Source organism: Syngnathus acus, chromosome 24, assembly GCF_901709675.1.
Source record: "Syngnathus acus chromosome 24, fSynAcu1.2, whole genome shotgun sequence".
Classification (NCBI taxonomy): Eukaryota; Metazoa; Chordata; class Actinopteri; order Syngnathiformes; family Syngnathidae; genus Syngnathus; species Syngnathus acus.
The window spans coordinates 2,489,059-2,732,851 of record NC_051108.1 but is presented as its reverse complement, the minus strand read 5'-3'; the positions used below and the strand labels follow the sequence as shown (position 1 = coordinate 2,732,851).

Genomic DNA, 243,793 nt, shown 5'->3' with positions numbered 1-243,793 from the left:
TCTGGTTCATCAAATTAAATTTGCACAAGCATCACCAAATCATGCTCACATTGTGTGCTGTTTGTGATCTGTCTGCAGTTTTCCACTTAGGCTCAAATGACAGAGGGTGGGATCTGATGCTGATGAACTTTGACCTTGGAGTCAAGCTTTAATTTCTTTAGAGCTGGTTCTGGCCTTTTTTTTTGTACTGATTATTCAAAACTGTAGTCACAGGACTCAAGAAATTGCTCCATCACTTTCTTTGGTCCAGTTTTGTACACAATCGTGTCCCCCTTTAAATCAGGGGTGTCAAACTTATTTTTGTCATGGGCTGCATCATGGTCATAGTTTTCTTCAGTGGACTATCAACCCAAATAAATGTATGAATGCCTCATTATATACAGTGTAGACTGCACAACAAAATTGATTTGCAGATTTGAGACAAGTAAATGTTTTAAAAAATGGTAAATCAACTAGCAATATATATTTTTTTAAATGACAATTCTTTTGCTCCACTCTTGGGGTGCTATTTTTTGACCAAGTCTGTCTCAGAAGTCTGTTAAAATAATTTCACTTGTCATGCAGATTTATTTTTCCACTCCATCAAGTTTGAGCAAATAATTTATTAATTTATATAAGATTCAACTGAGATGCATAGATGCCTAGTGGCCAAATAAGATAAATGTTGGTTAAAAAGTAAGTCTACTTTTAGAGCCCAAGTCTTTTGAGCTATTGACACAAGGTCCCACAGAGATGAACTACAAGTCTAAGTTAAGTCATTTTCAAACTAGTCATTTCACCCAACATAAAATTTGTATACAGTTCAGACAACTCATTTTTACTGAGTACCGTATTTTCCGGACTACAAGGCGCACCTAAAAACCTCAAATTTTCTCAAAAGCCGACAGTGCGCCTTATAGTCCGGTGCGCCTTGTATATGGACCAAATTCCTAAATTTAAACTGGCCCGAAGCATTGTGTCATGAAAATCATAAGTGGCCCGCTGAAGACTACGAATCATGAATCAAAAAGACTACGAATCATTATTTTGTGATTATAAAGTAATTTGTTGCGTCTGAAGTTGAAATAAAAAAAGATAAAATGGAGAATGATTTGATTTAGATTAAAAATCTGACATGATGCATTAATGGTGCGCCTTATAGTCCGGTGCGCCTTATATAAGGACAAAGTTTAAAAATGGGCCATTCATTGAAGGTGCGCCTTATAGTCCGGTGCGCCTTATAGTCCGGAAAATGATTTAAAAAAAAATCATCAACTGTTCAAAGTGCAATACTGCAATGTCATGTTTAAAAGTCACATTTATTGTCAATATAAATTGATGCATCCAGAAGACACTGATGTGAGGTCTTGCACATTGGAAGCAGCTCTCTTTTGAACTAAAACAAGGGGGGGGGGGGGGGTTAAGTAATGGCATTGGGAAATGACAAATCTTGCCCCACCTTTATTTCTTCTGCCCAGGGTGTCACATGACCTCTTACATCCTTCACGCCGGCGATTTCGGGAATCACACATCACCACATCGCAATGGACATAGAGCTGCAATGATTCAATTGTTATTCTTTCATATTATGAAGTATTTTTGCATTCTGGTGGACGTGGACAAACTACCTGCTTCATCAAGTTATTCTCGTCTTCCGCAAAAGCAAACACATGGACCTCAAAGCGCTTTACGTGGGATGGATACTCCACTCTGTCATTTTTCTGCACTGGATGGAAGATCACCTGGTTTGGGTCCACTGGATTTGGACAGCTGGAGAAGACAAACAGTAATACAACCCAAGCAAATCTAACAGTTTGAATAGATTCTCATCTCTACCCTTTTATGATCAGATTCCATCTGGGCTGGGATCTTTTGTCCTTGTCAACTGTAGCCCAGCAAGTCTCCAATTCCAGTGACAGTTCCCGGTTGGTTGAGCTCATGAGCTCCACCTCAAAATACAGCGGCTCTTGCAGGTACTTGGAGATGGGGTAGTCGGTGGCGCCATAAAATGAACTGTAGGAATCATCTGTTGGAGAGTTTATAAAGTAGAATCCATTGCTTCTCTTCTGTGTGGATGCTATACAGGACTCAGAAAATTAGAATATTGTGATAAGGTTTTTTATTTTCTGTAATGCAATTAAAAAAAAAAGTCATACATTCTGGATTCCTTACAAATCAACTGAAATATTGCAAGCCTTTTATTCATTTAATTTGTTTTTTTTAATTGAATTACAGAAAATAAAGAACTTTATCGCAATATTCTAATTTTCTGAGACAGTCCTGTAGTCACATTAAATGCCGCTAAAAAAATTATGTTTGTGTATGTTCTTCTGTGTGGTTTTTATCTTGTATTTTTTATCTTTTTATTCTATTTATCTTATTTATCTTATTTTTTATTTTTTTCGGTTGGCACTTATTAAATTTCGTTGTACATGTGACAATGACAAAGATCTATTCTATTCTAAATGTATTCAAGTCATGGTTAGACTCTGCTTGTATTGGAGTCATGTCAAAATGTTCAGGATTGTTTGGCCTTGGCAGAGATATGCTCAATGCTATTTTAGTACATCTTTTGTGCTCACCGTTTATTGACAAGTTCATTGTGACCGCAAGAACATTAATTATAGGCCGGTATAAAGCATGGCAGGAGATATAACTTGCCAAAGTGCGTCATTATGTTCTCTATAAAGAGCCCAAGGATAATCTCATTTGACCAGATTTTTTTTTTTTTACCCATTAAAACCAAGTTGTCACATACCCTCAGCAAGCCTCAATACAACTTGCAGTTGGCCGATTCCGTTTTCAGCATCACGATCAGTCCGGCGAGGTCTGTTGTGGAAGGCCAAGGAGCGATTTGTGTTGACGTCGTAGGAACACGAAACCCTTAAGCTTGGAGGGAGGGGGGGGGAGGAAAATTGCTTTGATTAATGCTTACAAACGAGGTGATCAGCTTTTTATAGCTACAATGACTTATAGAAAATATATCTGGTTTTATTACTTCATGTAATTTTTTTAATAGTCACTTTGGCACGCTATAACATGTCGTGCAAGGTTACAGAGAAGGTCCTAATAAGTCATCTTTATGTGCAAGAGGGTTTAAGTAAAGGACATTCAAATATTGTATAGTATTATTCATCACTGAAAGCTAATTAAAAAAAAAAAGGGGGTGGGCGTTTTGCAACTTACTCATATTCCGGTTCCTCATCGGAGCCAGTCATATTAAGTGTTTCACGTCTGTGCGGTAGGGCGATTTCATTCTCATACAGCATAGAGTTGGAAACAAACTTAAAAAGGAAAATAAGTCAGATTGTTTCATCGTAAGGGGTCAGTCAGGATTACCTTCCGGGTGGTACCGCAGGTGGTGGCAGTGAAGACAAAATAGGCCAAGCGGTCGTCACTGTAGACGGGGCTACAGGTCGGGTCAAGGAGGGTCAGCTCACTGGGGTTCAAGCTTGGGACAGACTCTAGTTTGACGGCAAGAGCTGTCATGGTACCATTGGGTAGACACTCTGGGGGGGAGAAAAAATATATATATATTCTCCATGTCTAGTCTCACGTTTGAGCTTTAAAAAATAAGCTTCAGCATTCAAAACTAACCTACGAGTGTTGAGGGAAAGAGACAAGTCAAAGTGAAGTCGTTGACATTATGGTCAGTTTCTGGATTTATCAACGTGACTTCAAGTCTGCTTCGGAGGTTTGACTCCTCAATAGCCTGCAGTAGGGAGGGAAGTTTTGGAATAACTTAGAACAGGGGTGTCAAACTCATTTTTGTCACAACCCAAATAAATGTATGAGCACTTTATTATATACAATAAAAGCTACAAAACAAACTGACAAATAACTCGTTTTCAAATCAGACGAGTAAAAACTGGTCAAATATTTACAGGGGCCTCGAGTTTGACACCTGTGACTTAGAAGTCCCAAGACTTAAGTTCATACCTCATACACAACATCTGGGGATGCAAACGGCACCACGATACTGAAGTGTGTTCTGTTTCTGGTAAAAGCGTATTCCTGAGCCAGACTCTGGGTCAAAGTGCGTTTTCCCAGACGAGTATGGAAGTTGTGGCCTTCTGTTCCGTATTTCACAAGAACGTAGAAGTTCTTGGAGTCGCAGCCGCCAATAGCTAAAGGTTGGACTACAGTGGAGCTTGGAACTGAAATTAGAATTTTTTTTTTTTTTTTAAAAGGAGTTTTAGACAAGATTGATGTGATTATCCTCAATTATGGATATTGGGAGAAAACATCTACTCACCTACTGTAGCCAATTGAGCTTCCATAGAAGCAGTATGACTAAATACTGTGAACTTGGGCAGGACCACCAGGCCGAAAATCAAGTGTAGAGAGTAGGTTGTAACCCCTGCTTTTGTCTAGTAAGAGAGGTATTACAAATTAATTTTTTCATTTTCCTGGTATAAGAGTGCTTCACTGACCTCCTGTTTGACGACACGGTCCGCAAAAGGAACTTGGAGCAAAATGAACTTTAAGCTGCTGTTCTTTGGGCGGCGCTCCTGCACATTGAATCCTCGTTTAATGAGGTCTGAGACAGACAAGACCCCATTGTTGAAGGTGATGTTGCGGAGAACCACGTCGCCCGCCAAAGGGCCCATTATCAGTTTGAACACCTTGTCCTTTGGAATAGTCTCTGTTGGAAAGAACCTTTCAGTCCATCGTGTGTGTTCCTGCTTTTGATCATTTGACTCACTGTCTTGAACTTTTAAGGGTTGATGCTCTGCTGGAGTCACGATTGGTTGGAGCACTTTGTATCTCGTGTCGTCATTTGTGGTGTCCTCAATCCACAGCAACTCAATCATAGGTTCAATCCCATAAGAAATAAAATACTTATCATTCTGGAAGAGACTCTAGAGAAAAAAATAAAAATAAATTAAACACCAGTTAGCAAAACAATTTGTTTCAAAGCAAAACAATTTGTTTCAAAGCAATTTCATCGTGTCAGACCATAAAGAAGCCACCAGGTGCCCCGATGGGAATTTGGACCATGATGTACATGTTGTCCACAGTCACATTGTACCGGCGGGCCGACAACTCGTCGGCATTCAGCCTCCTTCCGTCCACACCTATGTGGACCTCCAGAAGTCTGATCTGGCTGGAGGAAATGAGCGGGTCGATGCGTGTGGGCAGGAACCAGCTGATCATGTTCTCCGTCAAGTAAACGCTTCCTAGAACAGGGAGGGGGGGGCAGACCATAAACTTGACAGTATCAAATTCCCCATTCAAAATCATAGGCTCATTTAAAGGCCTTTTTTTTTTTTTAATAGTTATGATTAATGGCATTTTTAAGCACACCCAGAAGATTGACATGTCCAAAATGTTTTCAATTACCTTCTCGCTGCGGACAAGCAGCTGCAACATCAAGCTTTCTTTTCAGCCACTTCTTCTCAAAGATGGCGGAGGCTTGCAGCACAGTCATGGGCACTCCTGCAACCTGTTGCAAAAAAAATAAAAAATAAACCAGTTTGAGTTTTTTTTTTAATCTCACTAGCAAATTCCTGGTTTCTAACCCATCTGAAAATGACCTTGTGAGCATCACATGACCAAAACTCACATGTTGTATGTACGTCTCGGGCGCAGACTTGGAACTTCTCAGAATGAGTCTCGTGGCCGTGTTGGCAACCCCGTATCCACCATTGTGGGCCTCCTGCGGAGTCATCTTTTTCTCCTCAGGCGTGAAGAACACCAGTGATGACATTCTAAATCCAGAGTCAATCAGCTTCTGGAAAAAAAGCGTGCGTGTGGGGGCACTTTAATGACTGTTCATAAAGATGTTCATGCAACCGTGGGTTCATCTGACCATCTCAGGAGCAGCAAGGTACGGCAGGGTGTAATCATTTGGAACGGTCCTTTTCACAGAGACCTGGAAATGAGGTAGAAGTGAGGAACCACTTCTGGAGTGACCATTCCTGCCTTACCTCCATATAGTTGCGATCACAAACGATCTCCCTGGAGGCCTCCAAGCTGTAGTTGCAAGTTTCAGTCACCTGGTACACATCATCTTTTGCCACCGTGTTGGAAAAGAGCCTGAGATTTATCGCAGTTGTGTACTCATCCCCCTAGAAGACAAATTCAAATTAGTTAATCATGTAAATGTTAGCTGGAGATTTGCTTTATGTCTACCATGTTTTGAGCAAAACAGTTTAGAAGGGAAGCGTAGATTGAGATGGTTCCTTGCTTGTGTGACATACTGAAGCCACATCGTGTTGCTAAACTTTGCGTAAGCTTAATAGCGGCGTTACCTGAAATGAAAACAAACGATCATAAATTTGACACAAATGGAGGGGGATAAAAAGCAGCACGTCTCAGAACTTACCAACAACGACAGAAACCTCCAGAAATTGTCCAGGAAGTGGTCGAACGTCCACCCGTAGGATATTTCCCAGGCATTTTGTTTTAATAGCTAGGATAAATAATAAATCATAGAAAGAACAGTACAATAGAAAAATAAAATACAATTAACTTACTTGGTGAGGACATCTTCAGGGCATCTGCATTTCTTAGTAAAGAAAGGAGAAAAAGCCACCTGGAAAAGACAAAATGAAGCAAATTGAAGGAATAAAATAAAATAAAATAAAATAAAAAGGGAACGGCTACAAACCAGAGTCCATAGACGGCAGCCATGGCACAAACCAGGGTAACAGACAACCACCGCGTCCCTGTTCCTGCAGCTTATAAAAATGTTTGGGGTGGGACCTCTGAGCTGTTCACACAGAAACAGGAAGAGGCACACAGGTGGATCGCATCGGAGCCTGATGGACCTCAAGGCCTGATTGGATGGTTGAGGCCGACTCCTTAAAACATGACCCAAAAACATTTTTAGAGGTACAGTTCCATTTTTGGATGTCACATCGCGCATGAAGGTCTGACTGACACTTTAAGTGCTTGACACCTCGACATAATATGAATATTAGTGGGTGTCACAGAAGGACACTCGGGCAAGGCTGGGGAGGGCGGCCTTGGCTGGAGTAATTCGTCACAATTGTGAGCTTCACTCGTCGCTGTTAAAATGCACATAAATGTCCTCATTCAGAATTGATGTGCTTTTTTTTTTTAGATAGATAGTAACCTCGCTTCCATTGGCTAGGTACGTCAGGATCTGCATGGTCACTTGTTGCTAAGCAGAAATTGTGGGGCACAATCAAACAATGCTGAAAACTAAATAAAAAAAAAAAAAACTCTCACCTAGCCCATCACTCAATTACATGGGAGAGTGAATTTAAAAAAAAACAATGAAAATAGAATCATCAAATTGGAACAAAATTGTTGCTCTTATCATTTCCAGAAAAGGCAGAACAAATCATTTGGTGACACTTGATGAATGGGCAAGAACTCCAGAGACATGATTATTTTTAAGTAAGCCATTCAAAAAGTTCATTTTCCATAATGTATCCTCCATAAAAAAGAGGTTACATGAACCGTGACATCATCCACACATCAGCAAGCCGCTTCCTCCCTCCCTCCCTCCCTTCCTCCCTCCCTTCCTCCCTCCCTCCCTCCATCCCGGCCCCTCCCTGCACACTGTAAAAGGGAGCAAAGAACCGCCGTGTCCCGCTTCCATCTCTTCTCCGTCTCCCCTTCGTGAAGTCTCCGCTCCTCCTCTCAGGGCACCCAACCTGGAAACCGGACCAGAATGTGACGGCAAAGTTTGATTTGATGGAAAGTGAGCGTTCCGGTCCTGGTAGGTGGTCACCTTGAAAGTTCACCGAATCTGTCATGAGGAAAACACGTTGCTTTGAGAGGAACGTGCATGCAAATTGAGTTTCCCTCGCAGTTGAATGACGTGCAAAAAAAAAAGTGTCTTTTTTTTTATTGGAATATATTTTGAAATCAACTTGTTGCCTCTGGAATGCAAATCCTCGGCCGCTTCTCTCCAAGAAGTGACCTGCTGGCTTCTTCTTCCCTGCTTCAAGCATTTGCCGTGTTTGCGTGTGCAGTATTGATTTCTCTCCTTCAGAGAACTAATGTATTCGACACTAACACAGCACTCCCTTGGTGTCTTCAGGACCATGGGCTATGGGCAAATCCTCCACAAAGGCGGCTACCGTGAGCAGCAGCTTCGTCTCAACGTGGGAGGACTTCGCTTCGAGGTGGACGAAGACACGTTGCGGCAGTTCCCGCACACGCGTCTCGCCCGCCTGCTGCACTGCCAAAGCGAGACGGCCATCCTGGAACTGTGCGATGACTACAGCGCCGCCGACAAGGAGTACTACTTTGACCGAAATCCCAGAGTGTTCCTCTGCGTGCTCAACTTCTACCAGACGGGACGTTTGCACATGATGGAGGATGTGTGTGTGTTTTCCTTCAGTCAGGAGATTGAATACTGGGGCGTGCAGGAGTTCCACCTCGCCGACTGCTGCAGCGACTGGTTCCACGAGAGGAAGGAGTACATCCATCACCGGGACTGGGACGCCAGGAGTGAGGACGGCCGGCAAGCCAGCTTCAGCTCGTCCCTGGCGGAGCTGTCAGCGTTGGATCAGGACCTGGCCAAGTTTGAGGGAACGTGGTGTGCCGAGTTGCGGAGTTACTTGTGGCTCAGGATGGAGGATCCGGGTCACTCCCGAGCGTCCAAGATTATCGCCTTGGCGTCCCTTAGCGTGGTGCTAACGTCCATCATCGCCATGTGCGTCCACAGCATGCCCGAATTTCAACGCGTGGACGACAACGACAAGCCCATCGAGGACCCCGTCCTCGCCATCCTGGAGGTGATCTGCATCGTGTGCTTCTCCACCGAGTTCATCATCCGGCTGATCGTGGCCCCCTCCTGCAGGAAGTTCCTCTGCAACCCCTTGAACATTATTGACATCGCCTCCATCCTTCCCTTCTACGCCACTTTGGCTCTGGAGAAGTCCGACGAGGAGAGCGCAGAAGAAAATGAGGACCTTGAGAACATGGGGAAAGTGGTACAGGTTCTCCGTCTCATGAGGGTCCTCCGAATCCTCAAACTGGCTCGGCACTCCATCGGGCTGCGGGCGTTGGGTGCCACCGTGCGTCACAGCTACAATGAAGTTGGCCTCCTCCTTCTCTTCCTCTCCGTGAGCATCTCCATCTTCTCCGCCCTTATCTACTTTGCCGAGAAGGAGGAAGAAGACACCGGCTTGGGCACCATTCCAGCCGGTTGGTGGTGGGCCACCATCACCTTGACAACGGTGGGCTTTGGGGACACCTGCCCCGTGACCCTGGCGGGGAAGATAGTCGCCACGTTGTGTATCATCTGTGGACTTTTAGTAGTAGCCCTGCCCGTTACCATCATTTTTAATAAGTTCTCCAAGTACTACCAGAGGAACCAAGCCATGGAGAGCCAGTGTATCACCAAACCTGAGAGACAGGACCCTGAACTACCTTACTACAACATCAGGGACTTGTTCACCGAGAAGGTGTATCCGTTCCTCGGGGGCATCACTCTCAGGAACAGTGTAAGCAGCGTCGGGGAGGACACGGACGCCTCCAGCTTGCAGGACATCGACATGTACAATGTTGATAATTGCGAGAACTAAATTGGGGTGGTGTAACTGATTCAAATTGGAAAAAAGAGAGAGAGAGAGAGACTTTATAAAACCAGTTTTATTCTCTTTTATTTTGTATATCTCAGAAAACGGTGCTCTTTTTCTCTTTCTCAGGGGAGGCGGGGCTTAAATGAATTAATGGTGTTTCGATTCATTTGATGAGGTAATATTGATATCAAACATAAGTGTATTTATTTAGGTCAAGCTTGGTCACGCAACAAATTAAACGTGAGTCAATGTACCTACGTATTCCCTGCAACAGTTTCTTTTTTTTTCCTAGCGGGAGAAAAAAAAAAAAGCAGCAGCACTAAAACATACAATCTCTTCCACCCACTAGGGAACAACCTGAACCTTGCTCTAAGGCCTGAAAGCCCATTTTCTGCTTGAGAAAACTGCAATGATGCATGCAGTGGGATCCTAATGTTCAATGTTTTTTTTTTCCTGAGTAATCTCCTATTGATTTGTGCACTCCCGACTCCAGAGTTTGGCCAACGACAAAAAATCTACAGTGCTTTAATCGTGACACTGCACTAATTGCATGAAGAAACTTTCAAATACATTTTTAGGCGGCCATATTTTGTGTTGAAATAAACAAGACACTCCTTGCAAAAACGTGATTGAAAGCGTCCCGCATCATTCAAGGTGATTAATGATTTTCTCAACTCGGGGAGAAAACTTCAAATGAAGTGATGCTACCTGACAGTGGTATTGATTAACTCTCCCTTCATGTTATATTCTGCTTGAATAAACTGTTCTACCAAAACTAGCATCGATAAATCAATAAAAAAGTTAAACACCTAGACCTAAGCGTCATTAAATCCGATGCAGAACAAATGCAAATGACCCGCAAAGGTCAAAGTCGCTGTGTCAGCACAAATGTCAGCGTTGCCTTAATGACCCGTATTTCTGCTCCAACGTCACACCTCCAGCGCTTTATTTTATTAAATGAAACATTGGGCTTCTTCACAATAAGGCTCAAGTGACATGTTATATTTTTATAAACTTCAATCAAGTTTTGATCCTCTTCAGAGGATGGAAAAGGAAAAGCAGTGAGGTGAAAGGTGCGAAGGTACAATTGAGTTTCTGTCAGCTAACTTGTGCTTTATTTCACAACAGGCTGCAGAAAAAAAAAAGAAAAAAAAAATCAATAACTTTTATTTAAGCCTTTTCTTCATGGGGGGGGATCATTGTCAACACTGTATTTGCTGCTGGACTGATTTGCAGCCTCTTGATGTTTCTCAGGCTGCAGTCAAGAAGATATCAGTGTTGTTTTAAGAGAGACTCTCATGACTCATCGACATCCGTCTCATCTTGGGAATTCTCATATGACAAAATGGACTTTTGCCCAACTCATATTTGCATTGGTATCTCATTGTGTTCTTATCGAAACAGAAACCACGACAACATAGACACGAGGAAACGAAAAGACAATAACAGTGAAGCACATAAGAGTGCCACCAGGCAAGTCCAAGCCTTTGTGGATTTATATGCTGCAGGTACTGCACACGTGGGAAACCGAGTATGAAGACCGTGAATTGGACGGGAACCTCATCTATAGATCAGACCAGCACATCCCATTAAATAAGAGTCATCTATTCAGAATGGTCCATATTAGAGAAGACCAATAAATCATGAGTGTATCTTCACCTTGCCTTGGACTCTGGGTGACTTCGCATTTCAATTAGCTTCGATGCTCGTTTTACATTAGCGTCATTTGTCAAACAAACCAGCAGAACCGCAAAATACAAACTGAGTGGTTTCACGTTCCACCAGACAAATTATCAGCAATCAATTCACATTACCGCTTTATCAGATGAACTTGTGCAAAATGGTTCAACAGTACCCCCCCCCCCCCCCCCTTTCTGTTAATCACCGGCCCTGCACACATTACACAAATGAGCATTTGTGTAATGGCTTTACGAGTGACAGAGGAGCTGAGCGATGCTGGACAGGCCCCAAGTGAGCATAAAAAGTTGCTGGGCTGAAAAACGTTTCGTTCATAGCTGATCCTGCTCTTAGCTGCGATGATGGAACACTCGCTATCCATGGAGGCCAGAACAGGAGTTTAATGGAGGCAGTAAAAGAGGGCAGGGGGGGGGGGGGGGGGGGGCGTTGAATCCTGCTAATGAGTACCAAAGATTAGAGCAGGGGTGTCAAAGTTATTTTTGTCGCGGGCCGCATCATAATCCTAGTTTGCTTTAAAGGGCCATTCGAATTGTCAACCCCAAATAATAAGACGAATAAAAAGTGTTCAAATATTTAAAAATGAAATATTGAAATCAAATCAAATATTTAAACATAAAAAAAATGTTTCATTGCTGTCTTCGCGGGCCACTTCAAATGATGTGGCGGGCCGTATCTGGCCCCCGGGCCTTGACTTTGACCCCCGTGGATAGATAAGGCGTAGCGGTTCAATCACAGGAGAAACGTGGTCGTCTACGTGACAACATCCCTCAGAAGCCTTTGGATTGATTTGAATTGATGAATAAATGGCCAATCACCAATTCAAGCCTTCCCCGAAAAATTTAATTCGTTCTGCACAGCTCAGCATGTATGATATCATCAAGCACTCGTGTCCACTCAGCCTTCGGGAACATCAATTAAAGGCTGTAATTAAAAATCAATGACAATATTAGAACTTTATTGAATTCATAAATGTCTTCACTGCAGCCCAATTTGTGTTATGGGTTTTCATCTCACTTTGCAGTTTTACCCTAGTGGCCATTTGTCTTCACTGCGCCTCATCTAAGGAAATTTCAACAATCAATACAGACTGATGGAAATCATCAATCATGAACTTAATGGACGATGATGGTGCAGGCAACTAGTGCTTACAAGAAGCCCTGTAAATAATCCAAACTTTTATAAGGGTTTATTTCGATTCTCTTGAAAGGTTTATGTCGCTATGTCATAATATTGGCGCTATGACGACATCCTAAAAAAAGAAATCACAGTGATAAAAGCGAATAACTGCAGCAAAGTAAGGACACCACTGACAGTCTCCTCCTCCACCTCAAGGTTGCTTCAACCATAACATTGCCAAGTATGAGCTTGACAGAGTGTTGCACTGCCTTTTTTTTTTTTATGGACCTTAAAATGGCCAATGTGAGAACAAGAGCCAAAGACATTACTCAATGACTAATTGGCCACCACTGGTTAAAACAATGACTGTGTTTGGTCATTGAGATGACCTTGTGAATAATTGATCTGGACAATGAGTTAGAATTTGTGAAGATTAGGTTTATTTAAAGGTTGCCATTTAAGCATTCATCCAAAATCACCATGTACCTTCTAATACTTTAAAACGTGCTTTTACCGACAATACACACATAATAAAAAGTCAATTGGACCAATCCTCACTTTATACTCAATTGAACAAATAAAGACAAGGTCAGAATCTAAAAGCAGTTCTAATAGAAGGGATGTGTCATCTCAGCATATTTATGTGAGCCTTGTGTAATAACAAATAAATTGTTGCCAGCAAACTCGACTAACAGCTTTTTGTGTGCTCTCTGGGAGACAATCATTCTCATATAGATTACTTTGCATCAGCGCAAAATGGCACGATTGATGGAAGCGCACAATAACCGAAGACGATTTATGCCACAGTGTCTTCATTTGGGCACAGGCGAGAGTCAAAGAAAATTGTCGTCATTTCTGAAATGGAAGTTTTATCCTAGCAGATGCATATTTAAAAACACAGTTAATTGGTGATTACGTTGAAAGATGGGGTCTTGTAAATTTGGATGGAAACAAGATGCATGAATAAAATCTTTTAATGAGAGTCGATAAAGGAGTAGGGGAAATTAAATAAAAAATGGATTCTTACAGTAACAAGAAAAAAAAAAGGAGCGAAAAAGTGAAAGCATGTGTTATGGTATCTGAAGCACTACATCACCTTCCCATCGGAGAAGAGGGCCGCTGCATGTTGATGATTTTTTGACGGATGGCACTTTCAGGATCCATCCCATCTGATGATGGATCACGGTGAGATCATAAAAAGAGTGTTGGCTCAGGGCTTTGCGAGAAACATCCTCCTGCAAATAGAAACAAGCTGATCGACTTAATGCAAATTAACTGAGGTCAGTGGAGCATGTTGATTTGTCAGTCTCGTACAACTCGGGTTTGAAGTCACAACAGTGCATATGTTGCAAAAAAAAACCATTTTTTTTAAATGAATTTGATTGAAGATTGCTTGAGATCATTATTTTCAATTGTAATTTAGATTTTTTTTTTTTCCTCAATTGCAATTTATCATTGGCATATTTGAATGAAAGCTTGTCAGACTGAAATTGAAAACAACGTCTCCTTTTAAATGTTCCGGTAAATCGAACCGAGAGTGAAATCTTCGAAAACATGTCAGCATCAGTCAGCTCAGCGATGGATGCAATCAAAGAAGGGCTATTTGAACAAGCGTGAAAGAGGAACCGCTGCTGACAGTGGCTAAAACTCAGATGGAAGGGGGCGGGGTGGAGGCTTTAATTCCATTAAGTTAGCCAGCAAATAAGGATGGCGTCTGCTTTTTTTTTTTTTTTTTTAAATGCACAGCATCAACTTGACGGACGGATAAGCAATCAAGCGATAGGTGTCGCTGGTTGAGGGGTCAGCAGGGGGGCATGGAGATGACATTGAGTTTTAGTGCTTTGTCACTGATATGGCCTCCAAAGTCATTACATGGACTGATTGGGGCCTCTCCATCCAGGATACTTGGATGGAAGCAAAGCTGTTTCCAAATTGAACCTCCAGCTACTTCGAACATTCCATCTTTACAAAGTTCGAAACAAATGTGTGGTTATTGAAGACCATAACATTTCCATCCAGCCATTTTCTATACCGCTTATGCTCATTATGGTCGCGGGTGAGCTGCAGCCCCAACCACAATATATCCCAATGGAGATTCTCTTCGGTTGTATTCATATTCATAAAGGCAATATTTTCAACCTGATAGCTAAAGATGACTTACTCACAAGAATGTCACCGTCCAGCAGGCTCACATCCTGAAAACAATCACGTGCTGAGCATTTAAACATAAATAATCCTACCTTTGACATTTATTATTCTTACCTCGACCCTGACATGGGAGGACCTCCAATCAGTCTTGCATCAACCTCACTCTGGGCTGACGTTTCATCCGTGCATGTGACCTTCTGTACTCTCCTCCATAACCTGCAAACATTGCGGCAGTGAACTCAACTCATTTCACAACATGCAGTAATTTGGTACATTGTAAACAAAAAGGGGCTCCAAACGGATTAAATTCAAATTTGCATGCACCAATGCATGACGGGAGTTAGTCAGCACTCAAATGAGTGACTTTCTAAATGTAATATATTATAAATTTAAAGACTGTCATCATGGAAGGATAGAGAGCGCCCCCATGTGGACAATTTTGCTGGATGGCAGTCGCCGAAGAATAAAATTCTCTGCTGCTATCTGGTGACCAGAATGTGAAATACTACCACGTTTTTTTGTTCTCAACATTTTTTTTAATTATAATTCACAAGGTATATTGCATCTGACAGAATACATTTTTTTTCCACTACCAAAATCGTTAAAAAACGCATAAATATGGAAAAAAAACTTTATATATACTTTTTTTTTTTTACATATAACTTTTAAAGGTTATTTATTAAAAAAAACAACCAAACTTAAAATAGAATCAGCAACATTCAATGCAGCATTTTAACATGCAGTAAACTGTTTTGAAAACAAGCCATGGGCTCATTTGAATTAAAAGGAACTATAAACATTGGTTTTGTTCTGTGTATATTACAGATTAGCAGATCAATACAAACCAACCCAGGAAAAATCCCTATCCTATAAACGCCTGGTGTTTGATCGCCCCCCCCCCAAATAAAAAGTTAATTAAATAAAGAATATACAGTACTGTAAAAAGGCATCATTGGCAAAAGCGTACTGCAGAAGTGCATTTAGACAAAAATAGTCATTTATATTATTTAAAATGATACAAATATGTGAAAATATGGAGTGCCGGCCTGGTTGATGTTTACAAACCGTCTTTTATCAACCAGGATGGGAGTGCAAGAGTTCCACAGGAAGACTTGTGCTTATTCTGCTCTTGTTGATCTTCTCGTCCGTCGTCCCTTCCAATCCAAAATTTCAATTTGGTCTCAGCGCCAGTCCTTGTCGTTGTTGTCCTCGTCCCCCTCCGATGAATCCTCCTGTGAGCTCGGTTCCTCCTGGCTCTCCATTCCGTTCCCGCCTCGGTGAGATGCCGCCGCCGCTACGGCTAGCAAAGCCTCCTTGCGAGCTTGGGCGGCGGCCGCTGCCGCTTGCTCCTCCGCCGCCCTTTGGCGCAAAGCTGCAGCTTTTTTCTCTTGCTCGGCATGGCTCTTCATGTGGGCGCTGCGACTCTTCACTTTGTTGAACACCCTGATGCAACAGTTGGAGTACACTTAAAAACACAAGTGCTTTATTTTTTCAATCATCCAGCCGTACAAGGTCGTACCTGCCACACTTCTTGCATGGAAATACTGCGTCAGGATCTTGCGTGGGCTTTACTGGCACCTTGGCCTTCTTTGCTGCGGAGTCACTCCGAGGCTTGTGTGGAGCTGATGTGTAGGCAGCATCCTTGACGATGTTCTCTGGCTCTTTGACCAGCAGCGTGCTACCCGCCTTGGAGAACAAGTCGGTTTGTTATTTCTTGCAGAGAAGACTGCACACAGTTGCTTCACGCTTTACATTAATTAATGACATTACCGTCTTTTCCGGACTATAAGGCGCACCGGACTATAAGGCGCACCTTCAATGAATGGCCCATTTTAAAACTTGGTCCTTATATAAAGGCGCACCGGACTATAAGGCGCACCATTAATGCATCATGTCAGATTTTTAATCCAAATCATTCTCCATTTTATCTCTTTTAGTTCAACTTCAGACGCAACAAATGACTTTATAATCACAAAATAATGATCCATAGTCTTTATGATTCATAGTCTTCAGCGGGCCACTTATGATTGATTTCATGACACAATGCTTCAGGCCAGTTTAAATTTAGGAATTTGGTCCATATATAAGGCGCACTGTCGGCTTTTGAGAAAAGTTTAGGTTTTTAGGTGCGCCTTATAATCCGGAAAATACGGTAATTAATTAAAGACACATTCACGCGATGGATCAAGCACTCACATAGTCGTGTGTTTGTAGTGAGCGAGCCACCATCACTCGCTGATTGCTCTCCTGCTCATGAGAAAGCTCCGTCTTGTCGTCCATTTGTAGGTGGCTCGGTTTCGACTGCTGAGGAATCATCAAGTAGTGGAAAAACATTTTTCAAAGTCTCATTTCGGGCCGTATGAAGAAAGATGCAGCAAAGTTTTGCCCAAATATTCCTGACTAGGCTTGCAATGGGGAGGGGAATTCCATGTGAAGCTAAGACGGAAGAATTTCTGGAATATTTTCCAAATTAGAAATTGACCATGGGAATTATGCAATCTTGTGGGATGTAATGGAAGGGGGGGGGGGGGGGGGTTCAGGTCAATTGAATGAAAAGGCACATAAGATTTGACGTAAAATAGAAAGCTTTCTCTCCACATGCAAGGACATTACAGTTATCAACATTATAGATGGTGCCGATTTTCTTCCTTCCCGATATCGTCATGTTGCATTGCCTAGCAACAAATTACCATGTGACATTATTTTGTTTGGATCAACATGCATTTTTTTTTGTTTGCTTGCAAAACTGATTGCATTGACAAATTGTGGCCCGTTGGAGTGTCTACATTTGATGAATGACATGTGAAATCCAAAACGAAGCAACCTCTACCTTAATGTCCACTACAGCCTCCGTGTATTTCTCCGTCGGCGAGTTCGAAGGGCCGTAGGTTAAAATCCCATTGCGTGCAATCTTCACCTGCTTTTTGTACGAGTAGTAAAACTCAACGCACTGAGCCACCGTCTTGGTTTGCACCTGAAATGGAAAACCATGACAACTCTCTGTAACCATTCTAAAACGGCATCTTGCGTGAGCAGAAGTGAAGAGGCGTACCAGTTTCTGCACCAAGATAAAGTCCTTGCAGTAGGCAGACATCCCTTTGTTGAAGTAATGCTTTTCTTCCGCACTCCAGTGATCGGAACCTGCAAGGAAATCGCAAAAGGAAGTTATCGTCAACATGTAAAAGGAGTAACTTGTGTTTAGCGGTGATACAAAAGATGAGGGCCTGGCTTGCTACTTCCAACATTGGATTCCACCCTTATATGGGCGGTCATGGGCGTGGCTTAAATGTTGAAGTGAAACTAAAAAGTTTGAAATCAGTTGCAACGCCTGAAGACATTGGCTGACATGAGTAGCGTTACTTCATGAGGCCTAACCTTAATTCTTTCGCATAATTACAAAGTATTGGATCACTGTCTGCTTCTATGGACACAACTAACCTGAGTAGTGATAATCGGCCAGGTGATGACCTTTATGGAAGATTGGTTCCTGATGCAGTAAACGTCTGAGGGTCTCCTAAAAATACATATCAATGCAGAAAAATATTTTTATAGCATAATGCAGCCCCACTAATTCATCCTGCAGTTGTTTCCAAGATATGGAATGAAAATAATGCAATCGTAACGGTTCACATTCTTATCTTCCTACATTTTTTGAATTTTTTTCCCCCCACGTATTCATGGATAACCATTTTTGTTCTGTTCTAATATTTGTACATACAATTGATAAATCATGTACTGACCATGCAATCTCCTCCACTTTCATGTAAACAATGCAGAGCCAACTCCTGGTTGGTTCCTCCTCCGCTGAGCACACTGGAACACGCCATGTTCATCAGATTCTCCACTAAAAAAAAAATGAGGAGGAGGGGGAGGAGGATTGGTGAGTGGGCAGATGGAAAACCAGCACAAGTAAAATCAATGTTCGAGGAGAGCGACGAACCACTATCGGGTTCTGTGTGTTTAAGATGGCCGTCGTGCAAAGGAAGCCAAACCAAGTCCGCCTTGCGCGGGTCCAATTGAGCCAAAGGCTGGTGTCGCAACTCGGGAATTTCCGCTTGGTGCTGCTGTCCGATGTTGATGCGCCTGCACACAAACGGAAGCAGCGTGTGTCAGATGGTGGCCACCTCAAGGTTTTACTTGTAAAAATCCAGCTTACGGCTCGAGGCTAACAGGCGTGGCGTCTGTGATCAAGGGCAGAACGGGCGGTGTGATGTCTGAACTTGCTGGAAAAAAAAACATAAATAGAAATTAAACAGGCCATGCTGACTACAAAGCTCCAACATTTATTTGACCTCAGGTTTATTCTGCAAGTAGGACTTACTGGAGCGCAGGAGGCTTCTGCTGACCGTCTTGGGTGTCGCGGGCGGCGGGAGGATTTGGTTGCTCACGGCAAAGTTGGTGAGGAACGTGGAGAAGTAGAGTCCTGAGCCTTCTCGCACGGGAGATAGGATGGGCGGGGGGGTGTAGGGGGGCAAGGCGAGAGGGTTGTCCGGCAAGCGGATGGGAGAGCGCAGGTTGCTTTGGTAAGCGCTGATACTGGAGTAGACGGACGCTGGGATCAACGTGGAAGGTCTGGGCGGAGGAATGATGAGAGGCTCCGGTCGGGGTCTTCGCTTTTGTTTGTTTTTCCCCTCCTCGTCCAGTCTGGGATCATTCTCTCCATCCTAAATCGAGGAAGGAGAAAAGCCAACTTCAGGATCTGCTCTCAAAATGAATTCCAAATGTGCAAAAGCTAAAGCTAATCTTAAATCCTCCATGAAGGAACCTGCTCAAAGTTGTCTGTCACCGAGTTTCGGAGAGATCTGCGACAAGCCACGATGACGGACGGTTTGCAGTCAGACGTGGCGGAGGGTCGCTCAGGCTGGCCCGCTCGTCCGTGTGCCGACGAGCCCTGACCCGGCGGAAGAATCCTGTGCACCGGCACCGACACGGGCATGATTAAAGGGACCATGTTGGCGTGTTTGCCTCGAGGACCGTCTCCCTGTTGTGGAACAAATTATGCAAATGATTCGTAATCCAACAAGAAGTCCCTCTATTGTACATTTTATTTACATGATAAATAAATAAACCGTGACTGGCAAAACGAGCAAACATTTTTGGTGCGCTCTTGGCAACAAGGGCGTGCAACTGTTCAGCTCGACCCCTCCCTCGGACTTCTCGATGACTGAGCGAGAGCCCGAGGAATGTGGAGGTGTGCAGACACGCAGCTGCCGCTGCACACACTCGTGCGCGGCGGCACAATGACTTGCACTCTCGCGAACCGTACGGCTGCACCCAGTCGACGTCGAGTGCAATTGTGGCGAGTTGGGGAAGGTGCAAGTGAGAAAACACAAGCGGCAATGTCAACACACATTGTTCGCTTACAACACAACACGTTGAAGTGGACCCCTTGCACCATCTAATGAGACCCAATCCAAAATGTCTCTTTACAAAGACTTCAAATAGAGTCCATTTGTTTTCCTCATTAAGCTCAATATAGTCATAATAGTGCAGCAAACTATTTCGGAGCGTAATTAGCTACCATTCAAGAAACAATCGTGCAACTGATGTTATATACCCAATGTTGTGGTCAGTTTGTGTACATTCCGAGCACTATTATAGTTGTTTAGCGAGCTGAGAGGAATCTTTTGCAAAGGCGGCAAAAGTCAAGCGTCAACAAAAGCCAAGAGAGTGATGTTGAAAGAGTTGGAGGAAGTTCGACAGTGAAATAGGGAGTTCTTCCTCTTTAAAAAAAAAAACCGGCACCTTGCCTTTTGTTGCACTAACTGCACGTCGAGCAAACTTGTTCATAAACGTGTAAGAATGGGTTTTGAACCCGTCACGTGGAACTCAATTTGAGAGCCTTCAGTTAAGCATAAAGATGAATAAACTATGAATAAACAGAGCTGATGTATGGAAGGATTTTTTTTTTTAACCTCAGTTTTGCAAGCAGACAGCGCTTCAGGCATGGAGGGCATCTCAGACGCCTTCTGGGCCAGAGTCTCCAAGTTGATCTCCTTGGACGCCCTCCTTTTCCTCCGGGTGCTCTGGATGACTCCCCCCGTGTTGGCCGAGGCGTCCCCTGTTCGTGCGACAGCTACTCCGTTCTGGGAGGTTTCCTTAGGCGCTTGAGGCCACATGTTGACCGAAGGCGGCGCCAATGGGGATTGCCCGTCTCTGGAAAGGCGGCGTGAGCGTCTCAGGGTGGCCGGCGTTGCCTCTGAGGGTTCCGGCTCAGGTTGGAGTTCCTTTTGAGGCTCCGCTATGGGCGCCGCTTGTTTTTTGGGCGCGGTGTCGGGCGGACGGGGTTCCGGAGGCGGATAGGTGACGAAATCGGGAGGTTGTGTGTCTGGCTGGGGGATGTTTTGTGCTTGCTGCTGCTGCTGCTGCTGCATTTTGTGCATTTGTTGCTGTCGCTCGTGCAGTTGTTGTTGCTGCTGCTGCTGTTGTTGTCGTTGGTGGTACTGTTGCTGCATCTGCTGCATTTGTTGCTGTTGCATTTGCTGCTGCTGATGAAGTTGCAGTTGGAGTTGATGCTGTTTCTGCAATTGCTGCTGCTGCTGTTGTTGTAACTGCTGCTGCTGCTGTTGTTGTTGTTGCTGCTGTAAGTGATGAAGCAGCTGTTGCTGTTGCATTTTAGGCTGCTCGCCGTAAGGCAAACCCTGCAGTCCCTTGCCGCCTTGGAAAACCGAGTAGTATCCCTGCGGGAACTGCTGCTTGTTGAACGTCGTCTGGAAGGGCTGCAGCATGGAGCCCTGCGCGTTGTGAGCCGGCACGTGGGCCCCACCCTGCAGCTCCACACCTTTCTGCTGATATGCTTGCAGCTGGGCCTGCTGCATGGCATGCTGCTCCCACTCCAGCCCCCGGCTCTGAGCCGGAGCCCGGGTGGCATCTCTGTAAACCTGCTGATTGTCGCTGCCCATCTGAAGAGGGTCATGGACGACCTTGTGGAACGCCATCTGCCCCCGGGCGTTCACGCTGCCCATATAAGGCCCAAAGTTCTGACTCCACCCTGGCCCAGGAGCTTCCTGAGGCCAGCCGGGAGCTTGTAAGGAGTCCTGGTGCACCCACTTTACCGGGGCGGCCTGCTGATAGGATGGCAGCACCGGAGGTCCTTTATCTGGGTTGTACACACCAGAGCTGCCGGCAGAGTCACTCTGGATCGACTCCAAAGACGGAGGACCCAGTCCGTAGTAAGCCTCCCCCGAATGCTGCAAGGGCTCTTTCATGGTCGCCACTGCCGGATGCTTGCTGCTCTTGTCGGTACTCATTTGAGGAGGAAGACTCATGTCGAGAAGATCTTGGTGTCCAGGTCTCGTAGTGTGCTTTTACTTCCTGCGCTTGCCTTTTGGTTACAGCTGGCATGTGGAAGGAAATATGAATCCGATAGGAAACGTATTATCTCGGTTCAAGTTTCAAGCCTGTTCTTCACATCCTCTTTAGGCTGCAGCACCTTTAAAAACAGGAGACTTTATTTACCTCTGGACGAAAACATAAAGTAAATAGGAAAATGGAGGCCCAGGCATAAAGGTCAAAGAGCAAGCACGCTTAAAAGTCAACAACCAAAACATTAAGTCATGTTTATGTCGGGCTAAAATGAACATTTTGATTCAGTCAGCAGAAACAAGGACCTCGGAGAGCATAGCTGCTATTTGGCCGAACTAGAAATACAGGAAATGAAGAGGATCGTGCAATCGAGCTTACAGCCGCTGGTGGCTGTTTTCAAAAAAAAAAAAAAAAAAAATGCAATAAGGAAGCACTGGAAGCACTGGGGCGATTATGCAACACAAGCCACCATGTAAAATGCAATACCTTATGAATGACACAGTTGGTTTTCCATTGGCGGCCCGGAAGAATCCATTTGGTGGCGATCAAAGTCATGCAGATCCATGAAGGGATTGTGCGCCACACATGTCATAACTCTCTCTCGCTCTCTCTCTCTCTCTCTTAACTTTCACCCCGAGTTTCCAAGCCCGCAAACATGGCGAAAGGGGAGTTGACACGGGTGAAATAATCGAAACCGACGTGCTGCAAAGGGCTATTCACGCCGCAGTTACAATGTTCCACATTGTATTCGCGAAATAGCGCTTTTCCTGGAAAACGCTTCTGCAACTTTTCTTCTCCGCTTGACCGACTTTTAGTCTCGCGCCGCGACAGCGTGTAGAAACGCTGCGATTTCCGTACATCGGAACGTCGCGCAATAAAAGTGCGCTGTTGATCCGAAGTCGCGCAACAGTACGCACAAAACGTTACAGTTGCAAAAGTGTGCAAACGGACAGAAAGTGGTGCACCAAAAAAAAAAAAAATGGAACGAACGCAGCACAGCGCCTCACCCACTAACAGATCAGAGCTTATCCTGTTTTCCAACCTGCTGCCTGAGCCCCGCCCACCACTACATTTGTGTATGCTCGTTTTGTTGACCCGCTCAGCTCGAAGCCGCGTCAATATTTGGGTCAACTGCAAGCAGAATACTAAAAATACAGTAATTGATTAATCAATCAATAAAATAAATATTACATACAAATGTTTTCATACTCATTTATATTTTTATTTTATAAGTAAAAAGTGATTTAATTATAATCAAATTAAAGGGGACGTCATAAATATTGCTATTTAAAGAATATTCTGTATAAATCAAGTGAGCAGTTGTAAAAATGTCTAATTTCTATTGATTGGTCGGAAAATGACTTATTTCCAACAAAAAAAATACATCTTTAGATTGATCTCATTTATCAATGACAGCTACAAATAAAATCAGAAAAATTCAACAATCTCCCATGAGATGACATAAATTACAAACACAGGCCAAGCTTTCACACTGAGTAAATTTGTCTTTATACTGAGACGAGATAATTATTTCAGTTTATACATTTTGTGACAATTCTATTTGGTAGTGTACAGCAAGGTTTAGATTGTGTGTTTATGAACCGGGGAACAGTGGCGCACAAAACCGAACGTACATCTTCACTTTAATTTGTTTCTATAAAATTCTCAAATTCAGACGTTTTCATGAATATAACGTTTATAAATCTTTAACCTGAAAAACCACCAACTGTTTGACTTGGCTATTTTAGGCAATTTCATTTTTCATGCCAATGTGATCGTGTTGTATTGACCACGGGGCGGGGTTAATGGTTGCCATGGTGATTCTGCGGCTCATTCGGAGCTTTTATGACGTCACCGTTGCCGATGTAGGCAGCGGCTGTGGACATAATTCAACTGGCTAGCTTAGCTCACGTTTTCGAGAATGCCTCCCATCACCGTGCCTTCATCCGCAAGATAAAGGAACTCTAGGAATGACGTTGCTGTCAAGAAATCAACCATGGAGGCTCTTTCCCGGAGTCTCACCAGTGCATCCGAGCGAGGTAACGCAGGGACGGAGTAGCGTGGGCTCGCTGCTTAGCCACCGCGGAGTAAACATGCTAGTTAGCATTGAGCACCGCCTCGAATTTTTGCTGCCTTGCAGCTATCCCATCCCTAGTTACCCCCCTATCTTTTCATTATTATGCTGTGGGCACCGGTTAAAATCAGCTAAAGCTAGTTGCTAACCGCTGGCTACCTCCCGATTTGAATGTCACGCACAATCAAATTAACCTCTCCCACTTTAAAATACACGAATTGGTGACATGAAGGTATTTCCAGTATGTAACCTTACCTATCACAAGTCACAATGTCAGGCCGGTGTGGTTTAAGGAGTGAATACATTTTTTGCAGTGATGGGCTGGTGCCACTGATGTCAGCTTGTGACTGCAGCAGAGAGCCCTCACCATGAGTGGAGAGCATATAGACATCCTGTCAACGGCAGATGTGGTCCGAGAAAGATGGAGAGTGGTAAGATTTCACGAAAATAAGAATCATTTCGACACAAGGTACACTTTATCGGGTCACCCCCACCTGCCTCATGTAAAATTGCTCTGCAGGTGAGAAAGATAGGTGGAGGCGGCTTCGGGGAGGTCTACGAGGTCTTGGACCTCGTGAGCCAGGCCACTCTTGCCATGAAGGTGGAGTCTGCCACACACCCCAAACCGGTACAGAGGACAGAGGCGGCCGTGTTGAGGAAGCTGCAAGGTAAGTGGCCATTTGCCACGCAAATAAAAACTTGCAAGTGTTTGTTGATCAACTGAAAATGAGGAATGTGCAGATTATTGAATTGTAAGTTAGCAGCTCTACCTTATTTCTATGAAACGTGATATCTGGATCAATAATTAAATACAATACTATATAAGGTATAATACATTTTATTTTTACTCTGTTTGATTAATTACTGACTCAAGAATGCAACCGATAGTTCACATCTGCGTATTACATTTTCTTATTTTTGATTATTTATTGGCAGGCAAGGATAATGTGTGTCGCTTTGTCAGCGCTGGTCGAAACGAGCGCTTCAACTATGTGGTGATGGAACTCCAGGTAGGCTTTTTACGATGTTCCTTTAATTTTATAGGTAATAATTGCCATTAAGATCTTAACATTAACCAATGACTCGTAATGCATTATTATTATTATTTACTGACACCTGTTACATAAACATCCATTGTATTTTTGTTTTGAAATGGGTCAATAATAATCGTAATATGTTGTGACTGTCCAAAGGGGAGGAACTTGGCAGATCTACGGAGGAGCAGGATCCGTGGTACATTCTCAGTCTCGACGACTCTGCGGCTCGGCAAGCAGATTCTACAAAGCATCGAAAGCATCCACTCAGTGGGCTTCCTGCACCGTGACATTAAACCAGTAAGACTACAGTCGCTCGAAATAGTCAATATATATTCATATTGCAAATTTGAACTTTCTGTCTTGGTCACTCATAGGCTAACTTTGCAATGGGAAGACTAGCAAGTACTTGCAGGTGCTGCTACATGCTGGACTTTGGTTTGGCCCGACAGTACATGACCTCCAACCAAGAACTTCGTCCTGTAAGTCATCTCAAAACTTGTGAACCCACTTGTGAAAATAAAATGTCCCAGACTTGAAGTATTTTCATCCGATGACACACTCTAACGATAACTTTTTCACTTCCAGCCTCGATCTGTGGCCGGCTTCAGGGGAACTGTGCGATATGCTTCAATCAATACTCATAAAAACAAGGTGACTAGACATTTTCTCTCTTGCGTTACCTTTCAATATTTCCACCAAGGAGGTTGGAACTGGTCAAGGGAATGTTCACAACACGATTAGAAAGGTTTTCTTAGAACATAGTCATTTCATCACTATTTTATAATTGATTGTTTGAGTTGACGACATTCCCCAAAAAATATAACACGTGTATTTGAATATCACTTGTCGATTAATTGTGGTAGGCTGTATGCATTGTTTTCACGTTTCACGACTCTGCAGGAAATTGGTCGTCATGACGATCTATGGTCCCTCTTCTACATGTTGGTTGAATTCATGTCTGGTCAGCTCCCATGGAGAAAATTTAAAGACAAGGTACAGCATGTCACTCGCCAAAATAGTAGGAACTACTATCAATGATCAAATATCAATTATATTTATATCTTCCGCTCCAACAGGAACAAGTAGGAAATCTCAAAGAAGCATACGACCACCGCCTCATGCTTAATCACTTACCATTGGAGTTTAGCACATTCCTGGATCACATCCTCAGTCTGGACTACTACACTAAACCAGACTATGAGGTTGGCTATAAACTCACGTTTGGTCCTCTACCGACAGCCAAAATGCTGACACCTGTGTTTGCCCCCCCCCCCTTCACCCCACCCGTGACAGCTGCTGATGTCACTGTTTGACCGTGCTATGAAAAGCCACAATGTGCTGCACAATGATCCGTACGATTGGGAGAAATGCGACTCGGAGGACATGCTGACAACTGCGGTGGCACCACCCACTGGCCAGGAGCTCACCCGCCTCACGCCAGCTCACATGGGGTACACATGACTCAAAATATACATGCACAGTCATGCTGTAGTTATTTCCCTTAACGGTCGAACCAGTTGGCTGTTTTTTAAAAAAAAAAAAAAAACATTTCCACCCTGCTGGGTTTTGCAAATGAGCTCCTGGCTGACCTTCTCACTCTTATCTCTTTCTAAAGCATGGCCAATGCGTCAGTGCTGCCAGTGGAATTGCAGAGGGAGAACACGGAAGATGTCCTCATGCTCGGAGAGCGCTTCAGTGACGCTGACAACTGCCCCCCTCCTGTCACCCCTGCGTCCGTTCCTGCCAGAGGCATATGGGACGAAATGAACCACATTCAAACCCAGAATCATGTCGAGCCAATGATTAGGAAGGTCAGAGATTTGCGCCGTGTCGGCATTCTCTCGCCCGCCACACAGTTGTGATGTTTGAATTGCTACGTCAATCTTTTTTTCCCAGGTGGCGACTGAGGAAGAGCATAGTCAGAACCAGGGCAACCAAAGCCCTGCCGGCTCGGCGCAGAGTTCTCCGAGGCGAGTACGATCCGAGACCATGTACTTGGACCGGGCTATGCCGCTGCTCCGAAAGATGCGTCAGAGTCAGAGTTTGGCGTTTGAAAGAAGACTTGCACCCGAACCCAAGCCGACTCTCGAGCGCTTCCTTGAGTCCTGGTTAGTGCTTCGATTGCTCCCACACATTTAAAACAAACTTGAACTGGGTTTTTTTTTTTGTTTTTTTTTTTAGTCGAGGCAAAACGCCTCCATGTCTTTCAAACATCGGGGAGAAAGTTTTATCCGACGATCATTCCGGCACGGGTACGGCTGACCCAGAAGAAGGCGCAGTCAGCAGCGGTTTTGTCGCAGTCAACTTCAGTCCTGTGATCCAAGAGGGAGACTCCCAGGAGTGGGTGGTGCTGGAAATGGAGCAAGGCGCCAATTCCGCAGCCATCAAGCCTTTGGCCGAAGCCCAGCGCGAGGACAAAGCAGCCGCCCCTAATCCTGCTGACGGCGAGAACCATCCGCCGCAGGAGGGCCCAGCTGTAGCAGTCAGTCCTGTTTTGTCACACTGTTCTGTCGGGTCATGGTTACTTGGCCACAGGAGGCTGCCGGGGATGCTGGGGCAAATGCCCTCGGTCATCATGGGACGACCCCACATGGATCAGGTAGGCACGATCTAGCATTTTCCACACGCGCCATTTTGTCTGTGACGTTTTCGATACTTTTGTGTGGATCAGCTTCAACTAGAGTTACTCTTGCTAATGCCACTTGTCATTTTTTTTTATTCCTGCCTCTAATCACCGAGTTGTTTTCAGTCCTCCAGTGGCACAGCGCAGTCCCCTGTGCTCGAAAAGAGTGACACGATACCCCTTGAAGCTCCGTCGAACAAATCCGACGAAGCTCCCGGACAACCGAAGGATGGAGGGAAGACGGATTTGGCTCCGTCATCAAGCCCGCTGAAGGGTTCGACTGCTCCACTGGCTAAAGACCCAGAGAGCGATTCGGGTCTGCCCGACTGCTCGTCAGAGCTGAACCAGCAGGCTCAAGCCATCTGTTCACTCCTCGCCTCTTTAAGGCCCAAAGACTCCCCTTGCTCGCCAAAATTGAGCCGCATCCCAAGACGAGACTCCGCCACTCCTCCGGACTCTCCGTGCAGGAACCGTCACCGGGACAGGAAAAACCGCTGGAGCAGCCCTGTCCCCAGCTCGCCCACCCACTCCCCTTCCCCATCGCTTTCCTGCGAAAACCTGCAGGTCACCCTCCCGCGAGAACGTCTCTCCTCGGAGCGAGGCTCCAAGTCGGACTGCGGAGGGGAAGACCCTCTTTCTCTGTCCTCGTCATCGGGCGGTAAAAGTAAGATTCCACGACCCATGAGCGCCACCTTTGTTCCCGAGCAGCTAAGTGGCAGACTCGTGCCTCGCCCACCTCCCGGGAAACCGACATCAGGCGCATGTGCCGACCACAGGTAGGACACAATATGGAGAAAAAAATGAGCGCTCCTTGAGGATGATCATCTCATGTAATTAAATCTCTTTCGAGGCGGCGGCGGTTGCGAGTACGCGCCAGCAGCACCAGCGACGCCGATTCCTTGTCCAGTCAGAACCAGTCGACGCAGGACCGCGGCGGCCAGCTCGTCAGCCCACCTCCACCCCGCCCTTGCGCCTCCCCCAACCTGCAGCGCTCCTTGAGTTGCTCTCCGTCCCGCCAGGAGCCCCGCGACGGCAGGGCGCCGCCTCCAGGACGCAGCCGCTCCCCGTCGACGCCTCCTCCTCGACACGGCCCCCTGCAAGCGAGGTTGTCCGGCCAGAGTCCGTTGGTCCCCCGCTCGATAGGCAAAGGTTTGATTGAGGAGTGTAAAGGCTCAAGGAAACTGAAACGATGATTAACGGAAACGACCCATCCGAATCGCATGTGTAAAGTGTGCGCAAGAGAATGTGTACTGTAAAAACAAAATGTATTTATTTGCTACATTAGCTTAAAGGGATCCTTGAAACGCTGAAGCCATGATGTGCATAACACTTCAGGAATGTTTGCGAAAATTCAAAAGAGAGCGCTCGCGTCCCTTTTTTTCATTCCAAATTTGAAATTGCCACGCTAAACACTACTCCGACTCCACAAATCTGTCCTAGTTACCTACATTTGTGGAGCCAACTGGATATATTTCTGCCCACTGGTTGCAACCCTAAAGCCAGTAGCATGTTTTGTCCATGTATATAGCCTGTGTATAAAGAAAAGTCAACCATTTTGAGGTCCTTACCACTGTGTGCAAGTGCATCTATTTAGTCGAACACACTAAATTTAGCTCTTTAAATTGTCATGCTAGAAGAAAAAGAACACTAAAATAATCTCTATTTTAGCAAAAATGAAAAATGACTGTGGAATCTCCAAAGTTTAACTCGGGCAATCAGTAAATATATCAGCTCACTAAGTTGCCAATGGATAAATATTTTATTTGCTTTTTCTAAGTTCAATGATAACCATGTGTGGTGGGTTTTAATTGCATTCATTGAAATTGAAGCACTTTACAAGTCAACAAATTGTGTTCCGCTTTGAAGGTTCCACAGTAGTTGCGTTAGAGATGAGAACTGTACACGGTTAGGGCTATTGGTAACGTGGTAACCCATGCATTTGAATAGAATATCAATCAGCAAAGCCATCTTAATTCGGTAGTTACCACAAATAGCTCTGCGTCAGCATATTATGATGTATTTATAAGCACACTTGATTCTTCAGTATTGTAAATGTGCATGAGTCATTTTACTTTTTTTTTTTTTTTTTACTCATTTGTAAACCAGCATACATTTCTGTATTTTTACCGAGCTGCTTTTGATCATGAAAATACATCCACAAGCAAAAGTTTGGTTTGGTTTTGATTCTATAGGGCGAAACAATTTACAAATAACACATTGTACATATGTCAATATTTTATTTCAAACATGTTAATTCATGAATGCCTGAATGTCTATTTACAGTGCAGTGATCAAGACACGTTCAAGATGGTTATAAAAGCTGGTATATAGCAACATACAGAAATACTTGACTTAAAAATGTATATTGTTTGTCCAAATGATTGCAACCTCATCAGCACGTTTGTTGCAAGTTTTATGATCTTGTTTATGCCAATCCAGTAAGAGTCTTGTATTAATCTGGAGTATGGGCTCTAGAAGAGAGAGGCAGTCTGTCGGGGGTCATCTGGCAACACACTGATGGAGTCTTCTGCCTTTCCGCACAGCATGCAAAGCATTGTGTACTCCTGAGTGACACAAAGTAACAGATTACAATATAATGATAAGGGTATGATGCCATGCAAACTTTAACACATTAATCTCAGTTTTATGAATGCTTGGAGAAGGACTAAGGACATAACTCATTATGATTGTTTTCCCACTTACCTGATATTCATCAACAACAGAGAATGTGTATTCATGCCTGGCGATGACATGGTCACAGTTTTTACAGACATCTAGAAGAAAAACAATGTTTTCTTAAGTGATGAGAGGATTTGTCACATATTTATGAGAGATGAAACATTTTGTGAGGCTTGTGAGCATTACTTCAGAAGATGATGGAAACAAAGCATCAAGGGAAATAGATTAACAGGGCATTGGAATAAAGTAGCATCACAGTATTCAAAATGATCAAAACAATTTACGGTCATAAGTCACAAGCTCCTCTCCATCATCATCCTCTGTGTCTTTATTACAGATCAACACGAAGTCCCTGTGATGACATTTGGCACAGCCCAGGTAGTTCATTAGGTAAGAGCCATTCTCCAGACAAGTGCTTCCCTGAGCAGAAACAAAAAAAAGTTGAATCAAAGTTAATATTGTAAACATCCGAATAAAGATCTTATTGTCCATTACTGATCCAAACATGCTACGCTAGTGTTGACAACATAATTTTAACGTACCCGATCGGGGTATTCTTTTTGCACGCAGCCGTTGCACATTTTCCTTTTTTCAAAAAAATAAAATAATGTGTAGTCTTTGAAAAGACTTTGTAATTTCAAGCAAACTGCGACTTCCGTAAATAAGGACAGCCTGCTAGCTTAGCATAGCACCCTACAGCACTGGGTACAGGAAGTAACGGACTAGAACTTCTACATTGAAATTTCCGGATTGTTCTTCTGACAAAACACACACATGCACAAACAAAGTCACTCATGTTAGATAATTTCAGAATTTGAAATGTATTTCTTTTAATGTGTATTTATTTATATGTATTATTTTAATATGACAAAGAGATTGGCTGTTTTGCCTGTGGGTGGGGTTAGGCTGACGTCACAAACATGGCGGCCTCACGGCAAAGTAAGCTTGTGACCATGTGAACCTTCATGTAAAATTTTATTTGTGTCCTCTATTAACGTCTTTGAAAGTAGATAAAATATCCCGGTGAGTGTAATCGTTTGAGTGTCTACTTTTGTTGCCTGTACTTGGAGCTGTTTATTCCAGAAGAATGTATATAGACTTAGAGAAATGTCGGCTGTTGATTACACAGCTAGCGTATTCACTTATTTCTTTTTAATTGTTTTTGTTACGTATTGAGTTACAATTAGATATTGGTTGTAGATTTTCAACAGAATTTCTCAAATTATCAGTCAGGCATTAGTCGCTCAGCCAGCCTCCACGTGTACTGGACGTGTTTCATTTCATCATAACGGTGATATTTACACGATATAAATATATTTCCCCCTTACTGGCCTAATCTCTTTGTCAGTCTAATATGCCTTGAGAATAGGTAGTGCAGACCTGTGTAAGTTTGACTACGTGTGTAATGTCACCAAAAGTCCTGCCTCTATTTAATTGATCAGAAGAACTGTACTGATGTTTCTTAATTTATGGTTTCTTTAGCAGACATGGCAACTCCTCATAATATGCACAACAATTGCCAGCCGACGAAAAAGAAGAAGCCAAAAAGTAATTACTGCATTTTGTGTCGAAAGATGCTTACGAAATATGTAAGTATCCATTTTTAGTTCATTAAAGGTTAAATGATGTTGAGAGGAGCCAGATGAGGTGGCTCGGGCATCTCATCAGGATGCCTCCTGGACGCCTCCCTGGGGAGGTGTTCCGGGCATGTCCCACCGGTAGGAGACCCCGGGGACGACCCAGGACGCGCTGGAGAGACTATGTCTCTCGGCTGGCCTGGGAACGCCTTGGGATCCCCCGGGATGAGCTAGATGAAGTAGCTGGGGAGAGGGAAGTCTGGGAGTCCCTCCTGAAGCTGCTGCCCCCGCGACCCGACCCCGGATAAGCGGAAGAAGATGGATGGATGGATGGATGGATGGATGGATGGATGGATGATGTTGTTTTGTGATTGGATTTACTGTGTCTGTGTTTTTTTCGTGTGTTTGTCACTAGAATAAGCACGAGCACATGCATGGCCTGGCACACCACAGAGAGCTGGACACAGTGCTGGGCAAGTAAGTAAAGTACAACCTCTGCTGGGCTTGGAGGAGGTCCTGTTGTCTGGTTGGACCGTTCAAACCTGCAGTAAAAAAAGGAGGGTTAAGAATTGCACTTCTGTCTGATTTCATGGGTATCGTCTTCCCCCCCCCGCAGAGTTGCATGTCACGATTGCCAGGCATGTGAGCTGTCCTCCATGGTTCTTCAACAATACGCCCACCACATCGCCATGCCTCAACATCAAGCCAATTTAGAGAAGATCATAAGGCAAAACGTAAAACCCATTTCACTTTACAAGACTCTCAACGACGAAACAATCAAGGGTCTCCTCAGGAGAAACAAGGCACTAAGGAAGGAGAGGTATGGTTTTAACCGGTTTGTTTTTTCTGTTTTGCTCTAAGTACTCAGAATGCATGTCCCTCTTTACTTTGCAGGAAAAAAGAGTCAAAAAAGAAGAAAAAGAAACAAAGACTTTCTGACCAGAAAGAGCCTGGCCATACTCAGGCTGGCCATACTCAGGCTGGCCATACTCAGGCTGGCCATACTCAGGCTGGCCAGAAACAAGCTGGCCAGAAACAAGCTGGCCAGAAACAAGCTGACCAGAAACAAGCTGGCCAGAAACAAGCTGACCAGAAACAAGCTGGCCAAACCCAAACTGGTCAGAAACAGGCAGCCAGTGGACTGAAAAATGTGCAACAAGGTCCAAATACATTCAAACAGCAGGCGCTGGGGCCTCAGCAGCAAGGCACCTACACTGGCGCCGTCCAAAGAAACATGAACCAACTGCGAAGGAATCCGCCCCGAGTTGCCAGATATTGCGGCTCCCAATACAACAATGAATCATTTGGCACCGAGCTGCAGCCCTCATGGTCCTCGATGGCCCATTTTAGCCATTACGCGTACCAACGTGCCGAGCTGGACGACTTCACCAGCGATCAGCTGCCCGATCGAGGAAGCGTCATCTTCACGGATGAGCGTCCGTCCGAACCGAAGCAAAACGTGAGCGCATCTAACTTGCAACCGAAGCCGGTCATCATCCAAGGCATGAGCGTCACCACCATGCTTCGAGAACTTCGACGAGCGATGGGTGTGCGCGAGCCCTGCAGGGCGGATCGTGAAGCCAGAAAGCAAAGCGCCGAGGCGGAAGCACAGCTGTCTGAGCTTTGCTCCTCACTGGAGACCCTCAAAAAGGAGGAAGCGAAACAAAGCAACAATGCCGCCCAGGCTGGCAAAAGCGCCCCACAGAACAACGTTGCAGCCGAACAGAACACTCCTGGACCCTCAGCCAGCATTCAACACCGTCAGCAGCTCGGCTCCAAAACGAAGGTTCGGATCGCTCACAAAGCAGCGGCCGATCAAAAGTCAGCAGAGGACATTTTGAAAAAGGTGACCCCAAAGTTGACTCCTAAGGCTCCCGCTGTAACCAGGCCCAAGTTTAAGCAAAGCTGGAAGCAGATGAGGAAAGAAGGGAAGCCAAGGTAAGAGCTTCATCCAGAAAATCAAATTGTCTGATTTTTAAAGAATTGACGTATTTGCAACCTACGGTGGGAAATAAGTATTTGTTCAAGAACGGCCTCGATCTGGTCAAAACGATCACCAGAACGGTGAACAAAAATCCCAGAACCACACGAGGGGACCTAATGAACGACCTCTTTAACCATCTTGTGTTTGCCTTAAGGTTTGGAATCGAGTCGGTCAACTCTCAACCGAGCAAAGCTACCTTCGATCTGGGTGTCGACGAAGACCTGATCCTCTCAGAGGGCTTCCACTGGGAGTCGCTCTCCAATGCACACATGCCCCTTCCTCCTTCTCTTCCTGCTCGTCCTCCATCATGTCTCACTTCTACACCACTTCCTACCCGCGACGCGACACCGAGCGCGTCTCAGGGAGAGACTCGTTCAACGACAGGAGCGCCTGACGAGGGGGGGTCTTTCACACTGGACAATTCCCGTGGTCCGACAGCGGCGGCAACCTCGGTGAAGGTGCAAGCTGAGAATGAAAACCCTGACACCAACAAGAGGAAACACCAACATCTACAAGTGAGTTTTGATTTTAGTGAAGTGATGAGCTGACTTTGGAGGCTGAAGAAAATGTCTGTGTTTCTGCAGGATAACGACGTCCCTGATGTGGAGGCTGTTGTAAAACGGAGGAAATTTATGTTAAACAATGGTAACCCCAAATATTTCATGCACTTCAACGATTAATAATCCCCGCTGCTCCCGAGTTAAAATACTAATTCCAAGCGTTGGCAAAAACGTCTTCTTTATAGACCAGGACCCAATGGACAAGCTTTTGGCGATGTCACTCCGAGAAGAAGAGCTGAGTCAATCGCTGCAGGATGTCGACAAGTCTTTGGTACTCGCCCGAAATGCCTTACAGGCAGCCTACACTGAAGTACGAAGGCTCATGTTGTTAAGGCAGCAGGTACCAAAGCTGCACTGAAATGCGTCCACTTAAAAAAAAATTTAAAAAACACCTTGAGAGCAAAGTTCTCAAGTTTCTTCTTTCCTGCTCTTTTAGTGCACTGCAGAGGTGGACGGCCTGAGAGCCAAGCGCATTGAAATACTGCAGAGCATGCAAGGTATTGTGCTTGAGTCAAAATCATTTTTTAAAACACTTTGCAGAAAGTAGAAATGCTCAAGTCGTATATAAATTGGCTCTCAAGCCTTTTCTTAAACGTTTAAAACTTTGGTTGACAATTAAAAAATAATGAAGTTACATTTGAAAGAGACCGTATGTGGACCTGTGAGGTTCCAATTGGACATTTTTCCCCCCCATTATATTTTCCAGAAGTGTATTCCGGAAGCTCCAATGTAGAACAGGTCGCCACGACCTCAGCAGCAGCACCTACGGATGTCGTTCATCCGGATCCAACCTCGGCATCTTCCTCGAGGCTCCTTGTCCCTCACAGTCCGACCAACACCCACCAAAGTTCTGTCATCAATCAGCCTCAACCGGCCTTGCCCGCTCCAAAACCCAACATTACAACCATCAAGCGAGAAGCCATGATCCCGCCCCCCTCGAGACAACCAAGTGACCAAACGGTCTCCCCACCTCCCACTTCGTTGCCCGCTGTGGCTTCTCCCACTCCGAAGACCCAAACCAGGGCCGATGAGCCAAATCCACTCAACCCAGCTAATTTGCTCTGCACGCAGAAGAAGCAAGTGAAGCTCGTCGGCGTGACTGAGCAAACCGAAAGCATCTCCAGAAAGGAAGTTGTCATTATCGATATGAAGAATGAAAAGATTGAGGAACCTCTCGCCATAGAACCTGTACAAGGAAATGATGTGAGGACTTTAGATAAAAGCGCCTCTGCAGCCCTTATTGATGACAAAAGCGATAAGAACGCTGACTCGGTGGAAGTGATGGAGCCGAAAATGGTGGTCATCGACATTGACGAATCGGAGAATGAGGACTCACCCGATATGTCTTCAACGGCGCCAGGTCCTCAAGAGCTGCCTTCCAAATCCGTTAACATGGAGTGCAGCACTGCAAGCACTCAGACTATTCAGCAGACCCCGTTTAAGATGTAAGCTTGCCTCTATTTTTTTTTTTAACCAATATATTAATGCCTAGCTCATTTTTTAAATATTATTTTCAACTTTGCTTAGGAAAGCGGCAAGCCCTGTTGCGTCGGAAAGGGAAGACACTCCTCCACCAGGTTAGTACGTTTCTTGTGAAGTATTGTGTGATAAAGTAAATTAAACTACTATATAGTCTTTTTTTTTTTTTTTTTTAAGCACTCTTGATTTTGTTGCTTTAATCTTATTTCAGAGGCTGTTGAGATGGTTGGTGAAGACTGGACGGAGTCAGCCTTGGGATCCTTTTTGAACCACACGGAGGCCGTTCACGGTCTGCAAGTCCACGAAGGCGTCTTGTACACATGCTCAGCGGACATGACAGCGCGGGCTTACAGTCTGCTGGTACGTCAGTAGTTACAAAAAAGGTTTTACAGATCGGATATTAAATTGGCACAGCAGCAATAGTAAGACCACGTATGTGCAACAAAACACAGAGCAGCATTAAGACATTCAAAAAATGACAATGGGAACTATGCTTGTTCCATATTTACACTTTTGAGCAGTCTCATATTTTTTCAAAATTCCTTGCTATAGAACCTGGAATGCCTAGGAGTGTTTGAGGGCCACAAAAACAGAATCAACTGCCTGCTGGTCGCCTCTTCTCCAAACACGCCAGCCAGACTCTACACCGGCTCCAGTGACTCGACGATTCGCATCTACAGCATAAAGGTAGAGAACATTAGGAGAGGCCATCGTTTGACACGTTTGAAAATGGAAAAAGTCGATTGCTGTTCTCCCCCCCCCCCCCCCCCCCCCCCCCCTTGCCACCAGACGAAGAAGTGTCTGGAGACCATCTCACTGGCTGACAGAGTGCTGTGTATGCATATGGCTTGGAACACTGTGTTTGTTGGTCTTGCCAATGGGTCAGTGGCCACCTTTGATTTAAAGGTAAACTGTCCATAAACAGGTTCTTTTTTTAAATTGATTTTTTGCCATACGGAATGGAGCTAGATCCTGAAAGCTTAGCCAGTCTTGCCAATTGAACAACTTTGTGTTTATATATCCAGTCCTTTTTTTCTAATCATGTCAACCCCCCCCCCCCCCTCAATGTAGACTTCCAAACCGCTGGATGTGTTTGAATGTCACGGGCCTCGAGCGGTAAGCTGCTTGGGCACGTCGCAGGAAGGCGCCCGGCGGGTGCTGCTGGTCGGCTCCTACGACAGCACCATCAGCGTACGAGACGCCAAGAGCGGTTTGCTGCTGCGCTCGCTGGAAGGCCACACCAAGACTGTTCTCTGTATGAAGGTGAGGGGACAATTGAAAATGATCCAGCTCTCCATTTACTATGCTGCTTGTGATCGAAGTTGACTTCGGACAAGAGGATTCACTTTTCTTGTTTGGGTTTTTTTTCGAGGTGGTAAATGACTTGGTGTTCAGTGGCTCCAGTGACACCTCTGTTCATGCTCACAACATCCATGTAAGTAGAAGCGATATGGTGACATTATCTATTATTATTATTGCAATCATTAAACGACATTTTCACATAAATGTCATTAATGATGACGCAATCGTATTAACGGTATCAAGAGCAAATTTGTAATTTGCATTAATCAGTAGCTAATTAGTAGTTCCTAATGAACTGTTCTTTCCTGTTTCTATTTTGCCTCCATTTCTGTTTTCTGTCCACGTAGACGGGTCAGTTGATTCGGATCTACAAGGGACACGGTCACGCTGTCACGTCAATCGTCATCTTGGGGAAGGTGATGGTGACCAGCTGTCTGGACAAGCTGATCCGTGTTTACGAGCTGCAGGTAGAAAATATTTCTTAATATGTGTACAGAGGTCTGTGTAGTAGACAGACACCTATTTTGAAATTTTTTTGTGCCAAGCAATATAATTAATACTTTAGCGCCATCTTGTGGAATCGTGGTGTTTTTCCATCAGCTGCTATCGACATTTCTTTGTGGTCGCTATATGCATGTTAGGGTTGCTGCCTCTTATCTATCGATTCTATTTGTGTTGCTTTCTAGACCCACGACCGCTTGCAGGTGTATGGCGGCCACAGCGATATGGTGATGTGCATGGCCGTGCACAAGAGCGTGGTAAGTGGACTCGAAAGACGGCCGATTGGAACCCATCGACCATTGCTTCACTTCGTCATTTCATTCAGATCTACACGGGTTGTTACGATGGAAGCGTTCAAGCTGTCAAACTCAACCTGATGAAGAATTACCGCTGCTGGGTAAGAACCTCCTTTTAGGATCTTAAACCTTGGACAAGAAGCATTTTTATTGATTTATTTGGCCGCTTTTGTAACCCTCTCACAACCCTGCAACGAAGTACAGTATTGATTCTCTATCATTCTTTTTGTGTTCGTGGCAGTGGCAAAATTGCTGTCTGATTTTTGGCATGGCCGAGCACCTTCTCCAGCATCTCACTCGAGACCACACCAATCCCAAACTGGAGGTGGTCAATTGTCGCTGGAGAGGATGCAGCAAGTTTTTCCCCACACAGCAGGCAGTCAAGGAGGTAATTTAATATCTTGGATTGCAATATGTAATTACTCTATTCATATTCTATATGGCATGTGTGTTTTATCTGCAGGAGGTTCCTGGGCATATGCAAAATCATGTGGATGTGGACAGTAAGGTGGAGTCATGAGGAGGTGCGCCGATGCCGTTGTTTTTCCGCCATTTCCTGTTCTCATGTGGTTACGTCATTCGTACTTCCAGTTGAACACATGTAGTGAAATGTTATTTGTTATTCTATTATTTGGGCAAATCTGGAGGGTCTTTTTTTTTTTTTTCTTCTTAAAAGTCATGTTGATTTTGTTTTAATGTGTTCAAATAACGTGTTCAGAATAACAGCTGATTTCTAGAAATAAACAGGACAAAAATGAAATAGTTCTAGTACATCATTATGAAAGGAATGTGGGGCCATCAAACTGTTCACCAAACAAAAGGTTTTATTATCTCTAGAAACTCAACTACAAACTGATAACGTTGCGTAATTCCATAAATTATTACAAAATCATAAGGACCAATGAAAATTGTCCATTAAGACTTTGTATGTTGTAGAGTGGCCGGGTCATGCGTGGAGATGTTTAAGAATACATGGTCAGCTGAAGCCACTAAAGGGGAGCAGAAGAAAAAAAAAATATTTTTACAGGTGTGTGTTTAAATTGAATAATAAGTGATAAATGCATTTGGTTACCTCCAGCACATTAAGTTTGATTAGCCCATCTCCATCCTTGTCAAAAGCATTGAAAGCCCCTACGGACGACACAGAACATACATATTTGCATATATACATGCAAATTTTTTAAAAATATTAGGAAATGAATACATACTGAACATGCCCTCCAGTCTGACAAAACAGCAGATGTAACTGTCATAGTCGACGTTAAGTTGCTTGTCTGCGTAGCGCATGGCGATGATGTCATACAACTGTTTGTTGAGGTGGAGGCCTTTGTGGGCAAAAATATGGCACAGAGATCCAATTAACATGAAATCAATTGATGCCTCTTCAAAAAAAAATAAAAAATCAACGCCTATCACAAAAACCAATCGACAGTATTACATGAGGATATTCTTGAGGCTGCTCACCTGCGTCAGTAACAGCGTTTCTCATTTCGAAACTGCTGATTGAGCCGCTTTGTTGTTTGTCGTAACTTTTGAAGATCACCTGCAAACACATAATCAGCTTTTCAAAATCATGTCGTAATATTGCAACAATAAAGTAAAAATAAACATACATGCCACTGCTTAATTTTTCTCCACAAGTGTTTAAACTCCTGGAAATTTAGTTTTCCTGTCCCATCTGTCTGGAATTTGACTCAGTTATGGAAAAATAATTATTTGCTCCTCCATATTGCTGGCATCGTGTTAAGGATACATCCATCAGTGCTATCATACTTCGACATGTCTCCAGGCTGAAACCCTCCATCGCCTTTTCGTGTACTGCGGGAAAAGAAGTGTAGCTTGAATGATGGTCACCTGACCTAGCTTAATTCGACTCACGTTTGGAGACCACGTCCTTCATAATGGTCTGGAGCTCATTGGCGGTGATTTGCATATCCTAAAGGATGCATTAATTTGGTTAATTAAGCACAATAGTTGCTGCTGAATTGAAGTCTGCTTGTTTACCTCGCCGGCTATTTTTTTGTAGATGACACGGAACTCTTTTTCCTCTTCAGTTTCTTCCTCAGGCTGGAGAAGTTTTTTCTGGTCAACATAAGAAAATACTCATCGATTTTAACACCAATGCAATCTTTCTACGTACATACCATCCAAATGAAAGTTTTTGTGATATATAAAAAGAGACTACCGTATTTTCCGCACTATAAGGCGCACCTAAAAACCTCTAATTTTCTCAAAAGCCGACAGTGCCTTATATATGGACGAAGTTTTAAAATGGGCCATTCATTGAAGGTGCGCCTTATAATCCGGTGCGCCTTATAGTGCGGAAAATACGGTAATATTAAAATAATAAAATAAAGTTCCTCCCCATAAGGTGGCCTGTAGCACCTTCCTAACCAACCTACGTGCGAGATCATGAGCACAGAATGGGGAAAAAAACAGGTGTAGGAGTCATTCGAGATCAGCTGGCAGGGAGGTCAATTCTTTTCTCCCCAGTGATATTATTTGACCCACTCTAGATTACATTTCAGGAGCCATAAATGACCCAGCTTGCAGCCAGATAGTCACTGCATGGAAACTATGATTGAGCAATCATGACAACAAAATTACTTTGGGCTTCTTCTTCTTCTCCCCCTGAATGCCGTCATGCAGGATTTCTTTGTTGGCGAATGCTCGATCGGACACATACACAATAGGCTGAAAGAATAAAACATATTGAGGTGTTAGTTCTTGCGTCATCGTGGCTTAGGTTTTCTGATTAGCCGGCAAAATATCCATTACCTTAAACCATTTTATGCGTTGGTGTCATTTACCTCCATGCCACTAGAGGCACTCTCGTGCAGTACCATGCATTATACTGGGAAGCCTATCAAATCTGGGCTGAACTTTCCCATTTTCAGATTCCTAGCCATGAATTATTTCTAGCAACAGTGCTACCTAGCCGTCCAGTGACTTTTTCACAGCGTGGCTCAGTCTTAAGAGTGATGGTCTACCAACTTGAAGGTGGTGAGTTCACTCCTCAAGCCCAGTGATCATGTCAAAATGTCCTTGAGCAAGACATTGAACTTTATTTTGCTCCTGCCAAGGCCTTTTCTTGTTTTGCTGATGATCAATAAGACAAGGATGATGAGATGAAACAAATTAGTTGTGAGATAATGAGAGAGGAATGTAGTGTGTCAAGAGATATATGCCATGGGCAAAAGTATCGGGACACCCCACACCGCAAGATGTTTGGTCCAGGTGAGTCCAGGTGTCCCAATACTTTTGTCATCATCATGAAAAATGCAAAAGACACACCAAACCTTATGGTGCTAATGCTAAGCTATATTATGCTATATTAAATTCAAACCTTGCAATATTCAATGCAATATCAAATAGAACTGCACTATAGCGACATCTATGGGACAAACCCGGGTTTGATCAGTCCCGATTGTGTTCTCCGCTTCCCTGTGACAGACACAAAAACAACACAAATGACCATTAATATAATGTCATGGTAGTCACCATTGAGCGGCGGATGTCCTTACTCAGAGGTGCTCCTGTTCTCGGAAAAGACTCTCAAAATGAACTGGCCTTCTTCATGAGGCTCAAACGTAGTCGGGATGACGACATATTCTCCTTGGGGGAGCCTGACACGTTCGGTGATTTCACGCATATTGATGTAATGTTTGCATTTAGCCTTGGAGGCGTTATACAAGAAGAAGTCCTTCTGGAGATGTCGATTCCGGCCACCCATCTGAGATATCCAGTCAGAATGCCATTTTTGTAGTTAAATGTGTACTTTCAGCCTACAATGCCAATTTGGATGAAAGATATCGCTGCCTCGTTATTATTTTGAATTGCTTTTGTGGTATATGTTGTGTTACCTCTTTTGGCACCTGCAAAGAAAATAAAGGGAATATCAGATGTTATGGCTCAAGTCAAGGGACACAACCATTACCTCATAGATGGAAAATCCAATCGTGAGGAACCTGGGCCCTAGCTGTTTCTTAATGCGACGACCTTTCTGCATCAGCGCCACAACAACTGTGCAGAGTTCCTGCGGGTCCTCTGGGTCTTCATTCTCGTACAGTTGCAAGTGATACTGAGGATTGGTCCAGAAGGTATCTGTCGAAAATAGCATGGGAATGAGGATAAAGAAGATATGCTTGTGTGTTCAAATATAGGTTGTTTAAAGTTTTATAATAATACACAACATCAATGCTAGTTTTGTGTACCCGTCTGTGACATTTTGCATTGTGTGTTAGCATTAAGCTAAGCGGTTCGGTTTGGCTTCCCCACCTGGGAAGTTTCTACAGCCACCCGCAGAGCTGCCTCGGACCCATCGACCCTCGTTGACGGACACGTTCCAGCTGTGCCTTTCATCACCCTGCAGCGTGTCGGGGGTCAGGTTGCAGATCTCAAGCTTAGTGTAGTTCTTCTTGAAGTCGTCAAATGACATCCTGGGCAGGTATGTGAAAGAAGAGGTTTCATGGAAGACCCCGTCGTGTTTTTTTTAGCACTAGATAATATTTAGCTTTATAATCCAAAGTCATGATGATGATGAGAGATCATAATATTGATGGACAAGCCAGAATATGTCACGTGCTAGCAGTGCTTGCAGTAATAATGACATTTGCTTAAATTATGTTGGCTTCCCATTGGCTCACCATTTGTGGGAGGGGCCAAAGGATAAGCGGTAGAAGATGGATAAGTGAACATGGATTTTACTCACCAGAACTCACTTTGCTCAACAGTTTGCTTTTTAAGGTTGTTCCTATCTGCAATAGAAATAGTTGACCATTCCTTTGAACTGGAAAAGAAAAACACCAAACATAAGCAGAGTTGGTGCAATTGTTGCTTATGCATTTTGTGCAGGAAAGGAAAAGACACATCATAGGCACGAATGTTTTTCCAAATTTTACTTCGCGGTCCACGGTCCCTTCCATAGTACTCGACCCCAAGGATTGCGTAGGCGGATTAGGCGAATTTTGCTGTCCTTTGCAACCTCATCACACTAGAAAAAAAAAAACAGCATTTCTCAACATCACCAAGTCTCAGTAAGAAGAAAATACATTTGGCATGACTTTACCTCCTCCAAGGCGATGATGGAGTAGGCGTGTCCTTGGACCAGTCCGAGTTCAGTTTTGGACTCCATTTTACTAGGCGAGGTAACCTGGGCACCATCATTTATGACTAAATGGACATTTATTACCTCTCTCGAGTGTGCAGGCATGAAGATGGTTTACACACACAAAAAAAATCAATACAACTATGTTTGGTTTGAAATGCATATGGATGACTTTACATACAGTGGTTGGAGGGATTTAAAAAAAAATAATAGTAAAGAGGAGTCATTTTACGCACTCACATCAATGGAGCAGCCCATCAGCGAGCCTCTCTGCAGGGCTTTCTTCATGATCTTATAGATCTCTTTAGGTGCCTCAGACAACTCAAAGAACTCGGTGACTCCACCTGTGAAGTCCTCCATGGCTTCCAGGGTATTACCTCCTCTCAAGGCCTCGTAAGAACCATGCAGCCTCAGATCAGAGAGCAGACCACCATTACAGAAAGCTCATTTTTTCCCGATTGTGTTTTGTGAATGGTTATTACTTGGCGTAGGCTTTTTCCAGAAGGGCGCTCCAAAATTCGTTCTCACGAAAGGATTTGGTGAACACCAGACGGTTGTTGTAGGTGGGGATGCGGTCGTCGACGACCACATCGATCCATTCGCCGTAACGCCAGAACTGCGGACGTTAAAGTAGAATATGAGGGCTGTTCAAATCATAGTTTAGATCCTGGCCGTTTCTACCTGGAAATGAAAGATTCCCGCATAGTTTTCCGTGAAGCTCTGATCCGGAGGAATCACTCTGTAAAGAAGCTTCTCGTTCAGAGTCAGACAAGCAATGGCGGCCAGCAGCCAGCAGTCACCTGTCAGCAACAGATACAAACATACTCACGTTTGTTCGTCTTAATTGCTATAACAAACCAATTTTGTGCACGTGTGATGCAGAATAATTTGTATTGTAAATAATTATTTTCCATATTACCCAACTCTCCCTGACAGATGTCTGTCCTGTTGGCTGAATCCAGAATGAATTGAGGGTTTTCACATATTTCCTGAAAAGTAATTCATGCCAGAAATTTAACCGTAAATTAATTTACGCTAGTTTTTTCACTGACTGCTCGAAACCCAAAATGCATTTATTATGATGCTGGCACAATTTACAAAAATAGCATGTTTACAGAGAGAGAGGCGGAAAAAAACAATATGGCAGTGCAGTAGTTTGCAAAAGGATCTGGATAAATGTATATACACTACCGTTCAAAAATTTGGGGTCACAAAATTGTTTGGGTGACCCCAAACTTTTGAACGGTAGTGTATATATTTATTTAGATAATTACTTATAGATTATATATATAATCTTCTGTGTAAAAAATCTTATAATATATATGTATACTTATATTCATAGATTATATATAATCTTATACAAATATAAGATATAATTTATAATATTTAATTCATAATATTTTATTATAATAATATTTACACTACCGTTCAAAAGTTTGGGGTCACCCAAACAATTTTGTGACCCCAAACCTTTGAACGGTAGTGTATCTTTGTCTACAAAGCTAATTCTGACATTTGCTGTGTCAGACAAGATGAGGGTGTAACTCAATCCAAACCCCAGCTGGGACCTCTGAACTTCCCTCACACATTTGTCACGTATTCAATGGCAAGCAGCTGCTAGATAACACTCACTCGGCCATGTGTTATTAAAGAGAAATATTACAATACATTTGTGGTATTATTAGAAGCATAAAATCACTTAAGCACATGTCGGTTGTGTTTATCAGGACTCACAAGCCACAATAATAGGCATATCTCTCATTATCATCTTATAAAAATAATAATAAATAATAATAATAACATCTTAAAATATAAATACATCACTCTTACCAGACAAATTTAGACACTGGGCTGCAAGTCAAGACATTTGCCTTTGAAATTCTGATATTCATCATCACTCTGTCGGTGTGCGAGTGGTGACTCACTGAAGGTCGTTTCCACACAAACGTCATGGGGGGCTTGTGGTGGCTGTAGAAGAGTGAGGAGTCGCAGGCCGGGAAAAGAGGGTCCTCAAAGAGCACCTTCTTCTTGACGTATTTATCTCGCAGTTCCATGAATGTCTTGAGACGCTTGGCATCCTTGACGGCCTCGTTCCTGCTAAGGATGGCTGAGTAGATGGAGTTGGCTCCTGCTAAGGGGTAGTCCGCCTGGTCGTCAGGTGCCTGCGATGCTTCTGTTTCCCGAAGCACTCGCACGTTTGTATCCTCCACGTGAGGCCGTTTATTCTCCTGGTTCTCCATATTCTCTCCTATGGATAGCTGTCTGGATTTCAATCTGGAAATACGATGCTGTCGTTGTCAACCCAGTGCGAGAAAGTGTCCTGTGCAGCTCCTGTGATTACTTGTAAAGTAAACTCTCACGCTCTTGGGCATTGGACCTAAATATACGCTCCTTAAAAAAAAAGGGGGGGGTTCTGGTTGGCTCTTTCCAAAAATACACATCAGTAGAAACAATCATGACACAGCATTTGTGAACAAGAAACCCCTCAGTAATTGTATGACAATAATCAAGTGCTATCTCATGAATAATAAAATATGCACTTCAAATTAATCTAAGAACCCTATAAAAATGGAAGCTCAGCCAGAGATTATACTGTTAGTTACATCCATCCATTCTTTGTAGTGTTTGTCCTTATAAGGGTCAAGGGTCAGCTGGTCTTTGAGGAAGTCCCTGGACACAACATGCAAAATTTCTCACAAGAAGGCCCAGATTAGAACCTTAAAAACTATAAAGCAGCAGTGTTAGTAGTCTTCAGTGTGCACAGTGCAGTATATTTTTTTTACATTTGTTATTGAATATGATTCATTTTGAGCAAAGAGCTGTCTCTTCAGTACTAGCCTGCTTTTTATTTTTTATTTTGTTGTGATTTGATAAGCGATTTTCACACTATCAACTTTAAAAAGTTTATTATTTCATATGCGATGCGTATCTCTATATAAAAAAAAGTACTACATAAAAATACTGTATTATCAATAATATGGGAGGAGGCCATGTTGATGGTTGCCAGATATCTTTGAGCGACGTAAGCAGTTCAAATATAAAAAAAACAAGTTGAATTAACATGATGTAAAAAAATATCGTAATATTCAAAACAAAATCTAATTGTTTTAGTTATCTTACACGCAACGCGGTTCAGAAGCGTGAGATTGCGAAACCTTTTCAGTTTCCTTTTAGCTATTCTAGCTGCACAGAAAGGGATGCTGGCCACACGGTCTGGCAACCCGAGCCTACTCTGACGTATGCGCTTGAGTAGTGCATTGTGCATCTGGAACTTGTCGCCATCACATTTGGCTTTTTGTCTCGCACTTTAACGCCACGTTAATTGACTCATTTAAATTTCTGTGGGGTTTCCCAGTGAAACGTTACTATGTTATATGTCGGTAAATATGTGTAGCAGCGTCGTAATGTTGTAGCTGTGTCAATTGTGTCTCATTTTCAGCCTTGTACAGGGAGACTAATCTTGCGAGTAGCAGCAAGGTTAACCCAAGGAGCGAACGCTAACGCTAGTTAGCTTGTAACTCCGCTAAACATTCGAAGTGAATTAAGTACAAATTTACGATTTGTTGTGGCTACTGTCGCCCTGGTAGTGTTCTCTAGCTAGCCGTAAGTTCGTTGAGGAACCCAGAAGATCTTGCCCCTTTCTTTCTAGCTAACTAAGCTAGCTTGGGACCTGAGAAGAAAGTCTGTTAAACTGGAGCTGACACCGTCACATTTCCTTTCTTTAACACGTATGTAATATATGAGATGCTTTGGTTACTCGTATTTTGCATGCTTTTATATCGTAGCCTTTTCTTTATGGCGCTAGTCGCATAACTCAACTTGCCAGCTGTTATTACCGGGCGCCTGTGCTAGCTTAATACGATCGATGCATAGGCCTGTTGTTGCACGGCTCATCGTCGGTGTCGCACGGCAGGCTGCTCGGCGTGACCAGCCAACATGTCTGAGGGCTCCGAGAACAAGCAGGCCCCGGACGTGGTCCAGGAAGCCAAGCCCGAGCCGATGGCCGCTGCGGCCGGCCAAGGCGTGTCATCGGTGTCACCACCCGTGTCCGTGGTGAACCAGCCGGCCGCCGCCGCCACGGAGGACGAAGAAGAGGAAAGCGAGGACGAGTCTGAGATTTTGGAGGAGAGTCCGTGTGGACGTTGGCAGAAGCGCAGAGAGGAGGTTACTACACAGTACTATCATTCAAAAGCAACCTTTACCGCTTCAACTCCTGTTTAAGTAAAAGTATAGGCTACAGATTCTGCCATGCATTCAGTACAGTGATCATAACATGATTTGATTGTTCTCCTTGAAGGTGAATCAACGAAATGTACCTGGCATTGATAACGCCTACTTGGCCATGGACACTGAGGAGGGAGTTGAAGTTGTGTGGAATGAAGTTATGTTTTCAGAAAGGAAAAACTTCAAGTTACAAGAGGTTGGTGAACTGCAAACTTCCCCCCCCCCCCTTGATCATACCACCAATACGTTCAAAATCATCCTCCCATCCACCAACTTGTACTGTATAAGGCCAAATGCTGCCAGGAATGGCTTCGAAATGTTTTTCGGAATGTATAGTCAGTGTGATTAAGTTACATCACTCCCTTGTGGTTTCTGAGGATATTTCCTTTCCTAGCTTAAGGGTGTATTTTAGCACCGTCTGTTCAGTCCCTACCATCTCACTCACAACAGACTGAAGGCTTCAGTTACATTTGAGATTTTAAGCAGCTTTAAAACAAGCGATCAAACCTGACGCCTGCGGTGCAATCGCGGAGAACATGCTGTTCCTCTTGAGTTGCACATATTTCAGAGGGGGAAGTAGGGCAAAATAAGTACAGAAGGTTTCCACGTGTAGTACTTGTCTCGGCATTCAAACAAAAGCAAATGCGCTAAACGCTTTCTTTTCTTCTCGACAGGAAAAAGTCAAGGCAGTGTTTGACAATTTGATCCAGCTGGAGCATTTGAACATTGTCAAGTTCCACAAGTACTGGGCTGACGTCAAAGAGAACAGAGCCCGGGTACACAGACGCCACTCACATAAGCATTCCTGTCTTACCACACCTTGTCTTATTCTTATGACACCCACGTCTTACCTTTTACTGCCACAGGTCATCTTCATCACAGAGTACATGTCCTCAGGAAGTCTCAAACAGTTTCTGAAAAAGACAAAAAAGAATCACAAGACCATGAATGAAAAGGTATGGGGAAATCAAGGTGGCAAATTGAAGATTGTCATTGCAACGTTTGACGTGTTGTAAATGTTTGTGTCAGGCTTGGAAGCGCTGGTGCACACAGATTCTGTCTGCTCTCAGGTGAGTGAGGAATGCGCCTTCTTGTCAAACACGTTCACGTTAGCCGTTGACAAGTGTTTTGTTTTGCACGGCAGCTACTTGCATTCCTGCGAACCTCCCATCATTCACGGCAACCTGACCTGCGACACCATCTTCATCCAGCACAACGGCCTCATCAAGATCGGCTCAGGTAGAAGACATTGACCGTTGGGAATACGTCCAAACGACGGACCTCATCTCTTTCCTTCAATTGTTCTAGTGGCTCCGGACACTATCAACAACCATGTAAAAACGTGTCGGGAAGAGCAGAAGAGCCTTCACTTCTTTGCTCCAGAATATGGCGGTATGATTGCCCTTTATTTACAAATACATTTTTGCTTGATTGATTATACTGTTCTGTTTTTTTTTTTCCCCCTCCAGCTGTCGCCAATGTCACCACTGCAGTGGATATCTACTCGTTTGGAATGTGCGCCTTAGAGGTGAGGGAAACCTTTAAGCTATTTGACCACAAGGCTTCATTTGTACTTCTCGGCAGACACATATTTGTTAGTGTTGTTTTCTTTTTGGTACAACTGCATTTCCGTCCATTTTCCGTGGCGCTCATCCTCATTCCGCATGTCATTTTCCATCTCTCTTCACAGATGGCAGTGTTAGAAATCCAAAGTAATGGCGATTCGTCATACGTTTCCCAAGAAGCCATAAACAGTGCCATTCAGTCCCTCGAGGACCCCTTGCAACGGGTAAGCGGTCTTCTGCAGTGGAAACAAAGCCCCTCAAGTTGTCCACGTTTTATTTATTTATTTATGTATTCCTCTTTTGCCAGGAATTCATCCAGAAGTGTCTGCAGGTGGACCCGGACAAGCGTCCCACCGCCAGGGAGCTCCTGTTTCACCAGGCTTTGTTCGAGGTGCCCCTGCTCAAGCTGCTGGCCGCTCACTGCATCGTCAGCCACCAGCGTGAGTGCGGACATGGCCGTGGAGACAGCCGCACTAATTGTGTCCTCACGACACCGTATTTCCCCGTAGATATGATTGCAGAGAACGCGTTAGAGGAGATGACAAAAAACATGGACCCCAACCTGGTGATTGTGGAGGGGAAGGAGGCCGTTCAGATGAAGTGAGTGTTCTGCGTCGTTGGTTGGTTGAGGACTTGAAATCAGACTGACTGACGTCCCCCCCCCCCCCCCCCCCCCCCCCCCCTCTGCTCAGGCTGTCGCAGTTTCCTGCCCTTGAGCTGGACAAGTTCCTGGAAGACGTTAGGTAGGATTGCCATCACAAGAACCAAATGAGTCCTAAATTACAAATGTGAAAGTGTCCGAAATAGAGATTGAAACATGAACGCAATTGGTGTGACTAAAAATACTACTACAGAAATGAAGGAAAAATCCAAAGTGATCCAAATTGTTTGCCGACTGTGACACTTCAACTTGCTGCTGTTGTGTGTGTGTGTGTGTCAGGAATGGGATCTATCCCTTGACGGCGTTCGGCATTCCGTGTCCGCAACAACCTCAGCAGGAGGCGGTGAAGTCGCCCATCGTGCCGCCCTCTGTCAAAACGCCCACCCCAGAACCTGCAGAACTTGAGACCAGGAAGGTGAGGGCTAGCCACACGGCTAATGCCAACCGAGCCTTTGCTTGTCACCTCACGACAACTCTTCTGACTTTTTCCGCAGGTGCTTCAGATGCAGTGCAACATTGAGCCCGTGGATGAAGGCGCCAAGCATCATGTAAGGCTCAGCACTATGTCACATGTATGCACACGCACGCCCTAAACTTCATGTCTCTCTCTTTAGCTGACTTTACTGCTCAAACTTGAGGACAAACTCAACCGACACTTGAGCTGCGATCTGTTACCAAGTATGTTATCGTCTCGCTCGCGAGGTAACCGGCTGGCCTTCTCTTGATTGAGCTCGTTGTGTGTTGGTTCTTTGGTTTAGATGAGAATGTGCAAGAGTTGGCCGTGGAGCTTGTTCAGCTCGGCTTCATCAGCGAGGTAATTCATCCGATACGTGCTGCTCGCGAGACTCTTCTGCTACAGATTGTGACGTAGCGAGGCTCTTGGATGAGGAAATGAGTGAGTTTGCCTTGACTTTGGTGACATTCTGTGATCCAGGGCGATCAACCTCGTCTGGCGTGCGTTCTCGAAGAGGCCTTCTCGAAGTTCTACAGCCGCAACGGTTCCCTCAACCCTGTGACAGTCTCCTCGTAGCAGCGGAACCCGCCTCGGCGTCCCGGCCCGGCCGCCGTCTCCTCCCTCCTGCTATTTCACAGAGGAGGAAAGCCTTGCTCTGACTGCGACCCCTCGCTTCAGTCTTTCTATATTCTGGTGAGACGAAGCTACCACTAAGTGGTTCTCTCTCTCTCTCTCTCCCCCCCTTTTTTTTTTTTTAGATTTTATTCTTCCCTCCTATTCAGTACAGCCATCAAGGGTCGTTGCAACAAGAAGGAAAAAAAAACGTTTCGCGTTCGGGCTTGTTTCATTAATGTAAAAGTTATAAAACGTTTAACTGCGAAAAAGCAGTGTTTTTCCATAAGTCAGTATTAAAACTGTGTTTTTAACATTTTTACTGTTAAATAGTGCTCTACCCCCATCCAGATTACTGAAATGTTGTCAAAGTCTGAGCGTCGGATCATATTTAAACCTGACGGACTGCTTCCCTGTCGTACTTAAGACAGTTGGAGAAAACGTGGAGTCGTATTAGTCCAAAAAATATCCCAACAATTTATTTGTGCGTGACTGTAATTCACTTACAGCGCTATTGTTGCAGTTGCTTGTTCTGAATGTAACCTTCTATTCGCCCTTTTCTCGAAACCATTATTAAAAAAAAAAAAGCCTAAAATACCCCAAATCTCTTGCCAAATTAGAAATTCCAAATTTAGTCAAGTCCACATGGGAAAACAGTTCTCAAGTGCTGCTCTTTGAATTGACGCTGTACTTTCTCGACAAGCTCATGACTCGTTATGAAGTCCGTGAAGGTGGCATTCATTTTACACAAGAGGCTGCTGTTCCATCAATGTGAACATGATGATCATTTTATTTTTTTACACTGGTCTGCTCTGTATGTGCTTAGCTAGTTGACGAGAATTAACGCGAGCCAGTTTTCAGTCAAGTCTGTAAACGATTTCAAATGTCTGTGGCTGTGAATAGTCGGCGGGTGTCTTCGAAAGCGGCACATTTTGCACTTTTCTCTCCACTCGTTTGTTACTTTTGAGGTGAAAACGTCCCGCAGCCTCCCAAAACATGCAAAATTGGCTAAATAGGCCATGATAGGGGAATATTTCTGTTGCCTTTGCTGCGACTGTCTCACAGGGTGTGTACAGATTTGCAGTGTTTTCTTGACATTCACTGCTATTTCTGCTAGCTCTTGGTTTGCTCCCCCCCCTTTTATTTTTCACCCCGTGAAAATTAAAAACAAACATCACTAGTCAGCAATTACTCTGTGTTTGTTTGAAATCATTAATGAATATCAATCTTTATTTTCATCCTCTTCAATACAAAACTGTTTGCTTATTTTAGAAGGACTCAGCAGGGTTGTAAAATGATGCACACAAATGAGACAAAATTCAATTATTTATTTATACAAAAAAAACATTATTTGAATTCTCCATTTCTCTGTTGATGTAAGAAAGGGTAGCCCTTGTACAAGTACTGTATACTCTTGTACGTACTTAACGTCACAATGTGTGCTCCAAACACTTTCATGCTGACAAAACACGTCGCCGTACAAATAGACAAAAAGAGGTATTATAATAATAATCATCGTAAAATTAAAGCCAGACTAAAAAATTGTTTTCATATAAAACACCTTAGAAACACCCTCTAAATAAAAAGCTACCCCCAAAATTGGTGACATCACAGCTCTCCGGAATGTCATCCAGCTGTTGGTTTAAATATCAATACAATTATGTGTATGAGTAGAAAAAAACAAAAACAAAGCAGAACTCCAAAAAACAGTACATAGCACTTCAAGTTCAAACACAGCACTCATTTACATTAACTTGCGTGTCTTAACTTTCATGTTTGAAAGTCACATTCATAGGCACAATAATTCAGTTCATGGACCATCTTAGGTCAACAGACTCCAATCCTGGACGAGGTCTCCATCTAAAAATGTCATCAATTCAAAATTGAAAAGATGCTAAACCCGGTGATGTTCAAAATCACAAATAGGTTTTGGTTCAAAACCTCACAAAAGTTGGAACCACATGCTTTTAATTGGTCAACATGTGAATAATAGTTTGTGTTATGGAGCATTATGATTTGCATCAACTGCATATAATGAAGGAATGAAATACTTTCAATTTGTTGCCAACATTATCCCGATTATTTAAAATTTGCAAAACTTGTGCTTTTCATTGTGTGTGTCACCTCCACAATTCTCAATTTGTCAGGTGGCCTTTAAAATATGTCATATTTATGCATGCATTTTCTTTTATTCTTCCAATCATGGCAAAAGAGTGACTGCTCCAAAGAGCCAAATGGAAAATTAAGCAAAAACATGAGCTGACTTACATGCATGGACCAATGGTACCCCTGCGTTGGATTCGCACCATTGACCGATTAAGCTTTGTCGAGTGGGATGTCCTATTAGCACCGGTTGTGCAGCTCCCAAGGCATTTTGCCGAGTGGAGGCCGCTTAGAGTCCTCTTCGGGCTTGAGGCAGACAACATGACGACAGCTGACATATCTTGTCCAGCCCGTCTCTCCCTCCTCCTCACACGGAGGTGCTGGTGTCTACTTCTTCAGACACTGGTACATGAGAGCGCGCGGGTTGAGCATGTAGCGCTCTGAGCTGAGAAGCTTGGTGAGGTACTGAGGCACGGGTGGCCGAGGGGTCACGTAGGTCACGCCGGGGCTCACCGCCATCACCTCGGCAATCTTCTGTTTCATGCTGCTGATTTCTTTGTCCTGCCTCAACAGCTTGTCTGGCAGACACCAAGAGGAAAGGCAGGGTCAATGTCAAACGTCGATTTGAATGTTATTCAAGTAATAGCCACAAGAGGGTGCTGATTAGTAAGTCCAGCTTTCTTCTATATTGCAAATACATGCATTTTGGTTTTGTTGGGGACTTAATTCTCCACTTCACCCGCTTCTCTAATGCGGATGGATACAACAAATGGATAGATTTAAATGAGTGAAACTAAGAACCTTGAGCGATCTCCAGCTGTCTGCGAGCATCCCCGAGTGCCGAGAACAGGTCCAACTTGATGCGTGTCTCGGCGCTCAGGTTGTACTCCAAATGCTGAGCCTTGTCCTGAAGGGCCGACAGAGTGGACAGGAGCAAATCCGTATCCTTTTCGACGACGCGGTACTTCCCAAAAGCCTGAAAATTGCAAAATTCTAAATTACATGGCAGACGTGAGGAATTTTTGGAGTAATATTAAACTTATATCGGGGAAATATGTCACTAAATACCTCCACATCACTTTCTAGATCGAGCACACGGCTCTCTTGGACTTGATACTGCAGCTGCAGTTGCTTGTACTCGGCTTCCAGATCTTTAACTCGTTTCCTTAACATTTGGCTTTCACTGTTTTCCTGCCTGCTGTGGAACAGAAACAGTCATTTACATTTCACATAAGATGTACACATGTGCTTGAATACAATGAATATACAACCTGGTGGTCATGGTCCTGGCCACGCCGGCCGCCTCGTCGGGTCTGTGCACCAGAAGCTCGGCCACCTGCCTCTCCAGCGAGAGCCTGGCCTCCGTCTCCGCCCGGGTCTTCTTTTCCAGCATGGCGCTGGTCTGCTTGTCCCGCTGCTTGGTTTTGTTCAAGCACATTATTCTACAAAAATGAAAGCAAAAAAAATCAATTTCCCACCACCTTAATGAGAACAAGAAAATGGTCCACTCACTTGCTTTGCAGTAGCATGTTGGACTGTCGCAACAGGGCCACTTCGGGCCTGAGGCTCCTCTCGCTGTTGGTCAGGTTGCAGATGTGACTCCTCAGCTCCTGCTCGCCATGTCGGCTCACCTGCAGCTCGCCTCTCAACTTCCTCAGTTCCTGCTCCAGCCTGAGCAGGAAAACGTAAAAGGTGAGTGCTGATGAAGAATTTTCTCTCTCAATGTGTCTCACCTGCTCAGCTGCTCAGCATGTTGATTTGGAGCCACCGCAGCACTTTTGTCTGGTCCATCCCGGATGGGGCTGACTGTTTTCCCACCGGAGCGTTGTTTCTTCTCCATCCTGCCTGCAGGAGGCGAGAGCGTGGCCGCGTTTGCTCGTCGGACTTTGGGTGATAAATTCTTGACTGCACGTGCAGCTTTGCTGGCCTGCTCCTCCAGAGGTAATTTTTCTGGGGTTGTGGAGGATTCTAATCCATTGCGGAGGGCCTCTCTGGACTCACTGGAGCTGCCTTTGGACAACAACAGCTTGCGATTGGGTTCAGCTGAACGTATTTCCTGAGTCGCCTTTTCAACCACTCGCTCCTCGCTGCAGATCTGGAGGCAGTCTATGGTGCTGGACTCGTCTTGAGGGAGAACAGCACCGTTCTGATACTGGTACTGACTGGACTCAGACTTTGACTTCCATCTGGAGGCTGGAAAAAGCAAAACAGTCTATTAGTCAGGTTTTCACTTTTTTTTTTTGTAGATTGAAGTGATTGGAGGATATTCATGCAATGCTTGATGCCATATTGTGGCATCTTGGTGCCAAGAAACTAAGTTGAAGTAGTTTGAAGACTTCATTGTGAGCTCTCTGGAAAATTGTGCATTCACAAAGGTAATAATGCCTTGCACTGACTATTATCTACATACGAATAATGTCATTGCAGACTCACAGCCATTGTCAACTGTCGTCCTGGGGTAGAGCGGCGAACCCGGCGGGAGCGAATGCTGCAGCAGGTGCATGTGGAAGTCGTTGTCGCTCTGCACGGCTTTCTGAATACGCAACTTGAAGATGTTGGTGAAGTAGCAGGTGGCGTCAAAGCCCAAATACACCACTGGATATCCAATGCTACGTCACAGAAAACACGGTGAGGCAAATGTGCTCATGTCACCACTAACTCATCCCAATTGAACATACCAGTGAGCAGCAAAGAGATGAGAAAGATTAGCATGAGAGGTTTTAAGGTCTTTGAGTCGAAGTGAAGCCTCTGTGTACACAAGAAAAATCCACAAGGACACCGTGGAGATGCAAATGCCCTTCTCTGAAGAGGGAATAAAAAAAATCTTTGGTGAGATGTTTTTTTTTCATTTTGTTATTTTTTTTTTTTGAGAAAGTGTGCACGCTCACCTGTGTGCCAAATATAATTGAATACCACGTAAGTGCTGGCCACAAAGAAAAGCCAGTGCAGAGGAACAAAAATCAAACAAAAGATGTCAAGTGTGAAGGCGGCGCATACAAAAACGACACAAATAACCTGCAAGCACACAAATGATGTCGTTAATTTGATTTACGTCACATGATCAGCACCCTCGTCAAGTGACAAGGTATTTGTGTTGCAGTTTGATGAAAAGTCAAATTACATTATGAATTTCAAACTTTAACTCTGCTAGTTTAAGGCTCACAACACATATTAGGAAACGCCATCCTCACCAGCCCGTGGCAATGGAAGGTTGTGTACACGCTCCCAAAGAAGAGCCAGCATGGCCACAGGTATTCGAGACGAAATTCCAAAAGGAAATCGGCCAGTAGCACCAACATCCACGTGGCTATAAATTTCAGGAAGGTGTAAGCGCTGCAATCATACAATCAATGCATAAAAATCGATCAATAATCAAACATTGTAAATCCCATCAAAGCTATAATCATATTAGTGACTAATGAGTCAAACCGTGTTTATTTGTGGGATCTTAAAGGTGTCAACATCCTTTTGATTTAAGCCACTTGACCAAGGCTGTCTTGATTTAGTTTTATGAGGCCACCACAAAGCCCAGAAGATGAGCCGTGCTTTTCTCCCTTTGTTCTGCTCATCCATAGGCTGCTGTTACCACATCGGGCCTTCTTTGTTTGGTAACCACGGCGATATTTCATCTGGAGGAGAGCGAGGCAGCGGGGGAGAGCCACAGCTTCCTCCCGCACATGCTTTCAATCCCAATTGTTTTCGTGCGCGATTGTTTAATTTATCTTGAATCTTAGACAAAAAAATATTTGCGTTTGAGTCCATGCTTTTGTCTTATTACGTGAGAAGTTGTTTGATAAAAGGGAGCCGAGGAAACATTCAAAATAAGATGATCAAAAAAGGTTTAAAAAGAATGCCATGACATTAAACAATATTACACAATTACTGAAAATGTACGTTTATTGTAATAGCGAAATTATGTGGAACCATTGGCCATAAAAATATATTTCTTTTGTCAAGATAAAGAGTGGAAGAATATTCATTATAAAATAGTCATTTTATGCTATTTTTATTTTAAAAGTAATTACGTAAAACATGAAAATAAAGTTGATCCGTATATTATAAATAAATGTAAATTTTTTGGGGTGGCACATTTCACACAAAATAAGGATTTATCAGTGTGCGTGACATTTCAAGTCATTTAAAAAAAAAAAAAAAAAGAAGATGACTCCAAATGTGATTTTAATATGAAATGGCATGCGTGGGGATAGATAGAAGCAGGCCGATGGTAACTTCATGCATCTTCTCTTTTTTGACCGGTGTGAACAATGAGGTGCCCACGCACGCACGCACGCACGCACGCACGCAAAATAACAACAACAAGGCGGTGTGGCGGTGACGTGATGCAGACAGGTGAGTGGAGTGTGCCACAAAGACGCAGACGGGCAGCGCCACAACAAAAGCAGCCACCGGCGGGCTGTCTACCTTTCAGACAGCCTCTCGCTTATTTTCAATTTCTTCATCTTTCGGAGCCTGCTCGCGTCCACGTATCGTTTCTTCATGGTATCTTCTTTCTCCCCGTCGCCCTTTGTCTTCCACCGCGACGGAAGAGGAAGGAAGAAGAGGATGTTCACTCCAACCTGTGATGATGACGATGGGAATGGTGATGGTGGCGATGTCGAGGAACAAAAATAGGGTACCACTGAGCGACGCTGCGCATGCGCAATGAATGGCGGACGAACAAGCGTGGAAGGCAAAAACACACCGTGACTCAATTCAGTTGACGTTCATTGTGAATTTGTGAGTGTAAAATATATTTTCAAACACTAAGACTTGAGCACCCCATAATATTGAGTTTTATTCCATCTTGGTGGACAAATTCCATTTTGTGGTGAGGTGACCCACCAGAAGTCTCAACTTTTCAAATGTTTAATGAAAATTCAAGTAGAATAACCACTGCCACGTTTAAAAAAAAAAAAAAAAAACGTTTCTGTTGGAGAAAAAAAAGCTATACATTCATTTGAATCCATGTGAGATCAACATCACTCAACAGGAACATCACGGATGAGGAAACAGAACCGAAACTTCGCTCCACTTAATGAAGGACATCCTGCTTTGGAGAACAATAGATGAAGGAAGCCCTACCTGCCTCTTTTGGCTCATGATCCAGGTGGTTTTCAGGGCTGCAGGTGAAAATACAGCACCGGAAATCCAAGGGGGAAATGTCCAGGAGGGGTTCCTGAATAACTTCACCGAAAATGTAGGCTAGTTGCAATAGATATTTGAATTAAAAAAAAAAAAACGACTCTGGTGCTTTTTAAAATTGTGCATAAAAAAACTTGGAATACAAAATTGGTTTTTAGCAGTTGAGGCAATTTGGAAGCCAGTGTTTGTCAATTATTCTAAGAACTGCTGGATTATATAAACAGAGATGGCTCAAATCATCAAGGTCATCACACAGGTGCAACACAGCAGGAAAAATTCCATGAGATGACCTTGAGTGTGTGTGTGTGTGTGTGTGTGTGTGTTTAAGCCCCAGCGTATATAAATTGATAAGTGGCCCTAAGAGGGTGTCGGTCCAGAATTTAGCAATGAATACCTTCCTTTTTACCTTCCTGTGCGCCTCGGGCCTTTGCGTTGCCCTTCAAGTGTCAGCCAGCTTGGAGGAGGTTGCGGAGCCTGTGCCTGTAAGTACCATCAAAACTCAAACAATATCTTTTGCATTTTGTGTATTTAACGCCACAACTCTTCCTCTCACGTTTCTGATCGAATCCGATCTATCTGAAGGAAGGTGAGTCGATTTATTTCTCCTGTTCCAGCCACCCGAGATAAACCTTTAACACCGCCTGACTTTAGGAACCGTCCTGACCTCATCCACCGAACAGAATGAGATTGTGAACAAACATAACACCCTGAGGAGAAACGTCAGCCCTTCTGCCAGCAACATGCTCAAAATGGTAAATCCATGATCATCCATTGCGCAATAGGGACATACAAGCCAAAATGTACCTGTCTGGCCTCCGCAGAGTTGGAACAGAGAAGCCGCAAGCAATGCTCAGAATTGGGCTAACACCTGTTCCATGAATCACAGCCCGGCGAGCTACAGGGAGATCAGTAGTAAGTTGTTTATTGGCATGCAAATTTTAATTTTTTGGGGTGTGAAATGGCCATTTTGGCATTTTTCTTATTTCTGTGTTGCAGCTAGCGGCTGCGGTGAGAACTTGTACATGTCCAGCTACAAAAACAGCTGGAGCAACGCCATCCAGGCGTGGTATGATGAAGTGAAGGACTGGCGCTATGGAGTGGGTTCTGTTAACGGGAGAGTTGTTGGACATTTCACACAGGTACATTGAGGACTGACATGCTCAGATTCAATATATTTGCTTCAATTCAAATATTATTTGGTTTGCATTTTCTATTTTTAATCTAATCCTACCTCTCCAGATTGTTTGGTACCGCTCCAATCAGATTGGTTGTGCGATGGCCCACTGTCCCAACTCTCGCTACAAGTATTTCTACGTCTGCCACTACTGCCCACCGTAAGTACATAAAACACCTCGAATCTGTAAAAACACACATTCAGGTTCGGTTACGCAAAAAACATTTGCCGTTGTGCACTATTTTAGCGGAAATTACCAGCTTTCTCGCCCCTACAAATCCGGCCCCACCTGTGCTGACTGCCCAAACGCCTGTGAGAATAAACTGTGCAGTAAGTAGCCCAAGTTATCTCTGCAACAAAAAAAAGAAAAAAAAGAAAACGTATGTTTACCCTGCAGTTCTTTCCATTGACATAACACATTACGGTATCATCCCCCGCTAGCCAACCCGTGTCAGTACACTGACAAGTACAGCAACTGTCCTGATCTGAAGAAGCAGCATGGTTGCCAGAACAGCAACGTCGCCTCTTGGTGCCCCGCCTCCTGCAAGTGCACGTCTCAGATTATCTAAAAGTTTCCGTCTGAAATGTTGCATTGAGGAGAAATCATAATAAAAAAAAGTCTTGAAGTCATTGATGTGAGTCTAACTCTAACTTTGCCTTTTTTTTTATATATATTCCACAAAAGAAAGACAATTCTGGGATGATAACCCCGAATTCAGTAGGAATAACCAAGCTAAATAAGGGAAGATCAAATTACTATTTAAATTAAATTAAATTAAATTAAATTAAATTAAATTAAATTAAATTAAATTAAATTAAATTAAATTAAATTACTATTTTATAAGTATTTTTATATTTTTTTATTATTACATAAACAGAGATGACTCAAATCATCAAGGTCATCTCACAGGTGTCACACGGCAGGAAAAACTCCATGAGATGACCTTGAGTGAGTGAGTGAGAGCGTGTGTGTGTGTTTAAAGCTTACACTTTGATACTCATGTGGCAGCATGGCCTCAGCGTGTATAAATCGTGAACGTTTTCTTTTTCACCTTCCTCTGCAGCCTCGGCATCGCCTTCCAAGTGTCAGCCATCTTGGAAAAGGATGCGGAGCCTGTAAGTACAATCAAAACTCAAACAACGTCAGATGCATGTTATCTATTTAACGCTCACATTTCTGATTGACCTACCTGACAAAAAGCTTTAACTTAAAATAAACACTCAAGGTTGAAAGATTTACTTTACACTGGCACCTGTAGTGAAGACAAAGTAAAACTTATTTCTATTGCGTCCCCATGAGGGGGACCACCTGAAGGGGGTGGAGTTCCAAATGGAGATAAGGGGTGAGCCTTTCCTCTGGCAATGTGTCCAGTGATAACGGATGTCCTCCCATGAGGCGGAGCACGATAATCCCGTTATCGCTTTCAGCAGTGAGCTCAGACTGTTGGTGCGAAGGCCAAAGGATGCATCATGGCATCATTTTGTCCTTCTTGCGATATTGTGCATCCTTTGTCATGTGTGTTCTGAAAAAAAAATTTTTAGGGAGAGAAAAAATAGTTAGGCAGATGCAAATCTAACCATCAGTGTGTCCAGACTGAAGACATGTTCATTTAGTCTGGTGTTTTATCACTCTCTGGATCAGAAACAGGATGTCGAGGGTTGGGGGGGTTAAAAAAAAAAAAAGACAGTTCTTTCAATTTAAAAAAAGTCAGACTGTCAGTGCAGCAGACTATTTGATATAAATGAAATTTAAATTTGCCTCACAGGGCAGCAGGTGCCACTCGCTCTTCGCCATTATCGACGAGGAACCGTTTAAACGTGAGAGTAGAACGTGACGGGCGTGGGGCTTCCTTCCTTCACCGGACTTCTACGATATTCAGGACAACAACATTTGCCTCTTAAGCTTTCAACGCATGCCTGGGTTAGGGGGGGGGGGGCGGACGCGTGAGGCAAAAGTCTTGACAGATCAAATTTATTGACAAGGAGGAAAAGGCCACTGTAGATGCCTGAATGTAAAGGCAGACGTATGTTTCTGTATATTGTCCAAACAATCACTTAAATGATGGACTCGACGTGCCGTACAAGCGTAGTGCTTCCTAAAGTCCACGTCATGTTATTGTTTTACGAGTAAAGTGCCAAACACGGAGCTCTCCCAGGATGCTCGTCTGCTTCGTGTCAGCCATCAGCCAGTTGTTTTTTTCTTCATGGCCTCACTGGAAATGTACATTTAAACAAATTGAGCCTAAAGTGAAGGAAATGCTTTGTGGGTGTAGATGACCATATCAGAAGCAGCGATAAAATATAAAAACAAAACTTTTGTGTAAATAGCTACCAATCATTGGTTTTAATTTAAACAGTCTTTTCCATATTGCGTAAGAGCAGTGCGGTTCTTTTTGCATGTTCTCGCTGCTGGATCTTTTCAAAGCTCTTGACTTTAATAATAAATAACCCCGACGGGTCTTTACATTTGTTTATCGTTGCTGCCGCGCAGTAATCAGACACAGACGTTTGACATTTACACATGAGGGGGGGGGGGGGCATTCCTTTTTCCCATCCTGGTGAACCTGGTAGCCATTAGCTGGTGTGTCAGACACATGTAGGGACCAAATCTATTAGCTTCACGCCAACAAGTGGTCACGGAAGGGTCAAGCCTTCTCGGGTCAGTATTATATGGTGGAACCCTCCTTAAGTTTTTTTGTTTTTTTTTTTGCAGAGGATAAAGAATAAATGCCTGTGAGTATTGTTGTACGCGTCGGTTGATTTGTAGTTTGGTTTTAAAAGTCGACTTAGCCTTCCTCGTATAATGTTAAGTATTGTTTAGTCCCTGATTAAATAAACGTGCAATAAAAAAAAATTCGTGTTGATCACGTTACTACAAGTGGGTAAAACTTTAAAAGAAATCATCAATATAATCCTTTTTTTTTCATATGGCATTAATCAAAATCCTTCCAGGAAGGCAAATCCATTGTTTGGATTGACCATTTGCAATGTTTTACAGGAGCCATTAATTATGGCATGCACAAAATTTTTCCCATTGCCTTGACGTTTGCGTGACAAAAAAAATTGCTCTCCCTTCTTTCCCTCCCTTTTCTACTTTGCCGATATGCCTCAACCCACCAATCTCTCCACAGGATGTATATTGAAAGTCCACTCCCCCACGCTATTGGAGTCAGGATGTTTTTTTTTTTAAACCCCCATCCACCCTAACCCTCCCCTGCGTGTTCTGACATCTATGGGAAGGGTTGTGGTCCAATCATTTGAGTTTTTAATAGGATGCAGTGATAACGCGGCAGGTTGATTGCCACATGGAGCCGAACGAGGAAAGGGTGCGGTGAAGGGGGCCTCAATTAGGGGCCGTCGAAAGAATGCCACGCGAGATAAAGCAATTACATGTCGCTGCGGTGAGGAGCCTCCGCGTTAAATGTCAGGATGGACCGCAGAGGAAGCTCGAGTGAATAAAAAAAGAAAAACAAGTTTGGTTTGAAGGCTCTACATTTGACATTAGGATCTTGACAACAACTCCACCTTCCCAACTTGCGTTATGTCAGTTCATGCAGACGGGTAAACTGTCGGATCTTTATCGTACATTTCGGCTTTGCAATGGCCTGAGACCAACGCTTGGCTTGTTTTATCTTCCAAATTGAGGAAACTAGAAAGTCAAGCAACGACTTATCTGTGTGCCCGAGCAAACACAAGAAATCCCACGTCGCTGCAAATTAAGACCTCGCCATCCTGCCCACCTCCTCCACAGCTGGCCTACACACACACACACACACACAAATGGGCCACAAACAGTAAGCAAGGGTTTTGTAGACCCTACAGGCAGGAATGTTGTAATCAAGGGATTACGTAATTGTAATCAAAGCGCACTACGGTGCCACTTGAAAGTCTGGGATTCTGGACAACCTCCAATTTATTCGTGCAAATGAATTTCTCAATCAAGAAAATTCACCACTACAGTCCCTTCTTGTTACCTCATCACGTTTGGCACGAGATAAATCGACACAGAGGTGGATTCGACGGAGTGCCGGTAATTACGCCGACCCGTGCGAGCTAGCGCCTTTAAAAAAAGGGTAGTTAGCGCCAATGTGGGCGTGAACACTCCATTTTCGGCCAGTCAAAGTGGCTCCTGTGTTGCACTCATTTAACTACTTGGCCACCTCAAAGCTGCTAAGATAATATCCATCCATCCATCCACGGGGATGAAACCATTTGACAATGATTTTTACGTCTGAACAGGCGGACCCGCTTCCCAAAACGAATTGCTTTCAACTTTACTCCAAGTTCAAGCGCACGTACATAACTTTCATTTCTCCCTATCACGTTTCGCGCATGTGGTTTCGCTTCCACAGCATTCATATTTAGCCCTGCACTCCTGTATGGGCCCACTTTTGACTTATGTCTTCTATACGTTCCACAACAACACGATAGGCACGCCACTCAACCCCCCCCCCCTGCACCTGGTTAGTGTCCATGCACGTCTGGAGTTGTGTGCAAAGCTTTGAATTGTTCTGTGGTATGCAGTTTGCATCTACTTGATCAAATAAGACAAAAAAACATATATTGATATGACACTTTTTTTTTTAATACAGAACAGGTCGTGCAGATTCTGAATATTCTTTACGCCCAATATAAATTAAATTCAACACGTTCTATATTTACAAATCTGTAAAAACTGAGGCAATCCTCCAAACAATGGAGATAACTGTACAGCGTCTATAGCGTAAATAGTTGACTGCTACATGATGAGAGCTGGTGATTGTTCTTGATTACCAACATCTAACATGCTGATTAGTCGCCAGCGGAGGCTTTCCTCCTCGAAACTTCAAGTTTGCTTATCAGGATGGGGCAAGCGTTCCCCTCAGCTCCTGACACAGGAAACGAGGTTTGGAGTATATGCACATAAAGGGTGTGTGTGTGTGTGTGTGTGGTGGGGGTTCATAATTACTATCATTATTTGTATTCCAGTTGATAGTGCTGTAGGAATTTACATGAAAAGTTGTAAGAAAACAAATCATTACCTTGCTTAAGAAAAATAGATTGCCATGAGGACACACTACAAAGTCAATTTAGAAGAAACAAAACAATACTGTTTTCTAAACGGTCCTGACATCACGACCAAAACAGGAAGTGTGCTGTATTTTGTGCATGTAACACTTATCAGTCCTAAACACGCTTTATTTTTTTTGCCTGGGCTTTAAAAAGTACTATTGCGCAACATACAGACACGTGAACTTTGCGCCATCTGGGGCAGCCATGAATCTTATTGTATATGATACTCGGAGGGTTCAACTAACATGGCGGTCTTCTGATGGATCACCAGACGTCTTTGCATGGGGAATCTCCAACCAACCAGATGTACAGGTCATCTGGAGGTTACGTGCTTTATGTTCCTTTCATCTAATTGCTTCTTGATTAAAAGCAGAGGGGAAATGGGGTCAAAGGGGTGAAGGCAGATCAAAAGTTATAGAACATTCGGCAAAGCACTACTGAGGAGCAGGAAGGCCTCATGAAGGGTCCCGCTTACTAGATAAGGCTGCTTATGTGTTCGTGAGAAGCAGTGTAGATCCTCTGGGGGTCAACGCAACATTCCTCACTTAGGACGATTCCTACGTATAGATAGGAACGTATGCTTGCGATACCATGCAGAGGCTGGGATTGACGCATTCCAGGCGCATTCCAGCCAGGAAGATGGAAAGCCATCTTACGTCAAGTTCTTCTTCAAGCGAGATCCGAGCCGACTTCATTTTCACTCCTGCTTTCGATTTGTTGCTGAACTGCAGGCCTCCTAAATAGCGTGCACGGTTCGACGCTAGGTGCGCTATCGTTGCTACGAGCTCGACGAAATGCTCGGGGGGGGGGGGGTATCGACTGCAGCTGAAAGGGTCGCTGGTCTGAATGTTTGAGCAGCTGCTAAGACAGCACGCTATGGAAGTAAACATGCGCGCTGTCAGCGTTTGAACCAATCGGACACGATGGAGTTCCACAACACAACGCACAAATTATGCTGTAACCGGTTCAGTGGCGGATTTAATCACCATCAAAATTGGAGAAGGAAAGGGAAGTGTTTATTGATAGAGTAAGATCCGATCAAAAAACAACATGTAACTGTCACCATCAAGGATGAATGACTAAATCCTGGTCGCCATTCAAGCCTGTCTCGAAAACAATACTTGTATCTACTGCCAAAAATCCGAGAAAAACTTTTCTGTTATCTCTCAACATTTGGGAGTCATTTCCCTCCATGCGCTTGGAAAAAGGCTCCAAAACAAACAGAAACGCGTCGTTGGCATTGATGAACTACTCGGCTCATTCATGAACGTCTCAAGGCTTGCAAAAAAAAAAGAGACCTCTGCACTTTGGCTAATTTGGCCTGCTATTTTCCCAGAGCCCACTGTAGGAGCTGTGGATCAGAACCTCGAGACCCAATCAAGCTGTCAGCTTGGGAAAGTGGGAAAAGAAAAGAGGTAAGAACAAAACTGGATGGTGAAGATGTGATTCCACCGATGCAGGTTTCACCATATATCCACTTTTAAGTCACAAAAGTTAGCCGTTCAGACTCAAAATGGCTGTCAGAATAAATGTGTGTAAAGTGGCAATCACTACACTTGGGTTTTGAAGAGGAAACCCATCCCTGAAAATTAACGTGGGGGCAGGAGGGGGGGGGGGTGGAGTTCAGCATCCAGGAGGCCCCGAGACCTCTGCGTCGTCATTGGTCACAGCAAAATCCGCCATCAGTTTAAAAGGAGACGCCGCTTTCTTCGCTCCCTTCACTCGGGAGTGCCACAGAGAGACGACTTGATCGAGTGGGACTCAGGATGCCTGCGTACGCCACCAACATGAGATTCAAGTTCTCCCTGGTGGCTTTGACTTTGGAGCTTATCACGATCGTCCTGTTTGCAGTCTTTGTGGTTTACGATGACGGGAAAGGTCACGGCCACGAACCGCACGGCAATGACACCGACCACCACCAAGAGCCTATGGAGCTTTATCCCAGTAAGTGTAACTGGTGCTACTGGTTTGTGGAGGGATGTGTGTTAAGATGATTATATGTATTTATTGATTTATTTTTAAGAGAGAGATCGTTCAAAACTTTTTTGGACTCGGACGCACGCTCCGAGTTGGGCGTGGCAGGCGTGAAGCGCAGAGATAAGCTCGGCGCAATATCTGCCATTTTAAATGTAGAGCTTTGGCGTCATTTTATTGAATTTCAAGCATTATCTTCCCTTTAATCGTGTTGATCATTTGGCAAGACCTGTTGGCCACAATTAATCTTCTATTTTTTATTTTTTATTTAATTATGCACATATTATCATTGTATATTTTCCACATTAAAGTGAATTTAGAGTGTATGCAGCAATATAGTCAAAACAAAATGCCATGTTGTCAAAGTGTGACTGTAAAAAGGTCTTGGTCCAGATACAACCCTGACTTTAAGTGCAAAACAAATAATACAATACTGAATGACAGTTTTATGGAGCAAAATGATTTCAAGCATCCTTCCTTACAATAATTTGGCTTTATAGTCGTGGCCGAGTGGGAGCATCCCAACTTACCTAATGTCTGGGCGTGACGCCAGGCCTCATCTTTTCAGTGCGCAGGTCAAATGTTGTGTTGGTTGTTTTTTTTGTTTTAGAAAGCTTTAGTTGTGACCATTGCACTTTTTTTCCTCTGTAACGTGTCATACTGAGGAATTAGTCCGAGGATAAAATATGATTGGATCCCCCCAGGTCAGATAATTGGGGTATTTTTCATCCAAGTGGACAATGTCAATATTTTCCTCCTTCTATATATATAGATATAATTTATTTTATTTATATATTTATATATATATTTTATATATATACATATATATTTTTTATTCTTTATTTTATTTATAGATTTATTTTCCTTCTTCGTTATTTACCTTCTGAACAAGCAAATGGTGAGACAATACCGGCCACCATTAAATGTGTTCTAGTGAAAGGAAATTACTTCTATTGTCTTTCTGCTCTGTTATTTCCATGGATGGAGTTCATCACATTAAGTTAAAGGTTCCAATTTCCTGTCTTTCAGGGGAACACTCATCATCAACAATAACCTTCTCAACTTGAGTTGGGTGTAACATTGTTGTTTCCAATCGAAGTCTCCAAGTGGGGGAAAATTTTTTGCTGCATACTAAAAATAACGCTTTGCTTATTTGCCTCAGACTTCCATACTCCATCTAAACCTAGTAGGGTCATATGCTCTTCATAGAAGCAGAACAAGGCGGCTAAGTCGAGAATATCACATTGAGAGTGTGATTGAATTGCTTTTCGAACTCTGACAAAACAGCTCCTGTGTAAGGAAGATGCCCACCAGCGCCCAATTAATGATTTCAATAAATCAAATGAGGGTGCAGGAAATGAATAGCGTGAGGTCTGTTTGGAATTGAACACGTCACATAATCAAATGTTCCACCTAATCCAATATCTGAGCCAGGCGTGACAAGGCTTACTCCCTTTCCTGTGCGTCTCCAGTGTTCCAGGATGTTCACGTTATGATCTTCATCGGTTTTGGCTTCTTAATGACCTTCCTGAAGAGATATGGCTTCAGCAGCGTGGGCATCAACTTACTTCTGGCCGCCTTCGGCCTGCAGTGGGGCCTCTTCATGCAGGGCATTTGGCACCTGGATGACGGCAAGATTAAAGTCAACATCTTTAAGTAAGGTCAAGATGACATCAAATGTTATCTCTACTTCAGTCACACGTAGTGATTTTTTTTTTGCGTGTGTAGAATCATCAACGCGGACTTCAGCACCGCCACGGTTCTGATTTCTTTCGGCGCCGTTCTTGGTAAAACCAGTCCGCTCCAGTTGCTGATCATGACCATCCTGGAGATCTCCATCTTCTCCATCAACGAGCATCTGGTGGTAGAAATCATGGGGGTGAGATCACCGGCCAGACCCGAGTAAATAGATTATAATTATGATAGCACACAAAAAGAGTGTACACTTGACTTTTCTTTTTAGGCTAATGACGTCGGGGCTTCCATGATCATCCACGCCTTCGGAGCCTATTTCGGTTTGGCCGTGGCTCGAGTACTTTACCGACCCGGTCTGAGGAACGGACACGAGAACGACGGCTCTGTTTACCACTCGGATCTGTTCGCTATGATCGGTAAAACACCTGTTATTGAAACTTTCTACAGACTGCTTAATAAACTATTTTTGATATTTGCATGAACTGAGTTTGACCCTTTTCAACAGGGACCGTGTTCCTCTGGATGTTCTGGCCCAGTTTTAACTCCGCCATTGCCGAACCGGGCTTCACCCAGCTCACTGCGGTGATCAACACCTACCTGTCCCTGGCCACCTGCGTCCTCTCTGCCTACGCCATCTCCAGCCTGGTGGAGCACAAAGGAAAATTGGACATGGTGAGATCACCTTTCCGTGCCACCGAAATGTGACTTCAACTGACCTTGTTTTGTCACGCCATCTTAAGGTGCACATTCAGAACGCCACCCTGGCCGGCGGCGTTGCCGTGGGAACGTGCGCCGATATGAACATTGGGCCCTTTGGCGCGATGCTGATCGGTTTAGTGGCTGGCATCATTTCCACACTGGGCTTCAAGTACCTGACTGTGAGTTGGAAATGACAACTGATGGCACATAATATTCCATGCCAAACATTTTTTTTTTTCGTTCCAGCCTATTCTGGCATCTAACCTGGGCATTCAAGATACCTGTGGGGTGCACAATCTGCACGGCATGCCGGGCATCCTGGGAGGCTTGGCTGGGATTGTGGCTGTGGCTTTGGGGAAAAAGGAAGGGTAAGGTTATGGAAGCATTCAAAGGTCATTTTGTTCAATTGGTGGTTTGATCAATTGTTCACCTTTAGAGGGAAAGCTACCATGCAAGCCGCTGCCTTGGGTTCGTCTCTTGGTTTCGCTTTGGTTGGAGGGGCTATCACAGGTTGGTAGAGATGAAAAACATCTTCTTGATGTATCTGACATGTTGAATCGAATTTTTTTTTTCTGGTTTCTAAGGCTTGATAATGAAGTTGCCTATCTGGGGGCAACCTCCTGACCAGAACTGCTTTGATGACTCTATTTACTGGGAGGTAAGAAATTCGACTTGCCCGAATATTAACATAACAGTCTTTAAAAGATAATTATACAGTAGGTGTTTTTTTTTTTTTTAAATCTGTCTTTTCCAGGTCCCTGCGGAAGAAGAGGAAAATGAGGAGAACTTGGCTCATTCAGATTTCCCAAAGAACAAAGTAGACGTTTAAAAACTTGGAAGAAAGAAAAAGAAATGGTCAACCCTTAAAAAATGGAAATTGTATCAAAAACCTTCAGGGTCATTTTTTTGTTGGACGCTGAAAACAACAGTTCACAAAAAAATCATTGCTTCATGCTGGCTGGAACGCAGCAACACCTGTAAGCTTTTTTTTTTTTCCTGTATTTACCTAAATCAATTTAAAGGCATGTATTTTTTACATTGTATGTTTTTGCTGTCAAGCATTATGTTATCCTTTCATACGAAGAACAATTCACGTGACCTCATCACCCTTACCTTTAGACGTTCAATGTTCCTGTGATGAACCAACATATGTGGGTGAGAGTGTGTGTATGCATGTGTCTCTCCACTGAGGTTTATTTTGTTACTATTTGTATGACATCAAATGTATTCTTCTATGTACTTACAATTTTACACTTTGATGGATTGACATGGTCAGTTTGGTTGTAGGCCTGCAGTGTTGAAACAGCCGGTACACAACTTCTATTTTTCCAGGTGTCATTAGATGACAGAAGATAAATATTACATGATCAATATTTTTGTATACAAAGGTCATCATTTCTATGACACAAATAAGTATTTTTTTGGTGTTATTTCTGAACAAGGGGCTGCGGGTGAGCTCAAACTGACTACATTTTATAGTTACTCATCAATTCTGCTTTTTGTTTGGGGGAGGGGGGGGGGAGGGGGGCGTTTATAATTCCTAGAATAATGAAACGCATCCAAATGTTATATTTTTATCCAGTGCTACTTGTATTTTGTATAATGTACTAACACTGCCACAATAAATGTTTTGTACATTATTATACAAGTGTGTTTGGTTTGTGGTCATTTTATGAATTTTAGAAACTAAATTGTAAGTTTGTCAACAATGCATTAACAGACTGATTGGAAACTGCTGGCTGAAAAAGATGATAAAAAAGTCTTTCAATTCAAAATATTTCATGATAATGGTAGAGGGGCAGGGGTCACCATAAATAAAGCATTTGCAAATTTGATTAAATTGCCCGTTTTGCCTTAATTTAAACACATTTTAAAATCGAAACAATATCTATCCAGTAAGAAAATATTTAGGTTTAAGGTATTTAGTGTAACTGTTCCTTCTGCCATAATGTTGATGCAACTTATAGGATCATTTGCGTTCTCTTCAGTTCTTCTGCTAAAAAAACAACAACGTTTTTTAATTGAAATATAGCACCACGTATTTAACTTCTGATATACGTCGTAGTGGTCTGGTGGCTGTTCTTTAGCTGTAGTTAATAAGATCAACCGCAGGTGGCTGGGGGGGGCGCTATTGAGCATAAATACACCACAAACAAGCACATAGGGGCCATCCAAACTTGGAACTACCGTACCATTTTGAGTTGCTGCAACGAACCCAGATTTAATATGTACATTGTGCCAATTCGAAAATAGTCATTATTGAGCGTTTGTATTCTTTTTTATATTCAACAAATTCGTACTTTTTTCCTCTTTTCACTTCCTTGTTGTGGAGGGACGTCGCGGCGGTGCATTCTGGGATGCAATGTCGCCAATGGTTGTTAGCTAATGCTAATTCGCGGAGCATCGCTACGATTATCTCTACACCTATGCACGTTGTAGGGTTATCAAGGTGTCTTTGATAATAACCGGACTGTACTGTTGCCATGGTGAGTATTAAATCCGTCATCTATTAAACGCATTGCATGTTTAAATTGTGCAAATATAAATGATGCGTTTGGTTAGAGTCTCGGACTCAAATCTGCTGCGGCAAAATCCATTAAATATAACGTTTTCCGTTTTTGATGATGTATTTGTGCTTCTGCGTGACAGTTTGTTGTAGTTGTTGATGTAGCTACATCGAATTGAGACGATCGATCGGTGTTGCTCAAAGGATGTCCCCGTTGTGGTTAAATTGATGACGCCAGAATATTCAAATGCTAAAAGGTATACAATATTTGATACGATTAATGTTGTGCATTGCCCCACTTATTTATTTTGTTCCAAAAAAAAAAAGTTGAATTAATGGAATGAAGTCATGGATGTAATTGAAAGTTGAAAATATTTCAATCATAGGGGGCTTTAAATTAAAACACGTATGCTAGATCATGATTTTAATATTGTCACAGCTAATCGGATCTTTCTTATCATATTGTATTATTATCCCAAATAAATCCACTGATACAACAAAAAAGTATCGCTCTAGGACAACACAACAGAGGGAAATAAGGAAAAAGAAGTACTAACTTCCCATTTGCCATCTTTCTTGCTATACCTTTAAAACACTCTATTTCTCTAGGTTTGTCAGATTCATCCGAGTAATCAATATGCATCTTCTTCCTTTCCAGTCCACAAAAGCCGAATGCAGAGTTTCTAGTTCTACCTCCAGGACGGACGACAAGAGCAGAGGCAAGGCTGCTTGAATCTAAAATAAACACATCAGATGAATAACTCACAAATGCTAAATGTATAATTTTATTGTCCACCGCAACATGCTTACTACAGTGTTCTATTCATGCAGGTAGAGAAAAAAAGCGTAAACGCAGCCGTAGTAGATCTTCCTCATCGTCGTCTTCTTCCAGTTCGTCGTCAGAGTCGCTCTCAGCTTCGTCCACTTCTTCATCGGGCTCGTCGCACTCATCCAGCAGCAGCCCGAGTAGTTCCACAAGCAGCGGTGAGTTGAATTGGAAACTTTGATTTGTTTCACCTTTTTAATAACCAAACATTATTCACCAATTTCTTACCAGACTCCAGAAGTAAGTCCAAAAAGCAGTCAAAGAAACGGAAAAGGGACAAACCAAAAAAGGTATTTGTCTATTTTGTGTTTTTTGTTCATGAATTGACAGTATCCTTTTCAAATTTGTGTCCTATCATTTTTCATGTCCAGCCGAAGGCAAAGAAAGAGAAGCGACAGAAACGTAAAAAGGAAAAGAAATCCAAAGGAGGGGAAGAAAACGCTGGGCCTGTTCAAATATCCAAGGTTGTTTTCGCAAGATTTTGTTCAACTTTGTTTTTGGATCCTGAAATTTTACCCAAATCCGAATATCCCTGAGTGGCTTGTGGTGACAAATGTCATTGTTTGTTCTTTTCTTCAGTACTTGAAAGAAAAGAAAAAAGGCAAGAAGTACAGCATGATTTCAGGAAAGAAGATCAAGATGAAAGTAAAGAAGTCAAAAAAGGATAAACAGGTCATTTCAATGTCTTTAGCAGCGAGTTTATTTTTTTACTACTCGCTCTCCATCTCATATATCTGTTTTTACCACAGCGGGACAAAAATCGAGCCGAACTTCTGGAGTTTTTGAACTCTACATTGTGATTTTTCCCGAGTGGACACGACCGCCGACCTCAGGAAACTACAAGTGGGCTGTCCAGGGGGAAGAAATGTAAATAAAAGGTTGATGTTAATTAAACCAGGGCAGGGCACACCTTGAAGCAGCGTACACACATACCAATGTTTAACATCTTACTCAATTATTTAAATGTGGCAAGAAATAAGTGTGTGCCTCCATTGACAATTGCAACATTCATACCTTAAAACAAAATGCTGATGTGTAAGCTGCACAAAAGAAGCAAATGAAGCACACAACAAATATTTTTGAAATGAGAATTTATATTTATTACATTTTGGCATATAAAAAACATTCACATGCAGAAAAAAAGCATTAATTGGAATGAGATTAATCTGAATATCTAGTGCATTAAACATTGTGTTATTTAAAAGCTAGGCAAGTTAGCGCTTTTCTCAAATGACGTCACGTTCGCTCATGAATATTCAGCAGAGCTCTCAGTCGGACAAACACAGTTGGAAAGGAGGGCGACATTCCAACACCATGTTATTGCCAAACTTCGTGTGGAACAAGTCAAACGTTGGCTGACATGCAGTCAGCGTGAAGAAACCCGTTTTGGTCGATAGGTAAGCTTTATTGTGTGATAGCTACTGCATTTTGCTAACTTTTTTTGTTAAAAAACTGAAAAGCCCCGATATTGTTTACATGTGACGTCACCGTTCTGACAGCTTTAGCATGCTAACGCTGTTGCCACGCAACTCACCGAGACAACCACGTTCCACAATGCTTTATCAAATCCAAGTCTTGCGTAGATATAACGACCAAAGGTTCTCAAAGTTGCTCGGGTGTGTCAAAAGTTACCCTGAGTGTCAACTATGCAACTATGACTTCTACTTCCAGTGTAGCTATCGTACGGTCTCTTCTTCGCAGCATTCGACGGAAGTTACGTTCGTAGTGCGTACTTATATTGCCACCAAGTGGCGAACGTGAAAAATACACCCCAACCAACCATCATTAAATCCAACGCAATAAAATATCCGACATGCATTGATAATAATCCTCGGTTTGGATTGTCAGCAAGTTATCTCAGTTTCTTTTAGTGGTTTTAGTGTACCTAATAAAGTGGGCGTTGTGTTCAACGTGAATGAATATGTCAAACAAAATAGTCCGTTATTGTTTCAAACCAGTTGAACGCGTTCATGGACCCAAATGAAAATAAACCGATTTCTCGCATTCTCCTGTAATATTTTATTAGCATTCATTCATTTGCAGCTTGTAAAGAGAAGGTAGAGAAGCAAAGCGTTCAGCTGGCTGACCTTGTGTGGGGGAGTGTTGCGCGTGGTCATTGTGTGCTGAGAAAGAGTGCAAAGAGTGACTCATCCTCAGAGTGATGGGGGTGGGACATCATTTCCTGCTTAGACATAAAAATACAGTGCACAGATAAAATAAACAAAAAGAAAAATCTGTCAAAAATAAGAACTGACATTTTACAATGTAAGACTTATCAAGTCATTGGAGTTCAAGTCTGTGAGTCACGTACGTTTTAGTCAAAAACTGACTTAAGTCCGACTCGAGTCAGGTCATGTGACTCAATTCTCCCATCTCCACATCATGGTCCTCCTGTCAGACAAGTTTACCACTGCTTGCTCCTAATCGGAAGTCCGGCATGCTCCAAACTCTCTCCTCCTTCTCTGTCCCTCTTTCCACATCTTCCGACACCGTCTTCAGGTCGCTCAAACGGGTCCCCTCAGCCGAAATCAGGCCTGCCGTGCTCCCGAAGGGGTTGATCTTGATGCGGGACCTGAAGTTCACCAGCGACATACTCTTGGTGCGTTTATTGCTCCACTGGCGAGCAAGCCTTTGTGCCTCCTGCTCCTCCTTAAGTTGCTCCACAGCCTCCAGAAGGACGGAGCGGAAGAGGGTCGACACCTCCTGCACTTCTGGCTCGCTGGCTTGGATTGCGTCGCGGAACCTGCGGACAACCAAGACAAGAGATCTGTCGTTTTGTTTCGATAAACCAAGGCAATCTCGTACCTGAGTATGACCACTCCACAGCAAGATGGCGGCACCTTGGAGCAGAGGTCCTCCAGGCCCAGCCTTTCCCCCGTGCTAATGTTATAGGACGAGCGTGGCGCGCTGGCCAACCAGCTGTAGTCCACTCCGGTCTTGAGGCGCCGGTACTCACTCTCCCTCTCTCTCTGCTGCCTTTCCGCCTCTTTCAGCTGCCAGCTCAGCTCGACCATTAGCGTGTCAGTGACCACGTCGGCCGGCTCCCTGCGGGGGATGCGTTGGTGAGGCTCGCTCCAGCTGAACCAGGAGGCCATGGTGCGGTCCTCCTCACTCGCCACAACACTCTCTAATAACTTAGAATCAAAATCATAGTCTGTTAATTCCATCGTGCCAATCAAAATGCAAAATTGTATTTGTCAATGCAGATTTTTGTCGCATTAGATTGGGTGGGTGTACCTAATGAAGTGTCCTGTGAGATTGATTTTCTCCAAATTTGTGACAAATTTTGCTTGAGACCTTTACTCTCATGACTTTAATTATCATGCATCGTCTATTTGTCCTGAATTCAGTTCCTTCGTTTGTCCGCAAACACACACATATGCACACGCAAACACACACAGGTGGCCACATTGTTTTGTAACTGTCCTCTCTTTAATCCCGAGTTAATCCGTTCACATAACGAGTCCAACTCAAAAACATTCCGCTTGTTAAGATTGGTTTAACACATTCTATTTATACAATCAGTATTTTATTTGTTTTATTATTTTTACAAGACACATCCAGACATGAGAGAACAAGCACATGGAATATTTTTCATCTGATCTCACCATCAAATGACATAAATGGAACGCAGCTCATTGAATGTTCTTTGGAATATTGTTAATCTGGTTCCAATTAGTTAATGCTCTAAAATAATAAAAGGCAATTGTTTCTTACCTCTTTATTTCCTTGTTTAGGACGTCATCGACAACTCCCCCCCCAAAAAGACAAAATTGTGAGTGAAGGCGTCAGTCCGATGATATGAGAAGCCTGGCTGACACGGTATGGATCATCTATCTCTCGCTCTCTCTCTCTCTCTCTTTCTCTCTCTCTCTCTTGCGCTCCATTATATTCACCTCTCTGAACCCCTCCTACTCCTCTTCCTCCCTGGAGGCTTCCATGGCCTGCCTTTACTTGTTGCGCTAGGTCGGGGGCTCCAGCATCTCCACCGGGAGATTGAGGCACCTGATGAAGTGCTTATGTCCCTTTATTTTTTTTTTCTCTCCTGCAATTCTCTGTTACTATAGTGACCGGCTTAAGCCTATTTGTCCACAATAACCGCCATCAGCTGAGAGGGGGAGCGATGAAGAGGCAGATAAAAGGAAGAGAGATTTAAAAGGGGATGTGGTGCTTGATCAAACATGTGCACCAGGTCATATGTATGCAAATGAGCCTCCTGGAGATAATGAGTGTCTCTGACCCACAGCGGCCTGCCTTGCGTTACATTGCACATCTAGTTTGACTGTGCAGCAACATCATGGTTTCTTTTTGTGTGTAGGTGTGAGCGTACGCACTGCAGTATGAACTATGAACTCTGTTGACTCACACGACACTTTACAGCAGTCTCAACAGAATTGAAATTTTATCCAAAACATATCTATATAAATCTAATCTAAAAGAATCCTCCCATTAATCATTCCCAAATGAGAGTTTATGTCCAAAGGTTGGCGGTAACAGATGGGAAGGTAAGCTGGTTCTCGGAAAGCCGACGTGACCGGCCCTAATCTTTTAAAGTGATTCGCCCAGCCGCAAGTGTGCTCCACTTGGCCTTCCTTTCAAATAGCACAACTTGCTTTTACAGAGGCAAACAGAATAGGAGGTATTGAGGTGTGTGATGATTCTGCCAATATTCGTGTTTTGTTCAAGATGTCCGTCATTGAGCAAGGAAAACAAAAAGATGTGGAGTAACACTTGGTTCTTTATTTGCAGGACCTTGGGGTGTTTAATGGCGGTCAGTACACAAGGCACTTCAGCAGATGAAACAACAACGTCATAGTCCAGATCAGAAGGTTTTATACTGTACAGGAACTAGGAAGGGAAGGAAAACCATATCCTTGTAAGGTTCTGTTTTGCATCTATCACCTGAATGTTCTGAATCCAATCAGTCCTCAAGTCCAACCATGCTGCAGCTCACGTCCCACAGCTTCTTTGCCGCTTGTCGCTCCGTCGCCTTCTCCAGCAGCTCCTCTTCCTCGCAGTTAGCGAAGCACTTCCCCGACACCCCTTCCACCTCCGGCGAACAAGCCAGATAGAGAGGCGTCTGCGCACCCTCTAGTGGACTCTTGAAGAATAGCAGCGAAGCCAAGTAGAAGAGTGGCTTCGCCAGCAGGGGAATGTGAACGTGCCTGCCCAGCCTGGTCCTCACGATGCCGGGCGTGAGCGCGTTGACCGTCACCCCAGAGCCCTCCAGCCTCTCCGCCAGTTCGAGGGTGAACAGCAGGTTGGCCAATTTACTCTGACTGTAGCAGAATGCTTTGTTGTATTTCGTCTCGCTGTTCAGGTCTTCAAAGTTGACTCGGCCGTACTTGTACAATTTGGAGGACACCACGACCACGCGACTGGGGGCGGAACTCTTGAGGAGGTCGAGCAGTAGGTGAGTGAGCAGAAAGTGACCCAGGTGGTTGACGCCTAGCTGCATCTCAAAGCCATCCTCCGTCTTGGAGTAGGGACACTGGTAGATGCCCGCGTTGTTGACGAGGACATCCACCTTGGGCTCCTCCTAAAAGCTCAAGAACAAATGTGCGTTCAGGTGTCAGATTCATTGGAGAAGCATTTCATTAAATTCATTTGTATTATACGGAAGTGAGATCATTTGAATTCATTCTATGCTACCGATCAACACCATGGACAGCTCACCTAAACATTGCGCAACAACTCAGTGGAGACGTTACAGCTCACCTCTTGAATCTCTTGACAAAATTTACGGACCGATCTGAGCGACGCGAGGTCCAACTGTTTGATGACCACCTCCCCGAGCTCTGAGCCCGAATGTCCCTGGATGTCCCGGGCCGCCTCGGTGGCGCTCTGCCGATCCCGGCAAGCCATGATGACGCGTGCCTGGAGCTTCAGCAGTTCCCCGGCTAGGGCTTTCCCGATGCCGCTGTTCGCTCCCGTCACGATGACAGTTTTCCCTCGCATCAAGCCCGCCGGGTACTGGAGAAGCTTGACTGAGTTCTGACGGGGGAACAAGCGGCGCATGACGAGCAGGACCCCGCCACCGACGACGGCAGCGATCAAGACCGCAGTGGCCATTGACTCAACGAGGAGTGATAGGTTGCGAGCGTAGTGATATGTTAGGCAATTGGCCACCGGAAGTAAACAAACTCGAAGCTACATTAACCCGGAAGTAAAAAGAATAGGGGTCGCTGTGCTGCTAGTTACTACTTTCGTATCTTTCTAGACTCTAACTCGGGGATTAGGGTTTCAAACTAGGGTTAGGGTTTCCGACTAGGGTTTTAAACCAAGGTTAGGGTTACAAACTAGGTTTTAAAGCTAGGCTTAAGGTTTCCAACGAGGCTTTCAAACTACTTTTAGGGTTTCTAAGATTAGGGTTTCTAACTAGGCTTTCAAAACTAGGGTTAGGGTTTTCGACTAGGGTTTCCAAAATTAGGGTTAGGATTAGGGTTGGGGTTAGGGTTTCTAACTAGGCTTTCAAAACTAGGGTTAGGGTTAGGGTTAGACTTAGGGTTAGAGTTAGGGTTAGGGTTAGGGTTAGAGTTAGGGTTACTAACTAGGCTTTCAAAACTAGAGTTAGGGTTAGGGTTAGGGTTTCTAACTAGGCTTTCAAAATTAGGGTTAGGGTTTCCGACTAGGGTTTCCAAGGAGTTTTGCCATCGCTAATTAGGGTTTCAAACTAGGCTCAGGGTTTCCGACTAGGGTTTTAAACATAGGTTAGGGTTTCAAACTAGGTTTTAAAGCTAGGGTTAGGGTTTCCAACGAGGGTTTCAAACTACTTTTAGGGTTTCTAAGATTTGGGTTTCTAACTAGGCTTTCAAAACGAGGGTTAGGGTTTCCGACCAGGGTTTCCAAGGAGTTTTGCCATTGCTATTTAGGGTTTCAAACTAGGGTTAGGGTTTCCGACTAGGGTTTTAAACCAAGGTTAGGGTTACAAACTAGGTTTTAAAGCTAGGCTTAAGGTTTCCAACGAGGCTTTCAAACTACTTTTAGGGTTTCTAAGATCAGGGTTTCTAACTAGGCTTTTAAAACTAGGGTTAGGGTTTTCGACTAGGGTTTCCAAAATTAGGGTTAGGGTTAGGATTAGGGTTGGGGTTAGGGTTTCCAACTAGGCTTTCAAAACTAGGGTTAGGGTTAGGGTTAGACTTAGGTTAGGGTTAGAGTTAGGGTTAGTTAGAGTTAGGGTTAGGGTTACTAACTAGGCTTCCAAAACTAGGGTTAGGGTTAGGGTTTCTAACTAGGCTTTCAAAACTAGGGTTAGGGTTTCCGACTAGGGTTTCCAAGGAGTTTTGCCATCGCTAATTAGGGTTTCAAACTAGGCTCAGGGTTTCCGACTAGGGTTTTAAACATAGGTTAGGGTTTCAAACTAGGTTTTAAAGCTAGGGTTAGGGTTTCCAACGAGGGTTTCAAACTACTTTTAGGGTTTCTAAGATTAGGGTTTCTAACTAGGCTTTCAAAACGAGGGTTAGGGTTTCCGACCAGGGTTTCCAAGGAGTTTTGCCATTGCTATTTAGGGTTTCAAACTAGGGTTAGGGTTTCCGACTAGGGTTTTAAACCAAGGTTAGGGTTACAAACTAGGTTTTAAAGCTAGGCTTAAGGTTTCCAACGAGGCTTTCAAACTACTTTTAGGGTTTCTAAGATTAGGGTTTCTAACTAGGCTTTCAAAACTAGGGTTAGGGTTTTCGACTAGGGTTTCCAAAGTTAGGGTTAGGGTTAGGATTAGGGTTGGGGTTAGGGTTTCTAACTAGGCTTTCAAAACTAGGGTTAGGGTTAGGGTTAGGGTTAGGGTTAGACTTAGGGTTAGGTTAGAGTTAGGGTTAGCGTTAGGGTTAGGGTTAGGGTTACTAACTAGGCTTTCAAAACTAGAGTTAGGGTTAGGGTTAGGGTTTCTAACTAGGCTTTCAAAACTAGGGTTAGGGTTTCCGACTAGGGTTTCCAAGGAGTTTTGCCATCGCTAATTAGGGTTTCAAACTAGGCTCAGGGTTTCCGACTAGGGTTTTAAACATAGGTTAGGGTTTCAAACTAGGTTTTAAAGCTAGGTTTAGGGTTTCCAACGAGGGTTTCAAACTACTTTTAGGGTTTCTAAGATTAGGGTTTCTAACTAGGCTTTCAAAACGAGGGTTAGGGTTTCCGACGAGGGTTTCCAAGGAGTTTTGCCATTGCTATTTAGGGTTTCAAACTAGGGTTAGGGTTTCCGACCAGGGTTTTAAACAAAGGTTAGGGTTACAAACTTGTTTTTAATGCTAGGGTTAGGGTTTCCAACGAGGGTTTCAAACTACTTTTATGGTTTCTAAGATCAGGGTTTCTAACTAGGCTTTCAAAACTAGGGTTAGGGTTTCCGACCAGGGTTTCCAAGGAGTTTTGCCATCGCTAATTAAAGTTTCAAACAAGGGGTAGGGTTTCCGACTAGGGTTTTAAACCAAGCTTAGGGTTACAAACTAGGTTTTAAAGCTAAGGTTAGGGTTTCCAACGAGGGTTTCAAACTACTTTTAGGGTTTCTAAGATTAGGGTTTTTAACTAGGCTTTCAAAACTAGGGTTAGGGTTTCCGACCAGGGTTTCCAAGGAGTTTTGCCATTGCTAATTAGGGTTTCAAGCTAGGGTTAGGGTTTCCGACTAGGGTTTTAAATCAAGGTTAGGGCATTTAGGCATGGAGAGGGGTTGATGATTATTAGTGAAATACGAAGTGAGTTCAAGTGTCCTGAATAGTGTAGTGGATTAACACTCCACCTTCCACACGAGAGACTCGAGTTCGAATCTCGGGCTCATCTACATTTATTCTCAAATATAAATGTGCAACGTGGGGCTCGAACCAGAGTCTCCCGCACATAGGGCAAAGTATTTTACCATTCGGCCAACTTGCTGCAGAAATTGCGAAAAATATTTCTGTATTCATTAGGCATGTACTCAAAGGTTTGCACATATATGAACTATTTTCAAATAAAGTTCAGATCTGTTGTGGTCTAATAGATAAAGCTTTTGCCTTGCGTACATGAAATCCGAGTTCGAGTCCCACGTTGTGTTCTATTTAAAGTGACACAGCGTGGGACTCGAACCTGTGTCTCACATACACCAGACCAAATATTATACCACTCGGCCATTCTGGCGGGAAGTTTTCGCCATTTGATTGCGCATTCATTCAAGAACGGAAGCTTTCCTTGGGTAAAAGGAAATACAACAGAGTGAACTGCTTGGGCATCCTTTGTGAAGTCAACTTCCACCGCTCCTGTACAAAAACCAAGACTTCGTGACCACACTCCAGCTCACCTCAGTTTTAAGGTTTTGAACTAGGCTTTGGCTTTCCATGTGCAACATTAAAAGTGGAGCTCCTTAGTTCCCTGCTCCTTTGAGGCTATTACACTGTTTATGACTCACTTGCTTTTCACTAATGCATTCAATGCAAATAACCTGTCTTTATCTAAAGTAGCTCTGGGAATTAACAGAGAATCAAGAGAGAGTGAGAGAGCAGCGCTTCCTGTTGCCTTGTCTCCAGTTGGGTAATACCTCCTTTTTCTGTAGCGGTTTGCTTCATTTCCTCAGTCTCTCTCTCCGTGGCGGACGGCTGAAATGAGGATCTACAGGAATATGGGTCACAAAATGCATCACACTGATCCTTCTCGACTTTAAATACTTATGAGTGGAGTAGTTCCTAGATAATGTATTGTTTTCTGTGTGTACTGCTTCTGATTGCTACTAGTACGACCTCCGTTTCAGAAGGTAAGAACATCTTTTATTTCTTGAGCTTTAAGCGACAATGCAGAAGTGCTGTCAAAATTCCGTTCCGTAACGAAAGGCTCCCTCTTTTTGACTGTTTTAAAAATTGAGTTTCTTTAAAATGTAAATTGTTCTTTCTGGAATAGCGGCTAACATTCTACCATGTGGACTAACACCCACAGGGAAGAGTAAGAAACTATGCAATGTCGTACCCAAAGATCCATACATCCAAGTGGGATCTGATACTCAGATAGTGTGTGAGAGTTTCTGCGTGCACGGTAGCGTGTACTGGACGGTGGACGGAGTAGTCTTGGACCACAGCTGGATGAGCACCATCAACTCCACACATAGCATCGTGTCCCTGAGGAATGTCACGCGGCGCAAAGCCACGGTGCAGTGCCACCGCGACCATACCAGGGACGTACTCGGAGGCACCATCGTCAGGACATACTGTGAGAATTCATTTTATGCAATTTGAAGAAATAATTGGGATAAAATTATCTGGCAATTTTTCAGGGGAAAATTTGGGGTATGAAAAGTATAGGCGGTATCGGTACTTAGTATCGGTGACTATTGGTATTGTTGTTTGTATTCCTTCACCTTGACTAAAATCATTTTCAAAATGACAATATTTAGATTCATTAAAGTCATTTAAAAAATGGCCCCCAATATGCATTTTTTTTTTTTTTTAAGTCAAAGAAAGTCAGTGTTTAGGATCTTAGATTAAGATTTAGTTGTGGAATTCTGCACCGCCCTGACGTATGTGTAAGAATGCGATTTTTTGTTTTTGGTCGATGTAGCAAAACCCAGCAAAGTCGTCTGCATTTGGCACTATAGAAACGGATCGTCGGGAGGCGTACCCGAGCTTTTCACGTGCACATGGGAGCAACTTGCCGAGGCCTCTGAGAAAATCAACTACACCGTACTGATGTGAGTTGAATATTTAATCATTTTAATATAAAATAATCATGTGTGATACTAAACGTGCGCTCCTTTTTTGAAGCTCTCGCTCAAACACTTCCCAATCGGAAATCTGCAGCAGCCAAAACGTACGAAAATGCACGTCGAAAGATGTGCACCTGTCGGGTTACGTGACTCTGGTGGGCAACCACAGCGTTACAGTGAGAGCCAAAACCAAACATTGGGAGGTCTACTCCGACCCTTATGAATTTAACCCCCATCACATATGTGAGTCACATGAAGGTTATTTAAAATTCAAACACATGACTGGATTTAATGTTGTGTTTCTTTAGTGCAAATTAGATGTCCCAAGTTGAATGTCCAGGCCTTGTATGGTCATCTACTGGCTAAGTGGAACACATCCACATCCTCAAATAAACACTACTGTCAAGTTAAATATAACCAGGTACCAGCGACGCAATCGACATGCCGATAGATTCCATTTATTTTAATATGATTTGAATATTTTTAAGCATTTTAATATATTATTAGATTAAACTAAATTGATGTCATTACATCACTCTATTTTTGCTGAAAATATTTTTTTTTTTTTCCTCAAGGAGGTGCTCAATAAAACTTTAGAACCCGGAGAAAAGGGAAATATGACCATCGAAAACGTAAAGTCCTGCACTTATTACAAAGTTTCAGTCCGCTGCGCTTGGGACAAAGCTCCATGGAGCGAATGGAGCCAAGAGCAAACTGTTTTGAGCCAACTCAATAGTAAGTTGCATCGTTAAAAGTTAAAAATAAAAAAAAATAAAAAAAGGCTCGTTTGATTGTGTTGAAATTGTCAACTTACCTTGGCAGAGAACGATGTCAAGCTGCGCCTGTGGAGGAAAATAAGAGAATCATACAAAAATGGCACAAGAAAAATTGACGCCATGTGGACGGTACAGAAACTTTTCAAATCAATGCGATGAAGTTATCACCAGATATGATAAAAAAAAAAAATCTTTTGTCTTTGCAGGAGATTCCGTCAGCGTGCCAAGGTACATTTAAATATTTTATCCAAGCGTCTGCCAACAAGGAACGCGGGATGCAAGTAGCTTACCCTCAGACTTTATGTGAGAAGTCAACGTGTGCTCTTCTTGTGAATCAAGAGGCACACAAAGTAAAGCTTGAAGTCTTTCGCAACGGGACCTTGCTGGCAGAGGACTCGGTTTATGTTCCAGCTGTTGGAGAAAGTAAGTTTTCATGAAATTAACTCGCCTACGCTAGCCACATGTATTAGATATAAAAGACATATTGGAAAGATTAGTTGTTTGATTTGCTATCATTTATCAAGTGTGTTTTTTTTTAGCTGACCTCCCTCAAGTTGCAAACATGCAAACTTCAAGCCGCAAAGGTGTTATTTTGATCAGCTGGGACGCTCCTTCTCAGTTTGTCAGGGGTTACATGATCGACTGGACCCACGATGGGTGTCGCTACCACTGGAAGGAAATCAATTCCACCAGCACTCCACTGTCGGGTAGGCGAAGAAAAAAAGACCTTAATGATGTGGTTGGCCGTCTTCCGTCCATGAAAATTGCCCCACCATTAGTTTTATGTTTCACCGTCTGTAATGCTTTATCGACGGGCGCTTTAACAGGAAGAGTGACATCATTGTCAATTCCATAGAATCATTCTGAAAGATCCGGTTATCATTCTTCCAGGTCTTCTGGATAATAAGCCGTATAACGTCACCGTCACGCCGCTGTTTGGCGACAAGACGGGTCTCGGCACGCGGGCCTTGCGGATCTGCTCAACAGTCGCAGGTTTGAATCTATCGTTCGATAAGTCGAGGCAATGTTGTAAAGCTACCGTATGCTCCCGACAGCTGCCGCCAATTTCTCCACCATCATGGTGAAGGTGAGTGACAAAAGCGCCCTTGTGAGTTGGGAGATGCAGCGGAAGGATGTTTGCAGCGGGGTGATTGTCCACTACATTGTTTCCTATGGAACGGGCCACGGAGCAAACCTCAGTAAGTTCAAGTTCGCCACTTGCGATTCATTTCTTGTAATATATACAAATTGATTTTGAATCATGTGTCCGTCCGTTTCCAGATGTCACAGTTAATGCTACAAAACAGGAGATTCTTTTGAAGGATTTGATTCCTTACTCCCAATACAGCGTGTATGTCAAGGCCGTAGCACTAACGGGGGCTAGCGAAAGCAACGTCAGGCATTTTAATACAAAAAGATTTGGTAAGTAACTTTGGAATAGTTTCTCATGACCTCTAGTCCATTCATCCTTTTTGTTTATTTGGTCAAAATGAACTCGAGTTACTTCCAAATAAAGCAATAATAGTTATTTGTAGGGATAACAAATGTGCTTGTCTTTGGACAGATCCGAGGTTCGTCACTCAACTTTGCGTTATCGGAACCATCATTATAGTCCTTGTGTTATCTGCGGGGTTATGCTGCGCTATACAGTAAGTGTTTTTTATTGCTTGATAAGAACTTCAAAACAAGGCTTGTTATATCGTATGAGGTAGGGATTGTGAATCGACTACTTACCAAGATGTTTCCTCTCTTGAGGTACAGGAAATTCCTGCAGGAGCCCCTTCCGAACCCAGGCCTCAGTTCCGTTGCGCTGTGGCCATCAGGAGGCCAACAAAAGGTGACTTTAGCTGAATAGAAAGACTGCAGTATTATGATGTATTAAATTGGCACTAATATATGTTTTATCCTCTGTGAAGAACAGCTAATATTAGTGCCATACTGAAGGGAGAAAGAGCAGCACAATGATGCAGTGTGACAAAAAGTCTCATTTAAAAACAAACAAAAAATTATTACTCTGTTTTGATCAATTATGGCATGTTATGTTTTTTTTTCCTATAAAATAAACATTACAAAGGCCTGCTCTTCCCCAGGGTTTGTTCCTTTTCCGGCAATTCAACTATTCATCCGAAAGCATCTGCGCACGCGTGTACATGGAAGAATCCTGGCAAACTTCCACCCTTGATCCCAACCGAGAAGAAGACAGCGGCTCTGTTTTTACCGTAAAGCCTGACGCACACGACGAGAGGCCGCATGGACCCGAAGAGACGTCGACTCAGTCTCCTTCTAGAGAATGCACGACGTTGCTCTCTGAAAGCAGCGGTCAATTAAGCTCGTACCGGAGCCAGGGTTCCGTCAAAAGCCCCACTCGTAGTACTGAGAAAGAATGTCAGACTCTGCTTTCAGACAAGCATGAGCAGCTGACAGCATCGCTAGCTATGTATGTTACTGTGGATATGTTTGAGCAAGACCAGGGCGGGTGAGAAAAATGGAAACATCCCATAATATACAGTCAAGCAACTACAGTATAATCGCATTATGTGTGTGCATGTTGAAATGCATCCCGAATTGATACAAATGTTGTACAGAAATAAATATCTTATGCATGAATGGATTGCTGAAAAACAAAAACTCCTTGTGTGTAAAACAAGTTTTTTTTTTACCTGGATGGATTTAGGGTACATTAAATCTATTACGTATTTTTTGGACAACCCTGTCAGATAAGTGAATTTGAAAAAGTGAGCTTGATCAACAACATTTAAAAACAAATTATATAGTATACAGAAACACATCTAAAGGTAAAAAAAATTATACTTTTAATATATATCTCAAATATACACATATATACATATCTACAAAATTCAGCAAACCAAAAACACCTTTTTAAAAAAAAAAAAAAAACTGTTGAGATGAGCTTTGTAAATGAATGAAAAATCATAGACTGGCTTAAAAATGTGTTTCCTGGCCTGTGGTGTAGCTTCCACTGTCCCAGCTGTGCCATTTGAAAATGAATAGTCCTGCCAGCAAAGTGGCAAATGCAGCACCCAAAACTCCCCCTGAAACAATAGCTGTGCATAAAACAAAACATTTTTAATATTATGTCTATGTAAAAATGGAAAATTCACTTTGTAGTACCTGTGAAAATTTCCTCATATTCCAAGAAGCTCTTGTGTTTCCGTTCGATGAAAACGGCTGACTCTGTGTCTTGGGCGAGCTCTCTTAACTGACTCAAGGTCAGATCGGAACCACCCTAAAAGACAAACTCAATATTATGCTTGATGATTTGACAGGTCCAAATGCAGTACTACAAAGCTTGGTCACTGAACAAATGAAAGTTACAAGGAATGCTACTTCCATAACAACATGAAAAATAGTGCAAAAATATTTATAAGCTCGTCACTAAGACAACTGGTAGGGTGTGAGCGTAATGCTTTTGTTAAGTTATAAATAAACATGGATTTAACGTGTTATGCGTCATACTTGTTTGGGTTCGGTTTTCAACACTCCATCCGTTGTATTGTCACCTGGTAGAGAAAAGGGAATTTACAATTACCAAAATAGGCAAATCTCAATTTGAATATTTTTTACAGGTAACAAAAAATAAATGTACAATACCAACATCATAATTTGTCACACAGAAAGAAAAAAAAATGTTAGAAAAGGCATGTTACTAGGTGGACTGTACATAAAATTAACTTTAGATAATGGAAAATCAAATATTACCTTCATCTGCACTGTCCTGGTTGTTACCTAATCCAACGAGGTCTTGAGTTCCATCACAAAACTAATGCAACGAAGGAAACAATTGTCATGTATCACACATAATGTGGTGTCATCAATGCTGATCTTGACTTTACTAAATATGTCCGAGCACAGCCAGAAGACCTTCAACAAACCATTTTGATGCACAATGATGCACTTCCACATGTATTTTTGAACATGTTGATTTATGTGCCTTATTGGCATAACATGAAATTATGTGAAAATGTGAAAAAAATGATTTTGTGTTTGGTCGATCTTATGTTCAAAAATAAAGTTCACTTCACTTCACATTTGGGACTGCAACGGAAGGGATGGTGCCAAATACCAGGCCCTCTAATTCACCAAATATCGCTCCCCTTGGGTTGTTTTGGAGATGTGACGTCGCACAAGAACTGTTTTGGAATGTGGTTTGAAACAGGAATAACGGCGCAGAAAACGTATGCACGCAGAAACTATGCAAACTCCACCCAATTATCTGTAGGGTAAAGCTGAGTTTCGAAACCGTTGAGAGTCTTAAACAGACTTTCTTTAAAAACTGCAGAAGCAAGTACCACGTGGTACAGTACAGTAAACAAGATACAAGCGTTGTATCCAATATATTTCAAATAACGCTCGGTTGATTGACATCCGCATCTAGGTATTATTTTAGTAGACAAGAAAAAAAAAATACACTTAGGAGTGTAATGTAGTACAGTTCGACAAAACTATACACCACAAACAATGTAACACTTTATATTCTGTTAAATTAATAGCACTGTGTGGTCAGTGCATGTTGTGTGGTTTACGGAAATGAAACGAATATGCGACAACGAAACAAGCGTTTAAAAACATCTCTGAGAGAAGCTGAACTCAGGCTTACCGTTTTATCGACTGTGCATACGGAGAGCAGAATTAACACCGTTAGCGTGTCCTTCATGTTTTCTTCGTGGAAGACAGTTATTCCGATTTTCTACGCCTCAGACGTCATTTTCCAGTTGACGCCTCGTTACTCCGCTAACACGCGAAGCGAAGACGACTACGACAAAATCTTTAAGATGAAGCCGTATTTTTAAAAAAATAACTCAACCACTTAACTGGTAACTACTCGTTTGGCCTATGGAAGAGAACGTGCATTTTGTAAATTTAGAAAACACTAAAGAAGTGGAAAACTGGTGAGCCGTGATTGGTCGTTAACTCAGCTGACCATGTGATGTCATCTTTAGGCGACCGGAAGTGGCAGAGTATAATAAACGTTACCAAATGAGATGAAATATTGCGTTTTTTCTCGCAGAAAATTTCTAAACTACTTCTTAAAAAAAGTAAAATAAATAAATAAAAAAAACCACAAAATGCAGGTAAAATGTTAGAAGAACAGTTTAATCATACATAGTCACAATTCTGCCTCCAAAAATGAGTTTGTTTTCTTCATCTAACAGCTGGAAATGTACATAAGGCCACCTGAAAATGTACATGACTTTGACAGTGTGACAAAACTCATATGTTCATATTTATATAATTGACAATATTTTACAATGTTTTTTGCTTACAAGGTAGTAGCCGTTCCAAAATACAGCCTTTTCTGTACAAAAATATTTGTCATATCCTGTGAGGTCAGCAGACAATTAAAAGGCAGCCTGATTTTGAGGATTTTTTTGTTTTTAAAATCCATGTTTTCTTTGAAAAGTGTCACACATCAGAAAGCCTATCAACAGTGGATGTTACAGCAGCTCCAGTACAAATAAGAGGCTGGCCTTTTCCCATAGGAGATTAAAAACAAAATTACACGCCAGATTGTGAAGCCATAAAAATGATTTTTTTCTCTTTAAAATAACACTTGCTCAGATAAAACTGTATACATAAAATTCAAAGGGGCGAAAGGAGTGATGAATATACACACGTCAAAATGCACACTTTTTGCCTTTTTCCTCCCCACTAAAATGTAGAAGACATCCCATTTACAGCATAAACAGTTACAAATGTACAACTGTACAGAGGGAATAAAAGCATCACTACAAGTTTGCAAGGCCTGTCAAACACCACTAGACATTTTTCTCACTTAGGCTAATAATAATAAGGATAATAATAATAATCTTACAATTACTGACTGCACATATACTACATATATTCTACAATTCAAAGAAGCCATCACTACAAGTATTACAGGACAGTTGTATAGGTTTAGATGGCCCCACCGGCATCCAATCAAAAGAGTTGAAAAATACAAACGTTGGAGATTTAAAAATCTGACTTAAAAATCCCTTCTTCCAAGTCCCCAGTAATAATTCCATCTCATGTACAATGCTGGGATAAAGCTCCCCTTTACAATTTCGACTATTCTTAGGTGGTGGATGAGTTGAGGAGGTGGAGAGGGGGGGGGGGGGGGGTTAAGTCCATCACAGCGACCGGAAAGCAACAATTAAGAATCACACAAAAAGATGCTACACTAAACTACTTTTTAAGCAAGAGATGATTATTTAGTACATAAAATTAGCTCAGAGCAGTGTTCATTTCTTACTTAAAGACACTAATAAGGATCAAGAGGGGGCAAAAAAAAAAAAAAAAAAAAAATCATCATCATAATAGTTCAACCTACCACAGCATGCCGCCAATGCCTCTCACCACATCATTAAATCGTCGCTGTATAACTTAATACCTTTTTTTTGTTTTGTTAGTACCTGTTACATTATGTGACGAATGGAAGTGGGGGAGCCTCTTTGGGCTCAGCCAGTCTCTCTTTGGGTACCAAAACAACTCAAGACTTTGAGCAGCTGACCGACAAGGTAAACTTCAATCGCTCTTGCTGGCGAGGGAGGAGGAAAGGATGCAAAAGGGGCCGGGGAGGACAAGGCAGGAAAAAGGCCCCATTTAAAAACACTACCACTGATTTGTTCCCCCATTTCAAGCAAGCAAAAAGGTCTCGCTCAAAAGACCCGTGGCACCTCACGCATAGCACAGACCTGTGGACAGAGGCGTTTGTGACATTTGGTCTGTGCCATGCTGTTTGAAATCAGTTGCTTTGGCATGGGGACACTGTGTGGGGGTATCAACTCCACGTGGGGTCATACGTAAATATTCCTGGGCTTAGACGAGTCGGTTTTGAAAGTAAATGGAATTTCTGTCACTCTGTTTCAGCGATTGATAGGTCACTTGCTGGTGTGAATGTTAAGTTTCAGCAAATGTGGTTTTCTTTCTACAAAGAATTTACAAGGTAAAAAAAAAAAAAAAGTACAATATGAAATAGATCAATTACATAATTAACAATGGCCTTGTGCTTTACCCAACAAAATAAGCCTGGGACCTCACCACGTGTTAGCTGTCACAGCATTCATTTTAGGGTGAAATTAACTTTTTTTTTTTGGGTAATTGCCCCACGGGAAAAAATCATTGAGATAAAAATTTAAACATGCTGAGAACATTTGCCTCTTTTTAGGGGGGAATCCAAGATGGCGGATTTGACTACATGAGGCCGTTTGTGGGGCCACCGATGGGACCCAACTCAGATCCGCTCTTCATGTAGTACTTTTCCAGCTTGGCCAGAATGTGTTTCCCATAGGTGTACTTGCGTAAGGTGGCAATGTGAGGCCGGATCTAGGAGGGAAGTTATGAATAATAACAATGATAATAATAAGTCAGCCTTTACTAGCACACCTACCTTGTGCATGATGATTTTGCGCTGAGCAGGTTCAGCCATGTCGATCATTCTTTGGACAACGTAGTTGGCGTACTGGTCCTTCATCATCGTGTACAGGGCGCTGTGGGGGCCGTCCTTCTGGCAGCACACCTCGTCGATCAGGAGAGCTCTCTCGGCACGTGAGGAGTGGATCACGCACTTCTCCACCACGTTGCTGATGGCCAAAAGACATGACAATGACTCGGTAATTAGCGCTCAGAGAACGAGCCACGCCCGAGAATGTGAGATGAGACGCAAATACGCCAAAGGCGAATTCGTAGTACACCAGTACCACTCTTGTTTTTCTGTGCACTTAAAATCGAGGATAGAGTCGCAGTGTCACGACTTACCTTGCAAATTTATGTTGGCTGAGTAGAAGGACTTTCCCACGCACTTCTGCAACAATCTTGCTCTTGTCTTCCGGTCTCCCGTGCTCCAAAACATGCTGAATTACGTAGTTGCCGTACTGATCCTGCAAAGGGGAGGCGGGGGGGCAAGATCAACGACGGCTGGGCAAGAGCAACAATTTTGTCAAAATCACGAGACACCCATTCATCTGGCGCTCGGTGAGGTCGGGAAATCATGCATGGTCGCGGCGGCGAGATAAATGAAGACGGCCTCGAGTTGACTATGATGTCATCACTGCGGAAGGTCAAACAAAACGGATGCCGCTGGTTTTGCACAAAGAAAAGCGGCAGCATCTTTGCCCCTTTCGGAAATGGGTGATAGACAGTTATGGGGATGAGTTAGGTGTGAGCGGAAGGGAGACAACACCACTCGGAATTGGTTCCACCTCGAGATTAGCGATTAGATGAGCGGACGCTAGCCGTTCCGATTTGCTCTCGAGCCACTTTCACCGGTGTCATTTTTCAATTTATTTCAATTCAACGGCAGCGTTTGAGGTCTATTCATCAAACGAGCGAGCTTGGAAACACCAAAACGAGAGATGCGACGGGCAAACGAGGATCGTTGGACAGAAGGGATGCCTCTGTGGTATTAAGTGAGAAAGGGGAAAGGCAAGAAAATAAATGACAGCTCGGCAGATTAGGGGACCCCTAAAAATTCACAACTCCATCTATCGTAACATTAAGATTATTAGAAGAGTGAAGAAAAAGAAAGAAATAAAAACATGGACATCCTTGAGAGAGGCAAATTGCTCTGACCTTGAACAGTGCATCACGGGACACTGTATAATATGTTTTGGGTGTCATCTCCAATGATACGCCTTGATATTTCTGGATGGAATAAGTGAAGGGGAAGGGAGGGGGGGGGGGGATGTTTGAATATTCACATGTAATGAAAGCTAACACAGCACAAATGCATTTTTTTTTTTTTACATTTAGCAAACACTGACTAGGAGGCTAAAATATGAAATGTTGGAGACATGCATATAACACGAGCACAGCAATGATGACGAAACTGTAATTGCTAGAAGAAGGCGGTCGTGCTTACCTGCCCCAGCTGCTCCGAGTGCTGATGCAGCTCTTCCAGTATTGGCAAAGTCTGCTCCTGGGTGCAGTGCTCCAAAATCCGTTGGATGACTCTACAGCCGTAGGGGTGCGTGGAGAGGACAAAAACCTGCAAGAGCAGCAGAAAGAAAATAAAACGATTAAAAAAAAAAAAAAAATGTTTTTTTTGTTTTGAAAACACACCACACAAAACCAAAGTGAAATAAAAAAATCAACAAAGGGAAATTCTACTTGTGCTTGAGGTGCAGTTCAGGTTTTTTCAAGCAGACGACACACCCAGTGATTAATTGCGACAATGCGGCCATTTCAGTCGAGGTTTCAACCCTTCGTTAACATAACACACGTGACACGTACCTGGCCTTGGAAGGCATCGATAATGAACTGTAGCGCTTGAGGCTGCACACACTCAATGCACTTCTGCACCACGTGGTTTCCATTCTGGTCCTTCACACACTTTAAAACATGGCCATCCAGCTCACGAACAATGTCGCTCTGAAAGCAAAACCATTTTGCGAGGAAAAGTTCAGATCCTTCACAACGCTGTCGCGGCGTTGAAACGAAAGCCTCGAGTCTTTCGGTGTAAAAAGAATCAATGCGAGAAAAATCGCACTTACAATTACCTGCTGGTCAGAAGAAATGGACTCCAGGGCTTTTTGAATCACCCTGCAGCCGTACATCTGTAAGGCCAGCGGGAGGACATGGCCGCGGATGCGAGTGGCCAAAGCCAGCTTCTGGTCAGCGCTACCAAACTGCAACGCAGAAATCACAACGTCGAAATCAGACACGACTCTACGAAGCAAGTCGCGGTTGAATTGCTCCGGCGCACCTCGAAGAACTTCTGGATGACGTAGTTGCCGAACACATCTGTCATCAGCTGGTACGCGGCTTGGAGAATCTCTCCGAAAACCATCTGTCTCTCAGCGGGACTGGCCCTCTCCAGCTTCTGCTGGATGAATCTGTCCAGAGAGAGAAAATGCAAGTTAAAAAAAAAAGGATTCTCAAAATTCTTAAAACTGGGATTTCCCAAACCTGGATCCATGTTGGTCTTGAGAGAACTCCACCATGTGTCCAGGCAGGTCTCGGAGCTGAAGGTTGGGGAAGCGGTTGTTCCTAAAGTCTTCCAGGAGGCGGCTGCGGCCGGACGGCATCACGTCCGAGCGGCTGTAGCGGGGCCGAGCCGGCGGGAAGAGCTGGCTGCTGGAATTGAATAGGCTGGACGTCCCGCCGGCGCTGCGGTACTTGGCCTCGGCTCCGGGTGCTGCGGAGATGTAACGCCCGCTGCCATTTGTCAAGCCACCTGGGATTACAGAACAATAGCCATCATCATTAAAAAAAAAAAACAATCGGGTTAGTTTATGCAATTGCGGGAAAATGCTATATAGGCTATATTTATGCTCTCACCGAGGTGAAGGCTGGAGGAGGACCCGTGAGAGGAGGGCAGAGAAGGTGGGGGAGTGAGAGGGGAGTGGCCGGGGGTGAGTCCGATGGGGCTGGGTGAGGAGGAGTAACTTAGGCTGTTGTAAAAGGGCTGGCCGATGGGAGTTAAACTGCTGCTGCCGCGCTTGTAAAGCTCAGAGCTTGTCAACAGGGAGTCCCTGCGAGACACGCTGCTACTTGTAGAGCTCGGCACTACAAGGAGAAGGAGAGCCAGGGGTTGGAATCAAAGCAAAAAAGTCCAAACATCGCAAGGAATCCCCGGCGTTTGCGCACTGACCCGAAGAGCCGAATCCTCCCAGAGCGGACGCCAGACCGACGCCCAGGGAGCTGCCGGTGCTGCTGAAGCCCAGCGAAGAGCTCTGCGGCGGGGGCGGAGCGGACGTATGCGAGAAAAGCGAGCTGCTCTGAGAGGTGTTGGGGACAGAGAAGGAGAAGGAGCTCGATTGCAGGCCGCTGTTCTGCGGGGGGGCCTGCTGCTGCTGAGGTTGGGGTTGAGGCATGGAGCGGTACATGCCGTTTGCCGGAGGGCCCGACATGTTGTTACCAGAACCTGACGCAGACGCTGCAGCTGCTGGTCGGGAGAGAGCAAAGATTGTGATGAGGCTAAAATGAATCATTTCCTGGTTGGGTCGAACCACTTATCCATATATTGACAATGTTGACTTACCAGCCTGCGCTGCTGCAGGATTGATGAGCAGAGGAGTCTGCACTAAACGAACCGGTCCTCCAAGTCCAGTTCGAGCGCTAGGGCCCATGACCAGGGCCCCGGTCTGATCGTAGTAAGCTGCAGGGGCCAACACCTGATAACCTGAGAGGGAGCATGAGAAAGCAAATCTGTCAGCAAAATCAGTGAACATGCAAGCTGCGTTTCGCATGGCACGATGGATTCCAGGACGTGCGCTGACCGGACATTCCCGCGTAGGCCAGTGCGGGGTTTGCGGCAGCAGCCGCCGCCGCCGCCGCCAAAGATTCCTGCTGGCTTTGTTGACCTTGCCCGGGCGTGAGCGGACGCTGGTTGTTACCTGCGCGCATTACCTGCTGGCGGGAATAATAATGTCAAAAATAATTGATGCACATAGCAAAAACAGTTTTGCAACTCCATGTGGGAATAGTGTTAAAAAGAGCTTTCGAGCTCTTACCTGAGGTTGGCCTGGCCCTGGTCCCTGATTGGATGCTTGCTGATTAGCAGAGTGATTGGCAGTGGATGCGGCCTGTTGCTGAAAAAGATTGGCTGGGTACACACCCCAAGGAACACCATAGTACTGCGGTGGAACCACCGTGGGCCCTGCAGAGAGAAAACAAAACACACTGGAGTACGACGGTGTTGCCAAGTCGTCCGAAAGATGCGACAGTTCATACGTGGGACCGATTGCAAAAGACCTGGCGTGTCATGTGATCACCTGCAAGCGTAGCTGCCGCCGCCAAGCCTGCTGCGGTGTACGGATCGGTTCCAGGGGGTCCGGCGTTGATGATGTAAGGGTTTGGCACAAATGCAGGAGCGAGGCCAGCTAAGTGGTAGTTCAAGAAGATAAAAAGATGATTAGCAAGGGTATACAATAGCGCTACGGTGGATCACGTCAAATACGGTACTACCAAGGTGCTGCTGTTGAGCCGCCGCCAGAGCGTACTGTTGCTGCTGGGCAGCTGAGAGCTGCTGAACAGTGAGGGGATTTGACCGCTGGAACAACTGCAAATGGACCAACGAGCTTTAGAGCCGGCGGCAAACTTACAATTGACGTCCTTCGTTCAAAAACACACCTGCTGCTGAGAGTTGTAGTCAAACAACCCCACTGGCGTTCCAGAGGAATCCACCTGAATCTGGTTCCCGGCATATTCAAACTGGAGGGACTCCACGCCGGCTTGTTGCTCCATACCACCCATGTTTTGGGCTTCTTGGTTCTGAAAGTCCTCCACTGGGCCCTTGTTGTGGTTCTGTTGTTGCAGCGCATGAGCAAGGGTGTGTGCGTGAACGTGGGCGTGGACATGGTGCTGGGCCATCATCTCCAGTCCCGCCTGGTTAGGGCCCATCCTCTCCACGGCCTCAGTTGGAGAAGCTTGACGGCTTCCTGGAGTTGGACTGAAGGGCAAAGAAATCCCGTTAGGACGCGAGAAAATAGGTTTGATATTTTGCTTAAAAAAAAAAAACATACTTGAAGTCTTTGCAGTCTCTGTCCATGCCATTTAGTAAACTCCTTCCGTTGGCTTTCGTGGCATCTCCGTCATCCCCCACTTTCAACTCTGGGCTCTTGTCTTCCTCAAAAGGGGAAACTTTCTCAGTGCCATCGTTCTTCTCTCTCCCGTCCTGGTCCGGATCGCCTCCGCCCTGGTATTAGTGACAACAAAAGCTTAGCGGGGGTGCCAGTGAGGCATTTTCATCCCATTTTGCAAGAAAGTGCATTTCAACTCACATAGCCGCCGTTCCTGTACCGGGCGTCCATCTTGTCGCCAGGAGACGAGCTCAGGACGTACTCCACCATGCTCACACCCAAGCCGCCGCCCTCCGAGCGAGGCGACAGCACGGAATTGGCATCGCCGTTGCCGTGGAAACCCTGACCCGGCCGTCGCTGGACCATGATTGGCTGGGAGACTGAGTGGTCTAAAGAAAAAGGCTGGCATCAAAGATCTACAAAGCTGGCCATAAAACTTTACGAATGAATAAAAAGAATATCTATTTCAAGTTCTTTACAGACGACTGGGATTAAAAAGAAAAAAAAGGGGGGGGGGGGTATGACTCACGTGATGAGCCCCATGCATTATCCCTCCACTCCTCCCCAAGAAGCATTCCTTTTCTTCCATCCTTCGCCAGTTCATCGGAATCCCACAGCTTTTTGGCTGGCAAAAGCTGCGAATGAAACAAAATGCGATCAAGCCGTGCTTCTGAGTTCTATTACGGTGACAAAGGCTCCTTACCTCTCCCATTCCTCTGGACTCCAAAGCGAGAGCTTGAAAGTCGTAGTTCATTTCATCCACAGCGCGGACCTGAGACAAAAAGGAACACAAATCATCCGCGAGTGAGCTCGGTTGCTATCGCTTACATTTGTCAAATGACGATTTATCCAACTTTCTCCGCCAAATGCGTGCTACCTGATCAACGTGATTGGGGTCCCCGGTAGGCCAGCGGTGCTTGCTCGGCGCGCAACCCCCCAGCTGTTCCCCGGGCTGCCTCTGGAAGAAGTATCCGACCATAGCGTCGTCCTGCGAACGACCGCTCAGCGGCGGCTGCGGCGTTCCCGGCGTGGGGTTGCCTGCCCTGTCCATGCCTTGTAAGTGGGGGCCTCCTGAAGCCTGGCCAGCCACTGCGGCGAGGGGCCCTCCGCTGTGGACCCTGACAACTCCGGCATCAGGAGTTCCATTTGCATGCAGCATCCCACCTCTCGTCTCCTGCCAGGCCACGTCATTCATACCTAGGATGCTGCATGGAATGCTCATTCCACGGGAAAGCCTAAAGAGAACAAAGACTCGCCATTTAGGTCTTTTTCCCCCCCCCTTTAAGGCATTCAAGGTGTCTTTTTTTCCCCCTTTAAGACTTTCAAGGTGAACAACCGACAGTTTGTTGTTGCTTGTACAGACTAGCGGGTCCTTGGACTTTAAATGACAGCAGCATCTTGTGATGGTTGTTGTCATATTGCTTTATGTTGTCATTGAAAATCCATACAAAATGAGCATGGTCTTGTGACATATTCATCTTCAGTATTTATGATACTGATGCCATTCGTCTAGTGATGGTCTTGTAATATTGTCTTTGCTGCAAATGTGTGTACAAAACTTTTGTTTTGCTGTCCAAGCAGGGATTTCACAACGAATGTTTCTTAGTTTTCACATTGTATCATTTCAAGAGGAGTCATCAACTACATTAAATCAGTCCTGTAAGCAAAATGGCAATTTCTTGAGCATTTTCTTTGTTAACCCAACAATGCTATTTCCACTTAAAGAGTTATATAGCTTGTTAAATTGACAGTCTAATGACCAAAGCAGCAATAGCTGGCCTATTAAGATGACAATAATTTCAAACTGAAGAGTGCTGAATTACAAATTACAGTTAATGAGGAAACGGAAAAAGAACAAAACAAGTGCCGCTTGTTAGCATTCGTCGTTAGCTTCGCTCGTGCTCATATAAGCGGCGTTGTTGCATCGCTACTACTGAGCGAGGAGTGTATAAATGTGTAATAACGACTTAGCAACACACATCGCCAAGCGAAGTGACAGTTTTAGTTACGCGATATACATAATTGAAACATTTTCAAAAGCGTATACAGGTTGATGCGGCAAACTGACGCTAGGCTAGCTCGACAGACGAGCTAACTAGCAAGCTAGCTGCTAAACGCTGCTAACTTGGTAGATTGCACGCCTGGGTATCAATAGTGGACTATTCGTTTGATCATTCCGGTGTTTTGGTTCACTTTGATCCCAAGGTCCAATTTAGCTGCACACGCTAGCTCGTTTTTCTGGCATTAGCAAGCTCCATGGATAGCCAGGGTAGAGCTCGACACGCCTGGCCTGTTTATTATGGCTTGTCTGTGCATAACATCAAAGTTTACTTTAGAAAATCAGCACTGCAATTTTTACAACGAGCATTTGGGTGCAGTGCTTGATGTCGGGTGATGTTTTACTGGTTCGTACGGTCGATTTTATAACACGGAACAAGCAGACATTTCGCATCGGTTGCTGTGCTAGCGCCACTAGCCTAGTTGGTGTTGTACGCGAGCTAAAAGCAAGCAAACACTCAGCGGTTAAACAACATGGCACCCCTTCAAGTTCCAAACAGAGGGGCCTTAACCGCTAAACAAAAGGGGAAATGCTCGCACAACGGCGTCGGTGTGTAAAACACACACGCGGCGCCACCTTGTTCCGTTTATCGACACTGAACAAAAGAGCTCAGAATACTTACGCGTAGTCGTATGGAGGAAGGCTCCGGGCTTGAGGCACGCCGTAAACCAGATTCTATATTGTTTTGTTTCCTTGGAGAGAGCGCTGATTTTTTTTTTTTTTGGGTTGCAAGGCTTTGATAGCCTCGGCTAATAGTTGGCCCGTGATGCTGCCCCCTTCATGTAAACAGTGTGAAGTGCACCGTCGTGCGCACAGCAGCGTCAAAAGAAAAGTCCCCTCCCATTCCAACTGCTTTGTTCGGTATAGAGGTGCATTCTGTCTTTTTTTTTTTGTGTGTAATCTACTTCGTTACTTTGATTTTAAATCAGCTGGTCTTACTGCTCAATTACTTGGTCAGCTGTAACTAAAAGTCTGCTGGGGGGAAAAAATGACAAATGACCCAGGAGAGAGCTGCCGAACTAGTTTGACAACAAAACAAACACGGTTACGTATGCATAAATGTACTGAAATCTAAGTCTCTAATTTCAAGTTAAAAAAAAAATTTAAAAAGTGTACTATAATTCATGATCGTTGGGTTATTTTGATAAAAGCATTTCACAGGCATTTATTACCTTGTAATTATTTTAAATGGTGTGAAAATAATCAAAGCAATGCCTTAAGAGATTTGATTGTTTCTATCGTTTTTGCAGACTCAGTACGAAATAAGCTTTGGTGATTCGATTCCTTGCGGTTTTTAACCAGCTCGTTGACGAACGACCCACCCTACTTCCGTTGCTTTTCCACCCAAAATGATTTAATTCTGCGTCATTACAAATATCCGTGTTATACTCGACGGCCTACATGACATAAATGTGCACATTTTAAGTGCATGAAAGTAAACGTTTGAACGCAATCATTCAAACGAGCCCTCCCCGAAAGAAGGGGGGGAACCCAAGCGAGCTCCAATCACCAGTTGCTTCACAAACGGAAAGTTCCCCTCCCTATTTCCGATTGGACTTCTATATTTAGGAAAGCTCTCTTTGCTTTATAAAGAGATCTCGCCCAGTTCTCAGAGCACGACAAAAGGTAGTTGACACTGAAGCCGGTTTTTCTGTCGATTCTTTGTGGACTTCGACCATGGGGAAGGAGACGCAAATGGCGGTCGACATCCGCAAGAAACTTGTCGTGGTGGGCGACGGCGCATGCGGTAAAACGTGTCTACTCATCGTGTTCAGCAAAGACGAATTCCCCGAGGTGTACGTACCGACCGTTTTCGAAACCTACGTGGCGGATATCGAGGTGGACACCAAGCAGGTCCAACTGGCCCTGTGGGACACCGCGGGCCAAGAGGACTACGACAGGCTGCGGCCGCTTTCCTACCCGGACACAGACGTCATTTTGATGTGCTTCTCCGTGGACAGCCCGGACTCGCTGGAAAACATCCCGGAGAAGTGGGTACCCGAGGTAAAACACTTCTGCCCTAACGTGCCCATCATTCTGGTGGCCAACAAGAAGGATCTACGCAACGACGAGAACGTCAAGAACGAGTTGTCCCGACTCAAGCTGGAGCCGGTGAGGCCCGACGACGGCCGAGCTATGGCCATGCGTATCGGCGCACACGACTATTTGGAGTGCTCGGCCAGGACGAAAGAAGGCATCTGGGAGGTGTTCGAGACCGCAGCTAGGGCAGCTTTGCAAAAACAAAAGTCCCGGAGGCCGAGTTTTCTCAAACGATGCGTTTTGATGTGACTGGCAGGTGCCATGCCAGGGACTCGCCTAGACGGAAGGCCCGTTCGGGCAGTGCCGCGCCCTTACAAAGCGTGGCCTAAAAAAGACTACTGGCTCCGAAGACGTTCTCTTGGCCACGCAATCGTCTGTTAATGCTGCAGGGAGTGGTTTGGACAGGATCGAGGCTTTTATGTGCTGAAAAACTACCTTTTATTTGCCCTTATTACTCACCGGTTGCGTTCAAATAAGAGTAATAGAGTCACTTGTGATTCACAGATTAGAGCTCCTCAAAGGTCTGTATTTAGACCACTAACTTTTTCTGCTAACAATTGAAAATACACACAAAAAAACAACAGTGCGTATCTGTTAAAAATTGAAGCAGTAATCTTTTGCACATATGTCCACTTGTTATTGTTAAACAAGTGTCTTTAAATTAATAAGTTGCACAGCATTCTACCCAGTAATGTTTTGTTTGGTATCAAATGATGCACTATAATAGTGTTCTTTTAGAAATGGGCACGGAACAAAAGTTTCACTTTTGGGGAAAATGAATAATTGTTGGTCATTTTTACTAGAGCTGTACAGGAATGCTGCAGAATGTAAAAGGTAAAAAAAAAAAATAGTATGGCCTAGCTTTCAAGACCATGTGTAGTATGTTCTCAGTCCATATTGTACCACCGAAATGTAATATTTTGGACTCAGGACCAACAATGCAGTCCAGTGCAATTTTTGCAGTTGTTAATGAAAATGGGCTACATTCTTTTTATGTCATTCAGGTACATTTTAAGCATATTTTTCTCGTCACTGGTGTGTTGGGAGGGCTGAGTCTAAATAGAAAACCATTGTTGGAGCCAAGCATTAAGAGTACTGACTATTGAATGTATCTCCTTGTTGTGGACAAACAATACAATGTGTGCCATGCTTTTCGGTTACTATGTCTTGAGTTGATCATTTTGGCAAATCACTGTTGACTATAAAATGTGTAACTTTGTTTTTACAAGGTAATAGGGGTGCTTGTTTAAGATGGATATTCTGAAAGAATTAGAGCATTCAATAATTGTCCCATTTTTAAAAAAATAAATAAATCAGACTTATGTAAAAGTCACATTCCCTGCCTGCCATGTGTTGCTGAGCTTTTTGCTGACTTCCAGGGCAGGAATGCATTGTGTTGCACCTCCTGATTATTCCCACACAAGCTCCCCTCTTGTGTCTGTAATTGTTAGTGGATTTGAATTTACACGTTTTACTCAGATGGTCTCGTTTGCATTTGTCCATTTTTACAACTACGCTGAAGAAAAGTGCTGAGTATGTGCCAAATGTAACATTTTATGCATATGGGTGTTATATTTATAATACATTGCATTAGCTTGTTTTTAATGGGCGATTTGGAGCATTGTATTTTTTGTAAGCAAACAGAAATTTATTTGAAAATAAAAATATGATGTGGTGGGTTGCCATGTAAATGATGTCATTCTTTTTTTTTCTTACTGTATTTTTCCCCAGTTTACAAAAACAGTGATGGAAAAGAAAGCAGTCAATACTTTTGAATACTGGATTAAAAACCAAATCAGATGGTTTGTATGAGTTAGCAGTAGATGATTAGATTCTGTCAAAAATATATTTGCCAATATTATTACTCTGACAATGATCGAAAGCATATCGAGGACATAAGGTGTATGCAGTAAAAACTCTTTAATGACGGAAACAGGATTTAAATAGTACAATACAACATACAAATGAGGCAAAAAAAGATGGCGGTGTGAAATGAACAAAATGCGTAATAATAAAATCAGGGCTGACAAGTATCGCAGATACAGACGACATTTAGCGTACAGTTTTGTATTTCATTCTTGGAATGGTCTTTCTGTTCCAAAAACTGAGCCGTTAAGTTAGTTAAACTGAGAAATAAAGGGGAAAGGAATATCCAATTCCACCTGGCTGTCACCAACTCTTAGGAATTTTTCCAAAGTTTGACTTTTCTCCTTTAGGACTCGAACAACATCTGCATGGAAAGCATCCACATATTTCAGCATCAAGTCAGTGGAGGATTTGATGTCAGCCTGAAGTTGTTGAGTGGGAATCGTCTGAATTTCTGTCGCAACAGTTTGAAAATAGCCGCTAATGATGCGATGGAACGTTTCAATCTGCTCAACAACACTAGTAACGATACGAGAGTCGATGACTTCCTGGTATAAGTCGATCATCACGGCGGGAATCTTCATTGCATCTTGGGATTTTAGAATTTGGAGCAGCCTCTTAATTAGTTGAGAAAAATCCCTGAGAAGATCTTCAACTGTGTTGCCACCCACCTCGACATTCATCAAAGCGTTAAACGAGTCAGTCAGCAAGTCTCTTCCAGAAGCAGGAATTGCTTCAAAGACTACTTTGGTGGTTGATAAGACAAACTTTGAGACTTTCTGACATGCCTCCTCGCATACATCAGTGATAAAGCGACGACAATTTTGATAGACCTCAAACCCAGACAGTCTTTGTGCATACCCTGGGATTAGGAACTTGGTTTCTCTCAGGAATGTAATCACAGCGTCCAGAAAGGTCTCGACCCTCTGTTGGTATTTTCTAACGATAACATTGGCCTGATCTTTTACCGATGTCATAATATCGGAGGGATTAACTGCCGCGTAGTTGTCAACGGCCTTATTCAACCACACCGTACCGTGTTTTCTGGCTTGCTCGAGTGTCGCGACGACAGGAGTGGTGACCCTTTGGACGACCACAGGTACGTTCTTCTTCAGTCCAAGTATAATCTCATATGGCATCTCCGTGTTCCAGGAAGTCTGAATATTCAGCTTCTCAGAGTTCATCACAGACATCTTCAAGGCCAAGATATCAATGTCCATTTGTGGTTCACTCTGCAGAACAACAAATCGTTAAAACATTTTAGAATTTAGTTTCGAAATTCAATGAAAATGTGACTCGCAAAAAAGTACTTACAGGGTAGCGACCATAGAGTCTTGCTCTCGCTTGTGCGGGTTTCTCTGTCTCCATCTGCACTCCAATGTGACCAGCAGATGGGGTGGACAGAGTGAAAACAAGACGGTTTCCAGTAATCTCCTGGTGGACTTCCATGGTTTCATGAGGAAGATTGACTTTTAGCAAATTGCTGATGGAGGCGTCAAGATTTTCAGAACTTAAGATGATGGTGCTACCATGGCTTCCTTCCAACACCGTATGTTTTACAACAAGGACCGAGGCCATCTTGAAACCGCCGACTAGGTTAACGTTGGTGTTGCCTTGGATATTTCCTGTCAGAAACTCACATTCCGATGAGGAGGATGCATCGAGTTTGACAACGAAGCTGTCCTTGTTGAGAACGCTCGCATTGCTTTTCAGAGTGATCATCGGTGCTTTCATCGAAAACTCGTAGGTCAAATCGCCCATCTTCGGAATCCTTATGCTCTGGATTTTGGGTTCTGGGTTCTTCATGTATTTCATCTTGGAGCTCATGTCAAAAGTCTGCTTAGTGGTAGTGAGGAGATTACTGAGGCCAGCATCTTCCCACAGTGAGAAGTACTTCACTTCTGCAGTCCCCATTCCATAATACGGCATCGCTATTTCAGGAACAGCGATTGGTCGCCTCAAGATGTCAAGATTTGCTTCTCCGTTCATCTGGCAAATGACATTTATTTCAGTTTCACCATTATCCATTTTGAAATCATGGGAATATCTGTTTTGGTTGAGTCTGGCCATTGCAGTCCAGCTGGCTTGCTGCACTTCGGAGTTTAGGGTAAGAGAGATGTCATTCTCGAACTCCATCTTTCCGGACATCTTGAACGGAAGGAAAAGTTTGGAATTTCCCTTATTCTTGGTGTCAAACGTGAGCTCGGTAGGTGTGATCAAGGCGAGGGCGGAGCTTGTAAGAGTTCCCTCAATCAGGTTTGCCTCATGGGTGGCAGTAAGATCAATTCGCATGTCTTCAACACGAGCTTGGAACTTCATGTCAAAAACGCTGCCCTTCATCACAGGCGTTTCCGTTTCAACTTTGGCAGTAACGATCGCGTGGCGGAAAATGCCGATATCTGCAACCACGTTCTGATTGGACTTCAAATCTTTGCAGCTGGTTGCACCGACGAAAGTCACTTTGGCTGTGTGAAGATCCAGGACTACGTCAATGTCACTGCTGTGAGTTACCTCATCTGCGTAATCCCGAATTGCGTATTTGGCATTGGCCAGAGTGTTCATTTTCAGTTGGGCGGAGCCTGCTCCCAGCGCGAGATTAGTCTTTTGAGTTGATGACACGTGAGTGAAAATGTTGAGGGGTGGCATGTTGAGGTCATGATTATAGTTTGTATTGACCGTTGCAGAGAGTCCATCTTCCAAGGCGTACAACATGTTACTGACAAGATCAGCAGAATACAACGCCGTTGCTATCTTTGCAGTAGTGTCAGCAGAGCCTTGACCTGACAGGCCATCGATTTCCGTCGTTCCCTTGTGGTCCACTTTGAAGGACAACTGATCGATCTTAAGATACTCGGAAATTGCCAGACGGCTCATCTCGGGGACAGCCAAATGCGCATTGGCATCGACGGTGAACTGGAGGACCTTCAGAGTAGATGTGGCCTGAGAATTAAAGTTCACTTTGAACTCCGGTGTGACTGCTGTCGTCGTGGTGTTGGCCAGATCTGCGGTAGTCCTGAGTTTGTAATGCGGCGTGTTGATTTTAAACTGTCCGTATAGTTTTCCGAAACAGGGAATCTTGCTCAAATCTGTCACTTTTTCTTTCAGATCCAGTGTTAATGTGTCATAATCAAAGGATTGAATTTTCAGCGCCATTCTCATGACGTAATCCTTCATGTCGTCAATCATCTGTTTGAAGTCAAAGGAGTGTAGCGCATTGGTAAGATCCTGAATAGGTACCAGAACCTTTTTGATCAAAGGCTTGATGTCAATTGACCTTAGGTGGGAAAATCCAGACTGAATCTTTTCCCTCACTTGATACCGCTTCATCATTTTGACAACCTCATCCATCACTTGTCCGATCATCTTCTCAACTTCGTACTTGGACAGGATTTCCTCGGTTTTTCTGTAAATGACAGTGAATCGATCAGCGATGCCGTGTTTGTCGATCCAAGCTGTGATAGCCTCCTTGACTCTTTTCAGCAGATTGATGACTTCTGTCGGCAACTTGGTCGTCAGGTTAGTCAGGACATTTTCGACAGAGTTGACACGTTTTCTCACGTCTTGGGCAAAAAGGCTCAAGTCGAAGTTGTCAACGGCCTTCTTCAGGTCAGATACTTTCTTCTGGATAGTCATACTGATGTCATACTTGGTGTTGATGTCTTTCAGCAGTTCGATGCTGTTGTCCATCAGCCTCATCGCCGTCTTTTTGACATCTTCAATAAGTGCTGGAAGGTCCTCGGTGAAAGGGATCTGGATGAAATGGCTATCCATGTTCTTGTCATACTTGACAAACCCAGACACACTGTAGACTTGACTGTCTTCACTCAAGAGGTTTGTGGTGACTGCTCCTCTCATGTCAATGGCCATTCTCTCTGCTTTGTTGTAGGCCTCGAATTCTTGATCCAAAGCGTGCTCATTCACCTTGGATTTAACTTTCAGGTGAACACTTTGCTCTCGAAGACTCATGGTGCCGCTGAGCTTGTTGTCCACGTTGGTCTTGATTGCGGGTCCGCCTTCCATCTCATGACTGGTCGAGCCTCTGTACTCGAACGAATGCGTGAGAAGCAGGGGTTCAGCTTTCAAGAGGAATTTGCTGTAAAGTTCCCCGCTCTGCTGTCCGTAAAAAGACACTCCGCCGTTTGAGTTGAACAAGGCGTCGATGGTAAGGGAGAAGGGTTCGGCGGCAGCGTTGATTTTACTGTCAAAACGAAGAGACTGAGATTTGTAATCTGCGTCGTTGCTGAATTTCACAGTCAGGCCTGCAATTTCCAAATCCGTGGCGTGTGTTATCTGAGATCCCAGGAGTTGACCGTTGGTGTTGCACTTTGTAGACAGGCTCATGTCCATAAACTTGACTTCATAAGTGTGCTTGAGTTCATCGCCTGAGAAGTCTCCCATCAGTGTTCCTGTCAGCTCCATGTTGTAGGGTTGAGCCTTCAACCGGGCTTCATTGTTAAAGTTGACCTCCATGATCTTCAGAATATTTTTGATGATAACAGAGGCTGTCAGCTTCTCCATGGTAACTGTGATGTCATGCATGTAGGAGTTCCTTGCGCTAAGGACATTGTCTGTCTTAGTGTGGAGGGTTAAAGATCTTGACGTAAGAGAAAGGGAATTTGAATTTCCAGTCCTCATTTCGTTTAACGATCCAACGATATTGCTGGATAAGACGAGGCCATCTTCGCTTACTCTGAAGTTCATGGTGTTTCTTGTGTTGAACGCCGAGATGTCGCCGTTCAAGATCCCATTGAGGTAGACTTCGGAGCTTGCGAGTTTTCCCTCGACGTTAAAGTCAACTTTGTTGCCTTGGATGCCCCCCTTTGTGGTGAGAGACATGGTGGCACCATTGGCATCAAGTCCACTGTGGAAAATATTCTCAAATGTCAGTCGGTTGTGCTGAGCAGTCGTGGTGCAGCTGGTGGTCAGGCCGTTGGCGTTGAGGGCCAACGTTGCCTTGTGAGAAGCCAGGCTTGAAAAGATGTTCATGGAGGCATCGGCATTGAGCTCTAAGCCTGAGGGATTCAAGGAACCGGTGAGCAAAGAGTAGGCGCGGTTGACTGTATCTTCAGCGGTACTGCCGATCCGGAGGCTGGCTTGAGCTTCGGAAGCTGTGAACTCAACTTGGCTCTGGAGTGTTCTCTTACCGGCTTTTGTCACCGAGTTTGAGACAAGGCTCAGTTTGACATCCTTATAGTCGAGGGTGATTTTAGTCGAGTGTTTAACGGGGTCACTGTTAATGTTGGTGTTGGACTCGATATTAAGATTCTCATTTGCGTATATAGCCTTGATCTTATTGGTAACTTTCAGGATGTCCGAGTTTGCTCTCAGTATGCTCTCCAATCGGAGTTCCTTCTTGACACGGTCGGATGAGAAGGTGTTGAGATAGGTGGTGCTAGCAGTTAAAGATCCAACGCTGACACTTCCGTCGGCATTGATGTCGCCCAATAGCTTGGCTGAATCGAGCGTGAACTTCTTGGTGAGATCCAGAGATGTTCGCAAACCCAGCGGGGAAGCGGCTTGGATGTTGTATTTTCCCGAGGACGTTACATTGTCTGAGACGGCAATAGTCTCCTCTATGTTAAGCCTTGTACTCACAAATTCGTGCCCCAGCGAGCCGCTCAGGGTGAATCTCAGTGTTTTCTCATCTGTATCAGTAACTTCTGTAGCTCCTTTAAAGAAAAAAACAAAACAGTGACATTATAATACCGTGTCATTGTTGAAATTCTTTTTTTTATATGCTCAGTCAAAGAAATCAAATTACCCTCAGCCGTGAAAGACAGAAGATTGAGCGGACTGTGAGCCTGAACTTTGAACTTGGCCAAATAGTTTGGAGAGTCCACGGTATTGTTACCCGCCGACACTGTTGTCTCCCAGTTGTAATAGTTGCTGTTCATCTTCGCAGACACGTCCACCATCCCAAGAAGCGGCAGAGTGACCTCTCGCTCGGCAGGGATGGTAAATTTGGGAGTTTCGATCCGCTGCCTCGCAAGCTCCGCACCGAGCGAGGGCATGTTGAACAACTCCTCGGAAGATTTGCCTCCAAGTGGCAGAGGGATTCGGATGGTCACGTAGTTCTTGTTGAACTGGTATCGGAATTTGCTTTCCCTGATGATTGAATTAAAACAGAAACCAATTAAGTAAAACGGTGGTCGCTTTTATATATTTTTTTAACAATTAGAAAGGAATATTTCTCTTACATATTCATGAATAGGTTCTCAGGCATGGAAGGCATTTCCACCTTTGCAATATTGTTCCTCAGAGTCTCTACATAGGGGACATGGACTGATATTTTGTTCATCCAGATGTTGCTGGCCTAAGGAGAGAAAGGAGATTTTTTTTTTTTACATTTGAATGCCTATTAAGTCTCCGAAAAAAGAGCAAACTCACTTCAACTGCCTTGTTGACAATGTGACGCAATTTCATGTCAGTGTTGACAATCTGACGATCCATAGAATCCTTGGCAATTTGTCCGACCCAGGTCCTCAGAGCTTTAGTGTAAGGCACCAGGAGTTTGGTCTCAGCATTCATGTTTGACCTCAGCTTAACCTCAGCTTCGTCGTTGCCTGCAATAGGTACAGAATAGGGTATTGTTTAGCATCTGGAAGGAACATTATATGTTGTGAATTTGGACATACCGTATTTGAATGTGACTGATTGAATGGAGGAAGTCTCTGGGAGCTTCATATCACTTTGGATCTCAAAAGTGAATTCTTGGCCATTGGTGCCACTGTCAGTCATGGTAGCAGAGATGGTAGCATCTGTCTTCAGAGAGGGGACCTCCAACTGAACCTGCAGCATGCCTTCAGTCATGGCCTGAAGCCTAGAAAATACAAAATGTCAAATTAGAGCTTGGAGTTTTGGGCCAGGTTAAGGTTTCGAGTTTGTGGTTTACTCACTGGGCGTGACCGGTCAGAGTGAGCTGTGGCACATTCTTGTTGGAAATCTCAACAGTAAGGGTTTTGCCTTTGGTGCTGCTGTCAGTCAAGCCCACCTCGACTCCAGCTTGGACATCGAGGTCGGGGATCTCCATTTGGCTGGTAAAGACGTTCCTGTTTCGGTTGTACTTCATGGTGGCCGAAGCTTCGGCGGCTTGAGCTCCTGCAAAGTTGGAAAAGCTTCAAATGTGATGCTGAGAGATGAGGGAACTATTCTCAGAAGAAAAAAAATGACACGCATACCTTCAGCGTTCAGAGTCATCTTCAGGGAATCAACCTTCTGGTGGCCATCTTTTCCTTCACTGAGGAGCGCGTACGCAATGGTGGCCGTGTACGAAACCTTCGGCTCGACGTCAACTTCAAACCTGAGGTGAACAATCCAAAGATTTCGTCAAAGGCTTAAACGATGTCATTCCGTATTTCTCAACTTACATCGTCTCTCCGGCCAGAGGGAAGTAAGGCGCGTCACTTTTACCGCGTGCATCGACGTGAAGTTTTTTCGTGCAATACTTGAATCCAACGAAGGAGTCACAGTTTGCGTCACCCAAATTGTGTGGGATTACGACAGCCTTGCCGTCGCCAACAATCATCACGCGATTGCTAAAACAGACAACAAAAATCCTTTTTAATACCCAAACATTTAATGACATTTTTGGGTTTGGTTTTACCTGATTTTCAAAAGCTTTGCTGGGCCCTGTGCGGCCGGGATAGAGAGCTTGACCTGGTTTTGCTCGACGGATAGTTTAGCATTGAGTGCGCTCTCGTGATACAAGCTGGTGTGCATCTCCACGGCAGAGACGACAAATTCGGGGACGTGGACGCCCATCTGGGTCACAAACTCAACGCCAACAGACGGCTTGAACAACAGTTCGTTCTGCGTTTAAATGGACAAAAAGCTTTGTAGGTGATACAGTCAATATATTTGGCTAGTGATGACAATAAGATTTTTTTTTTTACCACATTTGGGGAGATGTGAAGTCCACCCTTAGCTCCGGGAGTAAAAGTGCCAGACAGAGAAAAGGTCAAAGGTAACCCAGAGGCAGTTGGAAGGACAAATTTGTTGTCCATGAACATGTAATGGACAAACATCTCATTGTCTGTGCTGGACATCAGTTTAGCCACAACCTAATAAAAAGAAACAAGAATACCTTCAAATCTTCTCATCTCGTTCTTTAAACAAAAAAAAAAAGTCACGAAATAAAAAAAAGTCATACCTGGGTAGGAAGAATCTTGAGGAAAGTCTCTGCATACATTTGAACATTATCGACAATAAACTTCAGATCGCTGGCCTTGATGTAGCCGAGCTCCGTTCCCATCATCTTCAGGTAGGCCATGGCCTCTGGAGATTCTTGATTCTGCAAATCCTTTACCAGCTTGTTGAAGTTGCCGACAATTTCTCGCATCAGATTTTCAGGGGCCTTGGGGAAATATTTGGGATCGTTTAATGGCGACATGAACGCATAGCGAAAATGGAATCAATTGAACCCACTATTTACCTTCTGTCCTTCTGATTTCAAGGGCGCAAACCACTTGTCGAGAACTTCCATCATCTTGATTGGCATCTTATCCTCCGCCCAGTACAGACTTTTTGACAACGTGTCTGGGAAGAACCCGTTCTTTCCGAACAAAGCCTCAATGGATGGCTCCGAGCCTTTTCCTTCGATTCCAAACTATCACAAGATTCGGAAACAGCAAAGGTTGAGTTCATTTTTGCAGTTTATCTTCCAACGATTGTCAAATGTTCATCATACCTCCCACATGTCCATGTTGTAGCCAAAAGCTTTGAGGGTAGATTCCATCATGATTTCTCTAGGCAGCTGGTTGCTCGGGTCAAAGATCACATTGCCCTGAATATTGGCCTGCAAGTTTTCATTTGCCAAACCCAGCTTGTAATTACGAGACTTTGTTCTGTAGTCATTGTGTGTGTCCACCGCGTTGTCCTGCAGAGCATCCAAAATCTTCTTGCCAAGCCTAAAGAAGAAATCTCCCTTAACATATCTGGATATTGTTTGATAATTAATAATGAATCTTACTTTTGGGTTTCAGGATCAGTGGAGGAGATGATGTTGTAGACATGGGAGCTCACAAAAGATTTGACCTGCTCGTTCTCCTCCTGTGTCAGGATCTTCTTCACCATTTCGATGTCACTATTTTGAGGATTTCTCATCAGAATCAAGTACGCTGCAAGACGTTTCTGCACGGCACCTCTCGGATACTGGCTGACCTTTTGGAGGTTCGAGCGAACCTGCGCGAGAAAATGGACGTTTATCAGTACATTTGTGGAAAACCGAAAGATTGCGAGTGTCTGTTACCTCATCTGTCAGAGACATTCTTCTGAACGCCTGGATGGCAGCGAGCTGAACAGCGAGCGTGGTGGCCGGCTGCCTCATGCATTTCAGCAGGGTGTTCTTAATAGCGGGGTCAGCAGCTTCCATCACATCTCCAATGTTCCCTACAACCCTCAAAGTCAGGAAGGTCAGATCTTTCTCCCCAGAGCAATCTGGGCCCAGAAGGGAAGCCATGAAGTCCGAAGCGGCCGTGATCTCTGGAGTGACTTTCTCCTCAGCCTGGTACAGCCTAGCGATGAAGATTTGATGTTAGATTCTTCACAAGCACCGCAACACTCCTGATGTTGACTTACTTCTTGACTGCATTGCTCAAGGCATACATGATGGGCTTGCTCTTCTTGTTCTGAGCCATGGCCAGAATATCCTTGACCATGAGGCGTGAGGGGTTGGGCAGCATTGCCAGGGCATAAACTGCTACGTCGACTTCAACGGCGGATTCGTCAAAGGACCTGAAAACCCTCAGCGTGGCGCTGGTACACTCCGGAGTACCGCACTGGACCAGAGCTTGCATGGTCAGGGTGTCGGATATGGCCATCATTTCAAGCGCAGTAGAACCCAAGACGTCGGGATTCAGGCCACGTAGCTCAGATACCAGTTTGTGGAAGAGGGAAGCACGCTGCTCGCCATTAGTGGTCTGGGAAAGGGTCTTCAGCTGCTGCATTGTGGTCATGGCAGCGTCTTTGGTTTGTACGGGGGACTTGCTGTCAACAAGTTCCATTGGCAAGAACCGGACGAGGGCTTCATCTGTTCACAAAGCATTACATGGCGTGTTATGCGCAATATCGGAGAGATCGAAGCACTTTCGAAAAGGAGAAACGCTAACTGCGATCGAAGACTCTGTCGTTGATCTTGGTGGTCTCTCTCAGAGTCACGGTCTGCTTCACCAGAGTGGAGATTCCGTATTCGTTCCTATGTCAAAACAGGAAGAACATTCAGATGAAAAATGTCCTTTTGTTTTTTAATTAAATTTTGCTTATGATTACTTTCTCTACTTACTGGTGGGAGAGGGGCAGGAAAAGATGCTTCTCTGTGCAGGTTCCACCGGTCATGTGCTTCTTCTGGTTGTCAAATTTGTAGTTGCAAGTCTGGTGGCTGCTGATCATCTTGGATAAAGGATAGTGCTGAAAGCGGAGAGATACATTCTCGTAAAATACTTCATTGGCCTTATTGATGGAATAAAAATATTTTTAAGAAGGAAGTGGAGTTTTGATTTGACGAGAAACCACCGTAAGGCCTTTACCATTCCTGAGATGAGAGCCAGGGGACTGGTGGCCTGTTTGTGAGCGCTGAAGCCATCACACCTGGAAAGGTCCCTGCTGACAGTTACGTCGGTGGCGATGTCTCCTCTGGCGTTGACTGTGAAGTCGGTGGAGCAGATGCCATACACGGTGGGCTGGGTAGAAAAAAATTGTCGTTCAAACTGAAGACATCACAAACATGTTTTCGGTTTACACCAATCAGATTGTTAAATCAATACACCAGATTAAAAGCCCATTATATGAGCAGGTGACGTTCCGCCAGTGATAAAGTTATCTGAGACTTTGCCCTGCATGTTGACGCGGGAACACAATGACCTATGTGCATTTTATCAGCCATGACTGTTCCAGATTATCGAGTCATTGCGCAACATGTTTATGGTTGGATGACTCTTCGCGTCGAATAGCTCACGGCTCTCTCACCATTTTGTTGTTCTTCTCTTCTTCCATAACGGGAACAAGGAGAGAGGACACAATTCCTCTCTTGATGTTCAAGATGTTGACCGGTTCATCTTCCTCAGGGAAGATTTTTACATCAGTGTGCCGCTCAACGGTGATCTTCAGTGGGTTCCTGATAAGGTGGACAGATATCAGTCACCTTTCTTGCTACATGAATATTATTAAAAATGTTTTTTTTTTCCTTTAGAAATGGGAGAGTAGACTTACTTAGCCATGGCAGCTTTGAAGACCTGATTTCCAGCAGCGGGGCGGTACAACGCATTCCCGTTCTCATCCACAGCAAAGATCTCGCTCAGGGAGCATTTTGTGGTTCGTAGGATGAAGCTGCAGGTCTGAGGCACTTCAAGCTCAACCTGCGCAGTCCATGATGTTTAGTCACAATTCTCACGATCATGACAGGGTGAAGAATCTTAGTCTGTGAGACGTACTTGACAGGAGACTTTGGGGCCGCTTTTGTTATCGGTGGCTCCGGGAACGCCATTGAAGGTCTCAGCCTCATAGTCGTACACAAAGCGCCTGAAGTTCCTAAACCTTTTAGCCACTGAAATGTGTGTTTAAAAATCAGTTAGACTTGAACTAGGTCCAATATAAGACCTGTATCAAAATAAACATTGAAAATATTGCTGTACTACATCAGTGTGAATTTCGAAGTATTTGACAGACCGCCTAGTATGATACCAATGTAAACTTACAGAGGCATGTTGGAGGTTGTTCATCCACACTTCCTCCATCTTGCTCTGGAAAGAAAAGCCCCCCCGCCCAAAAAATAATGCATTCACTCAAAAAATACATATAAATGTCATCAAACTGAACATTACTTACGGGCTAGGGCGCATGTTCCTAGCAGCAACAGAAGGCAGATCCTGGTACGTCCCATGTTGGGCTCAGCACCTGGAAGCCTTGAGGTCAAATGAATCCTCCTCTTTCACTGAAGACTAATCCGTGTGCTTTATTTGAAGGCTTTTATATCTCGGCCCTCTTGCTGGATGTGATTAGCGGGACTTGCAAATGTGTTGCTCTGGTTCCAAAGTCTGAGCAGTCCTTGTGGCAGGCCAAAGGTCAAATGTTTCACAAAGTAAAACATGATGTCAGCATTGGGTGGGGGTGGGTCATCGTGATAATGCTGAATCTTGTGATTTGGTCCTTTTGGGTACAGTAGACAACCTTTTGACACAAACAACATGAACATTGTGATTAAAATATATTTAAAAAAAAGATTTAAAATAACTATTAAAATGGATGGTACATAGTGTTGAATAAATTTCAAAACAAACCGATTTCGACCTGAACAATATGAATCGAAAAGGTGACTCATCTTCTAATGCAGGGGTGGTCAAACTCATTTTTGTCGAGGGCCGCATCATAATCATAGTTTCCTTCAGAGGGCCATTATGATATACAGCAGTGTTTCCCAACCTTTTTTCATTCACGGCACACCTTTTCATTGGAAAAAATCTCGCGGCACACCGCCAACAAAAATCTGTTATGCTCCTATATTAAAATCAGTTATATTACAACGAAAGACGTAAAGTCCTATTCCTATATATATATGTATGGAGAGTCGAATAATTTAATAGAAATAAATACTAAATATTCTTTAAATTGTATTCCTTTTTTTAAAATAAAAGTGACTGTTTTTTAAAAAGGTTTTAGACGGTGTAAGAAATAAACTATTTAAAGTGATTGTGAATAAAATAAAAGAATCAACGTGATTTTGTTTACTGTTTTAGACTAGGTCTATAAATATTGCAACAATAAGAACAAAGTCACTTTTAATGACGCTCTGCTGTTCTGACAGCAGCTGAGTGGCTATCACAGTCGATGTGTCTCGACTTGACTGTTTATTTTATGTATGTGAAAAATAACCAATCCAGGTTCTCCGGTTGAACTGCATGCTCTGATTTCCATTGGACCACAAACGCACCACAACCGTCATAGTGTCTGTCACTGTTAGCAAAATCACACAGCAACACACACATAAACTGAATATGTGCCAATGCAGCACAATCAGACCGACAGAGCATAACATTTCAAGATTCTCCGATTCTCCATGCATGCACGATTAGCAAGTGGCTGACCAGGCCTTGCGCGAACTGACCAGTGGTTTGGCGATCCTGTTTACAATGCGCTCCGTAATTAATAGTGGACAATCCCACGGCACAACTGAACATCTCTCACGGCACACCAGTGTGCCGCGGCACAGTGGTTGGGAAACACTGATATACAGTATAAGCTACACAACAAAATGATGAATAACAACACTTTTGAAATCAGAGATGAGTAAAAACAGATATTTGAAAAAGATGCATGATAATAAAACTTGATCAATATCTCTATTTTTTAAAAGTGAAGACAATTTGCAATTTTAGTATCGACAAGTTGATGCACAATTTGTCTTTGCGGGCCACATAAAATGATGTGGTGGGCCGTATCTGGCCCCCGGGCCTTGAGTTTGACACCTGTGTTCTAATGTTAGGTAATCATCATATTTTATAGCAGCCTTTCAAATTCATCTACTCTTACTTCTGATTTTCATACTCTGTCACATAGAATGAATGTAATAAATATGTTTACATACAATCCAGTACTCTATATTTTATCACTGCACTGTTATGGTTGCAGTACTGCACTTTATCATACTGGGAATATTTTCTCGAGTAATTTTGTTTCAATTTCAGACTGTAAATGTCTACTTACTGTTAATCTCAATGATGACTAAGCCTATGGGTGAGTGAGTGTTTATTGTCTATTGCCAAATGCAATACACCTGTCAATCCATGCACTGTTGGCTCACCTTTCCCCTATTTAGAAAAGCCAGTAAAGGCTGTTTGAGCAGGATGGTGAGAGTTGCACTCAAGATAACCTAACCAGATAGTGGAAGACAAGTATTGTGTTGCGTAACAGTAAATAAAAACAACCTAAATGGTTGTGGATACAAAACATAATTAGCTCAAAACTCGGGGTCCCAGTTTGAGTACCAGTGCCTTAATGAAAAGATGAGGAACATTTAAATTGTATCCTCTGGCTCTATGGAAAAATATAAATGATAAATGTTATTTAGCATCATTAGTACAATTTGAACTGCAATTGATGCGTCTAAGAGTTATCATCGTCTCACGAAGCCTTTTCGCGAATTGTTTTCAGTTCGTAAATATGTAAAAATAAATTCTATCACATCAACGTACGTTTTTAATAGTAATTAAACTACTCATTTATTATTATATTACAAGGATCGCTCACCGTACAGGACGATAACATGTCTCGCCGCCATCTTGCTGCTACGGATCGCCCAAAGGGGACAAAAATAACGAATGCACGCGCTTTGCAATAGTTCATTGCAATCTATTAGTTTACCACTCAGTGTCACTAAATACCACAAAATATCCCTTTCAAGTAATTATTAAATAATAATTAAGCAAGCTAAGAGTTTTAGAAACTGCTTTTGTGCCAATACTGCTGAGTTGTGATGAGAAAGTGCAAGTGTTTCATATGTAAACAAAACATTAGACATTGAAAGTTCATTTTAATATACTTTATTGACAAATTTATTGCAAGAGTATGTAAATGTTACATGAGCAACAGATTCAACGAGATCTTTGAAAACTGTTCTACATTTGATGTCATAAATATGGATAGCAATCAAAGTGGTAATACTCCTTCCAAACAGGTTGGGAGTGTTTTATGCTGGTTCAGACCTCAGTGGTTCCTTAAAATTGGTAAGTAAAGGGGAGGTCGATTTCAAGCCTTCCATTTGTGAGTTTCACCTGAGCATCCGGTGACACTTGGGTCAGGCGCTCAAAAACAGTTGAGTTGACTTGATCGACTACCTTAATGAACATATCAAAAATGGAATCATATGCGTTGGAGAGCTGCTCCATATCAAAGGCAGAGATCTTGTAAAAAACAACCTTAATGGCTGTCACAATCCTGCGATAGATGTCATTGATTTGCAGGAACACTTCATCAAAATAGTCAGACTTGATTGAGTCAACAAACTCCAGAGATTTAGCAACAATAGCTGTCTGGGTCTCACTCATTTTCTCCAGCATTGTTTCAAAACTCTCCATATTCTTCAAAGAGGCCACTAGTCCATTCATGGTATTGTTAACATACATTTTCACATCTTCAAAGATCTGACCCATAGTAGCTACATCACCCAATGGCATGGTAACTTTCACGGTGCTGATTTTCTCAACAAATGAGTTGTAGTATATCTCCATGTTCTGATAAATCATCTGGATCAGTTTGTCCAGAGCAATCGCAATGCTGGTGGTCACCTTCTTCAAGACCTCGGGAAGAGTGGTCATTTCGTCAGACCCGGGTAGTTTGAACTTGGTCTCCCTCAAGAACCTGACGATAGCATCAGTGACAACCTGGATGTTTTGCTGGCACTGGACGATGGTGTTTCTGAAGAAGACTGACAGTTGGCTCATCTGGATATCGTAGTTGATGGCGGCGTCATAGATCTCGACCATGCGGTCAACAACAACATTCTTCAACTTCTCCATGTTGCTCGTGATCTGATACTTGCGAAGGAATTCCGTGAAGGTAGAGATGATGGAAGGGAGTCGCAGCTTCAGTTCAGAGAGCATCATTTTAGGTGCCTCTGTGTTGTACACAATTTGGAGGTTCATTCTATTGTCGTCCTTGGGAGATGATTTGATGACGAAGATGTCAACATCAGCCTCTGGTGCGGACTGTCAAAAAGAACGCAAAAGACATCAGCGAAAGCGATTTTTCCAATTTGTAAAACCGTCAGGTTAGTCAACTCACAGGATAACGGCCGTAGACTCTTGCATTAAATTGAGAGGGCATCTTGCCATTCATCTGCAACCCCAGAAAGCCGACAGATGGAACAGATAGCGAGGCGCTAAGAACATCTCTGCGAGCAGTATAGCGGAGGTTGACATCAGTGAACGTTGGGCTGGTGATGTCTACATTGAGGGTCTGGCGAGAAACACTGAAAAGAAGAGGAGGCATTTTAAAAATGAACTCTTGTGATTGGATGAGAACAAAGTCTGAGATCATCTCACCTCGTGCCTTGGTCAATGACATGGTTGGCATCCACGTTGATGTCGGCATGTTTCAGGGCGAGCTTGTTCATCACGTTCAAGTCAGCATTCTCAAAGTTCACAGTTGAGGAAGCTGTTGGGCGAAAGGTTTGGTGGTATTCAGTATTTGAAAATATACATCTTAGTATACAAAAGGAATGTCGTCAACTCACCATCCATATCATAATCCAAGATGACATAAGCGGAGGTGGCAGAAGATTTAAAGGCGCCTTTGAAGACTGGAGCATCTCCCTCCAGGAGTACATCGAAATTTGAGGTGTACAGTGGGCTGATGAACTTGCCGATGGTGGAGATCTTCTGTTTGGCCATCGTGACATCGGCCACAGTTTTGTCCAAGATGGTGAAATCACCCAATGTGCTTGGCTGTGACAGATTGATCTCAAAATCAGCAGTCAAAGATGAGACCGGTGCTATATCTAAGGTAGCCTGAGCAAAATGCTTCCCGTTGGTGTTGAAACTGAACAGGTTGATCTCGTTGTTGCTCGTGTGCTTCAGCATCGCGTAGATGCGACTGAAGGAGCCTTGGAAAGACAGATTGTCGCTTAAATCAAAGTTGATCACTTTGGTGGTGCCGTGGTTAAGCTTGACGTCGGCGATGACCTTGGAGGTGGAGCGCAGGCCATTAATCAAGAACAGGTTTACGTCACTATCCAGGACTCCCAGTACGACGTAGTCATCAAGCACCGTGCCGTCCACGTTCCCCTTCGTGAAAGCCTCAACGGAAATGTCTTCAGCGGTTCCCTCCAGCTTCAGGCTGTATTCGGTGCTTGCTTTTCCGACAGCCTTGATCACGGGAATGTTGAAATCACTCTTGATGTTCACCGTGGAGTGAGCCTTGGCTTTGGATTTGGTGTCCGCAACCAGATTCTGGTTCACTTCCAAGCTCAGTATAGGGAGAGAAATCCGTCCGACGGTGGCCACGGAGGTAGCGGCTTCCAGAGTCTCCATGCTCACACTGAAGGTGCTGTCATGAGTGCCTTCAATGTGTCGATTCTCCAGGGATAAAGAATTGGCCAACTTGATTCCTCTTTTGGTGGTCAGGCTGGCGGTACCATCGAGTTTGGCTTTCAAGCTCTCAAACACGGAGGCGGTTGTAGCTCCCAGACGGAATACAAGATCATCTGCGGCGTAAAGTCCGGTATTGGCGTTCACGTTGATGACGGCAGACTTGAAGGACAGCTCCGTGATCAGGTCACCCACAGGGGGGATCTCGATGACGTTCATTATAACAGCGATGGGAGCAGCCTGCTTTTTCTGGTAAACAATCTTGGCATCTAGGTTGACATTTTGCTCGGTAGAAACCAGGAGGCGTTTCAGTCCCATCAGCTCGTACAAGTTCACGTCACTTATCTCCGGGGTACGGAGGTCGACAAAGGGGATTTCCATGCCAGGAATGCGAATGGGGGTAGTGAGGAAGTCCAGATTGACATTACCGTCCATGGCGATGAAGACGCCAGCCTCATTTCCGTTGTTGTCAGCAGTGAAGTTGTAGGTCATCACACCTTGATTGAGACGAGCCATATAAATTGTGTTCATCTTCTGGTTTTTGGGTGTCAAGGTGGCAGAATAATCGTTCTGGAAGTCAAACTTAGCAGTGGGCGCTCCGGAGATTGTAACCCTGCTATTGATTTTGTTTTGGATGTCAGCGTTAAACTCGTAAGGATGGGCGACAACGTGCATGCCGTTGGAGAGGATTCCTCTCACCAAGCCGGTCAATTCCGTATCATGATTTGCTTTCAGCTCAGCCTTCATGTTATTGAAGTTGACATGTCCAGAAGCGGAGATCACACTGTTCTTAATAATTGGAGCCTTCAACTCATTGAGGACATTAAACTTGTAGAGCAGAGGGCTAGCTTCAGATGTTAGCTGCTGTTTCATCGTCAAGGCTTTGGAGTCCGTGTTGCCAGAGAAGGTCAGCGTGGCCAAGCTCGGGCTGAGGGACAAAAACAGGTTGCTGACGTGGTCAGCCTCCTGAGCAACAGACTTGCCAACATTGTCGACGGTCAAAGTGAAGGTGAAGCCCTCTTGGCGGATGATCGCTTTATGGTTCATGGTGGCATCATTGTTGATATTGACGACTGGAAGGTCCACAAGATGTTTGTACTTTGTCTCGAGAGAGGCAGTCATCCCTTCTTCCATCGCAATAAAAGCAATGTTTGCAATGTCAGCGTTGTAGATGGGAGTGTTTACTTTCACTCCAGTCTTGGCTTGGGCCTGGCCGGAGAAACCGTAGAGCGCCAGTGAGGCTTGGTGGTCAACGGCAAGAGCACGATGGTTGATCTTGAAGGTCTCGGCGAGGACAACACGGCTCATTTTTGGAAGAGCAAGTTGAGCGGTCGAGTCGATTTTGTAATTCAGGATTTCCAAGATGGGCGATGTGCCTTGAGAAGTGAGGATGGCTTTGAATTGGGGTGTCGTGACTTTCTCGGTGGAGTTTTGGAACTCAGCAGATGTCTTCAAAGTGTAGATGGGAGTATTAAATCGAAGCTCGCCAGAGAGTTTGCCAAAGCAAGGGATGATAATTTCACTTGGGATGGTTGGAAGTGTCATGTCAGGAAGCGAGAGAGACTCGACAAGCTTATCTACAGGGAAGTATGGGAGAGTGGGGAACGAGATCTCGGGAAGAGTTATTTCGGAGAAGTCGATCTCAGGCATGGAAGGCAAGAAGCTCAGGTTGAGGTCTCCAAAGAAAGCATCGATGTCAATCATTTTGTAATTGATATTCAAGATGAAATCAATCATTTCCATGATTTTCTGCTTGATGTCCTCAAAGGAAATGGTGGTGGCTTTGATAGTATGGAAGCGCAGGATGGTGAACTCGGGGATATCCAGCTGTGTGGGAATTTCAAACTTCTGAAGTTTCTCCATGTTGAAGTTCATGGATGGAACCACGAGGTCGGTGAGCGGAAGGGTGAAGGACGGAGTCTTCAGCTCGCATTTCTTCAGTTCGCTCGTCAGCCCATCAAAGATTTGCTGAATCTCACCGATGATCTTTTGGTCTGGGAAGACTGATTTCATACTTTCGATCATATTACTGCAGATGCGAATGACATTGGCCATAGTTCTCCTGTATTTCTTGCTCACTGACTTCAGGAATGAGGGAACCTCAAAATTGAAGTTCAATTGTATAACATCTTTGACGTGATTGAAAACTCTCTTAATATCTTCCAACATAGCCGTCGGGTCCATCAGTTCCTTCACAGATGAAATCAATTCTGCAACTCGGATTTCCCTCAGACGATCCATAGATCCTTTGACTGAGGTTAAAACGACATTGGCGAAATCTTTGACAGCTTCCAATTTCATGGGGATTTCAAGAGCCTTGATTAGATCATTAACATAAACCGTGGAGCCTGCGGTGACTCCGTTAACGTAATCCACGTAGTCATTATAATCCAGTGATGTCATCAACTGCATGATTGACTCAATAAAGGACTTGAGGTCTTGAATCATGTCCTTAACTTGGTTGGATTTCATGTTGTCAATCACCACCTGGGAGAAGTGCTGGAATTTAGCCGGGATGTCGGCGTCCCTGACCATCCTGCCGACTGTGTTGATGGTTTCTTCGACCTTAAACTGCTTTAGGACCTCCACTAGTTTTTCCAAAACGATTTGGGCCTTTTTGTCCACTTCAAGCTTCACAATGAACTCTCTTATGTTGGCGGATAATGTGTTGATTCTGTCAAAGATCTTGAGATCCTGAATCTGCTCGCTTATGTCATTGAATACCCTAATTGTAGCCTGGCTCAAATCGTTGAGGATCTCATTAATGTCCACGAATGCAACAAAGTCCTTCATGTCGGCAAAGTAGGTCGTAATATCAAACTTCTCAACTATGCGATGTATGAAATTCAGCAAATAATTCAGCTCGGAGAGGATTTGGTATTCATTGTCAATAATCTGCAGGAATTCCACACTGGTGCCTCTCAATTGTTCCAAGTCTATCTCCCGGATCATCGTCCTCGTGGTGTCAATAAGATACAGAAGCATTCTCTTAATGTCATACCTATCATTGATGGCATTCACCAGTTCCTCGATCTTTGTCGTGATGGTTTCTGACAGTTTGCTATCAATAATGATCTGCTCCAACATGGTATAATAGCGTTGAAGGAAAACGGTGACGTCATTGATGACTTTCTCAAAATTAGATCTCAGGTTTCTGAAAGCAGCATCCATATCTTCCATGGCAATCAGATATTTTGGGGCCAGATCACTGAAGTAGTCTTTCAACTGAATGGCTTTGCCTTCGATGTCAAGTTGAGCAACAAACTCGCCGACTCGCTGAGGAAGCGCTTCAAGTTTTTCCCTGATCTCCTCGTTCCTGATGAAGTCCTGAATCATTTCAGCAACTTGGACAATGGTGTCTTTGATACCTTCCACGAAGAAAGGCACATTTTCCAACAGAGGCAACTGAATGATGTGACAGTTTGTGTTCTTGTCGTACTTGAGGAAACCTGAGACACCAAATTCCTGGTTGTCTGGGGATTGCGTGTTGATGATGTTGGTGAGGATATTAGAAGAGAATCCCATGCCAGTTCCCTCAGGCGTGTTGTAAACATTCATATCTTGATTAAAGGCATGATTGTTGATTTTTGACTTAAGACTAACCATGGCCTTCTGTTCATTGGTAGAAAGAACGGCATCCATCTTGTTGTCCAATGTTGTCACCAGAGAGACGCCGTTGTCAAGTGTGTGGCTGACTGAGGCTCTGCATTCATGTGAGCTGGCAAAAGCCAAGGGTTGTGCCCTCATGAGGAACTTCCCGTAGAGCTGAGCGCTGTGCTTTCCATACATCACCACGTCTCCGTCGGCATTGAAAATGGCGTCGAGGTTGAAGTCGAAAGGAACGACGCTGGAACGGAGGGTATGGTCAAAGCGCAAAAGCTGCGAGTTGAAGCGAGCTTCGTTGCTAAACTTGGCGCCCAGACCGACGATGACAAGCTCTGAGGAATGGCTCATGTAGGTTCCAAAAAGATTTCCAGTTGTGCTGCATTTTGCGTTGGCAGACATGTCAGCATAGTTCATCTGATAGCTGTGCTTGATCTCCGACTCATCGTAGGTCGTTTTCAGGGTTCCCGTCACGTCCATCTTGTAAGACCCTACCTGGAACTGAGCGTCATTGATGATGTTGGCGCTGAGAAGCTTCAGGTCGTTGTTGACCTTGGCGAATGCCGTGTAGGGTGTCAGGTCGACGGCAACATCGTGTTTATAAGAGGCGTACCCGCTAGCTTGGGCTTTAGCCTTGGAATTTAAGGTAAGGCTAGAAATCGTCATGGTCACATCGTTGCCGTTATCGAACTTGAAGTCAAACAACGCAGCCTTGTTAGTCATGGCCAGAGTTGCTTTTGTGAAGTCCAGGCCAGCGTTGAAGGTGTTTTCCAGAGACAGAGGACTCTCAAGAGTGTTTGATCCACTTGTGCTCAAGCCGTTCTTGTCCAAGGTCAAGGAAGCTTTGTGCGTGGCCGTGTTCTGAAGAAGCTTGATGAGGGCATCGCTGTTTACACTCAGACCGTTGACATCAAAAGAGGAAGTGAGCAGGGAGTAGATCTGATCTTCAAAGCGATCTCCATTCGTTTCCACTCTCAGAGCTAGTTTTCCGGCGCCAGCAGAGGCTTCAACCTTGTTGTTGAGCTTCATACCAAGAGCAAGAGCACTTGAATGGCACTTCAGAGACAGGTTACTGTCTGCGAAAGAAAGCTCAGCAGTATGCGTCAAGGTGTCTTCAAAGACATTGGTGTTGGAAACAACCAGCAAGTCACCATCAGCCAAGGTTGCCGTGATTCGGTTTTTAGCCCGAACGAGAGTAGAGTTCAATTCAACCAAAGATTCGATCTTGGCGTTTGGTTGGAATGGAGTAACCTGGAAAGTCTGAGTTGAAACAGTCTTGGCGTCGATGGGTCCGGCCTTGAACGTTCCTTTCAGGTTGCTATCAATGGTGATCTTCTCAGTGTCAATTGCAGTCAGAGACTTGTGCTCCATGTCAACATTCAGGCTAAACGGGCTGGTGGCGTCAATCTTGGTATACGATTGCAGGTAAATTTTATCGGTGATGGGGATAGCTTCTGCAAAAGTGACACTGAAGTCGAGGAACTTGTGGGAAAATGAACCTTTCATCTCGGCCTTCAGTGAATCAGTGGCGGCCAACATTCCAGAACCTTCATAAAACAAAATTCAGAGTCGTTAAAAAACTCCTTTCACGTAAAATACCACAAATTCCAAATACCTTGCATCTTGACCGAGAGGATTTCAAATGGCGAAGTTCCTTTGATGTCAAACTTGGTAGAGTAACTCGGAGCATCCACGTCATCTTTGCCGGCTGCCACGGAGGCATCCATGTCATACAGGTTGCTCTTCATCTCTGTGGAAACTTCAGCTTTGCCAAAGAGAGGAACACTAAAAGTGAAGCTCTCTGGGAAAACCATCTCTGGGATTGGGATCTCCATGGAGACGATCTCCACTCCAAACTTGGGCAGAGACAGGTGAGGTGTTGTTAAGACTGGTGGGAAGTTGAGCTCCTTGGTTGACTTTCCTCCAAGAGGGAGCGGGAAGGTGATGGTGTAGCGGTCTTTGTTGAAGTAGTACACGGCTTTGGTTTCACTGTTGAAAATACAAAAGTCAAACATTTTGAACATTTCGGAGGAACCAAATAATATTTCAAACTTACGTGTTCAGGAACAGTGACTCCGGCATGGAAATCTCAGGCATATCTGGAACTCTGAAGTTCTGAAGATACGGGATCTCAGCGCCATACTTCTCCACGTAGTTGTTTGTAGCCTAAGTGACAAAGGGATTAATTTCCAAAAATAGTACCACATTCAAACCACAAGACTTGGATCTCATACCTCCCCAAACTTCTTGAAGATGTGAGCAACCTTCATGTCAGTCTGTCCTACCTCCATGTCAAGAAGTTCTTGTGTGTACTTTTCAACCATATCAGATAATGGTACAAAGGAGACCTTGGTGTTCATGTCAGATTTGAACTCAACCTCAACCTTACTGTCATCTGGATAACAGAGAACACAAATGGAAACATTTCAAGACATGCAGAAGAAGATTCAAATTAAAAAATATATTACCGTATTTCATTTCCAGCTCCTGTTTGGACACAGCATCCATGATCTTCACGTCACTCTCGAGTTTCACTTCCAGTTCGTCCTCTCGCTCCACGTTAGCCGTGACTGAGGCATCAAGGTTGAGTGTGGGGACCAAAAGCTGAATTTGAAGCATCCCTTCCTTCATCATCTCAAGCCTGAAAGAAACACCAAAGAATCAGTCAAATCTCCACGACACATTTGTTCCTCTATGAGTTCCTCTATAATTCTTACTTGGCTCGACCAATGAGGGAAAGCTGAGGGATGTTTTTGTTGAGAAGATCCAGATAGATGGTTCCTTTGCCTTTGGTATCGACATCAACAACACCCAGCCTCAATCCTGCTTCCACGTCATAGTCCGGAATCTGGATGTCAGTGGTGAGCACGTGCTTCTTTCTGTTGTATTTCACGATTGCTCGGGCTTCCGTGGGCTCTGCGCCTGTTATTGTCCATCCGAGTCCATAACGTCACGTCATGAAATTTTACGAGAAGTATATTTAGTGTGATGTTACCTTCAGCTCTCAGAACAAACTTGACAGAGTCGACCTCGTCTGCTTCCATCAGCAGCTCGTAGGCAAGAGTGGCAGTGTACTCAGTGACGTCACCGGTAGGATGGAGCTCCAGTGCAAAGCTAATAAAATTCACAATATTAGTTAAATTAAATTAAATTAAATTAAATTAAATTAAATTAAATTAAATTAAATTAAATTAAATTAAATTAGGATGGAGCTCCAGTGCAAAGCTAATAAAATTCATAAAATAAAATAAAATAAAATAAAATAAAATAAATTAATTTAAATTAAATTAAATTAAATTAAAAAATAATAACAAAAAATAATAATTAAAACAATGTAGTTTTGTGTGTTTTCTCACTTGCTGTCACCGGTGAATGGAAAGTAGGGAGCAGTCTCTTGGGAGTAAGCATCGATGTACTGAAGAGCAGTGCAGTATTTCATCCCAGCGAAAGCGGGTGTGCATTTGTTGACATCGATTTTCTTTGCCGCCCTTGGGGTGAGGGGCACCCCGTTGAGGTCGTTCACTGCCACCAGCGTGTTTCTAAATTTTAAACACAGAGAGGAGTTCAAATAAAATGTTCCACTTCTAACCTTGCCGGGGGGGTTTTCTCTATCTTACGTCATTTTGATGAGCTTGGTCGGGCTCGTTGGAGCAGGGATGGTCAGCTTGACGTGGTCAGGTCCCATCGAGATCTTGGCCTGAAGGCCGCTCTCGTGGAAGAAGTTGGTGTGCATCTCCATTCCAGAGTTGAGATACTCGGGAATGTAGGAACCGACGTGGGTTTTGAACTCAATGCCAGCAGAGGGCATGAAAGCTACTTCACTCTGTTAGATGAACCAAAAAATGTTCAGTAATGATAACGTGACTCAAAAAACACATTTGGCAAATATTCACCATATCACGGGCGATCTTCAGTCCACCCTTGATACCGGGGGTGAAGGTTCCGGACAATGTGAATTTCAACGGAACACCAGTGAGAGTTGGCAGGAAAAAGTCGTTGTCCATGAAGATGTAGTGGGCAAAGATGGTGTTGTCAGCCTTTGTCATCAGTCCCTTCAAGAGCTGTGCAAATACAAGTCCGATTTAAATCACACATTTTGTTTTGGTTCTCCATTTGCGTTCCTTACATCAGCGGGGAACATCTTGAACATGCTCTCAGCCATCAAGGCAGCAGAGCGCATCAGAGCTTCCGCGTCGGTGGTTTTAAGATAACCCAGTTCGTTTCCGAACAATCTCAGATACATCATGGCTTCTGGAGACTTTGTGGCCTGCAGTTTCTTCATCAACATGTTGAGGTTCTGTCCAATTTCTTGTATCAAGTTCTGCGAGAGCTAAACACAGATGTTTGGATGAAGTCATTGTTTGATGCAATCAATGAGTCAAATCAAATACCAGTTTCTTCATCTCAGCATCCTTCAAACCAGGAATGAAGCGCTGGACAATTTCACGGACTGCCTGCACGTTATCTGAGACAAAGTACATGGTCTTCATGGCGGTGTCGGGGAAGAATCCGGCGTCGCTAAACAGTGCGTCAACCGTCGGTTCAAATCCTTTCCCCTCGATACCGATCTGGAATATTGATACACGAGTTAACTTTAAACTCACTCGGATGTTCTTCTCAGAATCTTTACCTCCATCATGTCGATGTCAAAGCCGAACGCGTCAAGCGTCATTTCCAACATGGCTTCCTTGGGCAGGTAGCTGGTGCTTTCGAAGATCATGTTTCCTTCGACAGAACCCATCTGGTAGTTACGTGAGAACTTGGTGGGGCTCATGATGGGTCCAATCTCATTGTCCTGGATGGCGTCACGAATCTTTTGTCTGAGTCTTCACGAGAGAACAAAGATATCATTTGACTTCGACGATGACAACAACAAAATAAATATACAACTTACTCTTCGGTTTTAGGCTCCGTTGAAGACAGGATGTTGGTAATGTGGGACACCACGAAGCTCTTGAATTGGGTGTCTTGCTCCGTGGGCAAGGCGGTGGCCAAACGAACCAACTCGCTCGGCATGGGGTTCTTCATGAGAACGAGATATGCGGCGATTCGCTTTTGCAGGGGGCTGCCGTTGTCCAAAACCACCTGGATGAGAATCTCTCTGGCCTGTGACAAAAAAAATCGAATTAGCAAGGATGAGATTGAAAGCATCTTAAACATCAGCACTTACCTCATCTGAGATGGGAGTCAGTCGGTAAACCTGGATGGCAGCTTGCTGCACCGCCAGAGAAGCTTCCGGTTGGTTCACACATTGCATCACTGAAGCTCTGAGTGCGGGACTCGCCGGCACAACAGCGGGAGCCATGTTGCCAATAACCTAAAACCGACAAAGTTATTTTATCGAATGAAGATTTAAAAATTAGCCATTTTGGTGAATTAGCTACCCTCAATGTCAGGAAAGTGTTTTCGTCATCTCCGGTGCAGTCGCCCAAATGACCAGCCAAGAACTCAGCGACAGAGCGAATCTCAGGGATGACTTTTCCTTCGCTTTTGTAAAATCTGATATCAAGAAAAACACGGTTAGCGTCTTTGAATCCCATTTGAGAGGTCACCTAAAGTTAACCTATCTTACCTCTTGACGACATTGCTCAGTCCGTACATGATGGGCTTGCTAGGCTTGTACTTGACCATTTCGAGCATGTCGTTGATCAGCAAGGCGGAAGGATTGGAAACGAGTCCCAAAGCAAAAACGGTGGCGTCGACTTCGACTGCCGTCGTCTGGAAGCTCCTGAGGATCTGCATGATGGCACTGCTGCACTCTGGAGTTCCGCACTGGGCCAGAACTTGGTAGGTCAGGACGCGAGACACGACGAGAGCCTCGGGAACGGCGCTGTTCAGGGTTTCCGTCTTCATTCCGCGGACCATGGTGACGATCTGATGGAAGAGGTGTGCCCTCTTCTCGCCTTCGGTTTCTGGCAGATCGGCCAGCTCGCTCAGCAGATCCAGATAAGCGTCTTTGTCCTGGGAAAATGTCTTGTGCTCCACAGTGTCCATATGAAGACCCTGGGTCTTGTCACCTGTGACACACCATCATCATTTTGGAAATCAGAGGTTTTATTTCGAAGGTGGAAATTAAAATCGTCGATTTACCGTGATCAAAGACTCTGTCGTTTGAGGTAGAAACTTCCACGAGGGTCAGTTCTTGTTTCCCGACATTTCTAACTCCATATTCACCCCTGAAATTGTTAAGTGTCACTTTAGGAACTAGAGTAAGACAGAAAATATGTTTTTGAGGGAATTTCAGATTTACTTGTGGGAGAATGGGATCAGGATGTGCTTCTCTGTGCACGAGCCGGAGGTCATGTGCTTCTTCTCGTTGTCAAACTTGTAGTTGCAGGTCTGAGAGCTTCTGATCAGCTTGGAAAGAGGGTATTGCTAAAAAAAGAAATAGTTTGTGACCGAGAGATTCCTTCAATTTGAAATCTTTTGATTGTCTTACCATGCCAGAGATGAGCGCCAAGGGGCTGGTGTAATCTCTCACTGGGACAAATCGGTCACATGTGGACAAGTCCCGGTCCAGGCTGATGTCAGTTGCAATGTCCTCTCTAGCATTGATGGTGTAGTAGGTCTTGCACATGCCGTGGATGGTTGGCTAAAAATGCAAAAGGTAATAAATGAATCATACTCGCTGTTGTTGCTTAAAGATTTTTCCAAATGAAATATTATTGTACCATATTCTTGTTCTTGTCCTCTTCCATCAAAGGCACAGCCAGAGCTGAGATGATTCCTCTCTTGATGTTCAGCGTGGTTGTCGTCTCACCTTCCTCAGGGTACAGTTTCACATCATAGACACCTTCGACTACAACCTTCAGAGGATATCTAAAAGATACAAGAACTAGGTCAACTCTTGTTTTATTCGACAATATCGGTTGACTGTGTTGGAAAATACGTGGTACCTTTCCATTTCGGCGGAAAAGGCATCCGAGCTGGGGGCAGCGGCGTACGTGGGCTTGCCATCTGTGTCCATGGCAATGACTTCACTCAGGGCACAGCCGGTGGTGCGTACGATGAAGCTGCATGTCTGGGGAACTTCGATTTCAACCTGTGATACATGACCCATGTCAATTTTTTGTCACGGCATATTTAAAGTTATGAAACTGTACCTTGCATGTTGCCCTGGGTCCGTTCTGGACCTCCGAGGCTCCGTTGACAGCATTGAGAGATTCAGCTACGTATTGGTATTCGTACTTGTGGAGCGTCTTGTACCTTTTGGCCACTAGGGGGAAAAAACTTGGTAAGACCTTCATTGTTGTTGTGTGATAAAATTGTACAGTAATCTTATCACAACTTACGCAGACAACTTGGCTGATCTTCATTTTGTGCAACTTTAAAAGAGAAAAATTGTTAGAAGTGGCTTAGATGCATAAGAACATTTAAACATATTTTAATCCACTGTAATGTAAAGACATTTAAATAAAATAATACAAATAAAATGTAAAAAAAAATTGCATTGTTATGAATTTAACATTTCGAAAACTGTTAATAGCACTATTATTTGTTTGGAATGCAGATCTAACAACACTATGCGTAAAATTAAATTAAAAGAGAAAAATTGTTAGAAGTGGCTTAGATGCATAAGAACATTTAAACATATTTTAATCCACTGTAATGTAAAGACATTTAAATAAAATAATACAAATAAAATGTAAAAAAAAATTGCATTGTTATGAATTTAACATTTTGAAAACTGTTAATAGCACTATTATTTGTTTGGATTGCAGATCTAACAACACTATGTGTAAAATTAAATTAAAAGAGAAAAATTGTTAGAAGTGGCTTAGATGCATAAGAACATTTAAACATATTTTAATCCACTGTAATGTAAAGACATTTAAATAAAATAAAACAAATACAATTTAAAAAAAATATTGCATTGTTATGAATTTAACATTTTGAAAACTGTTAATAGCACTATTATTTGTTTGGATTGCAGATCTAACAACACTATGCGTAAAATTAAATTTAAAATTCAGACTACGAAACACTCTAAATTGAAAGCAACAAGCAAAGAACACCTCTCGGAAATACTCACCAGCCAAGGCCGATGTGCTGAGGATCAGCAGAAGGCAGAGCTTTGAGTCCCTCATGATGGGCTCGAAAAGCTCAATCCCTTCAGACTTTTGCGAGTACTCAAACGAGACTGAGCTGTCCGGATCTTCGCGAGTCTTTTATAGAACACTTACTGGGAGGAACGCTCAAAGTCCACTGTGACCTGCAGTGTGGAGGGCCAAAGGGAAAAGGTTTGAAAGGATACTCGTTGTTCGAAGCAAAAGCTTACAACGCAGATTATCTAGAATCGTTACCCTCACTCAACTGTTTGATCGTATCAAGACAAGTCACTGACTTCAAGTTATTTGCTTGGTTTTCGAATTCAATGTCCGTGCTTGACCAAGATGGGTCAAATGTTGTTTCTACTATAAGACGAACAGTTTCAAACCAATTTAATTGGATTCAATCTGCTGTCAAGTTAAAATAAAAAATAAAAAAATGCAAGCATTATGAATTAAATTAATTAGGAATTATAAAATTGCAAAAACAATTATCCCACACACGCAATCGACTCACATATTTAAAAAAACAACTTTCAAAACCCGCGGTCACATATGACAAAAAGAAATAAAACAATTTTAGTACCGCCAGCATTTTACCTTGCTCTTCTGTTGCTGCTCCGGCTGCCACTAACTCAACATGAAAACAGTCCCCCTAATTCAATACTAGCCGGATAATGAACTTTGATCGACAAATATTCAAAGGTTCTACTAAGGCTTTATTTGCTCTTCAAGCAAACAAACAAACATTTTAACTCAAGGCTGACTTGTTTTTTTTGCAACTTCGTTCTCAGTCTGGAAGCATATTTGTCATTATATCAATATATGTATTGACCGACACGTGCACAGTTCGTATCGAAGCGGTTTCGGGTGGTGGAGGCCCCTCGAACTCACTCAAACACTAAGCTACCTTTCTCTCAGCGATTCAATCAGGAAACCAATCACACTATCGACCGTTTTTTTGCATCTTAAATCATTACACGTTGCTCTAACTGTAAAATACTTGATCTACAGTCGTCTATTTTCATGACCTAATTGACGTACCTGAGGCCTGTTAGCAAATTATTGGTCAATCTCGATAGGGCAAACATTGGCTGAAAGTCCAGACACAAGCGAGTCATGCACAGGGTATCTGCTGTGTCATAAATGGCCATGTTCTCCTGATCTAAGATTGTTCCTCCACTTTATCAGAGGGTGGTAAAACTTTTCAAACCTAATAAAACACCACTGACATTCAGAGAAGTCAAAGATTATCATGTATGGTAGACGTGCATGCTATCGTGTACGAAGATAGCATGTGAACAGTATAGCGTTTGGTAATCCACCTAACCGTAACATGAACTTTTTGAATGCATGATGCTGTGGTGTACATAGTCCAATGATGAACTTAATGTTTTCCCCTAAATATTAACTCTGCCTTTATGTCAATACTGCTTCAGCTTAGTCACGTGTTTTTCCCTCTGGTAGATTTGTTTTCTCACCATAATGCACAAATAAGCATTTTTTTGGGGTCATTATTTCTCGAAGCCAAGCAGTTAAACATTATTTTGAACAAGGCACTTGTAGCGAGAGCACTGTTATTCTAAATTGTAAACCTTTGGCGCCCTCTAGTGGACTCTTTCTGAATTATTCAGGGGGGAAAAAAAGTCAACAGCAAGTTGAAATGTTGCTTGTTGCAAGCAGAATTATTAAATTCAAATTGTGGCGCAGTTGGAAGGAAACGGGCATACAGTGACACTATGACGCACTGACCCTTGACCCCAGGGTTGACTTGGTTCTTGATGTGTTCTTGTGTCGAGGTTTCCAATTTCCAACAAGCAGGTGAGTACTGCATAGAGGTTAATTGTACCTACTGCCATCTAGTGGAAGAGCATTTAATTGTTCTGTTTGTCACTACTATGGCAATAGATTTTTGATGGAACTATAGCACCCCCTAGCCCTGGTGTCGCGCCATCCTTGCCTTCAGGTAGATAAACCTGCAACTTACGGGAAACAGGTGTCAGGCTTCAGAAACACACACGCACAAATACACAGAGTTAATTATTAATGTACTGACTGAAATGCTGACATACACACCACATTTCCTGAAGTGCATGAGTGAAGGTACAGACTCATGTCCATGATTAAAGAGCCTGAACAATTCAGCGTTGAAATATTTGGGCAAAATAATTCAATTAAAGAAAGCTCGTGATGGATTTTTTTAGTATTCAACAGAGGATGCCGGTGTAAAAACATAACATACATAGCAATATTTTTTTTTTCTTTTACTGGGAGTTGTGTAAGATTTTTTTCTCAGACGTGTATTTTAGATAGAAGGCTAATAATAGTCGACGGAGATAATTTTCCACCGGACGCTGCGACTTTTTCTCCGATGGAAGCAGCAAGGAAAGTGTGGAACAATCCATTCCGTGCGTAGGGAGAGTGTGACATACAAAAATGGTTCTTCGTCAGCAGAAAACATTACACTATTCATAAGATTCACGTTAAATATTAAGCAGGGAAGACAAGCATAGAAAATGGAGTTAGTTCCCAAGATATTGTGGAGAATAACGTATATTCGAGTCATAAATGAAAAGCAAACCCCATTGTTGGTTTTGGTCGAGTCGGATGAAAATCGAGCTTATGCCACATCTTCCAGCAGACGTTAAAGCTTATAAGCATCGCAGGCAGCCTGTGGCAAAACAAATAAATGTAAGTAAACAACATTTTTACTACAACTTAGCTTCAAAACATCTGTTTTATTTATTTCCCCCCCCCCGTGCTGGTTTAGTCATCAGAAGACGTTGGAGTTGACGGTGAATTCTGTCCGCTGAAGCGGAGAACAAGCGGACTTTTCTACCGCAACACTCACAAATCCTCCTTTCGAAGGTAATTTGACTTTTTTTCTTGAATAATAAACTTTTTGGGACGTAAAGTCTTTCCTAGTCTGCGATCGGCTGACGTGACCCCCCCCCCCCCCCCTCCACCCTGCAAGACGCGATGGTAGTTTGAGGGTTACACCCATTTTAAGACTCGACTGCATCACATTCCTTTTCCTATTTCTGTCAAAGCTGTGAGGAAATGATGATGCACAATGATTTCATTTCAAATACGCATTACTGCACAATGTTACATTTGCTTAACGAAAAACAATGATACGTGGAAACAATTATCATGCACCATCAAAACATTGAATTGTCAGTCCATTACACCGTAGTAAAAACATTTTGTTTTTGTCAAATCATTTTTCTTTTGTTGGGGGCTTTCATAAACAATTAAATGTCATCAATTAATAACAAAGGCCAGCTCCATTTGTGTATATGGATGGAAAACTTGAGTCAGAACTTTTGAATTGGCCTAATTGTGTTCTCTATACAGCAGTCAATATAACAAAGATGGACGAAATGGAAAAAAATACACAGCACGAGTCCACCCACACATTGCACCTACGTGAGATTTTCCATCCAGCAGTATAGTTCAATTCAGTAGTACAATTCGACCATTTTTGTATTAAAGTACAGCTCAACAGGAAGTTGATATAAATGTCATGTATTCAATTGCAACGCAGGCTTTATAATCAGAAAAATCTTGAGGGGAAAAAAAAATTCAGGTAACTTGCTCACAGCTCACCTGTTGTCTTCATTTGGTCATGTGACATCAGCAATTAAGGAGCTGTGATGTCATTTTCAATTGATAGTAAGTAGCAATACAAGACAAAATGGCTGCCCCTTAAATTGTGTTGTCCAAAGGTCTTAAAATAAATGGCAACAAGTGAATACACGGAAATATGCCAGATTTGGAATTCCTATTTTTGTTTCAGCATAACAACTAGCTTTTTTGAATGCTTCTGTGCGCTGGTGCATTATGTCGTGTTCAGACCAAGCATACAATTGTCTGGCTAAACTGACTTTATGGTTTGTTTGTAAAGGCATGGATAATTGCATCAGAGTACGCCAAACGCAAAATCATCTGTCCTGCAAGAGCACCAGATTGGAAGTTGCATTGCCTCCCTTTTCCAAGCACTTTGGCGACTATTGGGTTGCCATGGCAACTGGTGTGTCAAGGGACCTCATCTGAGCCAGTGCACAATGTTCTCCGCAGTAGAAAAGCACAAAGCGAGAAATAACGGGAAAGCTGTTTTTTTTATTATTTTTTTTTTATCCTTTTGGTTTGCAACCCAATTAATTCCGTTCAACACACACAGCAGCAGAATGAATCCCGAGTTCTTTTCATCTCCGCGGTTCAGTTTTTTAAATTTTATTTACATCCAATTAAATACCATAAACATGTTTTTTGTACATGCAACTGTAGTGGCTAGCTTTAAAAGACACATGACTCATCCATGTTACCATCTTCAGCTTTACAGAGGCCATTTCTCTTTAATACGTGTTAGCGCGACGAAAATGCAACCTCAAGTTGGTATCAGAGGTCAGCTAGTAATAAAAATAATTACAGCCGCCGGGGCGTGGTCTTTATTCAAGCCAACGGGCCCAGCGCAGAGGCAACTATAGGACAAAACGATGTAAACAAGGACAACTGTCATTTGTTCCGCTCCCTTAATAAAATTATTCTGTTCCCACACGTTATGTTGGCCGCCTCGTCATCATCCGTATTCGTCTAAACACACATACACACACACAGACCAGTCAGTGTGTGAAACAGAGTCATTAAGCAGGGAAGCCACTGGAAAAAGTAGACCAGCACAAGAGAGGGGGGGGGGGGGGGGGGACTCGGAATTTATCGTGACGAGTCATATTCTTTTTTAGAAAAAAATGTTATGAATGCCAGCAATGCTTTTTCATAGGAAATGACCAAATTTGGTCAAGCAGATAGATGATTGAATTACATGCAGTATTTACAAAATGCAGGAATGATTTTTTTTTTTTTGCCTGCAGCCTGAGCATACTGACACTTGGCTCCAGTTCAGCAATTTCAACAACATATATATCTATTATTTGAAGGTTTCGGGTACTTTTGGAGGATGCCGATACCAGTTACAGATACTAAAGACAAATAAGACATAATTTCATACTAATGATTGGTGGTTTCCTACAGGTGAGAGAAGCCAGTCGCTGTCCAAAACCAAAGCAGCGAGAGTGTAGCCAGTGTAGAAGGACCAGCCCAGCCGGCTCCCGGGAGCACTGCAACATGGGAAAACAGAACAGTAAACTCCGGCCGGAGGTCCTGAACGATTTGCGAGAGAACACGGAGTTCACGGACCACGAGCTGCAGGAGTGGTACCGCGGCTTCCTCAAGGATTGCCCCACCGGCCACCTGACTGTGGAGGAGTTCAAGAAGATCTACGCTAACTTCTTCCCCTACGGAGACGCCTCCAAGTTTGCCGAGCACGTCTTCCGCACGTTCGACACCAACGGCGACTCCACCATCGACTTCAGGGAGTTCATCATCGCCCTGAGCGTGACGTCGCGTGGCGGGCTGGAGCAGAAGCTGCGCTGGGCCTTCAGCATGTACGACCTGGACGGGAACGGTTACATCAGCCGCGCGGAGATGCTGGAGATAGTCCAGGTGAGAAGCTTAAAATCGTATTTTTAGTCACGTAGGACTACATTCACATTTTCTCTGACTTCATCAAAGTTACCCTTTTCCGTGGTTATATTTACTCCTCCAACGTGGGGAGCTGAGCTGCCAGCGGGGTCACGTCAATATTGGCTTCATTGTGTTTGCTCGTAGAAATGCATCAAGATGGATTCAATATTTGAAGTTCTAATACTGTGCGACTAACCTTCATTTTGTAGGCCATTTACAAGATGGTGTCTTCGGTGATGAAGATGCCCGAGGATGAATCCACGCCGGAGAAGCGCACGGATAAGATCTTCAGACAGATGGACATTGACAATGACGGTGAGACCACCTTTAGAGTCCCAAGTTATTACAAATGGGGAATAATGTTGAGTAAATACAACTCATTATGCTAAGTCAACAGCGCCACCTGTTGGCCAAAGTAATCATCTGCCGTAAACAAGCCATATGTGACTGAAGCGGCTTCTGTTCCGTGTGCTTACCAGGTCGTTTGTCCTTGGAGGAGTTCATCAAAGGTGCCAAGAGCGACCCGTCCATCGTGCGACTCCTGCAGTCCGACCAGTCAACCTCTCGTCAGTTCTGAAGGGAAAAGCTCGCAAGCCCGCCGCGGCACTCCATGACGTCCTAATGTTTACATCAGGGTTTCCAAAACATCCGGTGTTACAAATTTGGTTCCTCCGCTAATAAAATAAACCCATTTTAATGTGACCATTAGCAAAGTCACAAAATGTACCTTTATTTTGGAAACCCTGTTTATTATAATTCTATTTTTGTGGCTTTTTTTTTTTCTGTGGATTGTTGCGCTTGTCTTCAAAATCTTTTGATCTTGAAATAGATTTTACTCCCAAAGTCAAGTGCCATATCGTGTACGTATTTATATTGACTGGATTCCTTGCATGGCAAGTATTACGACTCAAAGCTATGTTACATTAAGAGGGAACTCATGACATCACTACGTTCTAATTTCATTCACTTTGACCGTGTTTGCTCAGGAATGCTCGACGGCTGTTGGACACAAAAGATGTATATGCCTTTTAGTATTGCATGCACTTTGTGATATAATCAAGTAGTGACTTTAAAATAGAGACCGTGGCTGTTTTTATTGTTTTATTATTGTAACAAATGTTTTCACACAATTGAAATAAAGTTTGTGTAAGAAAAATCTACACAAGATGCCCCCCCCACCTTATATCTTGATACCACTGGATTGAAAACCAGGAAACAAAAATGTCGCATGAGGGGCTTGACAAAGTTATTTCAGTCCACACTTAGAAGAAGAAGAAAAAAAAAAAAAGGAACAATAAAAAGCTTGGATTGCAAGTGTCAGAAATTACATGAGTGACTGACCCCTCCCCATAAACGTGTACATGTGACTTGACTAAAGATGAAACTTCTGGAGTATTTCAGTAACTGCGACCTACCGGGCCTTCCATTCATCCACAGGAGAAGGGGACATGGCTCGCACGGGACCAGATCACATCCAAGCAAACCAGCCTGGGTCAAATCCCAGCAGCCTCACTTTTTTAAATAAAAATATTCTGAGCTTCATAACTCAATCTTCTTGTCAAAGTCATCATCCAGCTCAACGTCACTGAGGTCGTAATCCTCCTCCTCGGGAAGCTGACGGTGGGAGAAAAAACAATTATCATTTATTCATTCTTACTATCCAGCCGTGAATCTTTTCTCACCTGTCCATCTTTTCCATCCCACGCTTCAACGGAGTGAATTTTGGGAAGCACGCCGCCTCCCAACGTGGCGGTCGAGCCTCGTCCGACAGAAAGCTCCCTGCAAACGATGAGTTACTCCCCGCCGTTGGCTGGCCACGCCCCTCTTGCGCAACTCACCTGAGGAATTCGTGAATCCCGGTCTCGCTGAACGAGCCCTTGAGCAGAGCGAATTTCATCTTGCGCAAGTTGATGGCAGCCATGGCGGGGTAGCCGAAGCCGCCGATACCCAGCGAGGCCTCCAGGTCCATCTGACTACCGGCTTCGGCCCAAAGCCAGCTGACGAGGGGAAGAGCGAGGCGGGGGGTGACCTCTCTCACAAGATCCGAGTCCAAAAAAAATCAGCTATTAATCTTACCCCCACATCTTCTTCTTGTACTTGTCGGCCAGCTTTGCCATCACGTCCAGGTAGCTGTTTCTACCGGAGGCACCTGTATCCAGAATGTGTGGCAGGATACCAATGATGCACAGCTGACTGTCCTCACAAGTCTTCTTCAGGAGATCTTCATTAAGAATCTGTAAGACATCGTTTCATTGACGGCGTGGACTTCATGATATGTGCTCAACTTATGTTCACCGACTAACCTCCAGCAGTTCTGGAACAGGGGCGTTATCAGAAAACAGATCCAAGGCCCTCTCGATGATGTCGCGGCGGGAACGTCCCCCTTGGTAGTCCTCAGGCTCCTCCCCTTTGCGGAATATCTTGATGGTGGGAAAACCTCGGACCTGCTCAGAGACAAAACGTACTTTTGTCAGGACAAGAATATCAGTCGTAAAAAAATCCAAGTGTGACACTGACCCCATAACGGCTGGACACAGCTTGATGCACAGTTGCATCCACGGCTCCCAGGCGAACTTTGCCCTTTGTCTGCTCCTTGACGGCCGAAGCTGCAGCTGCCCACTCAGGCTCCAGGCTGGCGATTGCATATAAATTGAAATTAAATCGTTTGAGAATAATCAGCTCAAAAACACTGTTGTGTCAAATGTGTCCAACAAGGACAGCTTTACTTACTTCTTGCAGTGTCCACACCAAGGAGCGAAGAACTCCACCAACCACACGTCATCGCTGTGCAGCACCATCTTGTCAAAGTTGTCATCCGTGAGCTCCACCACGTCCTTTTCACTGCCACCTTCACTCTGCTGGGTGCAAAGTCTCACTGAGCTATGCTTCATATTGTGGCATGGGATTCTGGCACATACCTGTTTGCTGTAACCCGAGCTGCCAGACTTGCCGCTGAGTCGGTCTTTAACCAGTTCGCGCAGAGCGCTCATGGCTGCTTCCACGATGGCCTGGCTAGTTCGCCCTCCTGAGGAAAACGTTTTTTAAATTTCATCATTCAGAAATACAAAGACCCACTGTCATAAGTACCTTGATATTGCTCAGGTTTGTTCTTATTGCCGCCAAAAATCTTGATTGTAGGGAAGCCGGAAACGCCATATTGGCCTCCCAAAGACTTGTGCTGGTCTGCATCTACTGCACCAACCTTGACGATACCCTGAGAGAACACAGGCAGTAAAGTCCAAACTTAAGTTTAGATGTAATGTGTTAGTATTGTAATTTAGAGTTACTTATAAATAGACATTTGTGTCGTGGTCACCTTAAGGGCTGTTGCTGCCTTTTTCCAGTCTGGCGTCAACCTTTGACAATGGCCACACCTGATGAAGACAAGGTGAACATGTCAACATGATCCACCTGTACAACGCACTATAAACATTCCAGCACAATTTCGCTGTCGGGACACCCCTGGGCGCTGTATTGGGCCCATTCATGATGTGTCAACGCACTCACCAGGGAGCGTAGAACTCGATCAGCCACAGATTATCGCTCTGAATCACTTCTCTGTTGAAGCTGGACGGGTTCAGTTCGACCACATCATCGCTGGGAGAATAAAATGCTTGCACACTAACAAGCAACGAACAGCCCAGCAACACTCCTGCACAAATGATTACATTTACGGGTAATCAGGGAGGCAGCCATTTTCAAACACAATTTAAACTGTATAAGCACATCATTACTCTCAATGTGGGAAAGCTTTAAAAGTCATATTTCTGTTGAATTAAAGAGGCCTGCCAACCTATGTGCCATTGTTATTCCAGCTAGCCGACAAGACAAACTCAGAAATTGTGCAACCCAACAATCCCATTTTAAAGAACTAATTTGCGGTTGTACTTACCAGAAAGTAATGGTTTCATTATTTTAGCAATGTCTCAGCCACCTTTACTAGTTGCAAACACTATGAAGTCTACAGCCGCTTGCTTTAGCAGCCTGCAATAATGTCAATGGAGGAGATTCACCGTGGCCCACGGTGATTGGCTGAACTCAAGCGCTGCAACCTAATGGCGAACGCCGATTGGCTAAAACGAGCAGTCGTGTGGACGACCAATCGGAAAGCGCCGTGTAAGGTTTTAAGGGAAGCGTACGTTCGCAGCAAAAGTGACGAGAAAAGAAACTAAGATCATAAATGAGTTGTTTTTGATTTTGTCATTGTGACAAAAAAGGAAAACAACAAAAAATGTCATAGAGAAATTAAAACACGAAGATATCGTGCCAAAAGTTGATCCTCCACGTTTTCTAGCAATACGTGGAATTTTAAAGTAATTACACGCAATGAGGGTTGCTTGACACGAATATTAATTTGATCAAGTCAAATGACTTTTTATTTCCGTTATGTATATCAAAATAGCTGTACAAATATAGTATAACCACCCCTCTGTTCACAATGTATCTTTTTTGTCTCTAGATGGAGACAAAACCAAACCCTGCGAGCAAACCTTTTTGTATTCCTATTTTTAAATCAGTCTTGAGACCAATAAAGAACAATAAACGAAAGAGTTAACAAAATGTTGACCAGAATATTTCTTATTTCTCTTTTTTTGTTTTGTTTTGTTTTAAAGGCAGTGTAGCCTTTCGCGTTAACAGATATTCAGCACCGGATAAATACGTCGTTTTCATCAAACCTTAAGAAATAAAAGCTTACTCTTATTTTTGTGACTTACCGGAAGTTGTCTGTTCGAGTAGTAGTGACTTGACGAAGTTGCGCGCCACAAATCCAACTTTCAGAGACGCCAAACGTCTGCGCGTGCATGCAAGAACACTTCACCGCATCCGATTTTTTTGTCTCTTTTTATCTCTCTTATGCAATAAACACTTTTACTTGACTTGGACAACAATTTCGGCGCCCCCCAGTGCAACGCAATGTGGGGAATCCACAGGAGCCGGTACCGGAGCGGCTCCGGAGCCAGCGAGGAGCCCGAAATTGTGGTGAACATCGGCGGGCTGAAACAGGTGTTTTTCCGGGACGTTCTCGACCGCTTTCCGGAGACCCGACTGGCCGAACTGGTGAACTCGGTGTCACCCGTCCCTACGGAGGAAATCTCCTCCTTGTGTGATGATTACGACCCTGATAAAGGAGAGTTTTATTTCGACAGGGATCCAGACGCCTTTAAATGCATCACGGAGCTTTATTATTACGGCGAGATCCACATCAAGCGAGGCATCTGCCCCATCTGCTTCATGAAGGAGATGGATTTTTGGAAAATTGACTCGGAGTACCTGGATGAGTGCTGCAAGAGCCACTTGCAGGAGGTGGAGGACGAGCTGGAGGAGATCGCCGAGAAGGTGAGGACCATCCTGGTGGACCGGGATGGAGACCCGAGCGTCAGTGGCTGGCAGCGCTTCCAGACGTGCACGTGGAGGTTGATGGAGAAGCCCGAGTCGTCTTTGGCCGCTCACATCATCGCCATCCTCTCCTTTATCTTCATCCTCATCTCCTCCGTGGTCATGTGCGTCAGCACCATACCGGACCTGCAGGTGGAGGACGAGGAGGGGAAACTCACGGAGAACCCCACCATGGAGGTCACAGTGAAAAAAAAGAAACGTAAAAAATAGAAACTGGAAAACACATCTTTAGATGAATAACACTCGTTTTTTTTTTTTTTCAGTGGATCGAGACGGTGTGCATCGGCTGGTTCACCATCGAGTACGTGCTGCGTCTACTCTCGTCCCCGAACAAAGTCAAATTTGCGCTGGCCTTCATGAACGTGGTGGACTTCATGGCCATCATGCCCTTCTTCGTGGTGCTCCTCCTCACCTCGCTGGGCGCCGGCGTGATGGAGCTGGCCAATGTGCAGCAGGCGGTGCAGGCTTTACGCATCATGCGCATCGCCCGTATCTTCAAGTTGGCGCGCCATTCCTCGGGACTCCAGACCCTCACCAGCGCCCTGAAGAGCAGCCTGAAGGAGCTGGGCCTGCTCCTCATGTACATGGGCGTGGGGGTGTTCCTCTTCTCGGCCCTGGGCTACACCGTGGAGCAGCACCACCCGGAGACCTTGTTCACCAGCATCCCGCAGTCCTTCTGGTGGGCCGTCATCACCATGACCACAGTGGGTTACGGCGACGTGTACCCCAAGACTACTTTGGGCCGCTGTAACGCCGCCATCAGCTTTCTGTGCGGCGTCATTGCCATCGCCCTGCCCATCCATCCCATCATCAACAATTTTGTCCTGTTCTACAATAAGCAGCAGGTTCTGGAGACGGCCGCCAAGCACGAGATCGAACTGATGGCATTGCGTTCTGACCCGGACGACGGCGGCACCCCCAAACATGTGTGTGGGACACTCCTGAAGAGCCCCCGCAAGTGGGGGGCGGCCAGCCGGGGCCCCAACATGAACACAAGCTTGGAGAGAACAGCTGAAAACAAACATCCAACAGTTCTCTGAACAGTTCCTCACATGTGGGGTGTCTCTCCATCTTGTGGGTGTCCAAAATAAGAAAATAATCAGTTTCACGTATTTCATCATGGATGTACAGTAGAATCTCGGGTTGTGAATCCATTCTGTGACCAAATCAAAATGTAAAGTAATGCTTTCCATAGTAATGAATGGGAATGCAATTAATCCGTTCCAGCCAGGTAAGTAGTAAAAAAAAAAAAAAGGACTAAACAATTTAGAAAAAAGTGAAGAAGTTATTATTATTCCTCTGTATAAATCCGAATGTTTTTTGTGTCAAAGTGGAAGGTGTGTGACGGCCCACAACATTGTTACATTACATCTCCGCTAGTGTACCTAATAAAGTGTCCCGTGAGTGAACAAAAGTCTAAAGGCCTTTTTTTCGCCGTGTAGTCCGACGCAACCTCACAGCTGTTCACGATGCGTCTGTCGCTGTCATTTTGGGTCGAGTGACTGTGAGGCATCGGATATAAACACGATCCAGGGCGGTGGAATGCTTCTAAGGTCGTGACCCTCGCTTCTCCACTGCGAGCATGCAAATATACAACAAACATACACGCGTCTTCAAGTTCAAATATAGATTCACTAGCTTGTAGCCCGAGACAAATATTCTGGTTCTCGCCGCCCGCCTCCAATGCACACAAACAAGTGCATACATTGGCTCCTTTGCTTGTGACCTACTGTGGGATGTTGGCTAATCACTATTTTCACTCCTCCATGTTGCTCGTCTGTGGCATTCTGTGGGCGCCCGAGGTATGGAGCCGCTAGAAAAATGTCTTGCCGCCAAAAATAATGCGGGGAAAAATAAAACCCATCCAAACTTAGTACGGAAAGAAATCATTGGCGTTGACAGTTGTTAGTGTCTATTATTATTGTGAGGAGTGTTTTCATGTTGTGCTTTTTGTGTCCTGCTTCTACTCAGAGCAGTGAGGGTGGACAATAATGACACCGCGGCTATATTTGAAAAGCAATGTTTACCCGTGGACTGCAGGAGGCAATTATTCCTGAAAGTCCTGCCAGCTGACCTGCACTTCACGATTTTTTCTATGGGTGATCTGTTGCCACATTGTACACAGGGCAGCACTTTCCCCTTTGCCACGCCTTGCAGGACATCCCAGTGGTCCTGTGACAGGAAAAAAAATAAAAATAATATATATATGATTTATGGCCATGATTTTACAATATGTCCGTTACATCTATTGCATGAAAGATCTTTTACCTCAAAATGTGCCTTTATTTTAAAAATAGAGGGGGGTTGAGTGCCCCTAGTGTCCCCCTGGTCCCGCCGCCTCTGCTTTTAGTGACTAAGCCATATAACGGAATTTATTATATTAAAAAAATTATAATAATGTGTAAATTCCAACATACTCGAGCAAAGCACCTGCTTCGGGTGATCCAATTTGAAAAGAAGAGCTACAATGGCGTTATCACATGCCCCGCAGCAATCCAAAGAGGATATTGAAACCGATTTGCATCCAAAACGGCCAAAACCTATTCAATTGAATAATAGCGTGTGATAATGTGCAACGGTGCTTCGCTTTCACCGTCTCCCCAGCGGTCGTCTCATTGGGGATTTATTTTCCGCTGCAAGAACAAAGCCGTATAACAATCTCCCCGAGAAACGACCGCGATGGAGAACGAACGCTCCACGAGTTCTCTCGTCTACCGAAGGAGTTAGTGGAGACAGTGGTGCGTCAAAGTGCACCCCGGAGTGCTATGACTGCGTCGGGGAGACAACAATTACCAAGATTAATCGTGACCTTGTGGAAAAATTGAGATGAGATGCAAACTGACTGGGAAATAAAACGCTTTGTTCAACATAACGCATTTCGGAAACCGATGCCGCGTGCAGCAAAAGTGAATTCCTTCCGTTGTGTTTTTTGGGGTAGAGCGTTATTGCCCTTGTAAAGGGTTAGATTTCTTCCAAACGGCATCTCATCGGATTGCAAGGGATGTTAGCGGGGTAGCGGCCCGGTGAGTGTTGTGTTTACATTTGCTCATAAAACACCAAAGGCCGTAAAAGTCGCGAAGATAAGGCGCGCGCTCGCGGATGCGGCAAAAGTTTACGCACTAAATCAGATTATAGAGCACTTTGGTTTTGTTGTGGTTACGTGGAACAACAGACTGCTCTTTTCGTCTTTACAGCTCTGTCTGTCACCTACTGGTGAAGACTGTTATTACAAGTGCTTCAATCATTATTTGCAGGGAAAGCAATGTGAATGCCATTTCACACTTCATTTGTAAATATGACAGACCCACTCGGGTATTGATTTGTGTAAAAATATGAAATAAAAACAAAATTCCAGTGACATGGAAGTCAGCACAATTAAGTCTAACAAATGAGGAGTCTCTTGTTTGTTTGATCCTCTTGTTATAAAGTGCTTAAAATGTCATCCATTTGAAACGGCGCGTTGGTCTCACCTTATCCGGCAGTTTGAATGAGCACCTTGCCAAGCGCCGACTGAATTGAGCCTTTGAGAGCTGACGGGGCCCAAATGAATTGTTCAAAGGCGCTTTTGCTTTATTCTAAAATCAATCCGTCCATTGCTTGACTTTCTTGCCAAATGAGTTTCCATCCGAGGGTTACAAAGAGCAGCTGGCACATAAAAGAAAGAAATGGCTCTCGTGTGTGTCTCTCCGCTTGCATACTAAAGAGGACATCACCAAACTGGGCTCCGACATTTTAGACCAAAATTGCTGAAACGGCGCTTTCCCTTTTGTTCACTTGCATCATCTCCGCTGATAACTTGTATGGACATCTCATTAGGAAAATTGGCCTTGTGAGACGGAGAGACTTGCTGATGCACTTGCCGGTTGATTATCTCATCGGGAGACGATTGTGTTTGACTGACAGGTGCAGGTTCAATAGCGGCGAGCGGCTCGATCGGTTCCGAACGTTTTTAAATGACAAACAATACTCAACCGAGGCTTCATTTTTAAAGTAAATATGACAGGAATTTACATTTTTGGTGATATGCAGCCACGAGTCTACTTCCACTGATTATTTTGCTCATTTTGAAGGCTTGGCTGTAAATCAGTGTTTCGTTTTCATCTGATTTAACATCGGAAGACTTTCATTACGCAATAAGTCACAAACGCTATCCAATTAGGTTGCAACTCTGTGGAAGTTTTTTTTTTTTTTTTCCCTCCACAAGGGAAAATGCTAGGATGCTAGTTTTGATGAATGCTAGCAAATCAGTTTGCGATCATTCATGTTTGATGTCCGACACACGTTCAGTGACGTCTTTGTTGGCTTTATCACCGTCCAACCTTCAGAAAACATTCTGCCCCACCCGCTCCCCTGATACATGATCTTGCCGGGCCGCCTTGACCCACCCTCGCGCAACAACAGGTGAAAGGTCTTTTATAGACGCCGCATAAAGCCCCTTCGGGGACAGTTGCAACCAGATGATAATCCCTTTCGCATCAAAGCGAAAGAATCGTTAGAGGATCCAAATAACTCATGGCAAGGGATGCGAGGAGCCATCAAGGAGATTTAGATGTCGCTCACTGATGAAATGCTGCGTGCTGTGTTTTTCTGCTTTTTTTTTTTTTTGGGAGGTAATTAAACTCTGTCAGGCCAGTTTGTGCCCTTGCGTGAGTGATCACTTAGCTTGGAGAAATCAATGGACAAGGAGAGGAGGGGGACACAAAAGGTGGCCTTTTATCCAATGTCATCCATTCCGAAAAGTCCAAATAATTTTATTTTTTTAGCCTAATAGCACATTATTTGTTTTTATAGACATATTCAGATAATTTTTGATCACGGACCCTTTCCATGAGTTTCCTGTATTGCTTCTGAAGTCTTTAATCTCCCTTATTGAATGTAACGATCCGTCCAACGTGCATTTATGGAAGACTCCTCGGGTCTCAGTGTCAGAAATGAGAAAAGTATTTTTTCGCCTCTACCTTGGCTTTGTGTAGTGGTGAGATGATTTATGAGCCAGAGGCGGGGATGGAATGCATGTCGCGCCCGCCGCGCTAGTAACAAATGAGGATGGAGGTTAATGCACGGGATGTTGTTGTGTTTTCAAATTGGTCACCTCGGCTACACGTTTCTGCCGCTGCAAAGCGATTACGTGAAAAATCCAGCGGAGTTTGAACATGCGATTTGAGTCGCCGTGCGTGGGAAGGTTGATAAAAGGCTCAGTAGGAGCATTTGCTCGCTAATGGCGTCTGCAAGCGGCCTCTCTTTTCCACCTTTAGGTTACATTTTAATGAGGAGGACATTTAACCTGAGCTGGACGTGAAAAAAATGGTGAAAGAACAGAATGTGACATTGATGTGCAAGTTTAAACTAATGCGATCTTTTCTTATTCAAGGAAACTTTAAAAAATAAAATAAGCAGTTACATCAAAAGATTTCATCAGCTATTGTTGCTTCGACTTTTCTCGGGCGAAGGTGTTTGCTGACATTTTCAAGTATAATCGTCTACCTTTAGGATAAACAAACAAATCATTCATATCACAAGACGGGGTAGCGAGATTTTGACCTTTTGTACTCCCGTAGTGCTTTTTCATCTGTAAGGCACCGCTGTGGTAAAATGTCAAGCGCAAAAGGTTTCTTTGTCATTTAGTCTTAGCACCTTGCTCACTTTTAAATGTGAGAAACATGACAGCCCGGAGATGAAAAGCGTTTCCTTGCAGCATTGTCGCCACCAATGGAGGCGCGCGAACATGTCTGCTTTCACACTAAGCCCACTCTCCGACTCCTTTCATCAAGATTTGCCTCGTAGCATTCAAAGCTGCACTCTAGCCTGGCCTGTATATTAAAATCAATGATGAATGATGTTTCATTTTCATAAGTGAGGTTCCCTGAGCAGTAGACTATATTTTATCCTCAATAGGAATTACTACCTATGCAGAGGTTTCATATGGTTAGCAGAAGAAACTTGAAGAATTAATGCGGGTGGAAAAAAAAAATATCTAGAGGTCAAGCTGGAAGATTCAGCCCACCCACACAAACACACTCGACATCATTAAAAGCAACAATGCGGCAAAAAATGTCAGTCGAAATGGAGGTACATGGAGTTCGGGTTTTTTGTTGACTACGAGTTCTGCTGTGGAGGCTTTAGGTGTCATCCAATGATGACCCCGAGACCAGATTAGAGGGTCTTATTTTTAGAAAAGACCAAAAATGGTTTCGAAAGTAGTTGTTGGGGCACGGTCGGAGAATTTTCCACTTACCGGACCGCTCGAAGATCTGCAGAATTTAATCCGAGACTTGTTGGCAGTGAGCGAAGTCTTCTGTATTACCGCCTCATGCTCTTCTTGCCTGAGGAGAAGCATCTGATTAACGACAGAAACTTTCATACAGAAATGAAAAAGAAAAATAACTGATTTACCTTGTTGCTGCAGTGTCATTTCTCTTATCTCTTAGAAAATGTTTCCTCACCGGCAGCAACCACGTAGAGGAGACCTTTGCTCTCTTACAGTGTTATTGTTGTGTTTGTTAGCTTAGCTTGTTGACTGGTGCATTCAAAATGGCGTTGAAAATAACCAATTATTTTTGTCAACATTAGCTTAGCTATTTCTACATTTTTGCTTTTGTTTGTAAGTTCACAACATGAACAAAGCTGAGAACATGTTTTGCTGCTTGAAATAAGTTTTATAGTCATGAATCACAAACATGTCTGAGTCGTTGCTAGCTTAACTCCGCTAAAGAATTGACACACAAAGCTATTAAAGTTATTAAGATGATTTTAAAGTGTTTGTGTGTAGCTTTTAGTTTTTTTTTTTTTTTTACATATTTCCTACATCTTCTAGCACCTTTCACTAAACCCAGGCAGCAGTAACTACTTTTGTCTAAATTTTGCTATATCATCCTGTAGGCATTGGGGAAAAAAAAAAACCTTGACTCAGATTTTTAGTTCAGTCTCCGTGAGCGACATCACCGTGCGACTCTTGAGAGACTGAGGAGCAGAACAAATGATGGTCTCCGGAAGGAACACTTTCTTCTGGTTCTTTTGGAGCCATCCGAGGAGGTACTCTATCTTCCCGTCGCAAACCCACGGGTTGGCGGACAGATCCAGCCCTTCGTCCTCCAGGGCGTTCAAATTGTCGAGCAGACCTGGAGGGATGCTGCTAAGCTGGTTGTCATCCAGACTGAGATGTTTGAGCTGAGTGAGCTCCTGAAAAAAGTTCTGGGGAACATGACTGAGCTTGTTCTTGGAGAGGAACAAGTAGGTGAGGTTCCGGGTGTTATCGAGCAAAGACGGCGCCAGACTGTCCAGTTTGTTGTTGCGCAGATTCAGGCGATCAAGTTTGGTGAGTTGATCCAGAGAATTTGCTGAGAACTTCACCAGACGGTTATTGGAAAGTTCAAGGTTTTCCAGATGCGGCAATTTTTGGAGAAAATCCGCTGAGATATTTGTCAAACGATTCCCAGAGACGTCCAACCAGGTCAGGTTGGAGTTATCCGGAAACCACGCGGACTCAGCTTTCTCAATCAGATTGTTCTTGAGCACCAGGATTTCAAGCGGAGCGTGACTGAAGACATCGGCGGGCAAGTCACTCAGCATGTTGCCGGTGAGGTCCAAAGTCGTGAGGAGAGGCAGGCCTCTAAGGAGGTGCGAGGAAAGGTTCTTCAGGTGGTTGCTGAACAGGTGCAGCTGCTTCAACTGAGGGACCGCGTTGAGATCCTGCTCGGAGATGGACGAGATGTTGGTGAACTGGATAGTGAGGATGCTGGTGTTTTTGGGGAGGCCCTCGGAGGGGAATACGGTCATGGGAACCTCATTGCAGACCACCTCGGCTCTTCTCGGGTAGCATTTGCAAAGCGACGGGCACGCTGAAGCAGCATGGCCGAAATAGGCCAGGTAGAAGATAACTGCGTAAAACGCCTTCATTACTAAGACACAAGAAGAATGACATGGAGTCATTTACGAGTCAATAAATTCAATTCGATCATTTCCGATGCATATTTGGCGATCGTTCACCAATCGCAGTACACGAGCGATGAATCACAGCCCTGGTAAGAAATTAGAATCCAACTTACTGTTGCTTGAAGGTGGATGAGTGTCAGCCAGGCTGCAGGATCTGCAAAAGCACTGAGTCATACGAGGAGCGCAACCCCGATGTAATCATTACTTGTTATGCAAACAAGCCGCTCACGCTGCAGTCAAGGACGGCTGACCATGTGACTTGGACGAAAACAACAGGACACGAACGTTCCTTTTTTTTTTTTTTTGCATTTGATGATTTGTTGTTCGCCCGAGACCTCGTCGGTCTCACACTGGTTGAGAGTAAAAATCCAAAGTGCAGTGTGAAGTCCAATTTTCAGCAGATGGGGAATATGATGAGCTATTACATTATGTATAATGAGCGCCAGTTGGCTTTAGGCGCTTTTGAAAGATTAATGGAAGCCCACTCATTCCACCAGAACCTTGGAGGGAGATGAAAATATTCTGGTTGAATATAAAAAAAAAATGCTGGAGTGAGGTATAAGTGATGACAAAATTGGCCTTACCTTAAATGTGAGCCATCTTGATGTAGCCACCACCCAAATGAGTACAAGCGCTAAAAAAAATGGATGGATATGTAATTTTATTTGACCATTAGGAGAAAAAAAAAAAAACGGGATTGCTTGAGTTTCCATTTAAAAAGACAAATGTTTTTTTTTGGATAAACTGAACTGGTGACCCAAAATGAATGTGCAATTTTGTTTTGTAAACAATTCCCAGACAAGCCCACCGTGCTGATGTGTAATATTAAACGCTCCTAAAAAATAATACAATCCGTGTTTTCTAAACATTCTAAGATATGATCCACAAAAAAAAAAGTCCTCTTCATTTGATATATACAATACACACAGCCCTTGCACTTCAAACCCAAATGTGAAAGTCCAATTTTGTTCACCATGTCGTTATGACAACTTGGCATACTGAAAAAGATTGATCCTCGGGTTAAAAAAGTTCCGTTTCATTTTTTGGCACGCTGCTGTCAATCATCCGCAAGGAAGAATCTCTTCGCTGAGCCAGGGTTAACTGTAGGGAAGAAAGAGAGATGAAATTATATTCAAAGAAAACTAAACACACGCATGCAGTAATAATGGCACACTCCCACACAAAATCCACACAATCAAATTCAGTTCAACTAAAACGATTGTCCAAAAATACGTTTCTTCTCAAATAGATGCTATTTTCCTCGAGTGAAAACAATGCATGAAGTAGGTAAAAAAAAAAAAAAAAAATCACTGCAATTGTCAGACAGCACAAACGAACGTGCTTGTCGTCCAGATGCAAGCATGCAAATTACCCTCCGTCCCCCCTTCTTTCAGAAGAACATATCATCATCACTGTCGGTGTCGTCCAACGACCACCTCAAGTCTTTCAGGTCAAAATCAAGCAATCTGAAACGGTAAGTAGGAAGTTCAACTTGAGCGCCAACAAGAAATCAGCAGGTGGGGGTGGGGGGGGCAGAGTAGGGAGCTGCGAGTAGAACGATTAGGGGGTTAATTGGCATTGCTGCGTGCGGGCTGGCGAGGGTGGGTGGGGTGGTGGTGGGGGTGCTAGCTTAGCTACTTACAGTCTCCCAAGCATGGGAAACGTTAGAATGGTGGGTGAAGAGGTCAGTGGAGGATGATGCGTAGCATGGGGCCGCCGCTGAGGGGCGAGAGCCAGTTTAGCATGCGGCCGAAATAAAGAAGGTAAAATATCCTGATTAGCATATGAAGGAAATAGAAATCTTTCTGAGAAACCCCTTGTGGTGATGATGAACCAAGAGTCATCCTCACCTGGCCTTCCCGGACTGCTGCTGATTTCTGGAGGACGACAGTCTCATGGCCCCGCGGTGCGGCGAAATCTGCGGCGAGCCCCTGGGTGACGGGCGGGGCGAAACGCGGGGGGAGGATCTGGCCGGTGCCTCGGGTAGATGGGCCGGGGCGGAGGCGGCGGCGGCGGCCTGCGGGTGCTTCCTGGGGATGCGCTTGAGGAGGTGGCTGACCCATCGCTTCTGATCCTCCCGGCTCCCGGTCAATAACAGCAACTCTTTGGCCGTGGACATGTCGTAGTTCACTGTTCATGAAAAGAAATGGAATTTTCAATAAATGACAAAAATGAGCCAGGGGAAGTTGCTTAAGTTCTCCACTGACCCTTGCAGGGCCCAATGACCTCCTCCTTTCTGTCCAGGTGGTCCTTATGGCACTTGGCGTGGCAGCGGCGGCACTCGAGGGCCGGCGGCGGCTTAAATACGTGCCACAGCGGCCGAGTGCACGCCTCGCAGCTGGACGGGAAGTGGTAAAGCGTGAGGACGAACTCGTGCCCCTTGTGGTTGATGTGGGAAGGGCGCTCGCCGAAGGGGGTGCTCTCCATGACCACCTGATCACGCTTGCTCTCGCCCTCGTTGGCGTACAGGATCTGGAAGACATCGATGGTTTTGAAATTTCACGTCAGGCAATCCAGCTCTGACGTGGGGCATCAAGAGGGAGAAAAAAATGTTTTATTCATTTTATATTATTGACTTACCTGAAATATCCGGGGGATTTCCACGGCGTCGGCGCGGTACACGTCAGTCTGAGTGACGGGTCGGACATGAAAGAGCTTGCTGGGGTGGGCGAAAAGAAAGTTGAAATAACAGTAAGGAACCAGAATAATATTCTTGGCAGTGAGACGTTGAATGTGAGCCTATATATATATTTTTTTTTCTTCTTTCTGTTCTATCGACTAATCTGGCTGTCGATTGATTTCAAAGTAGAAAGGAAAATGGATCGACTCACTCTATATCCAAAATCATGAAAGGGTTGGCCTGTTCTCGGTCCTGCTCGCTGTTGTAGAACAGAATCTTTTTACTGCTAACCACGACAAACTGTTGAAGGGAAACGTAGGTCAAATTTGGTTAAAAATAAAATAATAAAAAAAAAAAGGAAATGTATGCGATTGTGTTACGGTACCTTTTTGTCCCAGCCGAACCGTTTTGTGTGCTTGTTTGGGATTGAAAGCCAGCCCTCGAGTCTGGAATCTAAAACGACACAAAGATCCTCATTTAATATTTGATGTAATATTTATCTCGCATATAAAGTCATTATTGTGTTCGAACACAGCAAGCGTGCATTCATTCAATTGAATTTCCCTCAATATGACTTTTTCCTCATGGATTATCCAAAACCAAACCCCGTGCCTCTTTTTAGGTGGAATTGGAAGAAAACAGGTCAAAGGTCAAGCTGTGAGTTTGCATCAGTGCACATCAAACGTATTAAGACGCAGCAGAATCAGAGTAAACACACTCGTGGGATTAGCTGACATCATGCTGAGCTCAAACATGGTCAGTTTTTTTTTTTTTTTCCTCGTTCAATGTAAATCAATTAGCAGTAGTAGTTGAAGGTTCAAGCCTGGCTTTAGTTTGGGGTCACCTTCAAGGTCAGGCTCAGGCTGCTGGTAGGTGAGAGCCAGGGGACGCTGGCCCCGCTCGTCACTTTCAGCATTTTCTTCCTCCTCAGAGTCAGAATCAAAGAGAGAACGCGCCGAGCGGATGTCGGGCCGGGTGTCGACGCGCACCGATTTGTGTGTGCGCTGGTAGGTGAAGGACATTGATTCCGAAGTGTGTGATTGAGTAATGCGCACTGTGCCCGAGAGGGTGAAGAAGAACAAAGGAGGAGGTGCACAAGTGAAAAGAGAAGAAAAGAAAAGTGCGAATTTGACGGTGGGGATTGGAAACCTGGGTAGCCTTCGTCCAGGTCGTTGCCGCTGCTGATGGAGTCCAGAGAGTGGACGCTGAGCGAGGTCAGCTGACAGCGGAGCTGCTCGATGTCGCTGTCCTTGCTGGCCAATGTCATCTGAAGCTCCTGACGCACTTGGTTCTCCTCAGCTATCACCTGCGCGACAAATATGCTAGGAAATTTCTATAAGCGGAAAAAAAAAAAAAGGTGGGCGGAACTCACCGCCTGCATTTCCGACATCTCTCGCTGGAATTTGATGATGGTGCTGTTGAGTTTATCCTTCTCCGATCGCAGCTCCAGTTGCAGCTTCTTGTTCTCCTTCTCCTTCTTGTGCACCTCCGTGTCGGGGCCTCGGTGGCCGCTCCTCGTCGGCTCCCTCCGGTTCATCACCTCGGCCAGCTTGTTGATGGCCTACGGGACACGCCACGCAATTTCAAGATTTACGATACAAACGATAAACGAAGCCCTGTGAATAACATTTCGAGAGAAAGCTGCAGCTGAAGACAATTATTTGTGGAAAACGGTCTTGAAAAGTAAAAGAGCCCGGTGTAGGCGGTTTGACTTCCGCACCTGAGTCTTCAGCGTCCTTTCAGTCTGCATCTGTTTTTCAAAGCCCACAATGAGAGCGCTCATGTTCTTCTTCTCATCCTTTGCATCCTCGAGCTCTGCAGAAAGAGCAGAATGTTTAACGTCAGAGGTTTATTTACAGAATGTATAGAAAGTTTTTTTTCTTCTCACGTTGCTGCAGTTCTTTCAGCTGGTTGTTGAGTTCCTCCTTCTCGCTAGCCAGGTTGGCCACGTCCACCGTCAGGGTACGATTGGACTCTTCCAGCTGTGAATGAGACAAATTGAGTCGAAATAAAATAAAAAATACTAAGCATATTAATTATGTCTATTTTTGGTGGCATCTGACCGAGCTAATGGTGGCCTCCTTGTCGCCGAGTTCCTGTTTATGTCTGGCCGTCATGTCTCTGATCTCCAGCTCCTTCATGATCTTCGCCTTCTCCAGATCCGAGTACTGCTCCTCGGCGATGGAGCGGGCCAGCTGCTCCGAGTCGGCCTTGGTCAGGCTGACTTCCAGCTGGGAGGCCAGCGATTCCCTGTGGGTCCAAATTTCCGTCAATAAGTACCACGGGACATTTTTATTAGCGTCAATGCTAACGGCTAAGTTCCTCCTAACGAATGGTGTCCATTTGTAACCCCCTAGTGGCATAAAAGTAAATAACACCAGAAGTTACCTCTCCTCCTGGTATTCTTCCAGACGTTGTTGAGCCTCCTTGTACAAAGTGTTGCTCTCATCGCACTCCTCCTTCAACTCGCGGATCTGCGTCTTGTAAAGGGTCTAACACAGAAAGAGGATTTACGATTTGTTTCATCTCACAACATTCACGCTGTTGAGAATTTTTGCGAACTAAGCAAAGCCGACTTTGTTGCTGTGTGCGAGAGAGCGCAGACGAAAAAGGCGAAGAAACTCTACCGTGAAATATTGCTCCGCCTCCAGCTGGTCCTTTAAATCTTTCAGCAGAGCTTCCGACTCTTGCTTCTCCCTGTAACAGCGCCATCAATCTGTCATGCCCGCAACGGTTTCCCGAAATCAACAAATGTGCTTTAAATCAGCACGCTCCAGCTTCTGTGTGTGTGTTAAGCTGACCTGCGCATCTCCTGGTTTTGTTTCTCCAAGACCTGCTTAATCTCAAGCAGCTGGTTGAGCTCCTGCTTGAGCTGCTTCTCGGAGGTGTGCAGGACGGTCACCTGCTGTTTCTCCATCTTCAGGTCACTCTGGGCCAAACTGCGTTGGTGGACCTCCTGCTCCAGGCGCAGGCTCAGGTTCTTGACCTACACAAAAATGCCCTTTGGATTAATCAAACGACTCAAGTATCGGCGGCTGGTATCGGCTGCCGCGACGAGTACCCGATAACTTCGCGTCGGAAATCATCCAACACACCTCTTCGGAAATTTTCTCCTTTCTCGTGAGCAGCTCGTCCTGTTTGTGCTGTGCCTGTTTGTAATCGCAGTCCAGCATGGAGTAATCTTTCTTCAGCTGCAGCATCTTGGCTTCCAGCTCTTGCTTGAGCGTGCGCTCCTCCTGAAGGCTGTGCTCCATCTCTGAATGACAGCAGAAGAATTTTGAATGATAAACACTTTGAAAGCAGACGAAAGGTTCCCCCCTCCCCTCACCTTTTAAGGCCGTAGACTTTGCTACCTCCAGGGACTGGTAGATTTGGTTTTCATCCGCCAACTTGGCCTTGGTTGCTTTGTGTTCGGCCTCCTCCTGCTCTAGACTCTGTTGGAGTGACTTCAACTTGAACGTCAGCTCGATCTCTTGGTTGCTCTTTTCCTAAATCGTCAAAGCAGAATTTATTGCTTAGACCTTCTTCGTTTGCCTTTCACAGATTTAAGTAGAAAGCCACAAGAACTTTGAAGGCACCTTCTCAAGGTCAATGAGCTTCTCCTGCAGTTGGTTCTTTCCAGTCTGGACGGTGGAGAGACATGACTTCATTTCTTTCACCTCGTCTTTCAGCCCAGATGTTTGCCCTGAGGTAGGTGAATACAAGAAGTACATCAACATACTTAAAAAAAAAAAAAAAATCAAGAGCAGCATGTGGAAAACAACCCGACATTCGAAGGTGACATAATGTTCCTGAACGTTGATCCACAAAATACATCATAAATATATTTCTCACTTTTCCCTATCTCCACCCATATGTAGACTTTTTCTTTTTTTACCCATTAGGAGGGAAAAAATTGAAGGCATCATGAGAACAAGCCAAACATTGTTCTTCGATGTCTCCAATGAACGTTAAAATCAAGTTTCCAAACAGCATCACACAAGACGTTTTGGCGCCGCTTCAGCATTTGGCTTCCATGACGAAAAAAAAGGATGTTTCCAGCGATGACTGAATGATTTTCCAAATAAACAATTTACATCCCATTTCCCTGTCACAGCTCCAAGTCGTGCATGTTAGCAGATGTTGTCCTCAATATGTCCAAAATAGTTTTGGCTACAAATGAAAAATAATTGTACTGATACTCACTCTGTAGGTCAGCGATAACATCCATCTTGACGCTCCGCTCCCTCTTCTCCGCTTCCAGCTCGGCCCGCAGCGTCGTCAGCTGCCTCTCCAGCTCCGTTTTGGTCTCCTCCAGCTGCTTGCACTTCTCCTGCGTCTCCCTCAGGCTCAGCTCCAGGCTCTGGACCTGTTTCTGCATCTCCGCCTGGCTCTTCTTCAGCTTGCTCGTGGCCTCCTGTCCCGCCCGAAGAGTCCCAGCCGCCTCCTCGAGCTGCCGATGAGAAGGAAACGATGTCAACGGTTTACATGGACGCTTGTTCTCCGAACCGACTTGTTGGCTAGCTGTGGATTTGGAAGAGTTACTTTTAGATCACGCTTTCCTCACTTGTTTCTGCAGCTGGATGTTCTTCTCGTTGGAGATCTGTGAATTGTGGTTCCTCTTCTTCAGATCTTCTAACTGGTCCCTCAGGGTATTCACTAGCATGTAAAGATTTTTTTTCCCCCAATTATTTTCACACAGTGAATGGAGGTTGGTGAAAGTGAAATCAGGCTGCTCACATTCGTTCTCCAGTCCGCGTTTCCTGTCCGTCTCAATATCGACTTTGCGCTGGTTCTCGGTACTCTGGTGCTGCAGCAGCGCTCGCTCGCACTCCAGCTGCCTCAGCGAGGCCTCCACGCGTTGTCTGTTGTTCATCTAATCCGAAAAACACACTCAGGACAAGTGGAAAATACCAAAAAAAAAAAAAACACTCACCTCCTTGTCTAATTCCTTGACCAACTTGTCTAAACGGTTGGTGGCATTTCTGTAGAGACAGAGCAGCTATAATTACAGAAGATGGACTCCAAAAAAATATTAGTTCCATTCTTACCGGAACTTGTGCTCCAGCTCGTCTTTGGCCTGCATTTCATGGTCCAGCTGCTCCTCCAGTTCATTCAGTTTTTTCTGCAGTTGCTAACAAATCAGAGTAGAATGCGACTTGGATTAATTCGTCTTCAAACTACTTGTGAGTAAATGCTTACTTCTTTCTTGTTGTCAGAGCGCTGTTGCTTTTCCTCTAATTTCTCCTTTTCGTTCTCACAATCCTGCTCGGAGCTGTTTTTCTTTGCCTTCAGCAGCCTGAGAGAGAGAGAGAGAGAGAGAGAGAGAGAGAGAGAGAGAGAGAGAGGAGAAGAAAAAGAAAGTCAACAGGTTGCAGTTTTGGCTTCTAAATAAACCAACCTCATGTTTATAACTTAAGGACTGTGAGACGTTAAAGCTTTTTAGATTGGTTCTGATTAAAATGATGATGGGAGACGTTTAATGGTTGGCAACTATATTTGGAAATCATCACATGACCTTTCAGCGTGGTTTAATGACAAACGGGGAAACTAGAACAAGATGGAAAAATGGTTTCCAGAGACATTAGAAAATATTTTCACCTGCATATCTGACACTTATGTTAAAAAAAAAAGAAAAAAAGCCCAATTGTTACTTCAGCGGTAGACTAAACACAAACATCTATCTTGAGAATTTTTTTTGCACGCAGGCTTCGGGAGAAAACGGTGAGGGCAGTTTTGGGTCGAGTGTCAGAACAAGGCAGCTCAGTGTGAAGAGTGAACAAGCGTACAGTGTGTGAAAACTGGAAGGCTCTATTGAAAAAAAAAAAAGGCCGTAGCCTCTGTTTCCGATGTTAGAGCCTTTGCAACATGTCATAAAAAAATAAAATAAAAAATAGAAAGGTAGCAAGCGTGTATCACCATAAAAGAAAGAAAGAACACTTACTGGTCTTCCTTGAAGTAGGTGAAGCCGATAAATGGAAGCTGGTTGCCCACGAAGGCTTTTGGCGGCGGGAAGGTCTCAGCGGCTCCTTTATCGTCCTCGAAATCATCGAAGTTGCTGGTGTCGATGTCGCTGTTGAGCTCAGGTACGACGGGAGCCACAGCTGGAGAGAGACGCAGTGAAAGCCTTCAAAAGTGAGCAACTTTTGGCTGCACTGCTTGTAGTTAAAAAAAAAAAAAGAAAAAAAAAAAAAAGGGAAAAAAAAGTTAGACTTGGGCAAGGCTGGTGACCACCGCTCCTTTTCACGCACAGTGCTCACTTTGTGCACACACACACACACACACACACACACACACACACGTCCACTCAGCGGCTTTCACAAATATAGCCTGCACTCTTCTCAGGGGCGAAAAAAATGAAATCCATCACAGGATGACACAAAACACCAAAACTTTCACTCTCACGGTGACAAATGTGAACGTCGAGCTTGGAGAATTGAAATTGGGCTAAAAAAAGCCATCAAGCGGTGGCCCTTGTGGCTACGTTTCCCAGAATGCATCCTGATAGAAGGCGGCTAATGACAGGCAGCCCAGGCCACAGTGACGGCGAGAGAGCGGGCGCGAGCCCCGCTAGTGGGGCATCCCTTCTCATTAGGCCCCGCCGCACCCATGGCCCCACCCCTTACCAGGGGGGGCGTCTCTGCCGGCCATTCGCCCGAAGGTGTGCGCGGCATAGTTATTTTTAAACTTTTGTTGAGTTATGCCTACAAATGTAATCTTCTTGAGTAAGAGTGATAAAACCCGTCATGTATTTACCCAATGCACCCTTCCTAATCTTGGTAGAATCCAGATAAAATGACCTCAGCATCCACTCACTTATCAGGCTGCTTCAAAAAAAAATAAAAAAACATTCTGCCTCTGCTTGCAGCGTTCCAATATCAACTTACTCTCTCGGATGTTGTCAAAGGTCCAGTGGTCGCTCTTGAAGAACGGGTGCCTTTTGATCTCCTCCACTCCGGTGCGGCCCAGACGAATCTCCCTGCAGGCATGGAGGGGGCGTCAAACAATCAGAGTGAGAACGCCTCCCGCTGTCAACATCAACTGACCACTAGGCGCCAACCGCAGAGTCCGGCCGCACGACCGCTGGCGGACGCGCACTAGAACCTCTCGAAATCATAAAAATCGGATTAACTTCAAGCGTCCTTCCCCCCTTTGCACTTCTATGAAACTCGACCTGCGCTTCTTCTACTGCGCGGCCGGAGGGGCGTAGCAGCTTGGCCTTGCCACGTGTGGGACATTCCAAACTCAGCCAACAGGAAGAAATCGCAGGGGCGGGAACACGAAGGGCAAAAGAGTGGGCTTTAAACCCCCCCCCCCCCCCCAGCTAACATAAAAAAAAGTTAAAACAAATTCCATCATAGTGCAGGAAAGACTGGTACAGTATAAAAGCAAGGGTGGCGATAACAGGATCTTTGCATGAGGTCAGAACGGCGAGTGAGAAGGTAAATAAAGAGAGTCAAGAAAAGTGAAAGGCTCCTCTGTATGGAGGTAGAAAGGCTCTTGTCCGAGTTCCTGCAGGTGGGGGGGAAGGGCCACTCATGTCAATAGGAAGTTCTCTCTTCTGCAGGGGAAGGGCCCTTGACACAACATTTTTACACTCACTTAACTTTAACACTTGTGTTGACACAAAAAGCTTTCTTGGGTATTTTTGAAACCTTTGGAATGATTCATAGGGGGTCACGCAGGTAGAAACACTTTCAAAATACATTTCTAAGCTTAGCAGCAGCAGCCTGCAGCGATACATTTTCTCAATTATTTTCTGTCTGTCCTCTCTGCTGCATTTACAAATCGTATCATTTGTCTATAAAATGGCAAACCTGTCAGTTAAAAAGGCACAGATGAGGTTTTTGGCCTCCTGGGACATTTCCACATCATCCGGGAAGGAGAGGGAATTCTTGTGGTTCATAATATTCCCGTAGGTCCCCACGAGGGATTCAGCATAGAAAGGTGTTACACCTGTGGGAAACCATTTTGAGAATTGAATGGTTGCGCTCAGTGAGTGTAATAGCACATTACATCCACAAGAGGTCACTCACCTACTAGCAGCTCGTAGATAAAGACCCCGACGGACCACCAGTCGCATTCTCGCCCGTAGTGACCCTCGCTCCCCTGAGACTGCAGCACCTCGGGGGAGATGTAGTCGGGCGTGCCTACGGCGGTGTCACAGCGTACCATGCCTGTCTTTGGATCCACCAAAAAAAAAATTGTTGAAAAATAACAGTTTCTGATCTGAACACTAGATGGGGTCATTTAGCTATGAAGAGCACAGACGGCAACTTACAGAGTCCATCTTCATGCAGGTGCCGAAGTCGGCCAGCTTGAGGTGGCCGTGTTGGTCGAGCAGCATGTTGTCCGGTTTGACGTCGCGGTGGATGAAGCCCAGGGAGTGGATGGCGTCCAGGGCCAGCACCGCCTCGGCCGTGTAGAAGCGAGCCCACTCTTCCGGTATGTCGTAGTTCATGGTGAGCGTGACCATGTCGCCGCCCGCCATGAACTCCATCACCATGTAGAGGTGGCGGTCATCTTGGAAGGCGCAGCACAGCTACGGAAAAACGGCACACGGCAGTCAACATCAGCCACGGATAAAATATATAAAAAAAATTAAAACTAGCTATGATGAATGTGTTTGCTCCCCAACTTTAATCCTTGTGAACTTAATGTTCATGCGCACACCTGGATGACCCAGGGGCTGTTGGAGAAGGCCATGATGTGCCTCTCCTCCCAGAAGAAAGCCGAGTCAGAGCGCTTGATCATCTCAAACTTGTTGAGCTTCTTCATGGCGTAAACTTTCCGAGAGGCCTTGTGTCGCACCTGGGCGCGCAAAAAAATCGAGACACAAAAAACAAATGATGAGGAATATTGACGAGGCGTGAGGATGAAATTACAGGCGCACGCCTGAAGAACGACATGCTGGCACATGTTGTTCAACTTGAGCGAAGCAACCCTCCTTCCATCATTGTCGTCCCACACGCTGCTCCTGTCCAGACAGGCTTGGAACACCAAACACTAAAATAGTTATAGCTATGTAGCTAGCTACACAATAACTCAATATTTTACAAACCAAGCTAAGAACAGACCTATACAACCCAATAGAATGCACAGGCGTCCCTAATAAAGCGACAATGAGTCCATTAGAAGGTTCTCACCAGCTGCACTTCTCCGTAAGCACCTCTTCCGATCAGCTTCACCTTCTCAAAGTCTTCCAGCTTGACCTGCAGCTCGCGCAGCTGGCTGACCGCTTTTTCATCTGCGAACAATGCGATGTCAAACTTTCGTCATTCTGTGTTATTGCACAAAGGTCAGGCGAAACACGGCAACACCTACATCGACTCAGAAATGTTTCGATGTTCTTGTTCTTCCGCAGAGCTGGGTAGTTCAAATCGTGAGCCAAGGCATTTATGGAATCCTGGGGGAAAAAAAAAACCCACCTGTTTTACCATTATACTTTTTTGACCCTTCCGAGGCACAGTGCTCCAAAACAGCCATTTTCATCTCAACACAGGACCCCTCCCTTTGGGTCAGGGGCTGAACGCTGTGGCCTCGCAAGTGTCATCAACCGCATCGGGTTTCAGTATGGAATCAAAACCCCACGGCATGGTGTGTGTGCATCCGGAACAATTCTGCACCTTTAAATAGCAGCGGTGGGGAGAGATCTCCCCCCCACCATCACTACAGACTGGTGGAAATAGAAATGGAGGCTCACATGCTATTTATTGTTGGACAAACAGCTTACGGCTTTGGACTGACGCTGCCATTACGCACGCTATCGTTTCGCTGAATTGATGTTCCCAAAATAGATGAATCAAGGTTGACGTATTTTTATACTACACAAATACATGCTCCTTCATTGTAAAGTCCACATCACAACCAAAAAAACCTTTTTTTTTCCATTTGAGTGACAGGTAAAATATAAACATTTAGTTTCGGAGGCAGACAAGATTTGATCAGTTTAGGGCTGATAATAATCAAAACAGCTCTTCCTGCAATTCTCACTCATACTTCAGGGTGAAGCTTTGCACTTTTTGGTTGGAATCCAGAATTCGTGTTGTTGCGAGCGAGCAAAGAAAACGCCTCCATTGTTAATGATTATTAATACACGAACAAAAGACAACTAGCAACACGAAAGGCCAAGTCTTTGCTCTGAACCGTGACGATTCATTATTCATTGACGAGCGCACAAACCTAACAAGTTTTCAGTCCTATTTATTTAACTGATCACAACATCAAAAATGCTTGTGTTTGTGAATAAACGGGAAGGGGGATGACGTTCGGTCAGGGTGGGTTATCGCTACATTAATTCCAGGATGTGACCTCACGCTTCCTGCGTGGGAAGTTCCCAAAAAAACAAAAACAGGCCCGGTGGCAGTCTTTGTAAAGACAAACGTGCAGTGTTTTTTGTTCAATTGCATTATGTCATTTACAAGTGTGACAAGTTTTTTTAAAGTATGAGGAAGCTGGGGGGGATCGGTGGCAACCACTTGGAACCGTCATCCAAAAATTATTTTAGATGCTTCACGAAATAAGTACATTTTATGCTGACTGAGTCTGAATGAATGAATAAACTGGAGAACACTGCCAAATAGGATAAGGGCTGCATTCCTGATAAATGGCAAGTGAACTTTGTATTTGCACAACACAACAAAGAGTCAAAGGTAGACTAAGGCTCACTGATAATAACATTAGTTGAATCTAAAACAAAAAAAATCACACCTATGGATGTTTAAGGTGTCATTACTGAACCCAACGTGCCTGTTTTTATAATGTGGAAGGAAGTACTTAGAAAATTCCACACAGGAAGGAAGCTGAGATTCAAACCCAGAACTGTGAGCAAGACGTGTAAACACCACTAGTGCACCATGCTGTGTTTAATAAATGATAATTATATTTGATCAGCAATGATCAAAAGTAAACTTTGAATGTGAAAGTGTATTTAAGACAACCTAGCATTCTGATTTTGTTTACAGGTGTCACATGAGCTCGTCTAACCTGCGGCCATTAATGACACGGCAGTATGACGTCATTTCTTCAATATAACTTTATTAGAATTTTTGTTATTTTTTAACTCACCAGCAGTGTTCCCAGGTTTAACACTGACTCCGGATTCTTCATGAGGACCTCCAGCCTATTCAGCCGACTTTCCAGTCGGCTCTCCGCCCCGAGCATACTTAATATTCCTCTTCAGCGATCATAAATAAATAAAATAATAACACACCGGAAGTGTGATCTTTTTTTCCCTTATCGATTACTCACGACTAGCGAAGACTCCTCGTGCCAGCACTCCGGTAAGCGGTCGTTAAAAGTTTGCCTGGTTAATTAATCCACAAATAAAGTTCCATAGTTATGTCGTTATTTTGTCCTTAAAAGTGTCCATAGGCTGGCGAACCGGCCGGAGACTCCAAGGGGGCGATGGCAGACGGGCTTTGTTGTGCTCAGGTGAGCTCGCGTCTTGTTCCAGGTGAAAGCCCCACCAAACTGATCCGAGGTCAGCCCGTCCAACGTGACAGACACACGACACCGTTAGCTGAAATGCGACATGAGACTTCCGGTAAGGACTACCACATTAAAAGCTTTCTATTTTCGTTCTTTCAACAGTGAAGGTTTTATTTTAATGTGGTTTTGTTATGTTTTTTTTTAGTTTTGTTATCTGCGTGGTATGGCTGAATGAAATCTATAAGTGTCTGTAATGCTTGTTTTTTTAACTTTATTTTTTTAACTAAAGAAAAAATCTAAATTTCATGATGATTTTATACAATGACTTCTCATTTGACATTGCTCTGTGATCTATCAATTAACTTGATTTACTTCAAATAATTTGCCCCATCAAAATGCAATTCAACCCCCAATAAATTATTATCCTGGTATTGTTTTGAAACTTCCGGTAGGGCTCAGTTTTATTTTACTCCACCAGTTTCCCAACCTTACACATACATTATTATCAGTAATAGTTTTCTGAGGACTTCATCCCACTAGTTCATGCATCCTGCCCATCAATATTGTACCCCCCCCCCCCCCCCCCCCCCCATGTCCAGCTCTTCATAACCATTGCACCCTCCAACAACCCCACCCTGCACCCCACATACCCCCCACCCATCCCGAATTCCTGCCCTCTTATCTCATCAATCTGTTTCAAAGCCTCCACTCATTGAGTTTGGGTATTTGAGGAATGTTGATGCGCAGCCTCACAGACATGCTGCTGCAGCTAAAAATAGATGAACAAAGTCAGATTCTGGATGTTTCTTGGGCTGAATTACTTAATTATGTAAACACATGATTAAGATTGGCACTGGAAAAAAAAAAAAAAGAGAAGTCGATGCTCTTAGAATAACTTTTATTTCACTTTACAAAGAGTTCAAAATACAAACAACCTGTGATATCTATTCAGTGGACTAAATGTGTTATAGCAACAAAAAAGTGGCACTAAAGTACTTTTATGCAAATTTCAGTAAGCACACATAAAGCATAAGGGCATTAAAATAGTTAAAATGTGCAATAAAATCAGTAATGGCAGTCATTTATTTGACTTTTTTTTTTTTATTCCGTGAGTGTGAGAATAGATTTTTTTTTTGTAGTGACTCACACAATCTGTTGTCCAAGTTCCCTGGCCAGCCAAGGATGACTTCCATTAATAACGGCATGACCAGATTGGCGGCTGGAATGAGCGTGGGGTGATGTGACGTGACGTGGTTCGCCACAGCGGGGGCATGCTTACGCTTGGACAAGCGCACATGAGTGGATGTCGTTCTGGAATGATGGCACAGGCGGGGGGTCACATTTGGATGTGGTTATTCTAACTCTCCACTTGGCTACCCTAACCCTAACCCTAACCCATCAAATAGGACGACACAATTATTTCATTTTTCCATGCGTCGTGGTTAGGACAAGTAAATTAATGGCATATATATAATGTATTTGGCATTCAATGTCAGTCTGGTGGCATTGTTAACGTTCCTGGTGTTGTCTCGACACAAACATTTTTCCAAAGCATACACTGCTCTCTAGTGGAGATGCAGTATAGAGTTAGATTACAGGAAGTCATTTTGGACAGTGACAGATTTTTGTCCTTTACATCACAATAGACTTCAAGATGTGATTCCATATGTTATTATAACACACATTTTTATATCTGTGATCAAGTAGGAAAACAAATAAGAGTGTTGGACGTACAGTACCATCTAGCTGGATAAAATCTCAGAATGTGTTCCCAAAAGAGGGATCTGTAATACTGATCGCTGTATAGTACAGCATTTGATAGTTTCATATAACACCACACTTGGTAATAATTACAAGCCTGTTATTTGGTGGAATCATTTGATAACAGACTTTTTTTTTTACAAAAAGGCAGAATCTATAGCTCACAATTTGTCCCACTACAGCATGAGTAGAAAACAAAAAAAAATCTAATCAAAACAAGTTTGATTGATTCATTGTTGATTCATCGTATCTTGAGGCAACTGAGGCGAATGCAATACTTGGCTGCAACCAGTAGGGGTGTTGTTAATTCAGTCTCAAGTTATTTGCAATCAAAGAAGTCCACCAGAACATCCGCTGAGGGAAATCAATGGGTGGGGTCTTTAAATCACATTTATGGACCAGCATCATCAGGACCAAAAGTGCGATCACGTACCACCCCAGTATTATCAGTCGGTAATACTTATTATAATCTATGATTTTTATACAATATTTTACAGGACATTATTTTATTATGCTCAGTCATCAGTTTTAACCCCCAAATTCCTCCGTGATGATTAAAAAAAAAATCTCACCCCTCCCTAAAAGGCAAAATGGCTTTGGGAAGAGCTTAAAACTCAAATATTAGTATATTTAGATTGGGAAGGGAGATGGAGAAGAGAAGGTTATCCTATATTTCTCGCTGTCGCTCAAAAAATAAAATAAAACCCTCCTGAAGTCTGAGCCCCCGTTGGTCAGGTAACCCAAAACCTGGATCGGGGAGTCCGTGTGGTATATGGGGAGAGGAACAATGTGGCTCTTTGTGCAAGTTGGGCAGAGAAAACAAGCAGTTTCCCCTGGAAAGAGATCATGTTCAGGCTCCATCTGAGAAGACCACACAGGGCTGATCAGCGCCCTGTCTGCTGTGCGGCGTAAGGAATTGGGGGGGGGGGGGGGGCGGAGGAAGATGAGTGCACAAACACACTTTAGCGGATCGTCTGACAAGATGTGAAAAGATGGTCCGTATCAAACAGTCCTTGGACACAACAGAATACACTAGTGACCCTTTTTGGTCCAAAATGTATGTTGTGTACACCCCACCCACCCCCTAGACCAACTGGGTTTCCTGCTTTGGCACCCTGCTGGTCCACAGGCCGGGCAACACTGGTGGGCTGTGGCGGGAAGGTGTTAGCACTGGCGCCGTCCACACGAGGGCGGGGTACTGAATCTGGCACTGCCATACTGTGTTGAACAGGGGTGCTGTTCATCCACTGGGGAAGAAAAAAAAAACAGAGTCGAGGATAAGATGTAAGAGATCCTTTAAACATATCACATTTATTTATTCACCCATGTCATATAAACACTCGGAGTCTACTCGACACTACCGATAACTTACACAATCAAACGGAGAACATCTGGCCTCGCTCTCTCACACGTGGATGTTAAATGCCAACAGGCACGCACTCGTGTGAAGGCAACGTTCTATACTCCCTGCGTTTTAGTTTCAAAAGCTCAGCGAATACTCAAGTGGTGGCTTCGGATTACACAAGCCTATAAAATAGCCCAAATAAACGCAAGGAAATTTAGACAGAAAAAGCAACTGCTCGTCGGGTGCCCTTTCTGTCAGCGAGAGATATTTTAAAAGACGTTGGACCGTAAAGACAATGAAGGTAAGACGCTAACGTTGCTCTCGGAGAGTAGAGGTGGCGAGCCAAAGCCATTCACATAGGGCAGCAGCCGGCTCTCGTTACACACAACGCCGGGCCATAAATCCGTCTGCTCGACACAGGCAGCACGCTGTGATTTCATATGTATCGGTTACTAAGGGAACATTTGAAACCACAACAAATGACAACACTCACTTTTAGTGAAAGGGAATCTTACCACGCTTGTGCCAAAAACATTATTTCAAAAGACAACGCTTTGTGCAGCGTCTATCAATAGCATGTAATTTTTTTTTTTTTTTTTTTAAAGTTGACTGTTGACCTTTTGAGGGACAACGCAGCGGAAAAGCAGAGCAGTTGAAATTAAAAACCCATGTCTGAAATATCAGCGGGATTAATCTCAGGGCATACAGTGAAACGGTAACATGAGCTCACCATGGCAAGACACCAGCGGGCGCGGACGGACGGGTGGTGTCACAGCCGTTTGGACTACCAACTGAGCGAGTGAAATAAAGAGGCTCCTTTGATAAGTCCGAAATTAAGGAGGCTGTTCTGCTATACTTAACATCTGGTTGGCAACGGACAGGAGTTGCGAGTGCAGACGGGGGGGGGGGACAGGATGATAGGAGAGCGCTTGAGTCAGCCAAGCTAGGGTGTCACCGGGACGTGCATAATTGAATCACTCTGGTTTTGTCCATGTTTTCGAAAAAAGCCCCAGAGCAGTATTCCAGCTGGGTCTTCCGCTAATACCTTCTAAGTCTTTCTAACAATCGTCTACATTGACTTTGAAACATATTTGTCTGAGTTTGACTCCACGCTTGCTTGATCAGTCCTCTATTCTTGCCTAGGATAAAAATATATGTTATACAGCCAAAGAGATCCTGGCAGGCAACCAAAGCATTGTGACTGTCAGGTTGTCGAAAGTGATCGCCTTTCAAAGTGACTCTCACTACCCGTGCCCTTCACCTCCTTCCCCTGTTGTAACCTTAGAGGCCTGAAGAGTGCCAGGTAACCAGGATTCTCTCCGTTTGGCGCCATGCTGTTTAGTGACCATGTGAAACCTGTGATTCAGTTTCCCCTATGGGAGACTGTGCACAGACTTTCCGGTCCTTGGTCAAATGATAGTTGTTGGTTTTTAATTCATAAAATGGAATGTCACTCAGGAAAGCGTAGTATGCAATGGGATTTCTAAAACCAATAGAAAATATGAAGTAGTTATCCCAATTTTCATGTCATTCCCTCTGTATTTTTATTTTCCATGTCTTGGTACTCTCTCTTGCCTTGACTGTGATTTCTTACCTCTTATTTGTTTTGATCACGGATTCGTAGGCATCTCCTCTTCAGAGCTGGTTCCATGTCTCCAGCACTGGGCATAGGAGCAGGGCTCCTTAAGCTACCCTTGTCCCTGAGTTTGGGCAAGAGTAGTGGGGTGGTGGTCCCACCTGTCTTTGGTGCAGTAGGTAGGGCATAGGCGTGGTCCTCATCTGGCAAGTGTGGGTCTTCTCCTGCATCCCTAACGACTGCTAAAGGTTCTTCTGTTTGGTTGACTGGGCCCTCAACCCGTACGGAGCAGACAACCGAGCACTTGTTTTCTTTTATAGATTCAAATTCGGTTAATGCATGATCTGTAGTTGTAGGTGCTCTCTGGGATAAAGGTGAGCTTGGACTGGCTATGGATAGCACTGAGGAAATCCCATTAGGACCATGGTTCTGAGATTTGAGGACAGACCCCATGGCATCATATGGGTGGTTGTTGACTTTCGGGCTTGGTGGAGAGTGTGAAGGTGAGGTGGGAGTGTCCTCATGTTGGTATACAGTGTCATGCGAAGGGGGCTGGAGTTGTAGTGGTGGGCCTGATATAGTACCCTGCGCAGATCCTGACTCCTCTAGCCCTAAGAAGTCCACTACTCCCTTGACATTGGGTTCCAGCTTGACCTGGGTTCTCTGTAGAACCCTTTGTATAACTTGTCGTTCTGAGTGCTGTTGTTGTTGTTTATAGTCCGTCAATCCTTCTGAGCTGCGTGTTGAGGAGGGTGAGGTGTTGTACTGTGCTCTAGGGGACAATGTCCCACTGTGGCACGTCGATGATGGGGATGAGAATGGCCTCTCTGATTTAACCCAAGCTATGTCCTTGGAATTGGTGTCACCGGGTGAAGGGAGACCATGAGGCACGTTTCCACTCAATCTGTGATTGAGCAATTGGCTGTTCCCTTCAGGGATCCCGGGAGATGGAAACCTTGCAGGTATCGATCTACATCGGTCTGCTCCCTCTGGCACAGGCTGTATAACACCAGTGTGATTTGGGGTTTCTAGATTTGTTTTGGGAGGGACTGGAATTGGTATTGGAATGGGTATTGGGACAGGTAGAGGAACAATAATGGGGTATGGAACCAGGACTGTGGGTTGGGGTAGGAGAGGACTAAAGGAAGGAATGCCAAAGTTCATAAAGGGAGGCATTGGGACAGGACCTCTGGGTAACATAAGTGGAGGAGAGTGCAAGGCAGGGTAGTAGGGCCGAGGGAGAGGATGCATCAATCCTGGGGGGTTAATGGAGGAGGGAGGCTGCAGGTGTGGAGAATGAGCAGGTCTGTGGATAGGACTGGAAGAAGGCCCAGGAGGTCTTGGATGGTGGGCATTGGCAAGAGGACTTCTGAGGCCCTGGGGATGAAGAGGAGGTCTGATGAAGGGCATTTGCATTTGAGGAATCCGTGAATGATCTATTGAGTGGCGTGGAAGATGAGGATGAATAAGTGTAGGGTGAGCTGACACCTCGACAGCAGGAGGATGAGGTGGAGGAGGGTGGATGGGCCTTTCCAGAGTTCTCTGCCCAGTGACAGGAAGCTTAGAAGATGATGATGACTCAGGTGACGTAGAGGAGGATTCTGATGATCCCACCATTGGTGTAGGGCCCTTGGGAGATATGTTTCTTTGATGTGATTCCCCTGTGCTACTACTATTGTTCCAAGACTCTGGCGTGAGAAGCTTTTGCCCGATGATTTTGTGGTCTGATCTCCCCTCTTGGCTAGCTCTAGCAGGGCTAGAGCATGTAAGAGCCGCTCGAGCTTCTCTGTAGAACACATCCATCTTATACTGATTCAGGCATTTGGTGCTGCAGAACTGGAGTCGCTCTTCACCAGATCCAAAGTCCAAGTATTCTTTGGTGTGGCGGACATGCTTACACCAATCACACACCTGCAACACAGGAGATAGAGACTGTGGAGGGTCACAAAGGTGATCCATCATCCAATTACTTGTGTCAAACTCTTTATGAAGTATCCTCTTACTCTGACATTGCTGTTTATCGTCATCACCACCCTGGATGAGTCCTCTGTTTGGGGGTGCTGGGGGGATCTCTCCCCATGGAGGTCTTCATCTCTGGCCTAATTGGTAGAAACCAAAATATGAAACATCCACACTGAACAAATGTCAAGGCAGTTAAGCAAACTTGAGCTCACACCTGTGATGGATTAACCGTATTTGCTCGTAATCGATTTTTAGCCAGAAAATTTGAAAAAGTCTGGCAACAAGTTTAAAAAAAAAAAAGCTTGTCATGAATGGCATCAAACCCTTAAGGTCACTATGTGGTGAAATAGATCCGTGTGTACATCCAAGTAGTGCCGCTGATGTGTTGTCATATTAAAGTTGTCAATATGAATATGGGAATTTGTCTCGATTTGTGTAAGATGATCTTTTTGTGGATCCGAGTGTTTTTCCCGGCCCACCGAGTCGTGTTGAGTTACGACACATGAGGCAGCTGAAGGTGAGGTATGCACTGAAAGTGGACACCTCGCCCCAGGCCTCCTGGCCTTCTTCTCAGACAAGCAGCAACAAGTCAACCTTCCCGCCTCTGAAAGCGTAGAGGGTGTGTTGCGTTCAGTCTGCTCAGACTGTCGTTTTGTGAAATAACCCATCGCAGTATAGACAACAACGATGGCGAAAGGGGATATCGCCGCATGCCACCCCGCTAGATGATATATCCGTGCCTTAATTGAAGGTGACAAATCATGCCGTGTGCATCCGAGCGGTCCCTCATAGCGGTTGTTGTGGTCTTACCCCAACACCAAATCCGCTCTAATGGCTGACCCCCCCCACACCTTCCATTAACGAGAAACCGATACGAAGTGTCCTGGATGAACTTTGACCTCATCACCATATTTTTCACAACAATTAATCCTAGACACTTTGTCACTGACACAGATAAAAGAACAAAGATATAGTTGGGATGATTCAATAATGGATTTTGGAGAGAACCCTGGTTTAGGGTCAAGAGTTGGCTCAGGTTTAGGGTCAACATGTTCTGCCTCTGCTCACCTTGTTGCGTTTGAAGTAAGCCCGTCTGCAGGCGGCGAAACACTTCTCACTGCAGAAGCTCTTGAGCTCGGAACCCATGCAGAGAGAGTAGCGCTTAACGCCTTCCTTCTGGCACCAAACGCACACTATCTGCACATTTTGAACATCGTCCACTGCGGAGTCCAGGGCAAAAAATATTGGGGTTGTTTGTAAAACTCAAATGTACCAGAAATCAATGAAGTGACTCTTTAGAGAATCTGCAAAAATACCTGCTGATGGCTTTATGAGCGGCACAATAACGGGTGCACTCTTCTGCTCCTTTGGCGTGCTCGAGGAGGTACTCGACGAGGAAGAGGAAGACGAGGGAACGCTGAACGACTCCCTCTCGATGCTCTTCATAGCGAGGACCGAGTGACTGACTTTGCTGTCGGCGGTTTTAAGTTTTGGCAAGGAGTTTTCTGCAGGCATATCAAAACATATCTTTAGTGATTGTATCAACTTACAGAGTGGTGATACTGATAAATATGGATCTTGAATGAAAGATGAGGAGACGCTCTCATGACTCAATGTCAGTACAACCTGCAGAACCTGTTGACAAAGTCTTCTCAGTGAGGTAACGGCCCTCACCTTTCAACACGGATACATGCTGGCGCCTCTCCCTGTAGTTCCTGATCTCGTTGGCCTCGGCGTCTCGAAGATCTACTTTGTCGTAGCCGTACCATCCCAGGAGCTCGTTCATGGTGCTTTCTGCAAAAGTCTGCACGGGACAAAACATAAGTGGCAGATTAAAATTGTTTTTATATGTATAAAGTCTGAGCCACAAATAGGATACTGTTTATGGTGTGGTTTTGGTGGAACTTTTTATCCTATGCTAAACATAATCAGACCGTATTACCCGGAATGAATGAGAGGGATTCTTTCTCAGCTCCAGCCTGGTTACAGAACTGAATCCGAGCATAGTGGAGTTCAGTATGACGTTTTTTTCCATGATGTATTCATGTTGTTTACCCTCACTAAATCGGAGACGGAAAGGTTTAAAACCTGACACCAGTGTGAGATCTGTGAATCATCCTTTGTTTATCTCATCTAATTAGAAAAAAAGAGGGAGAAAAGAAAACTGTTCCCTGCAGATGTGTGGTCACCCCCCCTCTTTTTTTTTTTTTTATTACGACCAGATGAAAAAAAAAATCAAAATACAAAGGTCTCTCTCTTTATCCACCCACCTCACTCTGCGGTTTTGGAGGAACCGGATTGGAGGGGAAATCTGATCCAGAATGGGCAGAAATCAGAGCGGGACACCCAACACCACAGCGATGTCCCACGCTTCTCGGAAATGCCCCGCTTCTCTTCCTTCTCCCAGCTTTCCCTCCCTCTGCTGCCCTTTCACATCCATCCCCCCATGTTCGGCGTCCTTGCCTCCACCCCGACACCTTCCAGCCCTGACACCCGACCCGGCCCGGCCTCTCAGGTTTCACCCTTTTCCAGCACAGCCAGTCTGCTGTGGCGGCGATGAAGCGGCGTAGTACCGACTCCGCATTCTTTCCCTTCCCTTCGCTTTCCTCACTCCGACCTCTGCTCTGCACCGGGGCCCTCAAAGAATCGGATCGCTCCCTTGACTTGCTCACTTTCTGCTGCGTATGTGTATGAGTGAGAGCAGCGGTATCATATCCAGCTAAATGTGCCTAACGATGATTAAAGTCAAGTATCCGGTGTCTGGTGCTGCGCTCAGGGCCCGTCGTAGAGGGAGTAAGTCCGAAGGTAGTGTTGAAACAGATGTATTACAGAGACAACACTGGGCCGGACCTCAGCGGAGTGAGAAATCAGTTCTCCTTCCATCATACCTCTGCTAGCTCAAGATCTCTCAACATGTATTCTCAATTGGCAGATTCTTAGAGTCCACTGATTGGATTGGTTTCAGACATTCAGAAATAAGAGTATAGTTGGAGTCCGAGGTACCTTAATGCCCCTTTGCACTCTGGTGCCCTGGGGTGGTACCATCAAAGGTAAAGACTTGATCCCATTGACATTTGACTTTTCACCTCTACAATCGTACCACATGCTACCTGTACAAAAGAATGTACAAACAGTGACCCCAGTGATTCGCCCTCAGGGGGTTCATGAATGTCGATTGCACTCGAGGGACAGAAATCGACCCTTACAAGAAAACCGATTTCGGACACCTTAAGGCAGGGGTGTCAAACTTTTTTTTTTTTGTCGAGGACCACATCGTCTTCTGAGGGCCATTATGACTTATATGCAGTATAAGCTACACAACAAATGATGATAACTAGTTTTGAAATCACAGACTAGTAAAAACTGTTCAAATATTTGAAAAAGATGAATGTAATGCTAGCAATATCTATTTTTGGAAAGTGAAGACATTTTATAATTTTAGTATTGACACATGAAGTCCATTCACAATTTGTCTTGGTGGGCCACTTAAAATGATGTTGCGGGCCATATCTGGGCCCCCGGGCCTTGAGTTTGACACCTATGCCTTAAGGTATATTATTGGATTCTGTTCTAGGACCCAAATGTTATGAGGTCACTTCTCGGAGTTATGAGAGACTGTGCCAGAACAGAAATTCTACCTTAATCTTACGTTTTCTACATATTGGACTCAGACTAAAAACCGTTTGGATATTTTCTATGACCTAAAAGAAGCCTTTCCATAGTGTAAAATCCACTTGTCAAGGGTATAATTCCAGTGTCAGACCACTACACCCCTGAAACTGAAATTATGCTCTGTAGTGTCACTGTGTAAACAACCCTGATGTCCATTTAACGGTTTTGTCTGTCCAGCGTTCCCACACTGTTGTTTGTGTTTCTTCTTGGCAGTCCAGACAAACATCTGCTTTGTGAGAGTGACAGGCCGTATCCTAAACCACAGCCAGAGTTGCGTCCAAAGCCAACAAACCGGGGCCGACCCTGAGAGCCAACCGGGGGCAGGCTTTACATCAAGCGAGGATAGCGTTTCGCATGTTTTGATTAAAATTAGGGGAACTCGTAACACTACACCTCCCTTGGATATCAAAACTCCGCAGTCCAAACCACTTAGAGAAAAAAAGAGCACGTTTCCTCCCCACGCTGCCAGAGTCGTCTCCTCCTTCGTGAAAAAAAAAACTTTGATTTCCCAGGGAAGGAGCCTTGGATATCCCTTACCAACACTCTCAAATAACCAATGTCCGAACCCAAACAAAGCGCACAATCGGTGGATAGGTTTCCATGCAGTAATAATGGTGGGAGGGAAATTGCGCCTTTGACTGTGATTTGACTTGTCATGAGAAGGACAACTTTTGAGGAGGAACATCTCGATCGTGTTTTGCCACCCAGCGTGGGGCTAATGCAAATGATTTGGGAATATAACTGTGAACACCCGCCCCCATCTTTCAACTCCAGCGGGGGCTGGGAAGAAGTGACGCACATCTGGATCTCCAGTGGACACAACTGTGTGCAGTCGGGGCCACAGCTGGCCTGATGCTGCGTCACTACTTTTTTTTTTTTTTTTTAATCTGCTAACATCTAATTCAAAGTTACTGTCTCGATTTGATCAAAGTGCCTAATATGGAAATACTTGATGAAAAGAGCTGAAATGAATTAGAAGTCCTGCTCTGAATTACAAGTAGTTCCATCTAAAATAGGAAAAAAAAACAATTTCCTCATTCAAGTGACCCAACATCCTCTCACCTTCATCTCCTGATTAATTTCCCTCTTGACGGGATGCGCGGGTTTCCTGCTGCGTTTACTTTCTGGCGGTCTCCCTTTCTCCATCTCTGGCATAGTCCCGGTCTGTGTTGGATCCCGTCCGGATCAAAATCAGATGTGTCAAGCAGTCCGAGAAATTCGGTGCATCAGTGGAGAGGGCCAGATTGAAAGCTGTCACTCGCGGTGACAGCGGCTGTCATTCCCCAACGTGGGAGCTCCTTATCTTGGGCTCCGCGTAGAAAGAGTCCGTGGGACATGCGTACGCGCTCCGTGCTGGAGGCTCCACTGGCGGACCAGCGCCGCTCACGCAGCTTTACCGTCGTCAAGCTTGCGTTGATGAAGGGAGGAGCGTTTCCTGTTAGCTCTGAAAATAAATCGTCATTAGAAAATGATGTGTAACCTATGGAAAGTGCAATTCGTAACATTTAGTTGTCAACTAGTGCAGTTTTGTCGCACTGATAGTAAAATGGATTTACATTTTAAAATTAGTTAAAAAAGAGTTTTTTGTTTTTTTTAGGCCGATGAGTGGCTCACAGTTCTGAGGTTCAGTGTCGGCAGCTATAATAAATAATACCCGTGGATCTTCTGATTTGACATGAGACCAATTCGGTTTTATTTTGAAAGCCAAATGACCTGCTCCTGGTCTAACTGCGTTTTTTTGACGCAGCGGCGTACCCCCCCCCCTTCTCAGGATGGAAGAGGGAGGGCTTCTGATTTGATGCAACCCAACACCCGGCACCCGCCCCCCTCTGCCTCCCAAAACTCACCAGATACATTTCATAAGGAATGCAAAGACTGTGCTTTATCTGAGGACACAGTACAAACACTGTCTCTTGTCCTAAATTAAGGAAGGAGATGAGAAGGCCGCTGCGGGTTAAACGATACCAGGGGGCGGTAGGGGGGGGCTTTTTTCCACTTGGCATCCTTTTGATCAGAGCATGTCTAGTGTAAAACACATGAAACGTCCACAAGGTCAAGATGAGTAAAAGGTGAAAGTCAGGTGAAGTCTTGGTCGGGACGGAGGTTTTTGAAGAGAAACATTTGCGTCGTGGTTATTCTGGATGTTAAAGGCCACGCTGGGAACTCGCGCCTATCGTGTTTCCCCCAGTCGGCGAGGAAAAGATGGGAACGATCGAGTTGCATTCGGTAACATAAACATGAGCGTGAAGCGTGTTGTGTTGCTTGAGCGGAATTATTTTTACCTGGTTATTTTTGCATGTGTGCTCAGGAATAGGGATTATACAGGAGGGGTCCATTTCTGTTCCTTTGGTTACACTAATGTACTCCATCGGGCGAGTTACTGGACACCGTTTGTGATTCTTGTTGAATTAACGTCTCGTGCAAGCAGTACAGTTCAGGATCTCACCCCATCAGTCACATTTTTTTTTTTTTTTTTAAACTGAGCTATCGGCAATACTGTATAAGGAAAATCCGGGTCACGGCACCAATTAGACGTCTCACTCACGAGAAAGTTTGTATTTATATTCCAAATGCTCTTAAAGTGTCTTCTTAAAAATGGACTTTCAAGTAAGGGGAGACAGACAGGAAGACAAGAGCTTTCTCCGCTGTCTTGCCCAGTCTGCTCTGCTTGGAGGAGGAATCTGGGCAGCACGCTCGTGTAAACAGAAATCCGACCCGGTGCGCCGGTTTTGGGTTTCAGCCTCCTCGTAGACCCGCTGATGACACTCAATCCGGCCCTGCTTTGGGAACAGGGGCTTATCTGATGCCTCACAAAAGGGCCCCTCTTTCTCCACATCTCCATAACAGCGCACATCTGGTGCCTCTGCAGGGAATGATGGTCCTTTCTAAGAGAGGGGAGGGGGGGAGGGGGTTAAGCAGTGAGGCAGTGTTTCCTCAGCCATCCAATTACACAAATGACAGGGGACGCGGCGCTGTCCAAAGGGGCTAAAGTTTCAGTCCCCTAACATCTGGATTGCGTTAGAAAATGTCCACGGATACATGATAGCAGTGAGTTTACGTTCTCAATTTGGAGGATCTGGAACATCTTGTGGAGCCTGTCCTCAATATGAACAGCAACACATTGTAGTAAAGAGCGTTTACAGTTATATCAAGTGGCCAACAGGGGGCAATGTTGAGCAAGAAAACAAAGTTGCTCAATAAAGCAGATGTTGGCAAAGTCCAGCCCTGACATTTGGCCATTAGGAGCGAGCAAAAGTCACGAGTTGTGTCTCGCTAACTTTATTTGTGACTTTTGTCGACCAACTATTTTTTTTTTCCAAAAAAAGACCCAAGCAAAAATTCTGCACGTTGGAGGAAAAAGTCCAAGAACTAAAACTAGAGCTCAAATGAAATATAATTTCCTGTAATCTTCACATGCAGGGGATTGAACAGCAGGGGGCGACACTGCATCACCTGCTGAGACCCCATGTGCTGTTTCCTAGTTACAACAATATTTATATCTACAGTACACGCGTAGCATTTCAAGGCAACAATTGCTGCAAAATTGGCTAATTGGCACCAAAGAAGCCTTTTCTCATTTGGCAATTGCAATATAAAACAGCAAAAAAGTGTGTATATGGCTCCGAATTTGAAAATCAAACCAAAATAAACATGAAGTCAGAAATCCTACCCCCAAAAGGAGTTGTATATTCAGCTGACGCTCCAATTGTCTCCAATTAAGCTCTTACGTCATTCTAGTCTTCAACACTCTCCTCCTACTGTCCCTGTGGGTGACGTCATGGAGGCTGAGCCCCGGTATAAAATGGGTGGTTGGGAAGCAGCTGACACCATTGAAAGCACCAGCATCGACCACAGGAGGTGGATTTGACCGGATCCTGCACGGCACTCTTCTTTACAGCAAAGTCAATCATGTGCAAAATGACCATCGTCCACCTGGGAGTGATTGTCTATGCCATTTGTTTAGCAACACAGGTAAGCCAGCATCCATACTGACCTAATTATATTATTTGTTGTTGTTTGTATGTATGTGATGTTAAAATTATTGCTGTTTTTTTAATTGAATATGTGGAAAAGCCTTTAAGATCAAATATCAAATCAATCGTAACTTGATAGGACAAGAACCTTATTATGTTGATTTTCTAATCCTGATTGAATGCAAATTAGATGCATCAAGATCTTGCTTCAATATGATTTTTTTGATTTTTTTTATTCGCTCTCCTTACATCTAAGACTTGATGATTCGGATGCTGTGTGACACCCGCCCTTTGCAAATGTGGCGACAGGGTCTAAAGTTACTTTGGGTGTCAAAAGAAACCTGACACATTCACGTGGGTAATCTAATCAGCTAAAACGTTTTTGCATACTTTTTGAATACTGTTTATATTTAAATGTATTTGAATTTAATTTGAACGCTCAACTATGTTTTTTTGTTACGACTCTAATATACCTATATATATAATATACGGTAACTCAATGTCTTTATCTCGCAGGTGTTCTCCCAGAACAGCACAGTCACCAGTACATGGATGAATTCCTCCAACAACAGCACGCCCACCATGGCCACAGACATGTACAGCGGCTCGACCAACTCCACTTCCTCCCCCACCGGAGCGGGCATCTCGCTGCACACCTCCGCTTCTTCCTCCGCCCTGCTCCCCATGCTTGTTGCGTTGACTTCTTTCCTGCAGAGCCTCTCTTGAAAGCTCCCCGTTTCCAAATAACCACCCCCCCCACTATCCCAACACTGCATCAGACATGGACGAATGAAGTAATATTCCTAACCAAAATATGTAATCAAGAAAGGGGGGGGGGGGGGGGAGTTGTGGCGGGGGGGTGCAGGCTGAACCCCTAATTCTCCCTTTTGCAGGGCATGAAAATATGCACCTTTGGCCTTTCCATTGCCACGTTGGAGATGCTCTGGGCTGCACTTAAAATGTCCCCAATCAAAATTGTGGACCACTTTTTTTTGTTCTGTGGCTTCAACTCTACCCAGGCTATCAATATTCCGGTAGCTTTTGGCTCTAAAGTTTGAGAGTATTTAATAACTGAATGAGCCAAATGAGTTGTTTCCCCCTTTTAATTTGGCGCCGCCATCTTTATAGTCAAAATGTCACTTGTATGTAGCAATTCGTCCGATGTGGGACTTTTTTTTTTTCCAGAATATCCATTTCCTCTTTTACCAACTGACCCAGGAAATGACTGAACGACCACATGGGCAGTGTTAATATTAGATTTCCCCTTTACAGCTTCTATTTTGTACAAAATGTCTTGTGTATTAGTTTGACTTATAAATTATGTACAATAAATTGCTGAAAAAGAACAATATTTCTTTGAGTTTTTTTTTTTGCACATAATGATGGCACTACAGCTGCTTTAATAGGCTGTCTAGCTGCCTTGGATGTCATTAAAGGGGGCTGCCAGACAGTCTAGACTGGCAGCTGGTGGACCACAAGGCCAGAGATGGACTCTGCATTCCCTGATAGCGCCACTGATCTCTTTTGGATCACATCCAGAATGCATGCGATACTCGTGATGGCGTTCTGGGAATACAAGTCCAAACAAAATGGCGCGTGCATTGTCTGTGTTCAAAATAAACGATCCCTATAGGCGATTGCTTTTGTTCTCTTGATAGAGGCTAACCGAGTCAGCGTATGTTAAACCGTGTCAGACGTGTAGCGGACACTGCCATGGCAGAACGGGTAGGGTGCTGCTCGGAATTGCCTCGGTACCAGTAAAGCCGGCCACGTGACTCATTATCCCGACCTATTGTCTGTCAATCCTCTGTGCACTATTCACCTCTGCAATAGACTCCCCCAGTCTATGAAACATCCTTTTTTTCTGGACCCATCCAATTTCAACTGTTAGTTAACATTATTGAATTTTGTTCAAATATGGACTTTAAGACCAACCTTTTAATTTAAGACCAACCTTTGACTTGGCCATTTGAAAAGCTTTCCTTCTTGAGGCAAGTCGTCCAGGTCCTGAACTACCAAAGCAGCCCCAGACCGTCACATTTTTTAGTTTTTAGTTTCACGCCAAATATAACAGGCTGCACATTTTCAAAAAGTTCTCCAAATGTTGATCTAAAACTCTTAAGAATCATCAAAACAGTAAACACAACCATTTTCCCCGATGACTAATACTCAACATGACTTCATATCTCATGTTCTCATTGACCAGCGTGACTAACATACAGTCAGTCATCTTTTGTGACGTGATGTGCAACATCCAAAAACCTTTAATCATTGAGTGTCTCCATGAATTATTCAGGTGGTTGCTGTGGTAGCAAAGACAATGTAAACCTAAGTCCCCTTATACCTGCAAAGCTCGGAAATGGGAGCCAGGAGACGATTTAAAAACGTAACAGTATATAAAAGCATGTGAGATTGTATACGAACCTTAAAATTTTTGAATTTCTCGACTGTAGTCATCGACAATTGTAAGTTAAAATGAAAAAACTCAAATATTTCTAATTTATAATAATGTGTAATTCCTTATAGTCCAAAATTCACCAAACATTAAATTTGTATTATTTTGGCTGTAGACTTTAAGGTACAAGTTTGCTCGTGAAGTTTGTGAATAATTCAAGACTCAGTGTCACATGTCTGCGCTGACTCATAATTACCAAATGTAAAGATAAGCGTCTGATTTCCTCAGACTAGTTCATGTTGTGTAACAAAACAATTCCACTCATGTAAAAAATGATTTGTACTAATTTGGTAAACAAATGTTTATGTTGATCTGGAAGTTGTTTTTTTTAGCAACATTCAATTCCAGCAATACGTTAACCAATTACAGGCCTAGTTTGGTATTGGCTCAATTTTAGCAAAAAAGTAAGTGAACTTATTTAAATGTCCATCCCAGCGGACCCAAATCCTTTCAAATACCTTCATGACGTTTGCGCATGGACTGCGGCCATTTGCACACATTTAAATTCTTGCAAAGCAAATAACTCGCACATTTGCAAGGCCACCATCCTAGCAAACTTTCAAACACTTGACCCAAACTTACTAGCCTTTAAACAGACTACAGAAAGAAATCCAAATGATAGTATGTATAATGTGTGTCACAAAAAGTTGGTGCAATAAAACTGACCAAGTGTCACACGTATTATTGACTTACAAGCTGACTTCCTTCTGCTTCCAGTCAACCCCAACTACTTCTTCATTTACGTCATAGGTCAATGATGTTCCTTCCTCCTTTTTTTGTGGTGTAGTATGTTCTGCATTTTCTGGACACTCCTTCTGCCTACTTGTTATTTCCTCAATGGCCATTTTGACGGCTGTCGGTGGACGCATCAGGTTTTGAAATGAAATAATAAGCCAACTTTATCCAGCGTAAGCGGATTTTAGGAACAGTTGGTCCTTTACTGTATATCAAACTCGAGGCGTGGACAGTTGAACGGTCTTTCCTGCCAGATGGCCGCTTGCACTTCCTTTTTGGCCCCGCCGGGTTGCTGTATCAACCGACAGCTTAAGTGGATCAGCTCCAATCTAAGTTGTTTAGTTGGTTTCACCAATCGCAAGTGGCTAGACAATCAGACGGCAATTATTTTTGCTCATTCGCCGGCTTGGCTTTGAGGGAGTCCAATCTGCTGGTTGCCATGGAAACCAAACAACGGAAAGACCGGTCATGTAAAACTGCTGCATAATACGCCTTAAGTCAGACTGGAAATGTCTGTTTTGTTTTCCTTTTGAGAACAATGAGGCTGATTTGCCACCTCCTTTTGTCAATAGTGAACACAAACATCACAAGAAGCTTTTAATCAATATATTTAATGAAAATTGACTCTACCATCACTGACGCTGTCCCTTTTGTGCTCTTCGTGTGGCCTGTTTAACACACGACAGAGCTAACCTGATTTCATAAGCAAATCAGGTTGGATCCCCGATTTAGAGCACCGATGTCCTTCTTGCCGTCCATGGCAACCAAACGAAAGGGACCGCGGGGAGTGACTGCATAACTAGGACACCCCCTCTTGGCCCTCACTTTTGCCGAATCCTCCCATCCCTGTATAACCTTTAGGTAGGACACCTGATGCTGTGCAGCGGCACCTGTTTGCAGCACGGCAATAACGACCACACGCATGAGGGTGCGCTGAAAGAAGGCCACATGAGAAGACAGGACCCTACAGCAGACATGAATAATCCTCAACACAATGCCTGTTGAATATTGCGTGAGAGGTAAAGTCGACGGGACCGTCTGCTCAATGCATCGTCCTTTTTTTGGGGTCTACTCAGCTGTCTGAACACGTTTTTATATTCTGTATGAAATAAACCCAAGAAGGGTAATTTCATCAGAACATTGTGTTCAAAGTTGCGCTAAAAGATCGTATCTCATTTGCAACCTGACTCACTGCCCACCTGCCCGTCCCCCCCCCTTCTGCTCCTTCCTCCACTCCAGCAGCAGGCACTGACATTTGTATAATGAATGTGGCTCATTTTCACGTCTGCACAACTGATGTGAAACGGGGGAGAAATGTTGACGTGCTTTGATTAGTCCGACTTCGACCAACTGCAAGGATTGAGAACAGTCAAATTGCAGTTTGTAAACACACATGTTGAGTTGAGTGAATTTATTTTTCCTGTGTATTCATAAAGGAAAAATATAAAGTTATTTAATGACTGCTTATCTTATATACAAATTTAAGTGAGCATTTCATTCTAACCAGTCCATTTAAGGCCTCAACCTGGCAAAGAGGTTGTTTTAGCATGGCACAATCAGGAAAGCAGGATTCTATTTATGTGAACATCAGTCAGGGGTAATAATTCATCACGCCGGCCCACTGTAATGAGCCTGTGCAGACAAAGCACCCAGTTTCCAGTGCGTCCTCTTTCTCCTGGGAGCTGTGATCATAATGACAGCACTGTGAGTTGCCTGGTTTCGTGCTGAATCAACTCATTAGGATAAACAGATAATAATTGGTCAATCAGCGCCTACTCCTTTTTTTCTCACCGTTTTTAAAATTTGGGTGGTTCATATAATAATAATAATAATTAATAATTAATAATAATAATAACAATAATAATATAATTTGTAGGAGTAGTTACCGAGAGGTGGTGACGTCAGATGTAAACAGATTTAAACATGTGACTTCATTGGTCAGAATATTATCAGAAAATCTAATAAATGCTTGCGATGTAATCAACAAGCTAATAAGAGCAATTAACATTATTTTAACAGGCTCTCGCTACAATCTTTAAATTGTTGTGATTTTGATTTTAATAATAATAGAAGGAAACCTACTATACGGTGGTGGTGACGTCAAGTCAAACTCACGGCCCCATTGGTCTGAGTATTGGCATCGAGAAATGTGATTCGCTGCTGCTGAAAGGTGAAAGGTTAACATCTTATGTAGCCACTTAGCTAGCAGCAACTTTGTTTACAGCGTTTTGTTTGTCTTTTCTTCTACCGTAACTGCATCGTTTATTACTCGTGCGTGCAAGTGAGTTATACTCGGTAATTTTGGCGACATAAAACAATTGTATTGAAATTCTTCCTCGCTGTAAGGGAGGAACTTGAGCTACCAGCGCGCATACTGGCTGGCGTCTGACAATCTAGTCGGGTAATGTGTCAAATATGACCTTGTTGGTACTGTCAGCTGAAGGACGATTTTAAGCTTATTTCCTCAGTAATGGCATACACCAGGCTGTTTCACTTATTCATCAGAGCTAAAAGTTCCACCCAAACGCGAGTCGCCGGGGGTGGACGCTGCTTCCGAAAACATGTCAGCACTTCAGCCTGGCGAGCGCAGAGCCGCATGTCTGCTTGGGTCATCGACCAGTTTGGCACTAATGAAGTGCTCAGGTACTCTGACGACATCCCGGTGCCTACGATCACCTCGTCCAGCCAGGTGATGATCCAAGTGCACGCTGCCAGTCTCAATCCTTTGGATGTGGCCATGAGAGGTGAGAGGTCAACTCACTAAAACCATGTAGACAGCAGGCTAAATTCTGCTAAGTTAACCATCACTTTCTTAATCTCAGGAGGGTATGGTGCTAAGATGCTGAAGCTACGAAAGGACCCATTTTCTATAATGGACAATGATAGTGGTTTTCCTCTGATCCTGGGTCGAGATGTGTCTGGTGTTGTAGTGGACTGTGGATCTGAGGTTGCTCACTTTGTTCCAGGAGATGAGGTACACAGTGGTTTCCACTAGGTGCATGACATTCAGGTGCTGTTGTTAAGCGCCCTTGATTTGGATATATTGTGGTCATCAATGTTCCAGGTTTGGGCTGCTGTTCCCCCGTGGCAACAAGGCAGCCTGGCGGAGTTTGTCAATCTAACAGAGTTTGAGGTGGTACATATATCTTTCCGAGTATATTGACAAAGCTGTTTATAATGTATTGATGTTTGGTGATCTCCAAAAGGTGTCCCACAAGCCCGAATCTTTGAGTCACATGGAGGCGGCGTCCATCCCCTACGTAGCCAGCACTGTGCTGTCCGCACTTGGTATTGCGGGTGGTCTTTGCAGAGACAACTCCTCCAATAAAAGGTAAGCTCTGCTTTTAATGTTTTTAAAAGATATATATTTTTTAAATGTAATGTTCTCAAAGTGCGCACATTTAACAGCCTTCACTAATTGAATGCGCTTTGCTCTCAGAGTTTTGATTACCGGGGGATCAGGAGGTGTCGGGACGTTTGCAATTCAGGTGAAGCATCACAAGAAGCAACTTTCGCCTTTTGTTGGTTCACTTTGTTTATTTCAGCATTTTTTTCCCCCATCTGTGCTGCCAGTTGGCAAAGGCCTGGGGTGCCCACGTTACGGTCACTTGCTCTCAGAATGCCGAGGGCCTCGTCAGAGGTCTCGGAGCCGATGAGGTGGTGGACTACGCCGCGGAAGATGCGGCGGACCAACTAGAAACAATGGAGAGGTGTGTGACATATTTGAAATCATTTTACATGATTCATTTCAGATCAGGTCTGCATTTTAGGCGGTGTCTCCAAAAACAAGAGTGGATTCCTATCGTAGTGCCTTCATGTTCTCTGCTGACATCTCGCAGTCAACCCCATACACCTGCGCATTTTCCCTCTCATTTTTCTAGTTTCCATGGATACCAAGTCTTAAGGCCAGAGTGCAAAATTGGTCAAGCCAGCTTTGAAGACCAAACAAACGAGCGCTGCGGTGGCAAATTAAAAAAGGAACTTCTTATGCGCTTGTGTTGCCAGATTTGACGTGGTTTTAGACTGCGTGGGCGGGGACACAGAGGAATGGGCGGTGGGCCTGCTGAAACCCTGGTCCGGGGCCAAGTACGTCACGCTGGTAACCCCTTTGCTCTCCGAAACGGATACGCTTGGCCTGCTGGAAGGACTCATTCACGCCGGATCCACCCTGAACACCAAGGTCATACAGGTACATATGATTGGAATAAAATAAAAATCCAACTCTGACGTCAATATTTCCCACTGAATTCTGAAATCCGGTTGAATGGGTTAGAACCATCCAATCCGGCTGTTTAGTTCAGATGCGGGGAGTTAATGCGAGCCTGCGGCCCAGTGCTGAAGCAGCAGTATGCGGTGTTTGTGCAGATTGCAGCCAAATGACCCCCTCCCCCCCCCCCCCTCTCCCTCCTCTTCGGCAAATGTGTGTTTCTTGCCAAGCCTTTTGTCCATGGCAGCCACCAGCTGGACAGTTGAGAAGGCCTCGGCCACAGCGGTCACACCCTCACGGCTCCTCTCACCCATACCGCAGCTCAACTGAGCCCTCTGCTGTTCAAACTCTTTTACTCGCTCAATTAAATAGACCAGACTTCATTCTATGATGAAACAGAATTTTAAAATGGAATCAAATTCAGGCTTTTTTTTTTTAGTCTCTTGATTCATAAATTAATATATATATTTTTTTCATTCTAGAATATAATATCAAATGGCATCTTCTACCGCTGGGGGTTCTACGCTCCAGATGGGCCTGGCCTGGATGAGATCAGCAAGCTGGTGGATGCCGGGAAGGTACTGTCACTACCGAAAACATGTTTAGCAATATCAACCGACCCCCCCCTCCCTCAGCTTTGTTTCGGAGCGAGCATGACATTCCTGCTGTGCTGGTGGGTTGGGTTGGGGGTGGATTCAGAGATGCTGAATGTTTTTTTTTTCCACAGTGCTGAGCAGCTATTTGTATCTTTTGTCCTGGGGGCTTACAGCAAGCAGCTGATTTAGACCAGTGGCGGGAAAGCGTCGCTATCAGTCAGAAGTCTTTCCTGTGCGACACGACCCCTCTCGCCGTTCATTGTTAATATCGAGAGATGCTGACCAAAACAGGCCGGACCTGCTCGGGATTGTCCTGCCTCATCACATTCTATACCCCGCCCTCGCATTTCACACGTTGGAAGCTCGGGAATTCTGGAATTCGACCGCTAAATCAGACAGTAGCTGTGTAAATGAATTGTAGATTGCGACCTTAAAAATGGCCATAAATCAAAACCATCTTTTTCCATAAAATGAATGTAATCATCATTTGTTGACAGATCTTGCCAGTGGTGGAGGCCCAGTTTCCATTCAGCCAGGTGCCTCAGGCTTTTCAGAAGTTGGAGTGCGGCCACGCCAGAGGCAAGACGGTCGTCAACGTGGCCGAGAAGCAAGACGGGGCGGAGCGAGAGTCGCACCAGAACGCGGCGCAGGAAACGGTAACTCAAAACTAACAACGAAGAATGAAGCTGTGCCGATTCTTCAACCACCCTGCTCCAAGACTATTTTTAGCATATAACAAGGTACTGTACCTGAATGTGGGCTTTCCTATTACTGTGAGGTTACTATGGTTACCAAGAGCAGACCCCGCAACCTTTCAGATCATCTCAAACGGCCATCACAACCAATTTTACATCAATATCTTGTCTAGTATTTATACTGCAACACAACAAATTGACAGAAATTCAATAAAGGTGAGCTAATGAAAGTAGAACTTTGTTTTATTGCTGAATAAAATGTTATATGACATTCAGAATAAAAATACATGAGACACATTAACACTGCTTAAGTTAATTTACAAAGACTGATTCTTTCATTGAAAAAGCAAAACATGAACCGTGCGTTGTAGTACTTGGAGAGTCAAGTTCAAACCTCACTGCTTGTATTTTAAGAAGGCAGCAATATATTCTTTAAGAGATCTTCCCACCATGAACATTGCAGCAAAAATGCACATAGTCCTCAAAGGCTTGCTTTGCTGTGTGGAATAATCTTAAATAATTTCCACATCCCACATTTGGTGCACTTTATTCGGATCCAGGGTGTTGAGAATCAGTTGGTTTTTGTCATAATGATGCCCTCCTGTGAAAGACATAATTGAATTCATTATGCTGTGCATTAATAAAAGATGCTTGTGTGAGTTAAAAACGGAATTACATTTTTTTTTGCAGTTTATTTGACTACCATTTTACTCTAAAAATGAAGTGTCCTAAAAACAACAAAAGCACTTGATTTTTTTTTTATTCCACAAGGTGTCACTGTTGACAATGACAACTCCCCTGCGAGCTTGAAATCACTAAGCAAGTGACGTCTCGAGACTAAAATATAGATCAGTGGTTCCCAAACTTTTGCAGGCTGGCGCCCCCTTTGGCTCCCCAGTGAATTCCTAGCGCCCCCCCACCCCCAAGGCATTTATATAAATAAATAATACATTTATATAAATAAATAAATAATACATTTATAATATCATTACCATTACGTTGAATTAGTGGGAGCACTGAGTTTGTTTCTCAGAAACGAGCCGGTCCCATCTAGACGTAATCGGAGACAATGACACCCGAAGTGATTTAAGGTTTGTCTTTTATTGCAGGATGCTTGGTCTCCATGTGTTGAAGCAGTTTTGAATGCTTCACTGCCTGGTTAGTTAGCCTGTCGCCACATATTAGCTTTGCGGGCTCGACTAGGGAAACATGTCACGTGACCGGGACGAGTGTCTTGACCTGAATTAATTGATCGTCGATAAAAAAAAAAATTCTGTGCGGCTTGGCGGCCCGGTACCAAGTGACCCACGGACCGGTACCGGTCCGCGGCCCGGTGGTTGGGGACCACTGCCCTAACCAGCTCAACACAACACGGCGCGTTCTGGCGAGTCCCCAATTTCATGTTGACTTGAACTCAAGATGATGTTGACCGCCAGAATGCGGTTTTTATTATAAGATAAAATTCTGAACATTACAAGCTTGAAATTACGAACCTGAGCTTTTGCTTTTGTAGTCTATGCTGTCGGATCTGACTGGGCCAGAGCGGCGTGTTGTGTACAAATCGACTGCCGCCCCCCTACCGCCCCCCTACCGCCCCTTTCTTCCTCACCGCCCCCCCAGATCTTTCCACCGCCCCCAGGGGGGCGGTACCGCCCACTTTGGGAACCACTGATATAGATAATGTGGCAAATTTAAATAGTTTGATGAAGTTGAAATGACTTTAGTGCTCAAGTACTTTCTGACCGAGCAGCCAGTAGAAGCTCACCTTTCACCTCCAAGACCAGATCAGGAGTCGGCATGTACCGGATGAAGCCCTCAGGGGTGATACTCCACACGTGGTTATCCATCTCTGGCACGAGGCCCACGCGGCTTCCTGCCATGGTCACGCTGCCGCTGGGACTCAGGCAGCACTCCTCAAGGAGCTACAACACATAAGCGCCATCTTCTCGTCAGTCGATGACATTCTGCTAGTCGAGTTACCCGAATGAATACCTTGCAATGGAGATGGCCGCCGCGGTAGAGCCAGATCTGCTCGAGCCCGTTGGTCTTCTCGGCCTCTTGAATCCGCATCAGTTTGACCTCTTCCAGATCGCCAGTCACGGACATCAAAAGCCGCGTTTGTCTGTTCCTTAACCTGAAGTGCACGTGCCTCTACGCAGAAAACACACAATAAAAAATAAAGCGTCAGAAATGGGGAACGAAATAGTGTATATGCAAATGAAGCAGGTCTGGCTTTACGTACCTGTAAAAGGGGGCGGAGTGATCCAATTTTACTCCACTTGCTGAACTGGTGCCAGTCGGGGACTTCACCGGGTTTGACCAGAATCTGAGCACCCCGATAATTGATGCCCTCGTATAATATCCACCTGACAACAGGAAGTAAACCAAAGCAACAATTAGCTACCAATCTGCTAATTACATCCAGGATACTGTTGTGGACTAACATAATAATCGTTTAACTTGGGATAGAAAACGATCGGGCCATTTGCTGAAGTTCTCTCCTACACTGCACCTTTTGTATTTCCTCAACTAGGGTTTACACCACTTGCCTGAATGTCACACATCAGCAGCAGATTTCCAGCGTCATCATTGACAGAGTGTTATCATGCTCAAAAAGAAGCACTGGCAACTGCATACCCACCAAAATTTGACCAGACCAAAATCATTTCACTATATATAGTGGTGTCCCACAGGGTTCCGTTTAGGAGCCCCTGCTGTTTTCAGTGCATTTGCTTCCGCTGGGTTTCATTTTAAGAAAACATATTGTGTGTTGAATATAATTTCTCCTGAAGGGTTTTTAAGTGACAGCTTTACACGTTGTGATGATTGTACTCACATGCCCCCCTCCACCAGCATCGACTGGACCCGGGTGCAGCCCTCAGCCAGCTGAAGATTGACACAGGCATCAGTCAGCACCACCCGCTTTCCGCGGAGACCGCAACGCTCAAAGAGGATGATGGAGGGCTGAGAGAATTCCTGCCAAGTGGGAGAGGAGGGTTAAAAAAAAAACTGTGGGTAGAGCACTGCGGGCCATGCAAAGCCAAATGGAGATTTTTGTAAAGTTACCATGGAAACAGACAACACTTAGACCTTTGTTTTTTTTGTAGTTGTAGTAGAACATGTGTGGCTCAGTTAATGCCACAGCTACAAAATGTTTGCCACTACTTTTTACTTGAATGTGTAGGTTTGGAAAGTATCAGTTTAATGTTACTTTTTATACATGGCTGTACAAAACAGCATTTGGATTTCGCAGTCCGGCGTGTGAGCATCTATCAACTTACAAAGCCCACAGTCTGGAATGAGAGGATGGTGGAACTTGCGTTGATGCAACCCATCGCTCTCACGTCTTGGTAGTTCCCCTCCTCCAGGAGATACATCCTGCCACTGAAGTTCTGGCCTTCAAACCCCAGCCAGCTAAGAAACATGAAAATCAAATCAAATGACCCATGCTAAGGAGTATAGTGAAGTCTACATTTTAAAATGCACACCTGCCCACCAGGACCTTGCAGGAAGCCACAGAGAAACCTTCCTCCAAGGTAGCCACGCTGTCCTCCAAAGTGAGGACGCTCCCTTGAAAATCTGGCTCGGAGAAAAGCTGCACCTGAGGACACGCAGCACGTGACGCATTACGACACGCCTGTGAGTCCCTCTTGAGTTTCTCCCATAGATAAACATGTATCACTTACTTTGAACTTTGCCATATTTTCAAAATCATCCTGAAATAGAAAAAGACTTATTTAGCTTTTTTTTCACTACATTGTTAGTCATATACAGTCACTTTTTCTTGTTCCTCTAAAAAGCGGTGGAGACTCATCATGTGTTTGGGAGAAGAAAACCCCCCACAATGAGTCATCGAGAGCATCTGACATGTATTTTCCTCATTTAATAGGCATTTTATTTGTTCTGGATTTTTCTGTGTCACATGCTTCCCAAGAGAATCAACAATATTAAAATGTGTCACTTCCCCATGTTAAATGAGGACAAGCAGCAGCAACGTGACAGGTCACATGCACTGAATGTCAACGTCATTGAAGCAAACGGTCGTTGTGGAATTTACGCGACAAGCGAAGTCTTTAAACGCACCATGAACCCGGAAGTGGTTTCTCCACGCGTCATCAATTAAGCTACCGCGCAAACCGACGCGGTCTTTTCAAAAGTCCATTACGAAGTGACGTCCAAATACCAACGTCGACAACAAAAACGGTAAAAAAAATGACACTTTTGAAAATAAGATGTTTGTTTGACGCAGAGTTAAGCGTCCTATAAACTAATAGACTGTGAAGCAAAAATGTATTTAATATTGCTCCGTTTTGACTGACAACGACTGAGCGTTACTGAAATGTCGAACGAAATGATACTTGTACAAAACGACAACACCAAAAAAACAGTAAAAATACGTCAGCTGCTCTCTTAATTAAGAAAAAGTACAAAAAATTACTGCCTTACCAGCACGACAGGCATTACGGAGGCAATCCGGTCTTGGAGAGCCCCCCAGTCCTCTGGGTTTCCGTATAAGCCTTTTTCCAGGACGTAAGACTCCCCACAAAAACCAGGCTCTTCAAACACGACCCAGCTAGAAAAGAAATTAAAACTTTCATTCTGAAAGCAGAGAAACTGTTTATGCGCAATATGTTGCCGCTGGAGGGTCATTTGACTGAATTTCCTTACATATTTGCTTCAATTCCTTCAAGAATCAAAAAATAAATCCAACACAGTCACACTATGGCTGTAATGTAAGTGATTGTCAAATTCCTATTAAATGGCTGCTCATTTCAGATAATATGACTAAAATAACATGTTTTGGTCCTTTTACACAACAAAGAACTAATGCAAACCAAAGCAATAACGCCAGGAATATCTTTGCTTAGTAACCATAATTAATTTGACTTGATTCTAATGGCAAAAGTAAAGCGTAAAAGTAACCGCAACATCTCTGAACTCAAATGTGTCTGGTTGAAGGTAGCAGCAACCTCCCCTGTGTCTGTCTCCTCTTAACAAACATCCGGAGTGTATTGTTTAGGAATGACTCATTGAATTTTGCTTTTGCCTCAACCAAGGGCTTTGTTTACTTTTCGAGGGTTTTCTGCTCGCTAGCATACAAGACTAGTCTGGCACAGGCACGACAAATAAGTGCGGTATGACAAGGGCGTGCCTGCGCGACCCAAAGACACGCTATTCATGCAAGAGTAAAGTGTCGTGACAGCTCTCCTCTCTCCAACCGAACTTAATGTTCTACATTTATTTCATGTTTACTCTCACTGGGCCGGCAGTAATTACCCTTGCATGATCAGAATGCCCACTGCATATTTTCCTACGCGTTTGTTGCGCAATCCGATCATAGCTCAGAAACGAGATTTTCCACTTTGCCATTCACATCTGTCCTAAATTACAGTTAATGTCATCTGAAAAGAAATATCTCCCCATCATGAATAACTGATTATTTTTGGAATTGCAGGTTGAACAGCATCCACGACATGGACAACCCGCTCCTCTTCCATGTTATCTTTATTCAAGAGGTGAGTGTAACAGCAACTTCAACTAGACAGGAAGTTGAGGTGTGGCAGACTGGAAACGACTTGTGTTGACATGTGCTTGGGTGCGGCACCCATAATGCGCCTCACACACCTGCTCTGTCCTTGCAAAGTGTGACAAGAATTTGCTGCTAAGTTCAAACGCAAGTGTGTACTTTGTATCTTGGACTACGAATGTGTAATTGTGCTGACCTCATTCACAGAATTGCCCATGTCATCGCAAAAGTCTACTTACATGCCGCTGAGGACATCGACAGACTGCGTCTTGTTGCCGTAACCCGTGTCGTCCATGTTGGTGACCGGCACGATCAGGTCGATGTTGACCCCCCGCTCGCTGAAATCTCGATTGCTGAACATTTTGAGGTGCGGTGACATGAAATCCTGTGACGGAGATTTGGTTTTTATTCCCCTCAATCACTTTAACTTGTTCCGTTTCCTGTTCGACACATTTCAACCCAAAGTAGGAACTGAATCAAAATCAATTTAAGTTACTCACAGACAGGATGGGTCGCAGTGACAGAATCCGCTCCGAGTCTCCCCAGTCGCTACAATCCAGGTACTCTCCTTCCTCCAGCACGTACTGCTGCCCTTCAAACGCTTCCTCGCTATAGCCGACCCATCTGAAAAATCATATTTGCCACAGGTTTTGGGCTTGATGCCTGAAGATAATGAAACCACGGTGAGCAAAATATCACCTAAAGACCAAAAACTCACAATCCTCCAATTATCTTCAAAGAGCCCACAGACTTCAGCTTGTGAGTATCAACGTTTGTTTCGGTTCCTTCGCCGTCGCAAAAGCTGAAAACATCACTGTCGATTTCCAAATAGGATCCTTGGAGTCCAGGCTCCTCGTACACCAAGGCCTGGAAAAAACGACAAGGATGATCTTTTCAGCAAAGTTGACAAAGGTAGGCTAAGTAAATGAGAAGCATTTGGACACCCGTGGGATATGTAAGAGCAAACACTATTTTGGATTTAGCTACCTTACCTTAACTTCATTTGGGTTCTCCACTTTGAAACCACCCTGAAAAAAGAAATTCCATGAACAACGCGTCATTGATATTTTTTTGTCTATTATTAATCCAAATCTATGAAGCTACTCGTGATGCAAAATGATGACTTGAAAATGCTGCAAACCATTTTGAGGGGTTTGAGAGATCCCACAAACGGCGACGGGAAGCCCCAGGTCTCAGGGAAAGGGTACACGCCGGGTTCGAGAACAGCCAGCATTCCCTGGAACCCCGGATCACTGAATACTAGCCACCTGACAGCAGAACGAAAAAAATAATTTAAATTTATAAAATTCATTTAAAAATACTCAAAATCCATGATAATATTCTGTTGGTCCTATTAAAATTGTTCTTTGCAAACCCTAAGGATAAAATTAACAAATTGCATATTAAAGGTACAATTTAAATATTAGGGAGTCATAATACCAACAAAGAAAAGGCAAAATGCACTTTACAAAAAAAAAAAAACTTCCTTCAGGTATTGGACACAAAATGTCTCATGTCTGACTCACACACTCACTCACACGTGGTGTAACATTTTCTCCTTTCTCCGCCACACCTTTAATCAGTAACTCTCATTCCACCTTCTCACTTTCCAAATACCCCCCACCTCAACCAACAGGCATCGGCACGACACGCATTCCTGCGCGAGCACCAGACGACAAAGAACGAGGAAGCAAGTGACGACTTTCCGTCACATTGCGAGCGTCCTTATTGATTAAACACGTGCGCCTTTTCTCCTGTGGATCAATCTCAATAATTGAGCTATGTGGGGGGGGGGGGGGGGGGGGGTCAACTTGGAGCTACTTACACCCCGGAGTGAACTTGGATGGAAGCCGTGCTCAGCGGGATGCCAAATGAGCCGGTCTCGATGGTGTCATCGTGGTAAGGGGTCACCCTACCGTGGCCCTCCGGTTCGGTGAACAGATCGATATGAGGGGTGCAGTAATCCTGGAGATAGAAGAAAACAGCAATTCTCAACGCCGGCCCCATGTTGCGTACCTTAAATCACTTTCTCGGAACTGGAATTAAGTGCCAGGATCCGCTTTAACATTTAGTCGTCGGGTGAATCCAAATGTGTCAATTTGGTCTATTAGACATCCGCGTGTAGTCATGATAACATATCAAAAAGGTCAGATGAGGTGGAATCACTCACGCGGACGGCCAGTCGAATGGAGCCAATCAGCATCGGCGAGGTGTTGTCGGGTTCTGACCACTCATTGGCCAGTTCGAGGCCTCCTTCCTCCAAAGCGATACAGCGTCCTTGAAAGTCGGGCTTCTCGTAAAGAATCCAGCTGTAAGATGTAAAAATAGAAATTATTGAGGTAAGTAATTTACCGATTCAAACAACTCTTTGTTTGGAATTGTTCTGCAAGGCTGAGCGGGCTCTTGGCCACGCTTTTTCTTGGTTGCCTCAGCAAATAACTGCAGTTGGCCAGGCACGCTGTTTAGAGCTATTCGTCTTGATTTGAATCAAGCTGCAACAATACACGCGTTAGGGAGCAAACTCCAGCCCAGAGTGCTGTCAGCATATCCCCCACAACATTCAAAGACTTTAAAACTGAATTCCGAACTGGTCGGACGACGATTGACAGTTGACTTATCTCTTTGTCTCATCCTTTCAGGCAACAATGCTATGCATAAAAAGCAACATCCAACAAAACAAACTGGAGCATTCAAGTGCATTGATTGATTACGACTTACCATCCTCGTATGACCTTCACGGAGATGATACTGGACAACTGCAGGTCAGTCGCATCTTTTACATCCCTGTAGATCTCGTAGACTTGCCCACTGAACTGAGCGTTCTGGAACAATAACATCTGTGGGGGTGGGGAGACACCAAAGATATGTTGAGTCTTTGTTGATGAAAAAGTTCTTCAAACCTTCCTGGCAGATGTAAATATAAATGCAGCTAAAATATTTTGACTTCAGTTCACCGTAATGAAGTGGCATGTTTACCAGCTTACTGGCATGACAGTAATCACATCCAGCATTGCAGCAAAATGTTTTTTCAAATGTATTTATACCCGCTCGTACAACATATGAAAAGCAGATGTTGGCACGCCTAAGCGAGTCAGTCTTTCCAGAGTTCCTTCCAAACTCAGTACAATTGAATGTAGTCAGTTTAGCGAGTACTAACCTTTCCAGGTCGCCTATGAAATTCTCTGGAAGTCCTCGCCTAGGAGACAAAAAACGCAGAAGCGTTAGCGTGACACGGTAAGTGTAGAATGGCATTTATTTGCCAGGGAGGTCGGACCGGATTGCTTTTCGTGCCACTGATTGCGTTAACATTCTCAAGCTACTGCCAAGAATACATGCGGGTTGACTTCAGGTGACTTTGGGAAATTCTGATCACATCGATGAGGAAATGTTAAGCTAGCGATTGGTCAAAGCAACAAATGTTGGCAAGGCCTTAATGAGGTTTTTCATATTGTCACACAACATCTTGAAATGCAAATGATTGTGAGCCGTAGGCAACAGCACAGTGTCGTCTTTGTCAATGGCCAAGAGACCCCCGCCCCCTCCTCGGGACAATAGATCCCGCTGTTTGTGTTAATAGAAGCTTATGTTGTGACTAATGATGACTCTTGGCACGACAAGTAAACGGTGTAATAGTGCCGCTTTGCCACGGACAAATTGTAGTTTCATTAACACTGTCAAAAGCGGATCATGTTCCCGAGAAAAAAGAAACCACAGATTTGCTCGTTAATGAAAAGAAAACGTGGTTGCCCGGCATACTTACATGATGAGTACGTATCCTCTGAGTCAGAGGCTGCTGAATTGTTTGAGCAGAATTTCCATTTCCAAATACTGGAGGCACGGTATTAGGGAGCTTCAAACTCGGTTGCGTAACTGAATTTGCTTCAGTGACCAAAGCTGCAGTTGACATTTTTGCAGTAACCTAATGGAAAAAAAAACCCACAAACATATCACTATGACAACCACGCCGTCCTTATTGAAACGTGTTTTACAAAGACAAGACCATGAAGACAAACCTCCGGTCGTCCGTCCGCGCTCTGCGTTGAATTTGTCGGTTCCCTCGGGAGGTACTTCTCTAAATAGTCCGGCAGCTTGAGGTCGTTAAAAGAAGGAAATGGAGGACCTGAGTCACCGACCGCAGCCGCCGTAGGCTGGACTCTCTGTTGCGCGCTGAGATTCTCAGCAAACGAACCGGTGGTAGTCGCAGTCGGTGAGTCCGACTCCGATGAAGGGCTGAGCTGGGGCGATTCATCCCGAGAGTTGGTCTGGACCCCGTTTCTGCCTCTCCTGGTACTCGGGCTGGTGAGACTGCTCAGCACGCAGCTCCCCTCCAAGCGAGACTTGACGATAATGTCTTTCTCCTCAGTGCTCTTCTCCTGATCTTTTTTTGGGGTCTTGTCTTTTTGATGAGAAGGATCTAGACTACTGATCAAAAGACACCGGTCGGTTATACTCACCCTCGCGGGCTTAGCGACACTTTTGGTTTCTGGGTTTTGGAGCTTAGCTAAAAGGCTCGGGCCTGTGTCAAAGGCTCGGTTTTTCTTCCTAAGGCCAAATTTGAACTCTTCTGGGTCAAACGTTTTCTCAAAATGGTCTTCCTTGATCGCTGGCATTGCGAACGGAGGCTGAGGTGGCCTGAGTGGGTTGTGTTTCCGAGGCGGGAGCAAAAAGGGAGCGCAAAGCTTCTGGATCTTCTCGATGAAATTTTCGTCATCCAGTTCATCGTTGTCCAGGAGATTACTCTCGCTGACAGAAGCGCTGAGCTTGGGTCCTGAGACTTTAAGTCTCTGTTTGGGAAAGTCCACGTCGAGCCAACTCGACGGAGCGTCCTGTTGAAACGAGGAATCGTCTCTGCTTAGTCCGCGTGGCGAATGGAGTCTCTTAGGGGGCGACTGCTGGACCGAGTCTTGGTTTAGCTTTTTAGAGTTTGGGGAAGTTGGACTGGGTTTATTATTTACTGATTGGTCTTTGACTTTGTCGAGTTGTGAAGAAAGATCACCGTTGATTCTCCCTGAATCAATCACGTCCTCCTTCGCCTTCCCTTTCGCAATTCCTGCGGCGCTGCTGTCAGAAAATCTTGACTGAATTTTATCCGAGCCCTTGAATGGAGGAATTTCTCCGACGCTCACTTTTGTATTTAGTCCCTGAAACTGAGGGCGACTCGGTTTTGTTCTAGAGACTTTATCTTCCGCAGCCTCTAGGTTTTCCGTCAAGCTTGGAGACTCTTTGCCCTGGCTTTTGCCATCATTGTTTCCAACAGAAATATGAGTCGACTCTTTAACAGTTGCCGCATTGTTAGTCCGTGCACTTATCAGCCCAGGGAGGTCATGAGAGACCATGGCGGTACCTCGGTCAGGCTTTCCAGCACTACTGCCTTCAGCTTTGGTTGAGGCCTGACGGAGAGAGCCCTCAAGGGTTTCCACGGGTTGTGCTTCTGTTATCATCGCTGGTAGTTTCAGTTCTCTTGTGACCCCATCTGAAGATTCTTTTGGCCTCTCAGAGACTTTGCCTTCCTTGGAAGACCCCTGAAAACTCTTTTTGCCAGTCTCCTGAGTGACGACGGTGACTTCAGGCATTGCGGAATTCGTTTGATTGACAGTTTGTGTTGAAGTAGGGAGGTTGGCGGCGCCTTGAGTGTTTTCCATCTCGGCTTTATTGGCACTTGTGTCCTCTTTTCTCTCCGTCTGCTTTTTCTGATCACCCATTGCGACACTTTCCTCTTTGTTTTTGTCTTCGGCCTGGTTGTTGTTACCCTGTTGCTTTTCAAATGTATCCACAACTTTAGTCTCAGTCTGACTTGTTAGCTTTGATTCCAGGTTTTGATGCGGCTGCGCCTGTTCCGTTTCTTTTTTACCGGGCCGAACTGGTTTTGGTCTGGTGGTTGGTAAAGGTTGTTTTGGTGGTTCTGCATCTGGTTTTGGTGGGACCTGCTCCACTGGGGCAGGCTGCTTGATATGCTGTTCAGCTGACTGCGAGAGGGAAGATGATTTGTCCTCTGCTGCATTTTTGATTTCCTGTTTGGGTGGAAGAATGGCTTTCTCTGTCTTTGCCTCCTTTTGAGTTGAACTAATGGAAACCTTGTCAATAGTCGTCTTCCTGTTAGAAGTAGCAACATCAGGTTCGCCCGATGTCGGTTTCGGTAGAACCTCCACTCTGTTGACCAGTTTATCAACGACTCTACCACGAAGAGATGATTTATCGGAAGTGTCAGATTCTTCTCCTGATGTCTGTTTATTGGATTTCATGCCTTCGACTTCATCAGGTGTTAGAAAAACGGCGTCATCAATCGGACTTTTTACAGCAGAGGCATCTCGCTGACTTAGATCTGGCTTGCTTCCCCGATTTTCGCTAACTGGACTGGTTGCTTCCTTGCTTTTTCTTCGCTTTGAGCGAGACCCACATTTGCTAGTGGCTTTAGCCCGTGAACTATTGATCACTTCTACGTTGTCACCCGTGACTTTCGTTGTAGTACTTAATTCTATGGTGTTTGGTTTCGTACCCTGATCTGCGGTCTTTGAGGTCTTTGTGCCATTTTCTGGAGGTGTGGAACCTTTCACCCTCACAGCAGTGGTATCCTGTCCATCGGGTTTTAGCGTTATCCTTGTCATTGTTTTAGTATCCAGTTTACCCTGACTTTCGGGTTTGGATGACTTTAATGCAGTGGTTGCCACAGATGTGGTGGATTTCTTTGGAATTCCCGTCTTCTCAGGCAGCATTGATTCCGAATGTTTGCTTGATCCTGAGCCAAAGTTCCTCGCTCTCTCTTTCACCGTCAGTGTAGTCTCATTTTCGTCCGGCGCAGGGCTGGAATTGACGGCGGCATATCGATCAGCTGATTTTGATCTCTGCGTGGCTGACAAAAATTCAGCCTTGAGTTTCCCGGTAGCGTTCCGAACAGGAGAGACATCAGCGCTCCTCGGACTTTGGAAAGTTCTTTTGAGGCCCGTCACGGCTCCTTGGCGCTCAAATAAGTTGATCTTGTCTGTAATTCGGCCAAGGACTGGCTTCTCCTCGGGTTTCTTGTCTTGCCCCCTGCGCATGATATCAAAATTAGAATCAACGGGAAACATGCACATTTCAGAGTTAAATAAGAAATACATTTTGACAAATGTAAATTGTTTGAAGTGACTTTATGGAATGGACTTTGTTTCCCAAGTGCTCTATAATTAAAGTCTTAATTATAATCAGTTTAATTTGTGTCCACGCCCGTTGCATTGTATTTCGCAAATACATATTCAGTTAAATCATGATCAGTTTTTCTTTTTATCATCTACTTTAAATATTGTTTAGTTTTATGATCTTGAAAAGTCACGTTGAATTAAAAAAAACTTACCTTGGATCAGCTTCTGTTTTGGGCTTTTCCTTGGCTTCATTCTTGTCTCGGTCCGGCGCCAAGTTGAATTCCGCCTCCTCTTCTGTTATCCTTTTCTCAGCTTTCAAAGGCACATTTTTTGAAAAAAGTTTCACTTCACTCCGCGAAACCTTGATACTTCTCCGTTTGGATTCTGGGGTCTCTGTCTTCCTCTCCACTTTGTAAAAACTGTCGTCGTCCTCCATGGCACATGTAAGACGGGTTTGGCTGACTGAGCTTGAGCCCAGGAATTCGTCTGCGTGCTTGGGAGCGGACGTCTCATTTTCTCCACCTCCAGGTGAGGCCGCTGAGGTGAGGCTCTGCTCGGAGGCGGAGTCTAAACTCTGCTCTTGACTCTGTAGACTTTCTCCCTGTGGGCCGGCCATTGAGCTGTCAGATGAGCGGAATCCTTCTCGACGCGCTTGCTCATCGGGAGACGATTTCCCCTGAGGGCTGCACGGTCCATCCCCCTGGGAGTTCTTCCTTGCTTTCTTTTTAGCAGAATTTTTCCGACCCATGTTGCCAGCCTCCGTTTGCTCTGTGTCTAGTTCAAGCTCTAACTGCCAGTCTTTATGTAATTTCTGTGACACTCCTTCCTGCGGCCCAACCACAGGCTTCAAATTTGCCTCTGCATTTCCGTCCGCTCTTGAACTCGAGCTCGGCGACAAATCAAAACTGGCCGACTTTGGTGATTTTGACTTGGCTAATACTGGCAGCTTTTTCTGCGTGGTGCGGATCACTTCCCTCCCCGTTAAAGAATCTTGCCCGCAGTGAGTCACACTGGTCTCCTGCAGGTACACGTGAAGCTTCTTCACCGGATGGGCCTGTGCTGGTTTCTGGGTCAAAGGCTGGGTGTCGTTAACCCGCTCAGAGGTCCATACCACACCCTGCTCAGAGGAGGAGGCGGCGGCGGCGGCGGCGGCGGAGAGATCCGTCAAATGACAGGCAACCCTGTCAGAATTCCCGCTCGCCGAAGTACCATGACAGCCCTCCTTGGCTCGCCCTATTGGCTTCTTTTTGCTGAGTAGACACTCCTCTTCTTGAGGAGGAGTCACTTTACTGCTCACAACAGAGTCTGCTCTGTGGGTAGACTGCGTGGCGTCCTCTTCTCCAAAGCGGAAAATGTCTCCAGCGGGACCCAGCGAATTGGGATTGGATCTTTGTTCCTTCTCCTCCCGCTTGTGTTTCTTCGCCTCGGTCTCACTAGGCTCTCCCTCCGACTTAACGGCTTGCTGGCAAGGATTTTCAGTCGGACTTTTGGGACTCCTTCCCTTCCATGGAGACAACCAGCTTCCGATTCGGCCCAAGACTCCTGGACTCTGTTGCTCCTCTGGGTTCTCAGACTGTGGCAAAGAAAACAAATAAATGATTCACTTAAATTGCATTTTAATACAATATATAACGGGGATAGAACATGCATTTTTTAATGCATTACTTGAAAAGAGCATATAGCGCATACTGTCATATTGAAAGCGGTGCAGGTTTAAGGAGATTTTTCCTCGAGACCATTTTTTTTTTTTTAGTATGGCCATGCATCTCGGCATAGAAAGAACATGCGGGAGAGCATATAACCTGAAAGCTTACCGTGGTAAATACCATATCATTCAGACTCTTTATGTAGGTTGTGAACATTTTGCTTTAGAACATACACTCCTACAGACCATAAAAAAAGACATGGAAGTGATAAAAGAGCAGAAAAATCATCCCAACCAGGATATTTGGCCAGAGCAAAGTGACAGATCAATCCATTACTTTGTATCTAAGAGTAACTCACCCCTTGATCAAAACTTCACTTGTAAAGTTTTCCTTCCTCCAGCAATATATATTTTTTTTACCTCCAAGGAGTGCGGCCAATGTTCCGCACTCGGGCTCATAACTGACGGAGGAACGTGTGGCATTTTAGTCCATCTGCTCGAGCCCGTCCACAACTGTACAAGAATGCTAGAGTGTGTGTGGCATGTGAGAAATGCACTGCTGCTAGAAGTTCTGCCCCCTTTCCAGCTCATGCAGCTGTGTGCTTGCGTGATGCCTTCACTGTGCCTTGTTCTAACGGCTTCTAAGCTCTAAGGTTCCACTATACTCAAACCGGTCCAACAATTATTGGGCCAATCAGACAGTGAAGCTCATCTTCAAAAGTTTAGCGAGGTATGTCGTTTATGTTGAGCAAATGTCAACACTCTCAAATGTCTTCAAGGTACATCAACGACCTAATGGGTGTCAGTGCTTGTATTTTTTTTAAAGTATATCTTTTAAAAGATGCATTTTCTTAATCCTTGGATGAAATTGCCATAATTTCAAAAATGGTGCGTCAAATAACAACCCAATTTGGGTTAAACATTGGACCGACCACCATAAAAAAAACGTAAACAATAAATTAGGTTGTGTTTTGGCAAAACAACTCACAATTGAATATTCCAGTAAAGCCAACCTGAAGAAGTGTTTCACTTACATTCACATAGTAAGATTATTTATAGGACAACTTCAAATATCTTCCGCCTGAAATTTCAACAATTCATTGCGTTATTACTAGTTGTTATAACAATTCAAATTTCTTTTTTCTTCCTCCGAGCATTTGAACGCAGCAAGAGGCAGAGCTCCTTTCCATTGGGGGAAATGACGCACCGGTTCCAACTTCTTCCCAACGTGTTTTATTTGGCGCTTTGACTCTGTCTGCCGTTTAGAAGAAAGCAAAATTTAACCCCTTAATCCCCAACCGTATTTGTTCACGAAACAAAGAAGAGAGAAAGCTTGCAACTTTTTTTCCCCCCCTCACCAGTCCAAAGAAAGCGTCTGTTAATTGTTATTGCGCACCGAGTCGTGTTTACAGTTTAGACATTGCACAGCTTAGCTTCGGCGAGACTGTAAAAAAACAAGCGCGATAAGACTCAAGTTGCAAAAAGTACAGGGGCGCGTGCAAAAACAAAGGAATCTTGCGCAATTCATCGAAAGAAATCGAGTTGATTCTTTTCCAAACGAGCAAGTTCGACGTTCTTACCATGATCAAACTGGTCTCCAGCAAGTCGCCCTCATGAACTGAACTCGCGTCTCCCTCGGTGTCCGCTACGCCTGATGAATATTTAGTGCGCCTCGCGCAACAAAACCGCTTCGGCTTCAAGCTCCGGCCGACCGCCGCTCGTTGCTATTATGTGTCATTAGGAGTGTGTAAATCTTTTGAAAGCAGTGTGACTTGTCTTCCGCGGTAATGAGGGAGCGCGTGTGCCGATGGAATCTGGCCGGCCCAGCTCACACACCCCGGGGCCTCCTTTTACGGCGCGCGCGCACAAGTACGCACAAGGTTTGTTGTGCCACTATCCAAAAATATCCTGACAGTTTGTTTTGACTTGATAAATTTGTTATACATCTGAATAGTGAGGACGAAGGAGTTACCAAACTTCCTCTTGATGCCATTAAAAAAAAAAAAAAAATAAGAAAGTGAAAATGGTAACGTATAGCGCCCCCTGCAGGAGTAAAAATCAAAAGTGGCATTTTGCTAGATTATGTATATTTGGCACACTTATTTGTTTCTAATATTTTGCCCCACTGACAAATATAATTGAGGTTACAAAAATAGTCTTTCTCAAAATGACCTAATTGTGGCCATCCCTGCTTGAGTGGCCTGCATAGCACGTTACTCATGTTTATCCCACATCATTTATTCATGTCCAACTGACACCTGACTCGCTGTTCACCAAATTAACCGTTGAAATGTTTCTCTCTCGCTCCAACGTGTTTTTTAAAAATGTTTTAATGTTCTTGCGAAATACTTGAATAGCAGGAAATGGATCAGTTTTCTACTTAAGCATGACTACATCAGGCTTACAATTTAGTAAGAGCTCAGGGAAAGCACTCGAAATGAAAGCATCATAAGCGGAAAGTGAACCTTTCGAGCATTCGTTCATCCACTGAGAGGTTTCTTTTTTTTTCCTCTCTATCACCCTTGTGACACATTTATCCAGTAAAAGCCATTTGTCACACTCTGGCTACTGCAGCGTGTGTTGACTCAGTCATCCTTTTGTGAGCTACTTGAGCACTCAGCAGAATTCAAACATCTGGCAAGCCCAAACAATCAAAATGTTGTCTGCTGTAGCTTTTGTTATTACCGCACTCTCTCCTCCATTTTGAATTCATATTTTAGAACGACAATTTCCTCGAAAGGCATCTTTTCATATCTTGACTTCGACTCCATAATCTTTCGAGGTATCGTTTTGGAGGATGGCTCAAATGTTCTCTTCCGGTGTGATCGGTGACTCACACAGCAGGTCGTCTTCTCCCAATGAGTTGTGCTCAAAGGTGATAAAGTTTGGGATGTTGAAGTGGGGCAAGAAGTCCGTTTCTGTCTTCCGCTCATCTAAGCGCTCCTCCTGTTGAGGCACCGCACAGGTGGTACCTCCGGTCCCGTTGAAGGTCCCCCGTGATCCGTTGGGCTTCGCTTTGGGCTTTTGCCACCGCTTTGCCTCTTCACCGTCACTGATGTAGGAATTAAAGTAGGGGCAGGATTCCTCCAGAAAGGGACGAGGAACTGTTATGTCGTCGGTGTCGTCTTTCTGACTGATGATGTTCACGAGACCGTTGCCTGGACCGGGCAGGTTCTCGGTGTCTGTACTTCTAGGGAGAAAGGAAATGACTGCAGCACTTGTTGCATGTTTTGCAGTAAATTGCACTCATTATTGCAATTTGTATTTTTATTTTTTTAAATGCCATAAAAACACTCGAACGTTTGGTAAGAGAAGGGAAATTGTGCGATACTCACTCTTGCAGTGGCGCTCCTGTCTTTGTGAGCAACGTGAGCACGAAAAACATGAAAATGACGAACACTGCAAGTCCAACCCAGAAGCCGATTACAATGGAGTCTGCAATGAAAGGGGGAGAGAAAAAAAATCAAACATGACCACCCTTAAATGGATTTGTCGTCGTTCTGAAGTTTGAATTCTACAATATGAGCGCAGCGCCATATTTGTGACCATTATTGGTTTACGCCCCGTGCGTAAAACCTAATTCACCAACCAACCGCCGGGTTATTGACTCTTTGATGAACGTGAGAAGATGAATTTGACATGCCAAACTTACATCTGTGTGCTTTGAGTCCCTCAAAAGAGACGGGCTCCTCGTCGTAGTATTCATATTGCCACTCGTAGTCACTGCGCCGCGCGCTGCTTTGGCTCCGGTTGTGCAAGCTCATGTCATCCAATCTTGTCACGGGTGACGCAATTACGTCAAATCAACAAGCTCAGAAATTAACCTTCTTCTTTATGGAAGTAATTTAGGGCTTATGATTGCAAATTCTCCACCCCTCTTATTGTGCATGGAAGCACCTCGGTGCGCATCCTCGGTTGCCACCTCACAACCACTCTTCAGTTGAGGATCAAATTTGAGCGGAGCATCCAACAAAGCCGTTCACATCATTTGAAATTGCGCGTAAATAAGGTTGGAGGTGTCAGTCCGATGAATCCCCAAAGGCAGAAATGTACCGCTGCGTAGTTATTGGTGCAAATCATCGTAATCATACAATCGCGCCCTCTATTGGCATTGAGTGGGAACGTTTTTAATCTGAAAAGAATGTTGTTTTCCCCAGGTGATATTATTCATGATAAAATCAGCCAATTGAAAAAAACGAACTTATTTTTTACCACGGGTCACATTTACTAGAGCAGTGATGTAGGCTAATTAACTTAGCCTAAAGAGAGAAAAATTATTCACACCCAATTGGTTTCAGTGTCAAATCGTGGTTGCTCAACTTGGGTTAACAAAAAAAATAGATAGTTTAAACGGGAAATAAACACCACTGCCTTTGACAGACTGATTAAAACATTTTTAAAATCTCTGCTGCACTTCTGTAGCCTTGGCAAAGTGGCTCTGACTCATCACTGCAGCATAAAGGCGAGTGGCCATGGAGTCACTGAATTAACTTTTTATTCCGCAAAGTGATGAGTTCATGTAGATTTTTTCCCCCCTCTACTCCTAATTTAGTTATTTTGTTTTTGTTGCCATCTTTATAGATCATAGTTGCAGGGACTGCTCTGTTTAAATTCTAATTCTGGTTGCTGCTGTACATTGTGTGTTTTTATTCGATTTCTTCCAATGCCTGCAAATGGTAGTGCATCCTATTTTCTGGTTTCCACGGTAACAGTCAGGACCTCAATTAAAAGGATGCTACTGGAGGCCTGGCTGGCAAGCTCTTGAGTGCCTACATGTACTTGTCAGCTGTGCAAGTGAAGCATCATAACAACGTGACCTGCTTGCTTGTTAGCTTGATGTTGTCTCGACCCCGATCTTGTTTTGTCATATTCAGCATACGTCCCACTTGAGACAACTGACAAAATGTGCAAAGCGGGGCCAAAAGGCCAACCTCACTCAACATTTGAGAATTCACTTCCATCTGGCTCGACGTCTTTGTCCAACTTGTCCCCCATTTGTGTGTTGTGTCATGAACAAAATGGCATTTCTTCTCCATTTCTGCATTTGCTCTCGTTTACGCACGAGGCCCCGCTTTAGCCCGCAAATGTTGTTTTGTGTACGCAAGGCTGACGCATGCCGTCATCCCCTGCACTTCTTCCATCATTCAAACAGCGGGGACTGACGGGATGACATGTTTTCACACCAACACACAAATGGCTAGCTAGCTAGCTTGTAGCCTAACTAGCTTTTTTTGGTACGTATTCTCCATTGACGTAACACCCCCCAAAGCAGATGACAGTCTTTCGATTTATTCCCATTTAATTATAAATGATCCCATCTGACACATCTATGGGAAACCAAGAGAGCTCTCGCAGTTACACATTCATATTGTTCAGTTTCTGTTTTTCCCAGATAGCTTTCAGTTTTGAAGGTTGCTGTCGATTTTTCTCCCCCCTGTCTTTGTACTCTATCATTCTGCTATTCAGTTAGCATCGAACGGGGCAAACCTTTCAAATTAGCCCCCAGAACAGTCTACAAAGGAGTGCAAAATGAAATGGCATTTAAAATCTAAAATAATATTTTAATAAATTACCAAAAATTCTTCACTTGAGGTGGATCCCATGTTTTTTTTTTTTTAATTAACATTCATCTTGTGCTGTTTTTTGTTTTTGTTTTGAAGTCACTTATAAAGACACACTCCTCACCATGGGACCTGTAGCAAATGTGGCAACCATTACCTCTCACTGAGGTTTATTTACCCATCAATCAAGTCCAATCCCAGCATGTAGCTTTGCACTGCCCCCTACTGATACACACTGGGACAGAATTCCACCCCAAATGGGACTAATTAAATCAGTAGATTAGCGATTGTTTTTATTTGTCAAACGGCTTTGTATTTATCCTAAATGTCATTATAGGCTAATGAAGTGTGGATGTGTGTGTGTGTGTGTGTGTGTGTGTGTGTGTGTGTGTGTGTGTGTGTGTGTGTGTCACACTTTGGCGAAAAAGTTTTTCTTACACCCAAGTTAGAATTAGAAAATAACAATTTGTAGTGGTTTGCTGAATACGTTTTGTATTTATCTTTAATGCAAAAGTTCCTGGAGATAAAACCAATTCCTACTTGAACGTTACGCAATGTTTGATATGCTTTTCAATGCACTCAAATCCTTAAGTAATATTTATGACCTGTGATGAAACTCTTCCCAGTTTGTTTACACTCGAATGCAGTTCATCAATATATTTTAAAAGTCTTGCTGAAAGGTTGACGCGTGTCAACTTCTTCTCACCCCCCTCCTCTGATCACCCACGCAGCGGGGGGCTGTCAGGAGCGGCGCGTGTATCTTTGCACTTTTCAACCCAAATGCTTTTACGCGTAATATGGTGAGCTTTTTAATGCGTCGAAACGCGTTCAAAATAATAATAATTTCTAAACACGTCCTGGGAAGTGTCAGATTTGGATTGCGACTTTGAGATTTTATCGCTGCTTTAGTTCTTCTTTTGACGCACGTAGTTTGTGACACTCTCAGTCTTGAGAGCGTGGACGATTTGTTTGATACGACGTAAAATGGAATCGCAAACAATTTAAAATGTCCCAAAGTAAAGCAAGTTTGGCCCATATGTTCGGAGTTTGCTCATGTGTGATTTCACACCTCCGCACCGTGGCGCATGGAGACACTTGGCGACGCGTCAAAAGTCCAATTTGGCGCTCGGCTCGAGCAGCCTGTTAAATAGCTGCATCCGCTTCATGACGCACCCACTTTGCAACATCGCGACTTCTCGACGGGACGAACTCGGCTCGGACCGCCAGCGGCATCTTCGCTCTTCTTTGCAAACATGAACGCTCGCGGTGGATTTAATCTTTTGGTGCCTCACGACAACGACGCGAACCAAGCGTCCAACATGTGGAGACCTTGGATTAGAACCGAGACGACAACTTCCATACTTATGGTAAATTTGACTTCATTGCACATTCGTGAATATATTTTGCACGGATGGAAAAGTCTAATGAAGACCTTCAACTTTCAGGCTCCTTTCAATCCTGCTGAAGCGCAACCCAAACCAGCCCTTTTCGTTCATCCAGTCAAGTAATTTTTTATTTTTTTTTTACATCTCAGTAAATTTTTAAATAATTATATTTTAAACTATTTTAATCTAATGAATTTATTTTTTATGCTCCAACGGTGTTTTCATTTTTTTTTTGTCCTCCATATCATTTTTTAAAGGTTGTACTGGCCCAAAACCAAATGCTTTGATTATCTGTACCGGGAAGCCGAGATACTCCTTCGGAACTACCCGGTCCAAGCCACCATCTGCCCCTGTGAAGACTCTTCCTCCAGTGAAGAAGATACAGAGGAAAACGAGGATGATGAAGATGAGGAAGAGGAGGAAGAAGTGCTGATAGAGATGCCAAAGGAGCTCAACTAACATTTCCAATGATGCGCATAGTGTGTTAATATATTTCCTATTCCTATTTATTGCTGTAAATAATTGTATATAGCCCATTACTCATTTTTTATACCACAACAAAAAAAGTTTATTATTGCTTTTAAATTATTTTGTCAACTACCTCTTTTGTATTTTGTGCACCCTGCAATAAAATATGTTGAAATGAACCTCATTTTCTTGTTTTGTGTTCTGAATTAAGTTTAGTGAAATGTATATTTAGCAACTTAGCACATTCCAATTTCTTTCCCTAACGGCTCACAAGAAGCATCTTTCCCATGCAACGATAAGTGCAAGGTCGTAAAAAACGTCCCACTTCCTCTGCAGAGTCGCCTGAGGTGCGCATGGTGCGTGACAAAATGGAGGTGTCAGCCTTCACAGGAAAGTCTGTAACATGTGGGCTGGTGTCCAACTGCACTGCATTTTTTTCTAATATTAAAATATAACTTGATATATTAGAATAAAATAGAATAGAACTTTGTCTGTTTCAAGATAAAAACCGAATTTCAATCTGTGGCTCCCGGGCTGCATCGGGCCCGTCGGTTGTTTATTTTGGGTCCACAAACTTTTAAGGCCTTTTCACTCAGTAGTGTACGGTTGATTCCGGATTTACGTCTGAATATAAATACATTTAGAATATATTTGTATTTTCTCTCAAATGCGTGACGTTAAATCCCCAATTTAACTTGCCGCTTAGTTTCAAGGCTGCAAGCGTATCAAGCTAAAAGGTGCAAATGAAAGCGACCGGTGGCTCAACATTTTTAAATCATGATGCTCTGATAACCTCTTCAACTTAAAACTGCCTGCCTGGAACTTTCCCAGGCTTGGGTGTCAGACTTTTAATGCTATCAGCACTGTCACCTACTTGGGTGTGAAACCTCCGCAGTTAAATATAAAACCAAGCACTGATGCCCTGGCTGATGAACCTTTAGCCTTTTAATGCACTTGTGTCAAGCTCTGTTAATTTTTTTTTTTTTGTTGATCATTCTTTTTGCCACTTCTTGGCTCAATGAAAAATTACAAATAGTGAGCATTGACTCAATCCCAGCGTGACATTGAGACCCCGAGTGGACTTTGCACCATTCTCACCCTTGCGGCACATGCTGCTCAAGGGTGGGTGTAAATTAGGAAGGTGTGAGCAAGACACACCTAAGGGTGCCCGGACCCCCCACTCCACACTCTCCGGCCCCTTGTTTGACCTCTGGGGACGAATACCATACCTCTAAATAAACCCCCGCATTTCTATTTACTAGTGTGTGAACATAGTTTTGTCTCGATTGTCATTAGCAGAACTTACATGAAGCTCTTAGATGATCATTCTTGAAAACTTCAGTGTATTTAAGATTGAGATCATTTGAGTGACGGCCCGCTCCAGTGAACTCTGTGACCGAGCCTAGCGGTGCGAGCAGTGACACTCGCAGAGGTGACAAAGTGTGACCCAGATGAGTCCAAGACTGAAGCCGGTGGAGATGCTTCTCGCGCTCGCACCTTTTGGTTTTATGTCTGAGGTCGCCGCTTTGGAATGTTTGCACGCTTTTGTTCGCGCCAGTAGATTCAGTCATGAGAAGATCATGGAAAGTGCATGTGGTGCTAATGGTTAGCACATCTGCCTCATAGTTACAAAATTCTGGTTCAGGTCCAGATGCATAGAAGATTAAAATATTTGTTTTTCCTATGACTTGACTTTGATGCAATGCATAAAACTACTGAAGAGCATATCTGATGATTTGATGAAGCAACTAAATGAAGTTGTATTTGTGGCTGTGTGATGTAACCTTCTAGTGTGTCCACTTGGGGGCAGTGTTGCACTTTTACACTTGGCAGGTGTCCCCCGAACTATTTACTAACAGAAATGATATATTTTGAAAATTGACTTCTTTGAAAGTATTGAATGAATACAAGCTGTTTGATAAGAATATAAAAAAAAAAAAATCATTTAAACACCGGCAACCTTAATGTCCTTTTTTTCAGTGCAATAATGTTTCAGGGTGTCCATTTTATGGCTGAGCACTATTAAATGATACAAACAAGACTTTACCAAAGAGACATAGCCTCCATTTAACGACTTACTCTCTTTGAGATGCGTCGACTAGAGATAATTACAATTTCGGCAACATTTGCTAGGTGATTACCTCATAATCCCCAATTTCATTTGATAAGTCACGCATTGATTTAACAGCGACTTGGAGCTAATGGAGTAGCTCGCGCCGCCGCCACAGTGATTTGTATGCCGGGGCGAAAGGACAACGGCGGATTGAAGGCAGAAAAACAGACGCTCGCCATCGCCTTCCGCTCGGTTAGCAATGAAAGACGAGCTCTAATCAAAGCGGGCCCGGTCCAAACAGTAAATCAACGCTGATACAATGGCGCGTGGTGTCGCTTGGAATCGTCCCTCTTACATAAAAAGCTGTTTATTTTTTTTATAGCGGCTCCCGCTGCAAGGCAGGCAAAGGGGAGGGATGGTATGATAAAAACGGAGGGGAGAGACGAGGCCTGCTTTGTATTCACCTGCGTCTCTGGATCAATAAAAGATAATTTGGGCTGATTCCTCCCCGTAGGCCTCTTAGCAGACGGGAGGGGAAGAGGGGTCAGCCGTTGCCGGGCTGCCAGGAGCTGGAATAACTTAAAAACACAGCGCAAATTACTGGCCTCTTGTTTGACTATCTCTCATTCGGCTTTTCGCTCTGCCGGGAGAAGCCGCGTGAGGCGAAGTCCTCTCCCTAATGGGATTGGAGGAAAAAAGGAAATTCTTTACAGAATACCGTCGCTCGCTAGTAAAAAGCAGAATCTGTACAGTTGATTTTTTGGAACGTAGAATTTAGTAGAATAAAATGTTTTTTTACTTGCGCTCGTCAGCACTTTCGATTTAATATTCCGTGCCGCTGGTATTTTCCGATGACATAATTTTCTTCCCACTTTGGAACTTGCCTAAGCTGCCCCAAAAACAATTGAAAGACTGCTTTAAATTCCCACGAGGGGGACCGTGTGTTCCGAGATGTTTGGATTCACAGGTCAGGCCTCGTAAATTACCAAAGAATCAGGTTGAAGGCAGGGAACTAACACCAGTACTTGCTAGACTGAAAACAAATTTAGTCACCCCCGAGGTGTGATTTTCTTTTTTGGCCTTCTCAATCAGTCAGTCCCCACTCGGAATCAGACACTATTAGCCAAGAACTTGTAAGCGCTTCCATCCCTTTTAGCAAATTCCTTCATCCCAAAAACCATTTTTTTTGTCCTGACAGTGGGGGGGGGGGGGGGGGAGGTTTTGGCGTTGGCTTATAGGCATGGAGGTTGCCGTCCATCACGGAGGGTCGCCAGTCTGAGGGGAATGCGGCATGTCAGGGGTGCGAAGGAGGTCCCCGGGGAGAGCCCAAAACCACTTTTCGGCCTGATTTTTGCTGCACCTGTGGCGTCCGCCATCAAAGTTACACAGGTGTAGTTTGTATGCCAGCATGCTCACTGTTTGATTAGTGGGGGCATAGGTGGGACCTTGTATGTTACCGGACCCCCTTAAAGTCAACTTTTTTTTTTTTTTTTTTTTATAGAGAGGCTTGTGATTTCTGTCACTGGGCCAAAATGCTAAGGAAAGAAATCCAGTGGTGTTATTTATGTCACAGTGAATCCAAGTTTCTGTGCTAGCTTAATGCTAACAGAACGTAAAATTCTATTGCTATGTCCATAATCAAAAACCTCAAACCTGAAGACAAACGGTGAAGCAACACATGTAGACAGTAAACAATATCAGGCATATTTTATAAAAAAAATATCTCCGTAAAAAAATGAGCAATAGCAGCATCCGTGTAAAGATTCACATGACAAAGTTTTAAAAAGGTCCAATTGAAGAACCGTGTAAATGATTACAAATAAAATTTAATTTTCTTCCAGTAAGGTTAAAATCTTAGGCTAAGGATATCTGTTTTTTTTCCCCCCAACAGTCATCTCTGGAGTGACCACCAAACACTAATTCCACCCAACTCTTCAGATAGACAGAATTAGTGTTCATAAATCAACAGTAACACACACCGGCGGTTCAAAAAGTCCTTTTTCAATTAGCTCTTTGATGAAAAAATAACTGCATGATTAAGAAACACCTCAGAAATCTGATTAATGCTTCAGCTATTATATTTCAGCATCAGTCATTTTTTTCCGGCCGCCGCACGTATTAATAGTTTGACGCGAAGGTGGGTGCTGTTTGAGGCCGGCGAGTCATTTCCATTCTCGTAGGCCGATCTAATCAACATATCGTATTAGCATTCACATGAAAACACTAATTACAAAGGCAGCGTGAACCTGATTTATGCTAATGGGAACGTGAACATGTGACAGATACATTCATCTGGAGTATCGGACCCTATGACGGCGTTAACTCTGATTAGCATGCCATTAGCATAGCACGGGGTAGCTCGGATGAAGAAAGTGTCGATTCACCCGAGAGGAAGTGGTTTGTCGGTCTTTCGAAATTTCAGTTTTATATCTTCAACGACATGTTCTGGAGCTTGCCGCCGTCCCCCGTTGGCACCTTTCTGGACCATCTGCTCTAAAAAATCGAGACCACCTTCAGCCGACAAGAGTTTGTTTTGGGAGACACGAAAGCACAAAGCGATGGGGCCCATCTCTCTCTATCCCTACTTTGATCCCTCCAATGAAAGGACCCGGGCGTCCCCCCGCTAGTCTGTGGCCGGTTGCTGACTTTGGTCATGGCGCACACGGCACTCCAACAGAATGAGCCCATTGACGAGGCAACAGATTGCTTTTGAGTGTACCTGATGGTGATCCACCCCCCTACTTCTCCCCTACTCCGCCCCCCCCCCCCCCCCCCCTCCCCTTCTCGTCCTCTTGCGAGCATCCGAAGACAATCTCTGTCATTCTCATACAAATTGCTGGTGGGTAGTGGATTTAGGAGAGTGGCAGAAGCCATTGTTTGCCAATCTGTATCAAAAGGCAGCCGCAACGCTGAGTGCTTTCCTATTCTCAGTCAGGATTAGGGTCGGTTTTGCTCGCTTTCGTTCGTAGTTTCACTCGCCGATGGAAAATTTAATCGGTCTTAGATGTTTTTGTATTGAGCATATAAATCACAGAATCAGTCCGCTTCTGAAATGTGTCATCGGCCTTCTCAGGTGTTGTTTGCTGTTGGAATCGGAGTCTGACCCTGCAAGCCCCCCCCTCCTTCTGTCCTGGTCGGGTCCCTCATCACCCCAGCTAATACCAGGCTCATTACACTGCTATCGATCGCACGCCGAGAAGGCCAACGAAGTTCTCTCTAGCCTTTCGCTCTCCTGTGATCATTTTATCCTTTTTTTTTGGTGTGTGTTGACACAATTTTAATTTTTTTTTTATCATCGGCAACTGGACCTTTTTTACTGATAACCTTATGAGAAATTGACGCGTAGATTTACGTTCAGGTAAAGGTTTTTTCCCCCCTTCATTGCCAAGACCGATTTCGAAGTCAAATCTCTTCACACTCATCCATCCCCTGCAGTCCCACCCCATTCACGTTGCTTTTATCTCATCCGTTGCCGGTGATTTGGCGCCTCATATAATAAGACCCAATTTATTATCCAAATCTCCATCGTGGGCCAGCTGTGTGTGGGCTGAAGTATAAACACGGCGGCGGCTTTGAGGGCAAAGCAGGTGTTGAATTACAACACTCCCGCAGATGCACGGAAAACGTGGTTATTGAATTTTTGGACTTGTGCTCAAATAGCGAATTTGGTCATTTTGTTGCACTTTTATCATCTTCTTACGTCATTGCGTAATCTAGTTCTTTTATAATCTGTTCTTATATCACAATCTAAGAATCTAATTTTGCAGAAAAACAAAAAGTCATTTGAAAGGAGGGAAGCAATATCCAGGATAATTTGTCAGATTAATTGACCGCATATGTTTGGGGGGGGAAAGAAAAAAAAGTCAAGCGAATTATTTGCATTTCCTCGGCTACAGTAACTCGGCAAGGGGTCGTCTGTCCTCTGACCTCGCGCTGACAATCGGCGAGGCCTGTTTAAGGATAATTGCTTACATACCGCGCCGCAGCACCTCTCGACTCGCCATTTGCATGACTCCCTCGGTGGCTTTAATAAACCGCTTACAGTAGACTTTTCAAATAGCAGGTACCCCCGTGACAAAGGTGTCGGACGGTTCTGCTGTTGTTCGTCAGGTCGGCTGTAGCCCCCCTCCCCTCGCCCCCTCCCGTCCCCGCCTCTACCTCTACGTCTTTGTTTCACGGCTGACAGAAGAAGTGCCAGAACTCCTCCGGCTGGAGTGATTTATGACCAGCAGCTGCTTTTGCAGCCCGTGACCCACACAGCTGGGTGTCAGATGTGGTCTCCCCTGTAAGTAGAAACTTATCTGGCAAACCCAACATCAGTGGTAAAGAGGAGCGAAGACCGAGTGGGAGGAAGATGGAGTGGCCAGACTGAACCTTGGGAGGAAAAAAAAAAGATGAAAGGCAGAGAAATGGTAGCTGGAGAAGAAGGATTTAAACAACGCCGCTTTGACAGTGCTAAAGAAACAAAGAGGCATTAAGTGCAAGTTATTTTCCGGTGAAAAGCAAAGCGTGCGGCTGGAGCCGATCGATTTGAATGCGGCGGCTTAGCCCGCCATTGATTTCCGCTGGTGCAGGGAAAGCAAAATGTTTGTATTATTTCATAAGCCAATTAGGTGCAAGGATACTCCTCTCCTCGTGCGCCTATTGACCCACAGTCTGCGGCTTTATTGTCGAGGGGGGGGGCGGGCTTTATAAAAGATCAATAAAAGGCGAGTGATTGGATTATCGGTTAATCAATGCATTGTGCTAATATATCACCAGAGTGATTACAGAGCACTAGCTAATAGGAGGCCTCGGAGAGCGCCCAGGACACAGCACGCCAAAAGTGGCCGTCGTCGATGAAACGTGCCACGGGGAGCAAAGTTTGTGCGCGCTCGTTTGAATTAAAGTATTAAAATAAAAATGACGTGGTGCGTCTGGACTGAAAGACAAGCTCGGCGTAAAAAAGGGGAGGAGCCGTGTTTAGTCTGGGTTGTAAGTGGAAGTGACACAGAGATGGCTTGGTTGCCATGGTAACAGTGGAGTTTAGTCTGGGTTGTAAGTGGAAGTGACACAGAGTTTGCTGCCATCAAAGTAGGGTTTTCTTAGTTGCCACGGTAACGGCGGAGCTGGCTCTCTCCCATGACAAGCCTGTGTAGCCCAACTTGGAAATGATTTGGAACTTACGTATATGTCATGGATCAATATTATGGATTTTTAATCAAATCATAGATTTTTTTTTTTTGGTGTGGCAAAAATTCTCGCTTCCCGAAAGAGCCCCGACGGCTGCTGAAGTTTTCTATTGTCTGCTCTCGTCTGAGAGGAGAAACGTGACCGGCAGACTAATCTCGTTAGACTCTTAGCGGCAAGAAAGGTAATAATGTAATTAGAACGATGAACCCTTTCGCGAGTAATTATCCGTGTTTAACAACATCTCGTCAGGTCATTGACAGCAACTCAGCGAGCGAGTCTTCTATCTTCTTCTCCGCTGTTTATAATTTATCAAAATGATACCAACAGCGTATTAGAAAAGAAAAAAAAAAAGGCTGGGGAAGCAATTGTGCTTTTGTTCCATCTCGATTCTCGGAGACGGAGGAGAAAGTGGCCGAGTGAATGAGATGTGGTTAAACATCTCAAATCCTTTTTAAGGTGTCTTTGTTTGGTTTCTTCTTAGCTGCTTTGTCCTTCTGTCTCTTGCTCAAACACCGGCCCGAGACATCATCTGGTCTTGCCGGGCTCACACTGAGGAGCTTTGCTAAAGTTCTTGTTTGCTGAAGAGTTTAGGGGAGCTTCCATGTGACAAATTGTCAAAAGAGCTTTTATGGAGCGTCGTGAAAAGGCGAAAGAGGCGAGAAGAAAAGCAGTCATGTGCACCGGAGTCGGTGCGGGGCGAGATGGACGAATTAAGAATCTTTTCATTGACTCGAGTCCTTCAATTGGATTGATTAGAACATAAAACGGCTTTTAATTCAATTTACCACTCGCAAACATTTTTGGAGTTTTAAATTCTGATATGTGCGTGATTCCAAAATTCCCCATTTGGCCGTCCGTTTCCTGTCAGCCAGAAGCTTTGTTGCCCGGTCTGGCTGTTGAAGTGCCTGTTTAAAAATCCCCTCCGTCCCCGAGGACTTGTCTTTTACCCATCAGCCCGGTCGAAAGCGCTAATCAGGCGCAAAGCCGAGGCTGCGCGGCGTGCACTTGTTAGCCCCTCGTCCCAATCTTTCGCCGCATCCCCTTTGACATCCACACGGGCACTTAATTCCCCCGCTATTATGTTCTTATGTTTCTATAGCCTCCTAATGAGACAAGAAAGGGGAGTATCAGGTTGTGTCCATTGATGCGGCTCGGGCTGAATGGATGTGTGCGCCGAAACTCTGAGCCATCTGCCCGTTACAAGAAACGTGGCGGGTAATAGCGGAACCATGACCGTGGAGATCAGAGCCCCTGGCAGGGAGTCTTGTATTCATGGAGCTTTAAAGGCAGCCAGCCAGCACTGATCTGCCACGCCCCATCTAGCCCTCCCCAAAAATAACCATCCCTTCTATCTCCACTTGTTTATCCCCGTGCAGGCCTCAGAATTCATGTTGCCATGGGTGATGCGAGCTAAGGGGTCAGAGGTTCTTGTTGGAGGTGAGGTCCGGGCTGCGGGCCCATCTGAGAGGACCATCTGGACGAGTGACCTGACATAATTAGTTATTAATTCTTCTTCAGGGTGGGGGGGGGCGCTCGCTCGGCTAACGCTTCTACCTGCGGCGCTTCTGTTAGCATCGGTGGCACAATTTAAACGAATATATACAATGGAACCACGATTCAAGCGGATCGGGAACCAACGGTCACAAAATACTTTTATAAATTTCAGTGCGCGGTTTTCAGATTTTTTTTTGCCGTTAAGCATTTGAGACTATTCGAAAAAAAAAAAAAATGCTGATGTCAGCGCTCTGAATTTCAAATATGAGCATTTAACGAAACAGTAGTTCACCCCTTCTGATGTTTTTAGGCCAACCACTGTGATCTGCCCCGATTTGAGTCAGGAAAACCCCCGTAAGGAAAAATCAGCCAGTCGGCATTTTGCCAGCAGCCAAGGCGTTACTCTTTTTACCTTTTATGCCACATTCACCTTGACTGAATCACTTCGGAATTATTGGCCCGCAGTGTTGAGCTCTTTGTGAGCGATGTCACAATCAAAGCAGTCCAACGTCAGCATCGGGCCCCCTCCTGCTGATCTGACCCCCCCTTCCAACACCGCCTCTGCTGTCACTGCAGGGGAATCTCCTCATTGGCATGCAGGCGGCGGCCGGAGTTGCGTCGCAGCGGCTCTCTGGGGACGCTCTCCTCCTTTCTCCTTGTCTGTCTCCGGCTCGCTCCCTCTTGGCCCTCATCACGCAGCTGTCACAATTTTGAGCAGATCCGGAGGGGATCGCAGGAACCAGGAACGAGTGTCCGACGTGGGCGCCATCGGAATATTTTCCACGCAAACGTCTCAAAGGCCTCTCGTGATAGCTATTAGAAGATTTCTATCAGGCTCGTCGTTGCAGTGCCGCGGGATTCCTCTCGCGGCTCTGGGAAATCATTTAATCATATTCTATTTTTATCCCACTCAAGTGTGACCGGTGGGCTTATTGTGCTTACATTTCACGGCACACGTCGATGACATGTTTGCAGAGAGAGAAAGCTGCTGAGATGCAAACAATAGTAACAAACAAACAAACAGTTCCCGAGACACGGAGCTTTTTTTCCGACGGGATGCAACCGGTGTTTGATTTTGGCAAGGAGTGAAAGCAGAGAGCGGCGCTGCTTGGCAGCCACACTCAAGCTGTGGGCCAAATCAAGCATGAAATCAGGAACAAAGGGATTGCAGGGCATTAGATTCACACTTTGGGTGTCTGTGTGTGCGTGTGCGTGTGTGTGTGTGTGAAGATATTGTATCGTCTTTAATAGCCTCACGTGAAGGATTAGTTCATCTCAGATTAAATTGGAGAAAACTTTTAAAGGCGGAAATGACATCGACAAATAACTTCTGAGCTGTCAACGCACTTCCAGCGCCCAGGAACCTTTGCAGAACCACCCCCGGTCGGTTTCCCGGCTCAGCCAATTAGATCGACCGCATGACCTCAATATCCCGCTCCAGCCAATCAGAACATCTCAACGGGCCGGGGGTGCAGCGAGGCCTGCGGCTCAGGTTTTGCCGGCTACCCCCGATTGAATGTTTATTCAAGACCTGTTCGCTTGATTCGTTCATTTTCCCAACATGCACTTGTGTACTAAACAAAAACTCATATAAGAGCTACAAAGAAAATCAAAAATCAGATTTTTATGCTTCACGGAAGCTCACATATTGAAACGTTTTCCGGTCGAGCGGCAACTTGAGGACGACTCCCCACCTAGCGCCGGGCTTAAATTGACGTATGAATATGCAATCGTCCCTCAACGCCGGTCCTGAAATCAATCAAGTTGACATTGAGACTTGCCACCTGTGGGCCGAACTTATCTAATAAGGCCACGGATGTGGAGGAAATATATTTTAATTTTTGTTTTTCTGTATACAACTTTGAAGCTTAAATGCTAATGCTAGCTAACCGTCATTCCGCCATATTGTTGCTTTCCGTACTTTGTATCACACCTCCCTCGGAGGAGCAATTTTGCATTCAAGATACTGATATTTTTGTTTCTGGAAGTACCTTCATTTATTGTGTTACAATAGAAGGCTTGTAGTGCGGCGGTTGAGTGCTCTCGAGGGTGCGCGGGAAGAAAAGGGGCCCGGGCAAATGGCCCATGTTTAGCCCCATGTGAAGCCAAGTGTAAAAGCACGGAGGGCACATCACTCAACAAAAAAAAAAAGCTTTTGTAATATTCCAACAAATCAGCTTGAAATACGAGCGCAGTCCTCACACAGCTAAAATTTTACGCCGTTCTTTAGCATCTGCGATCCCGCTCGTGGAGCAGCGGTGATGTCTGGCAGAGCTTCACATGCTCGCGTCAGACGTGACTGATGCAAGTTTTGCCTCCAGACTGCGTCCGGGTTCAGACTCGCAGATAATTCGCACATTTTGGTCGAAATGCGAAGAGCAGGCGTAACACGTGTGATTTTTACTGCTTTGGAAGAACCTGTCCATGAAGAAAGCCAGCTTCTGTAATTTTTTATTTATTTTTTTTTAAATTCGAGAGGTTACAGTGTCCCTCAAAGCATGTCTCGAGTTAAACTTTACAGCGTATTCCTTTTACTGTGAACAAACCTCCTTGAAATGACCGAGTTCACAGTATATAAAAACTTCATTGCGTTGTCAACCGCTCTATGACGATAACAAAAACGATAAAGTCAGTCAAAACTAAATTCTGGTGCCCCACAGAAAAGAACATTTGGAATCAACTCTGCTATATAAAAGTAAATATTTTAAAAGGAAAGAGAAATAGTATTTTTTTTTTTTCATCTGAATGCTTGCTGATACCTTTACATCTTTCAGGTGATGTCTTACCACTAGGGGGCGTCTGGTATCCTGGCTAATCCTTTAATATCAGAACCATAAAAATAGTAAACTGGTGGAACTAATTTCCTCCTGTATTAAAATGACATCCCAAACAAGAGCTTACAAGCGGATGTACATAATAGAGTAAATATTTTTATATATCCAGCCACAGCCACAAAAGAGAAATTGAAAATTCATCATCTGGGCACGCAACGCGAGGACGTCAGCTTTCCTTTCCGTCTGGCTGCTCCTTGCCGACATGTTGTGAGCAGCGCTTGCGGTCTTATGTTTATGCAAATCAAATCGCTTGATGTCATGGAAACTGTGAGAGTGAAAGGAGCCAGACGTGTCGTCTAATCGTCACAGGAAATCAAATAAATAAAGTCTTATTACTAGACTTTTTTTTTCTTCCATAATTACCTTTTTTTACCGATTGACTGAGAAAAATCAAAAAAAGTCTCAATTTCTTTTTCTGCATTGTGGAAATTTTTAAAGCTGACAATATAAAGTATCTATAATATTATTTGATACAGTTCTTGTGTCAAATCTCGGTAGATCGGACATGGCGCGCTCGCGGTTGCAAAACGTAGTTGAATAAAATCGACACAGACAACTTGTTTGTTTTGAAACTGTATTCAGATTCAAATGAGCTTTTCAAACCAATAAATAATCTCCTCACTTCTTCTCCCATCATTCATTGTGAGCAATTTACAATATAAATTAAATAAGAGAAAACATTCAGCGTATTTTTTCCCCCCATACGACAAACAGATTGCATGTGAAGCGGCATTTAAAGCGTGTTGTACTTATGCTACATGAGGTAAAAACATTTATATCCTGATATGTAAACAAGGTGTTTTTTTTCAAAGAGAGATTTACATAAACAAAAAGTTGGACAAAACAGAAGCCTTCAGCTTGCTGTCAGTCAAACACCAAGAGCATGAAATAAATGGCACTTCATGAAACAGCCCACCGACAAATAAATACAAAGAATCGTTGATATTTTACACCAGGGATGTGCTGGCCCGTTCCCACGTTGGCTCAACCATTATTTCTATGTCTTTACGCGCTGGAGGCCAAGGGGCAACGGAGCGACACATTCTCATACGGCCGATGGAAATCCAAGACAGATTAACCAAGGAAGCCAATTGCGCGTGAGACATTTCGCCCGCAAACACCGGCTTGATGTTTAACCAGAACCTTTGTCGCCTCTGCAGGAAGAAGGGAATTCATTCGCCGCCGTTTGAATAACACTCGTTTGCCTTCTAGTGGAAAAATAGCGGCGGCCTTTGCCTCTTGGCTCTGCCAGCATCGCTTTGTCATTATTCTTGCAAAATAAAACGCTCCTTCATGTAGATCACCTGTCTGGAGCTCGGAGCGTCCTTGCTTAGAGACCCATCAGAATCAGATATTGTCAGCTCCCGTTGGTTATAATCACAGACGTGGCCTTGTGTCCCTGCATCTGCTCGGCCTGCATCCTCATGTGAGCCGCCACGTCGTACTGGACTCCTCCGCAGGCCAGTCCGGAGTAACTCCTTAGGCTCTCCGGGTCGTACAGGTGTTCCAGGGAATAGCCAGTCAATGCGTAGGCTGCTTGCCTGTCCAGAGGTTGCCTCTCCTGGGACGGGTAGAGCAGAGGGCTCCCTTGAGGTTGTGACTGATGAGGGGACAGATCCGTCTGCATGTAGTCTTTGGTGAGGGGGAGTCCGGACCTGGGGATGACGTCGGAGCTGGGGCTGCTGAGGCGAGAGAGGGAGCCGGGACTGGTTGTGTTTTCGTCATTGTCCAGAGGACCGGGGACTTTGACACGGTGGTGGAGGCGCTCGGAGGGGAGCTCAATGCTCGGGGCTCCCGGGCCTCGGCACACCACGCTGGGCATGCTGATCTGTGAGTGATGCGGGAGCGACGAGTTGAAACACGGACTGTGAGTCTTGGAGACGTCGAGCGTCGGTTTTTGCTGCTGAAGACGGTTCTCTTCCTCTTTGATCATCTGCTGCGTGGCACGAATTAGGGTCTCCATTTTACTGGGTTCTCGGGGACTGGCCTGGAATTGGTCGCCGTGGTAGCGCTCGCCGGAATCACTGGTGGACCCCCCGCCATCCGGTGAACTCATGATGCTGTCTTCATCCCAGTGGCCTCGCCCTATTTTAATCAAAGAAAAACCTCGTTAGAAGGTATACCGTGTTCCTGCCTGCATTTACCTTTGATATATTTCACTGGAAAGATTGCGTTCTGCTCTCAATGTGCATATGGAATCATACAAGGTCTTGGCAGACAACAGTGGTTTGGGGCCATGCATTGTGAAATTACTTGGCTTCCAATTTGAGGCAATTTTTGAACAGATGGTAGCAATCGACACACTGGCAAGAGACGGCATAAACAACTTAGCATGTCCCATAATAACATTTGGAAAACAGCTACCAGGCTCAATGAGCTATTTGCAGAGACAGATGGTTGCGGCCTCAACCCTAACACCTCACCGTGGAAGGCGGCGTGGTAGGACGTGATTTCGTAGCCCTCGCCGTTATCCGCAGATGCTTTCGGAAGGGCCAGCACGGAGCGGGTGGCGTCCCACCACACCTCTCTTCCTGACTGGGGGGCACCCAGGAAGTATCGTCCGCTCGGACATCGGACCCGATCGCACGCGGCCGGGTGAGGACGGGTCTGGGCGTGAGCGAGGTCCTCTTCCAGAAGACCCAAGCCATAGCACAGGGAGCCAGAGTCCGGGTAGAGCCGGTAGGCGCACGATGCCTCGGCGGCCTCGCCCGGATCCAACAATTTAGGTGAGGCGGCCTCCGTCAGGGGGCTTCCTCCCCATTGGCTGTCTTGGTCTGACTCCGAGCGCTCTGGATTGAAAGCCGAGAACTGCTGCAGAGCCAGAAGATGTGATTAGAAGCGCTCTCGAGCCTGGCTCGCTTTGTTTAGTTCCATCAAAGTGTCTTACCTGTGGGTAGGGCGACACTCTGGCTTTCGCTTTTGACTGGGTCAGACGTGACTTTGTGCTCTTCCTCTCCTCGTTCAGACTGTCGGTGTAAGGAAAGGCCGGCTTGGTGGGGCACATTTGGTCCAGGGACAACTGCATTCCCTTGTATTCCGTGTCCCTTTTACACATCAACACAAAATAGGCGCAAAGCTCATATTTAGCCAAAGAACCCGCCATGGGTTGACTCGATGATGTGAGGCACATTTTTCAAATGCTATTCTTCCAGTATTGCCTCAAAGTAAGGACCGATACTTTAATGCTTGTACTTTTGACAATTTAAACCAGCGTCCCGGTACTGAACTCAGTGCAGGGGGAGCGAAACGGCTCCCGTGTCAAGTGCTCGGCAAACACGAGCCTTTTATAACTTATCACATCAACAGTATGTAATAGCAGCTGGCTGGCATTTTAAACCCCGTGGCCCATCCCTGACCCCGCGTAGCCAGCCTCTTTAATAGGACTCTAAATATGACCCATTCTTTATGTACAACACCTCAGGAGAAAGGCTGTGTTTGGATAGCCACCAGCGAGTGAGTGTTATTTGCTCTTGCAAGGTATAGTTGCGGCGCTGCATCCTATCTGCGCCCCCGCTGACTCGTGGCTGAGCCAATAATGCCGGGCCATTGTGCAAACTCAGCTGTGTTAGCCGAATTCCACCTCGGGGTCAATGTCAGACCACCTTGCGCCTGAAATGCACCACCGGTGTGGCTCCCGACATGTTTTATTAATGGCCATTGTTGGCTGCTTGTTAGTAATTGTTTTTCTCTCAAATGTAACGCAGTCGTGTTGTTTTCTTCAAGATGCGGCGAAGAACTGAATAGTCATGCACGTGCTTGCATTACATGCACTTAAATGTTACACGTGGATGAGTCGAGCCTAACGAGGCAAATCCAACGTGTACTAGCCGGGAGATAGCTATTGATTCCTAGTCGCCCGTTCGATCGACTTTGCTTTCTTTACACTGCCGATCGATGGCGGCAGTAGAGGTTTTTTGATGGGGTTCAACCCCGATGTTTGTCTTGCCGTCTCGAAGGGTCTGTGTGTGATTTGTGCTCTGATAACAACAACTTCCCCGAGCCCTGCTGCCACAGTGTTTGGTGGATTTGTCAACAGAGGCTATATAGTGACCTACCTCATTCAGGCGACATTTAACAATTCCAATTTAGCGCCTATTTCAAAATGCAATCATCTATATATTATATATAATATTTCCTGAATGAACATAACTTCACAGAGGTTTTTCAGTCAATTTTCAGTTTAATGCTAAGTCATCCCCGTGAAAAGTTTTTAATGACACTGTACACTTGTTTTGTTGGATCTGACTGCAGTGTGTGATACGGTGGATCACAGTATTCTGTTGGCTAATTAGCAGCATCACGTGGGCATTAGTTGGCGCGTTCAAGAGTGGTTCAGATCCTATTTAGCTGTCGCACTGTCGTATGGCGCTCCACAGGGTTCAAGTTTGAGGCCCCTGCATTTTGTAGTGATGCCTATCCAAACGGTGCCATGAAGGGAAAAAATATGTATTGAGTCTAACCACCAGGTACAGCAGGCAGGTGCACACGTGACAGATTTAGATAAACAACTACATGCCAGTAAGTAAGTGACAACAACACAAACAAAGAAATTACGCTGCATGTAGTGTTAGTTCCCTTTGCACCTCTTGAGTTTTCATTTGTGTTGTTTGGTGTGGCTACATTACGGACTGTATCCAGTCTGCCGTCTTACACGGCAGTCACCGTCAAATCAGATTTGTATAGAGGCCTGATATTGATGTAGTGTTCCTGTGCTCTACCGCGGTTCACGCCGCACCAGCTTCATCACACGTCGCCGATGCACTTTTCAGCCGATATATTGAACGCTGCAAGAATAATATCACACATACAGGAGGACGCGAGTTTGTCTTAGCTCACACCGTGACAATTTCGCCAAAGTCACGTGACACTCCACCAGGCCCCGCCTCTTAAAGGCATAATCACCTTTTCAGGGGACCCCATAAAACGTCAGTTTTAAGGGTTCGTAAATCCAGTAAACTCACGTGAGGACGTAGTTGACACTGACAATGCAGTGGGGTCTCGATGACCTGCTATTGTGGACGATGGTGGCGTAGCTCTGCACCCACACCCATCCGCCGTGCTTGGCTAGGAAACGGTAATATTTAGTGGTGACTTGGCCCTTTACCAGCACTGGGGGAGATTAAAGAATCACACAGATGACAGAGATTAGCGTGTTTGTGTGTGTGTTTGTGCTGGCGTAATGGTCCGCATGTGTCGGCGTACTCACAAAGGTGATGCGCGCAGCGGAGGTGGAAGATGTCACAGCTGTGTACGTGATGGTACAGAGTTTTCTCAATCAGATCCTGCGGCTCATAACCCGTCAGCTCGGCAACCCTGCGGAGAAATGTTTGGATTAAAAAAAAAAAAAACTCGCCATATTTGCATGTTTTAACTGCGATTGGAGAAGATGGGAAATGTGGTTGTAATTATTAGGTGGCATTTGGAAAGTAAGCTAATGATGGTCATTTGGAAACATCTGCTCGTTCACCTGGAGTCCAGAAAGATGAGCTTCATGTCCAAACTGGCTCTGAACATAAACATGTTGCTGTGTAGTTTGATCTCGGTCACGGCGCTGGGGGGCAACGAGTGCCCCACCGCCACCAGGCCCACGTTCTGGTAGCAGCCCTCAAAGGGGGCCATGTCCAAGCTGTACTGACGGATCTTCAGGTAGCCACTGCAGTGGATCACCTGGAACGGGATATGTTTTACATGAACACGCAATTTATGACAAAAATGGTAGTTAGCACTACAAAGCAAGCAGAGTTGTTTTGACAGTTTAAGTTGAGGGTATAATTAGTTCTGTAAACTTTTATTCCACTTGTCGCACTTGCAAAAATTTTAAATATTTTGTTGATTTGCCAAACAAATTAAAAAAAAATAATTTTGCCTTAAAATTTGAAGTGATCACAATTTGTATTTATTTTTCACAGTATGGAACAATTTCATAAATGTATTTACCTTATATCCACCACTGGTGAGGCCTGCATTTCTTTTAGCCAACACACATTTCATTCTCAGAAAGAAAGAGCGCTCCACTTCATATTCTGAAAAGAAAATAATTATTTCTGATTTTGTGTATTATCATTTGTAGCAAATAAATAAAATGGGAGGATTAAAATGCTTAAGAATAAAATGCTACTTTCTAGCTATTGTGAAATGTTAGTTATATATGAAACATGAAATGCAAATTATTCAAGCCTATATTGAATATAACACAAATTACTAAGGTAAGCAATCGGGGGGGGCTAAAGAAAATCAACTAAATACTTCCATGTGTGTACTTTGGCGACATTTGCGCACACAGTGCGTCAATCATGCGTCACTTTAACACTGACGCGTCTGTTCCAATGATTGCGTCGCTCGACACGCTCATGACATAGCAAATAGACAAGAATAATGAGTTTGAAACCCAGACCGAATAGAAAACGCTTTGGTCCCGGATGCAATGATTAGTGATTTTAAAAAAAATGTTTTTTAACCTTGTACAAAATGGGAGTGGTAGGGCTGATGGGGCGTCAGTACAGCTGTCATCTCGTCGTGGTCAGCGGGGTGCACATATTCATAAATACTGTTTCCGGTCAACTCTACCTGTGGAGAACAACTCCGGTCATGAACACGTACTTAATTAATTCGTATAAATAAATTCGACAAAATAAATTAATTTAAATAAATAAATAAATAAATAAATAAATAAATAAATAACCTGCGATAGTCCCAAATGCACGGACGCCGTTTCTGAAATGTACATTATTTTCCCATCTGGAGCCACAACGAATATGAAGCCATCCAATGTCTACGAATAAACAAAAAGCAGCATGCAGTTGTTAGAAACCGCTTTGCATAATAATCGTGACGAACATAATTGGTGAGGATAGGAAATGATAGGACCTGTAGTAGATGAGAGCCCAGCTCACGTCCAAGATTATCCAACGGTCTCGTTCGACTTGTTTGACCCCACGCGTCACCTAAACCTGCAATAATAATAATAAAAATGAATAACTGAAATATATGACGTCATCATACAAATCGAACAATCGTAGCGCAACAACAATGACAAATGTGAAGCTTTTAAAAAATAAAATAAAAATACTGCATCTCTTTTCACGTGTAACCGATTAAAAAAAAAAAAAAAAAAAGCGAAAGAAAGCGGCGAGAGCGTTTTGCATGTTTCTTGCATGCAGGGCCGCGATCGTGTGTGTTTCCTGGCGCTCATATGGCTTAAGGTGATTACAAGCCCTGCAGGGCCCTCGTCGTAATAGCTGCGCCTTGCTCGCAGTCACGCAACCTGCCGAGAGCTGCTTATATTGCCGAAGGAAGAAGAAGAAAAAAAAAAAAAGATGACGATAGAGGTCTTTTCTTTGCTTCTTCTGCAAAGCTGCGAGCTCGCTCAATGTCACATACACTTTAGGCAAGTCCTCCACTTGCAGTGATTGAGCTCATTCGGCAAATATTTGTGTTTTTTTAAAAATACCAACCTTATTGGATGTTGCAATTTAGAAATGTTGCTGTGAATTTGATTTTGTTCAATTGTTCTTGGTGAATTATAGCGAAATCGAGCTTGTGAATTTTTGTCGGCGTTTTCCTGGTTGGTGTTTTTGCTCAGGATTTTAGTGTTTAAAAAAACATAGAGCCCCACTATAAAGCTGATAAAAATATTATAGGCAGAACACGTTGTGTTGGCTCACCTTGCGGAAAGACTATCCTCATTTTCAGGTAACTGGTGGTCAATCGAATGATAGACGCTTTGTCCAACTGCGACGTAATTGCCGACGGTAGCGGCAACATTTTAGCCAGCTCATAAAATTCACTGTTCTCCTTTTCCCGTCTAGTCCTTGCCGCCGTTTTCGATTTTTCCTTCATGTCGGTGCCGGTTCGTTTCTGTTGTTGCTGCTGATAATTGTGATGGTGATGATGCTGCTGGTGGTCCTCGCTTGCATATGCGGCCCTGACGTGCTCCTCTCACATCAGCAACGCGCTTTGCCTCCTCGACATGGTGAATAAATATACATTTTTTTAAGTTTTGAAGGAAAGATTCACTTGAAATATTAGATATCCAGCGTGTGTGTGTTTAGATATCCTCGGTATTCCTTAGATCGACTGCGTCCGACGTGGAGGCTTAAATCCATCACCTGCAGAACGAAATTCATTTAAAATATAAATCAATCAAAGCTCTTATAACCACCAATAAAAATCTCTGCTATTCAGAAACGATTCAACATAAAGAACTATGAACCAGCACTTTATGCACATTTTTATACATTTCCATTAATATTTCAAAAAGTGTGCCTGTGCCTTTCTTGCTGTAATTCATTTCATAGAAAATATTGCTTCACAGTAAAGGGAAAATATTGTCCAAAATGAAGGGAGGCCTACCCCTAAAATTATTATTATTATAATACAAATGTACACACGATCTAGTATTCACTTAGTGTAGCAGAAAATAGACGGCAAGGTACAAATTTACACTTCTATATTTTTTTTGACGAATAAGCAACAAAAAAGCATTTGTTTTTTCCTTTTCTAAAAAAAAAAGTTGTATAAGACGCCCTAACTTATTTTATCAGCTGTAACAAATATTATGGCTGTAAGTAAACATGATAATTTAATTGCGTGTCATAAATAATCCCCTCCATTGTATAAATTCTAAAAAACATCGGCTATGCACATGCGTTTTGAAAAGTCTCTTGCACGTCTTTTTTGAATAATAATAATTTGATCAAATAATCTTATTTAAAATAATACTGCTATTATTGTATTCGTCGTGGAGGCAGAAACTTAATTGCTTGACATCAGTCCTGCGAATCGATCTTACCTCGCCTGCTGGGAATTTCACCTGTCCTGAACCGGCTCGGCCGAGTCGTCCCAGTTTGGTTCCCCTTTCTCAGCTCCTCCCGGAGTTCCACCTGGAAAGGCGAACACGCGGCCGTGCGCTGCATACACCTTCCCAAATTACAGGCGCGCGCAACGAGTGGCATTCGTGCCCCTGACAAGCCTCCTCGCCTCCGCTTCCTCACTGCGCCTCTCAGGAGCAGCTCGGGACACGCCTCCCCTGCTTTCCCATTGGCCACGATCCCCCTAAACCTCCGTCGCGATTGGGTAAATCCCATTGTGGGCGTGGTTCTAAATCTGCCATGCGCGTGCACGCCACTTGTGGCCGTGTCACAACACACAAGTGAGCTTGAGCTGACAATTTTGTTGCGTTTTTGTCATTAGCTGACATCAAATAAAAAGGTATGCGTGTGTTAAGTCTGCTTGGGGGATTATTAAACAATTGAATATTTAATTATTAAAGGAAACATAAAAGTAAGGTCCTTTCAATCAAGTGCGCAGGATTTTTTTTGCCCAATTTAATGGCGTTATTCCTATTCATTAGTATGCAAATTAGTCTTGATGCAATAAGAAATATAGCCAGCATTTTGTCAGCCTTGTATTCTAGTGACATAGTAATGTTCTCAAAAAATGGGGAATTAGAGGAATTAAAGATTATGGCAATGCATATAAATGCAAAGTTGAGTCGAAAACAGCAATGAAATTATTATTATTTTATTATTCTTATAAGTGCCCTTACATGCTAAACAGTAAGTCTCTCAAAATGCTTTCTTTGTTTTATAACAATACAGCTCTGCTATAATGACAGTGTGTAATAAATAGTTCAATGATACTATCGCAATGAAATATTTGATTTTATTCACTACAATTTGATAAAAGAAGTCATTCTGAATATTCTAATTTTTTTATTATATGAACTATAATTATATGAGCATGTGTTCTGAAACTGCCTCCCATTCTGTCATAATGTTGTAACTTTGGGACAACTCTAACAAGAAACCTTTCAAAAATTAGAACTATATTTTTTAAACATACTGTAAAACAAAACGGAAAATACAGTTTTCTTTTGGCCTAAAACGTGCCATTTTAGCAAGAAAACCTCAAATTGTATTTTTTGGGGTGAAATGCAGGAGACACTTTTCCCAACAAAAAAGGAAACAATTACTTGAATTGCCCATTTTAAAACGCGATCAAAGTTTTTCCCCTTTGAAATTTTGACTTCATCCAACATAGTTTTTACACTGTACGGCAGTTTGCTAAGTGCAACGTTGCAAAATGAAGGCCCACCATTTGCTCATTAACTGCTAAGTGTAGCCAAAAATGTCCACCCTGTCATTGTCCACCCCATCATCAACATATTTTGGTGTTTGTACGTACATTTTCTGTTTGCAGTCTAACATTTGAACATCAAGTTAAATGGAAAATCTCAACAAATGCACCTTATGGCATTTTTTTTTCTTGTTTGACTTTTAATTTATTCTTTCCTGCTCTGCAAGTAACTCATGTGTAGAATATTTTTATTTATTCATTTTTTCCATGTTGAAGCATGACAGAAATCATTTCTTCAAATCAACTCTTAAAGTTGCACTTACTATACAATCCACCCAACATTTGATTTAGCTATATTCACAACTTCTGAATTTAACTACACTTTAGAAGTTCTTTTTTTTTTTTTTTTTTCTTTCCACTTGCTATCTCCCCCTCCTAAAGTAAAATGCAAAACGCGGTCATGGAGAGCAGAGCAGTGCGGGCCAGGTCCGGATCTCCTGCACTATAGTTGGGCCTCCGTCAAACACATTTATGGGCGGATTAATTTCCACTGCGGGAATCAGATGAGAGCGCCGCCGCGCATGGACATTTTTAATTAGTTAGCCCGAGCTCAGATGGAGAGCTGCTGTGTGAGCATGGGGGGGGCGGGGTGAGAGGGTTGGATGGGGGGGGGGGCAGTTGGAAGGGAGGGGGGCTCGGATGCATGATGGTGAGCTCATTAGGCGCATAATTAGCCCTGAAATTGATGCTGCATTGAGCCATAATTGGAGATTTCTCCTTCTGACTCTCTCTTGTGTACGCATGCGCAGGAGCGCCCTGGTTTAATGACTTCCGCCGGACTTGGAATTAGCCTCACAATGTACCGCCTCTTGATTATTTTCTCATTTCGGACACAGAGGAAAAAGAGAAGAAATTGGAAATTAGAAGAAGGCCCCACAGATGCCAAGTGGACTATATAGTGGTGTATTATGATGCTATATAGCCTCTTTGGAAGAAAAACAAAAAAATCTTCCGATTATTTGAAGTCTCACTCTTACCTCCCCCAGCACCGCTCTAATATCCCTGCTAATTTCTTGACATGAGTCACAGGCCGTAGGTCACCATGGCAAGTTCAAGGTTCCTCTCGGTGCAAACAATTGGCTGCGGTTCTTTTCCAAAACGCCCAGCCGCGATCTAAGCAGTATTATTTTTTTTTTTCCCCATAACGATCAACAATGCAACCAGAGGCTCGTTGGATGTCCTGTTAGCGTCCCACCATGGGGAGCCCGCCTTGTTACTTGTGCCCACCCCCCACTCCCTGCACCCATCTCTTCGTTTTGATTGTGTTTGTACAAATTGTGCTTCTCAGCTGGAGAGCAGGCAGGAGATTCTCCACAGCGTGCGACAGAAGCTTTGGTATTGCAGGGGGGGGAGCGCATGAAGGTTATTTATGGAAGGAAAAGCTGGAGGAAGAAGGGATGGGAGTTGTATTTCTGTCATGGTTGAGCTCTTCTAATGGCTAAATGTGCTTTTTATTTATAGGGGTCTGCTTTGCTTATGACTAATGAGGAACTTAAGGTGCACTCATCTCACATCGTTTTTCCTTTCACCAGTGCCACAATACAAAAAATAATGATGCAAAAGGTATTTCCTTTGATTACAGAGTATTTGTTCAGATTTCAAAATATAATGGAAAATAAAATGACTAATAACGACATTGTAGAACGGCGACGTAACCCGTTTTTGTACGTAAATCAGAGAACGTCGGCATTTATAATTACGGGCTAATGCAATTATAGAGTCATAATTATGGCGTGCATTTATGTGGAAAACACTTCCAGCTCATAAGTGAGAGCAATCAAACTGAGTGTACACCGCTGCGAAAACTAGTTAATTGCGGGATGTGTGTAACCAAGAAATGTCATAATTACACGAAATATAAAAACAATTGTGGCCCCTGTAAATGAGTACGCATGATGGAAATGTCTTAATTATATTCATATATGCCACGTGACTACGTATTCCTACGCCGGGCGCCAGTTATAACCCGGGAAGGTGAGACAATTGTAAACTGAGCTACCCGAATCTATTCCAGGCTCATACTGCCGCCACCATTAAAACTTTATTAACACTTTAGAACCCTTTGAGGGCGTGTAGGTGTTAAAAAAAAGGTTAAGTCGTGTAATATTCAAACGTTAAACCAATGAAGCGCCGTTAGCGCTATATATAAACGTGACCTCATTACGATCGGGTTGCGATAATCTTAATTGCATCTAACGTTACGTGTTATGGGAGAATTTGAAGTGTGAGAGCTGTTGCAGGTGGAAAAAAGAGCTCCGCATTCCATTATAAATCAATCCGAGTGAAAAGGGAATGAGAGCAAAGCACCATGTTGAGTTCCACTCTGTGCTCCGAGATTGGAACGGTCGGGTATATGTAAACAGGCTGCCCGCTTGTCCGAGTTTCCGCAGTTGTGCTCTGAACATCATTACTGCCTCTTTTGTTTTTTATTTTCAACAAAAGGCGTAAATGCTATTCAGCGCTCCGAGCGCAAGGTACCACTTGGTTTCATTCCAGCCATTTTATTTGGGGAGTCTTGTTTGGAAATGTCCTCTAATGTGTTCTTTTCATCACATTAACAGTGACTCTCATCCACCACCTCTGAGTGTGTGTGTGTGTGTGTGTGTGTGTGTGTGTGTGTGTGTGTGTGTGTGTGTGTGTGTGTGTGTGTGTGTGTGTGTGTGTGTGTGTGTGTGTGTGTGTGTGTGTGTGTGTGTGTGTGTGTGTGTGTGTGTGTGTGTGTGTGTGTGTGTGTGTTGGCGCCAGGCCCTCCAATGAGCCCATCTGCTGTATGCGAGCGTTAATTAAGTACGCTGCCATTTCCTACATGCAGCCACCATTTGAAGTTGCCTAGAGTGCACGAGTCAGACGAGCAAGTTCATCAAAATGCTAATTCGGCCCAAATTAAAGTTGTGATTAACATTACACAGTTTCCTTCCTGGGCGGACAAACGAGTCCCTCTGTGAACTCTCCCCTTCTGAGGGCAATGGCTGTCGAGGGGAAGGGAGGAGACACTTAGTAAAGTGTAGGAAAAACATTTGTGTGAAGCTAGAAGCCAATTGTGTGTTATTGTGATTTTTTTTTTTTCTCATTATTGACAGCTAGCTTAGCCTCGAAAATGCATCTTTTTCTTTGGGTAGTCTGTTCCTGTGGCTGCGTTAGAGCGCCTCGTCGTCAGCAGTGAGTGCACGCACATCGAGAAGAGAGACATTTTTTCAGGCAATATTCCATTTTTCCTTACATGACACTTTAAAGAAAAAACAAAGCGGCACGTCTAAATTTCACACGTCTGTGCTGTCAACAGGCTGTGAAACGTTAACCACAAAATACATTTGTAATGCTGAAAGGCAGATTAGTATCATCTGTCTGGCCGACGACGTATTAATTCGCCGGAGCCAATCATCGCGCCATATGCTCGGGCCGCGGCGGAGGCGGCGCCATATGCATTTGTGTTAAAACAACAACAGCTTGACATTCCCGATGGGCAAACGACAGAGGACTTATTTGCCTATCGTCGCGCGCGTATGAAGTTCTCGCCGTAATGAAACCCCTGACGTTCATCACTCGGTCTTAAGCAGTGGTTATTGAGGCATTAAATATGTCTACACGGGGCTCAGCCCAAGGCTGCCAGATCACCGTTCTCCTTAGAGAGGGGGGGCTCTGTTTGCATACAGACAGCTCGAGCGGCTAGGCGGGATTGGGAACGTGCGCCGAATGGAGCCCGGGAGTCATAACTGGGTGCCCGCCACTTTGGCGTTAGTGCCATTATGGGATGTCACTGTGGGAGAAGCGCCGCTCTTCAGCGGGATTACGAGAGATTCGTGCAGAAATTGAGCGGAATTGGAAATATGGCCCAAGGCTCGTCTTGGCCATGTGTGTGCACAAGGCAGAGGCGCAATGACACACCGTTAAGCCTTGTTTCCATTAAGCTGCCGTTTGGTCCACTTCACCGTTTTCTGTGTTTTTGAGAAAAACGTAGGAATCGAAAATGCATATTTCAATCTCCTTTGTGAATTCAAATGAACAAAAACGGGGCTAAAAAAAAAGTCGGCAGTGTTCACTCCCACAACGGCGCCGACGCCCATTCCTAGATTATAGCGTGTCAATGTCCAGTAAAAAGCAGGAAAAGCCGTACCGCTAACGTCAAATGCTTCCATAATGGAAACCAAACAAAACTTGAGTTTATTCAGAGTTAACAAAAGAAAAAAAAAAGTTGTTGAATATTTCTAACAGGAAATCCATGCCAGAGTCAAACGGTAAAAACAAAATGTGCAACAGCATCCAGGCAAACAATTTTGGCGACAGTTTCCATTCCGCCAGTGGCGCTGGGTAAAGCCCGCCGCTGGCCAATTTGAGCCTCATCGAGCAGCGCCGGTCGCGCGGCGTGATGACAAATGCAAAGCAGCAGCGACGGCGTGCGGCTCAGCGGGCTACGCTGCCTCGTGTGCGCGTTTGCATACAAGAAATGTGGTGGTTAGCTGCTTGCTCACAAAACCTCACTTGCAAACCAAATTCCCGACGTGCTGCATTAAACATTTGAATCCTATCGAAATGAAGCAAATCCACAAAGAGCCAGTGAATGACAACGGAAGAAAATGTAGCACACTGTATGCATTCTTTCCCAAAAGAAGGCGGGACAGTTTTTGGCGGGGGGGTCACTGGAGCGAGCCCACCCCCCTCTTCCATGTCTATTAAACAAACATGCAGGGTGCGACCCCAGTCAGGGTGAACATTAACACCCAGCCACCGGCCCGGGGGGTCAGCCAGGGGTCAGCGGCCTGTGTCGGAGGGACGGACGGGGGTCAATCGTCCATGCTGTAACATGACGCATTAAAGCAACAATAAGTCATTTTAAAATCAGCAAAACGTTTTTTTTTAGTCGCCTATAAAATGACCAAACCAGCCAGGACACCTCTCGGTTGTGTTATCAGTTACGAGTTAATATTGCGTTAGTGTTAATATAAAATTAATACTGCACATGCACATGACAGGAAATGCATATATTCTTTCTCCTCTGTGAAAAATGCGAAAAAATATTACAGGATTTAATCATAATACGCTAACTGTTTAAATAAACAAAAAATATTTTTTTCAAGGCCTCTTTCCATTTATTTTTTAAAAACACAGGCAATAAATTAATCTTTATTACAATATCAGATTTATTATCCATCAATTATTTGGTTTGATAAATTAGGCACATCGGCCTGCTAACTAGCTGAAATTAATCCAGTTTTTTTTTTCACCTTTCATTTTTTTTTTTTTAATTATTGCAATCTAATATTTATTTGGAATCTTTTTGCAATTTTAAAAGTGAACTCTACAGCATTGCCACGATGATTTCAATTCGCTCAATTGTTCAGCCCTGTTCCAGTTTACTTGCGATTGCAGCCAACAAAGGCTCTTGTGCCATAGCAAGCTTGACTCACCACAGAAAAAAAAAGGTCACGCTTAACTCAAACATAGGCCTTTCTCTTCCCAAACCTGTGCACGGTATGTGAACTCTGCCCACTGTAATCTAAAACCCCTATAAAAGAAATCTAGAAACACACCAAAGGCGTGAACGCCAATTCTCCACAACCGCCCGACCATACGACTTTGAACATTAGCCGCGTTTTGCGGCCATCTACTCCGCCGACCGTTCAATCAAAGCAACCGATTGCATTTTATCTTTCACTTGTTGTTATTCCGCTAAGAGGAAACGAGCTCCCAGATTTATCGCTCCATTTGCCCCCGTCCCGTATGTGCTTATAAAACATCCCCCTCTGCTACAATTAGGCTGGCATAGATCACATCCTCGCATCGGCGGCGAGCAGACAATACCATAAGGCTGGGCCGCCTCTCCTTCGGCCCAGAAGATGCTTCCCCGGATGGATTTATATGCGGCCCGCTTTCCCTTGTGGTGATTGAATGTCTGTGTGCATGTGTCGAGACGACTCGGTGTGAATGTGTCAGGGGACTCATAAGGCGGCTTTGAATTAGGCATGAGATTGGCCACGGCTCGGTGTGTGTGTGTGTGCGTAACAAGCAGTGCTTTATGGTGTAAAAGCGTGTTTATCGTGAACGGAGACATATGTGGTCTCATTGGGAATAAAGAAATGATTGGAATAAATGCTAATAACTGCTCCCACCCTATTGTCGAGGTGCGGTTTCCTAACTATCAACTGCTGCTTTTTTTTTTTTTACGCAATTCAGTGGTTATTTGCTCACCGTGTGAAATAAAATGTGGTTCACCCAATCTGCTTCATGGCGCTAGCGTTTTACCGACGTCTTTAAACACCACACACGCCGTAAAACCTGAGCTGGAGAGTTGTGGGAGACAGAAAAGGAGTTTCTTTTAATGTAATATTGATTTACAAACCGCACGGTAAAACTCCACCCGGTCACGGGTCGTTAGGTTGAACCCGTAAAGGAATCGCACAGGCTTCTCAGCAGGCCCGCTGAGCATGACTCGGGAACGTTTGAGACCTGCCGGGGACTGGTTTTGGGTGTCCTCGCGTCTAGACGGTAGCACCAGCGGCGATATCGTGTACGGTTTTTAGACTTTATCAAGATATGAGCCATCATTTGACTTTGAGCAATTTAATGCCACTTACAGTCATATATTCTTTATCCTCTGTGAGGAGTTGTATTTCTAAAATAAATAAATAAATCAGTCAATAAACAAGTGTTATTAGGTCCTTTTATGTGGGGCAATGTGTTCTAATAGGGCAATTACTTCTACTGGTATAAAATCAAGACAACAATCTTCTCGCTGTGTTTTTATTGGTTGCCGTCCAAACGTCTTTGCATGCTGATTAGTCAAAGCAGAAGAACAATCAGGCGAGAAAAGGCAGTGTTTAGACAACAGGGAACGTTTTACTCATTTGTTTGTCGGGCTCAATGTTTCGGCTCGCTGCCTTTAGGCCGAAACTAGCATTTTCCGGATATTTCCTTTTTGAGGGGGGGGGGGGAACACATTTTAATTTAGTAGCTGCAACTACAGATTATGCATTGTAATAATTTCAGACTTCATGTTGGTTAGATGTTAGCATAATTAAAAATTATAATAAAAAATGATCTGATTGAATATATTTATCATAAAAGTTGATTTTCCACAAATGTCCAAAAAATTCAGTATTAGATAAATATAATAAATATTCATACTCTGCTATTATGCTGACACCTAAAATTACATTCTCTTCTATTCTAACACTTCTCAACCGTGTTACCTTTTTAAGGCCCACTAAAACGCTCACATGTGCTGAGGCACGCAAGGTGCGGCCCCCAAGTATGGCTTCTATTTCCACTTTATCGCACTAGACGGCTAAAGGCTTCCACGTGAGATCACGCCCGCGTCCCATGTTGTCGACAACTGCTTCCTTTATAGGCTTTCTATACAAATACGCCGTGATTTGAGTTTGGTTTATAGACGGTGGCCCACTATAAACAGCGCTGCTAACAATAACAACCTCTCCCATGTGTCATGCAAATCGTTCAACTCTCTTCTCCACGCCCTTTTTTTTTTTTTCCAGCGGGACAATGTCATTTACATTTCATGAGCTGGCTAACCTTTTTTAGCCGAGGCCTTTGGCATTGACTTGTCGCCGGGCTGATTTAGGGGACAGGTCATTTCCATGCAGCCCGGCGGGCCCGCATACTGTCCCTGCTTTGCAGAGGAATATTTACATGGCAGTTAACAGGTGGCGAGTACTTTAATGGCGGTAATAGCTTCATGGCACGTGGAGCATGAGCGGAAGTATTTTGCTTGGGGTTGTTCCCACTCTTGCAGTGATCCATCCCATGGGGAGTGTGTGTATTGTGTTTTTTTTGTGCACACCGTGCAGCCGTGAAATTGTGCAGTCGACCATATTACAAAAAACAAATTCTTTTTTTCCCCCCAATATCTTTTTTATTTATCTGTCTAAAATAATAATGATAATAATAATAATAAAGCAGACAGAGTTTTTAAAATTGTCACCCACCACCTTTATTTTCCCCCCGTGACTAAAAATGAGGTTTTATCGTCCGCCATGCAAATGTTCACGCGCTGGAATGTTCCCCAAACTGGAACAGATGGATTTGGCAAGCCCCTCCCCTTTCCCCTCTCTGCTCTCTCTGTGGCACATGACATCACCACATATGGCCGCCATGATTGATCTGTCATTATAGAGGAGGCTGAGTGGTGAGAATGGGGAAGGCTTACAGCAACAGGGCGTCATGTTTTCCGCAGCAAAATACATTAAGCCATATGTGTAATTGCATCCTTGGTTGTTTGGATGCGTGTGTTTCGTAACAGTGGAGGGTTTGCTTGCTTTTTCTCATTTTTTTTTTCTTCTACTAACGCTCCATAAGAGGATCTACTTTCTTTTAATCCGACAGCAAAAAGTGGGTTCAAATCTGGGTTTAGGCCTTCCGGTGTAGAGTTTGCATGTTCTCCCCTTAGTTGCATTGGACTTCTCCATCTTCCTCCCACTTTCACAGAAGGCCTCAAAATTAGGTGTGAAAATTCATTGCCCAAAGTCAGCTAAATAAAACACCCCACCCCCAAAAATAAACAAAAGACAGCAAAATTCTTTATCATTGCTTTAGTCCGTTTGCAACTGTACAACCGTGAGATGCAAATGCCGAATCCGTGCAAGCGAGTAAAGCCAGCCAAAGGGATGGAGGATGTCTGTGCGAAAAAGCAATATGATGGATATTCAACTCTGCAGCCCAGAATGGAAGCGGGGGCGCTTGTGTTCTCCTGCTGTGTGTCTGGCAGCTTGCTATGGAGCCTGTCATTGCGAACAGTGGGGTGTCCAGCCACTACATGGCATTCAGCAGCATGGGAGCTGAATAAATCACTGGAACACACACACACACGCGCGGTCCAGCTCGCTATTTGTTTGACAAAACCCAGACCTGGCCTCTTGTTACACTTGCAAGTGTAGAGACAGCTGACGTTACACACTTAATTGAGTTCACACGCTTGTGTCACTACAAGACTTTTGACAGCCGCAAACTAGACTCTAACTACCTCGAGACACATCGCTAAGCGAAAAAAAGAGGATCCATTGGACTTAGGTCATCAGTAGACACAGAGATCTTGTCAGCGTACCTTTGGAATTCACTCCTAATGACACTTCCTTATATTATTTACATTAAAAAGTAAAGGACCTAAACTTGAACCTTGAGGCACACCGCATGATATTTCGTAGACTTTTGAGAAGCGTGTATTTAAACTGTTTTTAAAACGGTATTTAAAAATGTGACTCTTTAATGCAAGCAAATGAACCCTCTGATGCATTAATCGTAAACAATATATTCCTATTTTCAATAAATAACAAGAACACTATTATTTATAGATATGCAAGAATAACAATGAGAAGATGTGTGGCCTTGTATCCCAGCTAACAAAGCAAACATGACACTGTAATGTGCATGCGGTATCACCACTCATTATATTTAAAGCAATACATTAGGCTTCAGCTCACAAACCATAAAATTGAATCTGGCCAGAGTTGACTGACTTTCCAAGAAAGTTAGGGGTTGGGCTGCTTTTGTCATTTTTTCTACTTATTGCCAATTAACAATGTGAAAAGGTTACATCAACCATTGTGTATTTTTATACAGCATTTATAAAGAGCATTTTTGGTGGTTACACTTTAAAATATTTAAAGGATACCGGCATGTCAGTGTGACCTCATTGTTTCCCGGTATGCCAAAAGGAAACAACCAAATGTGCAATTGTGCCCAGGAAATAAGTAACCGCGCTTGGTTTGAATTGAGACATGACTGCGTGGCAGAAGACATAGTGTGTATTTATATGAGACACCCACAGAAGCCTCCATCATCAATCTCTGTGTGCAAATGCAGTTAAGAAGCAGTGCGTGAGCTCTTTAGAACCTTGACTTAAGAATTATGCCTGCCTTGACCACCTGGGGGCAGTATTCAACCCTTCCTCAGCCCACCAGTACGGCACTAATACTATTTGCCGTAACACGTACACATGTTGTTGTGCAGTCCGTTAGCATTTGCATTAAGCTAACAGACCGACAGGCCAAGCCACGTCGTTGTTTTACATACACAGAATGTAATTCTCTTATATTTAGTTTGACAGAATTGTTCTCCCGATCCAGCCAGTAACCTGAAATGAGATTTATGGGGTGTATTGAGAGACTTGAGAGAAGTGTGAAGGTGAGAATCACCAACGAGGTCTTAGGGGCAGATTACAGCACGGACATAATGTATGAGAACGTAAGGAACAAGTGGTCATTTCAAATGAGCGGTCATGAACAGGTTTAGGTTGAGTGAGCTCTCAGGGGCAGTTAGCAAGCAGAACCGAGGGCGACTGGCACGGAATTTCACTTTTCCGTCTGTAATCAGGAGGAAAACAAGCGTGTTCAGCTATGCTAATGAGGATTTGGTTTTGGCATTAATGGCAACTGGACTCCTTGAGTGCTATCTGATCATCTTTGTCTTTTAAAATGTTAAATTACAGCATTTGGTTTTACATCATCAAATGGAGCATATTTTTCACCGCACGTTATCCAGCTCGTCCACGTTCCAAACGCTGCTCTGCCTGACAAGTAAGGTGTTCGCTACAAAACCCAGCTGTGTAAATTGTTAATTTTGAATCAGTAAACAAAAAAGCCGAGTCGTCCACCGAGGCAAATATGATAATTGTTTGCGGATTATGGAGATCTGTCTGGCGACTCGGCGGAGGCTGTGAGTAAACGGGAAGAAAGCTCAGCTCAAACAAATGCACTCACTCCGCCAATGGCGTCGTAAGCCCGATGGCACACACGGCGCCGTGATCCGCGGGGAGATACCCGGTCGCCGGGCCCCCCGAAAGGCCTCTGCGGAAAAGGTCGTTCAAATCGTTAAGACAAACACGGACGTAAAAATGTCAAAGTCATACAAGTGCACGTCCTGTTGGAGACGTTTTTTTTTTTTCATTTGGGACTGTGCAGTTTTACAGCTAATTTAGCCGTAGCTTCAATATTACATTTTGAAACTAGCTAAAAGGATCATTGTCAATCATAGCCAACCTCTCGACGGTGTGTTCAATAAACATTAGTACAAAGGCTGCTTAGGGAATAGACAAGCGGAATCCTCCTTCAAATGTATACTGCAGATGTGGACCGATAATGTGCTTTTAATGGGCTAATAAATCGCTCCCGCCAGCTAGCTGCGCGGAGTGGGCGGGGCCGATCGCTACAGCTCCAATGACTCCGAAACCGACCGAACGTTACCCGAGCTAAATCACGGCGTTTTAATGTCGGGCGCTATTTAGCATGCGGTGTGGCTAGCGCGAGCCAAATCCAGGGTGAGGTTTGGATTAGTGTGTGAATGGCTGCAAAATGCAAACGTTCCAGCGTGACATGACACCCTCCGTAGTTTGCGCTGACCTGAAGTGGTGTCTGCAAATTGCTTCTCTGTTGCTTTTCATTACGATGAATGTGGTCGGCGCGATAATCTGATCCTCGAGAGAAGCTTCGGATCAAAGACTGCCAACGTGGCGCCCCCTCTGACGCCCCCTTCCACCGCAGGGACAAAACGCCCCCTCTTCCAAAAGGGTGTGTGAACTAGATAATGGGAGAAGGAGATTTTAATGTGCCCGGGCGACGTCAGTAGATCAGCCGCTCGGCCTGTTGCGTGTGTGCGTGTCAGTGGTCTTCAAGGATGGATGGGTGGTCCGTCTGGACGTGTGTGTCGGGTTGTGTGAGCCGCCTTTGTGTCAGGGGAGAGGGGCCTTTGTTCTCTTAACCAGGGAGGCGGGACGGACAGATTAAGCTTTTTAGAAGTGCGGCCGACCACCATGAGGGCACGCCACCGGGGGGAGAGCAGGCTAGCGTGTTTACGACTTTCGTGAGTTTGCGTTAAATATGAGCCACGACTGCCCTCGGAAGAAGAAGAAAAAAGTCAAAGTGGGTATTTGTGGCAATTTGCATGAGAATTAGCATGAGCGAGTGAGAATGTGATGCAGGTCAGGGGGTCAATAGTTCTTATCCATCTGTCCTTCTGATGGCATGCCTCCCAGGTCAGTTTGATTTCTCTGTGAGCGAGCTTAATCTTACCCCAGTGCTCAGCGAGCCTCTTCAGCATACTTAGATCGGCTCCTTCAAGCCCCTCGGATACACACAAACACACACACGCACAAAAACCTGTGTAGATGCCAGAATTCAAAATCAATGGTTGGCTGCTGTTATATTAGTTTAAAAACATTCTCTGTAGTACTACAAGCAACAAAACTGAAAAGACAAAGAGAGATTTAAAAAAAAAAAAAGTTTCCTTTGAATGGAGAAGTTATATTGCCGTGTGTGTTTACATACGACCCACTAATTATTGTTCTAGATGTCTTCACCACAAACAAACCTGCAAAGTAGACGTGGCATCTGTAAAGCTGATGGGATTTAAAGAAAAAAAAAATCTGAAACAAAAATGGCTTAAGGCTAAACCAATTCAGAAGCAATTTTGGGGGGGGGGGGAGAAAAAAAAACAACAACCGTGCTAAAAACGTCGAATAAAATCATGTTCTCCATTTTGAAATAATCGGACAAAAGCGTCCTTCCGGCGGCTCGGTGGCGCACTGGGTAGCACGTCCGCCTCACAGTTAGGAGGGTGCGGGTTCGATTCCACCTCCGGCCCTCCCTGTGTGGAGTTTGCATGTTCTCCCCGGGCCCGCGTGGGTTTTCTCCGGGCACTCCGGTTTCCTCCCACATCCCAAAAACATGCTTGGTAGGCCGATTGAAGACTCCAAATTGTCCCTAGGTGTGAGTGCGAGTGCAAATGGTTGTTTGTCTCTGTGTGCCCTGCGATTGGCTGGCAACCGGTTCAGGGTGTCCCCCGCCTACTGCCCGATGACGGCTGGGATAGGCTCCAGCACTCCCGCGACCCCCGTGGGGACTAAGCGGTTCAGAAAATGGATGGATGGATGGAAGCGTCCTTCCACCTCTCTCTCTCTCGCTCTCTCTCTCTCTCTCCCGCATTGTAATTCTTCAAACGTGGTGTCAGTGTGTGAATGGTGCGATCCCCCTCCCACGCCTTGTCCTGTGAGCTGCATTTTGTTTGTGAAGCGGGTTACGACATGTGCTACAGATTAGCTTTAAATACTGTTTGACCCGTGTCTGCGCAGAGCCAAGCTTTGGGAATTGGACAAGCGCACCATCTGTGAGGTGTAGTCCTCCATCCATCCTCTATCGCATCAAAGAGCAGGCCCCCCCCCACACCCAACCTCGCTTCCCCGTCCTCCTCCTCATCTTCAACTCTTGTTCCCTCTCTGCCCTTCATCAGTCTTCTGCCTTCTCAGCGTTCCTTACGTCTGTCATGGCGTCTGTCTGAACAAACAAACCCATTCGCCGTTCGGTAGCAAGACAGACGGCGTGATTGTTTGTTTTTCCCGCTTCTGGTGTGGGAGACAGTTTTCGTAGCGAGGAGGAACTACAAAACAAATATTTACACCCTCTGCTTCCAGCACCTGGAGCCTTCCCTTTTTCCTGATCTTTTTTTCGGTTCCGAGAAAAATGGCGGGTGGGAAGTTTTTCGCCTTCTGACTATAAACATAAATGACCTCTATTAAAACAAAACTTTTTTTTTTTAAATGACCTCTCATTGTTCATGCGTGACCCCGCCCCTATATGGCTGGGCCAAGAATTGACGATAGAGGATAACAAATTTTCACTCATGGAAGCAGCACTTCATAAAAAAAACGATTTCTTCCCGAAGCGATCACACATCACATCCCCTCATCCCTTCAATGCCGCCATTAAGCGCAACTCTTTACTCACATCGCTCAGATGTAAATATGTACATGTTTGACTGTCGGGTCAGGCCCAAAGCAGGGAGGACCTCGGATGCACGCCGCCGCACATCACCAATGAACAATAAGGCGGCATGTGAGGGCACTCGCAGGAAGTGGAGGATTTTAGACATGTTGATATCCTGCCTGAAAGGAAATAGACGTACGCTCCTCCGCTGACCTCCAACGAGCGAGGGGCTATCCTCAAATTGGGGTTTGAATTGTTAATTCCATGCGAGCAGACATGGAGATACATGAGGTGAGCAACTAAAACAAGTTGTCCCTTCTCACGTGAAGAAGGCCTCCTGACACTCCAACGTGAGCGCAGCCTTGCGCAATGGCGCCCTCTTGTGGCCTCTATCACGATTGTCATCTAGCCATCTCTCCTTTTTTACATCCATCTATCAGGCCATCCCTCCGTTGTTTGAAAGGCGTCATTTTAACTTTTTGCTTTAAAATCAAGCTTGTGATTTGCTGCAATGTGTATCTGCACAGTTTTACT

General features: G+C 44.3%; 29 protein-coding genes and 2 long non-coding RNA genes across 67 annotated transcripts; 12 read left to right on the top strand and 19 right to left on the bottom strand.

Annotated features, from left to right (window-relative positions):
* Window positions 1-687: 687 nt before the first annotated feature.
* LOC119118378 lies at window positions 688-6,615 on the bottom strand. Its single transcript, XM_037245358.1, has 21 exons — window positions 6,593-6,615; window positions 6,459-6,517; window positions 6,308-6,394; window positions 6,115-6,233; window positions 5,910-6,050; window positions 5,792-5,854; window positions 5,546-5,713; window positions 5,323-5,425; window positions 4,939-5,159; window positions 4,685-4,841; window positions 4,413-4,624; window positions 4,235-4,349; window positions 3,919-4,118; window positions 3,577-3,691; window positions 3,319-3,488; window positions 3,166-3,263; window positions 2,738-2,868; window positions 1,816-2,005; window positions 1,608-1,749; window positions 1,434-1,535; window positions 688-708 (listed from the first exon to the last, which is right to left on the bottom strand). The coding sequence occupies exons 1-21, from the start codon at window positions 6,613-6,615 to the stop codon at window positions 688-690; spliced, it is 2,637 nt and encodes an 878-aa protein (XP_037101253.1).
* Window positions 6,616-7,536: 921 nt separating this feature from the next.
* On the top strand, window positions 7,537-9,488 carry LOC119118410 (potassium voltage-gated channel subfamily S member 3-like). Its single transcript, XM_037245432.1, has 2 exons — window positions 7,537-7,672; window positions 7,997-9,488. The coding sequence occupies exon 2, from the start codon at window positions 8,001-8,003 to the stop codon at window positions 9,486-9,488; it is 1,488 nt and encodes a 495-aa protein (XP_037101327.1). The 5' UTR covers window positions 7,537-7,672; window positions 7,997-8,000.
* Window positions 9,489-15,277: 5,789 nt separating this feature from the next.
* Window positions 15,278-22,806, bottom strand: mideasa (mitotic deacetylase associated SANT domain protein a). 3 transcript variants are annotated; one of them, XM_037245417.1, is made up of 13 exons: window positions 22,239-22,806; window positions 20,363-21,879; window positions 19,213-19,428; window positions 18,769-19,111; window positions 18,604-18,670; window positions 18,388-18,530; window positions 18,188-18,291; window positions 17,886-17,961; window positions 17,500-17,588; window positions 17,278-17,421; window positions 16,644-16,748; window positions 15,967-16,133; window positions 15,278-15,890 (listed from the first exon to the last, which is right to left on the bottom strand). In XM_037245417.1, the coding sequence occupies exons 2-13, from the start codon at window positions 21,713-21,715 to the stop codon at window positions 15,629-15,631; spliced, it is 3,069 nt and encodes a 1,022-aa protein (XP_037101312.1). In that variant the 5' UTR covers window positions 21,716-21,879; window positions 22,239-22,806; the 3' UTR covers window positions 15,278-15,628. The 3 variants fall into 3 exon arrangements, with proteins under 3 accessions (XP_037101312.1, XP_037101310.1, XP_037101313.1); XM_037245415.1 differs by having other exon boundaries at window positions 16,644-16,751; window positions 22,239-22,805; XM_037245418.1 differs by having other exon boundaries at window positions 16,644-16,751; window positions 19,234-19,428; window positions 22,239-22,805.
* A 784-nt stretch (window positions 22,807-23,590) lies between these two features.
* ttbk2b (tau tubulin kinase 2b) lies at window positions 23,591-29,653 on the top strand. Its single transcript, XM_037245420.1, has 15 exons — window positions 23,591-23,791; window positions 24,141-24,257; window positions 24,347-24,494; window positions 24,763-24,836; window positions 25,020-25,160; window positions 25,238-25,342; window positions 25,449-25,514; window positions 25,764-25,856; window positions 25,940-26,065; window positions 26,157-26,314; window positions 26,479-26,674; window positions 26,760-26,971; window positions 27,045-27,462; window positions 27,613-28,262; window positions 28,337-29,653. Exons 2-15 carry the CDS (start codon window positions 24,195-24,197, stop codon window positions 28,677-28,679), a joined length of 2,793 nt encoding a protein of 930 aa, XP_037101315.1. The 5' UTR covers window positions 23,591-23,791; window positions 24,141-24,194; the 3' UTR covers window positions 28,680-29,653.
* A 53-nt stretch (window positions 29,654-29,706) lies between these two features.
* churc1 (churchill domain containing 1) lies at window positions 29,707-30,895 on the bottom strand. The gene is made up of 4 exons (XM_037245467.1): window positions 30,708-30,895; window positions 30,450-30,585; window positions 30,190-30,260; window positions 29,707-30,050 (listed from the first exon to the last, which is right to left on the bottom strand). Exons 1-4 carry the CDS (start codon window positions 30,744-30,746, stop codon window positions 29,958-29,960), a joined length of 339 nt encoding a protein of 112 aa, XP_037101362.1. The 5' UTR covers window positions 30,747-30,895; the 3' UTR covers window positions 29,707-29,957.
* Window positions 30,896-31,054: 159 nt separating this feature from the next.
* On the top strand, window positions 31,055-38,767 carry LOC119118397 (zinc finger protein 106-like). Of its 5 annotated transcripts, none has more exons than XM_037245410.1 (22): window positions 31,055-31,188; window positions 31,648-31,754; window positions 32,158-32,219; window positions 32,359-32,562; window positions 32,637-32,706; window positions 32,752-33,680; window positions 33,881-34,241; window positions 34,311-34,371; window positions 34,472-34,626; window positions 34,723-34,783; window positions 34,993-35,731; window positions 35,814-35,863; window positions 35,977-36,125; window positions 36,318-36,452; window positions 36,555-36,671; window positions 36,837-37,028; window positions 37,138-37,200; window positions 37,415-37,534; window positions 37,754-37,825; window positions 37,894-37,965; window positions 38,106-38,252; window positions 38,328-38,767. In XM_037245410.1, the coding sequence occupies exons 2-22, from the start codon at window positions 31,653-31,655 to the stop codon at window positions 38,382-38,384; spliced, it is 3,918 nt and encodes a 1,305-aa protein (XP_037101305.1). In that variant the 5' UTR covers window positions 31,055-31,188; window positions 31,648-31,652; the 3' UTR covers window positions 38,385-38,767. The 5 variants fall into 5 exon arrangements, with proteins under 5 accessions (XP_037101305.1, XP_037101306.1, XP_037101304.1 ...); XM_037245411.1 differs by having other exon boundaries at window positions 32,637-33,014; window positions 33,093-33,680; XM_037245409.1 differs by having other exon boundaries at window positions 32,637-33,680; window positions 34,993-35,504; window positions 35,538-35,731.
* Window positions 38,671-45,357, bottom strand: capn3b (calpain 3b). 3 transcript variants are annotated; one of them, XM_037245422.1, is made up of 23 exons: window positions 45,283-45,357; window positions 44,897-45,251; window positions 43,891-43,960; window positions 43,653-43,771; window positions 43,454-43,587; window positions 43,212-43,380; window positions 42,933-43,016; window positions 42,766-42,857; window positions 42,576-42,653; window positions 42,143-42,303; window positions 41,802-41,968; window positions 41,728-41,739; window positions 41,389-41,597; window positions 41,272-41,308; window positions 40,472-40,558; window positions 39,869-39,946; window positions 39,743-39,800; window positions 39,618-39,682; window positions 39,478-39,546; window positions 39,329-39,407; window positions 39,073-39,189; window positions 38,937-38,995; window positions 38,671-38,853 (listed from the first exon to the last, which is right to left on the bottom strand). In XM_037245422.1, exons 2-23 carry the CDS (start codon window positions 45,209-45,211, stop codon window positions 38,827-38,829), a joined length of 2,286 nt encoding a protein of 761 aa, XP_037101317.1. In that variant the 5' UTR covers window positions 45,212-45,251; window positions 45,283-45,357; the 3' UTR covers window positions 38,671-38,826. The 3 variants fall into 3 exon arrangements, 2 of the variants coding, with proteins under 2 accessions (XP_037101317.1, XP_037101316.1); XM_037245421.1 differs by having other exon boundaries at window positions 38,671-38,995; XR_005096707.1 differs by lacking the exons at window positions 38,671-38,853; window positions 38,937-38,995 and having other exon boundaries at window positions 39,129-39,189; window positions 39,478-39,542.
* An 857-nt stretch (window positions 45,358-46,214) lies between these two features.
* On the top strand, window positions 46,215-51,675 carry nrbp1 (nuclear receptor binding protein 1). The gene is made up of 18 exons (XM_037244833.1): window positions 46,215-46,699; window positions 46,885-47,135; window positions 47,269-47,391; window positions 47,870-47,971; window positions 48,062-48,151; window positions 48,225-48,265; window positions 48,340-48,434; window positions 48,504-48,587; window positions 48,665-48,723; window positions 48,886-48,984; window positions 49,068-49,200; window positions 49,270-49,360; window positions 49,453-49,503; window positions 49,701-49,836; window positions 49,916-49,969; window positions 50,036-50,099; window positions 50,180-50,235; window positions 50,356-51,675. Exons 2-18 carry the CDS (start codon window positions 46,908-46,910, stop codon window positions 50,449-50,451), a joined length of 1,602 nt encoding a protein of 533 aa, XP_037100728.1. The 5' UTR covers window positions 46,215-46,699; window positions 46,885-46,907; the 3' UTR covers window positions 50,452-51,675.
* A 1,006-nt stretch (window positions 51,676-52,681) lies between these two features.
* On the bottom strand, window positions 52,682-57,978 carry si:dkey-12h9.6 (macoilin-1). 3 transcript variants are annotated; one of them, XM_037244858.1, is made up of 12 exons: window positions 57,673-57,978; window positions 57,013-57,167; window positions 55,782-55,923; window positions 55,479-55,605; window positions 55,269-55,392; window positions 55,024-55,199; window positions 54,324-54,783; window positions 54,103-54,261; window positions 53,862-54,032; window positions 53,659-53,788; window positions 53,392-53,566; window positions 52,682-53,168 (listed from the first exon to the last, which is right to left on the bottom strand). In XM_037244858.1, exons 1-12 carry the CDS (start codon window positions 57,688-57,690, stop codon window positions 52,978-52,980), a joined length of 2,028 nt encoding a protein of 675 aa, XP_037100753.1. In that variant the 5' UTR covers window positions 57,691-57,978; the 3' UTR covers window positions 52,682-52,977. The 3 variants fall into 3 exon arrangements, with proteins under 3 accessions (XP_037100753.1, XP_037100754.1, XP_037100755.1); XM_037244859.1 differs by having other exon boundaries at window positions 53,659-53,785; XM_037244860.1 differs by lacking the exon at window positions 52,682-53,168 and adding an exon at window positions 53,198-53,318 and having other exon boundaries at window positions 53,355-53,566.
* A 101-nt stretch (window positions 57,979-58,079) lies between these two features.
* On the top strand, window positions 58,080-59,540 carry LOC119118102 (serotriflin-like). Its single transcript, XM_037244861.1, has 7 exons — window positions 58,080-58,218; window positions 58,384-58,484; window positions 58,554-58,644; window positions 58,729-58,871; window positions 58,972-59,066; window positions 59,154-59,236; window positions 59,348-59,540. The coding sequence occupies exons 1-7, from the start codon at window positions 58,119-58,121 to the stop codon at window positions 59,473-59,475; spliced, it is 741 nt and encodes a 246-aa protein (XP_037100756.1). The 5' UTR covers window positions 58,080-58,118; the 3' UTR covers window positions 59,476-59,540.
* Window positions 59,541-65,646: 6,106 nt separating this feature from the next.
* On the top strand, window positions 65,647-69,969 carry rhag (Rh associated glycoprotein). The gene is made up of 10 exons (XM_037244320.1): window positions 65,647-65,902; window positions 67,405-67,588; window positions 67,661-67,811; window positions 67,896-68,043; window positions 68,133-68,299; window positions 68,368-68,505; window positions 68,573-68,694; window positions 68,763-68,836; window positions 68,911-68,984; window positions 69,081-69,969. The coding sequence occupies exons 1-10, from the start codon at window positions 65,725-65,727 to the stop codon at window positions 69,153-69,155; spliced, it is 1,311 nt and encodes a 436-aa protein (XP_037100215.1). The 5' UTR covers window positions 65,647-65,724; the 3' UTR covers window positions 69,156-69,969.
* Window positions 69,970-70,485: 516 nt separating this feature from the next.
* si:ch211-22i13.2 (uncharacterized protein LOC553945 homolog) lies at window positions 70,486-75,417 on the top strand. Of its 2 annotated transcripts, XR_005096597.1 has the most exons (8): window positions 70,486-70,812; window positions 71,491-71,551; window positions 71,664-71,816; window positions 71,890-71,948; window positions 72,030-72,122; window positions 72,238-72,330; window positions 72,408-73,055; window positions 75,396-75,417. XR_005096597.1 is itself a non-coding variant. In XM_037244324.1 (7 exons), exons 1-7 carry the CDS (start codon window positions 70,810-70,812, stop codon window positions 72,456-72,458), a joined length of 513 nt encoding a protein of 170 aa, XP_037100219.1. In that variant the 5' UTR covers window positions 70,486-70,809; the 3' UTR covers window positions 72,459-73,875. The 2 variants fall into 2 exon arrangements, 1 of the variants encoding a protein (XP_037100219.1); XM_037244324.1 differs by lacking the exon at window positions 75,396-75,417 and having other exon boundaries at window positions 72,408-73,875.
* On the bottom strand, window positions 73,663-75,473 carry rd3 (retinal degeneration 3, GUCY2D regulator). Of its 2 annotated transcripts, XM_037244323.1 has the most exons (3): window positions 75,376-75,473; window positions 74,464-74,792; window positions 73,663-74,401 (listed from the first exon to the last, which is right to left on the bottom strand). In XM_037244323.1, exons 2-3 carry the CDS (start codon window positions 74,751-74,753, stop codon window positions 74,053-74,055), a joined length of 639 nt encoding a protein of 212 aa, XP_037100218.1. In that variant the 5' UTR covers window positions 74,754-74,792; window positions 75,376-75,473; the 3' UTR covers window positions 73,663-74,052. The 2 variants fall into 2 exon arrangements, with proteins under 2 accessions (XP_037100218.1, XP_037100217.1); XM_037244322.1 differs by lacking the exon at window positions 75,376-75,473 and having other exon boundaries at window positions 74,464-75,020.
* Window positions 75,474-76,550: 1,077 nt separating this feature from the next.
* On the bottom strand, window positions 76,551-77,903 carry LOC119117798 (retinol dehydrogenase 14-like). The gene is made up of 2 exons (XM_037244321.1): window positions 77,377-77,903; window positions 76,551-77,197 (listed from the first exon to the last, which is right to left on the bottom strand). Exons 1-2 carry the CDS (start codon window positions 77,728-77,730, stop codon window positions 76,580-76,582), a joined length of 972 nt encoding a protein of 323 aa, XP_037100216.1. The 5' UTR covers window positions 77,731-77,903; the 3' UTR covers window positions 76,551-76,579.
* Window positions 77,904-81,176: 3,273 nt separating this feature from the next.
* Window positions 81,177-85,707, top strand: LOC119118103 (interleukin-6 receptor subunit beta-like). Of its 3 annotated transcripts, XM_037244863.1 has the most exons (16): window positions 81,177-81,367; window positions 81,547-81,816; window positions 82,165-82,294; window positions 82,368-82,552; window positions 82,618-82,730; window positions 82,885-83,044; window positions 83,132-83,214; window positions 83,292-83,508; window positions 83,625-83,792; window positions 83,977-84,078; window positions 84,141-84,284; window positions 84,367-84,507; window positions 84,650-84,734; window positions 84,841-84,922; window positions 85,176-85,222; window positions 85,259-85,707. In XM_037244863.1, exons 1-16 carry the CDS (start codon window positions 81,307-81,309, stop codon window positions 85,563-85,565), a joined length of 2,295 nt encoding a protein of 764 aa, XP_037100758.1. In that variant the 5' UTR covers window positions 81,177-81,306; the 3' UTR covers window positions 85,566-85,707. The 3 variants fall into 3 exon arrangements, with proteins under 3 accessions (XP_037100758.1, XP_037100757.1, XP_037100759.1); XM_037244862.1 differs by having other exon boundaries at window positions 85,176-85,707; XM_037244864.1 differs by lacking the exon at window positions 81,547-81,816 and having other exon boundaries at window positions 81,229-81,367; window positions 85,176-85,707.
* On the bottom strand, window positions 81,182-87,990 carry LOC119118105. Its single transcript, XR_005096648.1, has 7 exons — window positions 87,704-87,990; window positions 86,806-86,866; window positions 86,563-86,606; window positions 86,218-86,332; window positions 84,820-86,150; window positions 83,124-83,151; window positions 81,182-81,814 (listed from the first exon to the last, which is right to left on the bottom strand). It is a non-coding gene; the product is annotated as an uncharacterized LOC119118105 (long non-coding RNA).
* Window positions 87,991-88,179: 189 nt separating this feature from the next.
* On the bottom strand, window positions 88,180-99,037 carry pum2 (pumilio RNA-binding family member 2). 9 transcript variants are annotated; one of them, XM_037245344.1, is made up of 23 exons: window positions 98,288-99,037; window positions 96,484-96,841; window positions 96,310-96,378; window positions 96,136-96,241; window positions 95,808-95,995; window positions 95,550-95,722; window positions 95,158-95,476; window positions 94,993-95,086; window positions 94,800-94,907; window positions 94,539-94,684; window positions 94,305-94,437; window positions 94,067-94,207; window positions 93,677-93,970; window positions 93,364-93,591; window positions 92,992-93,259; window positions 92,789-92,918; window positions 92,577-92,711; window positions 92,317-92,454; window positions 91,946-92,071; window positions 91,657-91,728; window positions 90,844-90,965; window positions 90,476-90,668; window positions 88,180-90,411 (listed from the first exon to the last, which is right to left on the bottom strand). In XM_037245344.1, exons 2-23 carry the CDS (start codon window positions 96,826-96,828, stop codon window positions 90,280-90,282), a joined length of 3,660 nt encoding a protein of 1,219 aa, XP_037101239.1. In that variant the 5' UTR covers window positions 96,829-96,841; window positions 98,288-99,037; the 3' UTR covers window positions 88,180-90,279. The 9 variants fall into 9 exon arrangements, with proteins under 9 accessions (XP_037101239.1, XP_037101242.1, XP_037101241.1 ...); XM_037245347.1 differs by having other exon boundaries at window positions 92,583-92,711; XM_037245346.1 differs by having other exon boundaries at window positions 93,677-93,967.
* Window positions 99,038-99,175: 138 nt separating this feature from the next.
* LOC119118374 (rho-related GTP-binding protein RhoB-like) lies at window positions 99,176-101,003 on the top strand. The gene has a single exon (XM_037245354.1). It carries the CDS (start codon window positions 99,343-99,345, stop codon window positions 99,952-99,954), a length of 612 nt encoding a protein of 203 aa, XP_037101249.1. The 5' UTR covers window positions 99,176-99,342; the 3' UTR covers window positions 99,955-101,003.
* LOC119118371 (apolipoprotein B-100-like) lies at window positions 100,694-113,688 on the bottom strand. 2 transcript variants are annotated; one of them, XM_037245342.1, is made up of 25 exons: window positions 113,392-113,688; window positions 113,262-113,306; window positions 112,998-113,110; window positions 112,777-112,922; window positions 112,534-112,681; window positions 112,095-112,247; window positions 111,851-111,975; window positions 111,678-111,763; window positions 111,148-111,598; window positions 110,819-111,083; window positions 110,540-110,751; window positions 110,258-110,477; window positions 110,003-110,176; window positions 109,721-109,924; window positions 109,464-109,631; window positions 109,175-109,380; window positions 108,939-109,106; window positions 108,750-108,871; window positions 108,468-108,669; window positions 108,207-108,391; window positions 107,959-108,134; window positions 107,769-107,884; window positions 107,333-107,676; window positions 102,886-107,240; window positions 100,694-102,803 (listed from the first exon to the last, which is right to left on the bottom strand). In XM_037245342.1, the coding sequence occupies exons 1-25, from the start codon at window positions 113,444-113,446 to the stop codon at window positions 101,823-101,825; spliced, it is 9,420 nt and encodes a 3,139-aa protein (XP_037101237.1). In that variant the 5' UTR covers window positions 113,447-113,688; the 3' UTR covers window positions 100,694-101,822. The 2 variants fall into 2 exon arrangements, with proteins under 2 accessions (XP_037101237.1, XP_037101238.1); XM_037245343.1 differs by having other exon boundaries at window positions 109,467-109,631.
* Window positions 113,689-116,086: 2,398 nt separating this feature from the next.
* apobb.1 (apolipoprotein Bb, tandem duplicate 1) lies at window positions 116,087-130,945 on the bottom strand. Its single transcript, XM_037244262.1, has 29 exons — window positions 130,898-130,945; window positions 130,282-130,461; window positions 129,542-129,574; window positions 129,353-129,465; window positions 129,146-129,291; window positions 128,921-129,068; window positions 128,689-128,841; window positions 128,500-128,624; window positions 128,340-128,425; window positions 127,822-128,266; window positions 127,634-127,748; window positions 127,420-127,566; window positions 127,144-127,355; window positions 126,880-127,075; window positions 126,641-126,817; window positions 126,376-126,579; window positions 126,143-126,310; window positions 125,867-126,072; window positions 125,606-125,788; window positions 125,245-125,363; window positions 124,967-125,171; window positions 124,718-124,890; window positions 124,484-124,644; window positions 124,306-124,415; window positions 123,865-124,238; window positions 117,794-123,796; window positions 117,603-117,714; window positions 117,343-117,529; window positions 116,087-117,266 (listed from the first exon to the last, which is right to left on the bottom strand). The coding sequence occupies exons 2-29, from the start codon at window positions 130,334-130,336 to the stop codon at window positions 116,277-116,279; spliced, it is 11,346 nt and encodes a 3,781-aa protein (XP_037100157.1). The 5' UTR covers window positions 130,337-130,461; window positions 130,898-130,945; the 3' UTR covers window positions 116,087-116,276.
* Window positions 130,946-132,880: 1,935 nt separating this feature from the next.
* On the top strand, window positions 132,881-137,085 carry hpcal1 (hippocalcin-like 1). The gene is made up of 5 exons (XM_037244825.1): window positions 132,881-132,988; window positions 133,068-133,165; window positions 135,332-135,802; window positions 136,033-136,138; window positions 136,303-137,085. Exons 3-5 carry the CDS (start codon window positions 135,425-135,427, stop codon window positions 136,398-136,400), a joined length of 582 nt encoding a protein of 193 aa, XP_037100720.1. The 5' UTR covers window positions 132,881-132,988; window positions 133,068-133,165; window positions 135,332-135,424; the 3' UTR covers window positions 136,401-137,085.
* pdia6 (protein disulfide isomerase family A, member 6) lies at window positions 136,912-139,873 on the bottom strand. Of its 2 annotated transcripts, none has more exons than XM_037244823.1 (12): window positions 139,716-139,873; window positions 139,331-139,475; window positions 139,140-139,197; window positions 138,911-139,037; window positions 138,742-138,848; window positions 138,554-138,681; window positions 138,341-138,455; window positions 138,127-138,267; window positions 137,900-138,057; window positions 137,662-137,820; window positions 137,506-137,602; window positions 136,912-137,437 (listed from the first exon to the last, which is right to left on the bottom strand). In XM_037244823.1, exons 1-12 carry the CDS (start codon window positions 139,732-139,734, stop codon window positions 137,363-137,365), a joined length of 1,329 nt encoding a protein of 442 aa, XP_037100718.1. In that variant the 5' UTR covers window positions 139,735-139,873; the 3' UTR covers window positions 136,912-137,362. The 2 variants fall into 2 exon arrangements, with proteins under 2 accessions (XP_037100718.1, XP_037100719.1); XM_037244824.1 differs by having other exon boundaries at window positions 138,554-138,678.
* Window positions 139,874-140,700: 827 nt separating this feature from the next.
* LOC119118446 lies at window positions 140,701-143,313 on the bottom strand. The gene is made up of 3 exons (XR_005096718.1): window positions 143,248-143,313; window positions 141,095-143,033; window positions 140,701-140,942 (listed from the first exon to the last, which is right to left on the bottom strand). It is a non-coding gene; the product is annotated as an uncharacterized LOC119118446 (long non-coding RNA).
* A 4,384-nt stretch (window positions 143,314-147,697) lies between these two features.
* On the bottom strand, window positions 147,698-149,395 carry LOC119118445 (leucine-rich alpha-2-glycoprotein-like). The gene is made up of 2 exons (XM_037245500.1): window positions 149,266-149,395; window positions 147,698-149,118 (listed from the first exon to the last, which is right to left on the bottom strand). Exons 1-2 carry the CDS (start codon window positions 149,324-149,326, stop codon window positions 148,127-148,129), a joined length of 1,053 nt encoding a protein of 350 aa, XP_037101395.1. The 5' UTR covers window positions 149,327-149,395; the 3' UTR covers window positions 147,698-148,126.
* A 401-nt stretch (window positions 149,396-149,796) lies between these two features.
* Window positions 149,797-162,956, bottom strand: LOC119118442 (rho-associated protein kinase 2-like). Of its 8 annotated transcripts, XR_005096717.1 has the most exons (35): window positions 162,819-162,956; window positions 161,076-161,157; window positions 160,898-160,998; window positions 160,425-160,562; window positions 160,033-160,293; window positions 159,788-159,935; window positions 159,569-159,707; window positions 158,639-158,730; window positions 157,696-157,855; window positions 156,954-157,050; window positions 156,803-156,885; window positions 156,688-156,736; window positions 156,492-156,627; window positions 156,319-156,410; window positions 155,958-156,204; window positions 155,351-155,457; window positions 155,101-155,260; window positions 154,868-155,028; window positions 154,574-154,758; window positions 154,400-154,469; window positions 154,161-154,264; window positions 153,836-154,022; window positions 153,661-153,754; window positions 153,493-153,587; window positions 153,145-153,333; window positions 152,922-153,078; window positions 152,617-152,826; window positions 152,158-152,225; window positions 151,984-152,072; window positions 151,733-151,811; window positions 151,360-151,624; window positions 151,003-151,282; window positions 150,795-150,868; window positions 150,525-150,618; window positions 149,797-150,253 (listed from the first exon to the last, which is right to left on the bottom strand). XR_005096717.1 is itself a non-coding variant. In XM_037245492.1 (34 exons), exons 1-33 carry the CDS (start codon window positions 162,912-162,914, stop codon window positions 150,838-150,840), a joined length of 4,452 nt encoding a protein of 1,483 aa, XP_037101387.1. In that variant the 5' UTR covers window positions 162,915-162,956; the 3' UTR covers window positions 149,797-150,253; window positions 150,795-150,837. The 8 variants fall into 8 exon arrangements, 7 of the variants coding, with proteins under 7 accessions (XP_037101387.1, XP_037101385.1, XP_037101386.1 ...); XM_037245492.1 differs by lacking the exon at window positions 150,525-150,618; XM_037245490.1 differs by lacking the exon at window positions 150,795-150,868.
* A 1,108-nt stretch (window positions 162,957-164,064) lies between these two features.
* LOC119118444 (sine oculis-binding protein homolog A-like) lies at window positions 164,065-174,884 on the bottom strand. Of its 2 annotated transcripts, none has more exons than XM_037245498.1 (7): window positions 174,560-174,884; window positions 171,500-171,629; window positions 171,142-171,330; window positions 170,894-171,045; window positions 169,867-169,962; window positions 167,882-169,795; window positions 164,065-166,189 (listed from the first exon to the last, which is right to left on the bottom strand). In XM_037245498.1, the coding sequence occupies exons 1-6, from the start codon at window positions 174,650-174,652 to the stop codon at window positions 167,885-167,887; spliced, it is 2,571 nt and encodes an 856-aa protein (XP_037101393.1). In that variant the 5' UTR covers window positions 174,653-174,884; the 3' UTR covers window positions 164,065-166,189; window positions 167,882-167,884. The 2 variants fall into 2 exon arrangements, with proteins under 2 accessions (XP_037101393.1, XP_037101394.1); XM_037245499.1 differs by having other exon boundaries at window positions 167,882-169,774.
* Window positions 174,885-182,820: 7,936 nt separating this feature from the next.
* Window positions 182,821-186,852, top strand: LOC119117654 (reticulon-4-interacting protein 1 homolog, mitochondrial-like). The gene is made up of 9 exons (XM_037244056.1): window positions 182,821-183,405; window positions 183,484-183,635; window positions 183,726-183,794; window positions 183,868-183,992; window positions 184,101-184,149; window positions 184,235-184,371; window positions 184,667-184,850; window positions 185,351-185,446; window positions 185,962-186,852. Exons 1-9 carry the CDS (start codon window positions 183,132-183,134, stop codon window positions 186,133-186,135), a joined length of 1,260 nt encoding a protein of 419 aa, XP_037099951.1. The 5' UTR covers window positions 182,821-183,131; the 3' UTR covers window positions 186,136-186,852.
* LOC119117653 lies at window positions 186,385-202,301 on the bottom strand. 2 transcript variants are annotated; one of them, XM_037244053.1, is made up of 23 exons: window positions 200,809-201,018; window positions 200,619-200,686; window positions 199,017-200,377; window positions 195,700-198,715; window positions 195,447-195,605; window positions 194,844-194,882; window positions 194,405-194,523; window positions 193,857-193,995; window positions 193,512-193,651; window positions 192,828-192,954; window positions 192,679-192,714; window positions 192,405-192,553; window positions 192,187-192,310; window positions 191,926-192,071; window positions 190,606-190,732; window positions 189,846-189,875; window positions 189,648-189,760; window positions 189,441-189,573; window positions 188,996-189,135; window positions 188,402-188,525; window positions 188,152-188,310; window positions 187,925-188,081; window positions 186,385-186,760 (listed from the first exon to the last, which is right to left on the bottom strand). In XM_037244053.1, the coding sequence occupies exons 2-23, from the start codon at window positions 200,664-200,666 to the stop codon at window positions 186,672-186,674; spliced, it is 6,675 nt and encodes a 2,224-aa protein (XP_037099948.1). In that variant the 5' UTR covers window positions 200,667-200,686; window positions 200,809-201,018; the 3' UTR covers window positions 186,385-186,671. The 2 variants fall into 2 exon arrangements, with proteins under 2 accessions (XP_037099948.1, XP_037099949.1); XM_037244054.1 differs by lacking the exons at window positions 200,619-200,686; window positions 200,809-201,018 and adding an exon at window positions 202,030-202,301.
* A 603-nt stretch (window positions 202,302-202,904) lies between these two features.
* Window positions 202,905-204,527, bottom strand: LOC119118281 (melanocortin-2 receptor accessory protein 2A-like). Of its 2 annotated transcripts, none has more exons than XM_037245170.1 (3): window positions 204,102-204,527; window positions 203,785-203,884; window positions 202,905-203,639 (listed from the first exon to the last, which is right to left on the bottom strand). In XM_037245170.1, the coding sequence occupies exons 1-3, from the start codon at window positions 204,211-204,213 to the stop codon at window positions 203,252-203,254; spliced, it is 600 nt and encodes a 199-aa protein (XP_037101065.1). In that variant the 5' UTR covers window positions 204,214-204,527; the 3' UTR covers window positions 202,905-203,251. The 2 variants fall into 2 exon arrangements, with proteins under 2 accessions (XP_037101065.1, XP_037101066.1); XM_037245171.1 differs by having other exon boundaries at window positions 202,905-203,636.
* Window positions 204,528-206,769: 2,242 nt separating this feature from the next.
* Window positions 206,770-207,945, top strand: LOC119117982 (protein ripply2-like). The gene is made up of 2 exons (XM_037244655.1): window positions 206,770-207,514; window positions 207,653-207,945. The coding sequence occupies exons 1-2, from the start codon at window positions 207,264-207,266 to the stop codon at window positions 207,852-207,854; spliced, it is 453 nt and encodes a 150-aa protein (XP_037100550.1). The 5' UTR covers window positions 206,770-207,263; the 3' UTR covers window positions 207,855-207,945.
* Window positions 207,946-219,976: 12,031 nt separating this feature from the next.
* LOC119118194 (single-minded homolog 1-like) lies at window positions 219,977-228,669 on the bottom strand. 3 transcript variants are annotated; one of them, XM_037245031.1, is made up of 12 exons: window positions 228,208-228,669; window positions 227,081-227,524; window positions 226,284-226,366; window positions 226,099-226,188; window positions 225,875-225,983; window positions 225,354-225,439; window positions 224,884-225,083; window positions 224,623-224,729; window positions 224,378-224,525; window positions 222,304-222,460; window positions 221,840-222,224; window positions 219,977-221,501 (listed from the first exon to the last, which is right to left on the bottom strand). In XM_037245031.1, the coding sequence occupies exons 2-12, from the start codon at window positions 227,253-227,255 to the stop codon at window positions 220,774-220,776; spliced, it is 2,268 nt and encodes a 755-aa protein (XP_037100926.1). In that variant the 5' UTR covers window positions 227,256-227,524; window positions 228,208-228,669; the 3' UTR covers window positions 219,977-220,773. The 3 variants fall into 3 exon arrangements, with proteins under 3 accessions (XP_037100926.1, XP_037100925.1, XP_037100927.1); XM_037245030.1 differs by having other exon boundaries at window positions 221,840-222,227; window positions 228,208-228,665; XM_037245032.1 differs by lacking the exons at window positions 226,284-226,366; window positions 227,081-227,524; window positions 228,208-228,669 and having other exon boundaries at window positions 221,840-222,227; window positions 225,875-225,979; window positions 226,099-226,176.
* Between the last annotated feature and the right edge of the window lie 15,124 nt (window positions 228,670-243,793).

What these genes read in the sequence shown, in the direction of transcription:
- LOC119118397 (XM_037245407.1), top strand. Translation starts at nt 31,653, where the DNA reads ATGGCAACTCCTCATAATATGCACAACAATTGCCAGCCGACGAAAAAG. An exon ending in GAAAGATGCTTACGAAATAT is followed by an intron (nt 31,755 to 32,157) that starts GTAAGTATCCAT and finishes GTTTGTCACTAG; the next exon opens with AATAAGCACGAGCACATGCA. An exon ending in AGACTGTTCTCTGTATGAAG is followed by an intron (nt 37,029 to 37,137) that starts GTGAGGGGACAA and finishes TTTTTTTTCGAG; the next exon opens with GTGGTAAATGACTTGGTGTT.
- LOC119117798 (XM_037244321.1), bottom strand. Translation starts at nt 77,730, where the DNA reads ATGGCCACTGCGGTCTTGATCGCTGCCGTCGTCGGTGGCGGGGTCCTG. An exon ending in TTTGTCAAGAGATTCAAGAG is followed by an intron (nt 77,198 to 77,376) that starts GTGAGCTGTAAC and finishes TTGAGCTTTTAG; the next exon opens with GAGGAGCCCAAGGTGGATGT.
- LOC119118281 (XM_037245170.1), bottom strand. Translation starts at nt 204,213, where the DNA reads ATGAGCTTGCACAACCGGAGCCAAAGCAGCGCGCGGCGCAGTGACTAC. An exon ending in GGGACTCAAAGCACACAGAT is followed by an intron (nt 203,885 to 204,101) that starts GTAAGTTTGGCA and finishes CTTTCATTGCAG; the next exon opens with ACTCCATTGTAATCGGCTTC. An exon ending in ACAGGAGCGCCACTGCAAGA is followed by an intron (nt 203,640 to 203,784) that starts GTGAGTATCGCA and finishes CTTTCTCCCTAG; the next exon opens with AAGTACAGACACCGAGAACC.
- LOC119117982 (XM_037244655.1), top strand. Translation starts at nt 207,264, where the DNA reads ATGAACGCTCGCGGTGGATTTAATCTTTTGGTGCCTCACGACAACGAC. An exon ending in CTTTTCGTTCATCCAGTCAA is followed by an intron (nt 207,515 to 207,652) that starts GTAATTTTTTAT and finishes CATTTTTTAAAG; the next exon opens with GTTGTACTGGCCCAAAACCA.
- hpcal1 (XM_037244825.1), top strand. Translation starts at nt 135,425, where the DNA reads ATGGGAAAACAGAACAGTAAACTCCGGCCGGAGGTCCTGAACGATTTG. An exon ending in AGATGCTGGAGATAGTCCAG is followed by an intron (nt 135,803 to 136,032) that starts GTGAGAAGCTTA and finishes TTCATTTTGTAG; the next exon opens with GCCATTTACAAGATGGTGTC. An exon ending in GATGGACATTGACAATGACG is followed by an intron (nt 136,139 to 136,302) that starts GTGAGACCACCT and finishes TGTGCTTACCAG; the next exon opens with GTCGTTTGTCCTTGGAGGAG.
- pum2 (XM_037245344.1), bottom strand. Translation starts at nt 96,828, where the DNA reads ATGAGCATTCCATGCAGCATCCTAGGTATGAATGACGTGGCCTGGCAG. An exon ending in GGTACAGGAACGGCGGCTAT is followed by an intron (nt 95,723 to 95,807) that starts GTGAGTTGAAAT and finishes CACTAATACCAG; the next exon opens with GGCGGAGGCGATCCGGACCA. An exon ending in GGGAGGATTCGGCTCTTCGG is followed by an intron (nt 93,592 to 93,676) that starts GTCAGTGCGCAA and finishes TTCTCCTTGTAG; the next exon opens with TGCCGAGCTCTACAAGTAGC.
- LOC119118445 (XM_037245500.1), bottom strand. Translation starts at nt 149,326, where the DNA reads ATGACTCAGTGCTTTTGCAGATCCTGCAGCCTGGCTGACACTCATCCA. An exon ending in TCATCCACCTTCAAGCAACA is followed by an intron (nt 149,119 to 149,265) that starts GTAAGTTGGATT and finishes CTTGTGTCTTAG; the next exon opens with TAATGAAGGCGTTTTACGCA.
- si:dkey-12h9.6 (XM_037244858.1), bottom strand. An exon ending in CATGCTGAGCAGCTGAGCAG is followed by an intron (nt 54,262 to 54,323) that starts GTGAGACACATT and finishes TTTCCTGCTCAG; the next exon opens with GCTGGAGCAGGAACTGAGGA. An exon ending in ACAGCTGGAGATCGCTCAAG is followed by an intron (nt 53,169 to 53,391) that starts GTTCTTAGTTTC and finishes GGTGTCTGCCAG; the next exon opens with ACAAGCTGTTGAGGCAGGAC.
- LOC119118103 (XM_037244862.1), top strand. Translation starts at nt 81,307, where the DNA reads ATGTATTGTTTTCTGTGTGTACTGCTTCTGATTGCTACTAGTACGACC. An exon ending in ATCAACTACACCGTACTGAT is followed by an intron (nt 82,295 to 82,367) that starts GTGAGTTGAATA and finishes CCTTTTTTGAAG; the next exon opens with CTCTCGCTCAAACACTTCCC. An exon ending in ATTTAACCCCCATCACATAT is followed by an intron (nt 82,553 to 82,617) that starts GTGAGTCACATG and finishes GTGTTTCTTTAG; the next exon opens with TGCAAATTAGATGTCCCAAG.
- churc1 (XM_037245467.1), bottom strand. Translation starts at nt 30,746, where the DNA reads ATGTGCAACGGCTGCGTGCAAAAAGAATACCCCGATCGG. An exon ending in AAAAAGAATACCCCGATCGG is followed by an intron (nt 30,586 to 30,707) that starts GTACGTTAAAAT and finishes GTTTCTGCTCAG; the next exon opens with GGAAGCACTTGTCTGGAGAA. An exon ending in CTGTTGTTGATGAATATCAG is followed by an intron (nt 30,051 to 30,189) that starts GTAAGTGGGAAA and finishes TGTGTCACTCAG; the next exon opens with GAGTACACAATGCTTTGCAT.
- rhag (XM_037244320.1), top strand. Translation starts at nt 65,725, where the DNA reads ATGCCTGCGTACGCCACCAACATGAGATTCAAGTTCTCCCTGGTGGCT. An exon ending in ATTAAAGTCAACATCTTTAA is followed by an intron (nt 67,589 to 67,660) that starts GTAAGGTCAAGA and finishes TTGCGTGTGTAG; the next exon opens with AATCATCAACGCGGACTTCA. An exon ending in GCTTTGGGGAAAAAGGAAGG is followed by an intron (nt 68,695 to 68,762) that starts GTAAGGTTATGG and finishes GTTCACCTTTAG; the next exon opens with AGGGAAAGCTACCATGCAAG.
- LOC119118102 (XM_037244861.1), top strand. Translation starts at nt 58,119, where the DNA reads ATGAATACCTTCCTTTTTACCTTCCTGTGCGCCTCGGGCCTTTGCGTT. An exon ending in TGCGGAGCCTGTGCCTGTAA is followed by an intron (nt 58,219 to 58,383) that starts GTACCATCAAAA and finishes GCCTGACTTTAG; the next exon opens with GAACCGTCCTGACCTCATCC. An exon ending in GAGCTACAGGGAGATCAGTA is followed by an intron (nt 58,645 to 58,728) that starts GTAAGTTGTTTA and finishes TCTGTGTTGCAG; the next exon opens with CTAGCGGCTGCGGTGAGAAC.
- mideasa (XM_037245415.1), bottom strand. Translation starts at nt 21,715, where the DNA reads ATGAGTCTTCCTCCTCAAATGAGTACCGACAAGAGCAGCAAGCATCCG. An exon ending in ACGCCTGTTAGCCTCGAGCC is followed by an intron (nt 18,531 to 18,603) that starts GTAAGCTGGATT and finishes GTTTGTGTGCAG; the next exon opens with GCGCATCAACATCGGACAGC. An exon ending in ACACACAGAACCCGATAGTG is followed by an intron (nt 18,292 to 18,387) that starts GTTCGTCGCTCT and finishes TTTTTTTTTTAG; the next exon opens with TGGAGAATCTGATGAACATG.
- LOC119117654 (XM_037244056.1), top strand. Translation starts at nt 183,132, where the DNA reads ATGGCATACACCAGGCTGTTTCACTTATTCATCAGAGCTAAAAGTTCC. An exon ending in CAACTAGAAACAATGGAGAG is followed by an intron (nt 184,372 to 184,666) that starts GTGTGTGACATA and finishes TTGTGTTGCCAG; the next exon opens with ATTTGACGTGGTTTTAGACT. An exon ending in AGCTGGTGGATGCCGGGAAG is followed by an intron (nt 185,447 to 185,961) that starts GTACTGTCACTA and finishes ATTTGTTGACAG; the next exon opens with ATCTTGCCAGTGGTGGAGGC.
- ttbk2b (XM_037245420.1), top strand. Translation starts at nt 24,195, where the DNA reads ATGAGTGGAGAGCATATAGACATCCTGTCAACGGCAGATGTGGTCCGA. An exon ending in CCAACCAAGAACTTCGTCCT is followed by an intron (nt 25,343 to 25,448) that starts GTAAGTCATCTC and finishes TTTCACTTCCAG; the next exon opens with CCTCGATCTGTGGCCGGCTT. An exon ending in GGCGCATGTGCCGACCACAG is followed by an intron (nt 28,263 to 28,336) that starts GTAGGACACAAT and finishes ATCTCTTTCGAG; the next exon opens with GCGGCGGCGGTTGCGAGTAC.
- LOC119118378 (XM_037245358.1), bottom strand. Translation starts at nt 6,615, where the DNA reads ATGGCTGCCGTCTATGGACTCTG. An exon ending in GCTGCCGTCTATGGACTCTG is followed by an intron (nt 6,518 to 6,592) that starts GTTTGTAGCCGT and finishes TGTCTTTTCCAG; the next exon opens with GTGGCTTTTTCTCCTTTCTT. An exon ending in TGGAATCTGATCATAAAAGG is followed by an intron (nt 1,750 to 1,815) that starts GTAGAGATGAGA and finishes TGTCTTCTCCAG; the next exon opens with CTGTCCAAATCCAGTGGACC.
- LOC119117653 (XM_037244053.1), bottom strand. Translation starts at nt 200,666, where the DNA reads ATGTTCACAACCTACATAAAGAGTCTGAATGATATGGTATTTACCACG. An exon ending in AGAACCCAAATGAAGTTAAG is followed by an intron (nt 192,554 to 192,678) that starts GTAAGGTAGCTA and finishes CGTTTTTTCCAG; the next exon opens with GCCTTGGTGTACGAGGAGCC. An exon ending in CACTGCGACCCATCCTGTCT is followed by an intron (nt 192,072 to 192,186) that starts GTGAGTAACTTA and finishes TCTCCGTCACAG; the next exon opens with GATTTCATGTCACCGCACCT.
- si:ch211-22i13.2 (XM_037244324.1), top strand. An exon ending in GGCCTGTTCAAATATCCAAG is followed by an intron (nt 72,123 to 72,237) that starts GTTGTTTTCGCA and finishes TCTTTTCTTCAG; the next exon opens with TACTTGAAAGAAAAGAAAAA. An exon ending in AGTCAAAAAAGGATAAACAG is followed by an intron (nt 72,331 to 72,407) that starts GTCATTTCAATG and finishes TTTTTACCACAG; the next exon opens with CGGGACAAAAATCGAGCCGA.
- LOC119118442 (XM_037245490.1), bottom strand. Translation starts at nt 162,914, where the DNA reads ATGCTCGGGGCGGAGAGCCGACTGGAAAGTCGGCTGAATAGGCTGGAG. An exon ending in TGTTATCGCTGACCTACAGA is followed by an intron (nt 155,458 to 155,957) that starts GTGAGTATCAGT and finishes CACCTACCTCAG; the next exon opens with GGCAAACATCTGGGCTGAAA. An exon ending in CCTGGACGAAGGCTACCCAG is followed by an intron (nt 152,827 to 152,921) that starts GTTTCCAATCCC and finishes TCTCGGGCACAG; the next exon opens with TGCGCATTACTCAATCACAC.
- LOC119118410 (XM_037245432.1), top strand. Translation starts at nt 8,001, where the DNA reads ATGGGCTATGGGCAAATCCTCCACAAAGGCGGCTACCGTGAGCAGCAG.
- apobb.1 (XM_037244262.1), bottom strand. Translation starts at nt 130,336, where the DNA reads ATGAGGGACTCAAAGCTCTGCCTTCTGCTGATCCTCAGCACATCGGCC. An exon ending in CTGAGCAATGTCGTCAAGAG is followed by an intron (nt 127,749 to 127,821) that starts GTAAGATAGGTT and finishes TCTTGATATCAG; the next exon opens with ATTTTACAAAAGCGAAGGAA. An exon ending in ACGGAGCCTAAAACCGAAGA is followed by an intron (nt 127,076 to 127,143) that starts GTAAGTTGTATA and finishes TCTCTCGTGAAG; the next exon opens with ACTCAGACAAAAGATTCGTG.
- capn3b (XM_037245421.1), bottom strand. Translation starts at nt 45,211, where the DNA reads ATGGAGAACCAGGAGAATAAACGGCCTCACGTGGAGGATACAAACGTG. An exon ending in CATCTGTCAGGGAGAGTTGG is followed by an intron (nt 43,772 to 43,890) that starts GTAATATGGAAA and finishes TGTTGCTGACAG; the next exon opens with GTGACTGCTGGCTGCTGGCC. An exon ending in GAGAACAGGAGCACCTCTGA is followed by an intron (nt 41,309 to 41,388) that starts GTAAGGACATCC and finishes TGTCTGTCACAG; the next exon opens with GGAAGCGGAGAACACAATCG.
- LOC119118371 (XM_037245342.1), bottom strand. Translation starts at nt 113,446, where the DNA reads ATGGGACGTACCAGGATCTGCCTTCTGTTGCTGCTAGGAACATGCGCC. An exon ending in GCCCCAAAGTCTCCTGTCAA is followed by an intron (nt 112,923 to 112,997) that starts GTACGTCTCACA and finishes TGGACTGCGCAG; the next exon opens with GTTGAGCTTGAAGTGCCTCA. An exon ending in GATGACTCTGAACGCTGAAG is followed by an intron (nt 108,670 to 108,749) that starts GTATGCGTGTCA and finishes CCAACTTTGCAG; the next exon opens with GAGCTCAAGCCGCCGAAGCT.
- nrbp1 (XM_037244833.1), top strand. Translation starts at nt 46,908, where the DNA reads ATGTCTGAGGGCTCCGAGAACAAGCAGGCCCCGGACGTGGTCCAGGAA. An exon ending in GGCAGAAGCGCAGAGAGGAG is followed by an intron (nt 47,136 to 47,268) that starts GTTACTACACAG and finishes TTCTCCTTGAAG; the next exon opens with GTGAATCAACGAAATGTACC. An exon ending in AAAACTTCAAGTTACAAGAG is followed by an intron (nt 47,392 to 47,869) that starts GTTGGTGAACTG and finishes TCTTCTCGACAG; the next exon opens with GAAAAAGTCAAGGCAGTGTT.
- LOC119118374 (XM_037245354.1), top strand. Translation starts at nt 99,343, where the DNA reads ATGGGGAAGGAGACGCAAATGGCGGTCGACATCCGCAAGAAACTTGTC.
- LOC119118444 (XM_037245498.1), bottom strand. Translation starts at nt 174,652, where the DNA reads ATGCCAGAGATGGAGAAAGGGAGACCGCCAGAAAGTAAACGCAGCAGG. An exon ending in CTTACTTCAAACGCAACAAG is followed by an intron (nt 169,963 to 170,893) that starts GTGAGCAGAGGC and finishes TCTACCAATTAG; the next exon opens with GCCAGAGATGAAGACCTCCA. An exon ending in CGATAAACAGCAATGTCAGA is followed by an intron (nt 169,796 to 169,866) that starts GTAAGAGGATAC and finishes GACCCTCCACAG; the next exon opens with TCTCTATCTCCTGTGTTGCA.
- LOC119118194 (XM_037245030.1), bottom strand. Translation starts at nt 227,255, where the DNA reads ATGAAGGAAAAATCGAAAACGGCGGCAAGGACTAGACGGGAAAAGGAG. An exon ending in CTCATCTTTCTGGACTCCAG is followed by an intron (nt 224,730 to 224,883) that starts GTGAACGAGCAG and finishes ATTTCTCCGCAG; the next exon opens with GGTTGCCGAGCTGACGGGTT. An exon ending in AGTGTCAACTACGTCCTCAC is followed by an intron (nt 222,461 to 224,377) that starts GTGAGTTTACTG and finishes GATGTGTAAAAG; the next exon opens with GGACACGGAATACAAGGGAA.
- rd3 (XM_037244322.1), bottom strand. Translation starts at nt 74,825, where the DNA reads ATGGAATTAACAGACTATGATTTTGATTCTAAGTTATTAGAGAGTGTT. An exon ending in TGTGGAGTGGTCATACTCAG is followed by an intron (nt 74,402 to 74,463) that starts GTACGAGATTGC and finishes GGTTGTCCGCAG; the next exon opens with GTTCCGCGACGCAATCCAAG.
- pdia6 (XM_037244823.1), bottom strand. An exon ending in GCTCGGGTTACAGCAAACAG is followed by an intron (nt 138,682 to 138,741) that starts GTATGTGCCAGA and finishes CTTTGCACCCAG; the next exon opens with CAGAGTGAAGGTGGCAGTGA. An exon ending in CTGTGTCCAGCCGTTATGGG is followed by an intron (nt 138,268 to 138,340) that starts GTCAGTGTCACA and finishes GTCTCTGAGCAG; the next exon opens with GTCCGAGGTTTTCCCACCAT.